The sequence below is a fragment of the Myotis daubentonii genome, chromosome 5 (genome assembly GCF_963259705.1).
Source record: "Myotis daubentonii chromosome 5, mMyoDau2.1, whole genome shotgun sequence".
Lineage (NCBI taxonomy): Eukaryota > Metazoa > Chordata > Mammalia > Chiroptera > Vespertilionidae > Myotis > Myotis daubentonii.
The window spans coordinates 11,423,181-11,705,812 of record NC_081844.1 but is presented as its reverse complement, the minus strand read 5'-3'; the positions used below and the strand labels follow the sequence as shown (position 1 = coordinate 11,705,812).

The 282,632-nt window shown below is 49.2% G+C and overlaps 9 protein-coding genes and 4 pseudogenes across 31 annotated transcripts; 7 read left to right on the top strand and 6 right to left on the bottom strand.

The window, feature by feature from the left end:
* The first annotated feature begins 27,905 nt into the window (after window positions 1-27,905).
* On the top strand, window positions 27,906-28,545 carry LOC132234472 (mitotic spindle assembly checkpoint protein MAD2A-like; annotated as a pseudogene).
* Window positions 28,546-46,724: 18,179 nt separating this feature from the next.
* On the bottom strand, window positions 46,725-48,258 carry LOC132234089 (casein kinase I-like; annotated as a pseudogene).
* Window positions 48,259-90,068: 41,810 nt separating this feature from the next.
* Window positions 90,069-108,825, top strand: ADAMTS10 (ADAM metallopeptidase with thrombospondin type 1 motif 10). Of its 4 annotated transcripts, none has more exons than XM_059695928.1 (26): window positions 90,305-90,407; window positions 92,466-92,542; window positions 93,793-93,979; window positions 94,226-94,572; window positions 94,925-95,081; window positions 95,924-96,141; window positions 97,562-97,645; window positions 97,749-97,894; window positions 98,290-98,333; window positions 98,479-98,584; window positions 98,671-98,817; window positions 99,014-99,155; window positions 101,914-102,021; window positions 102,380-102,525; window positions 102,615-102,678; window positions 103,910-104,012; window positions 104,270-104,403; window positions 104,491-104,614; window positions 105,447-105,527; window positions 105,601-105,764; window positions 105,851-105,977; window positions 106,065-106,194; window positions 106,474-106,678; window positions 106,930-107,106; window positions 107,181-107,340; window positions 108,088-108,825. In XM_059695928.1, the coding sequence occupies exons 3-26, from the start codon at window positions 93,892-93,894 to the stop codon at window positions 108,195-108,197; spliced, it is 3,312 nt and encodes a 1,103-aa protein (XP_059551911.1). In that variant the 5' UTR covers window positions 90,305-90,407; window positions 92,466-92,542; window positions 93,793-93,891; the 3' UTR covers window positions 108,198-108,825. The 4 variants fall into 4 exon arrangements, with proteins under 4 accessions (XP_059551915.1, XP_059551914.1, XP_059551911.1 ...); XM_059695930.1 differs by having other exon boundaries at window positions 90,358-90,377; XM_059695932.1 differs by lacking the exon at window positions 92,466-92,542 and having other exon boundaries at window positions 90,069-90,407.
* Window positions 108,826-110,114: 1,289 nt separating this feature from the next.
* On the top strand, window positions 110,115-144,702 carry MYO1F (myosin IF). Its single transcript, XM_059695927.1, has 28 exons — window positions 110,115-110,268; window positions 118,612-118,749; window positions 119,229-119,318; window positions 119,400-119,494; window positions 119,909-119,996; window positions 120,102-120,191; window positions 122,244-122,375; window positions 122,489-122,623; window positions 122,838-122,970; window positions 123,199-123,395; window positions 124,003-124,083; window positions 124,177-124,263; window positions 125,825-125,911; window positions 126,399-126,566; window positions 127,703-127,788; window positions 130,047-130,128; window positions 133,726-133,832; window positions 134,284-134,382; window positions 134,479-134,623; window positions 140,226-140,340; window positions 140,435-140,604; window positions 141,207-141,352; window positions 141,729-141,875; window positions 142,054-142,202; window positions 142,536-142,619; window positions 143,152-143,347; window positions 143,431-143,600; window positions 144,271-144,702. The coding sequence occupies exons 1-28, from the start codon at window positions 110,266-110,268 to the stop codon at window positions 144,345-144,347; spliced, it is 3,297 nt and encodes a 1,098-aa protein (XP_059551910.1). The 5' UTR covers window positions 110,115-110,265; the 3' UTR covers window positions 144,348-144,702.
* Window positions 144,703-148,507: 3,805 nt separating this feature from the next.
* ZNF414 (zinc finger protein 414) lies at window positions 148,508-153,377 on the top strand. 3 transcript variants are annotated; one of them, XM_059695925.1, is made up of 8 exons: window positions 148,508-148,660; window positions 149,025-149,152; window positions 149,306-149,612; window positions 149,899-150,006; window positions 150,104-150,209; window positions 150,676-151,016; window positions 151,096-151,146; window positions 151,555-153,377. In XM_059695925.1, the coding sequence occupies exons 2-8, from the start codon at window positions 149,150-149,152 to the stop codon at window positions 151,758-151,760; spliced, it is 1,122 nt and encodes a 373-aa protein (XP_059551908.1). In that variant the 5' UTR covers window positions 148,508-148,660; window positions 149,025-149,149; the 3' UTR covers window positions 151,761-153,377. The 3 variants fall into 3 exon arrangements, with proteins under 3 accessions (XP_059551908.1, XP_059551909.1, XP_059551907.1); XM_059695926.1 differs by lacking the exon at window positions 149,025-149,152 and having other exon boundaries at window positions 148,511-148,660; window positions 151,618-153,375; XM_059695924.1 differs by lacking the exon at window positions 149,025-149,152 and having other exon boundaries at window positions 148,511-148,660; window positions 151,555-153,375.
* A 2,931-nt stretch (window positions 153,378-156,308) lies between these two features.
* Window positions 156,309-163,498, top strand: PRAM1 (PML-RARA regulated adaptor molecule 1). Of its 5 annotated transcripts, none has more exons than XM_059695912.1 (10): window positions 156,309-156,588; window positions 158,293-158,637; window positions 158,782-159,559; window positions 159,645-159,711; window positions 159,776-159,861; window positions 162,433-162,490; window positions 162,589-162,697; window positions 162,805-162,967; window positions 163,052-163,085; window positions 163,176-163,498. In XM_059695912.1, exons 1-10 carry the CDS (start codon window positions 156,370-156,372, stop codon window positions 163,207-163,209), a joined length of 1,893 nt encoding a protein of 630 aa, XP_059551895.1. In that variant the 5' UTR covers window positions 156,309-156,369; the 3' UTR covers window positions 163,210-163,498. The 5 variants fall into 5 exon arrangements, 4 of the variants coding, with proteins under 4 accessions (XP_059551895.1, XP_059551894.1, XP_059551897.1 ...); XM_059695911.1 differs by having other exon boundaries at window positions 158,293-159,559; window positions 163,176-163,210; window positions 163,324-163,498; XR_009452914.1 differs by lacking the exons at window positions 163,052-163,085; window positions 163,176-163,498 and having other exon boundaries at window positions 158,293-159,559; window positions 162,581-162,697; window positions 162,805-162,942.
* Window positions 163,499-164,783: 1,285 nt separating this feature from the next.
* Window positions 164,784-211,857, bottom strand: HNRNPM (heterogeneous nuclear ribonucleoprotein M). Of its 8 annotated transcripts, XM_059695923.1 has the most exons (17): window positions 211,699-211,857; window positions 201,856-202,025; window positions 192,678-192,730; window positions 191,767-191,774; window positions 191,588-191,681; window positions 189,574-189,612; window positions 189,421-189,456; window positions 188,566-188,719; window positions 187,398-187,447; window positions 184,742-184,802; window positions 181,741-181,842; window positions 179,241-179,285; window positions 178,459-178,536; window positions 170,601-170,654; window positions 167,818-168,620; window positions 167,078-167,129; window positions 164,784-165,206 (listed from the first exon to the last, which is right to left on the bottom strand). In XM_059695923.1, exons 1-17 carry the CDS (start codon window positions 211,809-211,811, stop codon window positions 165,043-165,045), a joined length of 2,076 nt encoding a protein of 691 aa, XP_059551906.1. In that variant the 5' UTR covers window positions 211,812-211,857; the 3' UTR covers window positions 164,784-165,042. The 8 variants fall into 8 exon arrangements, with proteins under 8 accessions (XP_059551906.1, XP_059551905.1, XP_059551900.1 ...); XM_059695922.1 differs by having other exon boundaries at window positions 189,421-189,612; XM_059695917.1 differs by lacking the exons at window positions 192,678-192,730; window positions 201,856-202,025; window positions 211,699-211,857 and adding an exon at window positions 174,610-174,708 and having other exon boundaries at window positions 191,767-191,773.
* Window positions 211,858-217,251: 5,394 nt separating this feature from the next.
* On the bottom strand, window positions 217,252-239,585 carry MARCHF2 (membrane associated ring-CH-type finger 2). Of its 5 annotated transcripts, none has more exons than XM_059695908.1 (6): window positions 239,405-239,585; window positions 235,181-235,408; window positions 223,069-223,264; window positions 221,222-221,431; window positions 219,202-219,239; window positions 217,252-217,847 (listed from the first exon to the last, which is right to left on the bottom strand). In XM_059695908.1, the coding sequence occupies exons 2-6, from the start codon at window positions 235,354-235,356 to the stop codon at window positions 217,781-217,783; spliced, it is 687 nt and encodes a 228-aa protein (XP_059551891.1). In that variant the 5' UTR covers window positions 235,357-235,408; window positions 239,405-239,585; the 3' UTR covers window positions 217,252-217,780. The 5 variants fall into 5 exon arrangements, with proteins under 5 accessions (XP_059551891.1, XP_059551889.1, XP_059551888.1 ...); XM_059695906.1 differs by lacking the exon at window positions 219,202-219,239 and adding an exon at window positions 238,614-238,717 and having other exon boundaries at window positions 239,405-239,581; XM_059695905.1 differs by lacking the exon at window positions 219,202-219,239 and having other exon boundaries at window positions 239,405-239,579.
* LOC132234680 (calreticulin-like) lies at window positions 229,624-231,082 on the top strand (annotated as a pseudogene).
* Window positions 239,586-242,905: 3,320 nt separating the features above from the next.
* On the bottom strand, window positions 242,906-245,046 carry LOC132234678 (F-actin-capping protein subunit beta-like). Its single transcript, XM_059695902.1, has one exon. It carries the CDS (start codon window positions 244,411-244,413, stop codon window positions 243,598-243,600), a length of 816 nt encoding a protein of 271 aa, XP_059551885.1. The 5' UTR covers window positions 244,414-245,046; the 3' UTR covers window positions 242,906-243,597.
* Window positions 245,047-245,193: 147 nt separating this feature from the next.
* Window positions 245,194-259,686, bottom strand: LOC132234679 (ras-related protein Rab-11B). Of its 2 annotated transcripts, XM_059695903.1 has the most exons (6): window positions 259,442-259,677; window positions 252,855-253,050; window positions 251,649-251,842; window positions 251,246-251,326; window positions 250,495-250,666; window positions 245,194-249,602 (listed from the first exon to the last, which is right to left on the bottom strand). In XM_059695903.1, the coding sequence occupies exons 1-5, from the start codon at window positions 259,479-259,481 to the stop codon at window positions 250,521-250,523; spliced, it is 657 nt and encodes a 218-aa protein (XP_059551886.1). In that variant the 5' UTR covers window positions 259,482-259,677; the 3' UTR covers window positions 245,194-249,602; window positions 250,495-250,520. The 2 variants fall into 2 exon arrangements, with proteins under 2 accessions (XP_059551886.1, XP_059551887.1); XM_059695904.1 differs by lacking the exon at window positions 251,246-251,326 and having other exon boundaries at window positions 245,194-250,666; window positions 259,442-259,686.
* LOC132236271 (U6 spliceosomal RNA) lies at window positions 258,617-258,713 on the top strand (annotated as a pseudogene).
* A 14,874-nt stretch (window positions 259,687-274,560) lies between the features above and the next one.
* On the bottom strand, window positions 274,561-280,990 carry ANGPTL4 (angiopoietin like 4). 2 transcript variants are annotated; one of them, XM_059695900.1, is made up of 7 exons: window positions 280,474-280,989; window positions 280,155-280,265; window positions 279,935-280,052; window positions 277,327-277,440; window positions 276,930-277,025; window positions 276,560-276,841; window positions 274,561-275,197 (listed from the first exon to the last, which is right to left on the bottom strand). In XM_059695900.1, the coding sequence occupies exons 1-7, from the start codon at window positions 280,807-280,809 to the stop codon at window positions 275,016-275,018; spliced, it is 1,239 nt and encodes a 412-aa protein (XP_059551883.1). In that variant the 5' UTR covers window positions 280,810-280,989; the 3' UTR covers window positions 274,561-275,015. The 2 variants fall into 2 exon arrangements, with proteins under 2 accessions (XP_059551883.1, XP_059551884.1); XM_059695901.1 differs by lacking the exon at window positions 276,930-277,025 and having other exon boundaries at window positions 280,474-280,990.
* Between the last annotated feature and the right edge of the window lie 1,642 nt (window positions 280,991-282,632).

Below are 282,632 nucleotides of genomic sequence, written 5' to 3'. Positions count from 1 at the left end.
ATAAAAATATATTAAAAAAAAAAGATTCTCTCTTTGTCTTTTGCCCTTGGCATTTTCATCATGATGTGCCTTGGTGTGGTCCTCTTTGTGTTCCTCTTGTTTGGGGTTCTCTGCGCTTCCTGGACTTGTAAGTCTATTTCTTTCACCAGGTACAGGAAGTTTTCTGTCATTATTTCTTCAAATAGGTTGTTAATATCTTGCTCTCTCTTTTCTTCTGGCACCCCCATTATTCAGATGTTGGTACACTTGAAGTTGTCCCAGAGGCTCCTTACACTATCTTCATATTTTTGGATTGTTTTTTCTTTTTGCTCTTCTGGTGGGGGGCTTTTTGCTTCCTCATATTTCAAATCATTGATTTGATTCTCGGGATCCTCTAGTCTACTGTTGAATCCCTGTATATTGTTCTTTATTTCAGTCAGTGCATGCTTAATTTCTGACTGGTCCTTTTCTTTTTTCTTTTTCTTTTTTTCATTCTCTCTAAGATCCTTGAAAGTCTCACTAAGTCCCTTGGGGGTTGCTAGAAGATTCTTGAGTAATCTTATAACTGTGGTTTTGAACTCTATATCCAGTAATTTGCTTTCTTCCATTTCTTTCGTGACATGTTTCTTTGTCTCCACATTTTGGCTGCTTCCCTGTGTTTGTTTCTATGTATTGGGTAGAGCTGCTAAGTCTCCTTGAATTGATAATGTGGCCTTGTGTAGTAAGTGTCCTATAGGGCCCAGTGGCTTAGCCTCCCCAATCACCTGAGGTGGACACTCTAGGTGCACCCCTTTGTGGGCTGTGTGCACAGTCTTGTTGTTGAGTCTTGATTGCTGTTGGTGTCACTGAGAGGAATTGACCTCCAAGCCAATTGGCTGTGGGGACCAGCTGTGACTACAGTGGAGAACTGCTCTGCAGGAGACATCTTTATGGAGCAGGACTTGCTTCAGTGGGGATTTGGTGCTCACTGAGTCTGCCCCTTGAGTGTCTTGCTTATGGATGTGAAGAGTTGTAATCTGGTATGGTCTGACACTGACCACTGGGTACACTGGCTCTTGGGTTTCCAGAGAAGTGCAAAGTCTGCCACTGCTTGGAGCCATACAGCAGGAGCTACAGAGAGGTATGAAGATTCCTCCTCTTTGTATCGGGTTTGGAAGTGCCCAGGCGAGGCCCAGCTGTGAAGCAAGGCAGGCTGGTGCTAGTGCCGGGTCTTGAGCCTTTTATTGATAGGTTTGGGGCTCCCTGACCCAGCTGCAGCTTGTTTGACATGTTTTAGCCTGAAAAAGAACAGGCCATTCATATGCAAAAGCCACTGCACACAGCTTGGGTGGGGGTTGCAAATTAGGTGGGACAGGGTTTCGGGGAATCACTAGGGTTAAGCAAACAGAAATAGCTGGCAGTCAGCCCTGCAACTGGGCAGGTGCCAGCATGGGAACAATGACCACTGTGAGCACCTTTGTCTGGAAGAAAGCCACCCCGAGTTCCTTCCCCGATGCCAGACAGTCCAGTTTCTCCTAGTATGTGTCTGGGTTACCCAGAGCCTCATCTGGCACTGGAGCTCAGAGGAAATGGGAGCTTGTAAGTTCATGGTGCTGGCCTTTTAAAAGAAGCAGGAGGGTCTCCAGCAGCCTTTGTGTCACTGAACCCCAACCCCCACTGGTTTTTACAGCCCATAGTTCTTATTGCCCGTAGGGACTTCTTTTTCCACTTAGGGGTCTGATGTGGGGCTGGGACCCCTTGCTCCTCTGGGAAGCCTCCGCAGAGGCGATCTCCCTCCCAATTAAAAAGGTGGCACAATGGGTGCCAAACCAGCCCATTCTGCACCTCCACACCTCCCACCAGTCTCAGTTGTAGGGCCTCCACTCAGCCAGCTTTCCAGGGGTTCTGGATGATGGTTGTTCTGTATTTTAGTTGTAATTTTGATGTGGTTGTGGGAAGCAGTTTGCCTACACCACCATCTTTTTTAGCTGTCCTTTTGTGTTTGTTTCTATATATTAGATAGAATTGATATGACTCCCAGTCTTCATGGTGTGGCCTATATACTATGTGTCCTGTGGGACGCAGTGGTGCAGTCTCCTTTATCTCCTGAAATGGATGCTCTAGGAATGTTCCTTGTGTGTGTTATTTGGACTCTCCTGTTAAAATTGGGTCTTTATTGTTTTTGTCTCATATGTAGGTGGGACCTCACCTCTGGCTGGCTGACTGTGAGGATCAACCCCAACCATGTCACAGGAGCTATTATACAGAAGCTGATAGTCTCAAGGTGGTTTCTGCCCTTCCTTGTTTAAAAGTATCCTCTTCTGCCCTTCCTTAAGTCTCCTCTTTTTACTCAAGGTGAATGTTCCCCAATTTAGTTTTATTTCTAGTTTGGTTCTGGGAGGAGGTGCAAGGAAGATCAACCTAACTGCCACCATCTTGAAAATCTAAGAGATTTCATGGTGGACCGAGTCTAATAATCACATGACATTCTCAACTGCAAGTGGTCTGAGAAGTGGTCTCACCCATGTGCACATGTGGACATGAGTAGCTCAGAAGATGGTGGTAAAAATCTCAGACACTTTTTATAGCAATATTATTTCTGATATCTCTTTCCATGCAAGAGAAACAAAAGAAAAGGTAAACAAATGGGACTACATAAAACTAAAAATCTTTTCACAGCAAAGAAAACCATCAACAAAATTAAAAGACATCCCAGAGAATGGGAAAACATATTCGCCAATGATAGATCTGATAAGGGCTTAAAATCCAAACTTTATAAAATATTCAAGGAACTCAACACCAAAAAAAAAAAAAAAAAAAACAATCCGATTAAAAACATGAGCAAAGGACCTGAACAGACACTTCTCCAATGAGGACATACAGATGGCAAATAGACATATGAAAAGATGTTCAACATTACTAATCATCAGAGAAATGCACATTAAAACCATAATAAGATATCACCTCACACCTATCAGAATGGCTATTTTCAATAAATATACAAACACGTATTGGTAAGGACATGGAGAAAAGAGAACCCTCATGCACTGTTGTGTATCTCTCTCACATTGACGTTTCTCTCTCCCTGGCCTCCTCCCCTCTAAAAAAATAAAAGTTCTAGTAAGTCTGGGGATTGTGGCTCAGTGGTTGGACGTGACCCATGAACCAGGAGGTCACCATTGGAATCCCAGTCAGGGCACATGCCCAGGTTGTGGGCTCATCCCCAGTAGGGGGCATGCAGAAGACAGCTGATGGATGATTCTCTCTCATTATTGGTGTTTCTATCTCCCTTTCCCTCTCCTTCCCTCTCTGAAATCCATAAAAACATTTTTTTTAAAGTTCTAGCAATACAATAGGAGCTTTGAAGAAAGCTTGCAAAAGTCTTTACCAATAAAGAGCTAGTCTCCAAGTGATGAAAAAAAATGTTTTAATATTTGCTAGCAACTTTTGTACAGTATTTATCAAGATAAACATTGCAATCAAAATGTCCATTGTTTGTAAGCTGGGAATTTGCCAATATTTTCCAAGGAGAGGCTTCATGCTGAATTTTGATTCTGCAGCTGAAATGTAGGACAGTTATAAAAGTGAAAAGAAGAAAATTATTCAGATTTGGACATTTTAATTATTTAAATTTTATACAAAAGAACAAAACTAGAATAAGTACTGGCAAAACCATGTTTATAGCTGCCTTTAAAGGGACAAAAATTTTAGTTTGTACTAAATTTTTTAACCTTCTGCTAAAAGCAGTAAAAATGGCCATGCAGGTTGACATCATTGATCATTTATAATGGCTTTTGTTTCCCAACCTTCAATTTTGTTCCGATTTTAAAAAACAATATGAAATTACTGTGTTTGAAATATTTTATTATTTGTAATATTTCTGTAAATTTATTGTAATGTTTTAAGGTTCTAAAACCAGACAATGAATGGGTCTGGGCTGCCTGTCACTACTTGAGCCAATTAAGCAAAGACAGAGTTGAATCATATATGAGCATTTATTCCAATAATGCCAGCAGTATGGGAGAGCAGCAGGTCATCCATGAAAATCTGCTCCCTCACACCGCTCCCCCATAAACCAGATGCTGATATAAGGGGAAAGGACAAAGATTATATGAGGAAGTAGGCAGAAGGAATAAGAATAGGTATGCAACAGGAATTACAATGGGTATTACAGGCATGAGAAAGTAGGCAAAAGGAATAAAAACAGGTATAATGGTTACAGATTACAGACAATGAGGGGTGTGGGGCAGGCACCTCTGGGATTCCATTGTTTGGACAGCAAAGTTGTTAATCTATCCATGATAATAGGCATTTCTTAACTCCCGTGTCCCAGCCAGATCTGAATATGCTTTCTTTAATCAGAGCAAAACAATCACGATCAGCAGAGCATGATTAATATTTCTTATAATTATAGCTAGTCCTCAGTATTCTTTTTCTGCCCCTAACATTCCCCACTCTTTTTCTATCCTCTCATATCTAGAGTTCCATCAAATCTGGAGAGCCTGCCTCACTGCTGTGGACTTCAGGTAGAAAGATGATGTAAAATACCCAGATGTCTGGCCTGCAGGCTGAGAAAACAGGGCCAGCATTCATCCTGTTTGCACAAGACAAAGGGAAAGACAGTCTCCCATTGATACCTTCCCTACCTTCCTCTGACTCTGCTAAACCCCAGGGTGAGCAGATCCAGGGAGAAACACCCATCAGCTCTGCCAGGTCACAGTGACACGGGATAACACCTCCCTGAATGGGTCAGCCCACCAGCACCTTCTTCCAGCCCACCACGCAGTGATAACCTGAGTCAAAGGATGGAGGGTCCCGGGGAAGGCATCACATCAGGCATCTCTGGCTTTCCCTTCCCACAGCAGAGTAAACAAAACAGAAGCTGGAGTCAGGTGCCCTCTATCTGAAATTTGCCCCAGAAGAGCATGAGAAAACAATTACAGTTCTAACCACAGGAATGAAGGAGAAAGCATTGGCATGGGCGACTGAAAATGCCAGTAATCCCAGTCCCACTGAGAGTTCCGAGTGAGAAGGATGAGTGAAGGAATCTTTTAAAGTAAAGTTTATTATTCAGGAATGGTGAGGCCAGCAGGTCAGGAGACAATTGCCCTTGAAAAGAAAACTGTTTCTCACAGTTCCTAAGAGAAGATATGCCAGCACCAATGACAGGGGCCATATGGGAAGTCAGGAGACTGGGACTGAGGGGGGAATGTGGGCAAGAGTCTCTTTTGTGGTTTTCACAGGAAAGAATGGGTGAGCCAGGAGCAGGTTTGAGATTGGCTAGTTTGAATAATTTCACCCAGCCCTGGGGTGATCAAAACAGCGGGAGGGAGGCCCTGGGTGTGAGACCTTCATAAAGAAAATGGCTGAGGTGTAGCATGTGGTTGGTCAGTTTGCACAGAAAAGGAGCACTCACAGGCCAGTTTTTGCTTTCTCTAGCAATTACCCAACTTTGGGAGGGGTGGTCTCTCCCCAAGCAAGACCACAAGATCTCAAAACATCAAAAATATAGAATATGGTGTAGGCATGGGGAGGGCGTGGGAGTGGGGTGGCGGGGTCAATGGGAGAAGAAAAGGGGACATCTGTAATACTTTCAACAATAAAAATAGATTTTAAAATATATATATATATATATATATATATATATATATATATATATATATAGCCCTAGTGGATTTGGCTCAGTGGATAGAGCATTGGCCCTCGGACTGAAGGGTCCCAGGTTTGATTCTGGTCAAGGGCACATAATTCAGTTGTAGGCTCAACCCCCTGCCCTGGTGGAGGCACATGCGGGAGCAACCAATTGATGTGTCTCTCTCACATGATGTTTCTCTCTCTGTGTGTCTCTTCCCTCCCTTCCACTCTCTCTAAAATTCAATGGAAAAATATCCAGTGAGGATTAACAAAATTACAGAATAAAAAAACATGATTATTACAGTATTCCTATTTCCCAGCTTTTTTGCATATAGGTGAGATCACACATTATCTGATAGATCCTCCCTTCCCCCAACTGGTGGGCGGAGCATGACCTAACCTGCAGCCCAGAAATACCTGAGTGACTAACCAGGTACCTTATATGGACTATACATTGGACCACCAATCCACACCTGCCAAATACCCTAAGCCCTTGTCCTATATGGACAATGCAGTAAGCCACCAATCAGCGTGCGCCGAGTACACTAAGCCCCCCACCCCTTCCCATTCCGCCCCTCAAAAGGTGTGCCCACCCCTGCACGTGCTGCTGTTCTCCCCTTGCGAGACAGCCCGGCAGGTGCTTCTCCTCTAATAAAGCCTGTAGTCCTGGTTTTAGGCCTCCGTCTGATCTTTCATTATCTATCTTTGTTCAACCTATTTCACTCACCATAATGCCCTCAAGTTCCTCCATGTTCTTGCAAATGGCAAAATATTTTTTATGGCTGAGTAGTGTCGACAAAAAGGAGCCACATGCTAACCTGACAAACTCAGCGAGAGGCCTGCATGTGCTAAGGCAGTATTTTCCCCTAACAAAGGCTAATCTTCACCGTAACTGCGCCCGTCTGTTTGTCTTTTTGCATCTAAGATAATATGCCTGATTAACATGCCTTTGCAAAAACAAAGTAATTTCCCTTTTTTCAGAGCCCTCCAAGCACAAGCACCACTCTGCGCTCTGTGGAGAACCCAAATCCGCTAGTTGTTATTGAGTTGTTGACTGTAAACTATCCTGCACCCACCTAACTAAAAGAAGTGTGTGTCTATCATTTTACTCTTTATCCAATCCCACAGTTCCCCCTCCCCCCAACCTTTGCTTTCTCCCTCCTTCCTAATCTATCATCAATGGATTTCAAGTCACCCACTTACATCTCCTCTTTTGACTGTAATGTATAAAACAAGGTACAAAACTGCCATTCTCTGGGGCATTATCTCAATCCATTGAGGTTCTGCTTCGCAGCGTTTGTTAACAGTTTGACTCACAAAAATTCTTCACAGGTTTTAATGTTTCCTAGCTAACAGTAGTAAATAGTTCATTGCATATATACACACTAGAGGCCCGGTGCATGAAATTCGTTGGGGGGAATGGGGGCGGTCTCAGCCCAGCCTGCACCCTCTCCAATCCAGGACCCCTCGGGGGATGTCCAACTGCCTCTCACAATCCAGGACCACTGGCTCCTAATCACTCGCCTGCCTGCCTGATCTCCCCTAATCCCTCTGCCTGCCTGCCTGATCACCCCTAACCACTTCTGCCTGACTGATCGCCCCAACCACCTCTGCCTGCCTGCCTGATCGCCCTTAACTGCTCTCCTGCTGGCCTGATGACCCCTAACCGCCTCTGCCCTGTCCCGCACCCAGGACCCAGGATTCCCTCCTCCAGCCGGTCGCAGGCACCCAGGACCTGGGCTTCCCTCCCTCTGGCCGGCCGCAGGCACTCAGGACCCAGGCCAGCTTCATCTGGGCCGGCCGCAGCCGCAGGGACCCATGGCGGGTGGCTTCGCCCGGGGCCACAGCTGTAGGCGCTGGCACCTGGGACCATGTGGCGGGCGGCTTGTCTCTCTCCCAGACCGCAGGCACAGCCACTGGCCCCTGGGACCACAGGGCAGGCGGCTTGTCCCTCTCCCAGGCCACAGCCTGGCTGGTCCCCATTCCTCTCTTGCAAGCTCATTTGTGCCTGGCTGGTCCCATTCCTCTCTCCCCAGTGTTGAGTGTCTGAGCCATTGGGGTGTGATGGCATGAGGCCATGACGACCATTTGCATATTAGCTCTTTATTATATAGGATCATCTTTACCCATCCATCTACTGACAGACACTGGAGTTGTTTCCATATCTTGGCTTTGTCGTTTATTCTGTATTTTGGGGCTTTGACTCCTGTGTGTGTGTGTGTGTGTGTGTGTGCGTGTGTGTACTTTTTGTAAGCCTGAAGTATTTTGTAATTTAAATTTTTGAAATCAGAAAAATTAGTTTGGAAATAAAATAATTCAATCCTGTCGTTCCAGCTTTACTGGGTTTCCCTTTGTCTCCCGGATGCTGAGTGTGGGGTCCACTGACCAGCAGCAGCAGCGTCACCTGGCGGATTCTCGGCCGCCTGGACCTGCTGAATCAGAGTCACTGTGCTGGAAGCCCTCCTGCAGGTTCTCATTCATGTTTAAGCATGAGGGCTTGCTGGTCTGAGAGAACTGCTTCACAACCACAGTCTCACTGTGCCGGGAGCCGGTCCATCCTTGCTGTTTCAAGGGACCTGGCATATATGGCATACGGTTCTTAATATGCTTGCTCACCTTCTTGGCGCTGTGTTTTAACCAAGGTCACCTCTCCGAGAAAGGTTGAATCCCCAGGTAGGGATTTTCCCCTGAAGTTAGGGAGGGAATAAAACCCCTCAACTAAGTGCCAGGCGGGTAATTAATCCCTTTAACTACGAACAATCATGCTTAAACTACATAATCTTTTCTCCCTGGAATGGAGATAAGAAACGCCCTAACCTTTGTAATAGAAATTGACAGGATTAGAATCAACTAGTATAAATACAGATGCAACAAGACAACAACAGACAGAATTTAGAACACAGAACTAGAGACAGAAGAACTTCGCTGGAGAGAGCATGCCTGAGGATCCTGGAGAGGGACTGGCCTCAGAGCCTAGAGACAGAGCCTAGCGGGAGAACATGGCAAGGGATCCTGGACTGAACCTGACTACAGAGATTGCCAGGAGAACCTGACTGGAACCTGGACACTGAACCTGACTGGAGAGCCTGGACAGAACCTGGCTGGAGAACCTAGCGAGGGAACATGGCTACAGAACCTCGCTGGAGATCCGAAGCAGAACCTCTCTGGAGATCCGGGCTAGAGATCCTGGCTAGGCTGCTGATCAACTGAACGCTGTCTCCGTGTCATTCCTTCTTCACCGACTCCGTCCACACCTTTGGGGACCCCTGGACCTGCTGGGGTTCTACCCCGGCATCACTGTCCATCCTTTCTGATGTTCTGGGCAAATTAAGAATGTAAGAAGTCTGAAGACCCAGACCGGTAGATCTCCATTTGCGGCACATTGAGATCTCCTGGGAGCTTTTAAAATCACTGAGGCTTGGCCTCCATCTACAGAGGTTCAAACTGAGTGGGTTTTGGGTGCAGCCAGGACATGGAGATCTTTCTTTTTATGAGTTCCCCTGTGATTCTAATTTGCAACTAATGTTGTGAACCCCTTAGCAAGAGCACAAAAGATTTAGCTGAAGGAAAAGAAGTTCCTGGTTTTGGCTGCCACCTGCTGGCAGAGGTTGTACACATCATCTCCCAGCGACCTCAGATGCAGCTGAAAAGATGTCCTGGCCCAGGGGGGCTGCCAAAGTTCCCTGCACACATCTGAAGTCTGTCGATGTCTGCACAGGAGATGCCCTTTCAAGAGAAATGTCTAAGTCCCTAATTCCATTTCAAAGCTATGCTGAGATGTTTCCAGTTATCATTTGCTCACACACACCTACACTGAAAGACCACACTACCTGTAATTTGTGACAGAGGCTCATAGAGCAATTACTATGCACATCCACTGGCCTAAAAACTTCACAAACAACTCATCTATCCTCATAGTTGCCTTTGAAGCCAGCACTATTATTACTTCCAAGGTGCTGTAGGGGAAACCGAGGCATGAAGAGGATTGTGATTTGCTTTGATGTTAAGTGGAGGAGCCCATGTTTAAATCCCAGCAGGTGCCTCTGATGTGGTCTTAACCACATCATTGCCTTGCTACCTCTAATCATGACCCCTCTGCCCTGTTTTCTGTGGTACCCCAGAATATTATGTGCCAGGCACCATATCCACCTTTTTACCCAAGAGAAAACTGAGGCTCAGAGAGTCTCATCCACTGTTCTGGATGGATCTTAGTCACCACTGTCAGTCACTAAAATATCTCAGCTGTCTGGGTTATTATCCTGCTCCTGCCTCCATCCCAGCTGTGTGACTTTGGGCAAGGTACTTCACCTCTCTGAGCCTCCATTTCTATCAGAAAAAAAATTGACCTAGCACCCATTTCTAGGTCATCAAGTTGCAGTGAGAATTTACCCAACCTCCTTTCCAACCTCCTGTCATGTAACATCCCTTTGACTTGCCATGATGATTTTTTAAAGGGAAAAAAATGTTTATTATTGTCTTCAGTAGCTGTAATCTAAATTTGCAAAAATACTCTTTCATAGAGTATTGGAACCTCATCCCTTCCTAGAGTCCTGGACACTGAGAAATGGACTCCCCAGCAAGGGCACCCTCTCCCCTTCTCTCACCTAGCCTAGTCTTGGGAGCTAGGTCAAGGCCAAGCCACTCATTCCCCATTTTTATAAATGTTCTGAATAAGGTGGAGTAATGGGAGACACCTCCCTTTCTCACACAGTTGCATGACTCTCAGTACCCAAAGCTGGGTCCTGAACACAGTCTATTTGCAGGGGTCCAACCCCAGCAGGTCCAGGGGTCCCCAAAGGTGTGGACGGAGTCGGCGAAGAAGGAATGACACGGAGACAGCGTTCAGTTGATCAGCAGCCTAGCCAGGATCTCTAGCCCGGATCTCCAGCCAAGTTCTGGTCTGGATCTCCAGAGAGGTTCTGCTTCGGATCTCCAGCCAGGTTCTGTGGCCATGTTCCCTCGCTAGGTTCTCCAGCCAGGTTCTGTCTGAGATTTCCAGCCAGGTTCGGTCACCAGGTTCTAGTCAGGTTCTCTTGCCATATTTCTGTAGTCAGGTTCAGTCCAGGATCTTTTGCCATGTTCTCTCCAGCGAAGTTCTTCTGTCTGTAGGTTCTGTGTAGGTTCTGTCTTCTTGGCTCTCTTCTAAGTTCTGTCTCTTTCTGTCTTGTTACATCTGTATTTATACCAGTTGATTCAATCCTATCAATCTCTATTACAAAGGTTAAGGGGTTTCTTATCTCCATTCCAGGGAGTAAAGATTATGTAGCTTAAGCATGATTGTTCGTAGTTAAAGTGATTAATTACCCGCCTGGCACTTAGTTGAGGGGTTTTATTCCCTCCCTAACTTCAGGGGGAAATCCCTACCTGGGGAAACAACCTTTCTCAGAGAGGAGACCTTGGTTAAAACACATAGTGCCAAAAAGGTGAGCAAACATTTTAAGAAGAGTATGCTATATATGCCAGGTCCTTTGAAACAGCAAGGATGGACCGGCTCCCGGCATCTATTCAATTCATTATGGAATGGTCCATCCAGACCAAACATGTCCTAATGTTCTGATGCTTAAAGCTTTATTACAACCTCACACTCAGTAGGGTGGCTATCACTTTTTTTAAATACAGAAAAAAGGTGTTGGTAAGGATGTGGAGAAAATGGAACTCTCTACATTGCTAATGGGAATGTAAAATGGTGCAGCGATTATGCAAAACAGTATGACAGTCCCTGGGAAAATTAAGAATAAAATTACCATATGATCCATTAATCCATTTTTGGGTTTTTACCCAAGATAATTGAAATCAGAATCCCAAAGAGATAGTCATACACCCATGTTCACAACAGCATTATTCTTAATAGCCAAGAGGTAGAAGCAACCCAAGATCCATCAATGGATAAATAGATAAACACAATTCCAGACAATGGAATATTATTCAGGCTTTTAAAGTAAGAGATTCTGACCCATGCTACAACATGGATGAACCTTGAGAATGGACCTTGAGGGCATTATGCTAACTTAAAACTAACCAAAAAATAACCCTGACCCATCTACACACACATCTTAATGACTCAACATATTGAAGGACACACCTGGAAAGCTAATGATATTCTATTAGACTTCCCCTGAGAAAAATGCTTATTGGGAAGAAAAAATGGCGGCCAAATAGGCAGATATATTGGCCCCTCGTCCTGGGGCCAGACTGGAAATACATCTAAATCTGAGAACATCCACCCAGAACTAACAAATTAGGCACAGCTGAGGAGACAACTTGCAACAAGGAAGGCAGAAAACACCTGGAGATCGATAGGAACAGGACATGGGCTTGAGATGGGCAGCAGGGCAGCTGGCCAGTGGGCCGGGAGGGAGAAGAGGAAGCTGTGTTGTACCAAAGCCGCATCCCTCGGCCGCAGGTGTAACATCCAACTGTGAAAAGAAAAAGACACGAGGTTGCTGGCAGCCAGGGAGTCTGGACCCAAGACCACAGGAGCAAAGGCAACCTGAGCAGCGTGTGAGGGGGTGCGGAGGGGAGGTGGAAGCTGAGGTTTCCTTGTTTTTGTTTTGTTTTTATTCTCTAAACTCAGAACACAGGACTTTTCCATTGCACTCACTCACTCACCCGAGGCTTTGCAGGGAGAGAGGCACAGACTTGAGGTGCCTGAAGAGAGGCTGAGAGGAAGCAGGGCAGGGAGACGTGGCCAGGAGTCCTGCATTGGGACCTTCTTAAGCTTCCAAACCAAAGGGGCCATTTCTCCCAGAAGAGCTAGCCCCTCCCAGTAGCCTCAGGGCAGGTGACACAGCCGGCCACACCCTGCAGTCTGAGCTTTACCGAGGAAACAAAGGCAGAGACCAAGCTCACAGGTCTGAATAGTTCCAAAGAGCCCTCAATGACTGGATTGGAAGAGAGGCAATCAGCCCTGCTATTCTGGGAACCAGACGGATAAAAATTCCAGGTTGCCAGCCAACCCCCTTGTTCTCCATACAAGGATCTCTGACCAACCAAGGGCAGAATATTTTGGGCCACTGGTGGAGGAGTAGCTCTGGGTCAGGAAAAAAACACCCATCTTATTCCCTGAAAGCAAAACAGGACCAACCCACCTAAAGTCCTGTCAGAAACAGATGCTTGAGTGACTAAGACTGACAGCTGGCAGACAGGCAAAGAGGGCAGATTGGCCCCGCCTGCTTGCTGCGAAGGCGTGCGGAGATCATCATAAGCAGAGGACTGGTGGATCCCTTGGAGTTTCAAGCAGGGTGCATAAGCCAAAGGACAATACCTGACAGGGGTCAGCACCTTAGTACCTAACAGGGAGCCCAGAATTGGCAGACAGCACAGAAGAGTGGGGTCCTAAACCAGCTCCCATGGGGCATTACAACTCAGCTGAAGCAAATGACACTTCACTTTTTTATTTATTTTTTTGCACTTTTTTCTTTCTCTCTTCTTTTTTCCTCCCATTTTTTTTTCCTTTTTGTGGTAGGAAGCGAAATCTTTCCTTTCTTTCCCTTTTTATTTTTTCTTAAATATATATTTTTATTGATTTCAGAGAGGAAGGGAGAGGGAGAGAGAGACAGAAACATCAATGATGAGAGAAAATCATTCATCTGCGGCCTCCTGCATGCCCCCCACTGGGGATCAAGTCCATAACTTGGTCATGTGCCCTGACCGGGAATCAAACAGAGACCTCCTGGTTCATAGGTTGATGCTCAACCACTAAGCCCTGCCTGTCGAGCTTTCTTCCCCTTTAAAAATTTATCTTCTTGCCGAAACCGGTTTGGCTCAGTGGATAGAGCGTCAGCCTGTGGACTGAAGGGTCCCGGGTTCGATTCCAGTCAAGGGCATGTACTTGGGTTGCAGGCACGTCCCCAGTAGGGGATGTGCAGGAGGCAGCTGATCGATGTTTCTCTCTCATCGATGTTTCTAACTCTCTATCTCTCTCCCTTCCTCTCTGTGGAAAATCAATAAAATATATTTTTTAAAAAAATTTATCTTCTTTATCTGTTTTATTGATGTGTTATTATTCTGGTCTCTGTTGGTTTATTCATATACCTAATATTCTTTTCGCTGTTCCTACTTCATTCGCCCTTATCTTTTTCTTCACTACTCAATTTTTTTTTTTCCTCCTCTCTTGCTCTTTACCTCTCCTAATTTTTTAACTTGTTTCACTTCCTAAAATTGGGCCTATCTTCTCTCTCCTCTATTCTCCTTTTAAAAAAAATTTTTTGTTTTTTTTTTCATTTTTTCTTCTTGTCTTCTCATATTTTTTCTCCCTCCTCTATTCTAAATCATGGTCCTTCCTCTATTCATCCAATTCCTTAACCTTATTTTCTCTATTTAAGCTCCTCATCTACAGATTCTGCCCCCTCCCCTTTTCTGGGTGTTTTTTGTTTGCACTTTTTGGTTTATTTATTTGTTTTGTTGTATTTTCTCCCCATATTCTTTCTTTTTATTTCTCACTACTATTGTTGCTCTTTTCTCTTTCCTAATTCTCTCTTCTCTGGTACTCACTTTTATTTGGGGTTATAGGTGTCATTTGTACATTCATGTTCTATTCCTCCTGTGTCATGTCTTGTTGTGTTGTATTTTGTGCTGTTCAGTCAGCATGAAGTGGTAGGGAGCGAACTACATAATCAGACAGGAGAGGAGATCCCATCCACAAATGGGACAATAACATTCAGAACCCACCTACATCAGGAGAACACAAATATCTCAAATAGGGGGCCTCTGTAGAACACCCAAACCAGGAGACCTGAGAGACTGCACCACTTGGTCCCACAAAATAAGACCAATTATCTACTACATAAGACCAATTCAAAAAATCTGGATGCCATAGCAGTTTGACCTAATACTTGGAACAACAAAAATGGTAAGACAAAGAAACAACCCCTAAATGAAAGGAAAGGGGGAATCAGAACAGGAACTAAATGAAATGGAGGCAATCAATTTTCAGGGAAAGAATTCAGAGTAATGGTTATAAGAATGCTCAAACATCTGGATGAGAAATTCACCAACATGGGTAAGAACCAAGAGGAAATGAATGACATAGCTGCAATAAAGAAAACAATGGAAGGTTTCAACAGTAGACTAGAAGAAGCTGAGGACCAAAATAGAAAGTTACAAGACAAGGTAGAAAAATACACCCAAGCAGAGCAGCAACTGGGAAAAAAAAAAAATTAAAAAGCAGGAGAAGAGTCTAAGGGAGCTCTGGGACAACACGAAACAAAACATCTGCATAATAGGGGTGCCAGAAGGAGAGTAAGCTGAGCAAGGAATAGAAAACCTATTTAAAGAAATAATGACAGAAAATTCCCCTGACTTTGGGAAGAAAAACGTCACCCAAGTCCAAGAAGCACACAGAGTCCCAAACAAGATGAACCCCAAAAGACTGACACCAAAGACACATTGTAATTTGTGAGGAAGTATGCAACTTAGCTGGAAAACTTGTAAGGAGGATTTTTTGAAAGGTCAGAGGCCTTTGGGGGACCTTGCCAAAGGCAGCAGACCCTGCCTTTATTTTTCCAAACAAGTCTAAGTTTTGGGGTGTTTTATTAGAATTTTTGTGTTTAGATTTTAAAACGTCCATGTTTGAAAGACATTATAGATGCATGTGTTTTTTCAAGGATGTTTATTTGGGGAAGAAAAATTGTTTCAACAGGAAATTATTAGAAACTGTTCTAACTTTTGCCCAAATACACTAAATTTTATAACACATTTTGTCTCCAACAAATTACAAGCCCTACTTGCACCTAAGGAATACTACCCCTAGGCACCATTGCCACCTCCTTCTGTGCCTAGGCCTCATCGTCCCTCTGACAAAGAGCAAAAATCTCTTGGCTCTGAAAAAAACCTTTGACCCATCTCAACACAAAATAATTACAGAAGAAATCCAGCATCTCCTTTCCCTAAAAAAAATTCAAAGCCAAAATCTTTAAAGGAAATATAATAGACAATTAAACAAACATAAACAAAACAAAAACAATAGACCAACTAAAAAAATATAGACTTTGACATTCTTCTCACCACTCCAACTACTCTAAAACTAAAAATAAAAAAACTATATAAAACTAACCTTTAATCATAACTAATTTTTTTTAAATATATTTTATTGATTTTTTACAGAGAGGAAGGGAGAGAGACAGAGAGCCAGAAACATCGATGAGAGAGAAACATCGATCAGCTGCCTCCTGCACATCCCCCACTGGGGAAGTGCCCGCAACCCAGGTACATGCCCCCGACCGGAATCGAACCTGGGACCCTTCAGTCTGCAGGCCAACGCTCTATCCACTGAGCCAAACCAGTTTCGGTCATAACTAATTTTTTAAAATTTATAATTGTCGTATAATAAAAAATATAAAAATTTAAAAATACAGAAACCAAGATGGCGGCATAGGTTAACGCCGGAGATTCCTGCCTCGAACAACCACTTCAAAAAACAACTAAAAGATGGAACGGACATCATCCAGAACCACAGGAAGGCTGGCTGAGTGGAAATTCTACAACTAGGAGGAAAGAGAATATCATACTCAGACTCAGAGGAGGCGCAGTGCTGAAGTGAAATACTAAGGTGCAGAGTGCACGCGGAGCGGGCTGGCGGCGGAGGGTGTGGTTGTTGTTTTCAATCGGGAGGGAGTTTCAGACTCTGAGCTCCAGATCCAGGCAAGTCTCTAGGGACCCAGACTCAAACAGGAGAAGCGGGACTGTCTGGCTTCGGTCGGAACTCAGGGGCAGCTTTCTCTCCAAGGTTTGCAGCGGTTGCTGAGACTCTGTGAGGCAGAGCCCCTAGGGACGGAACTGAGAGCAGCCATAACTGCTCGCTCCAGCCCGCCCTGTAGATCCCCAGGGACCCGCCCCGCCCAAGCCCTGCGCAGAGCCATATGCCAGATAGCCTCAGGCAAACGCTAGATTAGCACCGCCCTAGAGATCCAGCACAGAAGCTCTCCCACTGCAGACACAGCGGACTCTCATAGCCAGTTAGCCTGGAGGTCAAATCACCCCCGGTATTGCCGACAACAATCAAGGCGTAACTACAACAAGACTGCGCACAAAGACCACTAGGGGGTGCACCAAGAAAGCATAAAAAATGCGGAGACATAGAAACAGGACAAAACTGTCAATGGAGGATATTGAGTTCAGAACCACACTTTTAAGGTCTCTTAAGAACTGTCTAGAAGCCGCCGATAAATGTAGTGAGATCCTCAAGAAATCTAATGAGACCCTCGATGTTATGATAAAGAACCAACTAGAAATTAAGCATACATGGACTGAAATAACGAATACTATACAGACTCCCAACAGCAGACCAGAGGAGCGCAAGAATCAAGGCAAAGATTTGAAATGCGAAGAAGCAAAAAACACCCAACCAGAAAAGCAAAATGAAAAAAGAATCCGAAAATACGAAGATAGTGTAAGGAGCCTCTGGGACATCTTCAAGCGTACCAACATCAGAATTATAGGGGTGCCAGAAGATGAGAGAGAGCAAGATATTGAAAACCTATTTGAAGAAATAATGACAGAAAACTTCCCCCACCTGGTGAAAGAAATAGGCTTACAAGTCCAGGAAGCGCAGAGAACCCCAAACAAAAGGAATCCAAAGAGGACCACACCAAGACACATCATCATTAAAATGCCAAGAGCAAAAGACAAAGAGAGAATCTTAAAAGCAGCAAGAGAAAGAAACTCAGTTACCTACAAGGGAGTACCCATACGACTGTCAGCTGATTTCTCAACAGAAACTTTGCAGGCCAGAAGGGAATGGCAAGAAATATTCAAAGTGATGAATAACAAGAACCTACAACCAAGATTACTTTATCCAGCAAAGCTATCATTCAGAATTGAAGGTCAGATAAAGAGCTTCACAGATAAGGAAAAGCTAAAGGAGTTCATCACCACCAAATCAGGATTATATGAAATGCTGAAAGGTATCCTTTAAGAAGAGGAAAAAGAAGAAAAAGGTAAAGATACAAATTATGAACAACAAATATGCATCTATCAACAAGTGAATCTAAGAATCAAGTGAATAAATAATCTGGTGATCATAATAGAATCAGGGACATAGAAAGGGAATGGACTGACTATTCTTGGGGGGGAAAGGGGTGTGGGTGATGCGGGAAGAGACTGGACAAAAACCGTGCACCTATGGATGAGGACAGTGGGTGGGGAGTGAGAGCGGAGGGTGGGGTGGGAACTGGGAGGAGGGGAGTTATGGGGGGGAAAAAAGAGGAACAAATGTAATAATCTGAACAATAAAGATTTAATTAAAAAAAAAGAAACAAAAAAAATAAAAAATAAAAATAAACAAACTAAAAATATATAAATTACAAAAAATCTATATAAATTATAAATATATATATATTACAAAAATTCTATACAAATAAAAGAAACTAAAATATAAAAAATATTTTTTAAATATTTAAAATATATAACAAAAAGTAAAAATACTTAAAAATAATTATAAAAATTATAAAAATATTTATAAAAACCATAAAAATTTTATTTTAAAAAATCTTTTTAAAAATTATAAATATACTAAATAATAAATCTAATAAATAAAACACCTAAATTAATCAAAAATAATCATATTATTTTAAATCTTCAAACACATATACTTATATATAAATAAAAATTAAAATTTTCTTTTCAAGGCCTATACAAAATAATTTTAAAAATAACTCAAACTATAAATCTAACAAACAAAACCAATAAACCTGGTCAGACCGACCCACCAAGAGTCAACATTATCTCATCAACATCTCATCCCCTGACAATAACTAATGCCTACAAACCCCAGGCCTACACATAACTATATTCCTCACCCTAGGCCCTTCCCCTTTATAATCCTATTCCCTACACCTTACCAAAAAAATAAAATTTAATACTTATAAACACCCTGTCTTCTTAATTAAACTTACCATTGCTGTCATTATAATTCTCTTTATTTTTCTTATAGTCTACAAAATCAAAACTCAAACAATAAACACACTTCACAAACCTTAACATTCCAAAACAAAAAATTCGCCGCCTCCCTCTGTCTTCTACATCCAGCAAAACAAAAAGAGGGGAGATGTGGGGAAGCATGGGACTTGGTTGGAAGGTCTGTAAGGAGGATTCTCTGAAAGGTTACAAGCCTCTGGGGGACCTTGCCAAAGGCGGCAGACCCTGCCTTGACTTTTCCAAACAAGTCTAAGCCCCTGGGTGTTTTACTAGAATCTTTATGTTTAGACTTCAAAACGTCCTTATTTGAAAGACACTGCAGATGCAGGTGTTTTCTCAAGGATGCTTACCCTGCTGATAGTATGTAATAGTTCATTTTAGTTCAAGCTGTTGTTTCAATAAAAGCCTAAGGAGGCAGGCAAACAGGGTATTTGCTACTAAAGCAAAACAGCCACTTAGCCTCTCTTTCACAAAAACATATGTCAAAATAATCTATTCATCCATCACACAGGGCCTGCAAGTCAGCCCCAACAGTAATTAAGTTGGCAAATGTCAATGACAAAGTAAAAATCTTAAAGACTGCCAGAGAGAGACAGAAAGTTACCTACCAGGGATCTCCCATTAGACTATCAACTGATTTCTCAACAGAAACACATCAGGCCAGAATGGAGTGGAACGAAGTATACAAAGTGATGCAAAGCAAGGGACTGAATCCAAGAATACTATACCCAGCAAGGCTAGCATTCAAAATTGAAGGTGAAATCAGGAGCTTCATAGACAATAAAGGCTAAAGGAGTTTATGACCACCAAGCCAGCAATGCAAGAAATGCTAAAGGGACTGCTGTAAAAAGAAGAAACAGAAAGGGAAGAAGGAACACAGGCATAAAGAATAAAAATGGTGACAAACAAATACCTATCGATAATAACCTTAAATGTAAATGGGTTAATTGCTCCAATTAAAAAATATAGGGTAGCTGAATGGATAAGAAAACATGGCCTATATATATGCTGTCTACAAGAGATCCACCTTGGAACAAAGAACTCACACAGACTGAAAGTGAAGGGATGGAAAAAATTTTTTCAGGCAAATGGAAATGAAAAAAAAAAAAGCTGGGGTAGCAATACTTATATCTGACAAAGTAAACCTCAAAGAGAAGACCATAACAAGAGATAAAGAAGGCCACTTTATAATACTAAAAGGATCAATACAAGAGGCTATAATTCTGGTAAACATATATGCACCCAATACAGGAGCATCTAAATATATTTTTAAAACTTCCGGAGGATATCAACAGAGAGATCGACAACAATACAATCCTAGTAGGACACTTTAATACCCCACTGACAAAACTGGATAAATCTTCTAGACAAAAAATCAATAAGGAAACAGCAATCCTAAATGACACTCTGGAACAGATGGAACTAATGGACATCTTCAGAACATTCCACCCCAAAGCTACAGAATATACATTCTTCTCAAGTGCACATGGGACACTTTCAAAGGTAGACCACATGTTAGGACACAAGCTAAGTCTCTACAAATTCAAAAAGATTAAAATCATATCAAACACCTCAGACCACAATGGCATGAAATTAGAAATCAGCTATAATAAAAATGCTCAAAACCAATCAAGTACATGGAAGCTAAATAACATGCTATTAAACAATGAATGGGTTACCAAAGAGATCAAAGAAGAAATAAATAACATCCTAGAAACAAATGAAAATGAACACACAACAATCCAAAAGCTATGAGACACAATGAAAGCAGTCCTAGGAGGGAAGTTCATAGCACTACAGGCCTACCTCAAAAAACAAGAAAAACTGATAATAAGTCATCTAACACTATAATTTAAAGAATTAGTAAGAGAACAACAAGAAAAGCCCAGAACAAGAAGACGGAAGGAAATAATAAAGATCAGAGCATACAGAAGACCAAAAGGCATATAAAAAAATGCTCAAAGTCACTAATCATCCAAGAGATGCAAATCAAAATGAAAATGAGATATCACCTCACACCTATCAGAATAGCTCTATCATCAGCAAATCAACCAACAAGTGTTGGCGAGGTTATGAAGAAAAGGGAGCCCTAGTACACTGCTGGTGGGGATGCAGACTGGTGCAGCCACTGTGAAACACAGTATGGAGTTTCCTCAAAAAATTAAAAATGGAACTGCCATTTGACACAGTAATCCCACTTCTAGGACTATATCCTAAGATATCAGAAACACCAATCAGAAAGGATATATGCACCCCTATGTCCTTAGCAGCGCAATTTACAATAGTCAAGACTTGGAAATAGCCTAAGTGCCCATCAGCCGATGAGTGGATAAAAAAACTATGGTACATTTACACAATGGAATATTACGCATCAATAGAAAGAAACAAACTCTAGCCATTTGCAACAGCATGGATGGACCTATAGAGTATTATGTTAAGCAAAATAAGCCAGTCAGAGAAAGATTAGTATAAGATTATCTAACTCATTTGTGGAATCTAATGAACCAAATAAACTCATCATCAAAAATAGACCCAGAGTCATAGAAGCAGAACTGATTGGGGAAGACAGGGGAGGGTGGGTGGGAAGAGATCAGCCAATGAACTTGTATGCATATATGCATGACCTATGGACAATGGGATGGTAAGGGTCTGGGGAGGGGCAAATGGGAGCAAGCTGGAAGAGGTTAAGGGGGGGAAAGGAGGACCTGTGTAATACTTTCAACAATAACGATTTTTTTAAATAGTCTAACTAGACATAATGAAAATGTTTGCATTTTATACATTGAAGGAGACTATCCAGTAGGACAGTAGAAAGGCAGCTTATGACGGGTAAGAAATTAATACCCAGAATATGTAGAAAATTCCTAAAACTCAACGAAAAAAATACACAACCTGATTCAAAAATGGACATGGGTCTTGAATATATATTTCTCCAAAGAAGATATACAAATGGCCAGTAAGACATGAAAATGCTCAACTCACTAACCATTAGAGAAATGCAATTCAAAACTACAAGGACATAACATCTTACATCTTTCAGGTGGCTACTATTTTAAAAAATGAAAACAATGTGTTGGCCAGACTGCGTAGAAAAAGAACCTTGTGGCCCTGGCCGGTGGCTCCGTTGGTTGGAACGTCATCCGGTACACCAAAAGGTTGCAGGTTGTATTCCCGGTCAGAGCACAGACCTAGGTTGCCGGTTCCATGCCCGGTTGGATCTCGTACAGGAAGCAACCAATTGATATTTATCTCTTTCTCTGTCTCTCTCTCCCTTCCTCTCTCTCTAAAATCAATTTAAGGAAGGAAGGGAGGGAGGCAGTGAGGGAGGGAGAGAGGGAGGGAGGGAGGGTTCAATTCTGATCAAGGGCAAATGCCTGGGGGGGGAGGGGGCGGTGTGTGCAGGAGGCAGCCAATCGATGATTCTTTCTCATCATTGATGTTTCTATCTCTCTCCCTCTCCCTTCTTCTCTGAAATGAATAAAAATAAATTTTTTAAATGATGAAAATAGTAAATGTTATTATGTGTATTTTACCACAATACAATTTTTTTTTCAGAGAGGAAGGGAGAGGGAGATATAGAAACATCAATGATGAGAGATAATTGATTGGCTCCCCTACTGGGGATCGAGCCCACAACCCAGGCATGTGCCTTGACCAGGGATGGAACTGTGACCTCCACTGAGCCACACCAGCCAGGCCATGAATGTTTTAAAAATAAGCCAATGAGTGCGTGAATATATTTTGGAATGAGCCAGTGAATGCATGAGAATTTCAACAAATTAGAGAATTAGTGAAATAGGGAGCATTTCAGATCTTGCTCCCCAGCATATGTTGTCATTTGGCTCAAATAAACTCATAAAATTTTTTAAAAATTAAAAACAAAGATTGAGTGAATGAACAAATGAGCAGGAGCTGTGAGAGTGGTCTACAGTGAGCCGGAATGTGTCCTCTCAGCCCCCTAAAGAGCTGTGCCTGGGTCTTCCAACACTCGGACAGATCACCTGAGCACCAGCCAAAACAAGCCCCCAGACTAGCTCTCACTCAGGGTCCCTGTCCCAGCAGCTACAGCATCCTCCCGCTGCCTTCCTGATCCTGTCCTGGGGGCCCTGGGCAGGGTCCCGACCACCACTCCAACTTCAAGGATGCTGACCAAAGCCCAGGAGACAATGTGCACCAGTGTGGAGGTCAAAGGCACATGCCAGGGCCCGGGGGCCAGTGCCTGGAAGGCACAACTCTGGCGCTAGGAGAGACAATGGGGGTGGCAGGCAAGCCCAAAGATAACTGAACCAGGGGCAGCTGGGCTAGAAAGGGAAGGCACACAGAACCAGGGGTTCTGTAAGTCCAAGTCAAACCAGCAGACGCATGAGGAATAAGACCAAGTGTGGACTGATGGTCAGACAGAAAAGGGACAGGTTCGGTCTCCCTGGAGGGTCCCTCCTCTCTGTAGCTTGGCCTGAGCGCCCCCTAATCGCCACTCCCCACACATCCACAGGAACCCAGAGGGAGATGAGCAGTAGATAGTTCAGGTGCCCAAGTTTATTTGGAGAAGACACAGCGAGGGCTGGGCTGGGCTTTCCGGTGGTCACAGAGGAAGCTCTCTAATGGAGGGCAGAGAGACAGGGGGCACTCCTTGTAAAACAGGCGTTGAGGATGAAAAACAAAAAAAGGGTTTCCCTCAAAGACAGCTGAGGCCGACTCAGCCCCCCAGTCTGTGCAGCCTCCCTGACCAGTGGCAATCAAACTCGGCTTGGTTCCCTTGAGTGACGGGGAAATCCTACACTCGAAAATCAGCCCCTGTGAGGCTGGGGGAGCTGTCAACTGCACGGAGCCTTTACATACTGGAATTAGTTCTCTCTTTGTGTCCATGAAAAACTTCTCCCTCTGGCCCCTAAGACACTCTGGGAATTTGACCCCTAAAACACTTTGGGGATTTGACATTCATCCATCACTACTCTAGTCTGCTTTCTCCATGAACATCAGCAGTGTTTATGAAGCACCTACTATGTGCCAGGCACAGGAAATGTCCCACTTTGCACTCACCGCAAACTGGGGCTCTGAGTGGTCAAGTGATCTGCCTGAGTCAGCACAGCAAGGTTCCAGGTGCAACAGGCTCCAGAGCCCGACACACCAGGTTAAACCTTCCCACTTGTCCCGCTTCTTCCACTGAGGACACAGTTTTGAGTTCATTTCGCACCTCTGATGGGTAGAGGTAGGTGTCTACAGAGGAAAAAAGAATCCAGAAATGGCACAGTTAACAATGGGACAGGGCTGTGAATACCCAAGCCACTGGGATGATGCAATGGAGGGACAGACGAGCTTAACCCTGCTTCCTAGCTGAGTGTTCTTAGGCAAGTCTCTTCACCTCTGTGAGCTTTAAAGGCCTAATCTAAAATAAGGATAATAGTAACACCTACTTCTTGGTTATGTAAAGAATAAATGAGCCCATGCCAAACTGGTTTGGCTCAGTGGATAGAGCGTCGGCCTGCGGACCAAAGGGTCCCGGGTTCAATTCCGGTCAAGGGCACATGCCTGGGTTACGGGATCACTCCCCAGTAGGGGACATGCAGGAGGCAGCCGATCAATGAGTCTCTCTCACCATTGATGTTTCTATCTCTCTCTCCCTCTCCCTTCCTCTCTGAAATCAATAAAAATATGTTTAAAAAAGAATAAATGAGATCCTATGTGCTAAGAGCCAGTACATAATATTAGCAAATGATCCACATTGCTATTTTTTTAAAAAATATATTTTATTGATTTTTTACAGAGAGGAAGGGAGAGAGATAGAGAGTTAGAAACATCGATGGGAGAGAAACATCGATCAGCCGCCTCCTGCACATCTCCCACTGGGGATGTGCCCGCAACCCAGGTACATGCCCTTGACCGGAATCGAACCTGGGACCTTTCAGTCCGCAGGCCGACGCTCTATCCACTGAGCCAAACCGGTTTCGGCCACATTGCTATTTTTATTTGGTGGTGGTGGAGGTGTTAGAACCCTCTCCCACTGGACATCTGTTGTCAGACCCCTATGGTTATCTGTGTTGAGAATATCTGTGAGAACCCTCAGAGACCACTCAACACTCCTGTATCAGTTTACAGATGATGGAATTGGACTTCCTTTCAAGATGGTGAACCAAGTACACACTGAAACCTCCCCATTTCTCCCCCAAACACTTAAAAATGGCAAGAAAATGCTAAGTTGAACCAGAAACCAGAGCAAAAGTGCCCAATGACAAGGGTACTCCACTCGTGGAAGTGCAGTGCCTCCTAACATATGAGGTAAGAGCAATCTCAGAAGACTCTGACCAGGGAGAAATACCCTGAAGAGATAGAAAATTCACAACCACTTTATAAAGCTCCCACAAACTCCTCAACTGGAAGAATTTACATCAGAGGAAATAGAGAATGTCATTCGATTGTAACATCTATTACAGTAAATAGATTAAGTAACTCCAAAAGATAAAAGATGGAATAATTGCCTAAAACAAGAACAGGATATTGGGGGAGGGGAGGAAGACAGGAAGATTAAAAAATGAACTAGTTAGAACTAAGATATGAAAAATATAGTTGCTACAAAACTCAAGAGATAAGTTGACAAATAGAAGAAGAAACCAAGATACAGATTTGGGGAGGGACTTGCTGTAAGGTCTGGGGCTGGGAAAATAGGGTCTTTCCTGATCCCACCAGCTGAGTTGGACAAAACAACCCAGAACTGCCGAGCCACATCCTGCTGGACAATAGCTGCCATCCTGGGACCCACCAGAGCATCCTGTTGTGCTGATGGCCAATAAATAACCACCGGAGACTTCTCAAGATGGCCAGGGTGCAGCTGCACCAACTTCCCGCTCATCAATCACCTGCCACAAGCTACCTCAGACAAACCTGATTGGTCCAACAGCAGCATAAAAAATCTCTGCCAGGCATAGGCAGACCGTGGGACCTCACCTGAGAGCTTCCAATAAACGCGATATTTCGCTCTTACCCTGCTTGTCTTGGTCAATTTATTGGCTTTGGTCAGATTAAATCTCACATCTCAGATTAAACCTTACATTAAACCTAACACTTACCAAGGTCACATGGGATTTAAGTAGCAGAGATGGACCCAGAACCTGGAGCCCAGGTTTTAGAAGCCCGGAAATGAGATATAACTTGGGAGATGAGCCTGGAGGCCATTTGCGGCTCTCCAATGTTTACTCTGGTTTCCCCTTCTCTCTTTCCTGTTTTCCTTTTCCTCCTCTGTGTATAGGTTGCTGCTGAGCTGGACTCCACAGATCCTCCCTAATGAGGAGCAGGGCTTCCATCTCTGACTGGACCGGGTGGGATGGCAGGTATGGAGAAAGGACCAGCCCTCTCTTCCCACACTAGAATTTAATTAAACAAACGCTTAATGTCAGGGGAGGATTTGGCTCTATGAAACTAAGAGAAACAGCCAATAGTGGCCATGGATGCTGAGTTGGTTACTTAAGATCTCTGAGCCTCAGATTCACCGTCTATAAAATGGGTTCAAGTTCGTGTCACAAGCAAATGTTTTGAGAATTAAATAGTAAGTTGTGTGTATAAGACGAGGACATACCTGGGTGGTCTCGCCTGGAACATCTTCCTGAGGCTCAGCAACCCTCTTCTTTGAGCCCAAAGACACCCCGGATGAGGACAGAGCTACAGTCACTTGGAGACTCAGCCACCCACAGAGGAGAGAGAAATTTAAAGCCTTGAAAGAATAGGGGGGAAGGTGAGAAAAATGGTTGCACCCAAGGAGAGAGAGTAGGCTGCTTCACAAATTCCCCACCCACGTGGCCAGAGGGCAGCCCGCAAGCTTTCCCTTTGCTCCGCGCTAAGAGGTGAGCTAGAAATGGCCGCAAACTCTCCAGTGGCAAGAGGTGGCATGTGTGTGGCCAATGCACATATGAAAAGTGTTCAATGCTCAAGAGAAATACTCATTTCTTTTCATTTACATAATGAGATACCAGTTTTTTTTTCCAGTTGAAATTGGCAAAGATTTTTTAAATGATAAAACCCAATGCTAACAAAAATGCGTGTGCCTAGAGAAGGTGGAGGTGTAAATTGCTTCCTGGCAAAGCAATTAGGCAAAACAGAGTTGGACTCCTACCCTATTTGAGGAATGAAGGTGTCAGTCCCCCATCTCAATCACTGCTTCAGGCATCTCTCTACTCGGCCTCAGTAGCCCCAATATCCCTCATCAAGCACACCATTCCAGCCAGTTAGAACCTCTTTTGTTTGTTGGAAAGATGTTTTCTCTCCTCAAATGCTGTTCTTTCTGCCTGAAGCATTCTTCCTCTTTCCTTCACCTCTTCCCTGGCCAAATTTACTCGTCCTTTAGGACTTAGCATAGATGTTACCCCTTACAGGAGGCCTACCACACTGACCCCTCTCAGCTAGGCCAGGAGCCTTTTCTGGGCTCCCAGCACCATGTGGGTTTCCACCATCATCGTAGTGATCGCTCTTTTTTTTTCCCCCCCAAACTATAAGAAAAAGTTTATTTAGAAAGTCACAGATATAGAAGTGAGCTGTAGAAGAAATGGGCTCAGGAAACATGGTACAGAGGCAAAGGACAAGCCCTTGGAGCTTAGGAGAGAGACGGGTAAAGGCGGGCCTGGGGGAAAGGACAGGGGGGGGGGGGGGAAGGTGCAGGTGTGCTTCCAAGAGGAAGAGCCCCTGGGTCCTCCATCCTAAGGGCTTTTAAGGATGAGGATTTCAGGGGAAGTCCCAGGGGAGGATCGATAGAATATTCATCAGCTCTCCAGGTGTGTCCTTTCAGGGCCATGGCCTCCTCTGATTGGTCAACACCAGGGAAGGGGGTGGTCAATGCAGCTAGTCCTGAGGCAGCCCTGGCAGCCCTTGTCTGGTTTTGCTGCTTTTCTGGGCCTGGAGCTACAACACAACTGTTATCCCTAGGGGGTAATGCTTAAGGGAGTGGCTGTGCAATGGCCCACATGGGAGTCAAAGGAGGCCGCTGTTTGTGACCTAGTTCCTCCTCTATTGGGGTCTACCCCATGACTAGCAACATGCCAGGGGAGGAAAGGCCAGCGGGTCCCAGCTTCATGACTAGCCATCTGAAAGGTCAGGGATCTAAACTGCATGGCCATCGATATGCTACAGGAAGAAAGGTCCCCCTGGCGCGAGCGAGGTCCTTGTTTGCCCAGTTTTGCCTGCCGCTGGGCACCCAGGGCTTTCCGCCCTGGTGACCTTCTGTGCCTGGCCCACCGTCCTTGCTCTGCTCGTGTCTGTCTAACTGCCCACCACAATAATACTGCCGGTCTTTTACCCCTTCACACGTGTCCTATATTTTTTCATATTTAAAGTCTTTCCTTTTTTAGAGGAGCCCCAAGAATGCCAGGTGCGGTCTCTGGTGCGGTGGGTGCATGCTGCCTGCGGACTGGGCCATGGCACCTGTCTGGGGAGCAGGGCGTCCCCTGCACGGGAGCGCCAACACCGTGGCCGACTTCTCCTTCGGCATCAACAGCGTTTTGCATCAGCATGGCAATTATCCTGAAACCTTTACTCGAGTGCAGAAATATGGACTCCCCTTGCTTGTAACCACTGACCCTGAGCTTATGAAACAAGGTGGTGGAACAACAGAAAGTTTGGTTGTACAAGTGCTCAGCGCAGAAGCTGGGGGTGGTCATCTCGAATATGGAAAGTGGGGAGGTGCTTGAAAGGTGGCAGTCAGACCTGAGTGTGACAAGGAGGCCAGAGATGACAGTGCACCCAGAGAGGAGTCTCAGAAAGCCATCAAGGTGAGATCCGCTCGGTGATCAGACCGATCACGGCCAGTGACGTTCCTGCCGCTGCTGGGAGTTTCCTGTTCATTTGGTCTGCTGATCTATACAGACAAAGATGTGGTTGTACCTGAAGTGGAAAGAGTCCAGACCACAGTTCCTTGCCAATTCTGAGCAGGTCCGCCCTCACGTGTCCCTCACAACAACACTCCACCAAGTGAGCAGCATGGGGGCCTACAAGTCCCTGCCAATGACTGAAGGAGTGCCGGGAACAATGATGGAATCCCACGTGTGTGTTTTCTGAGACCAAGTCAACTGCAGTTCTTGTTTTGTTTCATTGATTAGTTTTTAGGTGGGGAAAACTTAACATTGTGTTTTACTGAACTATGCATATTGTTCCATTTTTTGGTGCCTGTTTGTTTTCAAAGAGTTGACATAATTTTTTGCATACCGTTCAAAGGGAACCAGCAGATTATATCAGCACTGCAATGTCAATTCCTTTGAAGGTGGTAACTGGAGATGGAAAACTTTTGCTATGCCTAAATGCCTTCCTAAATCAGATCTTTTTGTCAAGTAGCTTGACTCAGAGTATAGGTAAATATGAAACAGCAAAAGGAGTCTGAATATTCAGAATCTTTGCTTAGTCCTAAAGTACCTGATAATCCACAGTGACAATATTCCTAGAAGGTCCTTTTGCCATTTATTTCATTTGTATAGTTTCCATATTGAAAAGACCTCCAGCCCTGACTGGTTTGGCTCAGTGGATAGAGCGTTGGCCTGCGGAGTGAAGGTCCCAGGTCCAATTCCGGTCAAGGGCATGTACTTTGGTTGCGGGCACATCCCCAGTTGGGGGTGTGCAGAATGCAGCTGATCGATGTTTCTCTCTCATCGATGTTTCTAACTCTCTATCCCTCTCCCTTCCTCTCTGTAAAAAAATAAATAAAAATATATTTTTTAAAAAAAGAAAAGACCTCCAATTATTTGACTTTAACGTATATAATTTATACTTACAAAGTTGTCCTTATTTCTCCTGTTTAAATTCTGCTGATACTGAACTCTTAATGTTCTTTTTGTGTTTAATAAATCAAGTTTTAAATGACAATGATAAGTAAAGTGAAATGTGTATGTTTAAAAAAAATTAGATTCACAGCAAATTTAAAAGTAAGGTACAGAGATTTCCCACATAATGCTTGCCCCAGGCCTCCCGCTATCAACATCCCCACCAGAGTGGCACATTTGTTATAATTCATAAGCCTACATTGATGCAACATAATCACTCAGTCCACAGTTTATCTTGGGATTCACCTTAGTGCTGTATATTCTGTGGGTTTAGAAAAATGTGTCATTACATGTATCCATCATCATAGGACCATACAAAGTATCCTCACTGCCTTAACAACCCTCTACTCTACCTGTTCTTCCCTCCACCCGCCCACAGTTCCTGGAAACCACTGATATTTTTACTGTCTTCATACTTTTGCCTTTTCCAGAGCGTCATATAGTTGGAATCCTATGGTGTTAGACTTTTCAGTTGGCCCCTTTCACTTGGCAACATGCATTTAAAGTTCCTCCATGTCTTTTTAAGGCTTGATGGCTCAATGTAGTGCTGAATAATAATAATAACTCATTGTCTGGGTGTGCCAGTTTATTTACCCACTCACCTACTGGAGGGCATCTGGGTTGCTTCCAAGTTTTGGCAGCTATGAATAAAGCAGCTATAAATACCCATACAGAGGTTTCTGTGTGAATATAACTTTTGAACTCCTTTGGGAAAATACCAAGGAGCACGACTGCTGAATCTTATGATAAGAGTGTGTTGACGTTTGTAACCAACGGCCAGCTTATCTTTCAAGGTGGTTTGCTTTCCACCGGCAAGGAATGAGAGCTCTGTTGCTCCACGTCCTCAGCAGTATTTGGTGGTGTTCGTGTTCCACACTTGACCATTCAAATCGGTGCGCGGTGGTGTCTCATGCTGAGTTAGCTTGCATTTCTCTGATAATATTTGATGTGGAGAATCTTTTCATGTACTTATTTGCCGCTTTTTTGTGAGGGCAGTGATCACTCTTTTTGTTGTTAATTGATTTCAGAGAGGACGGGAGAGAGAGAGAGATAGAAACATCAATGATGAAAGAAAATCATTGATTGGCTGCCTCCTGCACTCCCCCTGCTGGGGATCGAGCCCATAACCTGAGCCCTTGACCTGAATTGAACCCAGGACCCTTCTGTCCACTGAGTCAAACCAGCTAGAGCAATGACTCTTTTTTTATTAACCCTCACCCAAGAATATGTTTATTGATTTGATTTGATTTTTTTTATTGATTTGAGAGAGAGAGGAAGAGGGAAAGAGAGAGAAACATCGATGTGAAAGAGCTACATTAATCGGACACTTCCCGACCAGGGACTGAACCCGAAACCTGGGTATGTGCCCTGACCAAGAATCAAAACCGAAACCTTTTTGGTGTAAAGGACGACACTCCAACCATCTGAGCCAACCAGCTGGGGCGAGGCAGTGATCACTCGTGATCTGCATCTCCACATGCACAGGTCTCCAGAGCAGGCACTCAATAGACATAGGAGTGAAATATTTGGAGAAGGGGTGTGTTCTGTGTGGTCCCAGAAGGCTAAGCCAGGACCACAGAGAAGGGGCTGGAGGTTCAATGTGGGGCCAGCATCTGAAAGAATTTTCTTAAGAATTCCAGCTTACTAATCCAGCAGAGGCTGCCTTGAGAGGTAATGAGCTGCCCATCACAGGAGGTGTGCAAGTGAGGGGTAGGAAACACTTCTTTCAATCTGTCTCTCTGTCTTCTCCACACCTCCCTGCCCAGACTCAGGGGGGAGGAGGGCGGAATGAAGAAGGCACCCTCCTTCCCAAGCTGACCCAAGAGGCTCTCCTCTAAGAAGGCTGCCCAGGGGGGACAGGGACTGCAGGGGCTTTCCCACGGCCCTGGAAGCCCAGCCCCTCTTTGGAAGCACTGCTGAGTCCCAAGAGGCTACATCCTCACAAGAGTCAGGGAGCCCACTGGAGCCTGGGGTCCGGCACTCTCACTCCAAGTGAACCTCTGCCTCTTAAAAGCCCCAGTGAAACTGACTTCTAAAACTGAGACCCCTCTGTGAAGCTCAGATTTCAAGGGGAAAATGCAAGGCACTCCGGGACTACAGCAGACCTCACCTTCCCCTCGCCCCTCCTGGAGCCCGTGGAGAGGCTGAAGCCATGGTACCTCTGTGCCCAGCCCACAGGCCCAGCCAGAGTCCCCAGAGCCAGGAGCAGGCTGATGGTGGAGGGGCTTGGGGATAGGAGCCAGCAATCCCATCCCTTCCAATGACATGCTGCTTGACCTTAGACAAGGGCCTGCTGTTCTCTGAGCCTCAGTCTTTTCAACTGTCAAATGGGTACAAGGTTGGTGCCTGGGTTGGTAAACAGCCTGGGTGCATTCTCAGTCCTAGGTGTGCATATTAGGTGTTCCATTCTGGAACTCCATGCGCTTCAGGGAGGCCCACAGGGTTCGTGGGGTCTGATTTGATGGAAGGATCATGTCACAAGGAGGTCAGCTCCATGGAAATCAACTTCTTGGAAATACACATGGAACAAAATTCATCGCAGGGAACTTAAGCCCTTGGCTCCTTCCTGGTCAGACAGATCCTTCTGTCTCTCCCTCCCGCTCTTTCCAACCCAAACAGGGGAAAAGCCCCAAATGAGAGAAGCCTCAAATCTTCTGTGGCCATGCAGCCCCCAATCCAGCCTGAAGGTGGCGTCACCAGGAAGGCGTGAAGGCACCACGCCCCACTGTCCAGACTCAATGGAAGGGAGCTCAGAGGTGTTGTGTGTCCAGCCAAGGCCAGGACCCCCTAGATCAGCGGTTCTCAACATGTGAGTTGCGACCCCTTTGGGGGTCGAACGACCCTTTCACAAGAGCCGCCTAAAACCATCGGAAAACACATATATAATAACATTGTTTTTGTGATTAATCGCTATGCTTTAATTATGTTCAATTTGTAACAATGAAATTGGGGGTCACCACAATATGTGGAACTATATTAAAGGGTCGCGGCATTAGGAAGGTTGAGAACCACTGCCCTAGATCCTTCTCCTGCTCAGGCCCTTGTCAGGAGGGTCTCTCTTCCAGGCATCTGAGTCCCCAAACCCCCTGCAGATGGCTGGACCCCCTCCAGGCCTGCTGGGCCCTACACGCAAATCTCAATCTTACACCCAGCCTCATGGCTATGCCTCCTTTCGTCCTGCTCCAGCCACACAAGCCTCCTTCCCCCCACAGACCAGGCACAGTGCTGCCTCAGGATCTTGGCATGAGCTGTTCCTTCTGCTAGGAATGTTGTCCCACCACATCTTCACATGGCCCCTCCCTCACCTCAGCCAGGTCTCACCTCCTCGCAAGGACTGTCCTGACACTCGCCTGAATCGCCACTCACACCACAACCACATTCATTTTCTCTCCTCTGCCTGCTGTTTTTCCTCAGGGCACTTATCATTCCCTGACTTTCTAATGACTGACTGACGTGCTTAGTGACTATCTGTGCCACTAGGATGCCAGTCCTGGAGGACGGAATAGTACCCTCTGTATCCCCAGTATTTAGAACAGCACCTGGCACACAGTAGGGCTTAATATCCATTTGTTGAGTAAATGAATGAATGCGAACAATGTTAATTTTCACAACTTCCCTGAGGGGGCAGGTTCTTCCCTTTCTGCTACAGAGGCTCAGAGGGGTAGTGTCTGGTCCAGGGTCACCCATCTGGTCACAGGTGGGCTTGGAACCTGGGCAGCTGGACTCTGGAGCACAGCCTCTCAGGCTCTGAGACACAGCCAGAGGTATGGCAGACCCATGGCACCTTGAGGCCAGACCTGGATCAGGACTCAGTGCCCATGGAGCCCAGGGCCTCAGTCTCCCTCCTGTGAAATGGGCCCAGGAGTGCTCTGAAAGAAGCAGCTTCCAGCCCAGGCAGCCCTGCACCCCACCGCAGTGGTGGCTGTCCCTCAACCATCTCTGACACCGCACACAAAGCAGGGACATCTCACTCTCCAGCCCCACACCAAGCCTGGCAGATGCATGGCTCCTGGAGACCTCAGGAGGCAGGGCCTGGACCCTGTGCCTTCTCTGTGTGTCTGAGACACCCATGGGCACCATTCGAGCCCTTTCTGGGTGCCCACCCCAGCCTGAGCGAAGTACTTTACAGACAGTCTCTGCAGAGAGATCTTCACCACCCAAATCACATTGCCCCACTTTCCAACCTAAAGCCTCAGCACGTCAAGACCGCAGTCCTTTGCCCCACCCGCAGGGCCCACAAGGTCCAGATGGAGCTGGTCCCATCCACGCCCCAACCACTCCGGCCTTCCGACCACTCAGACACCAAAGAGCCTTTGCACGTGCAGTCCTGCTGCCTGGACCATTCTTCCTCGCCTCCCTTCGCTCCCTCATTCTTGTCCTCTTATTGCAACCTCTCCGAGAGGCCCTCCCTGACTTCCCAGGAGAGATCAGTGCCCCGGCTCTGCGCTGACTGAACAGCTGGTGTTTCTGCTTCTCAGCATTGACAATGGCAGTGACTTTGCATTCACTGTGTAATTCATTAATGCCTCTCTTTCTCCACCCGAGGGCCTGGAGTGGGGATAAGCACAGGTGCTTGATAAATCCCTGTTGAATGAATGAGTGAGTGCACTGAGTCCTGTCATCACCTCCAGTCCCCCATTCTACAGGTGGGGAGACTGAGGCTTGCTCACCTGAGGTGGCACCCAGGCTCCTGGCTCCTCCTCTGCAGAGCCTATCCCACACACACACCCGGGCGGCCTCCCACCCACCCTCCAGCTTTAGGGCAGTGGTTCCAAATCCTGGGGACATTTGTCAATGTCCAGAGACATATTTGATTGTCACAATAAGGGGAGAGTGCTACTGCCATCTGCTGGGTAGAGGCCAGGGATGCCGCTCACCATCCTACAGAGCAAGCGCACAGGCTTTCCCAGCTCTGAATGGCTACACTGTGTGTGGAGACACCCTGCTACAGAGGCAGTGGCCGCCTCCCAGGATGATTCATAAAGACCTGCCCCCCAGGCCGGCCTGGGCTTGGCAGCCACTTGATTAGAAGCGGTGGTGGCTGCAACACTGGGTCCCAGGATCTCACCTGGAGCCAACTGCCACTGTTTCCGCTGTAGGAACAGGAGAGCCAGGAAAGACACTAGCCACAGTGAAAAGGCAGCCCGCAGGATGGGAGAAAGTATTACTATCCAGAATATACAGAGAATTCCTAAAATTCAACAACAAAATGTGACTTACATGGGCAAAGGGCTCTGGCCAGTAGCTCAGTTGATTGGAGCGTCGTCCCCTGCACCAGAAGGTGGCAGGTTGGATTTCTGACCAGGATACATACCTAGGTTTCGGGTTCTATCCCTGGTCAGGGCATGTGCGAGAGGCAATCAATCACATCAATATTTCTCTCTCTCTCTCTCTCTCTCTCTCTCTCTCTCTCTCTCTCTCTCTCTCTCCCTCTTTCTCTCATCAATAAACATATCCTTGGGTAAGGATAAAAATATTTTTAAAATTTTTTATTTAAAAATAAGCAAAGGAGCCCAGCCAGTGTGGCTCAGTGGTTGAGCATTGACCTAAGAACCAGGAGGTCAAGGTTCAATTCCCAGTCAGGGCACATGCCCAGGTTGCAGGCTCCATCCCCAGGAGGGACATGCAGGAGGCAGCCAATCAATGACTCAATCTCATCGTACTAGTATCTCTCTCTCCCTCTTCCTTCCTCCCTGAAATCAATAAAAATATTTTTAAAATGAGCAAAGGACTTAAATAGACATTTTTCCAAAGAAGATGTATGAATAGCCACTAAGCACATAAAAGGTGCCCAACATTACTAATCATTAGGGAAGTGCACTTTAAAACTATGAAGAAATGCCAGCCTCACACTCATGAAGATGGCTACTGTAAAATTTTAAAAATAAAAACAGAAAATACCAAAGTATTGGGGAGGATATAGAGAAATTAGAATCCTGTTCAATGCTGATGGGAATGTAAAATGGTGCAGCCACTGTGTAAAACAGTTTGGCAATTCCTCAAGTAGTTACATATAGAATAACCATGTGACTCAGCAGTCCCACTTATAGATATAGACCCAAAACAATTGAAAGCAGGATCTTGAAGAGCTATTTTCACATCCATGTCCACAGCAGCATGATTCACGGGAGCCAAAACACAGAAGCAAGTGTTTACCAGTGGATGAATGGATAAACAAACTGGTCCATCCAGACAATGGACTATTACTCGGCCTTTAAAAAGGAAGGAAATTTTGACCCATGCTACAAGGCTGAGCCTTGAGGACATTATGCTCAGTGAAATAAGCCAGTCACAAAAGGACAAATACTATGTGATTCCACTTACATGAGGTTCCTAGAGGAGTCAGATCCATAGATACAGAAGTAGATGGTGGGTGCCAGGGGCTGGGGGAGGGGGAAGAGAAGTAAGTGTTTAAGGGGACAGAGTTTCAGTTTGAGAAGATGAGGAAGTTCTGGAGATGATGGTGGAGGTGGTTTCACAATAATGTGAATGTACTTAATGCCCCTGAACTGTTTAGTTAAAAATAGTTAATATGGCAGATTTTACCACGATAAAAATTTACTTTAAAAGGAGGGATCACAGTGCTGGTGGCCATGTCTGGGGCAAGGGCTGGCATGTCAGCAGAGCCCCACATACAGTCAGCCCGTGTTTCCCACTTCCCGCAAGGTAAAAGCCCAAGTTCTCCGCAGCCCACAAGGCCCTGTGTGACCTGCCCTCACCCCTCCCTTAACTTACCTCTTCCCTCTCGGCCCCTTCCTCACTCTGCTCCAGCCACATGGGCCTCCTCACTGTTCTTCCAACACTCCAGGCACAGTCCTGCCTCAGGACCTTTGCATGGGCCAGTCCCTCTGACTGAAATGCCTTCCCATTTTAATATATGCATGACTGATCCCCTCTTGAGACCCATAATCCTCTCTGCTCCCCCAGAACAGAGTCCCTGCACCCACCCAAACCCCTCAGCCTTCGACTTGGAGTTGGGGAACAAGGCCTGCCTGGGTAGGTGTGGTCTCTGAGACACATACCTCGAGCCCATTTCCTCCAAGTGAACCAATGATTTCCACCTTCTGTCCCACCATGGATGGGTGGGGGTGTCCCACCTCTTCTTCCCAGCTGAGCAGGACCCAGAGCCCCAGGGTACTGATGCAGCCAGATGGTGGCACAAAATAATTGCCCTGTTAATGTTTGAATAAAAGTTCAATATAGGGGCACAGAGATGGAGAGAACAGAGAGAAGAGGAGATGGACAGTAAGAAACAGAGAAAGCAGGAAGGGCAGAGAGGAGAGAGGGAGAGAGAAAAAAAGCAGATGGCCACTATCCCAGGAACTACAGCCCACACACAACAGGCTCCAGCAAACAGTGGAGGGCTGTCACACTAATTGTCTGCAACAACCACTCACTCCTCTCCTCCACAGCCATGGGCACCTCACAACAGTTACGCAGACCCAAACCCCCAACAGTCAAACCCCACAACAGATAGACCCTGAGAGCACCACCCCTAGGTCTGCACAACAGCTGGACACATCTCATCACCAGGTCCTGGAACACAGTTGGGCTCCTCAGTGACGAACCCAACAGCCAGACCATCCCTGATCCCTGAGCACCATCTTCTGAGAACTTGACTACCCCCACCCACCCACCCACACACCCACAAATGTGTATAGTCGCCCACCAGGATGAATGCTATGAGGTCCTTCTCAGAGTCAAATGGAGCCCCTGCCTTCCCCTGCCATTAGTGCTGACAATTTGACATCAGCCATCAGCAGCTGCACCGTGTAGAGAAGGGGGCAGGATGTGGGGACAATATACACTGAAGATGCAAATATATGAGAGGAGGTTGGGAACCTGTTGACAAGAAAGGGCAGGGAGAAAACCGAGAACAAGATGGGCTATAGGAAGGATGTGGGCTGTGGGGAGAAGGTAGGGTGCGGGGAGAAGATGGGCTGTGGGGAGAAGGTAGGGTGCGGGAAGAAGGTGGGCTGTGGGAGAAGGTGGGCTGTGGGGAGAAGGTAGGGTGCGGGGAGAAGGTGGGCTGTGAGAAGGTGGGCTGTGGGAGAAGGTGGGCTGTGGGAGAAGGTGGGCTGTGGGAGAAGGTGGGCTGTGAGAAGGTGGGCTGTGGGAGAAGGTGGGCTGTGGGAGAAGGTGGGCTGTGGGAGAAGGTGGGCTGTGGGAGAAGGTGGGCTGTGGGGAGAAGGTGGGCTGTGGGAGAAGGTGGGCTGTGGGGGAAGGTGGGCTGTGGGGGAAGGTGGACTGTGGGAGAAGGTGGGCTGTGGGAGAAGGTGGGCTGTGGGGGAAGGTGGGCTGTGGGGGAAGGTGGGCTGTGGGAGTAGGTGGGCTGTGGGGGAAGGTGGGCTGTGAGAAGGTGGGCTGTGGGGGAAGGTGGGCTGTGGGAGAAGGTGGGCTGTGGGGAGAAGGTGGGCTGTGAGAAGGTGGGCTGTGGGAGAAGGTGGGCTGTGGGAGAAGGTGGGCTGTGAGAAGGTGGGCTGTGGGAGAAGGTGGGCTGTGGGGGAAGGTGGGCTGTGGGAGAAGGTGGGCTGTGAGAAGGTGGGCTGTGAGAAGGTGGGCTGTGGGGGAAGGTGGGCTGTGGGAGAAGGTGGGCTGTGGGAGAAGGTGGGCTGTGGGAGAAGGTGGGCTGTGGGAGAAGGTGGGCTGTGAGAAGGTGGGCTGTGAGAAGGTGGGCTGTGGGAAGAAGGTGGGCTGTGAGAAGGTGCACTGTGGGGGAAGGTGGGCTGTGGGAGAAGGTGGGCGGTGGGGAGAAGGTGGGCTGTGGGAGAAGGTGGGCTGTGAGAAGGTGGGCTGTGGGGGAAGGTGGGCTGTGGGAGAAGGTGGGCTGTGGGAGAAGGTGGGCTGTGGGAAGAAGGTGGGCTGTGAGAAGGTGCACTGTGGGGAGAAGGTGGGCTGTGGGAGAAGGTGGGCTGTGAGAAGGTGGGCTGTGGGGAGAAGGTGGGCTGTGGGAGAAGGTGGGCTGTGGGAGAAGGTGGGCTGTGGGAGAAGGTGGGCTGTGGGGAGAAGGTGGGCTGTGGGAGAAGGTGGGCTGTGGGAGAAGGTGGGCTGTGGGAGAAGGTGGGCTGTGGGGGAAGGTGGGCTGTGGGAGAAGGTGGGCTGTGGGAGAAGGTGGGCTGTGGGAGAAGGTGGGCTGTGGGAGAAGGTGGGCTGTGAGAAGGTGGGCTGTGGGAGAAGGTGGGCTGTGGGGGAAGGTGGGCTGTGGGAGAAGGTGGGCTGTGAGAAGGTGGGCTGTGAGAAGGTGGGCTGTGGGGGAAGGTGGGCTGTGGGAGAAGGTGGGCTGTGGGAGAAGGTGGGCTGTGGGAGAAGGTGGGCTGTGGGGGGAGGTGGGCTGTGGGGGGAGGTGGGCTGTGGGAGAAGGTGGGCTGTGGGAGAAGGTGGGCTGTGGGAAGAAGGTGGGCTGTGGGAGAAGGTGGGCTGTGGGAGAAGGTGGGCTGTGAGAAGGTGGGCTTTGGGGGAAGGTGGGCTGTGGGAGAAGGTGGGCTGTGGGAGAAGGTGGGCTGTGGGAAGAAGGTGGGCTGTGGGAGAAGGTGGGCTGTGGGAGAAGGTGGGCTGTGGGAGAAGGTAGGGTGTGGGGAGAAGGTGGGCTGTGAGAAGGTGGGCTGTGGGAGAAGGTGGGCTGTGGGAGAAGGTGGGCTGTGAGAAGGTGGGCTGTGGGAGAAGGTGGGCTGTGGGAGAAGGTGGGCTGTGGGAGAAGGTGGGCTGTGGGAGAAGGTGGGCTGTGGGGAGAAGGTGGGCTGTGGGGGAAGGTGGGCTGTGGGGGAAGGTGGACTGTGGGAGAAGGTGGGCTGTGGGAGAAGGTGGGCTGTGGGGGAAGGTGGGCTGTGGGGGAAGGTGGGCTGTGGGGGAAGGTGGGCTGTGGGAGTAGGTGGGCTGTGGGGGAAGGTGGGCTGTGAGAATGTGGGCTGTGGGGGAAGGTGGGCTGTGGGAGAAGGTGGGCTGTGGGGAGAAGGTGGGCTGTGAGAAGGTGGGCTGTGGGAGAAGGTGGGCTATGGGAGAAGGTGGGCTGTGAGAAGGTGGGCTGTGGGAGAAGGTGGGCTGTGGGGGAAGGTGGGCTGTGGGGGAAGGTGGGCTGTGAGAAGGTGAGCTGTGAGAAGGTGGGCTGTGGGGGAAGGTGGGCTGTGGGAGAAGGTGGGCTGTGGGAGAAGGTCGGCTGTGGGAGAAGGTGGGCTGTGAGAAGGTGGGCTGTGGGGGAAGGTGGGCTGTGGGAGAAGGTGGGCAGTGGGGAGAAGGTGGGCTGTGGGAGAAGGTGGGCTGTGAGAAGGTGGGCTGTGGGGGAAGGTGGGCTGTGGGAGAAGGTGGGCTGTGGGAGAAGGTGGGCTGTGGGAAGAAGGTGGGCTGTGAGAAGGTGCGCTGTGGGGAGAAGGTGGGCTGTGGTAGAAGGTGGGCTGTGAGAAGGTGGGCTGTGGGGAGAAGGTGGGCTGTGGGAGAAGGTGGGCTGTGGGAGAAGGTGGGCTGTGAGAAGGTGGGCTGTGGGAGAAGGTGGGCTGTGGGAGAAGGTGGGCTGTGGGAGAAGGTGGGCTGTGGGGGAAGGTGGGCTGTGGGAGAAGGTGGGCTGTGGGAGAAGGTGGGCTGTGGGGGAAGGTGGGCTGTGGGAGAAGGTGGGCTGTGGGAGAAGGTGGGCTGTGGGAGAAGGTGGGCTGTGAGAAGGTGGGCTGTGAGAAGGTGGGCTGTGGGAGAAGGTGGGCTGTGGGAGAAGGTGGGCTGTGAGAAGGTGGGCTGTGGGAGAAGGTGGGCTGTGGGGGAAGGTGGGCTGTGGGAGAAGGTGGGCTGTGAGAAGGTGGGCTGTGAGAAGGTGGGCTGTGGGGGAAGGTGGGCTGTGGGAGAAGGTGGGCTGTGGGAGAAGGTGGGCTGTGGGAGAAGGTGGGCTGTGGGGGAAGGTGGGCTGTGGGGGAAGGTGGGCTGTGGGAGAAGGTGGGCGGTGGGGAGAAGGTGGGCTGTGGGAGAGGGTGGGCTGTGAGAAGGTGGGCTTTGGGGGTAGGTGGGCTGTGGGAGAAGGTGGGCTGTGGGAGAAGGTGGGCTGTGGGAAGAAGGTGGGCTGTGAGAAGGTGGGCTGTGGGGAGAAGGTGGGCTGTGGGAGAAGGTGGGCTGTGAGAAGGTGGGCTGTGGGGAGAAGGTGGGCTTTGGGAGAAGGTGGGCTGTGGGAGAAGGTGGGCTGTGGGAGAAGGTGGGCTGTGAGAAGGTGGGCTGTGGGAGAAGGTGGGCTGTGGGAGAAGGTGGGCTGTGGGAGAAGGTGGGCTGTGGGAGAAGGTGGGCTGTGGGGGAAGGTGGGCTGTGGGAGAAGGTGGGCTGTGGGAGAAGGTGGGCTGTGGGGGAAGGTGGGCTGTGGGAGAAGGTGGGCTGTGGGAGAAGGTGGGCTGTGGGAGAAGGTGGGCTGTGAGAAGGTGGGCTGTGAGAAGGTGGGCTGTGGGAGAAGGTGGGCTGTGGGAGAAGGTGGGCTGGGAGAAGGTGGGCTGTGGGAGAAGGTGGGCTGTGAGGGAAGGTGGGCTGTGGGAGAAGGTGGGCTGTGAGAAGGTGGGCTGTGAGAAGGTGGGCTGTGGGGGAAGGTGGGCTGTGGGAGAAGGTGGGCTGTGGGAGAAGGTGGGCTGTGGGAGAAGGTGGGCTGTGGGGGAAGGTGGGCTGTGAGAAGGTGGGCTGTGGGGGAAGGTGGGCTGTGGGAGAAGGTGGGCGGTGGGGAGAAGGTGGGCTGTGGGAGAAGGTGGGCTGTGAGAAGGTGGGCTTTGGGGGAAGGTGGGCTGTGGGAGAAGGTGAGCTGTGGGAGAAGGTGGGCTGTGGGAAGAAGGTGGGCTGTGAGAAGGTGGGCTGTGGGGAGAAGGTGGGCTGTGGGAGAAGGTGGGCTGTGAGAAGGTGGGCTGTGGGGAGAAGGTGGGCTGTGGGAGAAGGTGGGCTTTTGGAGAAGGTGGGCTGTGAGAAGGTGAGCTGTGGGAGAAGGTGGGCTGTGGGAGAAGGTGGGCTGTGAGAAGGTGAGCTGTGGGAGAAGGTGGGCTGTGGGAGAAGGTGGGCTGTGGGAGAAGGTGGGCTGTGGGAGAAGGTGGGCTGTGGGGGAAGGTGGGCTGTGGGAGAAGGTGGGCTGTGGGAGAAGGTGGGCTGTGGGGTAAGGTGGGCTGTGGGAGAAGGTGGGCTGTGGGAGAATGTGGGCTGTGGGAGAAGGTGGGCTGTGAGAAGGTGGGCTGTGGGGGAAGGTGGGCTGTGGGAGAAGGTGGGCTGTGAGAAGGTGGGCTGTGGGAGAAGGTGGGCTGTGAGAAGGTGGGCTGTGAGAAGGTGGGCTGTGGGGGAAGGTAGGCTGTGGGAGAAGGTGGGCTGTGGGGAGAAGGTGGGCTGTGGGAGAAGGTGGGCTGTGAGAAGGTGGGCTGTGGGGGAAGGTGGGCTGTGGGAGAAGGTGGGCTGTGGGGAGAAGGTGGTCTGTGGGAGAAGGTGGGCTGTGGGGGAAGGTGGGTTGTGGGAGAAGGTGGGCTGTGGGAGAAGGTGGGCTGTGAGAAGGTGGGCTGTGGGAGAAGGTGGGCTGTGAGAAGGTGGGCTGTGGGAGAAGGTGGGCTGTGGGAGAAGGTGGGCTGTGAGAAGGTGGGCTGTGGGAGAAGGTGGGCTGTGGGAGAAGGTGGGCTGTGGGGGAAGGTGGGCTGTGGGAGAAGGTGGGCTGTGGGAGAAGGTGGGCTGTGGGAGAAGGTGGGCTGTGAGAAGGTGGGCTGTGGGGGAAGGTGGGCTGTGGGAGAAGGTGGGCTGTGGGGAGAAGGTGGGCTGTGGGAGAAGGTGGGCTGTGGGAGAAGGTGGGCTCTGGGGGAAGTTGGGCTGTGAGAAGGTGGGCTGTGGGGGAAGGTGGGCTGTGGGAGAAGGTGGGCTGTGGGAGAAGGTGGGCTGTGGGGGAAGGTTGGCTGTGGGAGAAGGTGGGCTGTGAGAAGGTGGGCTGTGGGAGAAGGTGGGCTGTGGGGGACGGTGGGCTGTGGGAGAAGGTGGGCTGTGAGAAGGTGGGCTGTGGGAGAAGGTGGGCTGTGGGAGAAGGTGGGCTGTGGGGGAAGGTGGGCTGTGGGAGAAGGTGGGCTGTGAGGGAAGGTGGGCTGTGGGAGAAGGTGGGCTGTGGGAGAAGGTGGGCTGTGAGAAGGTGGGCCGTGGGAGAAGGTGGGCTGTGGGAGAAGGAGGGCTGTGGGAGAAGGTGGGCTGTGAGAAGGTGGGCTGTGGGGAGAAGGTGGGCTGTGGGAGAAGGTGGGCTGTGAGAAGGTGGGCTGTGAGAAGGTGGGCTGTGGGAGAACGTGGGCTGTGGGGAGAAGGTGGGCTGTGAGAAGGTGGGCTGTGGGAGAACGTGGGCTGTGGGGAGAAGGTGCGCTGTGGGGAGAAGGTAGGGTGCGGGGAGAAGGTGGGCTGTGGGAGAAGGTGGGCTGTGGGAAGGTGGGCTGTGGGAGAAGGTGGGCTGTTGGAGAAGGTGGGCTGTGAGAAGGTGGGCTGTGGGAGAACGTGGGCTGTGGGGAGAAGGTGGGCTGTGGGGAGAAGGTAGGGTGCGGGGAGAAGGTGGGCTGTGGGAGAACGTGGGCTGTGGGGAGAAGGTGGGCTGTGGGGAGAAGGTGGGCTGTGAGAAGGTGGGCTGTGGGAGAAGGTGGGCTGTGAGAAGGTGGGCTGTGGGAGAAGGTGGGCTGTGAGAAGGTGGGCTGTGGGAGAAGGTGGGCTGTGAGAAGGTGGGCTGTGGGGAGAAGGTGGGCTGTGGGAGAAGGTGGGCTGTGAGAAGGTGGGCTGTGGGGAGAAGGTGGGCTGTGGGAGAAGGTGGGCTGTGGGAGAATGTGGGCTGAGAGAAGGTGGGCTGTGGGAGAAGGTGGGCTGTGGGAGAAGGTGGGCTGTGGGAGAAGGTGGGCTGTGAGAAGGTGGGCTGTGGGAGAAGGTGGGCTGTGGGAGAAGGTGGGCTGTGGGGAGAAGGTGGGCTTGAGAAGGTGGGCTGTGGGGGAAGGTGGGCTGTGAGAAGGTGGGCTGTGGGGAGAAGGTAGGGTGCGGGGAGAAGGTGGGCTGTGGGGGAAGGTGGGCTGTGAGAAGGTGGGCTGTGGGGAGAAGGTAGGGTGCGGGGAGAAGGTGGGCTGTGGGGGAAGGTGGGCTGTGGAAGAAGGTGGGCTGGAGGAGGAAGTAGTGATACAGAGGGAAGTTTTGCTTTGGAGAGCATGTGGGTTGTGGGCAAGAATGTGGGGAAAGGAAAGAGGTGGCTGCAGGAGTGCCCCCCAAAATGGAGGTCAGCACTGGGGTCTGAAGCCTGATGTTCCTACACAGCTCCAGGGGCTGGGCCCTGGGCTCCCTTCCCTGTCACCCAGCCCTCCCCGATCCTTCTCCAGGGCAAGCCTCTCACCTTCTTCTACCCCTCAGGGCAATGGTGTCAGAGGAGGCAGAACTTAAACAGAAAGAGGACCTGGGGGGGGGGGGGGGGTGGCGGGGGGCATCCTGTATTCCCCCACCAGCGCCTGGAGGCAACAGAGACAGAAAGACACAGAGGTAGGAAGACAGAGAAAAACTGAAAGAGAGCTAGAGATCCAGAGAGAAAGAAATAAGACAGAGATGCAGAGAGAGAGATAGGGACAAGGTAAGAAAGAGGTGAAAGGATGAAAAGGCTCCAACAGAGAGAGCCTGGGAGAGGGAAGGGACATTGTCCAGACAGAGAGGGACTGAGAGGAGCAGCGGAGGTGGTCTGGGTATGGGGTTCCCAAGGACCCCACAGCCAGCCCAGCAGGCCCCACCTGTACCGGGTGCTCGCCTCCAGGCCACTGTTGCCCCAGCGAATCCTGTGTGGACAACATTAGCTCCTGGGGCCTCCCATTCCTCTGCAGGGTAGGGGACACCAACACTTCTATAAAAGTGACACCCAGTCCCCAGCCTGTGGCTTTCCCTGCAGGGCTGTCTCCCCAGCTGCTATCTGCCCAGCTGCTGTCTGCCCAGGCTCAGAAGAGTCGCTGGCGAGCCAACAGCCCCACCAGGAGGGTACACAGGGCCATCACAGAGGGACCTGCTGGTCTAGACACTGGGGGCCCAAGCAGAGGTTCTAGGTTGGCCAAAGCTTCAGACTCATAGGAATACCCTAAGGCCCTTCTAGAAAGTGGGGGGACAAAAGGAAAAGGACCCTTTGTCTTCTTACATGTGAGGACACCCTACTGCTCAAACACCCTCTGTGGCTCCCCATTGCCTTTCAAGTTTTCTAGTGCAGCGGTTCTCAACCTGTGGGTCTCGACCGCTTTGGGGGTCTAACGACCCTTTCACAGGGGTCGCCCAAGACCATCGGAAAACACATATATAATTACATATTGTTTTTGTGATTAATCGCTGTGCTTTAATTATGTTCAATTTGTAACAATGAAATATGGGGGTCACCACAACATGAGGAACTGTATTAAAGGGTCGCGGCATTAGGAAGGTTGAGAACCACTGTTCTAATGCCTTTCATGTGGAAAGGCACAGAATTAAGAATCAGAGTGGACATGTTGGGGGGCCCTGGGAGGAGGTGAAGGGAAGTGGTTAAACTGCTGGTAGGAAAGATCCCTCACATGGCCCAGGGAGTGAACAGACTGCGGGGACTGAGTGGGAGCCTGGAGGAGGGGAGGAGCCTGAGTCCCCACACACATCCTGTGAGGGGGCTCCCAGCCCCTTGAGATTTGAAGTAGATTTATCTGCTGCCCTCGGCTTGGGAACAGCGGCCTCTGGTGGAAGATGCGTGTAATTGCACCCTCCTTCATTGGTTCATGCAACAGACATTGGGGTCTCAGCCGTATTCCCGGTGCATTAAAGTATTTAAATTTCTCCTTCCTATAAAACAAATTTATCTCCAGCAGTAGTCATGCAATGAAACAAATAATAATAATGGCATTAAAATACAGATGTTAAAAATTTTATTAATGTCTGATATAACATTTTATGTAAATAACTGTCCAGTAACTATATGAATTTTAATGAAACTGAAATACTTGCAAACAGTACAATTTGGGAAGCCACTAAATCGTACCACTGATGTAACATCTTATTTTCTTGACTCACTTTTTAGTGTTAAAATAAGAAACAATTTTAAAAGAATAAATTTCATGCACTTTAAATATCTTACAATTTTATTTGTCAATTATGGTTCTCAATAAAGCTGAAAAACTAAAATAAATAAAAAGATAAGTCTCCACTTTAATGATATTATTCAAATTCAGTACTAGAGTCCATGGAGGAACTTGCCAATGAAAATTATTGAAATTCATGGTTTGCAATGCTTCACTGTTTTAATAAACACATAAAATCTTCCATTGGGATGTGTGTGCACTCTTTCATGTAGAAGTAAAGGTGTCTGCCTGCTGCCTGGCTCCCGAGTATATTTTGTATTCTACCAGAACCCCTGACTTGGGGGGCTCGCCTTATTTCTAACAATTTGCGGGCTTGTCCAGGATACCATCTGTCACCACAGAGAAAATGGACCTCCTCTCCTGAGGAGGTGCACCCTGCTGCCAAGTTGCAGCAGCCTTGGTGAGGAGGGACAGCCATTACCCCTGGGCTGACTATGAGCTCGGGATTGAGAGTCAGCCAGCAATGCAGGAAGGGCCCAAGCAAGACTCTCAGCAGTCAGGTGACCTCATGCATGAACCAAAGCATATTATAGCTTCAGAAAAATCCATGAAAAGGACTCTGACCTACTCTAAACTGCAGCCTCTAAACAGGTCATATCTTTGAACTGAATGAAGATTTATGAAACTTCAAGGAATAACTGAATTCAAAAATACTGGCAAACAATCAGGATAAACAAAAATAGTTATGGGACTAAATGAATTGAGAATAACTATTCTTATGACTCTGTTTAAAATATTGTTGATTTTTTTGGGTTTGTTTCATTTTCCTTTATTTTTTTTAAAAAGCCCCTAAGTTGTATGGCTTCCACAAAGCATCAGAGAAACAGAGGTGCCATTTCTGTACACTTTGTAAAGCAACACCTAGATGCACACACCGCCGCCAACGCCCCAGCGGCTCCGCCCACCTGACTGTGGCTGCCTGGCCTCTGCCACTCCTGCGGGCTGAGACGGGACTTTAAGGCGCTGTTTCCAGTGGCTCAGACCCAAGACGCCCTCACACCCAGGCACAGCCATGGCCTAGTGACCGCACAGGCGGCTGCCCCGGCTCCAGGAGCAGGTGCAGCAGGAACACCTGGGCCATGCCGCCCAAGCTTTGGTGCAGCATTCTGCTTGGGGTGCCACTCCCTCCGCGCCTTCCCCTTAGATTTAGGGAGGCCCGGGGCGGGCTCACCCCTGGCAGCAATGCCCCACAGCGCCCCCTGGGGAAAACGGCCTTTGGATAGGGGGAGACGAGGTAGACTAATGGGGCGGGCAAGCTGGACAGCGCCGGGGCCGCCAGCTCACACTCCTCACTTCAGCAGACTTGGCAGAGCGGGCAGGGCAGGCGGTGTTTTCTTAAACTCGTTTTAAATAGCTAATGCTCTTGGAAGGGAGGACTGGACACAGGAGAAATTTCGGCCACAGTCTTATGTGAAGGAAGTCACCCACGTGGGGTGAGCAGCTCCGGGCCACAGTCTATGTCTTGGCTGTGGGCCACCGGACGAGCTCCTCCAGGAACCGCAGCGGAGGGTGTGGGAGCCACTGCCAGGGTCACTTGTGCCTCTGCGGTGACTTCCTCTTGCTCCTCTTGAAGAAACAGCAGCACTGGTGCCATCCGCCACTCTGCCTCTGCAGGCGCTGTGATGGGGGTCGGAGTGACCGGCAGTGGGGTCGCCCGCACTCAGCTCTGGTTGCTGGAGCCCAGTGCCCTGTTTTGGCTGGGCTTTGCCCCCAGGCTGAGTTTGCCAGGCAGGTGGGTGTGAGCTGTGCCGCTGGGCTGGGCAGGGGCTCCCCGCCCAGGCGTACTCGCGGTGCAACACGAAGCCGCTGCGGGCGACGCGGTCTGTGACGAGCTTGCAGGTCGCCTGGTCAGGCTTCTCCAAGAAGCAGGCGCCGCAGGTACATAGCGCGGGTACGCGGCCATCTCCCCCGGGTGGCTCTCGCAGAGCACCTCAATGGGCACGGCCCGCTTGGTGTCCCCGATCTCGGGTAGTGCCCTTTGAGCACGTCCCTGAGCCCTGCCGGGGCAGGCTGCCACGCAGGCAGCCCATGGACTGTGGCCTAGCGCCTCCAGGTTGTCAGGCGCTCTGCTCCTTGCCCAGGTGCGTACTGATGCTCATGGAGCGCGCTGTGCCCTTCAGGCTTTTGTGCTCGCGGCAGGGATTGCGCTTCTTGGTCCCGGGGTCCATGTACTCCTGGGCCAGGCCAGCGTCGATGATGCGGACGGACGGCGTCCTGCGCTTGCTGCCCCGCCGCCCCACCAGGAAGTCCTCCGGCTGCACGTCGCGGCAGACGAGGCTCTGGGTGTGCACACACTCCATGCCTGTGATCAGCTGGATGGCGATCATGAGCACAGTCTTGAGCGTGATGTGTGGTCACGCAGATCGAATAGGTCCTCCAGGCCGGCCCAGCAGCTCCAGCACCATGGCCCTGTACTTCCCGCGCGGGCCAGAGGGACCGGAGGGACACGCTCCGTGAGCCCAGCTGCGGGCGGAAGCTGTGTTCCAGGCACGGCTGCGGCTCCCACACGGGATGGGCTCCAATCGGAGAGCTAAGTATTCATTTGTATAGAGATTCTTTCTGAGCCGAGCTCCCGGAAGTTGCCACAGCCTATCTTCTTCCCGACCCGGAAGTTGGGGCCCACCATCAGGACCCCCAACTGGTCCCCGTGTGCCGCCGCTGTGGCTGGTCCGGCCACCAGCTTTGCACATTCTCCTGCCCTCCTCTGACGCCCCTTCCCCTCTTGTCTTGTCAAAGTCCATCAGTTTATTGTACCCTGGCCTCTCCATGGTGACTGCTGCTGGACAGACACCATGGCACCTGGCGGACTCCTGGCTGGTGAGATGTGGGTACTTGCAAGGGCCAGGCTATGGGACTCATCTCAGTGGCCTCAAAGTCGCACGCAGGGGAGGACACATTCTGCTGACAGGTCCCACCACCTCAGATCTCATGGCTCCCAGCTCCCGGCCTCTGCCGTGGCCCAGTGGCCGAACGGCCGAGCTGGGTGGCCAGTGCCTCCTCAGCAGCGCGATGCGGGCCGGAGCCACATGTTGGGCACGGATTGCTCTGCTGCACGGCTTGTGGCTCACAGTGCTGCCATGGCCCTCACTTACACACCAGTGTCGCCGGCAGCTGCTGCCACTGCTGGGCGTGCCTGGACCCAAAATATCGTTGATTTTTGAATCTTTTGTTTCCGAAATATAATGAAAACTAAAAGGCAGACATTCTGCATCATAGTAACTAACAAATTAGTAACCTTCATTTCATGGTACTCCCAGGAGACAAAGATTCAAAGACAACAACACCCCAGAGATACTTTTGTCTATTGGGAAAGACATTAATGAAAGACTCTCCAGCAGTGTTAAAGGGACCTCACCTTCTCAGGTACCTAACCATGAATGGACATCTACCCTTGTCTCTGACACTCGCCTTCATCTCAAGGATGAGAGGCTGCCGACTACAGAGGAGGTTGACAGCCATCCCAAGACGTCAACAAGGCCTGTATGCTCACAAATTGATGCTGCTCAAACCTTGTTCTTATATCACCTAATTGTTATTGATCGAATGCATATAAAATGATTTTTATCCTGTTATTATCCTCAAAAAAAATCTCCCAGTGGTCACAGAAAAGTACAGAATAATAACTATAACTATTATTATTATTATTATTATTATTATTACTAGCTGCCCGCATGACTACTAAGTGCCCAGCACTGTTCTAATCACTTTATAAATAATTACCTCCTTTATTTTTCACCCAAACCTGTGAGGCAGGTACTATTATTACCTCATTCTCAGATAAGGAAACTGAGACACAGAGGGATCAAGGTAATGGCCCAAGGTCACACAGCAATGAAGTGATGGAACTGGATTTGAACCCAGGCTGGCCTGGACTCGGGTCAGGAGGAGAGTGGTGAGGGACCACGTCCCTAAAGACATGGCAAAATTAACCAAAAGGCATAGAGGAAAGCACTGTAGGCAGAGGGAACAGTAGGAGCAAAGTTCCTGATACAGGAATAAGTTTGACGAGTTGGAGACATAGAGAGGAGTCCCATGGGGTTGGAGCTGAGGGAGGTGAGAACATCAGTGGGAGATTACAGCAGAGGCTGCAATGTGCAGGGCCTCAGGAAGCCACTAAAGGTTCTAGACTAAGTGTGTCAAACTCGTGGCCCATGGGCTGCATGCGGCCCACAGTGAAAATTTTGCGGCTCAGGCAATACAACAGTATGTAAGAAACGTTTTAATAAAAATTTCGTAACTTAATTTTTACAATATCCTGTTATACACAATAATATGTTTAGCCCATAAGGCAGTGAAAAGTGGGGAGGTAGACAATGGGGAAGGAGTAATGGGAGCAGTGCAGATGGATGAGAAAGAACTCCACAACAAAGAAATGCAAATGTCCCATACAGAGGAAGTCACTTTCTGTAACTAGATTGGTGAGCTAACCTGGAGGTTACAGTCTCTCATTAGAAGTTCTCTTATTTTGAGAACTGAAAGCACCCTTTAGGGTCAAAACCCTTTAAGTTTTAAACTGAAAATACCCAACCACTCATCAGAAAACATGCGTGGAAAATGGAGAGGGGGAAAATACCCACAATATTTGGCAGATATGAATTCTATTCTCTTCCTCCTGGATCTGGATTTGGCCATGTGCCTTGTTTTGGCCAATGAAACACTAACAAAATGACACAAGTGGAAGCTTGAGAAGGGCTTGCACATTGAGCCTTGCCCTCTCTGCTTTTCCTGGCGACTCTGAAACCACCGAAGGAATGAGTTTGAGCTACCCTGCAGGAGAAGCCACATGGAGGAGACCAAGGCACCCCAACCAACAGCCTGCAACTGACAAACGTGGGTGGGTAAAGCTCTCCAAGACCATCCAGCCCAGCCAACCCACCAGCTAACTGCAATCCCATGAGTGACCCCAAACAAGACCAATGGAAGAACCGCCAAGCTGAACTCAGCCCGAATGGCCAACCAACAGAATCAAGTGTTAATAAATGACCATTGTTTTAAGCCACTAAGATTTTAGGGTACTTTGTTACACAGCCAAGGCTAACTGATAGAATTTTCAAATATACTCTCTTTGGAAGAAGAAACCCACGCTCATGAAAGAGCAGCCACTAATTCCCTGACGTTAACACAAAGACATTGGCGTGGACACCATGTTTCAGTGCCATGAATTTGACTTTATTCACCACAGAGCCACTAGGTGGCAGGAATTCTTTGTCTGGTTCAGGCTGCCGCTTAAGAAGTTCAGGCTAAGGAATCAACTATAATTATTGTCTTGCTTTTGTAGATGAGGGAACTGAGGCACAGGGAGATGACATCTATCTGTAAGAATTTGCATCCAGCTCTGACTCTACAGTTCATTGCAGCACTGGGCTGACACCCAGCTCTGTCACTGATGATATGTGTGACCCTAAGCAAGGTGCTCTGATGACTGTTTTCTCTCATATAAAATGAGAGAAATGAACTAAAGTCAGAGGCTTTTAACCGAGGTTGGACCACCACAAAAAAATATTCTGGGTAAGTACATTTGGGATGGAAGGGGAAGGCTGTGGATCAGAGGTGGTCTTTAGATTGAGTTAGAATTCCCAATGAGTTTGTGAGCCAGGAAAGGTTAAGAAATGCCAGACAATGTGCCTTCAAAGGTTCATGCCAAGGGTCAAGTTTCTAGTCAAGTTTACACCAAATGCTACAATTACAATTGTGCGGAAAACCAAGTGCGCCTTACAGAGGACAGTCCTGAGTGCAATTCAGTCTATATGACAGCAGCTCTGACCTGTGGTCAAGGCTAAGCATGACCTTGGTCTTCATTGTAGGCTTGCATAGAATAAATCTTTCTAACACACCCTGCACTCTTGTCTTGGAACTAGACAGTTCTGGACTGTCCCCCGTGTCCTGCTCTGCCCAGGGCACAAGGTTCTTTTGCTACAGCTTCGATCTCTAAGCCCTGACTATCCACACCCTGAGAAAGCAGTTAGTTACTGCCTGAAAACAGGCACTGCCAAGAGAATGGACAACAGATTTCTGTCTGAAGCAGCCCTTGCCTAATTTTCCGGGAGTCTGGCTCTTTGCAGCTGTAACTTGTCTCTTGATGTTTCCCCGGAATGGGTTGCTGATCTGCTCACTGCCAGCCTCGCTCTCAGTTCTGCGCCAGCTCCCATCTCCTCTGGCCTTGACATCCCACAGCCAACTCTGCTCCTCCTACCTGCCTCCACATCAAAAGCATTGACAGCTGTTCATAGCCACTGACCTTGAGCATCCTAAGTGACAGTCCATCCTAAATGACAGCCCAGTTAACTCTAAGCAGGTCATAAACTTTGTCAGGTTGTGCAAGAAGTGTGCAAACTTTGCTTTGGGGCGCTGGAATGTTTGTCAAGCAACATCTTACAGAAGCTCAACCCATGTTAAAACCATCAGAATGGCAGGGTGTTAGGAGAGCGCCCACATCTTGTGGGCGACCTGTGGGCAATCGGGTAGTGTGCCAAGATCGCATGTGGTGGTTGGGGGAAATGAAGGGTTGGCCCAGGAAGGTGGTGAGAGCGAGGGTTCAGTGGGCAGGAACTCAGGCCAAGAAACAACATGGGAACACAGGCCCGGGGAACACAGGCTTCGCAGGAAAGACCCTGGGCTTCCTGCGGTTGTGGGAGAGAGGCAGGCGCCAAAATTCTGAGGCCCAAGTGACCCAGCTGACATCTGGATAACATCTGTTACACAAAAGGGCCTGTCCCAGCAAGAAAGCAGTAACCTCAGCAGAGCTTTCAAACACCCAGCAGGGAGTTTTTTTAGAGAGATTTTTTTCACAACAACAAGCCACCCAGCTCAGCTATGGCTCAGACAAACCCCAAGATACACATGGCCACCACACTTAATCATAACCTAATATTCAATGCCATGTTTAATATGCACCAGTCACTACATTGTGATTTTACACAGTGATTCATCTAATTCTCATAACAACTCCTTAGGGCAAATACCATTATCATCCACACAGCAGCCAGAGGAAGTTGCTCTAATACCCTCCCAGGGTAAACCCTAACCCTCCCCCTCCCAGGCCCACAAGGCCCTGCACACCTGTTCCCCTACCCCCTTCCTGCCCTCGTGTCCTCCCTCTCTCCCCCTTGCTCACTCTGTTGCAGTCACATGGGCCTCTGGCCTCCTCACTGGACCTTTGCATGTGCTCTTCCTCTGCCCCTGAAGCACTGCACAGCTCACTCCACGCCTTCTTCCAGTCTTTATCCAAATGCCAACTTTTGAGGAAGGCTTCTCAATCTAAAATAGCGACCCCCTCCCCACATGCACGCACATTAAACTTACCACTATCTGACATACTGTATACGTTATTTCCTCATCTTTAATGTCAGCCTCGATCACCAGAGCAGGGATTTGTGTCTGGCTGGTTCATTGCTGTGACCCTCAGTGTCTAGAACCGTGCCTAGTACACAGTAGGTGCTCAATAAATATTTGCAGAATGAATGAATCCACAACTAAAGAAGAGGCAGGGGCAAGTTGGGCAAAAGGACAAGGCCCACAGTCCTTAACTGGCAGGAGCCAGATTCTAACCCAGGCAGCCCAACTTCACAGGCTTCCTAAGCGCTGAGCTCCTTTCCCCTAGCACCTCCTTCTGCACACTCACAAAAGCACAAACAGCCCTAACTGGTTTGGCTCAGTGGATAGAGCATCGGCCTTCGGACTGAAGGGTCCCAGGTTTGATCCTGGTCAGGGGCATGTACCTTGGTTGCGGGCACATCCCCAGTAGGGGGTGTGCAGGAGGCAGCTGATCGATGTTTCTCTCTCATCGATGTTTCTAACTCTCTATCTCTCTCCCTTCCTCTCTGTAAAAATCAATGAAATATATATATTTTTTTTAAAGGCACACAATAGCTAACACACAAACATTCTCATAAACACATAGGAGTCTCCATGTGGACTGACACAGGCACACCCCTCACACAGGCCCATCTTTGCACCAAGGCTCCTGGTTCCAAGCCATCACCTCCTCAAGGGCCCAGGCCCAACACCCCAGGCAGGAACCAGCCCTTGGTTTGCATTCTGTGGTAACTTGCATTCTGCTTCCCGGGGCAGTCGGGCTGCTGTGGCACCAGGACATCTGCTAGTAGTCCACACAACTATTGGCCACCCACCTGGGGTCCAGGCTGGTGATGGCCAGGCCCAGTGCTTAGCACTGGGAAGGGAAGGCTCGGGACAGTTGCTGCTGTGACCAAGGGCACAGTCACACAAACCCTCTTGTCCTTCCTGGGCCCTCTCAATGGCCGGCATCTCCATAGCACCCCAAACCTGGCGCACCTGGGGAGCGTGGTGCAGGCTGCTGAGGACAGTCCCCACCATCTCTGTGACCCTTCCCCACACTGCCGGGCCTGCACCCCAGCCTGCCCCGTCCCCCCCCCCCCACCCCTCACCCCGCCCTGCGCTCCTCCAGCTTCCAGATCTGATGCAGGTAGCCGCGCTCCTTGGCACAGCACAGGCTGCAGAAGAACAGATTTCCCTCACCACCTCCCTCCCCCCGTCTTTACTTCACATCCTCTCCTTGGAGCCACCCTGCCCTCAGGCTCTTTCCACAGCCCACCTTCCCTGTCCCTCCTGACCCCCGAGTGCACCAGGGCGGGCGCACAATCAGGGCCAAGACAGGGCTCAGGAAGTGGGACCAGAGCCTCACTTTGGAGACCACGCCCGCTAGGCCTCTTCCCAGGCCCCGCCCTCCTCCAAGAAGGACAGGCCACACCCCCCATGCCCAAGGCCCTCACCACCCCTCCCAGGCCTGGGTGTTCTGGCCCCGCCCCTTCACCTCCAGCTTCCAAGTGTGTGGTGCGGGCAGGCGAAGACCCCCAAGTGCCCCAGCCATCATGGTCCCTCCAGTCCCCCTGAGTCTCTTCTGACCCTCAGCCACTTCCCGATTCTCCGAAGCCTCGCCCCCAGCCGAGCTCCCGCGTTCTCCCCGGCGGCTTCCACCCGTCGAGCACGCCTCGAACCCACCCACCTATCGTTTGCAGGATGTGCAGGCACCCAGCATGCGCGGAAGTAGAAGTCGGCGGGTGCCGCTGTGCTCGATGGGGAAGAGTGGTAGCGCAACTTGTGCCCTCGCGAGAGCACCTCCCGCCCCAGCACAGGGCCTGGCGCAGCGCGAAGGGTGCACAGGTCTTGCCCACCAACTCAGGTGCCCTGGGGCCTTTCGCATGAGATGCTGGCCAAGAAGAAGGGTGCGGGTCCCGCATCCCCGCGACCTTCCTGAACCTCAAAGGAACCTGCAGGGTAAGAGGAATAGGAAAGCCAATAGGATTTGGAGTTGAGCACCAGCCTGCTGGGCCCAGATATGGGACCCCCAAACCCACCTCTGGCCTTGCACGGAAGCACGGACACCTGCTTGGTCACCAGGCCTCAGAGCCTAGGACCATGCGTTCCTTGCACAGACACGTGTTGACTTCTAATTGTGTTTTAGCGCTGGTGTTGGGGATACAGGGTGAGGCCATCATAATCCCTGCCCTCTTGAAGCTAACACTCCAGGAGGAAGAAGGGAGTGTGATGAACAAAGGAGCCAAAATTAATAACAGATTGAGGTAAGTGCTGCACAGGAAACAAGCAGAGAATAGTGAAAGACGGGCATCTTTAGCTGGGACTTTAGCTGGGATGGTCATCTTCTCTGAGGAGGTGGCATCTGAGCTCAGATCTGAAAGACGGTGCAGATTGCCACTCGAAATTCCGGGGAAGCTCACACCAGGCAAGGGCCACGGCAAGTGCACAGGCCCTGAGGCTGGAACAAGCTTGCCCATAAGAGGGACTTACTCCACAGCCTTCCCTCCTTCCTCTCCAATGACTCTTCCCCCTCAGCCTTAGAATTTCTCCTCCATCATCCTGCTTTGCCTGGACCCCACCATGGACAAGTTTCCAGAAAGCATAAGCTAACCTGGAAGTCTATCAACAGGAGGTGAGAATGAGATGCATGATTGAGGATTGGAATGGAAACAAGACCACATCTATTTGTAGAGGAAAAATAGGACATTTGTATGATCCTTTCTGAGGGTGTGTTATTAAAGGAACTTTGATCTCTAAATAGATATGTAGCAAGACAGATAACTTCAAACTATCTACACTTCACTTCCTGGGATAATGGTAATCTATACTAATAAAAGGGTAATATGCTAATTAGACTGGGCATCTTCCGGACATTCTTCCAGACAAAGCTACGGTGGCAGGGGCCAAGGCAGAGGCAGTTAGGGGCAATCAGGCCAGCAGGCAGAGGCAGTTAGGAGCCAGCAGTCCCAGATTACGAGTGGGATGTCCAAGTGCAGTAGTGGGATTGGGCCTTAACCGGCAGTTGGACATCCCCTGAGAGTCCCGGATTGGAGAGGGTGCAGGCTGGGCTGAGGGACCCCCATGCACAAATTTTGTGCACCTCTAGTCCTATCCTATATAATAAAAGGCTAATATGTAAATCAACTGAATGGTGAAACACCAGTCCCTATGACACGCACGGACCACCAGGGGGCAGACGCTCAAGGCAGGAGCTGCCCCCTGGTGGTCAGTGCGCTCCCACAGGGAGAGCGGGCCCTGAGCCAGGCTCATGGCTGGCGAGCACAGCGGTGGTGGCGGGAGCCTCTCCTGCCTCTGTGAGAGTGCTAAGGATGTCCAACTGAGGGGAGCGGGCCTAAGCCGGCAGGTGGACATCCCCCGAGGTGTCCTGGACTGTGAGAGGGCACAGGCAGGGCAGGCTGAGGAAACCCTCCCCCAGTGCACAAATGTCGTGCACCGGGCCTCTAGTATAATAAGTAAAAGGGTAATATGCAAATCTACTGAATTGCAAAACGACCAGTCACTATGATGCGCACTGACCACCAGGGGGCAGATGCTCAATGCAGGAGCTGCCCCCTGGTGGTCAGTGCACTCCCACAGGGGGAGTGCCACTCAGCCAGAAGCCGGGCTCAAGGCTGGCAAGCGCAGGGTGGTGGCTGGAGCCTCTGCTGCCTCCACAGCAGTGCTAAGGATAAAGGGTGTCCGACTGACAGCTTAGGCCCACTCCCTTGCCAGTCGGACATCCCCCAATGGCTCCTGGACTGCGAGCAGACACAGGCCGGGCTAAGGGATCCCCCAAGTGTACGAATATCGTGCACCGGGCCTCTAGTGTCCTATATCTTGATCTAGGTTGTTACACAGGTGTCTGCATTTCTCAAAATCAGGCAATATATACATAAGACATGTCCATTTCTTGCATGTAAATTTTACCCCCTTCCCAATAAGCAAGAAACATAAAATATTGAACTCCAGGTTATAATGTGTATGCTTAAGTGTTTAGGGGGGATGGGTTCTGGTGATGCACCCAAAAAATAACATGGATTGATGGAGAGAGGGGGGGAGAGAGGGAGGGAGGCAGGGAGGGAGGGGCAGGAGGGGTGGAAGGGATGGACAGTTAGGTGATAAAGTGAATATAGTAACATGTTAATTGTAGAATCTAAGTGTGGGCAGGCCAGTGTACAATTCTTTCCATTTTTCTGTATATTTGAAAGGTTTTATAATGGAGAAAATTTGCCTCCCCACAGCAGCTACCAGTTGTTTTTCTATTAAAGTGAAACTAGCAAGACTTGTGTTGGGGAAGTTCGACAAGTATTAGAAGAGTGTGAGTATTTTCAGATTGAGATGGGCTGCTGGTCCCCTGGATGATGGGAAGCATTCAGGGATGGAGCTGGGGCTGAGGATAATTTACAGGAGTGGGAATTAGGTGAGATCGGGGTCAGGGTGACCAAAGGGGAAACCAGAATCTTCATTCTAACCAGATACATAAATTAAAAAATGGGCAAAGGATCTGAATAGACATTTCTCCAAAGGAGATGTACAAACAGCCAATTGAACTGATGTTCAACATAACTAGCCATTAGGGAAATAAAAATTGAAACCACAATGAGACATCATTTCATGCACAGTATGATGGTCAGAATCAAAAAGTCAGATGATAAGTGTTGGAGAGGATGTGGAGAAATTAGAACCCTCCCACCCTGCTGATGGGAATGTAAAATGGTACAGTCACCATTGAAAACAGCTTGGCAATTCTTCAAAATGTTAAACATGGAGTTTCCACATGAATTGGAAATTCCATTAATTGATATATACTAAAAAAATTTAAAATATGTATTAAAACAAACACCTGGAAAAAGACAATAAAGAGGAGGAACCAAGATGGCGGTGTAGGTAAACGTAGGTACTCACCACCTCCCACAACATCAAAATTGAAACTAAAATACAGAACAGCCATCATTCAGAACCACCTGAAATCTGGCTAACTTCTCTACAACTAGAGAAGTAAAGAATAAGGCAGATTGAGACTGGTAGAAGGGGTAGAGGTGTGGAATAGGCTGCGTAGGCCTCCTGTGAAAAGCAAGGGGTCTCAACCCCAACCCAGACTACTCAGCACCGAATTCCAGTGCTGGGAAGAGAAGTCCCCGTAACTTTAGGCTGTAAAAACCAGCGAGGATTGTGGCTGAGTGACACAGAGATCTGCCAGAGTCCCAGCAGTTCCTCTTAAAGGGCCAGCACACAGACTTACTCGGATGTGTTCCCTCTGAGATCCAGCTTGGGAGGAAACAGGAACATACCAGGAGGAACTAGATTGTCTGACATCTGGGCAAGAACTCAGGGTGGCTTTCTCCCAGACAAAAGTGCTGGCAGAGGTCATTGTTCCTGTGCTGAAATCCTCCCCTGTCGCAGAGCTTACTGGCAGGTGCCATATCTGATTCTCTATCAACCTGGTTCACGCTGTTCGCTCCACCCTGGTGATTCGCTCAGACCCCACCCAATTTGCAGCCCCACCCAAGCTGTTTGCAGTGACTTTTCCATATGAATGGCCTGTCCTGGCTCAGGCTTCAGACTTTACTAAAATCTCTCAAATAAGCAGCAGCTGGCATCAGCATGCCCCATTCCTCTCAATAAGAGGCACCAGGCCCGGCACTAGCCGCAGCCTGCCTTTTTTCACAGCTTGGCCTCTCCTGAACACTTCTAAGCCCAAAACAAGTAACAGCCATCTGCAGCTTGCTCTGTAGCTCCTGATGGGTGATCCCAGACAGGGCACAGGCAGTGGCTGACTTTACACCTCCAGGGAGCCCCCAGAGCTAATGTAGCCAGTGGACAGCTTCAGGCCATGCCAGACTACAGCCCTACACATCCAAGAGGAACACACTAAAGAGGCAGCCTCAGTGAGCACCAAAGCCCCACTGAAGCAAGTCCTACTCCACAGGGATGTCTCCTGCACAGCAGCTCTTCCACAGTAGTTGCAGCTGGTCCTTATCACCAATTGGCCTGGGATCAATTCCTCCCCATGATGCCAACAGCAATCAAGGCTCAACTACAACAAGACTGTGCATACAACCACACAGGGGCACACCTAGAGTGCCCAGATCAGGTGACTGGGGAGGCTGAGCCACTGTGCCCTACAGGACACATACTACACAAGGCCACTCTACTAATTCCAGGAGACATAGCAGCTCTACCTAATACATAGAAACAAACACAGGGAAGCAGCCAGAATGTGGCGATAAAGAAACATGTCATAAATGAAATAACAGAAGAAATCTCCAGAAAAAGAACCAAATGAAATGGAAGCAAGCAAACTACTGGATAGAGAGTTGTAAATAATAGTTATAAGGATACACAAGGATTTTAATGAGATCTTCAAGGGACTTAGTGAGAATTTTAAGGATCTTCGTGAGGATTTCAAGGAAATTAACATCAAAGACATGAAAAAAGACCAGTCAGAAATACAGGATACACTAGCTCAAATGAATGATAATTTACAGGGAGTCAACAGTAGAGGAGAGGATGCTGAGAATCAAATCAGCGATTTGGAATATGAGGAAGCAAAAAACACTCAATCAGAACAGCAAAAAGAAAAAAGAATCCAAAAAGTATGAAAATGGTATAAGGAGCCTCTGGGACAACTTCAAGCATACAAGCATTCACATCATGGGGAAGCCAGAAGGAGAAGAGAGAGCGCAAGATATTGAAAACCTATCCTATCTAATAAAAGAGAAACATGGTAATTAGCCGTACATCCACTACCCTTCCCATTGGCTAATCAGGGTGATATGCAAATTAACTGCCAGCCAAGATGGCGGCCGGCAGCCAGGCAGCTTGAAACAAACATGAGGCTTGCTTGCTTCAGTGACGGAGGAAGCCAGGTTCCCCGCCTGCCGCTGCCGGCCTCTGAGCTTACAGTTTGAAACATTGTTACAAGTATAGAATCTAAACAAACTCCAGAAACCTGCTTTCAGCCAGCCGGGATCTCAGAGCTGGAGTTGAAACAGTGTTTCGATTATAGAACCCAAACAAACCAGATACCTGCTTTCAGCAGCTGAGGCCTCAGAGCTGGAGCCAAGCCTCAGAGCTAAAGCTGGCCCAGAATAAAAAAAAGAAAAGAAAAAAAGGAGCAGTTGGGAGCTTCAGTCACCCGCCAGCCTGAAAACAGCCCTCAGCCCCTCACCCAGACTGGCCAGGCACCCCAGTGGGGACCCCCACCCTGAAGGGGGTGTGACCAGCTGCAAACAGCCATCAGCCCCTCACCCAGGCTGGCCAGTCACCCAAGCGGGACCCCCACCCTGATCCAGGACACCCTTCAGGGCAAACCAGCCGGCCCGCACCCATGCACCAGGCCTCTATGCTATATAGTAAAAGGGTAATATGCCTCCCAGCACTGGGATCAGCGGAACCGCAAGGCCTCCCGGCACCGGGATCAGCGTGACAGGGGGCAGCGCTCAAACCCCCTGATCGCCCTGCGGCTCTGTGTGTGACAGGGGGCGGGGCCACAACCTCCCTATCCGCCCCTGCTCTGTTCATGACAGGGGAAGGCGCCCCAACCCCCTGATCAGCCCTGCTCTGTGCCTGATAGGGGGGAGCTCCTCAACCCCCTGATCAGCCCTGCTCTGTGTGTGACAGGGTGTGGTGCCCCAACCCTCCCTCCCACGGGCCCTGCTCTGTGTGTGTCAGGGTAGAGCCATAACCTCCCCATCGGCCTTGCCCTGAGTGTGACAGTGGCGGCACCCCAACCCCTGATTGGCCCTGCTCTGTGGGTGATAGAGGGTGGCGCCCCAACCACCCTCACGGGCCCTGCTCTGTGTGTGACGTGGTAGAGCCATAACCTCCCCCTCGGCCTTGCCCTGAGTGTGACAGGGTGTGGCACCCCAACCCCCTGATCCGCCCTGCTCTGTGTGTGACAGGGGGCGGTGCCCCAACTCCCCTATCGGCCCTACTCTGTGAGTGACAGGGGGGAGCTCCTCAACCCCCTGATCAGCCCTGCTCTGTGCGTGACAGGGGGCGGCGCCCCAACTCCCCAATCGGCCCTGCTCTGAGCCGACCAGGGGCTGCACCTAGGGATTGGGCCTGCCCTCTGCCACCCGGGAGAAGGCCTAAGCTAGCAGGTCGTTATCTCCCAAGGGGTCCAAGACTGCGAGAGGGCACAGGCTGGGCTGAGGGACGCCCCCTCCCCCCCGAGTGAACAAATTTTTGTGCACCAGGCCTCTAGTCCTATATAATAAAAGGCTAATATACAAATAGAACGAATGGCAGGACAACCGAACAACTGGTCGTTATGACATGCGCTGACCACGGGGGGGCGTGTACAGAACATGGCAGTCATTGGCAGCAGTGGGATGGTGGAGCAGGTGAGCAGGGGTGCCAGACCAAGGCAGGGCATCAGTCACTGTCATCGGGGCGAGCCTCTGGTGGTTACTGAAAATTCTTTGCTCCTGCGCACCGTGGTCCTGCCTGGGGCTCACACCTGCTGCCGGCGCCAGCCCCACTCGCACCCGCAGCCAACACCTGGCACCAGTCCCAATCACTCGGCACCATCAGCAGGTGCAAGCAGCTGCTGCCAGCCCGATTGCCCCTGAGGGCTTCTCCACCTCCCCCTGCTCCTGAGGGGCAATCGCTGCTGGCGCCGTCAGCGAGTGCAAGCGGGGTCGGCACCATCAGCACATGGGAGCGGTGGGAGCAGGGCTGCTGACAGACCCAGGGGCCATGGCGGGAGGGGCTGGGCAGGGGCGCAGAGGATGGGCCCAGATCCACCCCTGTGCCCACCACATCCTCACGGCCCACAGTTCCGTTTTAGGTGCACAAATTCATGTACTGGGCCCCTAGTTCGAAGAACTAATGACAGAAAATTTCCCCTACCTGGTGAAATCCTATATAATAAAATCCTAATATGCTAAGTGTCTGGTCATCCGGTGACCAGTTGACTGTTCAACCAATCAAAGTGTATTATGCTAATGATATGATAAGGCCACTCAACTGCTCCCTATAATGTGCACTGACCACCAGGGGGCAGACGCTCTGACCAGTAGATTAGCTTGCTGCTGGGGTCTGGCCAATCAGGACTGGGCAAGACAGGGCCGGACATGCCCTGGAGCCTTGGTTAGGGGTGATCAGGCAGGCAGGCAGGCCAGCAGTTAGGAACCAGCGGTCCCAGATTGCAAAGGGGATGTCCAACTGCCTGTTTAGGCCTGATCCCGCAGGAGGGATTTCGTGCACTGGGCTTCTAGTTCTTTAACAATAATAATAATAAAAAGATCAAAAGTATGAACAATAAAATGGCAATCAATATATAGAAAAGCCTAAGCAAGTGAACAACCAGAATGACCAGAACAACTGGTCGACCAGTCGCTATGACTCACACTGACCACCAGGGGGCAGATGCTCAGTACAGGAACTGCCCCCTGGTGGTCAGTGTGCTCCCACAGCCAACCTCCTGTGGCCAGCCAACTTCCCTTGGTCTCTCCCCGAAGCCGGTCAACCTCCCACGGTCCCTCCCCATGGCCAACCAGCCCCAATGACCCCAATGGGGGTCAGCTGGTCAACCTCCCACAGTCCCTCCCACCCGGCCAGCAACTCCCACGGATCCTTCCCCTGGACAGCCAACCTCCCATGGCCCCACCCCTACCCCTCGTGGGCTAACCTCCCATGGCCTCAGATCGGCTCGATTGCCGGCCAGGCCCAGGGACCTCACCCGTGCATGAATTCATGCACCAAGCCTCTGGTAAATACATATCTATCAACAATTAAATCTAAAAATCAAAATGAATGAACAAGGAATCTAATGCACAAAATAAACTGATGAATACAATAGAACCAGATGCATGGAAACATGGAACAGACTGACCATTTCAGAGGAAGTGGGGGTGGGAAATGAGAAGAGATTAACCAAAGAACATATGCATATATGCATTACCTATGGACACAAACAATAAGGTGGTGACGGCCTGGGGCAGGGTGGGCACATCTGTAATAGCCTCAACAGTAAATATTTTAAAATATATATACCTGTACAGGAATGTTCCTATAGCAACACAATTCACAATGGCCAAAGGTAAACAACCCAGTGCCCATCAATAGATGGACAGGTAAACAAAATGTGGTCCATCCATACAATGGAATATTATTCAACCACAAAAAGAAATAAAATACTGATTTACACTACAACACGTGAATGAATATCGAAAACATGCGGCTAAGTGAAAGATGCCGCTCACAAAAGACCACATATGGTATGACTCCATTTATGTGAAATACCCAGAATAGGCAGAACTACAGAGACAGAAAGCAAAGGTGCAGGGGTCAGGGAATAGGGAGTCATTACTAATGGGCACAGGGTTTCTATTCAGGCAGATGAAAGTGTTCTAAAATTAGATAATGGTGATGCTTGTGAACTGTATACTTAAAATGGATGAATTGCATAGTATGTGAACTATGTCCAAAACTATTTTAAAAAGAGGAAGACAGAGTCAAAACTCCGAATATTCATCAAGAGAAATAAAAATGAACCTTCACACAAAAGCTTGCACATGCTTATAGCAGCTCTAGTCATAATTGCCAAATTTTGGAAAGAACTCCAACATACCTCAATAGATGAAGGGGTAAAAGGCGTCACATTCATACTACAGAATGCTCCTCAACAATAAAAAAGAATGAGGTGTTGATGCACCAACAGCATCATGGTTGAATCTCCAGTGCATTCTGCTGAGTGAAAGAAGCCACACTCAAAAGGCTGCAGAGTGTATACTAGTAATTCCATTTGCACATGTTCTGGAAAAGACAGCGTATAGTAACAGAGCAGATCAGTGGTTGCCAGAGGCTGGGGAAGGGAGACTACTCTGTTATGTTGATTGAGATGGTGGATCTATGGCTATATTTGTCAAATTTTGTGCACTAAAATGGATAAACTTTACTGTATGTAAATTATACCTTAACTTTTTTAATAAAAGGATAAAAGCCAGGAGAAAAAGGCACACTGTGCAGTAAAAATCATAGCTGAACAGGAAAGAAAGGGCTGCCTATCCTCTCCCACCCTCTAGTCCAGTGTTAAGTCTGTTTTTGCTGACCTTATTCCATTGACTGGTTGAGTACCAGGCAGAGGGCTAGGACCCCCTCACCCCATTCATTCCCTTTGCGTCCCTTGTCGCTAAGTCCTATGAGCAGTGGACACTGGTGAGCCCTCTCTCCTCTCTCTCAGGTCCATATGCCACGCCCCCAGCTTGCCTCCTCTGTGTCTGATGACTCCTGCTCTGTCTCCTTCCCCAACTGCTCAACTCTCTATCTGGGCGAGCCTGTCAGTGGCTTCATGGGCTGCCAACATCTCCACCCACCCACTCAGGTCTCTCTGTAGAGGCCAATTTATGCTGATATCACCTCCTTGGATCTCCAAACGCTATTTCTATTAACAAGACCTGGAATCCAGATCTGGCTCCCAATGTCCCTGTGGTTGGCTGAACCCCCATCTGTTTCCCACATGACTTGTGCTCTGGGGTCTCAAGATACTGCTTGGAAAGTCTTCCTTGATCTTTCCCTGCTCAAGAACCTACCATGGTATTAAAGACCTAAACTTAAGAGCTAAAATTATAAAGCTCTTAGAAGAAAGCATGGGGGAAATCTTCATGACATTGAATTTGGCAGTGATTTTATGTATATGTTATCAAAAGCACATGCAATAAAAGACAAAATAGAGAAATTGAACTTCATCCAAATTAAGAACTTTTGTGCATCAAAAGATGTTTATTAAGAAAGCAAAAAGTGGATGTGAGGGTGATCTGGCTGTGACATCTGTCACCCCATTAATCGACAGGGTTGATTCAGCTGATCTGGCTGGCTAGGAGGGTGTCCCACTCCTCCCTCACCAATCCATGTGCGTTTCTCCCAAAGCTGCACGCTCGCTCAGTGGGAGAGGACGACCTCCCCACCCCCCACCCCCACCCCAGGAGAGGACCAGTCTTCGGTCAAGGGTATACAAGTAGCTGCGCTCCCCTGCTAGAACCTCCAAAACAAGCTCTCAAGAAAGCAAAAAGTCCTGGCCATGTGGTTGGAGCTTCATCCAGTACACCAAAGGGCAGCGGGTTCTATTCGTCAGGGCACATACCCAGGTTGCATGTTCGATCCCAGTCAGGGCTCTTGCGGGAAGCAACTGATCTGATCCATGTTTCACTCTCACTCTCCCTTCCTTCCTCTTTCTAAAAATCAATAAATTTTTAAAAAAAAATTTTTTTAAGGCATAGGAGAAGACACTAAAGGAACTGCATTTTCAGAGAGACACATCCCGCAGGCTTGAAAATGGGCACCCCAAGGGGATTCGGGACTGACCTACCAATGTAGCCCTCTGGTGCCCAGATGAACAGAGGAGCCCCCAGCCCTTGTCTTTTGTCCACACAAGTGGTTACAGCATTAATATGCTACAAGACAAAGTTGTACAATGTCAGTACCTCTGATGAACAGAATGGCCCCAGAGAATCCCCAGCCAGACATTTTTAACCACATGGCTGATTCCAGCATGAACTTGATACCACGGAATCCAGCTGGTCCCATAACATGGAAGAAGTACTGAAAACATGCCTCATTCATGTGTCTACAGCATGAACAGTTGGAGATTCAATTTAATGGCAACAAGTTTCCAAAAAAAATATCCAGAAGGAACTTGCCTTGGAACTCTACCCACTGGAGTCAACAATAAAGACTTGAGTCGCCTTAACCGGTTTGGCTCAGCGGATAGAGCATCGGGCTGCGGACTCAAGGGTCCCAGGTTCAATTCCGTTCAAGGGCATGTATCTTGGTTGTGAGCACATCCCCAGTGGGAAGTGTGCAGGGGGCAGCTGACCGATGTTTCTAACTCTCTATTTCTCTCCCTTCCTCTCTGTAAAAAATCAATAAAATACATTTTTTTAAAAAAGACTTGAGTCAAACTAAGGAAGCAGAGGTGGCAGCAGCAGCTATCACCAAAGCGACCAAATCAGATTCTTCCAGCTAAGAATGTGCCCACCCCACCCACCCGCAACATCCACCAGTCCTTATTATTTCCCCTGTAGTTTCAGGTTCCCTTAGCTCCCTCCCACCGCAGCCTGTAGGCCCTTCTAATTTGGCACGGGACTCTGTCATCACCGAAGGTCCCACAGGTGATGTCCAAATGCAAGATCCTCAGCTGGAGAGGCTGGGGCCCGCAGCTCCTGCTTTGTTTCCTGATACCTATACCATAGGACAAATCATGGAACTGCACAGTTTTCCTGATGAGGAGGAAACGTCCGGCTGTTCTTTCCACTCCCTGTACCAGTATCTCACCCACAGGCCCCAGCTAGAAGAAAAGGGTTCTTAGCATCTTTGCTGATGCAGCTTTAGGCCCGTTGTTTGGGCAAACCTCATCCAGAATGACAAGCTAAGGCCATTCAGCCTACAGTCTCAGAAGCAGCCTGGGATTCCAGAATCCCTCCAGGATAGTGAACTTCGGATTTCTCTGATCAGAGTAATAAATACCACATTGTGCAGAAAAACAATCTATTTGTATCTTGTACATGCTTCTTTTCTTTCCTTTGCTTGCTTCTTAACCCAAATATCTGGGTCGGTATCACTGATTTAATGGAAATGTAAAAATGAGGTTTTTCTGATATTTTGCTGCCTATGGATTCTTCTAATATTTTTATGGTTTCCCGTCTTACATTTAAGTCCTTTATCCATTTTGAGTTTATTTTTGTGTATGGTGTAAGTTGGTGGTCTAGTTTCATTTTTTTGCATGTATCTGTTCAGTTTTCCCAAGACCATTTATTGAAGAGACTGTCTTGACTCCATTGTATGCTCTTGCCTCCTTTGTCAAATATTAATTGAGCATAATGGCTTGGGTCAATTTCTGGGTTCTCTGTTCTGTTCCATTGGTCTATATGTCTGTTCTTGAGCCAGTACCAGGCCATTTTGAGAACAGTGGCTTTGTAATGTAGCTAGATATCTGGTATTGTGATCCCTCCAACTTGTTCTTCTTTCTCAGGATTGCTGTGGCTATTCGGAGTCTATTTTTATTCCATATAAATTTTTGGAGTGTTTGTTCTAGGTCTGTGAAATATGTCATTGGTATTTTAATGGGGATTGCATTGAATCTATAGATTGCTTTGGGAAGTATGGACATTTCAATGATGTTGATTCAACCAATCCATGAATTCATAAACACAGTATATTCTTTCACTTATTTATATTTTCCTCCATTTCTTTTTCCAATGTCCTATAGTTTCCTGAGTACAGGTCTTTTACCTCCTTAGTTAAGTTTATTCCTAGATATTTTAATTTTTTTGTTGCAATGGTAAATGGGATTTTTTTTTAGTTTTGCTTTCTGTGAGTTCATTATTGGTGTATAAAAATGCCGTCAATTTCTGGGTGTTAATTTTGTATCCTGCTACGTTGCCAAGTTCATTTATTAAACTAGTAGTTTTATGATGGAGTCTTTAGGGTTTTTTAATGTACAATATCATGTCATCTGTGAATAATGACAGTTTTACTTCTTCTTTTCCAATTTGGATACCTTTTATTTCTTCTTCTTGTCTGATCGCTATGGCAGGCACTTCCAATACTATATATCTCACAGCAATATGTTTACCAACACATCTCCTAGAACAATGGAAGCTAAGGATAAAATAAACAAATGGGGCTACATAAAAATAAAAAGCTTTGCACTGCAAAAGAAACCATCAACAAAATAACAAGAAAGCCCACTGCATGGGAGAACATATTGCCAATGTTATATCTGACAAGGGTTTAATCTCTAAAATTTATAGGGAACATATACAACTTAGCAAAAGAAAGATAAACAATCCAATCAAAAAATGGACAAAGGACCTAAATAGACACTTCTCAAAGTGGACACACAGAAGGCCAAGAGACATATGAAAACATGCTCAAAGTCACTAATCATCCGAGAGATGCAAATCAAAACGACAATGAGGTACCATCTCACACCTGTCAGAATAGCTGTCATTGCCCTAACCAGTTTGGCTCAGTGGATAGAGCGTCAGCCTGCGGACTGAAGGGTCCCGGGTTCGATTCCGGTCAAGGGCATGTACTTTGGTTGCTGGGGATGTGCCCGAGACAGCTGATCGATGTTTCTCTCTCATCAGTGTTTCTGATTCTCTATCCCTCTCCCTTCCTCTCTGTAAAAATCAATAAAATATATTTTTAAAAAAGAATAGCTGTCATCAACAAAGAAACAAATGACAAGTGCTGGTGAGGATGTGGAGAAAAAAAAGAACCCTTGTGCACTGCTGGTGGGAATGCAGACTGATGCAGCCACTGTGGGAAGCAGTATGGAGTTTCCTCAAAAAATTAAAAATGAAACTCCCATTTGACCTAATAATCCCACTTTTAGGAATATATCCCAAGAACTCAGAAACACCAGTCAGAAAGAATATATGCACCCATACATTCATAGCAGCACAATTTACAATAGCTAAGATTTGGAAACAGCCCAAGTGCCCGTCAGCAGGTGAGTGGATTAAAAACCTATGGTACATCTACATAATAGAATACTACACTGCTGTGAAAAAGAAAGAACTCTTACCATTCGCAAAAGCTTGGACGAACCTGGAGAGCATTATGCCAAGGGAAATAAGCCAGACAGAGAAGGATAAGTATCACATGATCTCACTTATTTGTGCAATATAATGAATAATGTAAACTGATGAACAAAAATAGATCCAGAGACAGAGAAACATGGGACAGACCGTCAAACCTCAGAGGGAAGGCAAGGCAGGGTGGAAGGGGGGGGGGGGGGGGATAAGAGATCAACCAAAGGACTTGTATGCATGCACATAAGCATAACTAATGGGCACAGACAGTAAGGGGGGAGGGAGAGGGCATGTGCTGGGAGGTGGGAGCGACTGGGGAGGGGACAATGGAAGACTAAAAGGAGACATATATAATACTTTCAACAGTAAAGAATTCAAAAATTTTTTTAAAAGGCCTGGGGAAAATATTTGCAAATCATATATCTGATAAGGGGTTGATATCCAGTACATTCCATGAACTCCTACAACTCAACAACAACAAAAACAACACAATTCAAAACTGAATAGACATTTCTCCAAAGACAGCATACAAATGGCCAATAAACGTATGAAAAGATGAATAACATCATTAGGGAAATGCAAGTCAAAACCACAATGAGATACTACTTCACAACTACTAGGATGGCTATTTAAGAAAGAAAGAAAGAAAGAAAGAAAGAAAGAAAGAAAGAAAGAAAGAAAGAAAGAAAGAAGGAAGGAAGGAAGGAAGGAAGGAAGGAAGGAAGGAAGGAAGGAAGGAAGGAAGGAAGGAAGGAAGGAAGGAAGGAAGGAAGAAAGAAAGAAAGAAAGAAAGAAAGAAAGAAAGAAAGAAAGAAAGAAAGAAAGAAAGAAAGAAAGAAAGAAAGAAAATAATGAGTGTTGGTGAGAATATGGAGAAATTGGTATCCTTGTGCATGCTGGAGGGAATTGAAAATGGAATAGTCACTGTGGAAAACAGTTTGGTGGTTCTTCAAAAAATTAAGCCAAGAGTGACCATATGACCTAGAAATTCTACTCCTAGGTGTACACTGAAAGGAATTGAAAGTGGGGACTTGAACAGATATTTGAACACTGTTTATAGCAGCGTGATTCACAATAGCTTAAATGTGCAAGCAACCCAGTTTCCATTAACAAATGAATGATTAAACATAATGTGGTCCAAAAAGCTACTAGACTTAACACATGAATTTGGCAATGTAGCAGGATACAAAATTAACCCCAAGAAATCTGAGGCATTTCTATACACCAATAGTGAACTTTCAGAAAGAGAGATTATAAAAACAATCCCGTTTACCATCGCACCAAAAAAATTAAGCTACCTAGGAATAAACTTAACTAAAGAGGTAAAAGACCTCTACTCAGAAAACTACAGGACGTTGAAAAAAGATATAGAGGAAGACATAAACAGATGGAAGAACATACCGTGTTCATGGATTGGTAGAATCAACATCATTAAAATGTCCATACTACCCAAAGCAATCTATAAATTCAACGCACTTCCCATTAAAATACCAACAGCATACTTCAGAGATCTAGAACGAACTCTCCACAAATTCATCTGGAATAAAAAAAGACCCCGAATAGCTGCAGCAATCCTGAAAAAGAACAAAGTAGGTGGGATCTCAATACCAGATATCAAGATGTATTACAAAGCCACTGTTCTCAAAACTGCCTGGTACTGGCACAAGAATAGGCATATAGATCAATGGAATAGAATAGAGAGCCCAGAAATCGGCCCGAACCAATATGCTCAATTAATATTTGACAAAGGAGGCAAGAACATACAATGGAGCCAAGATAGTCTCTTCAATAAATGGTGTTGGGAAAATTGGACAGATATATGCAAGAAAATGAAACTAGACCACCAACTTACACCATACACAAAAATAAACTCAAAATGGATAAAGGACTTAAATGTACGACAGGAAACCATAAAAATTCTAGAAGAATCCAAAGGCAACAAAATCTCAGACATATGCCGAAGCAATTTCTTCACTGATACAACTCCTAGGGTACTTGAAACGAAAGAGAAAATGAACAAATGGGACTACATCAAAATAAAAAGCTTCTGCACAGCAAAAGAAACCATCAACAAAACAACGAGAAAACCCACTGTGTGGGAAAACATATTTGCCAATGACATATCTGATAAGGGCCTAATCTCCAAAATTTATAGGGAACTCATACAACTTAACAAAAGGAAGATAAACAATCCAATCAAAAACTGGGCAAAGGACCTAAATAGACACCTTTCAAAAGAGGACATTCAGAAAGCCAAGAGACATATGAAAACATGCTCAAAGTCACTAATCATCCGAGAGATGCAAATCAAAACAACAATGAGGTACCATCTCACACCTGTCAGACTGGCTATCATCAACAAATCAACAAACGACAAGTGCTGGAGAGGATGTGGAGAAAAAGGAACACTTGTGCACTGCTGGTGGGAATGCAGACTGGTGCAGCCACTATGGAAGACAGTATGGAGTTTCCTCAAAAAACTGAAAATGGAACTCCCATTTGACCCTGTGATCCCACTTCTAGGAATATATCCCAAGAAACCAGAAACACCAATCAGAAAGGATATATGCACCCCTATGTTCATAGCAGCACAATTCACCATAGCTAAGATCTGGAAACAGCCTAAGTGCCCATCAGTAGATGAATGGATTAGAAAACTGTGGTACATGTACACGATGGAATACTATGCTGCTCTAAAAAGGAAGGAACTCTTACCATTTGCAACGGCATGGATGGAACTGGAGAGCATTATGCTAAGTGAAATAAGCCAGTCAATGAAGGAAAAATACCACATGATCTCACTCATTCATGGATAATAGAGACCATTATAAACTTTTGAACAATAATAGATACAGAGGCAGAGCTGCCTCAAACAGATTGTCAAACTGCAGCGGGAAGGCCGGGGAGGGTGGGGGTGCAGGAGGTAGGGGGGTAAGAGATCAACCAAAGGACTTGTATGCATGCATATGAGCATAACCAATGGACATAAGACACCGGGGGATAGGGGAGGCTAGGGGACTGTCTAGGGCGGGGGGAAAAAATGGACACATATGTAATACCCTTTGTAATACTTTAAGCAATAAAAAATAAATTAAAAAAAAATAAGTTCAGAACTGAAAACAAAACAAAACAAAAAAAACATAATGTGGTCCATCCAGACAATGGAATACTATTCAGCCTTTGAAAGAATGAAGTTCTGCCAGCCAGTGTTGCTCAGTGGTTGAGCATCAACCCAGGCACGAAGAGGTCACTGGTTCGATTCCTGATCTGGGCACATGCCTGCATTGCAGGCTCAGTCCCCAGTAGGGCACATGCAAGAGGCAGACTATCAATGTTTCTCTCTCATCAATGTTTCTCTCTCTCCTTCTCTAAAATAAAATAATAATAAAAAATAATGAAGTTCTGATACATGCTACAACATGGATAAACCTTGAAAACATGTAAAGTATAATAAACCAGACACAAAGGGACAATTACTGTGTTATTCCATTCACCAGAGGTCCCTAGAGACAGATGGTGGGTGCCAGGGGCTGGAGGAGGGGAAGGGGGACTTGGTGTTTAATGGGGACAGAGTGTCAGTTTGAGAAGATGAGAAAGTTCTGGAGATGGATGGTGGGGTGGTTGCACAACATTGCAAATGTGCCTAATACCACTGAACTGGACACTTAAAATGGTTTAAAAGGTAAATTTTATGATATGCAATTTACCACAATTAGAAAAAAAAAAAACAAGAACCTGCCATGGCTCCCTCTTGCCTGCCTGACTGAATGTAAACTCCTCAGCTCTCTGCTCCAGCTGGCCTGGGCTCTCGCCTTCCTTCTAATACACCTCCAGACTTGTGTCCACGCTGGGTCCTCCACTGGGTGCACTGTCTCCACTCCTCTCTGTCCGCCCAAATCCACCAGCCCTGCCTTGTGGACTCACAGAGCTGCTCCACACCTCCACACCCCCGACACCCACTCTCTACCCCACCCCTCTACCCCCTACCCCACCCCACTCACCCCACCCCACCTCCAGCAGAGAACCAGCGTCAGGCATTGAGGTGGGGGCTTGTTCCAGGACAAGAGAAGAGGTGGGAATAGCTAAGCTGTTCTTGGATGAGGAAGCTGAGGCAGGAACCCATCCTCAGTGCAGCCAAGCAGCTCCACACTGTGGTGGCGCAGGTGCAGCTCCAGCAGCCAGAGGTGGATGAGGCAGAGAGCAGCAGGGGGCTGACACTTCAAGCCCTGTGAAAGGCTCAAGGTCAGGGTGTCCTAGAGACATGCACTTCCTCTGTGTTCTCAGCTCTGCCCCAGCTTCCCTGTCTCACTGACAGTAACAATGACACCAGTAATCATAACAACCACCAGGCAGGGTGGCTGGCCCACATCTGCCCCACTTCCCTGTTCCTTTCTAGACTGTACCCACCAGGGAACACAAGGACAAGGCCTGGAGTGACCAATCCCCAGGCCCCCACAGTCAGAGATGCTGGGAGAGGTCAGAGGGGTGAACAGAAGGAGACAGAGTATGAAGGGGGTGGAGGCTGACACGCTGGAGCCTCCACGGAAGGGGCTGGGCAAAGCCCTGGCCGCTGGATAGGGGAAGCCAGGCCAGCATTTCTTTCGTGTTTACTTTCCAAAGAGCAGGGCCAATCTGTGGCCTCCCTCTGTGACCCTGGACTGGACCCTGCTGGGGATTAGATGTTTCTCTCCTGAGCTAATCCCTGGGCTTTGTCCCAGGGGACTCCACAGCCTTCCCAGAAGACACACCCCTCCCCACTGGAAAACCCTCAGAGGTCAAGGGATACTATGAATTCAGGACTTGTGCCTCCCATCCCCCCTTATCCCAACAAGCCCTGCCCCAGCTCTGCCTGGGCTGACCCCATCCAGCCTTGTCCTGAGCTCCTAATTTGGCTGCCCAGAGCTTGCAACCCCACTGGGCCACCCCAGAGAGAGCTGTGGGACACCCGCCTTGTTCTCTGTGCCCAGGTTCTGGGAAGAGGAGGCGGGAAGAAAGCTTTGATGCTTAGCCAGAAGTCTGTGCCTGAAATTCCACCACTCAAGTTTCCCCTTTGGGTTAAGGCAGTGTTTCCTTTATCTGTTCCAGAAACCCCTACTGCCCCACAAAGGCTTCAGAGGAAAAACCACCAAGGGGGCAGATAAATTCTGGAAAGCCGCACAAAGCACGTGAGCATGTGAAAGGCTCTGAGAAGCCCTGCACCGAGCACCGCCATTCATCTCTGCTTAACCCCACACTTGGCCGTGGTTCCAGGGAACACACTCTGAGAATCCAAGGCCACAAGTAAATGCCCACTGCCAGAGCCCAGAGACGCAGGGGCAGTCACCTCAATTTGATTGGCCCTGGAGAGAGGGGAGGAGGGGGACACAAAGCCAGGCCTGGAGGCCCTGCGTGCCACCCTGACTCAAAGACCAGAATGTCCCCAAGACACTGGAAAGGGGCCCAGCCCCCATGGCTACCATCTTGGTCTTCAGTCCAGCTCTTGGCTCTTGGACCAAACTCCTTGTCCTCTGCTAAGCCCTCAAATTTCTTGTTCCTCAGCCCTGGCCATCTCAAAGGCCACAAGAGTTAACGTAGATGCATCATGAGCCCACAAAATGCCTTGTGATTACTTTATAAAGACAATACCAGCAGTTAAGCCTTTCATGTATAGTCTCACGCAGGAGGGCAGAAGGGTGTGAATGTGAATCAGGAATCACCCCTTAGCAACGCTGTGATCTGGAAAACAGAGCCAATGAAGGCATCCATCGCTGGGTGACTGTGGATTCTGTAAGATACAGAACTCAGGGCCTGGCTTGCTCTTGTCCCTCCTCTGCTCACAGCCCTCCAGGGCTCCCACCTCCCCTAGGGTAAAATCCCAAGTCCTCCCCCTGCCCACAAGGCTCTGCAAGCCCTGCCCTAGCCCCTCCTGTCCTCACGTCCCTTTCTTTCCCTTGCTCACTCCCTGCCAGCTACTTAGGCCTCTGTATGATGTTAGAACGAATCAGGCACAGAGAACCTCAGGCCCTTAGCACTTGCTGTCCCCTCTGCTTAGAATGCTCTTTGCCCAGATCCCCCTCACCTCAGTCAAGTCTATGCTCAAATGTTACTTCCTCCAAAAGGCTTTTCATAACCTTCCTCTTTGTGTTTTTTTTTAATATGTTTTTATTGATTTGAGAGAGAAGGAGAGAGAGAGAGAGAGAGAGAGAGAGAGAGAGAGATACATCAGTGTGAGAGAGAAACATCAATCAGCTGGTTCCCATATGTACCCCAACTGGGGATTGAACCCGTAACCTGGGCATGTGCCCTGACCGGTAATCGAACCAGTGACCTTTTGGTGCACAGGACGATGGTCAACCAACTGAGCCACACCAGCCAGGGCAATGACCTTCCTCTTTAAAATAACCCCCTGGATGGGGTTCAATAAGGTTTCCCCCAAAATTCATGTCCACCTGGAACTTTATAGGAGACCTTATTTGGAAACTGGGTCTTTGTAAGCATGTCAAGATGAAGTTACACTGGATTAAAGTGGGCCCTAAATCCAGCATGACCAGTGTCCTCATAAGAAGGGGTACAGGGGCACAGACACACGGCAAGAAGGCCAAGTGACAACAGAGGCAGAGAATGGAACGGTGCGTCTATGAACCAAGGAACCAAATTGATTGCTGGCCTCCACCAGAGGCGAGAACGAGGCCAGGAAGGGTTCTTCCCTGGAGCCTGCGGAGGGAGCATGGCCCTGCGCCACCTCGAATTTGGACTTCTGCCTCCGGAACTGAGAGAGAATGCAATTCTGTTGCTTTAAGTCACCCACTTTGTGGTATTCCCTTATGATAGCCTTGGAAACTAACATACCCCATCTTGTCTCTATCCCCAGCCTAGCTTTTCCATTTCATCTCAGCACTCGTTACCACCTGAAATGTATGCAAGTGATCCTCATTATTTGTGGATCCCATAAATGTAAATTTGCTTACTCACTAAAATGTATTTGCAACCCCAAAATCAATACTGTTGGGACTGCCCTAACTGGTTTTGCTCAGTGGATAGAGCATCGGCCTGCAGACTAAAGGATCCCGGGTTCAATTCCAGTCAAAGGCACATGCCTGGGTTGCGGGTTTGATCCCGGGTGAGGGGCATGCAGGAGGCAGCCAATTAATGATTCTCTCTCATCACTGATGTTTCTACCTCTCTCTCTCTCTCTCTCTCTCTCTCTCTCTCTCTCTCTCTCTCTCTCTGAAATCAATAAAAATATATTTTTAAAAAATACTGGTGGGACTTCCATGGTCATTCGCAGACATGCACAGAGCAGAGCGCACTGAGGCAGGTTCCCAGCTGAGGTTAGCACAACGCTCTGCCTTCTTCAGCTCTTTACTGTAAACTGTGTCCCTTTCAGAGTCTACACAGCCATGGTTTTCACAATTTTGTGCTTTTTGTTGGTGATTCCATCGTTGTAAATGGCCCTGAGCACAGTGCTGAAGCTCTGTCTAGCACTCCTGATCACGGGAAGGCTGGGGGCATCTTGCAAAGAAAATTCTTGTGTTAGACAAGCTTTGTTCAGGCCTCAGTTATCCTGCTGCTGGCCATCAGTTCAGTGTTAATGAATCAACAATATATATTAAATGCAGCATCTTACAACCAAAATACATTTTATACAAGGTGCTGTATTGACCAGTTGATAAAAGTGTTGTGACCAGAGACTCACAGGCACTAACCCTGATTCCTCCTAGAAGCAGTGACTCCGTGTTCACTAATTCAGTGTTCACGGTGACTTTATAGAAGGTGAGGACCTCAAATAACAAAAACCAACTGCAGCTCTAGCCAGTTTGGCTCAGTGGATAGAGCGTCAGCCTGCAGACTGAAGAGTCCTGGTTCGATTCCTGTGAAGGGTATGTACTTCATTTGCAGGTTCAATCCCCGGCCCTGGTTGGGGTGCATGTGGGAGGCAACCAATCAATGTGTCTCTCTCGCATCAATGTTTCCCTCTCTGTCTTTACCCCTTCTTTCCACTTTCTAAATATCAGTGGAAAAATATTCTTGGGTGAGGATGAACAACCCAAAAGAATCAACTGCTTTTGCATCAAAAAAATAAGGGGACCCCTGGCCATTGTGGCTTAGCTGGTTGGAGTGTCATCCCATACACTGAAAGGTCGAGGGTTCCATTCCCGGTCAGGGCACATGCCCAGGTGGCAGGTTCAATTCCCAGTCTGGGTGCATATGGGAGCCAACTGATGGATATTTCTCTCTCACATAGATGAGTTCCTCTCTCTCTCTCCCTCTCCCTTCCTTTCTTTCTAAAATCAATAAAAACATGTCCTCCAGCCCTAACTTGTTTGGCTCAGTGGATAGAGCATCGGCCTGCGGACTGAGGGGTCCCGGGTTCGAAGGGTCCCGGGTTCAATTCCGGTCGAGGGCATGTACCTTGGTTGCGGGCACATCCCCAGTAGGGGATGTGCAGGAGGCAGCTGATCGATGTTTCTCGCTCATCGATGTTTCTAACTCTCTGTCTCTCTCCCTTCCTCTCTGTAAAGAATCAATAAAATGTATTTTTTTTTTGTAAAGAATCAATAAAATGTATTTTTTTTTTTAAAAAAATATATATTTTATTGATTTTTTACAGAGAGGAAGGAAGAGGGATAGAGTGTTAGAAACGTCGATGAGAGAGAAACATCGATCAGCTGCCTCCTGCACATCTCCCACTGGGGATGTGCCCGCAACCCAGGTACATGCCCTCGACCGGAATCGAACCCGGGACCCCTCAGTCCGCAGGCTGACACTCTATCCACTGAGCCAAACCGGTCTCGGCGATAAAATATATATTTTTTAAAAAACATGTCCTCCAGTGAGAATCCTATCTAATAAAGATGGAATATGCAAATTGACCATCATTTCATGACAAAGATGGCAGCACCCACAGCCAATAAGGAGGGAATATGCAAATTAACATGACAAAGATGGTGGCTCCCAGCCCTGGAGCAAAGGCGGGAGGCAGCATCCAGAGCGAAGGCCTGGGTCCTGGGTGCCAGAGGGAAACCGGTGCTGGCAGCCAAGGGAAGGAAGGCCTATTCTTGCACGAATCTTCTTGCATCGGACCTCTAGTCTATATATATATATGCCTAATATGCAAATTGTCCCCGTGGGAGTTCAACTGGGAGACCAAGAGTTGGATTGCTCACTATGACATGTGCTGACCACCAGGGGGTGGCGCAGAATGAAGGAAGGCCCCGGCCAGCAGCCAGAAGACCCCGATCGGCCCTGGTCGCTGGCCAGGCCTAGGGACCCTACCCATGCATGAATTTCATGCACCAGGCCTCTAGTTAAAAAACAAAAATTAAGAAGACATATCTAGTCCAGAAGCCAAAGGCACCAGAGAAGCCACCAGACATGAGGAGGCCAGACCACAAGGAGGTGGCAGGGTGGCCAGGCTGACCGGATGGGGAGATACAGGCCAAGGGATGGTCAAGCACATGGTTCTAGGGGGTGTGTCCAGATTGAGGGGAAAGGCCCACACAATGTCACATGCTATTGTGACCTCGGACAGTGCACTTGCCTATCTGAGTTTCTGGGTCCCTGGCTGCTAATGGCTGTCACCAGGAGAGCCAGTGGGATAGAATTTAAAATGTTCATTGATGCTGGTCTCACCCAGAGGTTTTCCAGTCATGGAGCCCCTTCCTTCATTTGAGCAAGAGCTGATGCATCGGCTCCCACTGTCTTAGAGAGGCTATCTCAGGCCCAGCCAATGTAGCTCAGTTGGTTGAGTGTTGACCCATGAACCAAGAGGTCACTGGTTCGATTCCTGGTCATGGCACATCCCCAGGTTGCAGGCTTGGTCCCCAGTAAGGGGTATGCAGGAGGCAGCTGACTAATGAAGTTTCTCTCATCATTGATGTTTCTATCTCTCTCTCTCCCTTCCTCTCGCTCTAAAAAAATCAATTAAAGGATTAACTTTTTTTTAAATATATTTTATTGATTTTTTACAGAGAGGAAGGGAGAGAGATAGAGAGTTAGAAACATCGATGAGAGAGAAACATCAATCAGCTGCCTCCTGCACATCTCCTACTGGGGATGTGCCGGCAACCCAGGTACATGCCCTTGACCGGAATCGAACCTGGGACCTTTCAGTCCGCAGGCCGACGCTCTATCCACTGAGCCAAACCGGTTTCGTCAGGATTAACTTTAAAAAAAAAAAAAGAGGGGCTGTCTCAGAAAAAAAAAAGTTGGGACGCTGAAAGAATTAACACCACAGACTGAAAGGGACACAACTCATTCCAGTAGATGCCAGTGCGGATTGAAGATGACCTGAGAGAGATCAGTGGCTCTCACCCAGCCAGTTCTGCCTCCACCCCACGGGACACTGGGCAGTGTCAGCAGACAACTTTGATTGACAGAATTAGAATTAAGGGGTGCTACTGGCATCTGGTGGGTAGAGGCTAAAGATGCTGCTCATTCTAATGCACAGGACAGCCCCCCACAACTGAGAACTATCCAACCCAAAATGTCAGTGGTGCTAAGGGTGAGAAACCCTCACCAGCCACCCACCACACTGGTTCCGTGTGGTCAAGCACAGGCACCACCACGGCCATCACCATCGTCGCCATCATCAATTACATTTACTGTGCTTACTGGGTACCGGATCCTGTTCGAAGTGCTTGATACACATTGGCCATTTTTCCTCATAGAGATCCCTTTGTAAAGAGGTTACTATTATTCCCCGTTTTCAGGGGTTGAGTCATGTCCCAAAATCACACAGCTGATAAATGGCAAAGCCAGATTCCAACCAGGCTGCCTGGTTACTGATCCTTCTCTCTTCTTTTAACCCACCTCCGGGCAGGGGGCACCTGAATTCATGGGGATTCAGGTTTCCCTCCCACCCCCTGCAGCTGAATGTGGGCTCTGAGTAGAGGTTCAGTTGGATTATAATATATCGAATTCTGTTTCTCGTGTGATCCCCAAGCTCCCTGAGGGAGCGTCCAGCCCCAGCCTAGGTGCTCACAGCAGTCTCAGCCGTGGGTAAGCTGAGCACCGCCAGTTCTGGTGTCAGCAGTGGTCCATGACCCTACTTGGCTCTGGGGCACTGGGGCCTGGGTGGGGGTCAACCTGGGCTGAGTTCTGAAATGAGGGGACAGTTCAGCAGGAGACACATGACACATACTGCCACCACATCCTGGTCACTAATGATAATGACAACAGTCCACACTAACTCGGATCCTGTCCTAAGTCCCTTACATTCTTTTTTTCTTGAAGAACTTCTTTCATTTATTCATCAAATAATTGAGCATTCATTATGTGCCAGACTTTCTTCTTGGTGCTAGGAAGATGCCAGTGAACAAAACAGATTAAAATGATTGCCCTCACGGCTTGGAAGTATTAGTGGGGGACAGTCAGTAGAGAAGATAAAATATATAGCATGTTGGGTCAAAGCTAAGGAGAATATATAAGGCAAAATAGGGAGATATGAAGTGTTGACATGAGTTGAAGTTTTGGAATGGGTAGAAAGGAAGATCTTATTGAGAAGTCGACTTAAGTAAAATGTGAAGGAAGTGAGGGAATGAGCCATGCAGGTATTTAGGAGAGGATCACTCTAGAAAAGGAAAACAGCACGTGCAAAGGTCCTGAGTGGGAGTGTGCCTGATATGCCTGAGAAACGGGCCCCCTTGTCCCTTCTGGTCTTCGTCAGCTCCCACTTAGCACTCTGGCCCCCCCAGTGAGACCAGCACCACCCTGAAGAAGGGAGCACACCTGCATGAGCGCTCCACTGGGCGCAACCTCCCTGGGGGCAGTGAGATGGCTGTCCAGACACACAGGCCACCTGGGGGTCTCTGGTCCCCAGAGCTGATGGACAGCGGTTAAGGACGAAGAATTGGAATCCAACAGGCCAACTCGGTCTCTTGCCTGAGAGTCCCGCTCACTGACCTCTGCCACACAGACATACAGGCAAGATGCAAGGAGGTCACACCACACTAGTGTCCATTCAGGCACAAGGGGGATTACTCACACTCTCCCAAGTGCCAGACACCTCTGGGTGGAACAGGAACAGAAAGCCACCACTCACCTGGGTATGCCAAGTGCAGTACAGAGGGTCAGGGGAGGCAGGACAAGGAAGCAGCCAAGCTTGAAGTTTATATCAAGTCCTTAGCTTGTTGAGCTCCAGAATAATCACTGGCCACACACACCGGGGGTGGCACAGGGAGCCATCTCTGCCCCCAGCAGCAGAGGGGCCAGCCCTCAGACCATCACTCTGAGATTAAGAGCAATGATCCCTCCCTGGCCAGTTTGGCTCAGGGGATAGAGCATCACCCTGAAGACTGAAGGTCCCGGGTTCCATTCTGGCCAAGGGCACGTACCTCAGTTGCAGGCTCCATACCAGGCTCTGGTCAGGGTGTGTGTGGGAGGTAACCTGTTGATGTGTCTCTGTCACATCCATGTTTCTCTCTGTCTCTCCCCCTCCCTTCCACTCTCTCTAAAATTCAATGGAAAAAATATCCTTGGGTGAGGATTAACAAAACAAAAACAAAAACAAAAAAAAGGGTGATGTTCCCAACAGCAGGTCCGAAAGCTGGGGAGGGTGAAAGGGGGGACCTGTGGATGCCAGGATGGGGGGTGAGCGTGGGAAGTAGGAGGGGAAATTCAGGACTCACTGGAAACTGGTGGAAGGTTTGTGGTACATTTGCCAGGCGGAGCTTGTTTTTTTGTTGCTTTCTTTTGCCCCAGCTTTAACTGGGATATGATTGGCCTCTAACATTCTTTAGGTTTAAGGCCTACAGCATAGTGACTTTATATACAGGGTGTCCCAAAACCATGCACACGCACTTTAACAGCTGATAGCTCAATTGGTGCTTCTTTCTTGTCAGCCAGACTAAGCTTTCAACAAAGGAAATTCATCCTAAAATGCTCCTGGGAGTTTGAAAACGCAGTTTAAGTACAAACTGCCTTTATAATTATTCAAAGTATGTGTACATTTTTGGGGACACAGAGTATCCCAAAAAATGTATACATACTTTAACAGCTAATAACTCACTTAATTCTTAAAATGTGCTTTTATTGATTCCAGAGAGACGAAGAGAGAGGGAGAGAGAAAAACATCAACGATGAGAGAGAATCATTGATTGGCTGTCTCCTGCACGCCCCCTACTGGGGATCCAGCCCACAATCCAGGCTTGTGCCCTGACTGGGAATTTAACCATGACCTCCTGAGTCATAGGTCGATGCTCAAACACTGAGCCACACCAGCTGGGCTAACTCACTTAATTTTCACTTCTTTTCAGGTTTAACTGATTTGAAATAATGTGTGAAGCCAGACTAAGCTTTGAATAAAGAAAATGTATCCACTAGACTTTTTATGGAGATACATAAAAGATAAAGCTTATGGTACTAAACTGGCAACAGTTGACAAATTGAGGTGCACAAATAGTGAACAAAATGATTCTTGATGTTTGTGATTCCATTGCTCTGCATTATCAGCAGTGCCTAGACCAGAATGGTCATCAGTTTGAAAACAGGTGTTAGCAAAATAAATTATTCATTTCTGTAGAGTCTTTTAAATTTTGAAATGAACTGTATGTTAATAAACAACTGACTTTATTTCTTTATTTTTTTATTTTTAAAAAATCTTTATTGTTCAGATTATTACAGTTGTTCCTCTTTCCCCCGCCCCCATAGCTCCCCTCCATCCGGTTCCCACCCCACCCTCTGCCCTTACCCCCCCCCCCACTGTCCTCATCCATAGGTGTACGATTTTTGTCCAGTCTCTTCTCACCGCACCCTCCACACCCCTTTCCCCCTGCCCCAAGAATAGTCAGTCCACTCCCTTTCTATGCCCCTTATTCTATTATATTCACCAGTTTATTCTGTTCATCAGATTTTTTATTCACTTGATTTTTAGATTCACTTGTTGATAGATATGTACTTGTTGTTCATAATTTTTATCTTTACCTTTTTCTTCTTCTTCCTCTTCTTAAAGGATACCGTTCAGCATTTCTTTTTTTTTAATAATGTATTTTATTGATTTTTTACAGAGAAGAAGGGAGAGGGATAGAGAGTTAGAAACATCGATGAGAGAGATCGATCAGCTGCCTCCTGCACGCCCCCCACTGGGGATGTGCCCGCAACCAGGGTACATGCCCTTGAGCGGAATCGAACCCGGGACCCTTGAGTCCGCAGGCCGACGCTCTATCCACTGAGCCAAACCGGTTCGGCAGCATTTCATAAATACTGGTTTGGTGGTGATGAGCTCCTTTAGCTTTTTCTTATCTGTGAAGCTCTTTCTCTGACCTTCAATTCTGAATGATAGCTTTGCTGGGTAATCTTGGTTGTAGGTTCTTGGTATTCATCACTTTGAATATTTCTTGCCACTCCCTTCTGGCCTACAAGGTTTCTGTTGAGAAATCAGCTGACAGTCGTATGGGTATTCCCTTGTAGGTAACTGAGTTTCTTTCTCTTGCTGTTTTTAAGATTCTCTCTTTATCTTTTGCTCTTGGCATTTTAATTATGATGTGTCTTGGTGTGGTCCTCTTTGGATTCCTTTTGTTTGGGGTTCTCTGTGCTTCCTGGATTTATAAGTCTATTTCTTTCACCAGGTGGGGGAAGTTTTCTGTCATTATTTCTTCAAATAGGTTTTCAATATCTTGCTCTCTCTCTTCTTCTGGCACCCCCATAATCTGGATGTTGGTATGCTTGAAGTTGTCCCAGAGGCTCCTTACACTATCTTCATATTTTGGGGTTATTTTTTCTTTTTGCTTTTCCATTTGGGTGTTTTTTACTTCTTCATACTTCAAATCTTTGACTTGATTCTTGCGATCCTCTAGTCTGCTGTTGGATCTCTGTATAATATTCTTTATTTCAGTCAGTGTATGCTTAATTTCTAGTTGGTCCTTTTTCATATCCTTGAGGGTCTCACTAGACTTATTGAGGGTCTTACTAAATTTATCAGTGGTCTCACTAGACTTGTTTTAAGGGTCTTACTAAATTTATCAGCGGTTTCTAGAAAATTCTTGAAAAACCTTAAAGCCGTGGTTTTGAACTCTATATCCAGTAGTTTGCTTTCCTCCATTTCTGTCATTTGTGACCTGTTTCTTTGTCTCCACATTTTTATGCTTCCCTGTGTTGGTAGAGTGGTTTTCTGTGCTAGGTGTCCTATAGGGCCCAGTGGCTCAGCCTCCCCAATTACCTGAGGTGGACACTCTTGGTGCATCCCTTTGTGAGCTGTGTGCACAGTCTTGTTGTAGTTAAGCCTTGATTGTAGTTGGTATCACTGGGAGGAATTGACCTCCAGGCCAATTGGCTGTGAGAATCAGCTGTGTCTGCAGTGGGAGCACTTCTGTGCTGGAGACACCCTTCTGGGGCAAGACTTGTTTCGGTGGGGCTTTGGTGCTCACTGAGTCTGCCCCCTGAGTGTGTCCCTTATAGGTCTGAGGAGTTGTAATCTGAATGGTCCCACTCTGACCTCTGGGTATACTGGCACTTGGATCTCTAAGGAGGTGCTAATTTAGCCTCTGCCTGAGGCTACCTAGCAGGAGGTACAGAGAGGTCTGCAGATTCCTCTTCTTTGTTTGGGGTTTGGAGGTGCCCAGATGAGGCCCAGCTGTGAAGCAATGCAATCTGCTGTGGGGCCTTGGGCCTTCTTTTGGATGATCTGGGTCTCTCTGACCCAGCTTCAGTTTGTTAGGTAATTTTAGATTGCCAAGGGCCCGGTCATTCATATGCAAAAGCCCCTGCACACAGCTTGGGTGGGGCGGGGTCTCAGGGAATCAACAGGGTGGAGCAAACAGCTATGGCTGATCCTCAGTCCTGCCCTAAGAGGTCCTGGGTCTCAGTATCCAGTGGTAATCGCTGCAAGCACCTCTGAGAGAAAGCCGCCCTCGAGTTCCTCCCACTGCCAGACAGTCCAGTTTCTCCCCGTATGAGTCTGGGTCCCCAGAGACTCGCCCGGAACTGGAGTCAGGGCCGTCGGGAGCTTGTATCTCCCGCCCGATTGAAAAAGACAGCTATGTCCTCAGTTGCCAGCCCTTTCCACGCGCCTCTGTACCTCTGCACTTTACTTCCGCAGCTCCTCTGAGTCTCAGTGTGCTTTTCTCTTTCCTTCTAGTTGTAGAATTTCCACTCAGCCAGCCTTCCTGTGGTTCTGGATGATGTCCGTTTTGTCTTTTAGTTGTATTTTTGAAGTGGTTGTGTGAGGCAGCAATTTCAGATGTTTACCTATGCCGCCATCTTGGTTTCTCCCCAAACAACTGACTTTATAATCATTCAAAGTGTGTATACATTTTTGGGGACACCCTATATGTATACACTGTATTGTGAAATGATTACCACTGTAGCATCAGCTAAAACCTCCATCATCTCATATAATTACCAGTTCTTTTTTGTGGTGAGAACATTTACGATCTAGTCTCTTAGCAACTTTCAGATACACAATACAGTATTATTATTATTACTAGAGGCCTGAATTATTCATCTCATAACTGGAAGTTTGTACCCTTTGAGCAACGTCTCTCTATTTTGCCCTCCCCCAACCCCTGGTAACCACCAATTTACTTAGATTCCACATGTAAGTGACATCATACAGTATTTGTCTTTCTCTGTCTGACTTGCTGGCGGAGTGGAGTTTGAATAAATATTCGCTCCAGACACAGGAGGAATCCCAAAGGGAACTGACCGCATGCCCTTCACTCTCCCACCTCCCTGCCTATGCTATGCTCTCTGCCTGAGACTCCCTCCCTCACCTCTTCTACTGGTCAACTCTTATTCATCTTTCAGATCCCCTATTAAATGAGACTTCTAGGAGGCATTCCCTGACTCCCAAACTGGGAGAGGTGGGGCTTTATGTCAGTTTCACTTAACCTTAAGTGGGTGTAATTCATCTCAACGTTTAAAGAGGCACCAATTTGCCCAGCTGGTGTGGCTCAGAGGTTGAATATCAACCTGTGAACCAGGAGGTCACAGTTCAATTCCCAGTCAGGGCACATGCCCAGGTTTCAGGCTTGATCCCAGTAGAGGGAATGCAGGAGGCAGCCAATCAATGATTCTTTCTCATCGTTAATGTTTCTTCCTCTCGCCCTCTCTCTTCCTCTCTGAAATCAATAAAAAAATATATTTTTAAAAAATTTAGAGGCACCTCCCTAGCTGATTTTGTTCAGTGGATAGAGCATCGGTCTGTGGACTGAAGGGTCCCGGGTTCGATTCCGGTCAAGGGCACATGCCTGGGTTGCGGACTTAAACTCCAGTAGGGACGTGCAGGAGGCAGCCAATCAATGATTCTCTCATCACTGATGTTTCTATCTCTCTCTCCTTGTCCCTTCCTGTCTGAGTCAATAAAAATATATATTTTTTAAAAAAATAATTAGAATCAAATGACTTTAAAAAAATTTAGAGGCACCAATTCCATGGCTTAGAGATGGGGCTGCAGCTTCTGAGGAAGCCCTACCCTCAGTGCAATGATCCCAGAGCCCCTAGAGCAGGGGTGGGGACCCCAGCCCACAGGCCGTAGAGGGCCCCCCTGAAGCATTGGGTCTGGCCCTGCCAAGGCATTGGGGGTGAGTTAATTAAATGTTTGACCAAATATAAAGGCTAGGTTTTGTTGTAGTTGTTCGTCCTCACCCAAGGATATTTTTCCATTGATTTTCAGAGAGTGGAAGGCAGGGAGAGAAACAGAGAAGAACATGGTGTGAGAGAGACACATGGTTTGGTTGCCTCCCGCAGGTGCCAGACCAGGGCCAGGATCGAGCCTGCCACCAAGGTACATGCCATTGAACAGAATCGAACCTGGGGTCCTTCAGTACACCGGCCGACACTCTACCACTGACCCAACCGGCTAGGGCAGCAGGCTGATTTTTAAGTTGATAATTTTGTATGGCCAGCGAATGATGTTCTAAATATCCAAGTGGCCCTTGGCAGAAAAAAGGTTTCCACCCCTGCTCTGGGGGATCTTCAGCACCCTAGCTCACCTGTTTACCCTAGTAGTCCAATAACCTGTGACTTTAATCTTTTCTGATTCTGCCACTCCTAGCTGAGCAACTTTGAGCAAGTGACTCAGCTTGTGCCTCAGTTTTCTCATTTGAGAAATGGGTAGAGTACCTACTTCATAGGGCTGATGTACATGTAAAACAGGACTCAAGCCCTGGCCAGTGTTTGCAGTGGTTAGAGGGTCAGCCCACGCACTGAAGGGTTGCAGGTTCATTCCCTGGCCCCCGTCCAGGCACGTGCAGGTGGCAACCAATTAATATGTCTCTCTCACATCTCTCTCTCTCTCTCTCTCTCTCTCTCTCTCTCTCTCTCCCACACACACCCCTCCCTCCCTTCTACTCTCTCTTAAAAAAAATCAATGGGAAAATATCCTCGGGTGAGGATTAACAACAACAAAGAAGAATAAAACATGGCTCAAAGCAAGTACTCCATCACTTTCATCATCATGGTTATAGCCTCTCTTATTCTCTTACTAGAGGCCCGGTGCACAAAACTTTGTGCACTCGGGGGGGGGGGGTCTCTCAGGTCGGCCCGTGCCCTCTCGCAGTCTGGGACCCCTCGGGGGATGTCCACCTGCTGGCTTAGGCCCACTCCCTGGGGGGATCGAGCCTAAGCTAGCAATCAGACATCCCTATGGCAGCCCAGGAGCCCTCGGGGGATGTCCACTTGCCAGTGGGGAGCAGACCTAAGCTGCAGTTGGACATCCTTAGCGCTGCTGAGGAGGCAGGAGAGGCTCCCGCCACCACTGCTGTGCTGGCAGCCATCAGCCTGGCTTGTGACTGAGCAGAGCTCCCCCTGTGGGAGCACACTGACCACCAGGGGGCAGCTCCTGCATTGAGCATCTGCCCCCGGGTGGTCAGTGTGTGTCATAGTGACCAGTCATTCCCAGTCGTTCTGCTGTTAGGGTCAATTTGCATATTACCCTTTTATTATATAGGATAGAGGCCTGGTGCACGAGTGGGGGCCGGCTGGTTTGCCCTGAAGGGTGTTCCGGATCAGGGTGGGGGTCGTGCTAGGGTGCCTGGCCAGCCTGGATGAGGGGCTGATGGCTGCTTGCAAGCTAGCCAAGCCCCCCAGCGGGGACCCTCACCCCATGGAGGTGTGGCCAGCCTGGGTGAGGGGCTGAGGGCTGTTTTCAGGCTGCCCACAGCCCCTTCAGGATGGAGGTCCCCGCTGGGGTGCCTAGCCAGCCTCGGTGAGGGGCTGATGGCCATTTTCAGGCTGGCCACGCCCCCCAGCGACCCAAGCTCCCAGCCTCTCCTTTTTTTCTTTTTTTCTGAGATTTATTATCTTCTATAATTGAAACTTTGTAGCCTTGAGAGGAGTGGAGGCCAGGGCAGGCAGAAAGCTTGGCTTCCTCCATTGCCAGGGGCAACCCACGCCTCCTGCTTGCTCCAGCTCCATGGCCCCTGCCATCTTAGTTGGGTTAATTGGCATACTCTCTCCTGATCGGCTAGTGGGCGTGGCTTGTGGGCGTGGCTTGTGGGCATGGCTTGAGTGTAGCAGAGGGATGGTTAATTTGCATGTTTCTCTTTTATTATATAGGAGGATTTTCCCATTTTCTACAGTCCAAGAGCAACAATGGGATTCTATTGCACCCTCCTGTGGCAGGACCCAGTACTGCATCCCTCCAGGCACAACTCATTGCATCACTCCAGGTTGAAAGGTTAAGTTAAAAAAAAAAAAATTAAGTCAGTCCAAACTGATTTAAGTCCAAAGAAAACCTACTGGCCAGTTGCCTTTGATCTTGCTGTGCCCTCACCCTTCCTCCTTTCTCTCTTCCCTCCCCCATCTCCTTCTTGACATTCACACCCCAATGTCAATGCCACACGGGAGCCTTTCCAGGCTCTCTATTCATTCAATACTGAGCACCAACTGTGTGCTAGGCCCTGTCTTAGGCACGAGGGATGCCGCTGTGGACCACACAGGTGAAGACTTCTTCCCTCAAAGCTGCCATTCCAGGGAGGGAGACGAGAATCTACAAACATAGTGTTCCACAGACATGTCAGGTGGTGGTTCATGCTAAGATTAAAGTAAACCAGGGAATGAAAGAGAAGGCTTGTGGGGTGTCATCTTAAAGTGTGGGATGGGTGGGATGTTTGAGTTGAGACTTGAAGAATGAGATCGAGTAGGCCGTGGGGATATCAGAGGGAAGAGCATTCCAAACAGAGGGAACAGCCAGCACAAAGGCCCTGAGGCAGACCCTTGACCTTGGGGGGATGAGGGGTAGGGGATGGAGGGTGTTATTGTTCTTGGCTGTGACCGCAGTACCTAAACCAGAGTGTTCAATAAAGATTGCATGAGTGAAAGCCCAGCTATGGGTGAAATGATGCCCTCGGGACTATTAACCTCCTCCACCTGGTGGCTTCATTCCTTCAAGAGGTTGTCTTAAGAGGAGGACAGCTTCAAATGCTACTCAAGATCTAAAGTCTGTTTCCCCGGATTCCCTGCAAAAGTCCTACCTGCCCATCCCCCAATCAGTAGTGAGCCCAAGACTGGAAGGTATCAGTGGTTTAGTGCTAGTCTCACGCCCCACCCAGACCATATCCAGAGGGGCGAGGGAGAGCCCAAGGGACCTCTGGGACTGTGACATGGGGGGAGGGCCAGTTTAGAAGAGGTTCCCAGTTGTGGCAAAGTGTGGAACTCCCAGCTCAAAGCATCTCTGAAATTCCTAGAGCTGAAGTGGCCACCCCATCACCCGGGCTGAAGGGCAGATCATGCAAAGGCAGCCACCTCTGGATGGAGAAAAAGGTCCGCGGAAGGCAGCTCAGGGCAGGCTCCCAGTGGTCCCTGGGTAATGGAGGGCCCTCTTGGGGGCTCAAGAAGCCCCAGGAGCAGTGGGTAGAGACACCCTGGCCCTCTAGGCTGGCCTGGGATGATGATGGGGTGCAGGAGGAGCTCCAGGAGACTGGTATTTGTGTGGTGCCGGCTGTATGCATGAGCCCTGACCTGTCATTCCAAGTTCAGGACAAACAAAACAGATGTTTACTGATTGAACCCCACCCCAGCGCCCTTTAAAGGCACCACTACCACCATGGACGAGGCAACAGACTCAGAAGGCCAAGGGCAAGGCCAGGCTCTGCCTAGCTCCCTAGGGGCCAGGCCTGGGAAATGCCTGGAACTGTGAACTCTGGGCGTCACCCCCTCCCCCCTCCTGGAGTACCAGCTCCTGGCAAGGCACCTGGAAGCCCGTGGGGCAACTGGCCATGAAGGTTCCTTTCTCACCCCTTCCAACTGCCCAGGTCACCCCCATTCACGCATTAGCTCCACCTCTTTTTAGTACTGACCCTGGGTTTCCCCCCTCTGCCCTCCCCCTCAGCTTTCACCCAACACCCCTCCCCCATCTTTCACTCTCTCCCTCTCTGTCCTCAATGTCTTCTTCCGAAAAATGGGACGAGCCTGGCCCCGAGCAGGTCCCACCCCAGAGGGAACTCAGAGAGGGCAGGGAAAATTGAGGTGGACTCAGCCGCCCTGGGCACAGCGCCTGGCACACGGAGGCGCCCAGTGAGTGCGAGTCTGAAGGACCAGCTCTCAATAAATAACAGCTGTTGTCGATGCTGTGGATGCTGGCCGGGCCGCGGCTCTCCCCTCCCCCACCGGCCACCCCTCCTCCCCTTTCTTTCGCACCCCATTCCTTCCCCTCACCCCGACCCGACCGGCCTCCTCCTCCTCCAAGCCCGCCCCTCCTCCCCCATTTCCATGCACCTCCCCGCCCCCAGCCGTCCGGTTCCCCTTTCCCTCCAGGTGCCCCTGACCCCCACCCGTTATGCCTCCCTCCCACGCCCCCTCTAGTCTTCCGCCCCTCCGCCGCCCTCCTACCTCTCCTCCCTCCCACCCCGCCCGCCCTTTCACCCCTCCCGGCCCATCCTCTCCCTCCCCCACCCCCACCCTCCCAATACTCCCCTCCCCGCTGGGGGGCGCCAGGCCCAGCGGCCCGAGCTCCCGGGTCCCTGGCGCGGGTCCAGCCCGCGGCCCAGGACGGGCGGCGGCGGCGGGCGGGGTCCTGGCGGCGCGGTTTGGGGGTTTTTTATAACCTGGCCGGCGGCTCAGGAAGTGCCGTCCCCGCGCCCCCTCCCCCGGCCACGCCGCCGCGCGCGCTCCCTCCCTCCCTCCCTCTTCCCTTCTCCCGCTTCCCTCCTCCCGCCTCCCTCCTCCCGGCTCCCGGCTCCCTGCTCCCTCCTCCCTGGCCGGGCCGGCGAGACGGCGGCGGAGACGCGACTGAGGCCCGGCGGGCGGGCGGCCGGCCGCGGGTAAAGCGCTGGGGCTCGCGGGCCGGGCGGGTGCGTCACTTGGGGACTCGGTGTGTGTGTGTCGGATGGGCCGGCCGTGGCCGTCGTCCCGCTGCGGGGTAGTGTTGGTGCGCCGTGTCCCTAAGCGTGTGCGACACAGTTCAAGTGAGCGGCTGGGTGTGTGTGGACATCCACGTATGTGTAAATGAATGTGCTCTGCATGTGTGCGTCTGCGTGAAACATGTGCGTGATTATGCGGGGGTGTTGTTTGTCTGCCCAAGTGTGAGTGTAAGCCAGCCTGTGCGCATCAATTGTGCGCTGTGTGTGTCTCCAAACATCTGTCTCCGATGTGTCTGAGTGTAACTGTAAGTGCCTGTATGTAAGTGGGTCTGGGTGTGTGTCAGGTTTGGGGGACTTGGCCCCTGGTCTGGTTGTGTGGATGAGTGTACATGTCTGTGTGTGTGAGCCCGGTGTGTGGGTGTGTGTGTCTGTGTTTGTCTCTAGGTTGTCTGTGTATTTCTGTGTGTGCACATAGGGCCGGGGAGTGTGTAGTTGTGTCTCCGGGGTGTGTGTACTGAGTGTGTGGGGGGGGTCCTCTGTGGGTCTCTGGTGTCCAGTTGTTGGTCTGCAGCTGCGCAGGTGGGGCTGCCCCTGAGTGTGTGTTGCTGCCAGTGTGCATTTGTGTGTCTGGGTGTGAGAGTGGCACCGCCCACTTCCCCCGAGTTGGTCATCGAGGCCACTCTGTCTCAGGGTGTCTCCAGCCCATCCGGCTCCAGGCCTTTAATTAGCGGCTGGTTAGGGGGACCCACTGGTTTGTGGGTAGGGTGGGGTGGGCGGCCAGCCTTTGTCTGCTGGCCTCACGGGGTCTGCCTGGCCAAATGCGCAGCGCCCGGAGGCAGCTGGCAGCCGGGGCTGGCGAGGCCTCTGCCTGGGCAGCTGAGGTCTTGGCCTCCACCGGGAGGCCCGGCAGCCCTGTCCTGCTAGCTGGCCCAGGAGGTCTGGGTGTGGAGCCACGGCCCCTCCAGGATCCCGGGGAGGGGATGGAGCCTCTGTTTCCGGGCCTTTTCCGCGGCATTTCCTCCTCCAGCTGCTGGCAGCCTCCCCCAGACTGCCTGCCTCCCTGCCTTTGGGAGGAGGGGCTGGGGGTTTGGCCTGCCCTGGGTACACACACACACATACAGCCACACACAGCCACCCAGGCACACACAGCCTTATACAGGGTCACATGGGCACACACCGCACACAGTCACAGAACAGTTCCACCCATACACAGTCACGCTCTTGCAGCCGCACACACACCACAGAAATCCCCTGCTGACATCTGTTGTCCCAGCCCGGCTCCAGCCCTGGAATCCCCTATCCCGGTACAGCCTCCTTTCCCATCCAGGCCCACTGACTCTCTAGTGGCCTCACCACTTCCCAACCACCCCACAGACTGGGCCACTGTCCCAGGTGTCCTCCCCTGCCTTGCCCTACAGACACCTGTGTGCCCTCCCCCTCCAGGCCCCTATCTCCCCATCCCCACTCCCACTTCCTCCACCCACTTATGCTGGATCCTTCGGCACTGTCCCCCACATCCCACCTGAACTGGAAGCGCAGAGAGGGTGTGAAGTTGTTGGGAGGAGGGGTTCAGCCTCAGAACAGGGATAAGGATTTGAGGCTGGAGCAGGAAGAGAGGCAAAAAGACAGAGCAGCCAGGATCAGAGCCACAGAGCGACTTAGGGGAGAAGACTCCGCACCACGGGGAAAGGAAGAGGGACAGGAGTGGGGGAGGGTTCCAGCCTCACTTGCAATGAAAATGCTGCCACCTTAGCCTGGGGGAAGGGCCTACGCCAGCCCAGCGGGGACCAGGGGAGTCCACCAGGAAGGGCTTTGATCCCAGAGCTGGTCCTCTCAGGATGGAATAGGGGAGAGGAGGCAATAGGAAGTGAGGGAGGGGCTGGCAAAAGAGGAGAGGAGGGAGATTAAAGGGGTGGTGTGCTTCGGAAAAAGGAAGGATGAAATCCAAGAGGAGGTTCTCCGGGGCCAGAAAAAAGGGCAGAGTTTTCTCAGTGACCCCTGAACCCCACACCCAGCCCAGCTCCTCTTCACTGCCCTCTCCCTGCCCAGACTCTGAAGAAGAAACAGGCCCAGAGAGGCTGGCACACAGGGATCTGGCTCCGTGGCACTAACTGAAGCCCCCCGAGGTAAAAAAAAAAAAAAAAAAAAAAAAAACAGCCACAGCAAACCAAGCAGTAAACCCCAGCCCAGCTGAAGGGAGCAGCTGGGTCACAGCGTGCCAGAGAGTGAGCTCCCCATCACTGGAGGAGTCCAAGCAGAAGCGGGAAGCGTTGGCTTCTAAGTCGGTATCTTAGAGAAAACCTGGCTCTGTCCCTCTGGAGCTGAACTGCCCTGTTTGGGGATCAGCTCCCAGACTTGGCCAGGCTGCAAAGAAAACAAGACAGTGTGTGATTAAGAGGGAGGAGGGTGGAGACAGAAGGGACAGGAGGGTTTGGCACAGAGTGGTGGCCCAAAGTGGTGTCTGTGTAGGCTGGCCTGGGGCAGAGAGCAGCAGAATCCTGGAGCTCCCAGGAAGAATCGGAAGGGAGAGGAAGCAGGACTGGGTCTAGCTGGAAATGCAAGGTTGAAGAGACGTCACAGGGACCCAGACCATGCTGTAAGGGATTCCAGCTCTGCTGGCGCGATAAATAGTGTTACCTATGGCAGAGCATCCAAAGGCATAGCCCGGGAAATGGGATGGGGAGGGAGGAGCCACGCCCTAGCCTCAGGTTTAATCTGGGCGGAAACTTTACATTGACCTGCCTTCGGGAGTATCTGTGCCAGTTTCCCCTGCTGGCCTCCTGCCCCCCCCCCCCCCCCCCCCCGTATTTAAGCCTGTGGTCCAAGATCCACAAGTTCCTCCCTGCCTCCAGGCCTTTGCTCCTGCTATTCTCTGCCTGGTGCACCATCTCCTGTCTCTTCACATGGTTGGTTTCTTCTCATCCTTCGCACCTCTGCTTCTGAGCCCCCTCGTTATTTCTTCCAGATAACGTGTCACATCTGAACTCTTTATTTACTTGTCTGTCATCTGTCACACCCAGGAGACTGAGCCCAAAAAGGGAGAGCAGGCATTGTGTCCCTATCATGCTCAGTCATTACCCAGTGAATGGATCCTCCCAGGGCTATTGCAGAAATGAAGTGAAATGGTGTGAAATTGCTCAGGCCTGTAGCAGACACATGTAGGTGCTCATCGAGCCAAGAGTGCAGGGAGGATTCGGGGTGGGAACAGGGAGCTACTTGGTAAGGAAACGCATTTGGAATCTTCCAACCAGGGAAATGCTTGGGGACCCTCCAGGCTGGGGGTAAGAGCTGCAGGTCCCCCGGCAGCCCTGTGAGGGGCCTTGACAGTGTCTGCTGGGCGGGTCACGCCCCTCCTGACCCAGCTCCTTCCTCCCAGGAGCCCAGTGATGCTGCCCAGGCTGTGAACAGGGAAGGCGGCACTGTGGGGGCTGCCGGCAGCCGAGGCAGGAGAGAGACATGTGGACACGTGGTCTCTATGGCCCCCGCCTGCCAGATCCTCCACTGGGCCCTCGCCCTGGGGCTGGGCCTCACGTTCGAGGTCACACACGCCTTCCGGTCTCAAGGTAGGGCTGGTCCAGGGCCCTGGGTGGGGAGGGAGCGAGGAGCTATGGAGGGATCAGGTGAGACTGGGACTGTGGTTGTCGGGGGAGGAGAGTGGGGAGGCCCTGGGCCAGGAAGTCCCGGGTCTTGCAGCTGGTAACCTAGATTCGGGAGCCAGTGGGGCTAGCATCACCTGCCCTACAGACAAGCAGCCAGGACTCAGGGGTCCTTCCCAGGGCCCACCCCGGGCCTCTGATCCTCACCTACAGATGAGTTCCTGTCCAGCCTGGAGAACTATGAGATCGCCTTCCCCACCCGAGTGGATGACAACGGGGCACTGCTGGCCTTCTCGCCCCCTGCCTCCCGGAGGCAGCGTCGGGGCACAGGGCCTGCAGCAGAGTCCCGTCTCTTCTACAAGGTGGCTGCACCCAGCACCCACTTCCTGCTGAACCTGACCCACAGCTCGCGCCTTCTAGCAGGACATGTCTCTGTGGAGTACTGGACACGGGAGGGCCTGGCTTGGCAGAGGGCAGCCCGGACCCACTGCCTCTATGCCGGCCATCTGCAGGGCCAGGCTGACAGCTCTCATGTGGCCATCAGCACCTGTGGGGGCCTGGTGAGCAGAGGATTCTGGGAAGCAGGGAGGAAATGCCAATGAGTTTGGGAGTTAAGAAAAACACTTCTAAATATAAGTCAGAGAGGAAATCACAGTGGAAATATTTAAAGTATTTTGAGCTAATCAAAAGAATTAGCTCATTTAGGGTGCAGCTAAAGCAGTGCTTAAAGGAAAATGAATAGCATTAGGTCAGGCTGAAATGTAATCAGCTAAATATCATTCTCAAGAGATTATAAAAGGAGTAGCAACCTAAACCCAGGAAGATAAAAGGAACAAAATAAAGAGATGGCCCCAGGGGTCCTGGGGACCAGGAACTGATCCGTGCCCTCTGTCCCACTTCCCCCACCCACAGCATGGCCTGATTGTGGCGGATGAGGAAGAATACTTGATTGAGCCTCTACAAAGTGGAACCAAACGGGGCCAGGGCCCGGAGGAGGGTGGCCCCCATGTGGTGTACAAGCGTTCCTCCCTGCGTCACCCCCACCTGGACACAGCCTGTGGAGTGAGAGGTACATCTGTCTATGGGGACGGGCAAAGGGGTTGCACGACATCTTTACCGTAAGACAGAGGTAGGCAGCAGTGTCTCTTATCCAGAAGGTAGGCAGGCAGCTACGTGAGGGGAGGATTGGCATCAGTCAGACAGTGGAACAGTGGGGAGCAGCCCATCCATCACTGCCATAGACCAGTGGTCCAGCAGGAGACAGGCAGCTGGATAGCCATACAGGTGCTTGGGTATAAAACCATCTCCAGGATTACTGTCTGGCTAGAAAACTGTGGCTGTCTGTTGGCATTGCAGAGCTCTGGGACATTCAATGGTTGTATAACTGGAGAGGCTGGGATTAGGATACTATGGCAGACAGACAACCACAGTCAGTTGTACAAACAGAAAGCTGGATGGTGTCACAGGCTAAGGCACAGTCAGTTGGGCAGCAGGGCCATCAAAAGCAGCTGTTTTGTTCTGTAGCCAGACAGTTGTACAGTGTGTTGATTAGAAAGCTCCATATTTGGAAGGCCAAGAAAACATACAGTCACACAGTTCCAGCAGTGAGTCCAGCCGCTGCACACAGACATGCAGGTGGTGGGTTGTCAGGAAGTTGTGTAGTCATGGTTGTCGTCGTGTGCCCGGCAGCTGTTCCGCCAGCCAGTTGGGCAGTAGGGTAGCCACATCATGTAGAACCAGATGGAGCACTAATCCACTTAATGGAGCATTTCTAGAACCAGACATTGGACAACTGAAATACCCACTAGCAAAAGAACAAGATATTTGACGGCCCATTGGGCAGGTGGATCAGCATACAGGGAATGGGACCACAAGAGCAAGCAGCGTAATGACCAGAAATTATCCATCCAGATGAGAAACCGTGGAAGGGGCGGCCATGGTGGCTGCGCACCCTGAAGCCGCCACCTGCCAGGCCCCTGGGCAATGAGACGGAGCGCAGCCAGCTGGGCCTGAAGCGCTCCGTCAGCCGAGAGCGCTACGTGGAGACCCTGGTCGTGGCCGACAAGATGATGGTGGCCTACCACGGGCGCCGAGATGTGGAACAGTACGTGCTAGCCATTATGAACATTGTAAGTGCCTCCCCCTCCCAGGGAATGAAGCCCCAAGAACCTGGAGCCAGCCTCCAGAGGTCAGGAAAAGGGTGTCACCGTCCCACCCTCAACTGCTACCTGAGGCTAGAGAAACAGAATGGAGGGGGGACAGGGTGAGAAAGGAAGACTGCAGAGCACAGCGCCTCGGAGCATGGACTCTGAAGCCAGCCAGCCTGGGCTGAAATCTCAGCTCTGCCACTTTTTATTTGTATGTCCTTGGACAAATGACTTCACCTCTGCCTTGGTTCACTCATATGTAAAATGAGGATAATAATAGTATTCACTTCATAAGACGAAGGTGGATGCAGTGCCTAGATGAAGCACTTGGAACACAGTAAGAGTTGCATAGTTGTTTGCTATATAAAAATGAGCATGCAGCTTGCAGGTACTTGTTGAGGTTACCAGTACACACATGGGCACACATCTGTATGCAGGTAGAGTTCTCACTCATACACTTACCTATGAATTCATACAGCTGACCTCGCTGACCCGCATTCAGTAGCCATATTAGATCTCAAGACTCTGGTCCCCTCTAAATCTCAGTTTTCCCCTCTGTAAAGTGGGATTGTAATAGTATCTACAACAGAGCATGAGAGTTGGTGGGAGGGAAACCAGATAGAGCAGTTGGCACATAATAAGGGCTTGATGAGTGGTGCTCTTGTTTCACTGAAGCAAAAAGGGAAAGGAAAAGTTCAGCAGACAGATGGCCCAATGTTCACATGACAGCGTACCTGATTCCACTACTTCTTCCTCAGTCCTGCCTCTCTCCCTTATTTCCTAACACCTGCTAGAAACTGCTAGGGTTTCTGTGGGTTTCCACTTTGGGGCATTGATATCCTAGGGCTCCAGGATATCTGGATGGTGTGACCTGCATCTTTTGTGCCCTCTCACCCCTGGGCCACAACCTCCTTCCCTCTAACCACTATCTCTAGAGCTTTCTGCCCCCACACTTCCACCTTTTTGTCATGATGCTCAAATTGGTGTCTTTAGATAGCCTCGGAATGAGGCTCATCCCTCCGGCCATCTCTGGGCAGAGACTCAAGGAAGCCAGGGGGTGGGCAGGGGAGGAATGAAGGGCGAAAAAAAACTGACTAGCTGAGCAAGGGTGAGTCGGAAAGCAATGTACTGGCAAGCAACCAGTACTTTGCAGGCAGGCTTACCAGACTTGAATCCCACTTATGACACCTACCAGCTGTGTTTTCTAATCTCTGTGCATCAGTTTGCTCATCAGCAAAATGGGAATAATAGTATCTACTCATGCAAAGGTGTATGGACAGACTTAGCCTGAGCTGGGCATACAGTAGTAATTTGATAAGGCGAGCTGTTGTCATTGTATTTTCATTGTTTGCTACTCTGGGCCCCTCTTAAGACTCCGTTTCTCTTGTTTCTTGGAGGTCAGGTTGCCAAACTTTTCCAAGACTCGAGTCTGGGAAACATCGTTAATATCCTGGTAACACGGCTCATCCTGCTCACAGAGGACCAGGTGCGGGGGGGGGGGGGGGGGCCACCCCTTTCCCTGCACAGCAGTGCCGCCTGCCCTTCCTGGGGTGGCTGGCGCCCATGCACCTCACTCTGTCCATCCCCAGCCCACTTTGGAGATCTCCCACCATGCCGGGAAGTCACTGGACAGCTTCTGTAAGTGGCAGAAATCCATTGTGAACCATAGCGGCCACGGCAACGCCATTCCGGAGAACGGTGTGGCCAACCACGACACAGCGGTGCTCATTACGCGGTGAGGGTTGGGGAGGCCTCCAAGATGTGGGCCAGGGGAACGGGTAGTTCAGGGGACCATCCAGGTCCAAGCAGGGGACTACCTGCTAGATGGAGAGGCTGGGACTATTCAGCTGCCCCCTTGGGGAGCCAGACATGGGAGGGGCAGCTGGGAGCCTAAGAATCTGGGAAGGCGGATATTGGGCCATTGGAGTGCTAATGCACTCCTTCACTCATTTCTCAGTCAGTCATGTGCCCCATTATCCCCAAGGCAGGCTGCAGCCAGAGCGTGAGCCTTCGGGTGAGAGGCAGGTAGCACTCCCAAGCAGAACTTAACCCCCAGAAACAGGCATGGTGGCATCATCCGGGCTTAGGGAGGCAGCCCAGCTTCCTCATCGCCCCCCTCTCCTTCCACAGCTATGACATCTGCATCTACAAGAACAAACCCTGCGGCACACTAGGTACCCATGCCCCTTGGTGCTGGCACCTATGAAGGCAGTGGGCTGGGTGGCCCTGGCCCTGGTGCGGGTGGGGACTTTGCAGGGTGGATGGGGGCAACCAGCACAGCTCTGAGCCCCAGCCCCACCCCACGTGCCCATTTCCCAGGTCTGGCCCCTGTGGGAGGGATGTGTGAGCGCGAGAGAAGTTGCAGCATCAATGAGGATATTGGCCTGGCCACGGCGTTCACCATTGCCCATGAGATCGGACACACGTGAGGCCCGGGGACACAGGAGGGGGAGGGCAGGAGGGTCCAGCAGGCTCATCGGCACCCAGCAGAGCCAATACTCCCCTCCCCAGGTTTGGCATGAACCACGACGGCGTAGGGAACAGCTGCGGGGCCAGGGGCCAGGACCCGGCGAAGCTCATGGCTGCCCACATTACCATGAAGACCAACCCATTTGTGTGGTCATCCTGCAGCCGCGACTACATCACCAGCTTCCTGGAGTGAGGACAGACCTGCCTTTCCTGCCTATAGGCTCACACTCGTGTTGCGGGGCGGGGGTCCCCTGGATATCAGGGCTGCCTCTGAGAAGGGTTGTGTCGCCTGCAGGGGCTGCTCCCCGGGACCCCACCCAGCCGGACCCCCTGAGCTCTTGGCCTGCAGCCCCCCAGCATGACAGCTGCTTTCCTCTTGCCACAGCTCAGGTCTGGGGCTCTGCCTGAACAACCGGCCCCCCAGACAGGACTTCGTGTACCCAACCGTGGCGCCCGGCCAGGCCTACGATGCGGATGAGCAGTGCCGCTTCCAGCATGGAGTCAAATCGCGTCAGTGTAAATACGGGGTAGAGAGAGCCTTCCTGCTTTCCTTCCTGGGAGGGGAGGGGGTTGCAGGGGTGGGTGACTCTACATGGGCACCCCCACCCCAGGCAGTGGGTTTGGGAGAGCCAGGAAGAGGAGTGAGCCCCACAGGGCCCAGGGGCACAGAGGGGCCTTGGGTTGTACAGATGTCACAACCAGACAAGATTGAGGACAAGAGTGGGATGTCCTGGCTCTCCAGACCCCTGACTGGGCACTGGGCTGGGGAGACTGGGAGGCCACCCTCTGTGCAGCATATCAGGCTGCGGCAGGACTAGAGCCCCAGGAGCACTAACTGGCCATTTTTACCCAAACATTCAGACATGGTGGAAATCGCTTCCCTGGGGAAGAACCGTTTTCCCCACTTGGCAAAGAACTGGACAGAGCCTTCTAGAGACACCCTGTCTGCACTCCCCACATTCCCTACCAACCGGTACACCGATCTGCTGGCCCCAGTCCTTGGCTGGACGAGCTCTGAACCTCATTACTACTCCCCAACTCTTTCCTGAAATTTAGACTCAGCTCCCAAAGCCCCAGCTATACATAAAGAAGCCAGCTAGGGTCCTTCTCCCAGCTTCCCCCGGGGAGCTGGAGCCTGCTGGCCTCCTGCTTCAGCCACCAGGGCCACCAGCTCAGCTGGAGTCTGCCCCTCTACTGCCCACCTCCCCTAATTCCCAAAACACGCTCCCTGCCTCCTCACAGCCTCGGCCCTAGTAGCCTGACCCAGTCCCAATACTTCACACCCTCCAAACTCAGAAGGTCGGAGTTTGCAAGGCCATGTCCAAGCTAAGGCCATGTTAACCCAAAACAGGGAGTAGGCAGCTGTTAAAATGCCCTCACTTCATTTCAGTGCTAGACAAGGAGGTAAACCCTGGATCAATGTATGTGTAATTGACATTCCTCTCTTGCCCCCACACCCTAACTTGTCTGGTGACTATAGCACTCTCTAATGAGTTCCAATAGAATTCTGAAGCTCCCTTGAGCATCTGCTGTGCCCCAGGTACCCTAACAATGATCACGGTTGGCATTTACTGAGCATTCACTATATGCTAAGTATGTGATGTGCATCATCTCATTTAAGCTCCTCATGGTCCTATTATCCCCACATTACAGATGAAGACACTGAGGCATGGGGAGAGTGCCTTTCCCAGAGTTGGTATTTAAATCCAGGTCTCTAGGACCAAATTTTATAGAGGTGGGAGGGGGGAGGAAGTGCCAGACAGCAAACATGGATCAGTGCGAGCTGTAGGTTAAATTGATTCTCCCTTTTATTTTTCCAAAGAATGTGTTCCTTGCCCTCCTGGCGGAGGGGAGCCGTTAACTACATGTAAATTGGTTAATATGTCTAAGGAGCTGGGCTTACCTAGTGTCGGGTCCAGAGTTAGCTGTGGTCATTGTTACTCGGTAGCAGGGCATCTGTGCAAGCCCTTTCATATCTACTCTGGCACATGCCTCTCAACCTGTTATGTAGGCAAGGCCCATCTTGTAGGTGAGGAAACTGTAGCCCAGAGGGGGCAAATGTGTTGCAAGTGGCGGGGTGGAAGCATCAATATATTCCAGTGTGTCCTTGTGAGGAGGAGGGAAGGCCGGGCTGGGATAGGCACTCTCTCCAGGAGGCGTCAGAGCACGTGATATTTTTACAAATGGCCAGGATGCAAGCCCTGTGAAGCCAGAAGACCAGGCTGAGTTTTTAGCTGAGAAGTATCCTCTGAAGGGGCAAAAGGCAGGGACCCTGGAGGGTGTTGGAGGGAGATCTCAGGACAACCCTCCAAATTTTTCATGTATGTACAGGTCTCTCACGGAAGCTGACCCAGAAAAGGTCCCTTCCTGTGGCCACTGAGTGGTCCAGTACCACACCTTTGAAGCTTGGAAGGATCCCTTTCTCAGGAGATTACATGTGATTACGGACAGGAGACTGGAGGGTCTCCACGTCACAGGGGAAAGATCCTGGGGCCTGGGGCAGGATGTGAGCGAGAGAGTCTACCTACCTACGATTTGGCCACACCTGAACCCAATGGGGCTTGTCCAGTGATATTAACCTGGACCTAAAGGATTGGAGTGACTTCCTGGGACTGGTATAGGACTTGCTGCTAGGTCCTGGCCCAGCCCAAGCAGGATTCCGAGGAAAGTCCCACGCAGATCCAGCCTGGCCTTGTCCTCTCCCCACCCTTCGTAGATTAAAATCTTTGAGAACGTCCCCAGTTAACTGAAGGGAACAAGGAGAACCACCCACTGGAGAGAAGCGAGAGACGGGGCCCCTGACCCGAGCCACCTCCAGGCCTGATCTTTCTGAACTACTGCGCCTCCGTGCGCTGCTTTGCCCATCCCAGAAAGGAATCCAGAATCCTTCCTCTACATTCCTCAGCAGCCCCATGTTTCCTTCTAGAAACTCAGGAGATGCCAGGGACTGAACTGATGAGGGGTTACATCATAGACGCTTCAGTCAAAGGTCTGGGTTGATAACCAGGCTGCCCTTCAGTAGCTGTGTAACCTTCAGCAAGCGACCTGACCTGGCCTTGATTTTCTCGCAGTGGAATTGGGAGAATGATGTCTACGGGAATGTGTGCCACACATAGGTGTTCAATAAGTGCAATGCGTCTGTAGGCAGAGAGGAGGGCCCAGGCCATACCCTGCCACAGTATCCAAGAAGATGCCTTGAAACCCAGGGCCCCACTGCCCAACCGGCAGTGAGCCTGGGTCCTCCTGAAGGAGGAGGGCGAGCTTGAGCGGGCATCTCGGCCGCAGGAGGTCTGCAGCGAGCTGTGGTGTCTGAGCAAGAGCAACCGGTGCATCACCAACAGCATCCCGGCCGCAGAGGGCACGCTGTGCCAGACACACACCATCGACAAGGGGGTGAGCGCAGGCCGAGGCCCGCCCCCTGTCCGTGGGCCGCCCCATCCCAAGCCTTGCCTCCAGGGTCACGTGGTCTCTGGCCACGCCTGCTTCCTGCCGGTCCCGCCCCTAACCTGCGTCCACACCCCCACACCGTCTCCAGCCCCGCCCGCACCATTGTCCCGGTGCTGGCTTCACGCCCCTTGAACACTGCGTCTGGCTCCCTGGCCACACCCTATGCCATCTGTTTGCACCCTGGTCCTCGAGCCCCACCTCTGTCCCACTTCAGCCCCATTCCAGGGGAGCGGAGACCTCTGGCTGGGTGGGAGGGAGCACCAACCCCCTGAGGGTTTCTGAGCTGGACTCACCCCTCCCACAGTGGTGCTACAAGCGGGTGTGCGTCCCCTTTGGGTCACGACCTGAGGGCGTGGATGGGGCTTGGGGCCCGTGGACCCCTTGGGGAGACTGCAGCCGGACTTGCGGCGGTGGCGTGTCCTCCTCCAGCCGTCACTGCGACAGCCCCAGGTCAGTCCTCAGGACCCCCTACGAGGAAATGGAGGGGGCCGCCCCTGCTTCCCCTGCCCCATCCTCTCCTGCTCTCCCACCCTCTCCAGGCCAACCATCGGGGGCAAGTACTGCCTGGGCGAGAGACGGCGGCATCGCTCTTGCAACACTGATGTGAGTTCCCCCAGCCCCGTCCCTCAGAGGAAAAAAGTCATAAATCAGCTTCCAAGGAGCCGCTGCAGGCCTTCTGCCTTCCCTGCCCCTCCACACATGCCCCATCCCACCCAGGCCCAGTTTACCCCCTGTCGCCTCCCGGGGGATCTGGCTCCTTCCGATTCTTTATTTTTTTTTTAATATATTTTTATTGATTTCAGAGAGGAAGGGAGAGAGAAATAGAAACATCAATGATGAGAGAATCATTGATTGGCTGCCTCCTGCCCTTGACCGGAATCAAGCTGGGCACCATTCAGTCCGCAGGCTGAAGCGCTATCCACTGCGCCAGGCCAGCTAGGGCTCTTTTATATATAACAGAGAGAGAGAGAAACATCAATGATGAGAGAGAATCATTGATCGGCTGCCTCCTGCACACCCCTACTGGGCATCCAGCCGGCAACCCCGGCCTGTGCCCTGACCAGGAATCCAACCTCGACCACTTAGCCACACCGGCCGAGCTCCTGCCAATTCTTGCATAGATGAGTCTTCCGCACCCACTCCCTGCATGGCCCAGTATCCCCAGAACCCTGCTCCAAAGCTGTCTCTGAGTTCTCTGGCACCAGCCCAGTAGCCCTCTTCTGACCAGGGCTGTGCCTCCTGTCTAAAACTCCGCCTCGCCTGCATCACCCAGCCCTGCGCTCCCAGCCCCTCCTAGGCTGCGCTTCTCTGCTGCCCCTTTTTAATGCTGGGATCCCCCTGGCTCATCCTGGAGTAAACACATCTCGTGTGCACACACCCAATAAACACAAGACAGCGTGGAGTGCTAGGAGGGTGGAGCGCTACTGATGAGGGGTAGGCTTGTGTCTCTGAGGGGTCCACATGCCCCTCACACTCGCAAAGAGTTAGGCACCTTCCCCAATTTGCCTTGCTCCTTTATAGATACCGCTCTCTCAAGAAAGGCTCCAGGTCTGAAACTAGAAACCTAGGCATCATCCCCAGCTTGCATCTAACATCTGATGAGTCACCTAGTCCCTCTCAAATGCACCTGTCCCTCCAGCCCCACTGCCTGGACCTAGCCCTGGCTACCATCCAACCCTTCATGGCCTCCTCCCTGACCTCCCGACCTCCCTGCTTCCAGCCTCGCTCCTCCAACTCATCTCTGCTCTGAGCATTAGTTCTTGGCCCTAGGCCTCTGCCCTAACTCCCTCCCTGGACACCTGGCCCCCCTCCCTCTCCCATCTCGTGCCCCCAGGACTGTCCCCCTGGCTCCCAGGACTTTAGGGAAATGCAGTGCTCTGAATTTGACAGCGTCCCCTTCCGTGGAAAATTCTACACATGGAAAACATACCGAGGAGGTGAGTCGGGGGCTGAGGAAGCCGTGCGAGCATCCAACAGCAGGTGGATACAGCATCTTGGGGTCTGCCCTGAGCCCTCCCCTCACTCAAGGAGCCAGAATACCAGACTGAATGCTGGGAACCCCCATTCCATCTCCCTAGCCTGCCTAGTCTTCACGGATCTGGGGTCTGTCCCTCCTGGCCTCACCTCCCCCAGGGAGCAAGCAGGGAGCCCCAGGGCCTCCTGGCCCTTGGTCTGACGGGACCATGCCCCCCAGGGGGCGTGAAGGCCTGCTCGCTCACCTGCCTAGCAGAAGGTTTCAACTTCTACACGGAGAGGGCAGCAGCCGTGGTGGACGGGACACCTTGCCGCCCAGACACGGTGGACATTTGTGTCAGCGGCGAGTGCAAGGTGGAAGGGACTTCCAGAGAGAGGGAAGGGATGGGGACGGAGGAATGGGCACCTCACTGACACCCTCACCACCGCTGCCCTCCCCAGCATGTGGGCTGCGACCGGGTCCTGGGCTCCGACCTGCGGGAGGACAAGTGCCGAGTGTGTGGGGGTGATGGCAGTGCCTGCGAAACCATTGAGGGGGTCTTCAGCCCAGCCTTGCCTGGGGCTGGTAAGATACCCCTACTTCCTTGTCACACTCCCTCCTGGGCTGGGGGGGTGACTGGCCCCACCACACTAGTCAAGATTAGCAAATTCTCAGACCCAGGGACCCAGTGGAGTGTTGAGACCCCAAGAAGGCTTGAGGGCCCAGCAATGCCCCAGATCAGGGTCAGGGACTGGCTTGGGCTCTGGAGCCAAAATCTTGGCAATTAAAATATCCAAGGGGGTGGGGACCTAAATCCCTCCCCTGCCCCTTCCAGGGGGCCTCCTGCCCAAGTGTGGTTCAGGAGCTAGTACAGAGGTTGGGCAGTTAAACCAGGACTTGGGACACATGTAGGCAGAGACAGGGGTCCTTGGGGCCCATAAGCCTTGCAACCCCTCCTCTGAGTGCTAAGACCCCCATGTCACCTCTGTGGGTTGGGGCCTCCACAGTGGTCTCTTCTCTACCCAGGCCTATACCTGCTGTTTATTGGGGTAGGGGGTGGAGGGCGGCGCAGATTCGACCATGTTGGTGGTTAGAAAGGCATGTTCAAATCCCAGCCCAGCTACCTCCTATCTGTCAAACCTGGGCAAGTAGCTTTGCGTTTTGTTTTGTTTTGTTTGTTTGTTTGTTTGTTTGTTTGTTTGTTTGTTTGTTTTAGCTTTGCTTCTTTGAGCCTCAGTTTTGTTACATGTAAAATGGGCATGATGACACATCTACTGCATAGGGCTGGAGCTGGGCGTGCAGTGTCATGTCCCTGGAAGCACTTAGCACAGTAATGGCTAGCTGCTATCATCCAGTGCTGAAGGCAGGCAGGTGTGGGGGGCGGACCGAGTGGGTGACACCTAGCTTCCCTGTCCAGGGTATGAGGAAGTCGTCTGGATCCCCAAAGGCTCCATCCACATTTTCATCCAGGACCTGAACCTCTCCCTCAGTCACTTGGGTGAGATGGAGGTGAGGGGATGAGGACTGGGGGTAAACCTGGCTGGAATTCTGACTCCTACACTGTCCCCCAGCCCTGAAGGGGGACCAGGAGTCCCTGCTGCTGGAGGGGATGCCCAGGACCCCTCAGCCCCACCGCCTGTCCCTGGCTGGGACCACCTTTCAGCTGCGACCTGGGCCAAATCAGACACAGAGTCTAGAAGCCCTGGGACCCATCAATGCATCTCTCATCATCATGGTAATGGTGGGGCAAGGTGCAGGAGGACATGGCACCCTTGTGGGGACTCCAAGCTTGACTTGCTTCTGATGCACCCTCCACCCCAGGTGCTGGCCAGGACAGAGCTACCTGCCCTTCGCTACCGATTTAACGCGCCCATCATCCGTGATGCACTGCCCCCCTACTCCTGGCACTACTCACCTTGGACCAAGTGCTCTGCCCAATGTGCCGGTGGTGAGGGCAGGGGTGGGGCCCGGGGGGCACTAGTCACCTGACCCTCTGGATGGGGCAGGGCTGAGTGCGCCTCTCACCTGCCCCCAGGCAGCCAGGTGCAGGCCGTGGAATGCCGCAATCAGCTGGACAGCTCGGCCGTGGCCCCCCACCACTGCAGCGCCCAGAGCAAGCTTCCCAAGAGGCAGCGGTCCTGCAACACCGAGCCCTGCCCACCTGAGTGAGTACCTGCGGGTGACAAGTGCTGCTGAGATCAGAGAAGCACGTGGTCCCAGGGTTGGGGTGACGGCTCCCCAAGGTAGAGCCAGGGCTCTCCTGGAATCGGAGTGGGTGCGCCCTAGCCAAGTGCTTTTCTCTCGGGTGCTGTGCCTCCCTGCCCCAGGTCGGGGCTTGGGCTGCTCGTTTCCATAAGGATGCTGGTTGCTGGTTGCTGGGGAGGAGGCTGAGCTGGTGCGGGGCCAGGTGCCCGGCCTGCACTGTCAGCCCCCTGTCCCCACAGCTGGGTTGTGGGGAACTGGTCGCGCTGCAGCCGCAGCTGTGATGCCGGCGTGCGCAGCCGCTCGGTGGTGTGTCTGCGCCGCGTGTCCGCCGCGGAGGAGAAGATACTGGACGACAACTCCTGCCCGCAGCCGCGCCCACCCGTCCTGGAGGCCTGCCATGGCCCCACCTGTCCGCCGGAGTGGGCCGCCCTGGACTGGTCGGAGGTCAGCCGCCCCTTCCCACTTTGCCGACCCACTCCCTGCGCAGCAAGGGGCAGGGCCTGGTGCCGGGTGCCCCCTGAGGTACCCTCTGTAGTCGCAAGTCCCTCCCGCCAGCCCTAGCGGACCCCCCTCGACTGGTCCGAGATGAGCCGGCCTCCTCACCATCCAGGGACCAGCAGCACCTCTCGGCTCCCTGTGCGGCGGGGAAGGGCGGGGTGGCCGCCTACTAAGCATGAAACGCCCCTCCAATGCAGTGCACCCCCAGCTGCGGGCCAGGCCTCCGCCACCGCGTAGTCCTTTGCAAGAGCGCAGACCACCGTGCCACGCTGCCCGCCGCGCACTGCCCGCCCGCAGCCAAGCCGCCAGCCACCATGCGCTGCAACTTGCGCCGCTGTCCCCCTGCCCGCTGGGTGGCAGGGGAGTGGGGCGAGGTAGGTGGCCACCCTGGGGGATGGAGGCCAGGACAGGGGTGGCTGGGCGGCGGCTCATCCGAGGTGCCCCACAGTGCTCTGTGCAGTGCGGCCTCGGACAGCAACAGCGCGCCGTGCGCTGCTCCAGCCACACAGGCCAGCCATCGCGCGAGTGTGCTGAGGCCCTGCGCCCCCCAGCCACGCAGCAGTGCGAGGCCAAGTGCGACAGCGCGCCCCCCGGGGACAGCCCGGAAGGTATGTGGGCAGGAGGCCCAGGGATGCCGGGAGGGCCCTGTCCAGAGGAAGCCACTGGAGAGTGTGGGGTTGACCATTGGCCAGAGACCTTCCCCAACCGCTGAACGCCTTTTCATCTCCCAGGCCAGCCGGCACCATCCCCTCACCACAGACATGTATTAAGTGCCACTGTGTGCCCAGCGTGTTAGGCACCTGATCCTTTTGGAGCCCAGACTGGGGTTACTCCCCCAGCCACCTCCATAACCTTCGACTTATTCATCTCCACTGATAACGCATTATTTGCCTAATATTCTTTCTTTAAATCAGAGTTTCTTAACCTCAGGTACTATTGACGTGTTGGGCCACATGATTCTTTGTCATGGGTCTGCCCTGTGCATTGTGGGATATTTAGCAGCATCCCTGACCTCTACCTGCCTGATGCCAATAGGGCCCCTCCCCCCAGTGGTGGTAACCAAAAATGTCTCCAGACATCGCCAGGAGGGTGAAGTCACATCCCCTTGAGAACCACTTCTTTCAATATACCCTTATTTTTCCCTATCAAAGTAAAAATTTTTGTACTTATTCCTAGTACAGGAACCAAACTGCCTGAGTTCACCTTCCACCTTTTGCCTTCCTTTCTCATCTGTGAGGGAGTGAAAAATATATTCACTTGAGAGGATGCTGCATTTAGAGGGGTGGCCTGAAATAATCCACGTGGAGCCCAGGGGCTCCGAGACCTGATTCCCAACCCTCTCCCGCCCTCTGCAGAGTGCAAGGATGTGAACAAGGTCGCCTACTGCCCCCTAGTGCTCAAATTTCAGTTCTGCAGCCGAGCCTACTTCCGCCAGATGTGCTGCAAAACCTGCCATGGCCGCTAGGGGACAAGCAGCCCCTGAGCCACAGCTGAGCGCCAGCTTGGGGGTGGAGGGGACCGGCTGCAGCTGGCCAGTCTGAAGGAGCCCGCCAGGGCAGGAGCTGGGAGTGAAGGGTGAGATGGAGCGGAAATTATTTATTGGAAACCCATGAAGGGCCCTGGCTGGGAGATGGAGAGGGGCTGGCCATCCCCAGGGCTCCTCCTCAGCTCCTTTCCCAGTTCACAGTGAGACCCCCTCCGGGTGGGTTGAGAAGGGAACGACTGTTTGACTTAGCGCTCTTTACACCCACCTCCAGGGAGCCCCCTAAAATCCCCCACCTTTGGTTGGAATACATACTGTGAAGAGTGGGGGTGGGGAAGGGGGTCAGCCAGTGCCCTGATCCCCAACACTGCCCTTTCCCTCGACTCTGGTCTGGAAGGGGTCTACGTCCACCATGGGAAAAGGGAATTAGCACGCCTTCCTAGCACCCTCCCCTTGACAACACCAGCTACAGGGGTGGGTAAGAGGTGGGAGGATCCACCCAACCTCTGCCCGGTTGCTCACCCCCATCATGGTGCTACCGGCCCTGCCCTGGGGCCCGCACACCCCTTGCCAGGAAGTGCTATATCAATAAAGTTCTGTCTTGTGTAGATTTGTGCACCTGATGTGTGTGTGTCCCTGACCCAGACTGCAAGCAGCCCAGCAGCCTGGAAAGGGGGCTTTTGCCAACACAAACAAGAGCCCAGTGATCTTAGGGCAAATGTATGGCTTCTTGCAGAGTCTCTCACAGTCTCGGGGTCTGACACCTCTCAACCCAGCCACCAACACTCCTGGTCACTCTGAAAGCTCCAGCCACACCTGCCTTTGCTTGAGCTGTTTCCTCGGCCAGGTGTGCCTTCCCCTTCCCTCTTCACCTGGTTAGCTCCAACTTACCTGCCCTCAGCACAAGGTTGCCTTCCCTTATGGCCAACAAAGTGGAGGTCCTCCTGCCTACGTATTCACCCTTAATGCCTGGAGGCATTTGCTGAGGTTTGCAGGTGCCCAACCGATCCTGCGAGCAAAGGTGCACAAGCAACGCAGAGAGAAAAGGGTGCTTCCTCATATGTGGCCACGAGGGGAAGGCACACTTGGCAACCTCTAGGTAGGATGCTGTGCAACCCTGGGCCACAGGCATTTCCCCTCCCCCCTCCCTGCCGGGCTTTCCCAGCAGCGAGGCTGCTGCCTCCACCGCCTCCTTGCTGTGTGGCACGGGGAGGTGATGACCTCTCAGAACCGCCATTTCCCCAGTTGTCAAGAGGAGACCAGTATGCGGCCTGCTGATTTCCCAAAGATCAGGACATGGGCCCACATGTTATGGATCCAGTTTCTGCCAGATGCTGCTGGAGAGGCCTGCATCCCCGTTTTATGATGAGAAAATAGGGGGACCCCAGAAGTAGCAGAGCTAGGGTTTGTTAACTCCAGATCTGACCTCCAAAGTTGGACCTTCCAAGTGCACCTGGCTCCTGGTACCTTCCCCTGGTACCACTCCCGTTGCCCTTCCCCTGGCACATGGGCACGTGCAAAGACTGTCGTAAAGGACCATCTGAGGCCGCTCTGGAAGCAGGTGTTCGTTCAGGATGCCCAGCGAAGACCGGTGTCTGGCGCAGTTTTGTAGAGATCTGGGCAGCCCAAATGCTTCCTGGGGGCCACCGTGAACAGAGCTGTCAGTACTGCAGCCAACTGACCTGTGAGCTCCTTCCTGCAACCCCTGTCCGCAGGGAGTTGGAGAAGGGGCCTTCTGGGGTCTGGCAGCTGCTCCCACCAACCCTGGACCTCTCCCTTCTGGCTCAGAGCCCCAAACAGCCAGCTCTCAGGCCTGCCAGCTGCTGGAGCTCTCTCCCCGCCCCCCGGGCCTAGCTTCCCTCCCCAGTAGCCACGGGCCCCTCCCGCCAAAGGAAGTGAAAGGGGGGGGCTGTTGTAAGAGGAACTAGGGCTGGGAGCCGGGTGAAGGAGATGCAGGGCCATGCCTGAACCACCCCCCGGAACCCCCTGAGCCTGCACCCCTACCACAACCCACTCAAGCACCACCTGGAACCCAGATACCAGCTCCACCATGGTAAGTCCTTCAAGAAGATGGGCCCTGAAGTGCAGGGGTTGGGGGTCCCAGTCAGGTGGAGGTGCCCTGGAAGCCACCATCAGAAAGTACAGCCATGTGAATGGGGCACAGCAGGCCCTTTAGGGGGTCCCTCCATGCAGCTCATGTGCTCCCAGCACCCCTCACCAGGACCAAACTCCCATCTAATGGTGGACAGGATGCCAGAATGATGATGGGGTTGGGGGCAAGAAATGGAGGATTGAAGGTGGCCATGAAGGATCACAGTGTCTGCAAGGACAGGGACATACCCATTTCTTAGGGCTTAGGAAACCTGGTTTCCAACTCAGCTTGGTGCCTTATCTCCCCGTATGGTCCTGGGAAAGTCAATTCCCCTCTCTGGGCCTTAGTTCCCACATAGGCCATATTTGGAAGTCGATTGAGAACCTCTCAGTTGGAACTTCAGAGGGTCTGTGGGCTCAGCCGCTCTGAGTCCACACCAGGGGGAAGCTGTGTTAAATGGGTGGTGGGGTACAGTGATGGTGTAGTGACAGCATGCCTGCGTGGTGACGGGTGGGCTGGCTGAAGCAATCCCAGAAGCAGATGTGAGATGCAGCGTATCTGCATCACCACTGGTACCCTTCCATGTGAGGATGGCAAGGAAGGCACTGCAGGCAAAGGCGTCCTGCCTGTGAGGGTGAGGTCTAATTGTGACTGTGGGGAGTCTGTCACAGTCATGGGTTTAGAGCCAACGGCATCAAGCATACACATTAAGAGAGAGCCTGAACTGGTGGTAAAGTCACCCCCACAGCTCCATGCATCTGCAACCACTTCAACTTTCATTTTTTGTCATCCTGTCAATGAGGGCGTGGGGTTGGAAGAGTCACAGAGCCAGTGGTGACAACTGCAGGACTTCTGGCAGCTGCAGCAAGCAGCTGGACAAGGTGGAGGCAGGGAGGTAGACCAAGAGGCAGCATCTATGTTAGTCTGAGAGGACATCTTACTTCAGAAAGCTGATGAAAAGTTGGGCACCTTTGGCCAAAGATCCACCTGGGTAATTTATAACTAAGCCATCAGCTAGAGCTCTGAGCTTGGGACAGAAACTCTTCCAAGAAGGAGCCAAGCCAGGAAGACTCAGGAGCTTAGATAGGCAGGCTTTGATCAAAAGAACACAGGAAATTGTCTGCTACTTGAGAGAAAAGCAGCCCCTCCCAAGGAAGCTGTGTGGAAAATGCTTAGTCAGTGTTTGCTTGGTAATAGGGTCTGGGAAGGGAGAGACTCACCCCAGAGGAACACAGCAGGAAAAAAGAGTGGAACCCATCCATGAGGCCCATACCTCTGACATCTGCCTGGAGGAGTGTTGAAAGGTTCAGTGAAACAATGTTCATAGCTTATTCATGGCTGGAGTTAGTGGTCACAGTGTGTGGAGGTAACTCTTTCTTAGTGGCTGAAGAGGAGTTTCTGTGGAAAGGTAACTGCTGAGCTGTTGGGTTGTTGGTGCCATTGGTTGTGATGATGTTGCTCTTGGTTGTTGAACATTGGTGGTCACAATGGTTCTCGTGGGTGGGTAGGCAGTGGTGATGGTTGTTTTCAGTGCCAGCTGGTGATGAACATTGATGGATGGTGGTTGGTTGCTTTGATCCTGAGAGTAGATCCATGGAATAATGGCAGTTTGTGGTCACTGCTATTCAGAGTTGGGTGACTGAAGATGATGTTTGTTTGCTGTTGGTAGTTCATTTTTCATTTTTGGTGACAACATCAGCAGTGGTGTTGTTGTACTGCTGGTTTTTTGAAAGGGGTATTGTTGATTGCTGCTTCAGTGGTAGCTGGCTGTGTGGTTGCTGATGGCTCATATTGTGATCTTGATGGTGGTAAGTTATTACGGGTTGCTGGTGCTAGTGAGGACAGGTGGGTGGTGGTGGTGGTGGTGGGTGATGGTAAGGACATTGGTAGCAGAATCCATCGTCATTTCATTTGATGTTGGTTGATGGTACTGCCATTGGGGTTATCAGCAGTTTGTTTGACTTTGGTGGTGGTGGGGTGGGGTAAAAGATGCAATTTGTTGTCTTGGGTAGTGATGGTGGAGACGTGAGGGTAATAATGGTTGTTTTTAAAGTACAGACATGAAATAGAGAGACCAGTGAGGCTGCTTGATCCAGGGGCAGTAGCCATGGAAAGGCTGGGAGCCGAGAGAATTAGAAGGAAGTACTCTGGAAGGACAAGGGTTCCCACATGTTGGAGAATGGCCTCTGGCTAGGATAAAAGGAAACTGAAGTCTCTCCCCAAAAGGAGGGGGAGACACTAGGAACCTTTGGAGGAGAGAGTGTTGTTTGCACAATGTAGGAACACAGGGTGTGACCCCAGAACCCCACTGAGTTGGGGAGGGCAGGACACCAAGGCACCAGGGGGCACAGTAGGGGCCAAGGCAGGGCCAGGGCTGGGGCTGTCTCAGCAGCCACAAGCAGCTTCACACCTCCTCCTGGTTGGCAACCACAGCTTGCAGGACCCCAGCAAGGAAGGAAGTGGCTGTTTTGTTGCTCTCTCCAGTCTGGGGCTCTGCTCATCACCACCCAGGGAAGCAAGAGCAGTTGGGGCGATTGCAAAAGCTCCCTCATCCAGCCCTTCCTTCTGGCCCTGTGCCCTGTGCCTGTGGGACTGGCCGACTTAAGGAGCTGCTGCTGTTGTTGGCAATGGTGAGGAAAGCCACCAGCAACCACACATAGCCAGCTACCACTGAAGCAGCAGTCAACAGTACCCCTTTCAAAAACCATTTCCTCTTCACATACTTTGCCTCATTGAATCTGCACAACTGCCCTGGAAGGTCTATGGCCCTCAAAGGTCCCATTTTCCAAGTGAGGAAACTGAGGCCGGGGGCTTAGGCAAGCTGTCGTATAACCCAAAGTGCAGTGGGTTTCAACTCAGTGACTCCCAAGGTCACATTTTTAACAACCACCTTGACCTACAACCTCCTCCTATAAACCAGGGGCGTCTGCAGGCCCCACATGCCCCAGGCTGCCCATCTCTACCTCATTTGGACCTGGACTCTGTTCCAATGAAACTAGGATCCCGGTGTCCCACACATACCCAAGGCCTTCCTGGCTCCTGTGCCACCACCTATTCTGCCTGGGAAGTTGATGTTGCAAGAACTGCCTCCTATAGGAAGCCCTTACTGATCGCCCCATCTCTCCTTATTACCAACCGATGTGCACCCACAGTCTCCCTTAGGCAACTCACTTCACCCGCTCAGGATACACTGAGTTCCCCGAGGCCTGGTGCCACCTACCTCTCTGCACAGCAGGGGCTCAGGAAGTGTGTTTCCTATAGGACGCCTATGCCATCACCTTGGTCATAAACAGCTACCCTCCTCTGGTCATAAACAGCCCCACCCCATGCCCTCTGCCTTCGGTTGGGGAGACCTCTCTGAAGAGCTGAAGTAAGAAGGAAGCTACCTTCTCCTTCCCACCCCAGCCACCTCGAGCCCCTGACTGTCTTTCACAAGAACCCCAGCAGGTTGAGTCATATTTGGCTTGTGGTCAACTGTGACCACAATCTCTTCATTGCACCCCACATTCCAAGGAAGAGACTCAGGAACAAACAGTTCAACTTGAACCATGGAGACTTGAGGGCCACAGAGAGAGGGATAGCCATGACACAGGGCCAGGGGCAATCTCATTCTTATGGTACTTCATTCATTCAACAAGTATATGTTGACCAGCTCCTATATCTGTTGTCAAAGACTGATCATTTCCACTCAATGCTCTTGAAGCTGCCAGCTGCCTTCCTGAGGCACCCCAACACATCTGTTCTCTGTGTCAGCTCATGTACTCCTCTCACAAACCCCATGCAGGAAGCGTAGCATGGAATTCATTTTACCAATGAGGAAACTGAGGCTTAGAGAAGTAAAGTGGCTTCCTGGGGTCACATAGTCGACGGCCAGGCCAGGCCTCACACCCTACTGGCCCCACGCCAGCAGTCCTGAGTGTCCCCCACACACTGCACCCGCTTGAGCAAAACCCTCTCTTCATCTACTGCTAACAACACATAGGTTTTGAGATTACATGGAGTGAGGAGTGGATCTGGGGGTCCAGGTTCCTGGGGCGGGACATAGGGAGAGACGGCAAGGACTAAAAGAGGCAGAGGGCCACTCAGCCAGGTAGGGAAGTGGGGAGGGACAGGAAGAGGAACCAAGTCGTCAGAGCCAGGAAAGCCAGCCAGACACAACCAGCCTTGTGGACTCTGACCTCAGAGAAAGGAAGTGGCTCTGAGTGTCATCTCTGCCTGAGGGGCCCAGGAGCACGGAGCCTGGGCTGACCCCAAAAGGGAAACCCTGGACAGGACCATTCTTGTCCCTGCCCCATCCTCATCTGACCTAAAGCGCCAACCCTAGCCACCTCTGACCCAGACTAGGCTAAGGGACATACAGCCTTGTGCATCTCATCCAGGTCCTCCCTTCCTGCTATATGACCTTGGGGAGGGCACCTAACCTCTCTCTGCTATAGTTTTCTCCTCTGCAAAGAGGACCTAATCATAGTACTGATCTCAGCATGTGTTGAGAGAATTAAATGAGGGAATTCACGAGAAAAGCTTAGACCAGAGTCTAGCACAGAATAGGTGCTCCATAGGTTGTTAACTATTGTTGCTATTCTTTTTTAAAAATATATTTTTATTAATTTCAGAGAGGATGGGAAGGGGAGAGAGATAGAAACATCAATGATGTGAGAGAATCATTGATCAGCTGCCTCTTGCAGGCCCTACGCTGGGAACTGAGCCCGCAACCTGAGCATGTGCCCTGACTGAGATTCAAACCGTGACCTCCTGGTACATAGGTCAATCTCAACCGCTGAGCCACGCCAGCCGGGCTATTGCTATTCTTGTAGTCAGTTACCACCCAAGATCCCTATGAGAAAGAATCCACTTCCTGTTCCCCCCGTAGTCCCCACCCATCCACACCCCTACCCGCTGCCACTCCTGCCCCACCAGGACCAACACACTCTGGTTTCCCCATCTTGCAAACAGGAAACATGTTCCCCTGACCCCATCTCTCCTCACAACCTCTCTTCATCTTCCCCTTCTCAGCCAGACTGCCCCAAAGCATCCTTGATCCCTTTCTACAGCTCCCAACCTCCCATCTGAGTTCTGACCCTGAGGTCACCAAAGCTCTCCATGGGGTCCCTCTCAGTCTCCAGTGAGCAAGAATGCTGCTCTTCAGTAGCTTGGGGTGCAACCAATGGCTCCGGCTTCTTCCAGCCAGCCCTTGTCACCTGAGTCCTGAAATAAAATTCACAGTGAAACATACCAAGTACCATTGTTTCAAAAATAATTAACCAGTTAACTGCCATGATATTTCGAATTTAATTAAAAAGGTCCACCACTTGCGTCTATAGATGCTTATGGCATACAAATGGAGGAGAAAGTCATTTATAATGAAACGTGTGCATAAATATGAACGTGCTCAGGCCAGGGGACCAACAAAGCTCACTGGGGCCACCAGGTGCTCCACCTGGACACAGGAGGGTCTCAATACGCTGACAGCCCCACCAGGAGCAGCATGAGCTGCCAAATGCTGAACAGTGCTCAGGAAAGTCCGAACAAATTCTGAAAAAAATTCATCTGCACAAAATAAAATCAGGGGGTGGGGATCCTGAAAAATGGGGGGGGGGGGGGCCGGGAATCCTAAAAAATGCAATAGGTATCAAACCATGTAAAAATATATAGACTTTCTGTTTATAGATAAAATCAAATTTGGTCCTAGGTTTCAATGATTGATTATAAACAGGTTTGTCAGTTACATGAACGCCTGCTGCGGGGGGGGGGGGGGGGGGGGTTGTTACCGGGGTGGGGGGAGCTACAGGCAGGATGATTATTTGAATGTAAATCTGGCACTTGTGGCCCCTTAAAATGCCAGACACGTCTCCATCCCTGTGACAACTAAAAATGCTCCCATGGTTCATAAAATGTCTCCAGAGGCAATATGGCCCTGCTGAGAACTCTCCAGCCACAGACATTCAAGCCCAAATTCCTTTGCTTGGCATTAATGCTCTTTGGGATCTTGCTCCCCTCCATTCATTCATGCACACCCTCATTTCTTCACGCATTCATTCAAATAAGCCCTGATGCCTTGTTGAGCCAGGCATGGCATGAGCCCCTCAGCTCAGGAGCTCACACACCAGAAGATCAGGTTCACATGTGGGATGTCCAAACGTGTATGAGGCTACGGTGAGGGAAGCCCAGTGGGCTGTGGGCTCCAGAGGGAGCACCTGACCTGACCTGGGTTCAGAGAGGTCTTCTCGGAGCAGGCATCCCCTGAGCCAGGAAGAGTGTCTGAGCAGAGGACTCAGCATCTGCAAAGGCTTAGAGGCAACTCAGTAAAGAACTGAAAGAGTTCCTCCTGAAGGCCTAAATTACTAGCATATAGTAGGTGCTCAAGAATGCTTTGTAGAATGGATGAATGGGGTGGTGATGGGAAGCCACAGACAGGAGAAAAACCCAAGAGAAGAGATCAGATTTGCCATATGAGAAACCCACTCTGACTACTCAGACTGGAAGCAGGTTGAGGAGTTCGAGCCCTGACCCCCACACTCCCTCCTCTGTGGTCCGTCCCAGCCTCAGTCACACATCTGCACTTTTGCCTGGATGGTTCACTCTGCCTGGTACACCCTCTTCCTGCTCATGATCAAAACCCTTCTCAACTCTCAAGTCCCAGCCCAGACACCCTGTAGGTCCTAGACTGGACCTAGACTCAAACCCCACACCCTTGGAAACAATTTAGCTGTGTCCTGAGTCAAGTGCCAAGCCACTCACTCCCCGCGCCTCCATTCCCTCCCCACCTACACCCCCCTGAGTTGCTATAAAATTGCTGGTAATATTGGTGACAGCCCTGCCCAGAGTCGGGCACACCGCAGGTGCTTAGTGAATGGTAACTCTGTCATGTGCCCTCTGCCCGGCCCATCCTCACAGCCACTCAGGCTGGGCAAGAGCATCAGCCCACGTCACTCTCCAGAGCAGTTCATCCTCACATCGACCCTTGGGAGTGAGCCGCTTCTCCCATGTTATAGGTGAGGCCACAGAGGCTCACGGCGCTGTCAGGCCACCCAGCCAGGATCAGAACCTAGATCTGCCCACACGCAAAGCTGGACATGTTTAATGTCTGTGGGCATCCCCTGACAAACTCCTCTCTGGCTGTTAGTGTGTCCAGATTCTGAACGTGCACCTCCCCCTGCTCAGGAGCTTTCTGTGGCTCCCTAGTGCCTCCAGGAGAGGCTGGCTTCTCATTCTCCTGCCTTATAGTTGTCCACTCTGACCCTCCTGCTTGGCCCCTGCCAGAGTGCCCTGTGCCCACCATGCCTGTTTCCATTCCCTGGAATCTGTCCGGCAAATGCTGGTCATCTTTGAAGACCTGACTTTGCTTCTCAGCATCCTTTGCTCTTGGGGTCCTCCTCTGAAATTGGGTTTCTTCCTTGGTCTCATCCCTTGTATATTCAATAGGGCCTCCTTGCTGGGGCTGAGGAAGGACTCAGTCCCAGTTTCAGCCCTCCAGGAGCCCTGGTCTGGGGGTGGGGCTTCCGGAGGGGGGACACGTTACCGGAGCGTGAGTGTGCCCGACGGGAGCACCGTGCCAGCTTCGCGCCTGTCTCCCAGACGTTTCCACGGCAGGGCGCACTGAGCAGAGGCAGAGTGGCCTCAGAGAGCCCGTGTGTCTAAGTGTCTCAGGCACTGGTGAGCTCGATCGGGCTATAAATAGAAAACATTCCCAGAAGGCTTCCTGGAGGAGGGTTTCTGAGGGAGCCTGTATCTGAGTCTCCTCCTTGGGCCTAAGGACGGTGTCGACTGTTGAAAACCTGAGGGAGGGGATGAGAACGAGTGTGGGGGCCTGGGGAGGTGCGAAGACTGACTGAGGATGGAGAAGCTGGTGGCGGGCGGGCGGCAGGAAGGCTGTGGGAGCTGAGGGGCAGGGTCACAGCTGGAACAGAGGGTAGAGGTCGCAGCTGAGCACATGGCTCTGAGAAAGTCTCAGAGGAACGGGCTGGTAGGCATGACCACGACAGAGGAGGAGTGGGGTGGAGGGAAGGCCAGCCCGAGGGGAAGGGGGGGGGGAGCAGGTCGAGTGCCACGGAGAAAACAGGACTGGGCTTGAGGAAGGAAGGAGAGGGAGGCTGAGAGGGATGCGAGAAGGAGGAGTTGTCTTCTTCCTGCCTCCTCCTGGGGGAGGGAGCCTGGACTGGACCTGGCCCACCTCTCCTGGTGTGAGATGGGGCAGGAGGGGAGGCATGAGGGAGGTGAGCCAGGCGGGGGAGCTGAGCACCAGCCCCACCTTCCCACATGCCCCCTTGCAGAAGCTCACACCCACCCCACTGCTTCCACCCCTAGGGCAGCAAGGAGCGCTTCCACTGGCAGAGCCACAATGTGAAACAGAGCGGCGTGGACGACATGGTGCTGCTGCCTCAGATCACCGAGGACGCTATCGTGGGCAACCTCCGAAAGCGCTTCATGGATGACTACATCTTCGTACCCTGGGCCATGGGCGGGGCAGGCAAATAAGGGACAGAGGAACAGGAGGACGAGGGGCGAGGGAGGTGGGATGGTGGTGGCTGGACGCAGGGAAGGGTGGCAGAGGGAGTTCAGCAGGGAAGGGACATACAGATGCCTGAGCAAATGAATGGAGGGAGGGGTGGGCAGCGAGAGCACTGGGTGATAGGACACGGGACAGATGGAGTGACAGCAGGGCTCTGCTTGGGGGGGCTGTGCACCCCACTTCTCCTCTGTCTTGGGGTAGCTCAGCTACAACATACCCCATTTCTCCCATCCTGGACCCAGCTCTGTTTTTTCCTAAGAGACCAAGGACCCATCTGAGTATCTCCATCTCATCCTCGGAGCAGTGGGGCCCTAGGAGGCCCAGCGGGGGGGGGGGGGGGCAGGTTGAGGGGACAGGGTCCATGAGAGACAAAGCATGCCAGGACACTGCATGGCCCTTAACCACCCCACAGACCTACATTGGCTCCGTGCTCATCTCTGTAAATCCCTTCAAGCAGATGCCCTACTTCACTGACCGTGAGATCGACCTCTACCAGGGCGCGGTGAGACCACGGCAGGGTGGGAGGCACAGTCCCCGGGGCCCTGGCTCCTAGCCCCGGGCTGAGACCTGCCTTCCCCGGCAGGCCCAGTATGAGAATCCCCCGCATATCTATGCCCTCACCGACAACATGTATCGGAACATGCTCATCGACTGTGAAAACCAGTGTGTCATCATCAGGTATGGAAAGGGGTCCCCAGACTCTCCTGCCCAGGCCCCGCCCAAACAGCATCACCACTGGAGGGAGATTTACTTGGAACCCTGATCCAAACAGAAACTTGCTGTCCCTCTCTGTCCCCCGCCTGCTTTCCTTTCCTTGACACCTCTAACCCATGATATATTTTATTTATCCATTCTGTTACTGTCCATCTTTCCTCTCTCTATGTCAGCTCCAGCAGGGCAGGGATTTGGATCTGTCTTGTTCATTATTGTGTCCCTAGTGCCTGGAATAGTCCCTTGAGGACAGTAGGGGATGGATGGATGGATGGATGGATGGATGGATGGATGGATGGATGGACAATCAGGCACTAAAAAGGGCACTTTCCCCACCCCTACCCCTGGCCACTGACCATTCCTTGCCTCACCCGTCCCCAGTGGAGAAAGTGGAGCTGGGAAGACGGTGGCAGCCAAATACATCATGGGCTACATCTCCAAAGTGTCTGGCGGGGGCGAGAAGGTCCAGGTGAGGCAAAGACAGAAAGAAGGGGCAGACTCCCTCCCGCTCATGGCATGTTATCCCTCCACACCTGCCTCGACCTGACCTCGCCCCCCCTGCCTCTGCCCCCAGCACGTGAAGGACATCATCCTGCAGTCCAACCCGCTGCTCGAGGCCTTCGGCAACGCCAAGACCGTGCGCAACAACAATTCCAGTCGTTTTGTGAGTGCACTGCCCTGCTTCTGGAGCAGCCATGCCCTCCACGCTCACACACACACACACACACACACACACACACACACACACACACACACACCTCTACCTGTATTCCCAAGATCACAGGAAATACCTGCTCCTGGATGGGACATGCACCGCCTGCTTATTGTCCATTGGAAAAGAGTCCCCCATGTGCAGAACATGACATGTCTGTGTCGCATTCTAAAATTCTCCCCTGGCTACAACTATGCCACGTCTATCCCTAGTCCCATTTCAGGTCCAATTTATTCCTTCCTTCATCCTTCTTTCAAGAAATGATCCTTAGGCTCCTTCTTTGCATCAGGTGCTATGCTAGGCCTAATGGAAGACAGACTAGGTCAACAGATCTGGGTTATGATCCTGGTTCTGTCACTGTTTAGAGATGTGGCCTGGACAAAAAAAGAACCAATGTGCTCTCCTGAGTCTCCTCTGTTTTCTCATCCATAATGTGGGAATGATATTGAAATCCATCTCATCGACCTCAACAATTTCATTATATGCCTGCTTACACGTGGGAATGACTTAATAAATTCCATACACTAATAAGATTATTATTTCCCAAAATATTATTAGTTGTATTTTTATTTTCTAATATATATAATGTAGTTATATTTTAAGTATTTTCCCAATATTTTATTGTTAAAATTTCAAGTACACAGGAAAGTAGGAAGAACAATAAAGTGAACACCTGTATGCCCATCTCCTATATCATTAACATTTTACTATATTTGCTTTATTGTATCTCCATCCATCTTTTCTTTTTAACGCACTATAAAGCAAGCTGCTGACACCATACCTCCCCCTTCCCCAAACACTTCAGCATGCAGATCATTAAGTATAGTCCATTATAAATGTGCAGCTCTCTATTTCTTTTAAAGTAAACTTTGCAGCAAAACACATAAATCTAAATTTGGAAAAATGCATACACTGTGCAACCCAAACCCCTACCAACATACAGACATCGTGTGGCTCCAGAAGTTCCCTCTTGTCCCTTTCTAGTTGATTTCTACTCCACCCTGCCCAGAAGCAGCCACTGCCTGGATTTTTTTCACCATAGATCAATCTTAGCTGTTCTAGAACTTCATTTAAATGGAATCACACAGTGTTGTTTTCCAGTTACTGATACACCACAAAACATGGACAAATCTCAAAATGTATAAGTACATTTTATTTTATACTAGAGGCCCAGTGCACGGGTGGGGTCTGGCCAGCTGGCCCTGATGGGGGCCCATCAGGACAGGCCGGCGGGAGGGAGGGGCTGTGGGCGGTTGGCGGGGGGGGGGGGGGGGGGGGGGAGCGGGGAGTGGCAACTGGAGCCCTGATCAGGCTGGTTGGCTGCTGCAATGCATGTCATAGCCACCGGTCATCTGGTCGATCTGGTTGTTCTGCCACTGTGCTTTTATATTCATGTAGATACTTTTATTGTGCAATAGAATAAGTACAAGTCATATACTACAGGTGTTTGTGCAGTACGATGCTGTAATTTGTTTTGCCATTAGGTGGAGGTGGCAGAAAGGACAAGTAATGGAGCTTGTCTGTCCTCCAACCTCTGGCCAGAGAAGAGCCCAGATGGTGTCAGAGACCCAAAAAGGGTCGTGTTGGGGTCCTTGCTCTGGGTTCAGGGACAAGATGTGGGAGACATTCGGGATCATTGGGACCAGTAGTATCCCATGGAGACATTGAGGCCTCTGTGTTGTGGAATTGGGACCTGGTCAATAAATGTGATACTTCCGTGTGCCAGGCACAGGGCAGATGCCCTGAGTGGTGGCTTGAATCATCAGAGAGGGAGTGAAGGGCGTTCCTAGCCCAGGAAGGGCTTAAGCAAAGGCTGGAGAGAGGCTGGTAGAAAAGACAAGCAGTGCATCCATGGGAGATAGGGAGAGGAAAGCCAGTTGAAGCCACATGGGGAGGAGGAGGAAAGAGGCCAGGCTCATAAGACCCATGCCCTGTCCTCCCCACACCTGTACCTCCAGGCTGGGGCGGGGGGTCGGGGGGCTGACAGGGTTCTCTCACATTCAGGGCAAGTACTTTGAGATTCAGTTCAGCCGTGGCGGGGAGCCAGATGGGGGCAAGATCTCCAACTTCCTGCTGGAGAAATCCCGCGTGGTCACGCAGAATGAAAACGAGAGAAACTTCCACATCTACTACCAGGTGCAAGAAGGGGGGCCCCACCTGGAGCCTGGGGGTGACAGAGGGCGGGCAGTGAGGCCTGGGGGACCACACGGCCTATGAGGGCCTGTGCGTGAGCATCACTCATCCTCCAGCTGCTGGAAGGAGCCTCGCAGGAACAGCGGCAGAACCTGGGGCTCATGACCCCCGACTACTATTACTACCTCAACCAATCGGACACCTACAAGGTGGACGGCACCGATGACAGGAGCGACTTCAGTGAGACCGTGGTGAGCACCAGCTGCCACTCCAACCCTGTCACCCGCTTATGTTACAAGTCAGGAACTGAGACCCAGAGCGGGTAGGGACTTGCTCAAGGTCACACCGCGAGCAGGTGAAAGAGGTAAAACAGGGATCCAGGTGTCCTGAGTCCGTGCTGTGGCCCAGGGGACAGGGCGGAGGTCGGGATTGGTGGCACAGCCTCTGTGTCCGTGATGCCCGCAGAGCGCCATGCAGGTCATCGGGATCCCACCCAACGTCCAGCAGCTGGTCCTGCAGCTCGTGGCGGGGATCTTGCACTTGGGAAACATCAGCTTCTGTGAAGATGGGAACTACGCCAGGGTAGAGAGTGTGGACCGTGAGTTTGGGTGCAGGGGAGGGTGCGGAGCAGGCGTGTGTGAGAGAGAGAGAGAGAGAGAGAGAGAGAGAGAGAGAGAGAGAGAGAGAGAATACATCCTCCTACTTTGGGCCCCAGGGGGGTGGGAACCCATGAGGACAATTTCAGTGTCACTGGGCAAAAGAGAGAGAGACAGAAGCATTGAAAGAGACAGAGCCTGACCAGCTGCCCCTACCCCCTGCCCGGCAGTCCTGGCCTTCCCTGCCTACCTGCTGGGCATCGACAGTGGGCGGCTACAAGAGAAGCTGACCAGCCGCAAGATGGACAGCCGCTGGGGTGGGCGCAGCGAGTCCATCGATGTGACCCTGAACGTGGAACAGGCAGCTTACACCCGCGATGCTCTAGCCAAGGGGCTGTACTCCCGTCTCTTTGACTTCCTCGTGGAGGCAAGTGTGGCGGGGTCCAGGGGTGGGAGAGGCAGGCTCGACTATCACAACCCCCCCCCATTCCCTCCGTGGGACACAGAAGCAGGGCCAGGTGGTGGCCATCTGGAAGACTGAGGGGCTCCCTCTGGCTGTGGCATGGAGCTCAGGCCTGGGCTGGGAGAGGGGCTGCAGTGACGAGGACAGGTAGGTGCAATTGAGAGCCAAGAGGAGGGCTGTCTGGAGACCAAGTGGGGGGCTGGTGGGGGACAACGGGGATGGATGTGTCAAGGTAACGAACGACGACAGCAGTAGCCAACATTACATAACACCTGGTGTGTGCCCTTTACTTTTGTAACTGTTTTACATGTAGTTTGTCTTCGAAAAAACCATAAAATAGTTGTTATTATTCACCCATTTTAAAGATGAGAAAATAGAGGCAGAGTTTTTAAGGGGCAGAGGCAGCGCCCAAGGCAGGAGCCCGATGCTCTAACACCTGGGTTCCTCATAGGGGTGACTAATGGGGGAGCACAGAGCTGGGGGAGGCAGGAGAAAAATTGGTGACATGACTAAGAGCCTAACAAGAGAGCGGCAGGCTGGCACTCACCTCCTGTCCCTGCCCGCATCACAGGCCATCAACCGCGCTATGCAGAAGCCCCAGGAAGAGTACAGTATCGGCGTGCTTGACATCTACGGCTTCGAGATCTTCCAGGTACGGTCTCTGCTCCCAGTCACACACCCTGTCCCAGTGACCCTGGGTGTCCGGCGCCGGCCCACTGAAGGAAACACCCTTCCTCCCTCACAGAAAAACGGCTTTGAGCAATTTTGCATCAACTTTGTCAACGAGAAGCTACAGCAGATCTTTATCGAACTCACCCTGAAGGCTGAGCAGGTGAGCAGGAGCAGCCAGCGGGCGGGAACAGGGGACACTGCTGGAGGCGGGACCGTGACAGTCACTGAACACCCAGGAGACACCCGGCCCTCTATGTCCATCTCTCTACTGGCCCCTCAGCTCCACCTTGAGATTTTTCTCGGGAGAGGTTTCCCACCTCTAAAGCTTTGAGAAGTGCTGGGGAATAACCTCTTCGTTCATTCCTTCAACAATTAGTTATTGAGCACCTACTGCATGCCAGGCTCTGTCTACAGTACCAGGGAGGCCACCATGAACAGAACAAACAAAAATCCCTGATGTTTTCGTTCTACCCATCCGCAGAAGCAGAGCCTCACACAAGCCTTCAGGGCAAAGACCAGGAAAGGAGTGAGGCAGTGAGAGATTTTTTTTTTTTAATTGATTTCAGAGGGGGAAGAAGGAAAAAAGAGAGAGAAACATAATGTGAGAGAGATGCACTGATTGGTTGCCTCCCACAAGCCCAGACCGGGGATCAAACCCACAACCTAGGTACATGCCCTGACTGGGTATCAAACCTGAAACCTTCCAATGCACAGGATGACGCTCCAACCGAGCCACCCTGGCCGAGGCAAGAGAGGGTTTTTTAAGCCCCGGGAAGGTGTGTGAATGAGCAGGTTCCACTCGGGCAACTGGGCTCACTTCTCCTGGACCCCAGGCAGCTTTACAGAGCAGACCTCAGGCTCGGCACTCTAAGGGGCAAGGAGCTGGGTATTTCTGCACCAGCTCCTTTCTCTGATGGAGGGCTGCCAGGGCTGACACGTGCGGCCTGCTCCACACAAGGGCAATGGGCTTGGTTATGGGAGGCAGTCCTAACTGATGAGAATGTAGGGGAAATTTGGAGGGAGTACCTGCCCCATTTTTTTTCTTTTCTTTTTTTTTCAACAAAAAGGAAACTTTATCGAGGCCCAGTGGCCAGAGTTCAGGCAAGAGGTTGCCCTGTGGGCAAGGAGGTGGTGGAGGGGCCCTATTGAACCTCCTTCTTGGGGCACAGGGTGCTGGTGTGGCCCCACTTCTTGCAGCAGTTGACAATGAGGGGTGCCGGTCGGTGGAACGCTTTTGCAGAACATCTTGCCGCAGGCAGTCGGCCGTAGCTCTGGGCAAGCTGGCGGAGGGAGGGCTTCATGATGCAGCCCGGCGAGGACGCACCAACGGCCTGGTTACTGCAGTCTGAGGGCGCGGCCATCCCCTAGCCCTTTGGCCACAAAAACCCAGCAGTCTGAGGGTGCGGCCATCCTCTAGCCCTTTGGCCACAAAAACCAGACGCTGCTAGTCAGGCAGGATGCCCTTCTTATCTTGGATTTTCGCTTTGAGATTCTAACTGGTGTCACTGGGTGAGAAGTCGAGGGTAATAGTCTTGCTATTCAGGGTCTTCACAAAGATCTGCATTTCTGCATCTGTTGGGGCGGCTGTTCAGCCACCTTGTTGAAGAGACAGAGGGTGGCAGAGCACCCACTTTCTTCACCCATCCTTGAGCATACATTCTAGAAATGCACAGCTTTGTCCAGACACTCAACCCCATCCCTGCCCCCTTTGCCACCACCAGGAGGAGTATGTCCAGGAGGGCATCCGCTGGACCCCCATTCAGTACTTCAACAACAAAATCGTCTGTGACCTCATTGAAAACAAGCTGGTGAGAGCCAGGCCAGCTTTAGGGGGTCTCAATGAGCCCCAGAGCTGAGCTTAGGAGACCTGGGAGAGCAGGGAGGGGGTAATGGTCCCCACAGGCCCCTCTTTACCCTGGAGCACAACTGACACATCCCATCAGCCACCTCACCCATTCATTCTGCCCACCGGCTCCCCTTTGACTTATTCACTCAACAAACTTTCCCCCAGGCAGCCTGCCCAGGGACAGAGGGGTCAGTGTGCTCAGGGACAGGTCTCCCACCAGACACCCCCATTTGGGAAAGGTGACAAGGCATGGATCTCTTAAGGGGCCCCTCACCCCATCCTGCACCCCAGGGAGCTTCCACAGCAGCCCCACACACAGATTTGTGCCCCACCACCACCTTTTGCTCTTATATTTGGAAAGCACCCCCACTCTCATCCCAGGGAAGTCCCTGTAGTGGGATTTGGGCAGAGTAGGGCGAGACTGAGCGACTGCCACTCCATGACCACAGAGCCCCCCAGGCATCATGAGTGTTCTGGACGACGTGTGTGCCACCATGCACGCCACAGGCGGTGGCGCCGACCAGACGCTGCAGCAGAAGCTGCAGGTGGCCGTGGGTACCCACGAGCACTTCAACAGCTGGAGTGCCGGCTTCGTCATCCACCACTACGCTGGCAAGGTGCGACCCGCCTCCCCCTGCCTTCCCCCACCCCACTGCCCCAGTGGCCCCCAGTGGCACCTCCTCAGACCCTGGGTGTCAAGGCTGCAGCCTCTCAACCTCCTAACAGGAGCTCCTGGGTTCCCCCATCCAGGGCTACCCACCCCCTTCTCCAGCCTTACCAAAGGACCAGAAACACAGATGCCCATTCACTGACCCCCAGAAATTGGCCTGAGCCCTCACCATGCCTTCAGTCAGAACTGCAGAAACTCACTGGCCCCTGATCAAGGCCACAGCCCCCCTACTAGCAGGACAGCTCCTCCTTACAAGACAGAGACTCCCTCAAATGACCCTAAATTGGGCAGCAGACCCCCAGGCCCCAATCTAAATGGTAAGACCCACTAATCCCTGATCCAGGACACAGCCTACAATCTTCTCACCCCAACCTGGAGACCCCAGGCCCACAATGCAAGCCACCACCCTCCACAGTGGGCTTGAGCCCCCCGACAGGCCCCTCCCAAGGCCATAGTAATCCACTGGCCTCCCACCCTGGCCACGCTCTCCCTCCCCAATTGACAGGACTGCAGGCTCTCCCACTGACCTTAACATGGGCAGAGGCAGCCTCCATTCTGTGGGCAGCTTGCTACAGCCCACCAGTCCCTAAAATGAGCTGGAGTTCCTGTGTCCCCTGAGCCAGGGAATAGCCACACCCAGCACGAAGAGCCTTCACCTTAGATGGCAGCCCACAAGCCTGGCTGCAATCCACCAGGATCTCCAGCCACGCCTGTAACTTGCCCCTGACACAGCCTCCCATACCCTCAATTGGCCATGACACAGATGCTCTAACCTTTTAACTCTAAATTAAGGAGCAGCACCCCACCCCAGGGACCTTCTGCCCAGGCTGCAGCCTACCCATCCCCAACTCTGGCCTATACCATCTCCTCCCCTCACCTCTAACCCAGACTGCAGCTCCCACCCTCCAATTTCAACTTGACTATCAGATGCCCAGAGACCCCAGGCCCATGCTGCTGCCTCCACACCCCCGCTTTTGAACCATAGCTACTACCCTCATTCCCTCACCCCATGACCACCTGGGCTGTAGCCCCCCTACTACCCTGGCTTCAGCCCCTCACTCCCCCCATGCCACCTCCCTCCAGGTCTCCTATAACGTCAGCGGCTTTTGTGAGAGGAACCGAGATGTTCTCTTCTCCGACCTCATAGAGCTGATGCAGACCAGTGAGCAGTAAGTGGGGACATCTGGGCAGAACCCACCCCTGCCGATGGGGGAGGCCCGGGGACCACCCCATCTTCCCCAGAGCTTCCATCACGCCACAGACTTTGCCGGGGGGGGGGGGGGGGGAGGCGGTGTGCGGCCAGGATAGCATTTCTAGTGGCTGGTTCCGACTCAACAGTAACCCTTCCAGCGCTCCCTCTGCAAACTCAAGCATTGGTGCCGACAGCTTCCCTTTCCATGCAGTGAGAACATACCGCACCCTGCGTTTTTCTGTACTAACGCATATGGACCTATCTCCCTGACCACAGTAGCATACCGGGTACCATCTTTTGGCTTTTTATACCTCAAAATTGTGTTCAGCTCTGCTGTGGACCAGTCACCATTTGAACTTGCAAGGATGGATGACACAGTCAGCTGCTGTCATTGAGCCAACAGATTGAACTAGGAAAAAAGGCAAATAGAATCTAGCACAGACAGTGGTTCTGAAAGGGCTGAAAGTGGTTCCCGCAAGCCACCTGGGCCTCGTCTGAGCTGGCTACAAATGCAGAATCCCAGGCTCGACCCCAGGCAGATGGAACCAAAATCTGGATTTTATTACTAAGACTCTTACCCTCACCCGCCACCTCGGACCCATATACAAGTCAGAGTTTGAGATTCATTGGTCTACAGCAGCTACTTTTCAACCTTTTCATCTCATGGCACACATAAACTGATTACTAAAATTCTGTGCCACACCAAAAAAAAAAAAAAAAAAAGGTATTTTTTGCCAATCTGACAAAAATAAGGTATAATTTTGATTCATTAACACTGGACAGCTATTGCTGTGTTGGTAGTTGTCATTTTTTTAAAATATATTTTTATTGATTTCAGAGAGGAAGAGAGAGGGAGAGAGAGTTAGAAACATCAATGAATGAGAGAGAATCATTGATCCGCTGCCTCCTGCATGGCCCCCACTGGGGATCGAGCCTGCAATCCGGGCATGTGCCCTTGACCGGAATTGAACCCGGGACCTTTCAGTCTGCAGGCCGACGCTTTATCCACTGAGCCAAACCGGCCAGGGCAAGTGGCTGTCATTTTTTAATTTGACAATCTAAGGCAGTGGTGCTCAACCTTCTGGCCCTTTAAATACAGTTCCTCATGTTGTGACCCAACCATAAAATTATTTTCATTGCTACTTCATAACTGTAATGTTGCTACTGTTATGAATCGTAATGTAAATACCTGATATGTAATGTAAATATCTGAACGACCCTGTGAAAAGGTCATTCGACTGCCAAAGGGGTCGCGACCCACAGGTTGAGAACTACTGATCTAAGGGAAAAGAGATCAGTGCTCCTGACTAGTTAGGTATTGCATGTTTTAACATTTCTTGCAGCACACCAGCTGAAAATCGCTGCTCCAGCCTTGGCCGATTTTGCTCAGTGGAGAGCGTTGGCCTGCGGACTGAAGGGTCCTGGGTTCGATTCCGGTCAAGGGCACATGCCCGGGTTGTGGGTTTGATCCCCAGTCGGGGGCGTGCAGGAGGCAGTCGATCAATGATTTTCTCTCATTCATTAATGTTTCTAATTCTCTCTCTCCCTCTCCCTTCCTCTCTGAAATCAATAAAAATATATAAAAAATAAACTAAAAAAGAAAATTGCTGCTCTAGAGCAGTGCTGTCCAATACATTCCACATCTAATAGAATTCAAGCTACAAATACAATTTTTAAATATATATATTTTTAATTGATTTCAGAGAGGAAGGGAGAGGGAGATATACTCGGTATTTATTAAGCAGTCCACTCATTCTGTGGTCAGAGAAGGTCTCGCTGAGAAGATGAGAGAGGGACCCTGATGTACCAGAGTGTATTTAACTGATCCCCTGCTGATGGACACTTAGGTTGTGTCCATCGCTGACAATCACAAACATGGCTACATCCTACATGCAATCCTGTGTGTGTGACATGGTTCCTATGAGGGGTCCTGCTCCTGCTGCCCACGATGCTGCATCACTGGGTGTGTTTTCCTACTTCATTTAACTTTTTTCTGCTTTACTTGCTACACCAAGTCCTGTGTGGTCGTGGAAGAAATAACAGAGCAAATAAATAATCAAGGAACCAAAAAAACAAAACCAACCCTCTGATTCTCAACATCTCACCCTCCACATTCAGAAAGAACTATACCTTTCAGAATGTCCTCTGGGTCTCAGGCCCCTACACAGCCCCACTTCTGGGAAGTGCAAACCAAGGTCCAGCTGTACCTCCACCCCCTTCTCTCTCCTTGCCCAGCGCTTTCCTCCGGATGCTCTTCCCCGAGAAGCTGGACGTAGACAAGAAGGGCCGGCCCAGCACTGCTGGCTCCAAGATCAAGGTGAGCCTTAGGGCAGGCCAGGAGGAGCTGGGCATGCGGACATCTGTGTCTCTCTCTCCTGCATCCAGACCCTCCCCCCGCCTCTGGCACTCTCTGACCAGCAGAGTCTTCTTCCAGCTCTGGGGCTAGGGGCTTGGGCCAGCTTCCTCAATGGCCCCTCCTTAACACCCTAAATCCAGAAGTGAGCCATCACTTAAATTTTTTTTTTTATCTTTTGGTCATTTGCCACTTTTAAAAAATTGTGATAAAACATACATAAATATACCATCTTAACCATTAAGTGTACATACAGTTCAGTGGCATCAAGTACATTTACATTGTTGTGCAACCACTCCCACCATCATCTCCAAAACTTCCTCGTCTTCTCAAACTGAAACTCTGTCCCCATTAAACACTTACTCCTCTTCCCCTCCCCCAGCCCCTGGCACCCACCATCTACTTCTGTCTCTATGGATCTCACTCCTCTAAGGATTTCCTGTGAGTGGAATCACACAGTAGTCATCCTTTTGTGACTGGCTTATTTCACTGAGCTTAATGTCCTTAAGGTACATCCATGTTGTAGGTCAGAATTTCCTACCTTTTTAAAGCAGAATAATATCCCATTGTGTGGATATACTGCTTTTTCTTATCCATTCCTCTGTGGATGGACACTTGGATTGTTTCTACCTTTCAGCTATGGTGAACAGTGCTGCTATGAACATGGGTGTGTCCGCCTAGTAATATTTTTTTAAATATGTTTTTATCGATTTCAGAGAGGAAGGGGGAGTACAGAGAAACAGAAACATCAATGATGACAGAGAATCATTGATTGGCTGTCTCTTGCACACCCACTACTGGGGATCAAGCCTGCAACCCAGGCATGTGCCCTTGACTGGAATCAAACCCGGGACCCTTCCGTCCACAGGCTGACGCTCTATCCACTGAGCCAAACCAGCTAGAGAAGCATAATAATATTTTTTTTTGTAATTTTTTTAATTAAATCTTTATTGTTCAGATTATTACATTTGTTCCTCTTTTTTCCCCCCCATAACTCCCCTCCTCCCAGTTCCCGCCCCACCCTCCGCCCTCACTCCCCACCCACTGTCCTCATCCATAGGTGCACGATTTTTGTCCAGTCTCTTCCCCATCTCCCACACCCCTTTCCCCCCCAAGAATAGTCAGTCCATTCCCTTTTTGTGTCCCTGATTCTATTATAATCACCAGTTCATTCTGTTCATCAAATTATTTATTCACTTGATTCTTAGATTCACTTGTTGATAGATGCATATTTGTTGTTCATAATTTGTATCTTTACCTTTTTCTTCCTCTTCCTCTTCTTAAAGGATACCTTTCAGCATTTCATATAATCCTGGTTTGGTGGTGATGAACTCCTTTAGCTTTTCCTTATCTGTGAAGCTCTTTTTTTTTTTTTTAAATATATTTTATTGATTTTTTACAGAGAGGAAGGGAGAGAGATAGAGAGTTAGAAACATCGATGAGAGAGAAACACCGATCAGCTGCCTCCTGCACACCTCCCACTGGGGATGTGCCCGCAACCCAGGTACATGCCCTTGACCGGAACCGAACCTGGGACCTTTCAGTCCGCAAGCCGACGCTCTATCCACTGAGCCAAACCGGTTTCGGCATCTGTGAAGCTCTTTATCTGACCTTCAATTCTGAATGATAGCTTTGCTGGATAAAGTAATCTTGGTTGTAGGTTCTTGGTATTCATCACTTTGAATATTCCTTGCCACTCCCTTCTGGCCTGCAAAGTTTCTGTTGAGAAATCAGCTGACAGTCGTATGGGTATTCCCTTATAGGTAACTGAGTTTCTTTCTCTTGCTGTTTTTAAGATTCTCTCTTTATTTTTTGCTCTTGGCATTTTAATTATGATGTGTCTTGGTGTGGTCCTCTTTGGATTCCTTTTGTTTGGAGTTCTCCGTGCTTCTTGGGCCTGTAAGTCCATTTCTTTCACCAGGTGGGGGAAGTTTTCTGTCATTATTTCTTCAAATAGGTTTTCAATATCTTGCTCTCTCTCATCTTCTGGCACCCCTATAATTCTGATGTTGGTACGCTTGAAGCTGTCCCAGAGGCTCCTTACACTATCCTCGCATTTTTGGATTCTTTTTTCATTTTGCTTTTCCGGTTGGGTGTTTTTTTGCTTCCTCGCATTTCAAATCATTGACTTGATTCTTGCGCTCCTCTGGTCTGCTGTTGGGAGTCTGTATAATATTCGTTATTTCAGTCCGTGTATGCTTAATTTCTAGTTGGTTCCCCAATATAACATCGAGGGTCTCATTAGTTTTCTTGTAGATCTCATTAAGTTTATCGGCGGCTTCTAAACAGTTCTTGAGAGACCTTAAAAGTGTGGTTCTGAACTCTATATCTTCCATTGACAATTTTGTCCTGTTTCTTTGTCTCCGCATTTTGTTATGCTTCCTTGGTGCACCTCCTAGTGGTCTTTGTTCACAGTCTTATAGTTAAACCTTGATTGTAGCTAATACCAGGGAGGGTTTGACCTCCAGGCCAAGTGGCTATGAGAATCAGCTGTGTCAGCAGTGAGAGAACTTCTGTCCTCTAGGGAGGTGCTAATCTAGCCTTTGCCTGAGGCTATCCAGCAAATGCCTCTGTGCAGGGCTTGGGCAGGGCGGGTCGCACAGGATCAACAGGGTGGGCCGGAGAGAGCAGTTATGGCGGCTCTCAGTCCTGTCCCCAGGGGCTCTGCCTCTCTGAGTCCCAGCACCCGCTGCAAAGCTCGGAGAGAAAGCTGCACTCGCTCTGACCGAAGCCAGACAGTCCCGCTTCTCCCGTTTGAGTCTGGGTCCCTAAAGACTCGCCCAGAACTGGAGCTCAGAGTCTGAGACTCCCTCCCGATTGAAAACGCCAACGCGCCCTCCGCCGCCAGCCCGCTCCGCGCACTCCGCACCTCAGAATTTGACTTCAGCACTGCGCCTCCTCTGAGTGTCCGTATGCGTTTCTCTTTCCTCCTAGTTGTAGGACTTCCACTCAGCCAGCGTTCCTGTGGTTCTGGGTGATGTCCGTTCCGTTTTTTAGTTTCACTTTTGAAGTAGTTGTTCAAGGCAGCAAACTCCGGCGTTAACCTATGCCGCCATCTTGGTTCTCTTAGCATAGTAATATTTAATAACCATGTATTGAGCACTTGTCAGTGCTCGTAGCAAATATAGGATACTTTACACATGTGGGACTAGTCCCATCTGGCAGATGGGGAGACCAAGGCTCGGAGAGGTGCAGTCACTGGCCCAGATCACACAGCAGAGCCATGATCAACACCAGGGTCTCCTGCTGCCCCCGCCAGTCCCCACACCTGGAACAATTTCCTTTCTAGTCTCCACGGAGGGACTAAAAGGCACAACCAAGGCCGATGTCTCGGGCACATACACAGGATTCCCTACCTCCAAAGTACTGGTCTCCGGAGGATAGGCAGGGATGTTCTGAGGGACATGTTTTCCCCAGGACTTAGTGCTCCATCAACAAACACTGGCCAGTCCCTGTCCACACACAGTGTGTCTGTCTCCTGGGTCTATTTCCAGGGTGGGAGGAGAAAGGGGCCAGAGGGGCCTATCTGTGCACCACTCCCTGCCTTCTCCTCTGCCTCAGAAACAAGCCAATGACCTGGTGGCCACATTGAAGAAGTGCACGCCCCACTATATCCGCTGCATCAAACCCAACGAGACCAAGAGGCCCCATGACTGGGAGGAGAGCAGGTGACCCCCAACCTGGTCTGGCTACCGTCTTGACCAATCCACACTGCCTATCCCCAAAAATGACCCTTCCTCCGGAACCCTTCTGGGGTTTCATGACATCGCAGGATTAACCCAGGCTGACCTCTAGGACCACTGCAAAATCCCTCAGCGCCTCAGGGCTACACCTAGAAAAGACCAAGACCCCCACTGACCCCAGGGACAGCCCCAGACTGACTGGAGGATGACCCAGAGACTAGCACAGTCCCTAGACCCCACTCTAGAAGTGACTGGCCACAGAGACAAACAGACCCCTCATCCCAGAACCCAGGCCCCCCCTCCACAGAACTGATTCGCTGGGACCAGCGGTGAACTTCCCTCCCCATACCTCAGCCCCCATACTGCCTCCAGCAGATACCCCCCCCCCAGGACTGGGGAGGCCCCCACCAGGGGACTCAGGCTGCCTTCCCTCCAGGGTCAAGCACCAAGTTGAGTACCTGGGCCTGAAGGAGAACATCAGGGTACGCAGGGCAGGCTTTGCCTATCGTCGCCAGTTCGCCAAGTTCCTGCAGAGGTGAGGTGCCCTGCCATTCCCAGCCCTAACCACCACCTGCAGAATAACCACCAGCTGAGCCACCTGCTTAAACCCTCCCAAACCTTCTGCCACCAGGTACGCCATTCTGACCCCCCAGACATGGCCACGGTGGCGTGGGGATGAGCGTCAGGGCGTCCAGCACCTGCTGCGTGCAGTCAACATGGAACAGGACCAGTACCAGATGGGGAGCACCAAGGTCTTCGTCAAGAACCCTGAGTCAGTAAGTGTGTGTGAGAGAGAGACAGACAGACAGACAAGACACCTGGATCACTTGCATAGGCTCAGGTCCTGCTCTTCAGGCCACTGTGTGATCTTGAACATGTTTCCTCGCCCTTCCAAGCCTCAGTTTCTCCATTTGGAAAGTGGGGAGAGTAAAAGCTGCCGTGCAGGACTGGGCTGAGGATTAGACAGAACAGAAAATCCAATGCACAGTGCCTGGCATGTAGTAGGTGATCAGAAAAACCTAAATTAGCTGGATAGTCCTTGGTGGCCAGGAAGCAGGTAGAGAAACACATGGGTGCCTGTAAAGAATAAGGATGCATGGCTTATCCAGAATGTCCTTTGTCTCGTTTCCTTTCTTTCTTTTTTTTCCTTCCTCCATCTTCTTTTCTTCCTTCACTCCTTCATTCATGAACACATCAGGTCCCTGAGCCTGAGATTCATGTCAAAGTGGCATTTTTCTTATCCAAAACTAGCCTCGGGTCCTGATACATCAAAGACAAACCTCATTGCACATTCTCCAACATAGGAACAATCCCTCCAGTGAGCTACATCAGCTCTGAGCCTTTTATCAAAAGGCTGGAAGCACCACCCACTTTATGCTGCCTCTGAGTGCAGGGAAAGCAAACACAGCAATGATGAGGAATGTGTCCTGGGGAGTCATGTACAGCACAGTGACAAGAGTGAACAATGCTGTATTATACAGCTGACAGTTGCTAAGAGAGATCTTCAATGTTCTCACCACACAAAAGAAATGGTAACTATGGGAGGTGATGGATGTGTTAGCTGACCTATATGGTCATCGTTTGCAATATAGAAGTGTATCAAATCAAGTCATGTACACTTTTAAACTTTCAGAATGTTATATGACAATTATATCTCAATAAAGCTGGAGTACGTTTTTTAATCCTCATCTGAGGATAGTTTTTCCATTGATTTCTGGAGAGAATGAGAGGGAGGGAGGAGCGGGGAGAGAAACATCGATGAGATGTGAGAGACAAGTTACCTCTGGCATGAACTCCTACTGGGGCGGGGAGCCTGTAACTGAGATACATGGCCTTGACTAGAAATCGAACCCGTGACCCTTCAATCCATGGGCTGGTGCTCTACCCATTGAGCAAGCCAGTCAGGGCAAGAGGGAAGTTTTTGTTTTTTTTAATCCTCACCCGAGGATATTTTACCGTTGGTTTTTAGGGAGAGTAAAAGAGAGAGGGAAAGACAGAGAAACATCAATGTGTTTTGCTTGCCTCCTGCACACAACCCAACTATGGCCCAGGCTGGGAAGGAGCCTGCAACCAAAGGTACATGCCCTTGACCAGAATCAAACCTGGGACCCTTTGGTCCACAGGCCGACACTCTATCCACTGAGCCAAACCAGTTAGGGCAGGGGGCAGTTTTAAAAAAAAAATCAACAGAAAACAGGGCAAGGAATACCCGAAGGGCTTGCCTGGGCCCTGTTTCTATGTGAGGTTGGAAAGCAAACAGGGAGATGACCATCTCAATGAGCTTAACTAGTTCACCAGATTCTCAGGCGAATCCTTGGTTCCCAGCCTGGGATAAGCTGGAACAGCAAGGAAAGGTTTGCTGGGTATTTAGGGCCAGGGCAGGGCCAGCCAGGTGCCCCCTGGCACCTGCTCTGCTGGCACCTGGAGACAACCAGGAGACTGTTGAAATGATTCCCTTGAAGTTACAGTACTTAAAGGTAACTGTTCTCTCACCAATCCAAACAACACAGAGGGGTGGGCACTCTGAGATTTCACAGATACGAAAACAGTCTGTCTTGGGAGTTGGGAAATTTTGTCGCCGAATTTGTCCACACCTACCTCCTAGAGCTTTTCCCTATGGATGCACTTTGCTCCAAAAAAATAAAAAGTCTGGAATCTCATTCAAAGTCAATATTGTTACTAACAAAAACTTATCACAAACCAAAATTGTCTATGGCTAAAACTATACCTGAAACACTTCAATTTGTAACCGATAAGAAAAAAATGGAGAGAGGGAGGGGCAGAAAAATAGGAGGATGGGTGGGAAGGAAAGAGAATCTATCTTGCCTGTTACTGGCAGATTGTAAAATCTGACTCTGAAAGAAACATAATATAGATACTGCAAAAGATAGACAAAATAAAGCTAGCACTAAGACTATAGAAGGTAAAATCAAATTTTGACGAAAACTGCGGCCTGCACATTTTGAGACTGCAATTTGAATGATAAAATTTACAAAGGTAAAAGCTTAGTTTTTATAATGGAAAAAAAGACTGGTAATTTGCACAGGAGATAAAAATTATCCTAATGAGAATAATTTTAGTGAAATGAAAATGGGGGAGGAGGGGAGCATTAAAACAGTTTGACTACGCTATATCAAAAACTGATCAAGCCCTGACTAGTTTGGCTCAGTAGATAGAGCGTCGGCCTGCGGACTAAAGAGTCCCAGGTTCGATTCCGGTCAAGGGCATGTACCTTGGTTGCAGGCACATCCCCAGTAGGGGGTGTGCAGGAGGCAGCTGATTGATGTTTCTCTCTCATTGATGTTTTTAACTCTCTCTCCCTTCCTCTCTGTAAAAAATCAATAAAATATATATTTTTAAAAATGATCAAGGGCCCAGCCGGCATGGCTCAGTGGTTGAGCGTGAACCTATGAACCAGGTCAGTTTGACTCCGGGTCAGGGCACCTACCTGGGTTGCAGACTCAATCCCCAGTGTGTGGCCCTAGCTGGTATGGTTCAGTGGAGAGAACATTGGCCTGCAGACTAAAGGGTTCCAGGTTCGATTCAGGTCTAGGGCACATGCCCTGGCTGCGGGCTTGATTCCCTCCAGTAGGGGGCCTGCAGGAGGCTGCCAATCAATGATTCTCTCTCATCATTGATGTTTCTATCTCTCTCCTTCTCCCTTCCTCTCTGAAATCAATACCAGTAAAAATATATACTTTTTTTTAAAAAGCTGATCAAGAAATTAAGTGAACCAAATGGAGTTGGAGCTTCTTTCAACCACAAATGCATTCAAGTGAGATAATTCTGGATTGGATTGTTTCTTGTAAACATGGACACAAATTATCCTTGGACATGTTATACACCTGTTGGCCTTCACTCTCCATCATCCCAGGTATATTAGTTTCCCGTGGCTGCTGTAACCAAGCACCACAAACTTGATGGTTTAACCCAAAATAAACTTATTTTCTCACATTTCTGGAGGCTAGAAATCCAAAATCAAGGTGCCACAGGGCCACGCTTCCTCTCAAGATTCCAGGGAAGAATCCTTGCTTGCCTCCCCCTAACTTGGTGGCTGACAGAGATCCCTGGCCTTCCTAGGTTTATAGATGCATCTGCCATCTCTGCCTGTCATCACATGGCCTTCCCTCTCCGTATAAGGACACCAGTCACATTGGATTGGGGGCCCACCCTGCTCCAGTGTGACCTCATTTTAACATGATTACATCTGCAAAGACCCTCTTTCCAGATGAGATCACATTCTCAGGTTCTGGGTGGACATGAATTTTGGGGAAGACCCTATTCAACCCAGCCCACCAGGAGAAGCTTCGACTTGAATCCTGTCCCAGCCCCTTCGCACACCTGTACTTGCCCTCCGCAGCACAGAAGAGATACATTTTGAACTCTGTAGACAGGAAGGCTCATTTCCCAAACTGAAAACAAATTCTCTTTACTGGGCAGAAATCACTTGTCCCATCTTCCTAAACAGCTAAAGGGAAGGGGGTTCCTGTTTGACTGGCTCACTCACAGTTCTACAGGCTGGTCTCCCATTATTCATTCCTGCCCCCTCAGCAAACCAGAGAATTAATGCACCTTCCTGCCCTCCAGACAACCTACACGAGGCATTACTCAGACACACTTTGTACACAGACCCACCAACCACAGAATATTAGAGGAACAAAAGAATACACACACAAAACTGCAATGTTGGTTTTTCTTCCTTGTGAGAAGATTCCAAACCTTATATAAACACCCACGGCTACACACATCCTGCAAGGTATATTTTTAAAGTGCATTTGGACCAGGTATCTGTAGAATCATCCTTTTAGTCCTTGCAGGAAAGCCTGGAGTTTCTGGGAGACATCAACCACCTTGGCCAGCAAAGTGGGTGCCAGGCTTTGAGCAGTGATGGGTATTTGTGTATTTGAGAAATCGTCCTGAGTGAAGGGTTAATTATTTTTTTTAAATATATTTTATTGATTTCTTACAGAGAGGAAGGGAGAGGGATAGAGAGTTAGAAACATCGATGAGAGAGAAACATCGATCAGCTGCCTCCTGCACATCTCCTACTGGGGATGTGCCCGCAACCCAGGTACATGCCCTTGACCGGAATCGAACCTGGGACCTTTCAGTCCGCAAGCCAACGCTCTATCCACTGAGCCAAACCGGTTTCAGCAGGTTATTTTTATAAAGCCCAATTTCATCTTCAGTATTTCCCATCTTCACTGATGTCAATGCTATCTCTTTTATCACTAAATGTATGTTTGAATTAGGATGTTTCCCAACCACCTGTCCTATTCCAATTGATAGTTCTAGTCCTTGACCAGCACCCCGCTGTTCTTATTACTATAGATCTATAACTCTTCATATCCAGTGGGTTCCTCTCCTTGATATGCTCACCCGTTATTTTTTTTAAGATATCTTTCATGACATTTCCACTATGCTTTGGTCAAATATAGTTTGTTTTCTAAGCACTCTCAGGACCAAGACCCTTAAAACTCAAAAGTCTGGCCCTGACGAGGTGGCTCAGTTGGTTGGAGGCCGGGTTGCATGAAGCAACCGATCGATGTTTCTCTCTCACATCAACGTTTCTCTCTTTCTCTGACCCTTCTTCTCTCTCTAAAAATCAATAAACAGCCCTAACCGGTTTGGCTCAGTGGATAGAGCGTCGGCCTGCAGACTGAAAGGTCCCAGGTTCGATTCCAGTCAAGGGCATGTACCTTGGTTGCGGGCACATCCCCAGTGGGGGTGTGTAGGAGGCAGCTGATCGATGTTTCTCTCTCATCGATGTTTCTAACTCTCTATCCCTCTTCCTTCCTCTCTGTAAAATTTCAATAAAATATATTTTTAAAAAATAAATAAAAATCAATAAACATATCATCAGATGAGGACTAAAAAAAACACCCGAAAGTCTGCTTTCTGCACAAGATTTCTATCCTGGACTACCATGCATGGCTGTGCAGGTCATACACTGCATAACCACAGTCGCCTGCCATTAGATGTCCATGTTTACAGTACTGTTCTTCTAAAATGCACATTGATTCACATTCCTAACATCTCTGAAGTTGAGGTGCACCTCACATGAAAGGCATAACAGCGTAATTAGTAGTGTGGGATAGCATGATGTTATACCATTCCTGGCAAAACCACACAGCTATAACAGGCAGAGCTGGGATTTGACCCCAACCAGGCAAGCCAGTTATAATTTAATGCAGAGGCTTGTACCACATATTGGGAGGGAATCCTGGGTCACATCATGTGGAGGAAGAAAATTTTGACCATAGTGTGATATAGCAGGGGCCCCTGAGCAAGAGCAGGTGGGTGGGGTGGGCTCAAGAGAAACTGGAGGCTGTGGCCCTGGGGAGACACTAGGACCCACCACCCCTCCATCCCGCCCAGCTCTTTCTTCTAGAAGAGATGCGAGAGCGCAAGTTTGATGGCTTTGCCCGCACTATCCAGAAGGCCTGGCGGAGCCATGTGGCAATCCGGAAGTATGAGGAGATGCGAGAGGAAGGTAAGAGGCTGCAGGTGGGAGGCGGAGGGTGCAAACAGATGTACCTGGAAGAGCCAAGCCACAACCTCTGCCCCCACACCCTGTGTTCCCACAGCTTCCAACATCCTGCTGAACAAGAAGGAGCGGAGACGAAATAGCATCAATCGGAACTTTGTTGGAGACTACCTGGGGCTGGAGGAGCGGCCAGAGCTGCGTCAGTTCCTGGGCAAGAGGGAGCGTGTGGACTTCGCTGACTCGGTCACTAAGTACGACCGCCGCTTCAAGGTGAGGCACTAGCAAGTGGGTATGTCCAGAACCCTGGTTCCAGCCTGGCACCCCCATCAGAGGTACACCCTCACCCGGCTGGGGCACACCTGCCCACAGGTATATGCTCAACTAACATTGATACATCTATCCATCAAATATGCCCTTATGTAGCCCAAACACACCTACCCATCAGATGTGTCTTCACCTGGCCAGATACATCTGTCCACAATTACACACTTACCTTACCCAGAAGCCCTGACCACAGGACCATTCTCACTTATCCTGGAAACATCTATCCATTAGGTACACACACTCACTCAGTCTAAATAGACCTGTCAATTAGACACACCTTCACCTAGCCTAGACACCTGTGCACAGCTGCTCTCACCTGACCTGGGTACACGTGTCCAGCAAGTATACCTTTACCTATCCTGTACCTGTTCAGACACCCCCTTCTAGCCAATATAGCCTTCCTTAACCTCTTATTTATTATATAACCACTCATATACCTTCACATGAAGGGACACCTTCACCCGACCTACCAGAACCACCCTCTGCCTGGAATTGATCCCATGCCCCAGGCCCCTGCCATCAGCCTCTATGGTACTGCACCCTCACAGCCCATCAAGAGGGACTTGATCCTGACGCCCAGATGTGTGTACATGATTGGGCGGGAGAAGGTGAAGAAGGGACCCGAAAAGGGCCAGGTGCGTGAGGTCCTGAAGAAGAAGCTGGAGATCCAGGCCCTGCGGGGAGTTTCCCTCAGGTGAGGCCAGGAGTCCGCCTGCCCCACAGTCACTCTCTTGTCGCCCTCAGCTGTCCTCAAACTTGCTGCCCCATCTGTAACCCTGACCGTTTTACCTGCTGCTATACATATAACCCTCTCTTGGCCCCACATGTCACCTTCACCAGCCCCCACATTCATGATCCTTATTTGCCCCTTGCACCTGCCCCCTCCCCTGACTCCTTACCTGGCCCTTCTCTATTACCACCTTCTCCTGCTCCCTCCCTTCTCCCGTTTCCCCCACCTGTTAACTCCTCACTTGCCTCTTACCTGACCCCTCCCCGGCTGCATCTCACAGTCACTCCCTCTACCACCCTCACCCATCACTACCACCGGCCTTTCCTCCTGCCCTCCCCAGCACGCGGCAAGACGACTTCTTCATCCTCCAAGAAGAAGCGGCCGACAGCTTCCTGGAAAGCATCTTCAAGACGGAGTTCGTCAGCCTCCTGTGCAAGCGCTTCGAGGAGGCAGCACGGAGACCCCTGCCCCTCACCTTCAGCGACACGTATGGCCCTCCCCACCACCACCGCATCCTGGCGCTAGTCTGGGCCCAGCACCCCCTCCCAGCCCGCGGACCAGCTCAACTGCTCCGCCACCCACGGGTGCCCGCCGGACAAGGATGGGATGGGGAGGTCCTCCTACTCGGGAGGCGGCGCCCATACAGCTTCCTCCTCTCCCCACAGACTACAGTTCCGGGTGAAGAAGGAGGGCTGGGGCGGAGGTGGCACGCGCAGCGTCACTTTCTCGCGTGGCTCCGGCGACGTGGCGGCGCTCAAAGCTAGCGGCCGGGCCCTCGCCATCAGCGTGGGTGATGGGCTACCCAAAAGCTCCAGTGAGTCTGCGCAGAAGCGGGGGGCGTAGCCAAAATGGCGAGGCCAGCAAGGGACCAATCAAGGCTGGGAGGGCGGAGCCAGTGAGGCTGCCCAGGGTGAGGGCGGGCCATGGAGGAGAGGGAAAGACTTAGAGGAGACCAATGATTGGGCGAGAGATAAGAGGGGGCGTGGCCAAAGAGGCAGCCTGTGAGTCCTGGAATGGGTGGGTCCTGGAGAAGAGAGGCCAATCACAGTGCGGAGCTCTGGAGCGGGCTCGGGGCGGAGCCAGAAGAGACCGGGCTTGTGGGCGGGGCCGCCGCGCAAACGCCCACGTCCGTCCCCTTCCCTTCCAGAGCCCACACGGAAAGGAGTGGCCCAGGGGAGACCCCGAAGATCGGCCCCGGGCCCTTCTCGGGCGGCGCCCGGGCGCCCCAGGGGTGAGGAGGTGCCCCCCACTAAGGGTCTTCCCCTGCAGCTTGTGGGCTCCATAACCTGAGCCAGACTGCCTGTCCGCGCTATCTAACAAGCAGAATAAAAGCTAAGCTTAGTTTGGTACTCAAAGCCCTCCGGAATCTGACACCTGCTATAACCACTGACCTCTCCTCTCCTCTTACACTCCTGTCATACAAGCTACATCTTATTTTTACCAACTTACCGAATTTGCTCTTACCTCCAGGCCTTTGCTGGAGCTGTTTGCTCTGCCTGTCTCCCAAATTCCCACTACACTTGAGTTCCTATTCATCTTCCAAGACCCACCCCCAAAAGCCCTCCTGCAAGGGGGGGGGGCAGTCTTACCCCTGCAGAACCTCTCTCGTCCCACCTGGCCCCTGGGTCCCTCCCTCTGGCCCAGTCACCATACCGGATTGAGTGTGGCTGCCTCCTCCCTCAGACTGGGAACTTGGAGACAGATCCTCCCCACATCCTCCCAGAGCATCCAAATAAATGCCTCCATCCTTGTTCCCACCACAGGTCTGGACCGAAACGGGGTACCCCCCTCCGCCAGAGGAGGCCCTCTGCCCCTGGAGATCACATCTGGAGGGGCCTCTCAGCGGCCTCCCCGGGGCCCTCCACCCTCAGGCCAGCGGGCCAGCAGGCGCCCCCAGGCACGGCCCCCCTCCGAGCACAACACAGAATTCCTCAATGTGCCTGACGAGGGTGTGGCCGGGTAGGTGCGGTGGAGGGGCAGCCCCGAGAGGTAGGTAGGCAGGGGAGTATCTAGGGCTGTGATGGACACCCCTGTGCCCACAGCATGCAGAGGAAGCGCAGCGTGGGGCAGCGACCGGTGCCTGGTGTGGGCCGACCCAAGCCCCAGCCACGGACACATGGCCCGCGGTGCCGGGCACTGTATCAGTATGTGGGCCAAGACGTGGATGAGCTGAGCTTCAACGTGAATGAGGTTATCGAGATCCTCATGGAAGGTATGTGTGCTGGGACAGAGGTGGGAGGGGTCGGAACCCTGACACAGCCAGGCAACCCCCATTACTACATATCATCCAATGGGAGAACAGAGGGGCCAGCTAGCTTCCAGGCCCGGCTAGAGTTACCCTCTTCTGAGCCAGTGGCTGCATAAGCTAGAGGCGTTGGGTGGAGATCACCTCCTAAGCCAACTGGGAGCCTGGTCTCACTACATCACATGTAGCACCCCAGCCTCATTTTTGTTACTGATCAAACATAGGGCTAGCAGAACCTCAGAGACCCCTTGTGAGTAGGAAATGGGCCATCCAGACAGGCCACCTCGTTACTTACTAGTAAGCCCCTGGGCTGCCCCCCCAGAGGAGCCTGGGACTCAACAGCACCCTCTGTAAGTGGGTGGGGAAGCCCCGTTGAGGTCATTCTTGGGTCCAGCATAGAGACTATGGGGAGGGGCCTGTGGGAAGAGTACAAGTGAATGTTCTAGAAAATGATGAAATGTGAGCCAGTGACAAGGAAAAATCATGTATGTGTCCCTCCCTCCCTTCCTTCCATCACTCTCTTTTCAGCCTCTGCCTTATGCCAGGCCAGTGGAAATGAGTAAGACAGACTGAGCCAACATGAAGGCTTCCTCTGGGGTGGGGTGGGTGGTGCCTCATACTTTCTTCTATCCCACAGACTCCTCAGGCTGGTGGAAAGGCCGGCTGCATGGCCAGGAGGGCCTCTTCCCTGGAAACTACGTGGAGAAGATCTGAGAGGGGGGCCCAGGATTCTGTCCTCCCCGTGCCAGGGAGCCAGGCCCTGCTGGCAGGAGGTCTCCTTTCTCTTAGCCGCATTAGCCAGAAGTCCAGTCCTGTGGCCTCCAGCCCAGCCCAAGCTCTGGGTGGGTCTGAGGATCATCACTGCAGCCACCTCTGGGCCCTGGCCTCCCATGTCACACCCGTTTCCTAGTGTGTCACATAGGGCTAACAGCAGAGCCTACCTCCTAGCTGCCTTGTGAGTATGAAATGAGTCGTATCCTAGCAGCAAAGCATGGGGAAAAGTGGAGAGGCCTTCACAAGTGTGACCTCCCTCCTTCTCCACCGAGGCAATAAACGTTTGCCGGATAGACGTCTGAACAGACTGAGCGCCAAACTTCTTAGAAACCTGTGACATATGCCCTAACGGGTTTAGGTCAGTGGATAGGGTCCCAGGTTCGATTCCAATCAAGGGCATGTACCTTGGCTGCGGGCACATACCCAGTAGGGTGTGCAGGAGGCAGCTGATCTATGTTTCTCTCTCATCGATGTTTCTAACTCTCTATCCCTCTCCCTTCCTCTCTGTAAAAAAAATCAATAAAATATATTAAAAAAAGAAAAGAAAAGAAACCTGTGACATAGGAGCAGCAAATCACCATTTTACAGGTGGAAACATGAAGGCTCAGAGGTTGAGTCACTTGCCCAAGATTCCACAGAGCCAAGCCTTAAAAAGTTTGAGCTTGTCTACTTGCCAGCTGCCAGAAATTGTATCCCAGATTTCCTTCAAAAAATGGTCTGGTTGGTCCTGTCAGATCTGAATCTGCAGTCCCCAAACCCATGTAGGACTTGACTGGACCCTGAGGAAGGAAAGAGGCTCCACAGTCCACCCTGGGCCACCCCTGGTCCCTACCCCCCACCCCGTGTTTGTGCCTTCTTAGCCCTCATTTACCCGTGGTCTGGAAGGTTCTGACATTCCAGGGCCCTGACTTTCTGCACTTATGGTCACAGGTGAAGGGGTTATCTGGCAACTGGTCTCCCCAGCTGTCTGCAAACCCATGCTGAAATCTGAGCCGTTGAGACCTTACAGGCACAGCTGGAACCAGCTGGGAGTTCTGCCATGCTCTCAGCCTAAGGAGCCTGGCTTTCTAGATGGACACCTTTTCTGTGCTCAGCCCCTCAAAGAGCAGCCAGCCTGGGAGACTGGTGGGGTCAGGACTGAGCCAGAGAAGGGACAGGGGATGACTGGCCAGTTGAGCCTTTTGCAGGATCTGCACCCTCTCTCTTCTGCACCTACCTGGGGAAGCTGAGTGCAGCTGGGGAGGGGGGGATCCCAAGGTTGCAACTGAATTCAAAAGCCCTTTTTTCTTTTTAAAACATATTTTACTGATTTTTTTATAGAGAGGAAGGGAAGGGGATAGAGAGTTAGAAACATCGATCAGCTGCCTCCTGCACACCCCCTCCTGGGGATGTACCCCATGCCCTTGACCGGAATCGAACCTGGGACCTTCCAGTCCACAGGCCAACACTCTATCCACTGAGCCAAACTGGTTAGGGCTCAAAAGCCCTTTTATTAGTCCATTGTTATACAAAAGCTTCCAGCCAGTCCCTTGAATGTCCCTGGTTCCTTCCATCTCTGATTTTCTCACTCTGCCCAACCACTATGTGTGCGTCTCTTGCTGCAAGACTTACATGTGAGGACAGACAGAGGGGAGGACAACCCACATGAGCCACCAACTTGATCAGCTGGGCATTTTCTGGTGGAAGAAATCAGGGCTTCCTTTCCCTTCTCTGCCCTCACACTCACCCTGTGACCCCACTACCATCATGGCAGGCACCACATATGTAGGAAGTAGGGTCTTCTGGATAGGATGAGTGAATGAGGTTTGGGTGTGGAGCTGAGTATGGAAAAGGGAGTGAATTTAACGTATTGTAATAGACAGCTTCTCACATCTAGGTTACAGTATCTGCAAACCTGTCAGTTTGACCTCACCCACACAGCCCACATCCTATTGACTCTTTTTTTATACATAAAACTTGTTAAATTTAGGCCCTCCTTTCCCTTCCTTAGATCCCTGTCCTTTCTGAGGCCTCACCCCACCCTTCCCCATATGCACCAATCTTCCCTGCTCACACACACCTCTCCACCATGCATCAAAATGACCTGTTTTTTTAAGTTTTTAACTGTATTAAAGATAATCAAAAGATAAGTTTTTAAATTCAAACTGCACAAAGGTGTGAAAAATCTGTCTCTCCCTCAGAAATCCCTGTTCCCCTACCCAATTTTTAATGTCTCCTTCTAAAGGTATTCTCTGTATATAAGAGCACACAGGTGCCGGCATGGGTCAGTTGATTGGAGAGTCGTCCACTACACTGAAAAGTCTTGGGTTCAATTCCCAGTCCAGGCACATACAGTGGGGTCTTGACTTACGAGTTTAATTCATTCCTAGGCTGATCTTATTAAGGAGCTCGTTAACTCAAATTACTCTATCAACTCAATGCAAAAAATCAGCCGAGAGACAGCTGGTATCTCAAAAAACTCGTTAGTTGGGACACTCGTAAGTCAAGGCCCCACTGTACTTAGGTTTTGGGTTCAATCCTCGGCCCCATCATTGGGGTAGGTGTGGGAGGCAACCAATCGATGTTTCTCTCTCTCTCCCTTCCCCTCTCTCTAAAAAAATCAGTGAACATGGCCTCGTGTGAGGATGGGAAAAAAAAGCATACAGGTACATCTTACGTACACAGATGGGATTACATTGCACACAGTCTTGAACTCAGACACCTCACTTGCCTTGAACTCAGACACCTCACGAATGGTTAAATAATGTATTAAAGAGCTCTGATATCAAAAACACTTCACTGTCCCCCAATAGCTCAACTTCCAAAGGACAGGCAGGGACTAGATGGTGTACCTCTCCCTGCTGAAAATTCATCAGTGTCTAGAATAGAAACCAGTTCACAGAGCCCTGCATGACCCTCTCTGCACACAGTTCACTTTCTGTCTTTCACATCCCGCCTCCACTCTGCTGGAGCGCACTGATGTCGCTGTTCCCTGAAAAAGACAAGTCTGTCCCTCCCCATCTCAGGACATTTGTACCTACCCACTTTTTCCAGAGTGCTCTGGCCTCATGACCTTCCACTGGCTCACTCCTTCCTATCAGGCACCAGCTCAGAAGTCCCCTCACGGAAAGGCTTCCCTGACCCATCACTGCCACATCCTACTGTTTGTTTTTAGTAGCACTTAATATAACCTAAGATCATTTTCTGCATTTGTTGTTGTCTGTTTTCCCATTTAAAAATGTGAGTGGCTTCTGAGGTCAGGGATGTTTGCCGGCACTGTTCCTTTCTGAGTCCCCAGAACCTAGCACACAGTAGGTTGGACAGGTGACTCATTCTATGCTGGTGCACTCAGTGCCATCCTCCTGGAAACACACCCTTCCTGACAGTTAGCTTGCTTCCCACAACGGACCCACTCCAACTTCAGAACTAAATGCATTGAAAATTTTTACTGCTGCCCTGGCCAGGTGCTCAGTTGGTTGGAGTATGGAGCCTATACTTCCAGGTTGAGGGTTCCATCCTAGGGGCACATTCAAGGGTCAACCAATGAATCGTGGATTGGTGGAACAACGGGTGGATGTCTCTCTCTCCCTTCCTCTAAAATCAATCAATAAAATTTAAAAAAATGTTTTTATTGATTTGATAGAGAGGAAAGGAGAGGGGGAGAGAGAAATATTGATGTGAGAGAAACATTGTTTGGCTCCTGTACGTACTGCCGCGGGGGATCAAACCTACAACCTGGGCTTGTGCCCTGACCCGGAATCAAACCAGTGACCTTTCTGTGCATGGGACGACGCTCAACCAACTGAGCAACACCGGCCAGGGCAATAAATAAAGTTTTTTTAAAATGTTGACGACCATTGCCAACTTCCTTCAATGAGGGTGCCAGTCAACACAATCTCTTCAAAAAGGAGAGCGTTGTTTATCGCCTTTCCAGGCTGGGAATGATACGGAATGGGCTTAAGATACCCATTTTACAGACGAGTACACAGGCCAGGGAAGACTTTAATCCTGGATCTCAGCGCACTGGCTGTTCACATTGCCCTCAGTTTGCAAACCCGCTGCGGGGGTTGTTCTGTGGTTCAGTAGTCCCCGATCGCAGGCCCCGCCCCCTCACGGAGAGCCCTGCGCAGGTCCCGCCCGTGCTCTCGCGAGAGCTGGGAGGCGGATAATGGCGTCGAAGTGAGCGCGAGCTCGCGGCCGCCCAAGAAGTCGCCGCAGCCTCAGCCGGAGCCGCAGGAGCTGCGGGGACAAAAGGCCTAGCCGGGCCAAGGATGGTGAGCGCGGCGCCGGGGACACGGGTGCGGCGAGCCAGCGGGGACTGGAGGGGAGCGGTCCTGTCACGCACACACCCTCCGGCCAACCCCGCCCCCACATCCGGGCACTCGCCCCGTCACTAGTCATTTGGCTACCACCCCACCCCCTACTTCCGGGCCTGGTTTCGACTGGGCCACCCCCACTGAGCTCGGGCTCCGCCCCCGGTCTTCATGCCACCGGCCCCCAACACTTCCAAGTTCACCTGCACAGCTCCGGTCCGTCCTCAAACAACCCACGTGGCCACTTCCGGCCTCACCAGCATCGTCCTAACCACTCTGTTCAGAGCCTCGCCTTCATAGCCTTTGTCCCGCCTACTCCCTCTAGGCCACGTGGGGGGCCTCCCATCTCCCTAAGCGGGGGAAGAGGGGATGCTGCTTTCGATGAGCACTTCCTGACAGCGGTCCACTTCTGCTTTAGGAACACTCCCGCCTAGCAGCCTGCCTCCCTGGATGGTAACTCCTTAGGATGGGGCTGACTGGCTCTTGTTTCGGGAGCACTCGCTGCTTCAGGAATGCACCACGGTCTTTGAGGGGAGGGAGGGTCCCCCTGGCTGGCCCCAGCAGACCCAGGCCCAGAGGGGTTCTCCCCGCCTCTGTTTCCACCAGGAGGAAGAACCCTCCGTGCCCAGCCCGGACATGCTGATCAGTGCAGAGCCCAGCTCCAGTGAGACCCAGAAGGAAGTGTCCCCAGGCGTGGCTGCTGCAGCCTCCTTCTCCATGGGGGAGGCGGCAGGGCCTGACCAGACAGCCACCCCCGCATTGTGGGACCGCGGAGGGTCTGGCGCGGGCCAGCAGGGCGCCTCCTCAGCCCCAGGCGCGGGCCAGCCTGGCCCGGGATCTAGCCTTGGCCCAACCAGCGCAGTTTCTGGGACCAGTGAGGACCTGCGGCCTCCCAGGCGACGCCCACCACCAGGTGACCTGTGATAGGGCCTTCTGTGGGGGCACAGGCCTGGAACGACGGAAAACAGAGCCTTTCCATACTCGGTGATATCACTGAGTGTGTGCCAGGCGTGGCTGCTGTGATGCGCCAGGTCCACTCAGCCCCTGCCCTCTGGCAGCTCAGTCCAATGGAAGCGGTCGATGGTAGGACCCAGTAGGAAACCATAGGGTAACTCCCCCTGGTCTATGCTCCCTGGGCAGAGCCCTGGACAGCACCGGGGAGGGGAGGGATGGGTGACCCTGCTGTGTACATCCTACAGGAAAGCAGATACCCTGCTCCAGCCTTGGCTGCTGCCTCAGTTTCCCCAGCGTTCGTGACTTGGCACAGCATCTGCGTACCCACTGCCCACCCACACAGTCCCTGGAAGGTAGGGTCAGAGTAGGTGGTGGGAGGCAGGCAGAGTTCCCAGGCTGACCCGTGGCCACCCCACTCCACTCCTCTGTCCTCCGCCCCTGCCCTGCCAGGCAAGCTCTTCCGCTGCTCCGCCCTGAACTGCACCGAGACCTTCCCCAGCATGCAGGAGCTGGTGGCACACGGCAAGCTGCACTACAAACCCAATCGCTACTTCAAGTGAGACCCTGACCACCCAGCCTCCTCTGGTCCTTGGTGACTAGGCCCTAGGCAGCTCCTGCTCCTGGTGTGACAGCCAATACCTGGGGTTCAAGCCCACTTCCCAGTCAGGGGGCTGATGGGGGAGGGGCTTGGGTCTGAAAATGGGTGTGGCCTCGGGCAAGACCTGTCCCAGAGAGACGGACCTGGAGAAGGTCCCAGGACCCGGGAGGGGGGGGGGCTCATGTGGGTGTGGTTCCTCCCAGTCTCTCCTGAAGCTTCTAAGAGGAAAGCTGACCACCTAAGTCGAGGCTGAGACCTCTTCCTTTTCCCAGGGCTCTGACCTGGAGGGGTCCGGAAGGGTCGCGGTCAGCGTAGGGGGCACTGAGGACCAGTTCCTACCCCGCAGTTGGGTCATCTGTGACTTGGGTCTGGGCCCCCTTCTTGGTGCCCAGGAGACCCAGCCCAGGCCTGTGTTCGTCCCCAGGTGTGAGAACTGCCTCTTGCGCTTCCGCACGCACCGCTCGCTCTTCAAACACCTGCATGTTTGCGCTGAGCATGCGCAGAGCCCAGCCCCACCGCCAGCCCCTGCCCTCGACAAGGAGCCCTCCGCGCTCGAGCGCCCCACGGAATCTGACTCTGCGGCGGCGACGGGCTGGCAGCACCCGCTCGAGCCCTACGCGACGCCCGCCCCTGCCCCCAGCGGGCCCTTTCGTCCCTACCTGAACCCCGCGTCCTTTGGCCTAAACCCCACGCGCCTGCGCCCCTTCCTGGCTGCCGCTCCTGGGCTGCCGGCCTCCAGCGCCGCTGTCTGGAAAAAGAGCCAAGGTGAGTGCCGTGGCAGGGCCGCCAGAGGGTGGGCTGAGTTTGCTCCGATATCTGACCTTGACTAGCCTATTTACCGCAGGTGCCGGTGGCAGTCCTCGAAGACCCCAGGGCGGCTCCGACGCGCCCTCAGGTGCGTGCAGGTGACCACCAGGGCGGGATGGAGGGGGTTTCTGGCTTGCGTCCTGCCAGGCCCAGGAGGTGCTAGGAGGCAGCAGTGCCAGCCCTGAAATACAGGATTTTGCCTTAAAAATTACTGGCCCACGCGCCTTCATCTGCACCGGCGTTACCATGTAAAGCTCGCGCTCTGCGGGGATTCCGGGGATGGGAATGGGGGACACAGAGAAGTCAAGTTCAATGCCCCCAGTTTCAGGGGGGCACACACCCGGGGAAGATGGATCAGGCAGGACAGCCCCTCGGTACTCGCGAGCTGATGGGAATGGATAAATGCCCGAAGCGCCCTCGCCCGTGACCACCTCCTCGGTGATGGACCAGACCTCTGGGCGGGGGCCGGGACTGACAGGGTCCCGCCTGCCCGCAGGGCACATTTTGTGGGAGCACACGCGTGGTCGCTACTCGTGCATGCAGTGCACCTTCTCCACAGCCTCGCGGCCCGCCATGACCCTTCACCTGGAGGACCACCGCTCCATTGCCCCCGGGCAGCCACGCCCCGAGTGCCCGGTGGGTAAGGCCCTGGAGTACCAGGGTGGGGAGGATGGAGGCCCCAGAGGCGAGGGGCGGGGCTGAGGCTCAGACACCGCCTCCTCTGCCCCACCCAGACCTGGCCCTGCTTGCACCCAAGGTGTCGCTCGCTGCTGCTATCAAAGGGAAAGTGTAGTGTTATTGCTGCTCTGAATGCCGTGTAGAGTGGGTCATGAGATGGGGCTAGTTTTGTAATTTTACTGGGGCCTGAAATGGATTGGGAGAGGAAATAATAAAAGAGGCGGATGAACTGGCCTGTGCTGTCTGGGTCCCTCAGCAGCCTGTCTAGCAGTCTTGGGCACCCCTGCCCCCATCTTGAGAAGGGCAGGCCTCCTCTTACCCACAACCCACTTATATCCCACCTTCCCTGTTACCTCAACTCGGACCAGCCTCCTGCTCAGTACTGCCACTGATGCTGTCCAGTCACTTCCAGAAACCAGATGGGATGGAAATTTACAGTTTAATTGATTGATTGATTGATTGATTGATTGATTGTCTTGGGAGTCAGTGGGGAGGACAGGGAGGGAGGCTGGTCCTGAGAAAGTGCTGAGTTGGCCCAGCTAGAACCCTCTAGGTCCTTAGGCCAATGATAACTCACAGGGAGGTGACAGGATAGAGCCCCAGAGCTGGGCATTCTGTTGCAGGCTAGGACTCAGGCCTCTTCTTTGTCCTGGATTTTTCCCCTGCCCCAGCCCTAAAGAAAACAGTGGGTCAAGGTCAGCCCCGGAGAGCCTGGGTTCCCTTCCCTCCTTATCCCTCCCCATCCTGGTCCTGTCTTCCCTTCCTTCATGGGAAGTCAGGCCTGGGCCAGGGTTGGAATTTTGGTGCCACACTGCTGTCTCAGCCCTGCTGTCACTGAGATCTGTGGGCCAAGCTTCCTGGTATGGAAGTCCCAGGTGTTATTGGCAGCCACCACTCAGGTGGGTTCTACTACCTTCCAGCCCCATGGTACCCCTAGCCCAGGCCTCTGCCCTCTACCCTTCCTGGGCACCAGAAGCAATTCCTCCTGCCCTTCCCCCCCAGTCTGAACACCCCTGAAAACGGGTCTCTTCTGATTGTGTCCCTCCCCTTCCTATTCCCTTCAGTGTCTCCCTATAGTTCTCTAGATGAAGATCCTGTTCTCCTAGTAGCTCACAAGGCCCCCATCTTGAACCTTCCCATTCCCTCCCCGGGCCACACAAATCATCTCCCTTCTCCTCCTTGAATACAGACTTCCTGTGAGCAAGCACACGAGTGAACCCCTGCAGACCCTGCTGAGATGGTTGTTACTCAGCACCAGCTGTGGAGTTAGATGGGCCATCAGGGAAGTGGCTCCAGGGCCCTCTGAGCTCCCCCTTCTCAGCTAGAAGCCTTATAGCCATGACTGTGTGGCCATCAGCTTTCCTGCATCTCACTTTTTAAATGAGTGCCTTGATGCTCTTCCCTGGATCCTTTGTGAGGATTCATAGAGGGACTGAGGAGAGAAGGTGGGGACTTGGGAAATGTTTGCAAGTGATTCACATCCCTCCAGCCACCAAGCCCATGGCTACCTCAACCTTTGCAAGAGCCTGGGGAGGAGGTGGGGCAAGGTCAAGGGGCCCATTTTACAGAGAGAGAAGGTGAAGGTAGGTGGGTAAGCTCACTGACTCTCTAGCCAGGCCCAGTTTTAAGTCACTCGCTGATTCTGCACCACCCTTGGAGCTGGGCACAGTTACTACCAGCCAGCAGGGTCCACATTCCCAAAGCCCTAGTCCCAGGCTTTCCTGTATCTCCAGGGGTAGGAATTAGTGATTCTGGTTCCCCAGGACCCCAGGGTACCAACCCCCCTAGCTTTCCTTCCCTATCAAGTCCCTCATCCAGCCATCCCCAAATCCAGGCTGTCAGGACTTTTCCAGAGAGACCAAGAGCCAATATCTTGGTCCAGTTCTCCCAACACCCACCATACCCACTCCATCACCCATATAGATGCAGCCACCACTCCCGTGAGAACTAAGGGCCCATAGCTCCCTCTGCCCCTTTGGAGGCAGTGGGAACTCTGCCCTGAGGCTTAAGGAGCTGGTTCAGCAGTTGGCCTGGGTACCCTGACCACTCCAAAACATACCTCCTCCCTCATCCCCTTCCAACTCATATACAGCCTTTTGTCTGCTCACTTGAAATTCATCACTGCTCCCACTGTCCCTTCTAGGCTCCTGCAGCCCCTGTCCTCCTGGCTAACCTATGACCCCACAGAAGGTCCCCCTACCCCACCTCAACTCCAGGATGCCTGAAAGCTGTCCTCTTAGGCCCAAGCATGTCCAGCAGACGGTACCCAAGAGTATCAGTCTGAGGGAGAATGAGAGGAGGCCAGCACTCGCCTTGTACAGCTGCCCCCACGTAGGCAGGTGGGCCAGAGACTGCAGGTTCATGTTCAACAGGCTGAGCCACTCCAAGTGTCCATCCACCGCCTGGCAGTTATCCAGCACCAGTTCCGTTGCTGGTGTCGCTGGTGGGTGCCCCCTCAGCTGGGAAAGGGGAGGTAAAGTTCCTGACCTAAGCTGAGCACCCCCCGTCCGGGGCTCCTGACTTCTTGTGGCCTCAGGACCCACCACCCACGTGCTCAGTCCTCTTAAGTGGCTGCACCAGCTGCCAACCCCCAACCCCCACCACCCACCCACCCACATTAGGGAAGGCAGGTGCACTGCTCCTGGCTCTTGCACAGGGCCTGGGTGCACCAGCTTCAATTCCCCACACACGCTCAGAACCCCAGCTCACCTCCCTGGCCCTCAGAGTTCCACACACTTGCCTGACGAACCCCCACCAACACCCATTTCCCAAGGCAAATGCTGGATCAGGCTCACTTCTGGCTTTTGGTTCCCCAGCTCCAACTGTAGCTGCAGGTCCACGTTTAAGGCTTTGTGCCTCCAGAAAGGTGCCAAACATACAAAGAGGACTGGGGGTCATGTGCCTTCTGGGGATGGTGCCAGGAGCCTGTGGGCTCTCCACAGAGGCTCAGCCAGGGAGGGACCCTCTAGAATTCTGTGCTGAAGCTGTCCACACACCCAGGAGTCTCCCCAGAGCCTGGGGAATCACTGGCTGTCATTCATTAAATCCTTCAGCTTACCTTATATGCTCTCAGCCAGTCATCCCTGTTCTCTCATCCTCTCCCTCTCACCAAACCTGTGAGGTGGTGGCTGGTCCTGGAGACCCAGAGAGGACCTAAATCTCATCATCCCTGGCCTCCTGGGACCCCTGTTCAGAGGGGGACCGACATCTGGAAATGTGACTGAGAATGCATGTCCCTGTGCAGGGACACGGATTCACAGGCCAAGTTCCAGAATCCTCAGGCCGTACCCTAAAGCAGACATACAAACAGGCAGTCATTTCCAGATGTGCTGCCTGTGGCCTTCATGGCAGGGCAGGCAAAAGAAGGTCTCCTGCTGGGAATACAAGTCCTCAAGACAGAAAGAGCCTCCTTCCCTGTCTCAACTAAATCTTTCTGGATCCTTTTGGAAACTTATAGGATCACCTGCCAGGTGTGATCTGTAAACTAGCAGCATGGGCATTACCTGGGATGTTGCGGTTACTGAGGCCTCACCACTGACTGGAAGCAGACCCTGCATTTTAATAATGGGGACAGATGGCAGGTGACCGATGGGCACCGGTGTTTCTCAATTAGCTGCACATTAGAATCCCTCAGCAAGTGTCTAGGTGTGGCCACACCCAAACCAATTAAGTCAGAATTTCTGGGTGCTTCTATGTCTTTCTTTGTAAATTCCTCAAACAACCCCAATGCATGGCCAAACAGAACCAGGGCTCTGCACTCTCCCAATGAACTGACCTCCAGGGAACCTTATCTGGCTGGGCCCCACATCCTAACTGCACTGGTCTTGCCCACTACCTTTACTCCATCTTCCTTGGCCTCCAAGCTGTCTTGTCTTGATTTTCTTCACATCCTTAGTCCACTGGGAACCTGGGGTGTCCTTGGACCCCCTCCCCAGGGCCAAAACCTTTGATACTGCCCACCTATTCATCTTCAAATCTGCCATCTCAGTGGGCCATCCATGGTCCATGTAACATTTGCCCCTGCAACAGGGAAGTCTTGCTCAAAACTGGGAATTGGACCACAGAGAAGTGTTAACATGAGGAAGGCAGGTGAGGTAATGAGCAAAAAGGCTTCACCTGCCCTAGCCGGTTTGGCTCAGTGGATAGAGTGTCGGCCTGTGGAGTGAAGGGTTCTGGGTTTGATTCCTGTTAAGGGCACATGCCTGGGTTGTGGGCTCAATCCCCAGTAGGGGGCATGCAGGAGGCAACCGATCAATGATTCTCTCTGATCATTGATGTTTCTCTCTCTCTCTCTCTCTCTCTCTCTCTCTCTCTCTCTCTCTCTCTCTCCCCCCCTTCCTCTCTGAAATCAATAAAAATATTTTTTTAAAAAAGGCCTCACCCATCACACTCACTGGACTCCTTGGTCTCCGGCCCAGAACAGACTGTGCCCCCCTCTCCATTGAGAACTCCCCCTCCCACGGAGGCTCTGTCTGAAATTGGCCTTCGCCTGTCTCTGCTGGCAGGAGGTCTAGCTCCAAGTCCTCCCTGGAGCCCAGAGGTTAGCAGGGCATGTGGTGGGACTGAGGGGGAGAGGCACAGCAGAGAGCCAAGAAACCAGTGACTGTGTTGTGAATGTGCTGACCCCCAATGCATGCAATGCAGTGACAGTAGCAGGCAGGTCAGGAACTCAAGACGTGCCGGACAGGAAGGATCTGGAGACAAGCCCGGGCCGTCCCCGCCTCCTTTCCTTCCTCCCCTGCCCTCTCCACCCATGGGGCCTGTGGAGCAGAAGCCGCAGTCACTTCCTGAAAGCCACAGGCCCAGTTCAGTTCCCACTCTCACCGTAACCCGTCACCTGCCTGCCGCCATGGTAAGTGAGTCCCCAAGCCCTGGGAGAGCCCCACACACACACTGGTTGGAGGCAAGGGGTGCCACGGGTGAGAATTGGGGGGCATATTCCAAGAATAAAGTAGCAGAGAAAAGCCACTTGGAAAACAGGAATGACCAACACAGAGGCCCAGAGATGTGAAGCAGCCAGGACACACAGTCCAAGCTCCAAGGGGCCCAGGCTGTGACTACAATTATAGGGGGACTAGTGGGACTGCTCAGACAACTCCCCTCCCCTTGGGTCAGCAGGAACAGCAACCTGGTAATGGAGAGGTAGGGTGAGCACACCCAGGGTAAGCACAGGCGTTTCCAGTGGGTGACAAAGTGGATCAGGCACCCGCTGCTTGCCCCCACCCAGTCAGTCACCCAAGGCATGACCTGGCCCTGTGGGTCACCTGGGAGCCCTTGCTCCAACTCACCAGGTAGGGGTCTTTCGCAGAGGCCTTTCAAGCCAGAGTAGTGGCCTTTTCTCACATTCTCTGAATAGGAAAGTGAAGCATAACCAGGTGGAGAGGCAATGCTTTTCTGACCTTCCCTTCCTTTCCCCAATCTTCTTGACCCCAGGTGATTCCAGGTTTCGGGGAGCCTGTGGCAGGGGTGTCTTTGTGGGACTTGTCATTAGAGCAGGCCTGGTCTAGTTTGTGCATCTGTCTGTGTATAACCAATGGTATGGATGATCAGCACTATACCTAGGACAGACTGTGTGTGCCATAGATGACACACTGCCTGACCGTGCTTGGGGCGGGGGGGGGGTGGGGTGGGGGGGGGGGTGGTGCGCGTTCTGCCTACCATTTCTCATGGCATTATTGACTGAGTGTCCCCGACCATCACTATGGGATCTGGGACTGTGAGAAACCCTGCACCACATTTGCCTCCAGGTTCCCAAGTATCTCTGCATCCATCTCTGTGAGTCATGACTATCGGACTGAATGTGACTGAGTCTATGCCAGACTTTGTGGCCTCTATGTTCTTTATTTCAACAAATATTTACTGAGCACCTACTGTGTACCAGGCACTGGGAAGACAGCAATGAAATTAGCCAAGTCACTGCATTTAAAAAACAATATAAGTACAAAGAACGAAAGAAAAAGGAAAAAATAAACCTAAGTGACATAAATTTGATACATGGTGTCAGGTACTAAAAGAAAAACCATGCAGGTTGGAGACTCAGGGTTAACAGGCTCCCTCTGGCTGCTGTGGGGATACTAATCAGAGATGGAGGGTGGGCAGGAGTCCAGGGAGGAGGCAATGGGAAGGTGCATCTAATGCAGTGGTTCTCAACCCTCTGGCCCTTTAAACACAGTTCCTCATGTTGTGACCCAACCATAAAATTATTTTCGTTGCTACTTCATATCTGTAATGTTGCTACTGTTACGAATCGTCATGTAAATATCTGATATGCAGGATGGTCTTAGGTGACCCCTGTGAAAGGGTTGTTCAACCGCCAAAGGGGTCGCGACCCACAGGTTGAGAACCACTGATCTAATGGGTGACAGTGCTGCAGACAGTGAGAAGTGGTTGGATTCCGGATGTAATTTGCAATTAAAACAGAAGGAACTGGAGACATGGGGGTAAAAGAACAAGGAAGGGGTGGTGTGGGTCTGTGACCATGTCCACGTTTCTCCATGTTGGTCTTTACACAACTCCTGTGTGTACCAGTCCCTGACTGACTGACTGTGTCCCCAAGGGGAGCCATCAGGACTTCCGGAGCCTTCAAGCAAAATTCCAGGCCTCTCAGCCTGAGACCAGTGAACTCCCCCCCAAATCTCCAAAGCCTGAGTTCAAGAAACTCCCCAAGAAGTTTCCACAGCCTGAGCCCAGTGAGCACTCTAAGAAGCCCTCACCGCCCGAGTTCACTGATCTGCCTAGGAAGCCCCCACCGCCCGAGTTCATTGCAGTGCCCAGGAAGCCCCCACAGCCTGAGTTCACTCATCTGCCCAAGAAGCCCTCCAAATCTGAGTTCAGTGAACTCCACAAGAAGTTCCCAGGGCTCGAGGCCACCGTGCTCCCCAGGAAGCCCCTGCAGCCCGAGGTCAGTGAGGACCCTCAGAAGGCCTTACAGCTGGAGCCCAGTGCACTTGCCCAGAAGCCCCAGCAGCCTGACCTCAGCAACCCCATCAGGCCTCCCACCGAACCCAAATTCAGTACATTCCCCAGAAAGTTCTGGCAGCCTGAGTCCAATGAGGCTATCCTGAAGGCCTCACAGCCTGAGTTCAGTAACTTGCCAAAGAAGCCCCCACCCCTTGAGTTCAGAAAGCCCCAGCAGCCTCAGATGCCCCCCTGGAAGCCTGAGCCCAGTGAGCCCCACCCCAACTTTTCACAGCCTGACTTCAGCGCCTTCCCAAAAAAGACCCCACCACCTCAGCTGAGTAACCACCCCAGGAAGGCCCTGCAGCTTGAGCCTGGTGACCTCACCAGGACGTCCTCAGAGCCCGAGGTCTGTGTGTTTCCCAAGAGGCCACAGCAGTCTGAATTCAAAGCACTTTCTAAGCCCCCAAAGCCCAAGCTGAGCAGCCTCCCCAGGACGTCCTCAGAGCCTGAGGTCAGCTTCTACCACAGGAAGTTTCCACAATCGGAGGGCCAGGGGACCCCCCGCAAGTTTTCACAGCCTGAAAACAATGCTCTGCCCAAGAAGCCCCGGCAGGCAGAGTTCTTTGGGGATCCCTCTAGAAAGCCCCCACTGCCTGGCTCTGTTTCGGAGAGCTCCCTGCCCATGGCTGTTGTGGGCTCCAGCACCAGATTCCCACTCAGCCCAGGGTTTGGAGCGAGGCAAAAGAAGTCAGGAGTTCTCATTCATGGTGGAGGGTCAAGGCTGGGCCTCAAACCCGGCCACGCACCACGGCAGAGGCCTCTGCCTCCAGTCAGCAGCCTGGGACCGCCACCTGCCAAACCCCCGCTTCCCCCGGGCCTCAAGGATGTCCAGAGCTTTCAGAGACCCTCGGCAGCAATCACAAGTGAGTCGGGCACCCCAGGCTGAAAGGAAGGGGGCAGAGGCTCCCTGGCCATGCCTGCCTCCTTCCTGCTCTCCTCTTTCCACAGCTCTACAGAAGACCTGCTCTTCTGCTGGAATCCACTTCCAGGCCAGACAGCCTAAGGCCATCCTAAAGTGAGTGTGGAGAATAAGGGGGCACAGGTGCCAGTCATGGGCCTGAAAGAGGCCCTTATCTCAGGTACCCCTGCAGGGACCAAGAGGAGATCTATGAGCTGTACGATGATGTGGACCTGACAGACTCCAGCCCCAGCACCAAGGGCAAAGGTTTGTTGGCAGCGGGGCTGGACACAGCCAGCCTGGGTACCTGGGACCTATCTGCTGCAAGGGCATTTTCTGCCATTCTGTTTCCTGACAATGCAGGGGAGAAAGCAGGGTGGAGTAGGGGCCTTTCAGGAAGGTCACACCAGTTCCTGATGGGCAGCACAGCATAGTGAAGGGCAGCACAGAGGCCAAGAGCCAGTGAACATGATGTAGCCAGGGCAGAGGGGTGGCCCAGGTCAAAGTGGAAGAGTCGGGTAAAAAGCGGCAAGAGGACTTGGCGGTGTATTACACAGGAGCGAGAGGGAGCGAGGGAGCGAGGGAGCTGGCCTTGGGCCTGGTTGTATGTAGAGTGAAGCCTTCCCTGAATCGGGTAAAAGAAAGGCGTCAAGGTCCCTCATAGATCGATTGTGTTGGAGGTGCCTGAGGACTTGGGCCTGGACACAGGGTATATCCCTGACACCTCTCTCTGAGTGCTCTGAGTTCCAAAGGCCCCTTCTCTCCCCCTTCTTCCAAGTCTGCTCCTGGAGAGGATGCTAGCCTAGCAGGCCCACACCTCCGGCCCAGCACCAGGTTTAATGCCTTCACCAACGCTGAGTGCAAACAAAAAGTGCTTCCACACAAGCACTTTACATGTGTGTCACTGAATCTGCACAGACCCCTACCCAAGGCAATGTCATGCCCACTTATACATGTGGAAGCTTGAGGATGTGAGAAGTATCTTGTTGCGCTTACACAGCCAGTACACACAAGTTCAGGTCCCCGGCTTCCAGACAGCTTCCCTGCCCTGGCTTTGGAAGGCCTTGCCTCCGGTGGGGGAACCTTCCATCAGGGGTGTCTTTAGGATGCTACCTCTCCCTCCCCATTAGTACCTCCCACCCAGATCTGCTGCTTCTGTGACTACTTCTCCTGAGCTTTCTCCAGGGGCTGCTTACCAAAGCCCTCTGTTAGCAGTTCGTAGAGCTTTCTGACAGGGCCCCTCCTGCTTCTGCTCTAAATGTGGCTCTGAGGGGTCACTGTTGGGGACATGGACATGGAAAGGGAATGCCTGTGGCCACTCCACTTCCAGCAGCCTTGCAGGCATGGCCCACACCTTCCCCTTCCCCAACTCCAACCACTCAGAGCAATAGCTGCTCCACATCTTCACACAGCTGAAGGTCAGGCCCACCTTTTCCCCAGGATCTAAACAGGAGCCTGCCTTTCCCCATAGGGCCTGCTTGGGGTCACATTGCCAAGCTTGGGTCACAGGTACACCAGGTCCATCCCACACCCGTGTTCAGTGGTGTACTCTACTGCAACAATGGGTTTGTAGACTGCACCCATTGGGTGACCATTCCTGGTCTGGGCAGCCTCTGGAAGAAATAGGAGCAGCTGGAGTGGGTATTTTGGGTGGGATGGCACCATCAACTGAGCATCAGGCAGAGGCTGGAGGCAAGCTCAATGCCTGAAGGGGCAAGACCACCAAGCAAATACTCTCTCAGTGGGCTGCTTGAGCCTTCATTCTCCTGTTCGTGAGGCTCTCACTGTAAGCCAATTCCATGACCAACAGCCTCCTACTAGGAAGGCTGGTCACTTGCCAGGAAGTCTGCCCCACCCTGGGAGACCCTTCATAGTCTAGTCCAGTGGTCGGCAAACCGCGGCTCATGAGCCACATGCGGCTCTTTGGCCCCTTGAGTGTGGCTCTTCCACAAAAAACCACGTGTGGGTGCGCACATACAGTGTGACTGTAACTTCGTGGCCCATGCACAGCAGCCGGTTTTCGGCCTGGGCGAGTCTATTTTGAAGAAGTGGCGTTAGAAGTGGGGTGGGGGAGAGGTCGGGCGACGGGAGACGCAGCGCGGGGGGTGGGGTGGGGGGGGTGGGGGTGGGGGGTGGGTACATTGTTTTGAGGTGCGTTCGCTGAGGTCGACCCCTTCCAACTCTCCCATCCACACTCGTCTATCTGAAACAAGTATACAAGACGAGTGTGGATGGGAGAGTTGGGAGGGGTCGACCTCAGCGAACGTACCTCAATCAGATTGAGGACGTTTTTAGCAAAGGCCAGTTTAGGAGTACCCTAATTAAGTTAATAACAATGTACCTATCTACATAGTTTAAGTTTAAAAAATTTGGCTCTCAAAAGAAATTTCAATTGTTGTACTGTTGATATCTGGCTCTGTTGACTAGAGAGTTTGCCGACCACTGGTCTAGTCTCATCATTAGCCAGGCCAATCCAAGAACCGCACTCCTTTGGCCCCTTCTTAGAGGCTTAATTTGCCTCCAGGAAATGCTTTTGCCTCATTTTTAACCTAAATTTCATAATTCCTACAACCCAATCTGCTCTAGGCACCAGACATGAAATGGCCTCAAAAGCGTATAAATCCTCTCTCTCTACCACTTATCATCTGGGTGAACTTAGGCAGGTTATTTTACCTCCCAGAGCCTTTGTTTCCTTATCAATAAGTTGGAAATGACATGAATAAGGGGCAATGTCTTAAAAGCTGACAGAGGGAAGGCTCACTCAAGATCAAGCAACCAGGGTCAAGAGAGGCCAGGCTGATGGTCCCTGTCCTAATATGGTGTTCTGACTGCCCCCAGATGAAGTGCCATCTATCCAGCAACCCCCCAGGAAGCCACCAGAAGACCCTGAGCTCAGGTACCACCGGGCAAAGCAGGGAGGGGCCGAGCTCTGGGATAGCTGTGGAAGGGAACCCCTGAGGTGCTCATAAGCACCTAATTCCTTGAGTGACCCAGGAAAGAAAAGGCACCTCAGCCACAGCAGTTGTTGCCTGTGGACCCTAAGGCCCTGAAGAAAATCCGGAAGGCGGAGAAAGCTGAGAGGGAGTTCCGGAAGAAGTTCAAGGTTGGCAAGAGCCCTGGGAGGGCTGGGGTCAGTCCAGTTGCCCAAGGCCCCTGGGGTTGGGGGAGGGAGGGTCAGCACAGCCAAAGCTCTAACATGCCCCTCCCCAGTTTGAGGGGGAGATCGTGATTCAGACAAAGATGATGATTGACCCCAATGCCAAGACACGGCGTGGGGGTGGGAAGCACCTGGGGATCCGACGTGGGGAGATCCTGGAGGTGATTGAGTTCACCAACAAGGAGGAGATGCTGTGCCGGGACACCAAGGGCAAGTGTGAGTAAGCTGGGCTGGCAGACTGGGGAGACGGGCCCTACAACCGCCAGACCAAGAATTCACTCATCCCTGCTCTTTCTGCAGATGGCTATGTGCCCAGAGTTGCACTGCTGCCCTTGTGAGTGCTGCTGTGATTGGGGGTGGGGTGGGTGTTGATGGGCCCAGGGGTAACTTCTGTCTCTGCTAACCCAACTGTACTCTCCACCAGGGAAACGGAGGTGTACGATGACGTTGGCTTCTAGGGTATGTAGATGTGCTGGTTGGGTTGGCGGGGACCACAGCATTTGAGGAAGGGGTAAGCCCCCACCCTATTTCCCCTGGAGTCGTCACTGGAAATCACCCTTCCTCCTCTGTAGACCCTCTAGAAAGCCAACCATTTCCCCGAGAACAATAAAGCCTGCAGGACTTTAAAGGGGCCCAGGACAACCACCCACTAACCTAGGAATCCTGGATCCCAGCTTCAAGGCCACAGAACTGCCAAGGCTCACACCTGACTGTACATGGACCACATAAAGCCTTTCTTTAAAGTGATCACGGCTTCTTGTTTTTTCTTTCCCACCTGACAGGCACACAGTGTAGAGACATGATCAAACACTCATGGGTCTGTGGGGCCGACCCCCTCCTTCATGTTCTCACCTCTCAGGGATAAAGGCGAGGAGAAAAGTGTGGTGGGGAGGTGGCGGCAAGGAAACTCGTAACCTGATAGACTTCAAGGTTTGAATTCCTGTGACAGAGCCCTGTCAGCTGCCAATCATGATTGAGAGGGAGTCAGGCAGGACACATCCAACACTGCCCCGCCACATGCAGACAGGACAAGTGGCAACTGCTGCTCCTTACAGGCTGCAAGCAGCTGTCTAGCCCAAGTGGACCCATGTATGAGGTCACGTTTTGGTGGTGGTAGCCCAGTTTTGTTTTTGTTTTAATATATTTTTATTGAATTCAGAGAGGAAAGGAGAGGGGGAGAGAGATGGAAACATCAATGAGAATCATGGATCGGCTGCCTCCTGCAGGTCCCACACTAGAGATTGAGCCCGCAACCCAGGCATGTGCCCTTGGCTGGAATCAAACCTGAGACCCTTCAGTCTGCAGGCTGATACCCTATCTACTGAGCCAAACCAGCTAGGGCAGGGGGACCCAGTTCTGACACAGCCCAGGTATTAAGTTCAGCCTGAACCTCTATGGGACTAAACATGCTCAGAAACTCACACCCTGCTTAGTCTGTTTTTAGTAAAGAAAGCTATTATGAACTGAATATTTGGTCCCCACCCCCCTCTCCAAATCCTAATGCCTAATTTGAGAGGCAATTAGCTCTATTATCCCCAAGAAAGCTCTTTTGTCCTTTCTACCATGTGAGGTAACAGAAGGCACTATGAACCAGGATCTGGCTCTCTCACCAGACACTGAGACTGCTGGCATTTTAATCTTGGACTTCTGAGCCTCCAGATTGTGAGAAATCAATTTGTTGTTTATAAACCACCCAGCTTATGGTATTTTTGTTATAGCAGCCAGAGCAGACTAAGACAAAAGCTGAACTAGAAATGAACCCAATGTAGTGCCTGTACCCCTTCAAGAAACTGCACAGAAGGGAGACAGGACAGCTAACAGCCAAGTCTCCATTACCAACACAAGGGATTTAAAGTCCACTCAGGATAAAGTTTCCATAGTTAGTTCCTAAAGGAGCAGGGTCCACAGACAAGCAAGAATGGGGATGAGACTCCTGGTGTTCACAGCTCCAAAGGTAGAAAGGAGACTGAGTGGTTCCTGCTCCCCAAATATTGGGTGGTGGCCCCACAACACACACACAAAAGCAAGCAACTTTCAGGAACTGGTATTTATTATCAAAGTCATATTTGATGTCAACAAGATGCCACAACTACAAAAAAAATTGCGCACATTGCAATCTCAATGCAAACAGTCAAATGGAACCCCAGTCATTAAAAAAGTAATTCAAATTACCCCAAAAAGCAACTGAATTTTTTAAACATCTTTATACATCCAGCCAACAAATTAAAATGGTTAACAAGAAAAAATACAAATTCAGAGGTCTGGTATCGATGTTTAAAAAAGGCAACTGCTTAAGCATTTCTATCGATTCGAACATCAATCTCTCGGCCACTCAGCTTCATCCCATTCATCATCCGGCAGGCTCTCTCAGCCACCTCTGGAGACTCAAACTTAACCACACCGCACCCCTTGGACTTCCCATTCTCCATCTTGATGTCCGCATACAGCACGTGGCCTAGGCACAGGGAGGGAAAAAAAACACCACAACTCATCAGGCAAACCAGATCTTAGCCTCAGTGTGGGCTCCACTCAGTCCAAATCACCTGTGAATTTCGGTGGTCTGAGTCAAAAGGGAGAGTAGAGTACTCCCCACCCCTGGTGCATGAATGCCCAGAACACAGTGGCTGGGACCCAACTCTATAGCTCTCAGGCCAATTCCCATTCTTCTGCCAACAGGAAAAAATCTGACCAGACCCATGACAGCTTCAAATGCAGGTCTTTACACTCTGAAGAGTTAGCCAAAAAAGGGGAGGCCGTGAAGCCAAATTTATAAGCAAATTTTACAAAGTCTTCGTTTTTCACTACACCAAATCACCACATTTACAAAGCCATCACCAATATGATGTATACTTTTGCACTATCCAAATATAAGCTGTGTAATAATTAGCAGTTTTCACATATTCATTCATTCAAGCACTGATTAAGCATCCAGGTATGTGTCAAGCACTGTGAAAACAAGTGCACAGGAGAAAAGCCATAGAAACACAGGGCTCTCCTTCAGAGACTGCCAAGGACATGACAGGGTAGCCAGTGCTAGGAGACCACAACTCCAGAGCCATTAACTGAGAAAGGGTCAACATCCTGGAGGGCTTCTCCTGGGAAAGTTCTGAAACAGAGTTTAAGTTCACCAGAGGACTTGCTGATAACAGCTCTCAACAGAGCACTTCTGGAGAACAGCACTTGTAACTCAGGATTCAGAGACAGGAGGGAGAGGAGATGAAAGAGGAAGGAATCAAGCTGTACAGGGGCTTGTGAGAGTGAACTTTTCTCTTGTCAGCCCAGGGTCACTTCCAGATATGAGGCTAGGGAGACTTGCATGATCCAATCGGACTTTTCAGAATATCTACTACAATGTGGAAGCTGAAGAGTAGAGACAGAGGGCAAGAAGGAAGGCTATGGCTCAATAGCTAACCCCAGAGAAGAACCAGGAGAGCAGCATCATGGTGAAATATGAGCCACTACTGAAACAGGAAATGAGAACACGGAGGAAGCTTTGATCTAGCAAGCCACCTAGACTCTGGCTTAGGGCTAGGCCTCCATTTTACATGGTTAAAAGAACAGAAGTTGCCCCAACCAAATGGCTCATTTGTTGAAGCATCATCCCATACACCAAAAAGGTGGTGGGTTTAATTCTTGGTCAGGGCACATATATGGGAGGCAACCGATAGATGTTTCTCTCTCAACATAACCTCAGGTGAGGATTAAAAAATAAAACACACACACACAAACAGAAGTAGTGGGGGTGAGGGACAGGTAGGGTGGGAGGTGGGGGTCACCCAGAGACAACTTACTTTCAGCCAAAAAGTGAGCCTACCAGAATGGTTGCCTGGTGTGCCAGAAAACCACAATCACAGACCTTCAGCTTCACTCACATATAAGCTACTGCATACCCAGAGCCTGGCAATACCACACTCACAGGACCTGGTGGGCAAGTGCTGTCTGAAGCACAACTCAAGTAGGTTCTATGGTAGAAAGAGACCTTGTCTCAAATGTATTCATTTTATTTAGGTCTGTTACTTAGAAGCCATATGAGCTTGAGAATGTGACTTTGCCTGATCAAAAACCGTAAAATGGAAAAAAAAAGATTAAGGGTAATATGAAAACACAGGGGAAAAGTGTCTGACACATACAAGGAGACTCAACCTGCTTGAATATTTGCATAGGCAGAAAAATGGCCAAGTCCCATCAGCCCTCTAGAGTAAATAAAGTGGCTTTTAAAACTAGGATGGAAGGTTCATTGCATAACTTAAATGCATCATCAACAAGCTACGATTTCTGAAGCCACAACATATGGAAGCATCTAGAAAGCATTTCTCAAACACTTACCACATTCGTTGAATTTGTCCTTTAGCATTTTCCATGTAAAATCAAATGGGAGCTGGGGGGGAGAAGTAGGGGGGGGGAAAGAACAGACTGATGAGTGATTCAACCAAATCCTAATGTATAAACATTCCCATTATCTCTGAGGGTGACTTAAAGGATTTCCTATTACACAGAGAAATTGGCTGACCTCCCAACTGAGACTATCAACAGAAAACAAATTGGTCTGGAATGAGGTTTTAAACTAGCACACCAAGTTTACTCCATTGTAGCTTTTTCTGTCCATGGGGACATCATTCAGAGAGCAGAATGCACAGCTGCCTGTGGTTCAGGCCACAGAACCACTGAATAGTAGCTAAAGGCAGTCAATTTGGTACAGATAATTCACAACCAACCAACCATTTTTTCCTCTGTACTGTCAGGCCAAGGTTTAGTGGCTCTTCAAGCCAAGAGATCAGAAAACTAGAGTTCTTCATCTCACTGTTCCATCTAGTACTCAGGGAAGCTCAGTGTGTTCACAGAACCCACTATTCTTGCTGGAAAGTATTGTAAGCTGTCATATTCCCTCCTCATCCTACCAGCATCAAACTTGGGGACAGTGACAAGGTAGCCTCGATGCTACTCAGCTCCCTTTCTGAAGAGAACATAACCTCTGACTTTACTGGCCACCATTTGGTCTTGCTGACTTCCTGTCTCCCCCTTTCCTTTGCGCCTACAAATTGAGAGTTTCCAGGTGATCCACTTACATTTCTCACAAATATCTGGCAGGCCTTTCTGGCCACCCCAGGAGCATGGCCTCCAGCTCCACCAAAGGAACCTGCGAAGCTTCCTCCAAAGTTGCCACGCTCCATCTCGATGGCACGGTCAAAGCTGGCACTGCCACCGCCACCCATGGCCAGGCCCATGCGCTCAATGCCAGCGCCCAGGGCCGGGCCCATGGCAGGACCCATGCGCTCCAGGCTGTTGGCACCCATGCGCTCCAGGCCCATGCGCTCCAGACTGTTGGCGCCCATTCGCTCCAGGCCCATGCGCTCCAGGTTGTTGGCGCCCATGCGCTCCAGGCCGGTGGCCATGCGATCCATCACAGGGCCCATACGCTCCAGGCCAGCCCCCATGCCTGCGGGCACCATGCGATCCATGCTCAGGCCCATGCGCTCAATGGCAGGGCCCATACGCTCCACACCAGAGCCCATGCGCTCAATGGTCTGGCCCACACGATCAATGGGTGCGGCCATGCGCTCCAGGCCAAAGCCCATGCCGGCACCCATGCGCTCCACGCCAGATCCAATTCGCTCCATGGTCTGGCCCATGCGCTCGATGCTGGAGGCCATGTGGTCGAGGCCCAGTGGGCCCATGCGCTCGATGCCAGAGCCCATGCGCTCGACGGAGCCCATGCGGTCCATGACCAGGCCCATACGCTCAATTTCAGAGCCCACACGATCCATGCCATGGCCCAGGCCTGCGCCCATGCGCTCCATGCCAGCACCCCCAATGCGGTCAATGCCGGGGCCCATCCTCTCGATCCCAGGGACACTGCCTCCACCTCCACCTGAAAGAGGGACACAAAACACAGGCAGATATCAAGGACTTGTGCCAGCAGGGTGACCTGGGTGCAGAGGGCTGGGTACTTCACAAGCTCACCCACAATTCAAAAACTAAGCCCCGCAATAATTTATCATTTAGATATCCCTCAAATGTTGACAACTATTAAAGCTGGGTGGTGAATAAGTACTTCATTCTTCCTACTTCTGTGCCATGGTTGAAATTTACATTAAAAAAATTTTTTAAAAGGAAAAAACCCACCCCGGAAGATTTGTATTGACAATGTTGTCCATGTTACCTTGGAAGTGCTAGTAGTTGTGACAATCTTTTTGAGACACGGCTGTTGATTCCTGAGAGCTCCAGTTTTCCCACCACCAGAGACTGAGAAATGCTCAAGGAGAGGCTCAGAAATCCCACCCTCAGATGGTCACCCAGTGTAATGGATTACATGGTGACAATTCAAAATCACTCACCACCTTTAACCTCTCCCAACTTATCTCTTTAAGATGCCCTGCTGGTGGCCAATCTGGCTGCATTTCCTTAGCATCTCCAGAGCATAGAAAAGCTATAATATAGCCATACAAGCAAGAAGAGGCAAAGAAAACAAATACCAACACCATCACAGGTCCTTCTGTGTACAAATGAACACAGACAGCCACTTCCAGGGAACCTTATTCTGTCAGAGAAATCGCCAACCAACTTGTGTGTAACCTTGCTGGCTTTGGAGGAAAAGAATCCGATAGCACCACAGAGTGGATTCTGAAAGAGGCTTAGGATCCATACCTCACAGTCCAGCTGGACACATGTTAGCAGTTAGCAGTGCACAGTGACCCTGTGACCCTTGCAACTCTGGACAAGGAGGATCTGACTCCCACCACCAAGGCCTCTGCCCTCTACTTTACCACAAGCAGAGCTCGTGGGGCCCTCTCACTCAAGCTTTACCACCACCACTATCACCACCTGCCTCTGAAAATGGGCAATTGAGCCTGCAGCCCAGTACAAGATGTAAGTTAAGAACAAAGTTAACAGTTTCTATAACTGATTCCCTAATTGAACAACATCGTGATCTGGCATGAGTCATGCTCCTTCTCCATACCTGTTTCCTTGGGTGAATAACAAAACACCAAGTGGCAAAATATATGCACAATTTTAAGAATATTAGACTTTCAGAGTAGAAATTTCTCAGAAACTATAAAAAAAGGCAAGAGACTTCAAGAGGGGAGGTTGCGTGCCTACGAGCATCAGAAATGAGGCCAATCTCCCCCGCTCCACCACCATCACCACCAACAGCGGCAGAGAACTGGGAAGAAATGAGTTCTAGAATCAACCCACCACAGAAAGTGCTAGCAAGTGGAGTCACCAAGGAAATGCCAAAACACTCAGAGCAATGAGGACAAATCAGGTTGAAAATAGTACATTTAGTTTTAAGTACGCATTTTAAAAAGTGTATTACTGGGAGGATATATTTCAAAATGTTTACAGCATTCATCACTGGGCAATGAAATTTCAGATATTTACTTTATCCATAATTTTCAGAGTTGTTATGAGTACATGCATATATTTTACTAAGCAATTTTATGTATTAGGTGGCATATTTTTACAATCAGATAAAATACTTTCAGGAATTTATAATTTCATAGTATTAAAAACAAAAAAGCCCCCAAAGCATGTAAGCACATTATAATAACAATGGCAAACACAGCTCACATAGCCCTTAAATACTCTTTTACATGTATTAACTCATTTATTCTTCAAAACAATCCTATGAGGTAGTAGGTATTATTGTATCCACATTTAATAGTACAAAAATTAGAGAGGTTCAGTAACTTGCCAAATGTCACACAGGTAAGCAGAAGCTGACCCCCCCCCACCCCACCCCCGCAGGCAGTCTATTTTAGAGCCCATGTTTTACACCAACACACTTTACTATCCCTGGTAATAACAGCCTATTCTAAAAATCAAAACAGCAAAACTAAGCGTTTCCTACCTCCTCCCTGCTTTGCAATGATCTCTCCTCTCTTCAGTGCATTACTTAGGATTTCTAAGGAAATCAGGAAGAAAAAAAAATTAGCCAAACTTCTCTATGGTTAATAAGATTTTATTTATTACAGATTTCAGAGAAATACTACGAATTACGAAATTTAAAAAGGAAAGTGGGGGCAGGGGGTTGAGAAATACACATAGACAAGATCATTTTACTGGAAAATTGCAAAATCCTTGATAACGGGTCATGATGGGAGGAGCCCACATAGCTCCAAAGTGAGGCCCAGTTGGTAGAGCCATCTGGGAATGTGCCCAGGAAAGCCCATGTATACTCATGAAATGAATTTGGAAAGTCAGAAGAACAAAAACGGAGCCAGTGGTCCACACCCTCAGTACTCATAGACCAAAGTCTGCACTCATCCACACAGATCCAATCAGCATGTTAATATTATTCCGTAGCAAAACTAAAGCTACATTTACATCCCCAAACCCTGCAAACCAGCAGCAAGTGCATGCAGTGCTAGAAATGTGACCTAGTTAACAAGCCGTGAACGGAAGGATTTCAGCAAGCTAAGCCCACCAGCCCCACCTGGAAGGAGCTGGGTGTGAGGGTGACTAAGTGACAGACAAATCCTCAAAAAAATTAAAAACCCCAACACATTCAGCCGTCTAAGACAGAAAACACTGCTGCTTGCTTGCCAACAGTTCAAAGTTTGTGGAGTGCTATTATTAGTGATCACTTTTAGAAGTTTATTCTCAGTCTTTCATTATGTAGAGGAAACTTGGACTGTGCCATCCCCAACCTGGTCTTGAAGTAAGCTCAGTAACATGGACAATAGCCACTGGTCACATCAAGTTTTATGGCCATGACCACAAAGAGATTAAACCCTATCCCACAACTGTTTCTAGTACTGTCACTACCTGCTAGAGGAAGGAAGTGCACCAAAAATAATAGACCTCCATCCTGCCTGCAAACCCAGTACAGGACTTATTCTTCCATAAAGTCTATGATCCTGCTCAGCAGGCCTAAGCCTACTCTCACTTTCCTAAAACAGTACTTAGATCAAACCGTTTCTGGAAAAAGCCTTCACAATGGCTCCACCACTGATTTAAAGGACAAATTCTTTTCATGGGCACTCATTCACAGGTCTCCCTGCTCACTCCCAACTTGAATCTGTTCTTCCCGCCTCAGATAGACCATCACCTCCAAGCCTCTACACCTGACACTGTCTAGCCTCCTATCTTCCAACACACCTTCTACCTATGCTGAACCCCCTTGGACACCAGCCCCTCCAGTTCAAGATCCAGGGCTCTTTCAGCAGCATGCCATCTAGGGCAGTGCTTTTTAAAATCCGAACACTGAGAAAATCATCATCTTTGTGTGGTGCTTACATGGCTGTCTAAGGGATCAGGAATCAACAACTCTACCAGCTCCCTTGCTAAGCCACTTTGATATATTGACCTCCAGTGCTAACTAGAGCCACTCTTAGCATTGTCTCCTCAGCTGCACTATCTCCTCTCCTTCAAGGTCAAGAACCACATATTTATCTATAGCCCTGAAGCATCAAGTACAGTTGTTTGCACTAAGAACTGCCTTGACAGGAGAAAAGGGACACTGAGTAGCGAGGCACTATAGAAAGTAGCACCAAAATAATTGAACTGTCAAATAAACAACACAGAAAATTAAAATCAAGAACGGAATCTGGAAAACCAATCCAGGTAACTACTCTAAAAACCTGACAAATATTTTATTTGGTACAAAGACCTTTTATCTTAGTCTGATGATAAGTAGCAGTAAGGAAATCCAGACAAAGCCTTGTTCTTGTCACTTTGGGAGCTTCAGTACAGATGACAAACTCAATCAGAGAGAAGGTGCCAAAGCAGCAAAAGGAACAAGGCCCACAGATGTATTTTTATCCAGGTCAGGACAGGAAGAGTTTCCTGTTGCCACATGAAGTAACCTCACCAGATCCCCTGTGTCATCACAGAAGCACCACAGAGCAGCAAAGGATTAAGGGTTCAGAGCAGAAAAAAGTGCTCTTAAGAACAGTTACATACCACATGTTCTTCTCACCACAGGTAGACACAAATTAGTATTTGCAGCCAAATGACAATAAATTTTTAAAAATATATTTTGATTTATTGATTTCAAAGAGGAAGGGAGAGGGAGAGAGATGAGAGAATCATTGATTGGCTGCCTCCTGCACACCCCCTACCAAGGATCCAGCCCACAATCCAGGCATGTGCCTTTGACCAGAATCAAACCCAGGACCCTTCGGTCCGTAGGCCAACGCTCTATCCACTGAGCCAAACCGGGTAGGGCCAAACGACAATAAACTTTAAAACAATTTAAAAACACTATCATTTCAAACACAAAACCAAAGCCAGTCATGGAAATAAAAAACTTTTAACTGACCTAGTCATATACAAATTATAAACTCACTCCCAAATTCTAAAAGCTCTGGAATAATCTAGAATCATATCAAGTACGGGGGGAGGTGGAGGGGGGGAATGTCTTTACTACCAGCCTAGTAAAATATGAGGAAGTCATTTAAGTTACCTAACCATAGACAGGAAAAAAGTGAAACAAGTCTCCATCAACAACAGTATCTACTCCGAATGAGTTTCTACTAGTTCCTGATCTTCATGAAGAACACAAAGACGAGGTCCTAAAAATAAGGTACAGAATTAAGAATTATGTCTTGCCTGGCCAGTGTGGCTTGGTGGTTGAGCGTCAACCTATGAACCAGGAGGTCACAGTTCGATTCCCAGACAGGGCACATGCCTATGTTAGAAGCTCGGTGCCTAGTGGGGGGTCATGCAGGAGGCAGCTAATCGATGTTTCTCTCTCATCAATGTTTCTATCTTTCTATCCCTCCCCTCTCTCTAAAGATTAACATATTTAAAAAAAGGGTGGGGGAGGGGTTGGGGAGGAGGAGGAAGTGGCAGCGGCTGCAGGTGTCGCTGCGACCAACCTGCGACCAACCGAGCTGCTTCTGAACACCCAGGCCTGCGCCGGAGCCCACGCCCAGCTCTGCTGCCCCCCCCCAAAAAAATTAAAAAAGAAAAGAAAAAAGAACCCTGTTCACTAATGTGCTGAATGATGACTCTTTCTAGGGCCTCCATAAAGTCTAATATAGTTCATCTCATACAAACCAGACCCCAAAAAACTTAAAGTCCTCACACTCAGCCCATAGTGTCCCATAAAGACAAAGGCTGAGCGCTTTGAGGTTGTAACCTAGCAGTCTCTTATCTGCACTGGTGAGAAGCAGGTGAAGATGAGTTAGAGCAGGGGCAAATCCATGCTCTAAAATACCTTTGAGAGAAACAAACTTCTGAGTGCAGGAACAAATAATCTCCTTGCAACACACTAAAAAGGAGAATTAAGCTGACAGTAACAGAAAAACCTAAACTCAAAACAGGGGGAGATGTCCATGTAAAAGTAAAGAAGAAATTGCTTTGTAATTTAACTAAAACTAAAATGAGTTTCTCTGTAAAAAAAAAAAAAATAAAATAAATAAATAAATAAAATGAGTTTCTCTGCATTTAGGCAGGCCCAATACTTAAGGTCTTCCAACATTAGAAAACTTCTCTAGTTCACCGAGCTCTATCGAAAGGCATCAGAAAGCACACCATAACATTCTTGCTAAGTGGAATAGCATCCTGGACTAAGCAGACCTACACTCCACTTAGCAGGGCCTTGACAATCTCTACCAGAATAGAGCACCAGTTATGTAAGTATAGCAGTTTCAACTCCCACAGACAGCAAATATCTCATACCAATGTTGACAAAGAAGCCACCAGAAAAGACTAAAGTGGTACTGTACATAGCAATAAAAATTCAAAGACCAAAAGTTCTTTTATCTAGGTCTAGAAAACATACAATTTTTTTGAAGACTAAGGAAGGAAACCAGCAGACTTTGCCTAAGAAAGAACCTCCAAAACCAGAGTGCTCCTGCACCTCCAGGGGGCTGACCCCCGCCACCACGGGGGCCCCACAGGGCCTTTCTTACCCATTCCTCTGCCAAGGGGCTCTCCAAAGCTTCGAGACATTCCCATCTCGTTTCTGGCAAAGTCTCTTTCAAATCCTCCACCCATGCCACGCTCCATCTCTGTGGAAAAAAATATTACCCTAGGCCTTTCCAGGAATATCATTATATTTTAGACATTAACAAAACAAAAAACTCTTATAGACACTACAGCAGCCACCACCAAGTCAGTATATTTAGTTTTTCTATACAAAACCAACATTCATCCTTTATTCCTAAAAAAAAAAGTCACCTCAAGTGAATCCCTGAAAGCAACCTACCTTACTCCATGAAGGACTAATTTACAACATCCATTACAGCCACACATGGGCACACCAAGCACCTGCTACTCGTAACTGACCTGGGGGACTGCAGAGCACGTTGAGTCAAAGATAGGCTGCAAGAGAGCCTGTTTATGTACCAGCAGCAGCAGGTACCATTTCTGGCGCACTTGCCACATGCCCTGCCCTGCCCTGCACTTTATGTGTGCTACTATTTCATGGAATCCTCACAACCAGCCCCCCCCCCACCCCAATATTACCTTACACCACCTCTGCCCCTTTACAAAGAAACTGAGGCTCAAATGACTTCGTAACTTGACCAGGGTCACATTCCTGGTAAGGGGTGAGGCGAAGGTTGAAACCTAAACTTAAAGTAAAAGCCCCTGCTGTAATACACAAGCACAGCCATTTATAAAATAAATAAATAAATAAATAGACTAGAGGCCCCATGCACAAATTCATGCACCAGTGGGGCCCCTCGCCTGGCCTGCGGGATCGGGGTGAAACCAGCTCTCTGACATCTCCCGGGATCCCGGATTGCAAGAGGGCACAGGCCAAGGGCATAGGCCAGGCCGAGGGACCCCACTGGAGCACGAATGGGGCCGGGGAAGGATGCGAGAGGTTGGCCAGACAGGGAGGGCTCCAGGGTGTGTTGGCCTGTTTTGCTCAGTCCCGATGGGCCGGACCCCAGCAGCAAGCTAACCTACCAGTCCGAGTGTCTGCCCCCTGGTGGTCAAAGCACGTCATAGCGAGCAGTTGAATGGCCTTAGCATATCATTAGCATATTACACTTTGATTGGTTGAACAGAGGACCAGACACTTAGCATATTAGGAGTGGTTCCATCTACATAATGGAATTTGGGTAACTTCATTTTTTTCTATGCTGACAGCAGGAGTATTTATTTTTTACAATGTCTTTTAAAAACAAAGGCCTTACTGCCCCAAACTCCACCCTCTGGGAATGGAAACTAATGTCCCTGGTGTAACTGCTGTCAGTGTGGACACTGAGCTACTTGTATATTCTAAAGCAGCAGCTGTCAATCTTTTGGACATCACAGGACCACTGGTTGGTGACAGCTGTTCTAGACGGTCTTTACATTGTATGCTTTAAAACAATAGAAAACCCTTTTGACTTGAAACTTGCAAAATAATAATAAATAAAAAATGCAAATTACTTTTTCTCCTTCCCATATTGAGAGGTCCTTGAAAAATCTAGTTTATTATCTTGCTCCCTAGAAATATAAGGTAGACAGGTGCTATTTGAAGGACATCTCTTACTGCACAACTACAAAATAATGGCTATATCCTTATGATTTCCATTGGAAGGAGGCTAGAATTAGTATGGAAATCCAACAGTTTTGGCAATGGTGGGCTTTATATTCATAGTTTGAATCAACCCAAATGAATCCCATAGATTGGTGGCATGCTATCTGCTGGAAATGTAGGTAACTTGTCCAAGCCTGTGTCTGGTGGGCAGAAAAGAAATCCCAGAGTGGCCTATAACAGATGGAGTTCTCCAACACTATTTTAATCCCTATCATAAGCCTATGAAGAAGGCAGCACCCATCCCCTTTCAGATAAGAAAGTCATATGCAGGCATTAATGCATTGTTAAAGGCCTCAGAACTAATCTTCCCAACTGTCAACAGGCCGCAGAATTCAGGAAACCCTGTGTGAAGTCCAATGTACTCGGGGCGGGGGGGTATTTTTCACTGCCAAATACTGCATCAAATCAGTCATTATTTGATATGTGATTACCTTTCAATTTAAAATTTTTACATCCATTCTACCAAGATTTAACAATCTACTGGATGGCCCCAAAAAGCTGATTAATTTCTAATCTGTTATCAGCACCTGTGACCATAATACTAGTATATGCATTACAGTCATCAACTAAACATTAAATTAAATCTGAAACATCTTCAATTTTTTTCTAGTGATTAAAACTTCCCTTGGATCCAGCACCCAAGGGATCTAGAGTCGATCCCACCAAATTAGAACACAGTTCAAATATAAGAAGAAAGGCTCTGTTCTCTACTGTAGAGAATGGAGGTAGACTCAAGTATCTATACCTCAGAACATCCAAGAACACAACCTAAGAACACATCCTCCACTGTTTGACTCTCCACAAGAATCAGCACTTTAAAGCTTTAATCACCAGACTCAAAATTAACTGCAGCATTCCAGCTGCCAAGTCATCAAGGACTTTATCCATCTGGCTCAGCACAGCCCCCACTCTGTTCCCAACTACTTCTAAATCATTTCAGTCCACTCAGAGTAACAACCCAAATCCCCTTTCTAATGACTCATCTACTCTGAATAAACACTTGATCAAGCCAAATTTCTCCAACTTTTATTTTTATTAAACATCCCAGGCACACATAAGCCACAGGCAAGCCTGAGAACACACTGGCAACACAGACCTTTGTCCTTCCATTCCTAACTCATGGTGAGGGCCTTCCTACATCTTTTTTTCCCACCATGAAGAACACTTTACTCATCAGGACATCGTTTTCCAGTTGACATCTGATGTCTATCCTAGTAATGTATGATTGCGCTATATATCTCCCCAATATCCATTACTACAGACCAGCAAAGAAAGGTTTAACCCCAGATCCTTAATGGCTTCCAAGGAATTTTATGTGTATAAAGGAAGCAGTGTTCCCACAGGCAAGGTCAGAGTCTACCAAAACCCAGAGGATTTTAAAAAGACAGATTGCAGGTTTCTCACAGCACACTCAACAGCCCTGCTAGTGAGGGAGGCTGCTTAAAGCCAGTGCTAGGGGCAATTCTAAAAGGCAGGATTGCAGCATATTAAAGAGTCAGACTCTGGAGTCAGAAAGCCTGGGTCCACCATTGCTAGCCATGTAACCCAAGGGCAAGTCACTCTCTGGGCCTCAGTTTCTGCTTAAATGGGGATAACAGTACCTACACATCATGTGGTTCTTGCAAAAACTAATTGACACAACACACTGTCATTATAATTAATATTATCATTATAGTTCTATTAAGAGGTCGGAAGGGCTGTAAGATTTGAATGATAGTGCACAAAAATTTGTGTTATGTAAAACTAAATTAATGCTTCTGCTTACAACTCAAGAATCATCAGGGCAAATGATAAAGAACTCATCAGTCCAGCACTCTAGGGGAAACACGAACTTCATAAAAAATGCTAAAGAAACTAATCCCTTACACTTGGAGACCATTTTAAAGGGTGCAAAACATAAGCACAGGTATCTACATGATGCTTGCTAGTGTTGCAGGCAATAAGATAGCTTTAAATTTTTACTGAACTATTACTGGAGAAGATTCAGAATACAGGATGTCTCAAGAATTTAGTGACCAAGAGAATAAAAACCTACCATTATGTCTAGCTTCTAAAACTACAAACTTACAGTTTTACTGATATTTAAGGCAATTCAAAGACATTGATTTGGTAGAAAAGTGGAAGGGGAGAATAATGTATTAAAAATGGGTCTACTGCCTAAAGGTCACACAAGACCCAACAGCCAGCAAAGAGTAAGAGGCAAGCAGGAAGGCAACACTTGTCTTACCGTTTATCCTGCCCATGTTCATCCCAGATCCAAATCGACCCATGTTTTCCATACCACCACCAAAGGGACCCTCCATGCCTGAAAGAGAATACACATTTCAGCACCATCCCTATGAGACCTGCTTAGACTGCTTAGGAAAAGAAAACGGTTTTCACAAGTTTCATTTGGGCATATTTTATTTTCTGCAAGGAACTTGCTTACCAAGTTTATGGACTTTTAGAAAAAAACAAATGTTAGTGCTCCTTGCTTAAAATCAGCACCCTCTGCCGAAACCGGTATGGCTCAGTGGATAGAGCGTCGGCCTGCGGACTGAAAGGTCCCAGGTTCAATTCTGGTCAAGGGCATGTACCTGGGTTGCGGGCACATCCCCAGTAGATGTGCAGGAGGCGGCTGATCGATGTTTCTCTCCCATTGATGTTTCTAACTCTCTATCTCTCTCCCTTCCTCTCTGTAAAAAAATCAATAAAATATATTTAAAAAAAAAAATCAGCACCCTCAAAAAAGCTGATCTGATCCACCCCTTCCATGAATCACAAACAAACAGTGGTCCAGAGAGATGAAGTGATTTGCCCAAAGACACAGAGCCAGTAAGTAAGAAACCCAGAACCAAAAGCCAAGGCACCCATGGGAAGAAAGGACAGGTTAATTTCAAGACTTAAACTTTTTTGAAGTCAAAGTAAAAGTAAAAATTTCATGCAGGGCTTAAGAGAAACAAATAGGAAAAAAGAGAGAAAACCATAACTAAAAAGGATTACATTTGTACTTTATTTTAAATTTCTTACCTCCCATTTTATTTATTCCAAATCCTATGCCTTCCATTCCCATTCCTTAAAAAGAAAAAGTCAATGCAAATTAAAATTATGTCGAAGCAGTAACATTTGAACTTAAAAAAACCACAACACACACACACAAGAAATTCTAAACCAGCAAATGTATAAATACCACTGATTATGAATATATTTTAATTGTCAAGAAAAGGGGAGGTGGTGGGGGTGCCATTTCAACTGTCAAACAATCACATTCCCCAAAAAGTATTTAAGCCTTTAACAAAATAATCACCACATGACTCAAAATTATGTAGGATTCATATAGTTTAACTAAATGCTCAAGACAGACAGTTTTAAACATGAAATCTAATTATAAGATACAGACTAGGTAACATTCATTAGAAACTTATTTTAGGGGAAGTATATTTAAAAATCTCTTTGAAAGGTAAAATTCTGTAAGTCAGGGGTGGGGAACTTTTTTCTGCCAAGGGCCATTTGGATATTATAACATCATTCACAGGCCATACAAAAGTATCAACTTAAAAATTAGCTTGCTATATTTGGTCAAACATTTAATTAATTCACCCCGAACGCCTTGGCGGGGCCAGACCAAATGATTTAGAGGGCCTTATATGGTCCTGGACAGACATTCCCCACTCCTGCTCTAAGTAAAAAGCAGTTCCTAGTAACACTGAGGCTTCCCTCCCCCAACCCAAGCCGCCTTTCCTCTTAGGTATCAGGTAGGACGGTGTGGTGGTCAGATTAGTAGAGCCTCTTTGAGGGGCTGACCCAGGCCTTAGGTAGGCCCCAGAGTTTAAGCTGAAAGATAAGGAATATAAAGAACTGATAATAGCAAGGTAGAGGTGCACCCATCTTGAAATTCAAAGGATTTCAAGAAACATTTAAGTCGGAAGTCATAAAAATATTTAATAGTATATAAATGCCTCACTGCACAGAAATGAAAATGCTGTTTAAAGTTTGTTCTACACACCAAAGCCTTTATTCATTAGCTATTTCTTATCTTCTTTGAACAAAAACAAAACTGTGCATCACATGTCCTGTGGCCTACAATAACTATGCTGTCATGTAATGAGGCCCCCCCAGGCCTTTTAGCATCCATCAATGCCCCTACCTCTAGAAAACGTATCAACACCAAGGCCTTAGCCCAAGGGCGTCTGAGTAATAGACTGTGGCAGTGCTGTGGTCCCATGATCAGGAGACTTACAGTCTCTGTCACTAACTGATAGTGTGACCTTGAGCAAGACCAACTCTCTGGCTTGCCTCCTTTTATTGAATAGCTTAACTATGTCAGCTCAGAAGGTTATGCAAGGATAAAATGCTAAGGTATGATGGCTTTAGGGGGAAAAAGGATTCAATTCAGGAAAAATAAAAAAAAGCAGGGGCCCTGGCTGGTTTGCTCAATGGTTAGAGAGCCAGTCTATGGGCCAAACGGTTGCAGGCTTGATTCCTGGCCCTAATTGGGGCATGTGCAGGAGGCACCAGTCAATGTGTCTCTCTCACATCAATATTCCTCTCTCCCCGTTCCTCCCTCCCTCCCACTCTCTCTCTAAATATCAGAAAAAATATCATAGGGCAGTGATGGCGAACCTTGTGAGCTCGGCATGTCAGCATTTTGAGAAACCCTAACTTAACTCTGGTGCCATGTCACATATAGAAATTTTTTGATATCTGCAACCATAGTAAAACAAAGATTTATATTTTTGATATTTATTTTACATATTTAAATGCCATTTAACAAAGAAAAATCAACCAAAAAAATGAGTTCGCGTGTCACCTCTGACAGCGTGTCATAGGTTCGCCATCACTGTCCTAGGGTGAGGCTTAAAAAAAAAAAAAGAGGGAACTCTGCCCCAATTAAATCCTTATTCTTTTTAAACTACTCAATGTCAAATTATCTCAATAACTAGAGGCCCAGTGCACGAAATTCATGCAGTGTGTGTGTGTGTGTGTGTGTGTGTGTGTGTGTGTGTCCCTCAGCCCAGCCTGTACCCTCTTCAATCTGGAACCCCTCGGGGTATGTCCGACTGCCGGTTTAGGCCATAGGGATGGGGCCTAAACCGGCAGTCGGACATCCCTCTCACAATCCAGGACTGCTGGCTCCCAACCACCCGCCTGCCTGATTGCCCCTAACTGCTTCTGCCTGCTAGTTTGATGACCCCCTAACCACTCCGCTGCCATCATGATCGATGCCTAACTGCTCCCCTGCTGGCCCAGTTGCTCCCAAATGCCCTCCCCTGCAGGCCTGGGTCCCCCCCAACTACCCTCCCCTGCCAGCCCGGTCACCCCTAACTGCCCTCTCTTGCTGGCCTGATCGCCCACAACAGCCCTCCCCTGCCGGCCATCTTGTGACCATATGGCGGGTGGCCATTTGTGCAAGTGCATGACAGTGAATTTGCATATTACCTCTTTATTATATAGGATTATTTTAATTATATATTGTTAATAACTTTACACTCCCCATAAGTCTCTAATCAAGGTACACTGTAATTCTCACCTGCAGGTCCTATGTTTCCCATGCCAATGCCTTTATTTAGGTGATTGGCATCGATAGGCTGCCCTCCTGGTCCTAACCCCATGCCAATACCACCAAGTCCATCTGAAAGGAAAAGAGAAAATCAGAAGTGTAAATTCCACTAACTTAGAATAAACCATGACTCTCAACAGCAAAAGAATCATAACTGTCAAGCTCCATTTCCACCCACCTCTACAACAAACACAGGTTCTAATTCGTAACTCAACAGTTGTACACGTGAGAGCTCTCCTTTTTAAGGCTAACCTTTTACAGATCAGTTTGTGATATGTAGAAAGGCACAACTAAAAATCAGTTCACTTCAAAGTTACAGAGAACTGTGAACAGCTCACACAGTAAAAATTGTGAGCACCTATTTGTTTCCCTAAATAAAAAGGCAACTCAAGCCCTGGCCATTGTGGCTCAATGGTTAAAGTGTCACCCCGAGCACCTAAGGATTGCAGGTTCGACCCCAGCCCTAATCAGGGCACATGTGGGAGGCAACCAATCAGTTTCTCTCTCCCCGCCCCTTCCACTTTCTCTTAAAAAAAAAAAAAAATCAACAGAAAAGGGTGAGGATTAAAAAAAAAAGGAGGGCAACTCAAGACATTAGGTGGCAAGTGTGACAAATATGCCCACTTCCACCTGCCAATCTCTACCCCAAAGCTTCCTAACCCATGGATTAATACCCAGCCCACCCTCAAGTCCACAAACAGGGACCCAAGAATACAGATTGGTCTCAAAAGAGCAAACAAGGTTTGCCCTGACTGGGTGGCTTGGCTGGTTGGAGTGTCATTCTGTACACCAAGAGATTGCAAGTTTGATTCCAGATCAGGAAACATACCTAGGTTACAGGCTCAATCCCCAATCGGGGCACATATAGGAAGGAAGCAATTGATGTTTCTCTCTTTAAAATCAATAAAAATAGCCTGGCTGGTGTGACTCAAATTGGTTCAGCATCATCCCAGACCCCAAGAAGGCCACTGGTTTGATTTCTGGTCAGTAGCGGACGTGTAGGAGGCAGCTGATAGATGTTTCTCTCTATCAATGTTTCTATCTCTCTCCCTTCCTCTCTTAAAAAAAAAAAAATACCTTAGCTGGTTTGGCTTAGTGGATAGAGCACCAGCCTCAAGACTGAAGGGTCCTGGGTTCAATTCTGACCAAGCGCACATGCCCAGGTTGCGGGCTCAATCCCCAGTAGGGGGGTTCAGGAGGCAGCCAATCAATGATTCCCTCTTATCATTGATGTTTATATCTCTCCTCTCCCTCTCTGAAATCAATAAAAGTATTTTAAATAATAAAAATATTTAATTAATAAAATCAATAAAAATTTAAAATTTAAGAATAGTCAATAAGACCTGAGATAGTGTAAGACACTTGCAGTGCTCTAGTTGACCATGGTCTGAGGCTTAAACCAAGAACAAGAAACTGTTTTTTAAATGGAAAAAGGTTCATTAGAAAGGGGGATGGAGGAGATAAAAGGGCATGGGGGTATAAATGGCAATAAAGAGAGACTTGACGAGGGTGTTGAACACATAATAAAATGTACAGATGATGATTATAGAACTGTACACCTGAAACCTATATAATTTTATTAACCAATGTCACCCTCACAAAAAAAACCTGACAGAGTTCCCAAGTGTTTAATCTGATTAACATCCCTCTGTTAAAAAAAAAACAAAACAAAAAAACAAAAACAAAAACATCCCTCTGTTTTTAAATTGCGGAGAAACAGCAGCAGGAAATTACCAAGGTTACTTACTCCCCAATTACTGATGACTTCCAAGTCAACCCTCTGAAATGTGCTCAGAGACCAAAAAGCCTTGGATAATGGGCTCCCTGGGGCCCAGTACCTGCCTGCCAAAGTTGCCAATCAGCACCACCCCCGTCACCCTGCAGAAAGTCAACAAGAGCCACCCCCCTTGACCCTGGATGACCACTGCAAATGATCACATTGGTTATGACAAAAGAAATGTGGTCCTTCAATAAATATTAACTTTCAATAGATAAGCCAAGTCCTATTTTTGAAGTCACTGACTTCCCCTCAATATCTGCCTCTATTATGCTTCTGTAACCATGAACTGCAAAAGCACACAAAAGTTAGCATTCTAGTCTCTGATGGCTGGGCATCAAACTTAAGTCACTGCCCCAGACTGTAGGCATTGGCTGGCACTCCAACAGCCCCACCCCAATTGCCTTATCTGGTAAGAAGTCCTCCCTAGCAAAGCATAAGCAGTTCCCACCCTCACCCACCTCATCCTTCCCAGTCTTCCATCAACACACTAGCCTGGGTCTGCACTGCTGATTTCCCAACCCCCATGCTACAACAGGCCCTCACTCCCACTGCTGTCTGTGCCAAGGCTCAGCTTTCCCCTGTGGGCTTGCCAGATGAAGTGCTGGACTTCATTAATGTATGCCATTTCCATCTATGCAGTGACCTATCAACTAGCCTTCCCCGTTGTAACACAGATTTTTACCTGGATATTGCAAATTACCCTCTATAAAAACTTTGATTGACGCACTTCACATACAATAACATTCATCAATTTAGAGAGTAAAGCTCAGGTATTTTTAGTATATACAGAGTTATGCAATTACCACTATCTAAATCAGTACATTCTCATCACCCCAAAAAGACATCCTATCCCCATTAGCAGTCACTCTCCCAGCCCCTGGCAACCACTAATGTACTTCCTGCCTATAGACTCACCTGTTCTGGATGTTTCCTATAGATGGGAATCAAGTCTCATCCATACTGTAACATGTATTGGTACTTTGTTCCTTTTTATGGCTGAGTAATGAATGTTCCATTGTATGGATTTACCATTGTATTTACCCACTGATCAGCTAAAATTATGCTGCTATGTATGAACATCCATGTATGAATTTTGCAAGATAACATGGCACAAATTCAAAGAGTCATTGTAGTTTTCTGGTTAATATAAATCAAATTCAAAATCTCAACCATAATAAATGAGACACTTACGGGGAAGTTGTTGTGGACGCTCAGGAGGGAAAAAATCTCCCTTTGGTAAGGCCCTCTCATCCTGAAAGAAAAAGTAAATATATCTCAGTATTCCTAGAAGACTGTTGGCAACAGCAAAAGACAGGAACAACACCCATCAACAGACGACTAGTTTAATAAATGATGAGACGCCCTCACCATAGAATACCATGCACGTATCAAAAAAAGCCTGGAGCTGAACCGGTTTGGTTCAGTGGATAGAGCGTCGGCCTGCGGACTCAAGGGTCCCAGGTTTGATTCCGGTCAAGGGCATGTACCTTGGTTGCGGGCACATCCCCACTGGGGGGGCGTGCAGGAGGCAGCTGATCGATCTCTCTCATCGATGTTTCTAACTCTCTATCCCTCTCCCTTCTTCTCTGTAAAAAAATCAATAAAATATATTAAAAAAAAAAAAAAAAAAGCCTGGAGCCCTGGCCGGGTTGCTCAGTCGATTAGAGCATCATCCCAATACACCAAGGCTAGGGGTTCGATCCCCAATCAGGCACATACAAGAATCCACCAACTGCCCGGATGGTGTTGCTCAGTGGTTAAGCGTCAACCTGTGAACCAGGGTCATGGTTCAATTCCCAGTCAAGGCACATGCCTGTGTTGCTGACTCAATCCCCTGTGCAGGAGACAGCCAATCAATGATTCTCTCTCATCATTGATGTTTCTATCTCTCTCCCTCTCATTTCCTTTCTGAAATCAATAAAATATATATATTTTTTAAAAATCAACCAATAAATGTATAAAAAGTGAAATAACTCTTTCTCCCACTCTCTCTCCCTCTAAAAAAATCAATGAAAATTTTAAATTCCAAAACAATCTTTTTTTAAAAAAGGAGTATTTCTTGCTAAGAGGAAAGGATTAAAATATACACTCAGATGTATACTGTGGGGATGGATAGGACCTGGATATGAAGCAAAAGCAAGACTCACATTACCGTTTTCATGCTTTTGAAACACATGAACCAATTTTTTGGGGGCTTGTATAGAAATTTTAAAAATCTTTATTGTTGAGTCTTACAGATGTTCCCCCCCGCTTAGCAATTATCTATTTTTTTTAAACAATTAAAAAAACAAACTCCTTTACAATTCCTTTTATTTTCTTCCTGAATGTGAGTGCTAACTACCTTGCCCTCACCATGTTCTAATCATGCTTGTATTAACCATTGTCTTTGGCACAGCCATAGCAAGGCTAATTGAAGCACTTCAACAAAACTTTAAAGGCTGTCTGACCGAAGACTTAATTAGGTTCACAACAAATATAATACTAACAAAACATACTGAGAACTGAAAACCCAGGGTACATAATTATTCCTTAAAATTGATCACTTGCTCAAGCAGGATACTCAACTGACCTCCTGACCCTGTCAATTAGCCAACTATGCAAATAATAATATATCTGAAACTAGAGGCCCCATGCACGGCATGTGTGCACTGGTGCGGGGAGTGGCCTGCGAGGAGTGCTGCTCATCCAGGTCAGCAGAGCGATGCTCCCACTGTGGGAGCGCACTGACCACCAGGGGGCAGCTCCTGCGCTGAGCATCTGCCCCCTGGTGGTCAGTTCACATCATAACACCTGGTTGACCTGTCATTCAGTCGCTGGGCTTTTTTACTGTCCTATATAATAAAAGGCTAATTGCAAATTGACCAAATGGCAGAATGACCGGTCGCTATGATGCACACTGACCACCAGGGGGCAGAGGCTCAGCCAGAAGCCCGGCTTGTGACTGGCAGCTAAGGACCCCTTGGGGGATATCTGTGGGGAGTGGGTCTAAGCCGGCAGGCAGACATCCCCCGAGAGGTCCCGGGCTACGAGAGGCACAGGCCGGACTGAGGGACCCCTTCCCCCAGTGCATGAATGTTGTGTACCAGGCCTCTAGTATAGATTAGGACAGGATGAGCTGCATGAGCAAAGGTTATTTCTGTCATAAATGTGTTCACTATTTTAACTTAAACCAGCGATTTTCAACATTTTTCATTTCATGGCACATAAAATAATTACTGAAATTCTGCGGCATGCCAAAAAATTTATTTTTCACCCATCCGACAAAAAGAAGGGTACACTTTTGATTCATTCACATCGAACAGATACTGTTGTGTTGGCTGTCATTTTTTTTATTTGACAATCTAAAGGAAGAGGTTTGTTGAAAGGGGGTGGGGGAGGACAGGAAGAAATTAACCAAAGAACTTATATGCATATATGCATAACCCATGGACACAGAAAAAATAGTGTGGTAGGCTTTGGTGGGGTGGGGGTGGGAATATGGGAGGGGGGACTGACGGACTGGTGCAGAATAGACGGGGTCAACGGGGGAACAAAATCTGTAATACTTTCAACAATAAAGATAAATTTAAAAATAAATAAGGGAAGAGGTCAGTGCCCCTGACTATATAGTCAGGTTTTAGATATACTCTATTATTATACACCTGAAATTTATATAATTTTATTAACAAATATCACCCCAATAAATTCAATAAAAATAAATAGGTACTGCATGTTTTAAAAATTATTGTGGCACACCAGTTGAAAATCACTGACTTAGACTGATCATAAATAATGGCTGTGCGTGCACTATTAGTAATCCTATGTTTTTGCTACACTTGAGTGTATTTTGGAGAACCTATTAACTTACCATTTTAACGTGCATTGGTCTATCAAATAGCAGTTGTCCATTGAACATAGCTGTTATTAAAATTAAGGCAATTTCTTACAATTCTAAAAACATGCACGGCAGGAAAGAAACAGATAAGAGAAAAATAATCCAAATGCTACCAGTCCCTCTAGTAATGAAGAGCAATTTTGATTCCTCATTACACTTTCAAGTAACTGTATCTGGTTCTCAAGTCAGCATAAAAGGAACAATAAATAAAGCTCATTCAAGGGGGAAATAAATAAATCTCAGCTTGCAACGTAAGAGTTATGCACTTATGAGATAGTGTAGAAGCTCTAAGTGCAGAGCTTCATTCATGCAACTTTACACTTCTCACCAAACCATCCTCTTAAGCACTGGCATCAGTTTTCCATATGTGTCCAATGAGCCAAGTATCCTAACATTTTAGAAGTACCATGTTTTCTGGGCAAAATACTCAGTGACAGTCTTGCCTGCATTTAGTGACTGTGTTCCTGTGTAGTAGTCTCCATCGTGGCTACAAAAATGTAACTCTAGGATAAGAGCCTATGGTGAGAGAGAGAAATGCTTCTTACAGAATGATGTCAATCCACTGGAAATCGGGCCCTGCAAAGGCTTATATAAGAAATAACCGGCCCTGACCGGTTTGGCTCAGTGGATAGAGGATCGGCCTGCAGACTGAAGGGTCCCAGGTTTGATTCCAGTCAAGGGCATGTATCTTGGTTGCGGGCACATCCCCAGTGGGGAGTGTGCAGGAGGCAGCTGGTCGATGTTTCTCTCTCATCGATGTTTCTAACTCTCTATCCCTCCCCCCTCCTCTCTGTAAAAAATCAATAAAATATATTTTTTTAAAAAGAAAAAAAAAGAAATAACCGAATTTTTCTCCAGTGGCACTTTCATTGGGCTTCCCATTTCAAACCAGACTCCTCTAAAAAGAAATCATTGGAAAAGACCACTTACGAGAATGTGCCTACTTTCTAACCAGCCTTTTATCTACACAGGATTAAATCAATTCCATTACAGAGAACTTTTCCAATTCCACAGAAATACATTCCCTCTAGTCACTCAGGAAACAGAAATATGCAAAGTTAACCATTGCCCCACACAAGCCTCTATAACATAACATTTAGACAAACTGTTCTCCAAGAGCTGAATTCCAATAAAAGGATACATATAGCTTGCACAGCTTCAATGGACTGTTCAAAAGTAACAGTGCCTATTCCACGACTTTTTCCATCTTTATCCTCAAGAATGTCTGCCCGGACCACCACACCAGCCATACTAAAAACTTCCTTCAGTTTCTTCCAGCCAACTTTATAATCCAGCTAATCAAGGAAGGGGGAAGAAAATCTCAATGTAGACATCTTAAGAAAAACATCATTTGTATTACATGCATTCAACATGCTTTGGTTGGAGACAAGCATTAGAAAAACATATCACAAAAACTTATGAACTGCAGTAAAATTTCCCAAATAGGATTATAAAGTCTGGCCTTAACTGCCATTTACTGTCTCTTCTCTGAAGAACAGCTTAAAATCACCTCAGACATTTCAAAGTAATGCTTTTTTTAAACTTAAAAAAAAAAGGCTCCCCAGAATGTATCATTACCCTCCCCTCCCCACTTTCTTTTGTAAAAAATATTTCCCTTTGCAAATGACAAAGGCATTAGCATTTATCCCAGACACAAGAGGGAGTGTCAGTACATAATCTCTGCTCAGAAAGTTTTTCACCCTGCACCTAACTAAACCCACCAAGAATGCAGACTCAGCCACCACTTTTGTAATAAACAACAGTAACTACCACCCCCATGGGACCTCAGTCAAACCTGTAACTTATGACTGCGGTGGTCATTAGGGAACAAAGCCTAACCCCAAGGCTGATTTCTTTAACATAAATCAAGAATATAACGTAACCCTCTCATAAGTTTTTCTTCTCAAACATCAAACCTACTTTCATAACACATTGATAAGACTGTTTCATAAAATTCTGATTTTTTTTTCTACTTCAAACAGTTTCATTTACTTACATTTGCTACAAATACTGTGCTTCCAAGTCTTCCAGCCTGTAATGCATGGATAATCTCATTTGGGATGTTAGGATTATTTAGGATACTGGGTGGGATATTAATCATTCCTGGGCCACCTGGTCCCATACCCATCCCACCAGTCGTAGCCATCACCTTTTGCATTGCTCTCCTGGCATGTTCACCATCAGGATCCTAAAACGAGCACAGAAGTGTTACATTTAACTGACCCAGTGGCAACTAAACGCATGCTCGCACTGTAAGTGATATCCCCAAAATTTCAGAAATTGAGAGGTAATTTGGAAAGCATTTCTCAAAATTTTTAACAAGAAATTCAAATGAACTAAATCACCAGGCCAGGAAGAATCCCAGCCAAAGGAACAAGGAAGAAAGAAAGGATGTAAAATTTAGCTCTCAACTAAACTAAGTAAATAATAAAATAAAATAAAGGGGGAGGGAGGTGACCCAATTAGCTGACATAATCTAGAACTCCCAGATCTTCACAATGCTTGGTCTAGCTGACACTGATTCAATGGGATTTTATAATTCCTGCTAACCCCATCAGTGAATTTTCCAAAAGTTTGAAAACACCCCTCTAGATCACCATCTTTCACATTATTCAAGCATCTGACTCCTGTGTAAAGTCTGGACAGGTCTTTAAAGCTCTGGTATTGACACTATTCTTGAACTCTGCCTTTTTCTGTATCACCTCCAACACACAAGAGAACTTAAACCCTACCACAATTTCCTCCCTGAGCTCTGAATATACTGATCTTCCTCCAAGAACAACAGATAAAAAAAAAAGTCAAGGAGGGCCCTGGCCAGTGTGGTTGGAGCATCATCCTGTACACCAAAAGGTGGAGAGTCATTCTCCAGTTGGAGAGCTTGTGAGGCAACCAATCAATGTTTCTCTCTCACATCAATGTTTCTCATCTCTCTCCCTCTTACTCTCTCCCTATCTAAGTAAAAATCAATAAAACATATCCTCAAGTAAGGATTGAAAAAGAAAGCCGAGGGACTGAATTAATAAAAATAAAATCTAAAAAACCCTATTCCTCAAGGGAGAGAAGGTATTTGATTTGGATTAGATATGAAAGAGGATTTGAGTCATGACAAACTCAATTTAAAAAAGAAAAAAAGCTGAAACCGGTTTGGCTCAGTGGATAGAGCATGATCGGCCTGCGGACTGAAAGGTCCCAGGTTTGATTCCGGTCAAGGGCATGTACCTTGGTTGCGGGCACATCCCCAGTAGGAGATGTGCAGGAGGCAGCTGACCGATGTTTCTCTCTCATCGATATTTCTGACTATCTCTCTCCCTTCCTCTCTGTAAAAAATCAATATATATATATATATATATATATATATATATATATAAAAAGAAAAAAGGAGGCCAAGAATAGGGATCAAACTGGGTAAAACTATAGGTATAGAATCCTTTAAAAACAATAGAAAACCACAGGCTCAGTTTGAATGCCTCTGAGAACACATGGCAGACTGGTCTAAGATCACAGATGTTAGAAGACAGGCAGCAGTCACTCAGGATGTACTCAGCCACTAATTCAAAGTTCTTACAGAAGTGACTACTGAAGCCTGTGACTGACCCTTTTCATTAAAAACACAGGTTGGCCCTAGCTGGTTTGGCTCAGTGGATAGAGCATTGGCCTGTGGACTGAAGGGTCCTAGTTTCGATTCCCGTCAGGGGCACATGCCCAGGTTGCGGGCTCGATCCCCAGTAGGGGGCGTGCAGGAGGCAACCAATCAATGATTCTCTCCCACCATTGATGTTTCTCTCTCTCCCCCTTCCTCTCTGAAATAAAACAAAAACAAAACAGGTTGGCCCTAGCTGGTTTGGTTCAGTGGATAGAGCTTCGGCCTGCGGACTAAAGGGTTTCAGGTTCCATTCCAGTCAAGGGCACATGCCCAGGTTGCCTGCTCGATCCCCAGGGGGGGCTTGCAGGAGGCAGTTGATGAAGGATTCTCATCACTGATGTTTTTATCTCTCTCTCCCTTTCCCTTCCTCTCTGAAATCAACAAAAATATATTAAAGAAAAACAACAAAGGTTAGCCTGTTCCATAAAACATAGCCCAGGACTATTTTTGTCTTTTCCTAACTCCTAATAGTGTGACAACTTGACAATTACAAACGATATCCAGTGTTTTAAGCGCTTACTTCTTTGACTTTCAGTGGTCTTCCACTCAGACTATGCTTGTTTAGAACTTCAGCAGCTTTTTTCATGCTCTCTTCCATCTTGAATTCAACAACGCTAAGAAGAGTCAAAAGGAAATGAGTGAAACCAGTCCTGCAACTTAGAAGGCTCAATTGCCAATAAGTAACTAGACAATACTTACGCACATCCCTTTGGAAGAAGCCACAGACCAATCAGAAGAGCAAGGATAGGGGAAAAGAAAAGAAAAAAATATTAAATATCAATGACAGTTATAAAAATGATTTATGTAACAAAGTTAGGTTGTTGTTTTTAATTAACCCTTCTAAGAGGAAGCTGACAGAAGTGTCTTGCTTAGCATTCCTTATTAAAAGCTGGGATCCTTATTATCTCCTTTTCCTGCACGTTACCAGCACTGCACTAGAGTTGCTGAAGTTATAATAAGCAGACCTAAATTCAGGTTCTCCAAGAAATCACACAAACTTTAGATCTGCTTCCCTCAATCAACTCCTTACCATACTCCTCTTAAATCCATCCCTTTCATTAACTGAGCTCATCCTTTTGATTATTCTAAGCCATTCTATTGCACAACAGAAAATAGTTTATTTTCTCTTTAAACGAGGCCAATTTTAAACGTTCAGATTTTAAATATTTGTTTTACAATTTACTGGCAAAAAGGCAATCTTTTCGGAATCTTTGGTTCACACAACTTTCAAATTCAGCAAACAACCAAGAGTAACATTTTCTAGACAAGAACGCACGTTTTACATTAATATACCACCACTAAAATTCCATGCATAATTCACACACAGCCAATTCCTCTGTTAACAAAGAGACAATGCTACAATTGGTCCCCAGTTATCAAAATTGGGCATCCAAACAGAATACCAAAAAGCTCTTTGGCCAGCCATTTGGAAAAGCAGGACTCCCGTTTGCAAAATCCCTTCCCACCCCACTCAAATGTTTGGCAAAATCAAACATGGCTACTATAACATGAGCACTCACTGCCTTCCTGATTTCATTCGATTCCACGCCACCATACAGTTACATTTTTCATGTAGTAAATCCACAGAAGAAATTCTCTCAGACACTTACCCTTGACTTTCCTTCAGCGTCCATTAAGAGCTCCACGTATGTTACCTCACCAACTACAAATCAGTTTCCAGACGACACATAAACCAAGGGAGAAAAGCCAAGAAAACAATGGGAATTTAGAACAATCATCAGCAACCTTGTATGGAGCCTCTGCCTTATAAGAAAGCCCAGAAACACTCCATATTCTCTAAACCACAGAACTAGGCATTACAGGTGTGCAGTAAAGGTAGGTGAAACTCATTAACAATGTCCTTGATGTTCCTCCCACCACAAACAGATTTCCATATCAATTTCTCTGGCTGGACCTCTCATTCATGACTAGAGGCAATCCAAATCTATAGGAAAGAAGCCCACGTGATTCACTTTCTGGGTAAGGGAGAAGTTTTACACATACACTCTTACTGGTGAAAGCAAGTAAACAGCACACAAAGTGCAATGCCACTACTAGACTGAGCTCAAATGCTATATCAAGAATGTGTATATGCTCAAAGGGTTACACACGGTGTCGCGTGCTACATGGGTAAGCAACCTGCATAATCCAGGGGGCCCTGCGCTCAGGAGAGTCACGTGCTTGGTTTAATATTGTTGTTGTGGTCTTGAAATTCCTAATTTTTAAACAAGGGGGGACCTGCATTTTCATTTTGCTCTACATCCCACCAATTCTACAGCTGGTCCTGCACAAAGCAGTGGGCCCAACAACTGTCAGAAGTAGGATGTTTGAATATTCAATCACAAAACCAGAGCAGCACCTGGGTTCTCCTCAGTGAATTAAGCCAGGCTTTATTATTGCTGCCTTCTCATCTCAACTTCCTCAATAAAGAATACAGATTAAATACAAATTTAGATCTCAGTTTGGCCTGGCCGGCATGGCTCAGTGGTTGAGCATGCCCTATGGAACCAGGAGGTCACAGTTCAATTCCTAGTCAGGGCATATTCCCTGGTTGCAGGCTCAATCCCCAGTGTGGGGTATGCAGGAGGCAGCTGATCAATGATTCTCTCTCATCATTGATGTTTCTCTCTCTCTTTCTCCCTCTTCCTCTTTGAAATTAAAACAAAAACAAAACCCCCCCACAAACTTAGTTTGTAACTAAACAATTAAACAGACTCACAGGCTTCTAATCTACACAAAGGGGGAAAAACAAAGCATTTCAAAAGATTCTGCAGATTTTCCTAAAGGTTTGGATTGCCAATTCATGACCACCATGCCCAGATGTTAAAACCCATCAAGTCAACCATTGAACTGCTGAACTTGAAGATGGCAAACAGAAATTTAAAGCGTTAATTTGGAGAAAATCTCTAAACAGGCTATTTTTTAAAGTATTATTTTTATAATGGTAAAGCCTTCTCCAACTCAGTGTCCAAGTTTGGTTTAGCACTACAAGAGTAAAAATAACCCTCTTAATGGCCTCAACAAGTCCTGCCTATTCTACCTCCTTTGCTCAAAAAATATTAAAATTATTATTGGATTTTAAAATATTGCTAGGAGATATTTAAATGTAAAATAAAATTATTTTTTTAATTAACAATTTGAAAGGCATATTTATTAGTAATATATTTGCATGGCATTGAAAGCAGGAAAGCCAAGTGTTCAAAGGTTAAGTCTACAGCCTTGTCTTCCTTGTCCTTTCCTGAAATGTTTACCAAACCAGGACTTTACACAAAACAGAAAGGAGAATGAGTGCAGAGATGAAGGAAATAGGAGCGACTAGTAAATTTAACATGTGGAGTATGTACTCCTGAGGGGCAAACTGAAAAATGACCATAGACAAGGGACAGTAATACAAACTGTCTTTATTTCACCCATACAAAAGTAAAGCAATTCCAAAAAAGTTGTGGCCATTCCTGAAGCCATGTTAAGAGCCATTTATTTCAATAGCAGCAGCCATTTGAGCACCAACAGCCTTTGTCTCCACTTAAATCAGCGGTTCTCAACCTGTGGGTCGCGACCCCTTTGGGGGTCAAACGACCCTTTCACAGGGGTCTCCTAAGACCATCAGAAAACACATATATAATTAGATAATGTTTTTGTGATTAATCACTATGCTTTAATTATGTTCAATTTGTAACAATGAAATTGGGGGTCACCACATGAAACTGTATTAAAAGGTCGTGGCATTAGGAAGGTTGAGAACCACTGACTGAAATGGTTGTAGTTGCCCTAAGTGGTTTGGCTCAGTGGATAGAGGGTCGGCCTGCGGACTGAAGGGTCCCAGGTTAGATTCTGATCAAGGGCATGTACCTTGGTTGCAGGCACATCCCCAGTAGGGCCTGTGCAGGAGGCAGCTGATCGATGTTTCCTTCTCATTGATGTTTCTAACTCTCTAACACGCTCCCTTCCTCTTTGTAAAAAATCAATAAAATATATATATTTTTTAAAAAGCCTAGTAGTGTCAAGCCAATGAATAGAGAATCCAAGTTTATTTGCTAAGAGCTATGACTGTGACTACTGCCTAATAACCTTAAAAATAAATAAAAGAATCACAATATCTAACTCAAGGATAACTGTAACTATGTTGTCAAAAGTCAAATACTGTTGCATTTGGACGGTTTTTAGTCTGTGCCCATAAAGACACTTTCTCAAAAAGATGTCATTGCAACCTAGAAACCAAGCAAGTCCCAAAAACCAAACTTTTCTCCATGGTCATAACCATTTTAACAAAAGCCAAGTTTAGAAATTAGGACTTTTCACCCTTAACATTCTAGTGATGAAACACGCAACCTTCAAACCTTTGCTTAAAAAAATTTGCTTAAAATGCTGCCCCGCACTCACTTACATTATACTAACCCTCACTCCTCTCAGTTTAGTCATAAGTGAGGCAGTCACTGTGGTTCTAGCATGAGCAGTGCTGTTCCCAAGGAGCATCAATTAGCAACTGCTACAGAGCTTCTCACGGGCTCTGCAACAGTTGCTAATTTATACTTCCCTATAGGAAGATAATAATAAAGCAAGACCTGTTTAGTAGTCAGTACTACTATCAACAAAACTTTGAAGCAATCTGGCCATATTCAACGAAATAAATAAAAGAACCAATCAACCAGGAGTGAAGGCAGAGTTCACAAATTGGCCTTGGCAACAGTGCCACAAAAATGGAATTCACAGGTATTAATGAAAATTACTGTTGCTCCCTGTTCCCCGCGTTGAACATGGATGAAATGCCAAGAGGAGACTGCTAACACAAGTTCTATTGCAGCTTAAATATAAAAATATCTGCAGGAAAAAACTATGACTCTGAAAAGCCTAATAATGCCAAATGTTATCACCTACCTTTACTTTAAAATGCATCTCAAAAAGAGAAAAATAAAAAGTGACTCTCTCTCTCTCTCTCTCTCTCTCTCTCTCTCTCTCTCTCTCTCTCTCTATATATATATATATATATATATATATATATATATATATATATATCCTCAAGAATAAAAGGCACCAGGAGGTTAAAGAGATGAACAAACCAAAACTCAGGCAGTCCTTGGAGCTACTCTGACTTAACACTTCTGAATGCATTTTTACCATAAAGAGTATTTGTTTCTGTGTTTTCATTTACTGCTCAAGTCTGAAATGGACAAAAATTAAAAAATAGAGTAGTACAGAGGTCCAAGTCACTAAAGAGAATTCATATGTGAAAAGGCCTCTAATTTAAAAGGGGGAAGGGGACCAGGGCATGTTATCAAACATTTTCACCTCATAATAAGGTAAACACTCTAATGGAAGGGTGCATTGATTACATATTTTGAATTTGAAAAGCTTGTTTAATATATATAGGCATATATATAGGTTGTTTATATATATAGCTTGTTTCTCTTATAAATGGCAAAATAAGTATTCTACACAGTGATTACTTAATTTATAGACAAGTTAGAAACTGATTGAGCCCATTCTTTGTAAGTTGTCCAAGAGCCTCCATGGAGATTATCTCCAAGAGCCACTGGAGATCTTCTACTGGACTACACATGCCCTCTGGGCCTTTGTTTTGTGTTAGCTGGAATTTGAAATTTACTTGAGGTGATGCATTAAATAAAAATAGACGGATTAAGTGCTTAACGAAATCTTCGCTTACACAAGTTAGACTGGCTGGTGCTAACTTTGGGACTGATGCAGAGTAAACGACATCACTGACCGTCCTTTTCTCCCTCACACTGCTCTGTGCTTAACTGCTGTTGCAGCTCAGTCCTGCTGGCTCCCAGGTTAGGCCAGGAGAACAAGCAGCCCCACGCCAAGCTTTCTTCATCTACACAGGACTTCCCAGTAATGCAGCACAACACTGCTTAAGTTTAAAATACCCAAGATCATCTTTTGCTCACAGAAATCGTACTTCTTTGCCCAATCCTTATGGACACTTTAAAATGTGTATCCTAATTAGACAGCTGTTGAGACCGTACGTCACTCTCAAACTTGGTTTGGTAATCTCCAAATTTCATATTACACTGGCTCTCAAAAAAATATTTTTTAATCCAGTAACTATTTGGTCTTCAGAGCTGCCATTTTTCCCCCCATGCAATATCTCCATAAAAAAAATAAGCACAGTCAAAAGGAAGGACAATAGAAACCTTTCCTGTGTCCCATAGATAGGGAGGGGAAAGCTCAGGGAAAGAGGGCATTCAATTCTAAGGACTGTGAAACGCTTTAATTCATGTCTTTAACTGATATTGTGGGAGTGAGCAAAAAATCAGCAATGTTGATTTCATGATAGTGCCACCAAAAAAAGCTGGGCACCAAACAAGCTTTGTGATCCCACAAAGGGTTTGAAAAGCCTGGGGGAAAGTGGCCAGTTCACATAATACATGAATTATTAGTAGGATCTTCCAGAATGCTGATCAATGCTAAAATTCAAGACGAGTACTTTAAATACCCTGATGTCGAAGGGGAAAGACAGGGAATTAGGGAGCAGTGCGTGAGGCAGTCTCAGGCATGATTAATGATTAGGCTTAGAAAGTTTCTGTCCTGCCATCTCAGAGCTGCTACCTTAATTCTGAGAGGTGGCAATTAGACGGTGCTGCAATGATATAACATTATTCAGATCTTGAGGACAAATTATTCCATTAGTTTTCTGAAACAGGACAATTTCATCAGGGACAGAATCTTAAAATGCAGACTGATAGAGTGATTGGGTTATGACAGCCCAAATCTCTGTTTTGCCCATACTAGAGATTATTTTGAGACTAATGCTTTTAGCATGTGTCTCTATCTGCATATTTTCCCCCCTGTGCAATAAGTCTTCAAAAACCTTAAAACATATTCGCAACAGATTTCACATAAATATTTCAGATTTCAAATAACTATTTACTAGGTGTACCAGTTAATAATGCGGATTTTTTTCAATAGATGGAGTTACACATTTGTTGATATATATGCGATTTGATATGTATGCTATTTTGTTGTAGTGATCAAGCTTCAAAACTTTGTTATGTCAAATTTGCTGAAGGTGTTAACATCAGAGTTATTTTTATGCTTAAAAATGTTGAATTTCATGCCAAAAAAGGAGCATTTTAATTAATGAAGTTTTAATTCATTATTTTATTTTGAAGAAAAAGTTATCATATACTTCCGGAAGCTTATGGTGAACATGCTGCATCTCAAGATACTTGTGAACACTGGTTTAAACGCTTTAAAAGTGATGGTTTCGATGTGAAAGACAATGTCCAGGTTAACCGAAAAAGTTTGAAGACCAACAATTACAAGCATTATTGGATGAAGATGCATGTCAAACTCAAAAACAACTTGCAGAAAGATTAAACGTTGCTCAGCAAACAATTTCCGATCATTACAAGCAATGGGAAAGATTTTCAAGGAAGGAAAATGGGTGCCACATCAACTGAATGGAAGACAAATGGGAAACCAAAAAGTCATCAGTAAAATGTTGCTTCAACGGCACGAAAGAAAGTCTTTTTTGCATCAAATTGTGACTGATGATGAAAAGCGGATTTATTGCCCTAACCGGTTTGGCTCAGTGGATGGAGCGTCAGCCTGCGGACTCAAGGGTCCCAGGTTCGATTCCAGTCAAGGGCATGTACCTTGGTTGCGGACATATCCCCAGTAGGGCGTGTGCAGGAGGCAGCTGATTGATGTTTCTCTCTCATTGATGTTTCTAACTCTCTATCCCTTTCCCTTCCTCTCTGTAAAAAATCAATAAAATATATTTGAAAAAAATAAATAAAAGAAAAGTGGATTTATTTTGAGACTCCCAAACGCACAAAATCATGGGTTGATCCAGGTCAACTATTAACATTGACTGCAAGGCCAAATTCAGTAAGAAGACAATGCTCTGCGTATGGTGGGATCAGGAAGGTGTGGTGTATTATGAGCTTCTAAAACCAGGTGAATACTGATCGCTACCGACAACAAATAATCAATTTGAACCATGCTTTGATTGTGAAACGACCAAAATGTGCCAGAAGACACGGCAAAGTAATTTTGCTTCATGATAACGCACCATCACACACTTCAAAACCAGTTAAAGACACATTAAAAGATCTTGCCTGGGAAGTATTAACCCACCCGCCGTATTCAGCAGACCTTTCTCCTTGAGATTACCATTTGTTCCGATCAATGGCACTCGCACGTTCTGAGCAGCACTTCAAAACATACGAAAAAGTGGAAAATTTGGTCTCTGAATGGTTTGCCTCAAAACAAGAAAAGTTCTATTGGGACAGTATCCACAAATTACCTGAAAGATGGGGTAAATGTGTAGCTAGCGATGGACATTACGTTAAATAAAGCACTTTTGATGTTTCTCTTGAAATTATCCTGTTTTCTTTGATTACAAAATCCGCCATTATTAACTGGTACACCTAGTAAACTTATTTTTGGTATATCAAGACATAAATAAAAATATATTTTGAGCCCAGATGGTGTGGTTCAGTGGTTGAGCGTCAACCTATGAACCAGAAGATCATAGTCAGGGCACATGCCCAAGTTGTAGGCTTGACCCCTAGTGGGTAGACTGTTGATTCTCTCTCATCACTGATATTTCTGTCTCTCCCTCTCCCTTCCTCTCTGAATCAATAAAAATTTATTTTTAAAAAATATAGATTTTTTTTAAAACCTCATAATAAAAAGAATAAGAACATTTCTTAAGGAGTCATATGTATGCAAACAGTAAATTTTTTTTAGAGTTCACATACTGAATATAAGCATCACCATAAAAAATATTACCTTTCTCTTATGAATCCTTTATGTACAATCTAACATGGCTAATAATTTAACTAAACAGAAAAGTAATTTAACCTATACAGGGGAGTTCTAAGCAAGAACATTTAAAGTTTGTTAAAAATAACTAATTTACTGCACACCTGTAATTCTAAATTACACCACCAAAAATACACTGAAAGGGCTGAGCCAGGGCATTCATAGCAGTATGCCAGAGGAATATGAGAACCAGTTTGGAAGTATCCAAATAAACCACCAGGCTGGCTCCACACTTAATACAGTTCAATAGGAAATTGAGGTGAACTGCTTCTACATCCAGAAACGTCATGGCTGCTGCTGCTGCTACCAGCTTTAAGGCTTCCAAAACTGAATTACTGAATGGTAAAGCAGTAAAAATGTCACCTACTTTATCCATCATGTCCCAAAACTGGTTCACACACTCCTTAAAATGAAAAAATAATTTGGCCTGCAATCTCTTACAAAATTCTGCATTTTCAAAGCCACATTCCTGGTTCTTGGAACTACTATACCTTATTATCAATGGAAGTATCCATTCAGTGGTTCAACCAAATCACAAGAACACAAATTTGGGGATATTCCAAAAACTAATTCGAATGAGACCCAACTTTACCGTACAGAAATTCTAAACTTGTATTGAAGCAGCAGTCCCAAAAACCAAGAACACTGCATCTGGGATGCCACATGACACGCCCTTCAGACAAAAAGAAGAAACTTCACTCTTGCCCTAGGAGCATTGGCAGGAATGATTTGGCTGATCAAGGCAGGAAAACAAATCTCACACCAAAACATTTTCCATCTATATTATCTGGAGTAATACTACATGGGAACAGCATACATGACTGTACAGAGAAGTTCCAATGCCTAGTGCTTCGGCATGTCATGGTTGAATTGAGAGATGGGACAATGATGGCAGTGGGCCATTTATATTTTCAAAACCCAATGCTGGGAGCACCATACACATACCAAAATAGCCTATCCAAGTGGCATCTCTGTCACTGAAATGTTAATCATATGACAAATCAAGCTCAAATCTCTTTTCATTATGAATACTCAAAAAAAAAAAAACACCCCAATACCTTTCAGTCCTTCAAAAAAACTGCATTTAAGAGTAATTTGAGTCTCAGTTTCCCTTGGGGCTATGGGGTGAGGGGAGACTTCAAGGCATTAGACAAATAGTTCTCTATCAACAGTTTTGTCTAAACCAGGGCTGAGCAATCTCTTCAGCCCTGAGTGCCACCAGCAGGGTCAGGAATCAGGAAAGAAAGGAAGACAGAAGAAACAGAGTAAGAGTGTGGGAAAGAGAGGACACCCTGGTGTGCGCAGGGGATAAGGCAGAGGACCATGGAGGCAATCGACCTCCTCGGATCTCCTGGTGGCAGCAGAGCTTCTGTTGTTTTCCCTGCCCTAAGCCCAAATTTGGACACCTGGGCTGTGACTGATGTGACCTGAACGCTCTGCATTACACAGGACAGGCCTTATTTTGAGCTCTCCAATTGACAATCTAAGAATTTTCCCCTGGGGGGGAAAGCCTAACAATTTTAGCGCAAGCTAATGTTTTTATAATTTAGAATCTGAACAGCACAAGTTCCAGCTTCCAAATTTTGATCTCAGAAAAACATCCACAAAATTTAAACAAACTACCTTCCCACAAGAATTTAAAAGCTTAAAAAGAGAGACAGAGATCAAGAAAAGGTAACACCTCTCCCACCTATTATGAAAAATTCAAAAAATGTCCTTATCACAAAGAGGCTCCCCTCAAGCTTAAATGAAGCCCTATTATCATATTAAGCCAATAAAATCATTTATAGGCCAAGGGACCATCAAACCACCCTATTTGACACACAGGTGCACGACCACAAATAAAAGTAGGGTGGATAGGAGGGCTTAACTCTCAAGCCTGGACAGAACACATGCTCTACCCAGACAGCTTCCACTGACAAAAAGTAACCAAGGAATTAGCCACAGAAAAGATGACACACCAACCTTCTTACCCTACTCAACCACCAGTACCATTACCTTTTTCTTTAACCAGGTCTTTAAGTGACTGCCATTTCACGTCAAAAGGTATGTTTGTAATGAAGGCTCTGTATCTTTTGGTTGGATTGGCATATGGCTCAAAGCGATTGCCCCCTCTTTTTATGTTTTTCTCTTTTCTCTTCTCATTCTGAGTAGGTCGTTCTCCTTCACTGAATTGAAAAGAAAAAAGAAAAGAGGGTCCATATGTTAGCACAATATAAAAGATAGTATTTTATTTGTCAGGCTTATAATTCACACAAAGTTACATACAACACAAGACTAATATTAATTTTGATGAGACATTTAAACAAAAGTGTCCCATAGAGCAGAAAGCTGCAGTAGTGCACCCCTTAAACCCACCTATCAAGAAACTGGTCCCAGCTCAGCCAGCGTGGCTCAGTGGTTTGAGTGCTGACCTATGAACCAGGAGGTAACAGTTCAATTCCCGGTTGTGGGCTCAATCTCCAGTGTGGGGCATGCAGGAGGCAGCTCATCAGTGGTTCTCTCTCATCATTGATGTTTCTGTCTCTCTCTCCCTCTCCCTTCCTCTCTGAAATCAATAAAACATGTATTTAAAAGGAAAAAAAAAGAAACTGGTCCCAAGAAAAGTGTGTTCTCCTAGTCATTCACACACTCCTATGGGGCATAACAGAAATGGGAGTAAGAGGCCAACTCCCTGCCTGAGGTGCTTTAGTTCCAAGACAGAAATATGAAAAGAGAAGGAAAGATTTACAAGGCCCTGGCCAGTGTGGCACGGTTGGGCACTGTCCCATGCACCAAAAGGTTGCTGGTTAGATCCCAGGTCAGGTACATGTCTAGGTTGTGGGTTCAATCCTCTTTAGGAGATAGCCAATCAATGTTCTGCTCTCACACTGTTTCTTTCCCTTCTCCCTTCCTCTACCTCTAAACACCCCCCCCTAAAAAAAAAAAAACTTAAAAAAAAAAAAAAAGATTAAGATCTCATGGAATGAGATTAAGAAATCAATTTTAGCTTCACAAATAAAAGTGCCTTTGGTTGTGTGTGTATGTTTTTAATTGTTTAAGTGGGAATGTAAGCACTAGTCCAGTGATGGCGAACCTTTTGAGCTCGGCGTGTCAGCATTTTGAAAAACCCTAACTTAACTCTGGTGCTGTGTCACATATAGAAATTTTTTGATATTTGTAACCATAGTAAAACAAAGACTTATATTTTTGATATTGATTTTATATATTTAAATGCCATTTAACAAAGAAAAATCAGCCAAAAACGTGTCATAGGTTCACCATCACTGCACTAGTCGGTTTGGCTCAGTGGATAGAGTGTCAGCCCGCAGACTACAGAGTCCTGGGTTTGATTCCAGTCAAGAGCATGTGCCTTGGCTGCAGGCTTGATCCTGGGCCCTGGTTGGGACATGTGTAGGAGGCAACCAATCGATGTGTCTCTCTCACATAGATGTTTCTCTGTGTCTCTCCCCACCCTTTCCACTCTCTAAACAAAAACAAACAAACAAAATCAATGGAAAAATATCCTCAGGTGAGGATTAGCAACAACAAAAAAGGTGCAGCTGCTATATAAAAGTGTGGCAGTTACTCAAAAAGTTAAAAAACATATAATCACACCCTGGCCAGTGTGGTTCAGTGGATAGAGCATCAACACTTGCACAGAAGGGTCTCGAGTTCCATTCCTGGTCAAGGGCACCTCCCTGGATTTCCATTCCGGTTCACTCCCCGCCACCACTCCAAGTGTGTGTGGGAGGCAACCAGTCCATGTGTCTCTCTCACATGGATCTTCGTCCCCACCCCCACCCCACACCCACCCCACCCCCACCCCGGCCTTCCCTCCCTCCCTCCCTTCCATTCTCTCTGAAAAGCAATGGAAAAAATATCCCCAGGTGATGGTTAACAAAGCAAAAATCTCTTTTAAATATATATAATCACTACATGCCCCAACAATTCCACTCCTAGGTATATACCCTAAAGAACTGAAAGCAAAGACTCAAATACTTATACGCCACTAGCAGTATTATCCATAATAGCTTAAAGGTGGAAACAACCTAAGTGTCCACCAACAGATGAACAGAATGAACAAAATGTAGTATATAAATCCAATAGAATATTATTCAACCACAAAAGGGAATGAAGTGCTGGGACATGTTGGAACAGATGAACTTTGAAAACATGCTAAGTTAAACAAGCCAGAGTTTCTGTTTGGGATGATAAAAGCTGTACAACCGTGTACTTGATGCCACTAAATTGTACACTTAAAATGGTTAAAATGGCAACTCTTACATATATTGTTACCACAAAAAAAATCTTAAGGGAAAGAAACCATTCTCTACACAACCCTACTTTGACGCTAGGAAAACCAAAGTCTGGGCAACCCTGGTACATTTAAAGACACAAATAATCCCAACTTTTGCAAAGAAGGATGGATGCTTTTTTTGGCATGGCCTTTCCTGTAATACGTTTCACCTTGGTGTGTTAGGTGCCTCCATGTTGTAACATTTCATTTCTAAGCTCCATACATACAAATTCAGTTTAGATTAGGAAATAAAAAAAAGCTTCATAAGAAATGCAAATTTAACAAAGCACAGAACCAGACATCAGGCTGGACAGGCCATAGCCTAGGGACAACAGGCCGGTGTGTGCGCAGCCAGGGCAGCACCCATGCACTCGCCAAGGGAGGCTGTTCCCTCAACTTCCTGTTCAGTTCAATCCCCTTTGGCCACAGGCAGACACCTGTAAGCACTGGCCAGGAACAACTGGGAAGCTGGCTGGCAGCCATAGAAGTTCTTCTCAAGGCACTGAGTCCTACACTTTCTACTTCACTAACCCTGATCTTTCCACTCGTGAGAATCCTGAGACTCCCAAACCACAAATTCAGCAGAGGCTTTGTGATCCATGGCACAAATGGAAAAAAAAACCAACCCAAAAAGCCAAAAACTATGGTACAGATGATTTACAAAATTACCTTCACTGAATAAAAGGGCTGATCTTTATTCCAGGATTCTTACTTGTGTGGGGTAGGAATAGTGTTCAAACACTGGATGGTAGATGGAGGACTTTCTTTTACCATACTTATCTAGAAAAATTAGAAAGTTGCCGAAACCGGTTTGGCTCAGTGGATAGAGCGTCGGCCTGCGGACTGAAAGGTCCCGGGTTCGATTCCGGTCAGGGGCATGTACCTGGGTTGCGGGCACATCCCCAGGAGATGTGCAGGAGGCAGCTGATCGATGTTTCTCTCTCATCGATGTTTCTAACTATCTCTCTCCCTTCCTCTCTGTAAAAAAATCAATAAAATATATTTAAAAAAATTAGAAAGTTTTTTTTTTAAAACTATATCCCTCATATCCAAACACAAGGGTGCCAAGTGGGAACCCAATGAAGATATCATCCTAAGCAAAACTAAGGAAAGCAGCTTCCTAAAAGATCTGAACTATACCAACATAAAATAGACTTCCAGCTGGTAGATGTGAGAGGTAGGGCCACTCGAGCTCTTGGGATTCCTAGAACTCTTAACTCTGTCCACCCAGGCTCACAACAGACCTTTCTCGGACTGGCTGCACATCACAAACTGATCTTAGAAGGAACCTGTCTACTTCACGTGAAAGTCATGCACCAAAATCTGCCAAACAGCATTATCTGCAATTGCTTACTTTTTATATCCTATATAATAAAAGGCTAATATGCAAATCAGCCAAACAGTGTAACGACTGGTCACTATGATGTGCACTGACCACCAGGGGGGGAGACACTCAACGCAGGATCTTCCCCCTGGTGGTCAGTGCCCTCCCACGGGGAAGCACCACTCAGCAGAAGCCATGGTGAGTGCAGTGGCAGTGGCGGGAGCCACTCCCACCTCCCCTAAGCCATCAGTTGGACATCCCCCTAGGGCTCCTGGACTGCAAGAGGGCGCAGGCTGGGCTGAGGGACCCCCGCCTCCAGTACATGAATCTCGTGCACCGGACCTCTAGTATGTATATGTATATGTATGTGTATGTGTGTGTGTGTGTGTGTGTGTGTGTGTGTATTGATTTCAGAGAGGAAGGGAAAGGGAGAGAAAGAAACATAAAAAAAAAGAAAGAAAGAAAGAAACATCAATGATGAGAATCATTGATCGGTTGCCTCCTGCATGTACCCCCAATGGGGAATGAGCCCGAAGCCCAGACATGTGCTCCCGACCGGAATCGAACCCAGGACCTTTCAGTCCACAGGACAACGCTCTATCTATCCCTGAGCCAAACCAGCCAGGGCCAATTGCTTACTCTTGGCAGATGAGGAGGAAAATGTTAGTATAAATTCAAAAAAATGTACATCCAATCTATGGTTCACGGTCCTACAAAAGGTCTGTGGATAGAAATATATTTAATATAACTTGTTTCTTTTGAAACCCAAATATTCTATAATTTGCATTTCAAAAAAATGCTGACATACAGTAGTAGTGCCAGTCCATGTTTTCAGACTGCTCAGCTCACCTATTAATTACAAAATGTATAAATAACTAATTACAGCCAAAGCAGTAAAGTATCTAGGTTACATTCGCCCATGCATTATTAGGGCTAAGAATAACTACTAGCCTTGGCCAGTGTGGTTCAGTTGGTTGGATGTTGTTCCACGCACTGAAAGGGTTGCTGGCTTGATTTCCAATCAGGGCACACACCTGGATTGCGGGCTCAATCCCCAGTAGGGGTTGTGCAGGAGGCAGCCAATGGATGGTTCTCCCTCTCTGACCCATGAACCAGGAGGTCAAGCAGGGTTCGATTCCTGGCCAAGGGATATGCCCAGCTTGGGCCTTAATCCCCAGCAGGGGGCATGCAGGAGGCAGCTGGCCAATCAATGATTCTCTCTCATCATTGATATTTCGGGTAGTTATTGATATATTATCTTGATTCAGTGAGGGTTTATATACTGACACCAAACTGTACATCTATCTTCCATATATATAAAAGGCTAATATGCAAAGTGTCCCCTGGGGAGTTCAACTGGGAGTTCGATTGCTCACTATGACGTGCGCTGACCACTAGGGGGTGGTGAGGAATGAAGAAGGCCCAGGCTGCCTTCCAGAAGGAAGGCCCTGATTGCAGGCCAGCCCTAGGGACCCTACCCCTGCATGAATTTTGTGCACTGGGCCTCTAGTTTCCAATATGTGTTTATTGGGCCTATTATACAACACTATTTTTTAAAGTTTCTTCTCATAGTTATTAAATTTCAAACTTAAACCCCCAATAACTTGAATTGTAACTCCTACATAAAGTAACAAATTTGTAATCTTTCAAAGAAACTTACTATGAAGCCTTAGTAAGTGGTCTACCTTGGCCAGCTAAAATGTCTTACCAGTCAATATTCTCCTTGCTATCTGGCTCTCAATTCCCAATTATCAATGATTTTGATTCCATCTGATTCTGGCACCCACTCACCCACCTAAGTTTTAAATAGAACCAATATAACCAAAACTTTCTGAAATTCTATAAACCTATTTCATAATACATCGATAAAGACAAGCCTAAAATATCTGAAAGTACCTTCCATATTAGACATAATTAATCTTAATTGAAATAAGATTGTCTAATATGCTTTGGAATTGTTTCACTGACTGCATTCTTTGAAAATTTATCATGTCACTGCTCCACAACACTAGGATTATACTATACATTAAGATCACAACCGAACCTAGCAGTGTGGCTCAGTGATTGAGCATCAACCTATGAACCAGGAAGTCTTGGGTTTGATTCTGGTCAGGGCACATGCACGGGTTGCAGGCTCAATCCCCAGTGGGGGGCTTGCAGGAGGCAGTCAATCAATGATTCTCTAATCATTGATGTTTCTAGCTCCCTCTCCCTTCCTCTTTGAAATCAATAAAAATATGCATATTTTTAAAAATCACAACTAAAACAATTTAAAAAGTTCCTACTCCACAAAGGACTGCTACATTCTGTTTATTTTTTGTTTTAATCCTCATCTGAGGATATTTTTTAATTGATTTTTAGGGAGAGTGGAAGAGAGAGGGAAAGACAGAGAGAAACATCAATGTGAGAGAAAACACATCGACTGGTTGCCTTCCTGCACGAGCCCTAACCCGTGCTGGGGAGGAGCTTGCAACCAAGATACGTGCCCTTGACAGGAATCGAACCCGGGACCCTTTGGTACACAGGCCAGTGTTCCATCCACTGAGCCAAACCGGCTAGGGCTCTGTTTGAAACAGTGAATCCCTAACCTCTCATGCCTCCATGGCATTCTCATGAATAATACTATTACTTGTAGAGTTCTTCAATCAAGAGTGTAGTCTGCAATGGCAACCCTAATACCCTAAACACATCTCCTGAGAGAGAAAAAAATCCCCATCCCCCATCCCCCATCCCCTTTAAAACTATTCCTTATATGAAATGATTCCTCACAGAAACCCTTTCAAGCCTGAGCTCCTCTAATGCATTTAACCAGTTAACTGCCATGATTCTAATTTAAAAAGGTCCGCTGCTTGCATCTATAGACACTTACAGCGTACAAATGGTTAAGATGTGGAGAGCACAGTTCATAACACTATTCTAGCTAGATCCAGGTCCACTAAACCACTCACATTACCTCGAGCTCTTTTCCTCTCTAGTTGTTTACCAGCATAACCTGTATCCACCTAGCTCACAGGGATGCTGTGAGAATCAACAAACAGCCTAACAAAAAATAACAACTTGGTAAACATTAAGCGCAACATTTAAGGGAGCAGCAACAGGTGACTTAAAAGGTAGGGTCCTACTATTGAGGCCTAAACCCCAATGACACCTTTGCTAAGCCTCAATTCATCTGTAAAAGGTTTAAAAAGTGAGACTTGACACACAGTGACTTTGGCAGTGATACATTTTCCTACCAATAATATTCTTGAGAGCAAGGAAGGGGACTAATTCACTCCTAGCCTTCTACTGTTGCATATACCTACTAGACTTTCAAACAAGCTCACCAAGGCAATGGCTGAAGAAACACGGGCATTGTACTTACAGACTACTGAAGGAATAATTCAGCATTCAACACTGTAATAAGAGAACCCACCTGAGAACCCAAAAAGAAACAAGCAACCTAATGTTTGCAGACTGTTATCACTTGCATAACCATGAATAAAATCACAGACCAAAGTGAAAGCAAAAAACTGGCTGCAGGCATTCAAACAGCCCAGAGCCCCTACTCTAATCCAGAACTCAGAATATAATATACCTCAAAATTCTTTTTATCAAGTATAGAAACACTTTTAAAGTACAGTGCAAAAAATAAAGTACAGTGCAGAAAACAACAACAAAACCCCACTCAAATCATTATTATTTTGCCTGGCCAGCGTGGCTCAGTGGGTGAGCATCAACCTATGAACCAGATCATGGTTCGATACCTGGTCAGTGCATATGCCCGGGGTTGCGGGCTCGATCCCCATGTGGGGCATGCAGGAGGCACCTGATCAATGATTCTATCTCATCATTGATGTTTCTATCTCTCTCCCCCTCTTCCTTCCTCTCTGAAATCAACAAAAATATATATTTTCTAAAATCATTATTATTTAAATAATAAACTTCAGCCCTACCCAGTTTTTCTCAGTGGTTAGAGCGTAGGCCCCCATACCAAAGGGTCTCAGGTTCAATTCCCAGTCAAGAACATGTACTGTACCTAGGTTGCTGGGGTGCATGAGGGAAGCAACCAGGAGTGTGTGAGTGAGTGAGTGAGTGAGTGAGTGAGTGAGTGTGTGTGTGTGTGTGTGTGTGTGTGTGGTGGAGGCAACCAATCCATGTCTCTTACCACGTTGATATTTGTTTCTCTCTCTCTCTCCCCACCTCCCTCCCCTCCACTCTCCCTAAAAATCAGTGGAAAAAATATCCTCCTGTGAGGATTGAAAATAAATAAATAATAATCTTAGAATGGCTGCATTTAGTGAGCGGTTACCAGGGTAGTGTCATGTAAGTGGGAAGCGTGTTTAAGTCAAGATGGCCTCCCCTAGACTCTTTAGGTCAATTACCTTAAACATGAGTTTTCTAAATGGTTAAAAAAAATTTTTTTTTCTTGCTTGCAAAACAGTTAACACAAACATTACTTTTCCAATAATCTAAACTAAATATACATTTATTTATTTATTTTTTAACAGGGAGAAGCTTTGTTTTTGTCCACTTCTGTTCCGAAATGGTACATGGGTCAGAGCCCAGCTGCAGAGGATTCAATGCAGAGCAAATTTTTATTTTAAATAGTCCACGTTATGTTTATCAAATGAATCAGCCACAAACGACTATTTGAAAATGAACAGTGAAAAATAGGAAATTTAATAAAGTACCCCGAACGCTACATAATCTGTTAACTAATTCAACTTCTCACCTAATTCAACTTTTCATCTGGCCTGATTCTAGCAGCACTCCACCCTGTGATTAAGTGCTTTGGAAGAAAATATTCAGGATATAATGTACCTTAAAGGCCTCCAAATATGGCCCTCAGAAATCCAACTAGGATACCCTACAGATGTTGAAAAAAGTCTAAAATGAACAAATCCTTTTCCAGAGTTTTCAATAATTAAGTGTTGAGAATATTTCCAAAATGCCTTTCTCTTGATTTCTGAGGACCAGTAACCATCGTATTTTTTTCCTCACCTAAGTTAACCATATCTAGTATTTAGTAAATGCTCATTAACATAAAACGCTTGTAACTACATTCATTTTAACCCCCACAAATTGTAGTTATGCACACTGAAAATTTGGGGGAAGGAAAATTCATTAGCACAATTTAACTGAGGTAACAAGGAGCTGGGGAGAATGGGAAGTTACAGGTTAGTGGCTCCAGTTTGGGATGTTGAAAAAGTTCTGGACATGGATGGTAGTAATGGTTGCATAACACTGAATGCACCTAATGACAAGGAATCTCATACTTCAAATAGTGAAAGTTGTAAATTCTACACTATGTATATGTTACAATTTATAAAAACGCGTGGCAAGTCAAATGTGCGCCCAGCTTTTCCCTCTCCTCCCCCAAGTGCTCTTCTTTCAGGTGACTGTCATCAGAATGAGTGGGTTTCACCGGGGAAGATCATGCTTCAAGGAAATTTAAAAAACCAAGGACCCGAGACAGAGCCCCAAGCAGGACTCAAAAAAATGACGGAGTTTGGAAGAGGGTAGCCAGCCAAATGATGGAAAATCTCCGCCTAGAACACGGAAAAGGATGTTTTCTCTTTTTCCTGTTTGTTTCTAAGGGTGAACACGAAGCAGCAGGCCCGACTGCTCTATGAATACCTCCTGCACACCTGGGGAGGAAGTGCGGGGCGCGGCGAGGAACTGGGGCCGGAGCGCGGGGCGCGGGGCGGCTGGGGCGCCGGGGGGCGGCGCTCGCGGAGCGAGGCGGCGGCCGGAACCGTCCGCGCGGTCCCTGCCTATACCTGCCCGCCTCCGCTACCGTTTACCGGGGCCGTCCGCGTGCCAGGTCCTGCACGCTACTTCCCCTCCCCCCCGCTTGACCGATCGGGAAACTGAGACCCCTGGTAAGGGGTGGGGTTTTGGAGGGAAATAAGAAACCCAAGGTCACCCGGCAGCTGAGCCGGCCGCGGCCTTGGGGACTCGCCGGCTCTGGGGACCGCGCCATCATCCCCGCGCCCAGAGGCCTGACTTGCGGCCTCGGGGACGGACCGGCCTGGAGGAACCGGAAGAGCGGAGCCCCGAGGCCATGGACGACAGAGTAATCTTTGAGGCACTCCCGGGGCCGCCCGGCTGCACTCCTAACGGCCTTGGCCGCCCCCACCCTCGGCAGACCCGCGGGAAGGCCTAGAACGAGGCCGCGCCGGAGGGAGGCAGCCAACAGACTTAACGGAGCCGGCGCGCGAAATGCCTGACCCGGGACAAGAAACCGTGCAATACTCACCCTTTCGGACCGGGAACTCCGTTGCCGCTTGGCGCGCCGGGCGCGCCGCTCTCCCCCTCCATTTTGGGCTCCGTCGCCGCCACCTCGGCCGCCGCCTCGACCCCTGCCGCCATTTTCTCCGCGTCTGGGCTTTGTGTGAGGGAACAGGCTGTACAACGCTGCGCCTGCGCGCTCACGTGACCCGGCGCGACCGGTAACGCCTGCGCGAGTCGCTGCTGGCGGCCACGCCCCTGCTCTGGGCCACGCCCCGGAAGCCCAGTGGCGGACCAGCAGCTGCTATTTATTTATTCTTTTACTAGAGGCCCGATGCACGAAATTCGTGCAAGAGTAGGCCTTCCTTACCCCCGCTGCTGGCACCAGCTTCCCTCTGGCACCCGGGACCTGGGCTTCCTTCGCAGCCCTGGTGTCGTCTGGAAGGATGTCTAGTCTAATTAGCATATTATGCTTTTATTATTGTATATTCCCACAACAAACTGGAGTTAGACACATCTACTGGGTCATCCACCCGCCCTTGGGGTCTATTAGGAAGAGGCATCTCCCCACCCTAACCTGCTCACTTCCAGCTTTCTGTAATTAGCTGGAGCAGAATGGCAGCAGTTTTGTTTTCCAGAATATAAAGGAGTTAGCCAAGGGCAGAACATGGAGGGCCAGGCTGTAGGCCTGGTGAGCAAAATGCCATGTCTCTAAGCAAGTATCATCCTGCACCAAGAACATCCCGGCACTGCCGGTCGTCTCCCCACCATGCTGGGAGCTCCTGGGTGCAGAGCTCATAGCCCGTGTTTTTCAATGAACCCATCAACCCATCAACCAAACGCATAGCTGAGGACTTAGTACATGCTCATAGATGTTTGTTGAGTGAATGAACAAGCAAGAAGCCAAACACGATGGAAGAAATGAGCTGCAAGCCATTTCTGGGGCTCTTCTGCCTGACCCTGGGTCCCTCTGCCCTGAGGGCTTTGTCCCTACTCCCATCTGGGTTATCAAGGCTGTTACAGACTGTCGGGGAGAGAACAGGGAAGAGGCCAGAGTCTAGGGGAGTGTTCAGAGGTTCAGGCCTCTTTCCTCAGCAGCTCCCCATCTCTGGAACTTTGAAATGCTTTGCTGAATCTTGGAGTTCTTACCTAACCACCAAACTATCTCTAGGCTCACAAAGGGAAGGTGGTTGGGGGATGGTTTTTTTCCACCTCTCACAGAATGATTGCATTCTATTAGGCTCTGGGAGAATATATCACTTGCCACACCCTCCCAGCTGCTTAATTCTGCCTGGTGATTCTGACCCAGGTTAAGAACCCTGGGCCCAGAGAATAAATGCATCTGGTAGCCTAGCCTGACAGGAGGCTATGCCTCATCCTCCCTTTCCAGTTCCATTCCTACATCCCAAACTCACCTGTCTCACAGAATTCCCCTCTCCCATCCATCAAGTCCCTCTCCCACACCCCTTCCTGAAATCTCTACCAAAATCCACTGTGCACACCAACCTTTCTCCCATGACCCTACTGGAATCTATCTCAGTTTACCTTCCTCTCCCTTATACTTCTCCTACACTAGAGGGAAGCCTGGAACAGAAGAAGGCTCACAAACCTCTGAATTTCCTTGCCCAGCAGGGCTCAGAGGGAAGAGACCACAGCAGTCTGTCAGAATCGGAGAAAAATCCAACTGCAAAGCATCAGGGACAAGAAGCCCACTTCCCCTATCTTTCTCCTGCAGTGGGTGTGATGAGAGTAGGGAGAAGCCAGGCCCAGGCTGAGACGACAAACTCTCTTCCAGCTATGGGCTCCTACAGACTGGTGACTTGACCCAACGCTGCCCAAATTCCTGGGTTTTGCCATCTTCTGAACTAGTATTTCCTTCACACTTTCCTTTAATTAATACACTTTATTTTCCTTTAAAAAAATTATGTTTTAAATTGTGCTTTATGGGGTTTGGGGATCTGGGTAAAAAGTAAAAAGATTGCCCTGACCCGTTTGGCTCAGTGGATAGAGCATTGGCCTGCGGACTGAAGGGTCCCAGGTTCAATTCCAGTCAAGGGCATGTGCCTGGGTTGCGGGCACATCCCCAGTGGGGGGTGTGCAGGAGGCAGCTGATCGATGTTTCTCTCTCATCGATATTTCTAACTCTCCCTCTCCCTTCCTCTCTGTAAAATATCAATAAAATACATTCTTTTAAAAAATAAAATAAAAAATAATAAAAAGATTAAGCAAACACAAACAAAAAAACTCAGACACACTCTCCATCTGGAAAACTCACCTGTGCCTGCGCCCCCCACCCACCTCCTTACCTTTGCCTTTTCTCTCCTAAGCGTCAAAGGCCCTTCTGCCTCTGTAACTTGTTTACTGAGCCATAAGCCCAGCTGGCTCCCTTCTACTACCTCTGTAACTTTCTAAATAAACTTTCTCTTATAATTTGAATTTAAAAAGCAAAACATAGACACAGACAACACTATGGTGATTACTGGAGGATAAGGGAGATGAGGGGAGGTAGAAGAGGGTATAGAGGAAATAAATGGTGATTGAAGGAGACTTGACTGGGTAGTGAACACACAATACAATATATTAGATGATGTATTATAGAATTGTGCACTTGAAAAATATAATTTTATAAACTAATGTCACCCCAATAAATTCAATTAAAAAAAATTGCCCTGCCAGGTAGCTTAGTTGGTTATAGCATCATCCTGATTGTTTCCATCCCAGTCAGGGCACATGTAAGATCCAACCAATGGCCATAGCCGGTTTGGCTCAGTGGATAGAGCATCGGCCTGCGGACTCAAGGGTCCCAGGTTCAATTCCGGTCAAGGGCATGTACCTTGTTTGCGGGCAAATCCCCAGTAGGGAGTGTGCAAGAGGCAGCTGATTGATGTTTCTCTCTCATCGATGTTTCTAACTCTCTGTCCCTCTCCTTCCTCTCTGTGAAAAATCAATAAAAAAATAAAGATTCGGCCGAAACCGGTTTGGCTCAGTGGATAGAGCGTCGGCCTGCGGACTGAAAGGTCCCAGGTTCGATTCCGGTCAAGGGCATGTACCTGGGTTGCGGGCACATCCCCAGTGGGAGGTGTGCAGGAGGCAGCTGATCGATGTTCCTCTCTCATCGATGTTTCTAACTCTCTATCTCTCTCCCTTCCTCTCTGTAAAAAATCAATAAAAAATATATTTAAAAAAAAATAAAATAAAATAAAGATTCGCCCTGACCAGTTTGGCTCAGTGGATGGAGCGTCAGCCTGCGGACTGAAAGGTGCCAGGTTTGATTCCAGTCAAGGACATGTACCTTGGTTGTGGGCACATCCCCAGTAGGAGGTGTGCAGGAGGCAGCTGATCGATGTTTCTCTCTCATCGATGTTTCTAACTCTCTATTCTCCCTTCCTCTATGTAAAAAAAAATAAAAATAAAAAAATAAAGATCCAACCAATGAGTGCACAAGTGGAACAACAAATCTCTCTCATAAATAATTTTAATTCAATTTTTAAAATTGTGCTTTCACACCATAGCCCATATTGTAAACTTGCTATAAAGAGCTTCTGTAAAAAATAAAGGGCTTATTCCTCCCCATTTCTTTCTCAGGCATGTTTTTTTTTCCTCCCTAAGTTTTAAGGGTCCCAACCAAGGGAGCAATGGCAGCGGCAGCTCCTCCTGGACTTACCACCTGAACCTGTTTCCAAGACCCCCTTTTCTCTGACTTTTCAGTGAGCCAACAACAGCCCTGCCTTGGTTTACTCCTGTCACTGTGACTTTACTTCCCAGTGAGCCAAAGCAGCCTCACTTAAGCCCTTCATTGTTTCACTGTCCCCAGCTTTAATAAATGTACTCTCAAAATGCATATATATGAGGGTATATAAATAAGAGGATGACACTATTAAAGTATAAATTCAGTATGCATGCTGCCAAAGGCTCTAAGCCTACGACTTGCTCTCTTTGCTAATGTTAGGGGTCATTAAAGACAGCCTAGCACCAAGCTACAGCTTTCTCCTATACCTAATTGAAAGTATTAGAAGAGATTTGCAAAGGAAACAGCTTTCTCATTTCATGATGATATATCCTGGGGCTCCTTTGCATTATCTCCAGTGGTACCACACTCGAAGTGCTAGGCCTAGGCATAGAGTGAGCTGCTGCAGAGGCAAGAAAGGTATAGCTCACTGGCATGGCTCAGTGATGGGCGTCGACCTATGATCCAGGAGGTCATGGTTCGATTCCAGGGCAGGCACATGCCTGGGTTTCAGGCTCGATCCCCAATGTGGGGTGTGCAGGAGGCAGCCGATCCATGATTCTCTCTCATCATTGATGTTTCTATCTCTCCTCCTTCCCTTTCTGAAATCAATAAAAAAAAATCTTTTTAAAGGTATAATCCTGTGTTTCTGCATACTACCAAATGCCTACAAAGCCCTACTTGTCTTTCTAACTACCACTCTCCTACCCCTCTGCCCCTCAATCACATTGCTCCAGCACCATCGTCTACCATGCTGCTTCTTCCACAGGCCACGCAGGCTCCGGTCCCCAGGCCTTTGCTCTTCGGTGTTCCTTCCACTCCATAGCCAGTCTGGTCTCAAGGAGCCACAGACCAAACAGAGATCAATGCAGAAAACAATAGAACTGTGCTAGGATCATCATGAATGAACGACGCTGGGCGAGTGTCCCATTGCTCTGAGCCCCTTTGCTCACCTGTCAATGAGATTAATAAGAGAATACAGAACCTACCTTTCAGGGCTGGCCTGAGTATTAAATGTGACCTGATGCAGAAAGCCCTCAAACATAAAAGGCTCAGAAAGTGCTCATGAAGTTAAGTGGGTGCTATTGCCCAGTCAGAGTGGCTTAGTTACTTGAGCAGCAACCTGTACACTGAAAGCTTGCCAGTTTGATTTCTGGTCAGTGCACATGCCTGGGTTGTGGGTTTGATCCCCGGTCGGGACACATTACAATGTTCCTTTCTTTCTCTCTCCTCTCTCCTCTTTCTCTCTCCCCCCTTCCTCTCTCTAAAGCATGTCCTCAGGTGAGGATAAAAAAAAAAAAAAGTGGGTTCTATTATTAGTATGTCACCTTCTGCGTCTTTCCTGAGTCCTCCTGGAAGGGAAAGCACGAAGCTCAGCACTGGGGCCATGCAGACCCATGGGCAATCCCAACTCTGCATCCTAGAACTGTGGGATCTTAGACAGAAGTTTCCTTGCTCTGGGCCTTAGTCTTCTCATCTGTAAAGTGGAGGTAACAGTCATTCTTCCTGCTGAGAATGCTAGTGAAAATTGGAGGAAGCCTGTGAAGGTTCTGAACTGAGCCTCATCCTGGGTAACCCTTAATAAGTGTGTCCATTATATCTGGCCCACAAATAAGTGAATGCAAAATAAGTGGAAACTGTTCTTATGTATGTTTATTTTAAATCATTTACTATATAACCATACTACCTGCTTTTCGTTTAAAAACTCAGATTTAGCTGCTTCTGCTGTGTTTCACAACAGATCCTTCAAACCAGACTAGCGCATTTTTTTAAACCTCTGTGTGGTCCCTGACTCCCCTTGGTCCCACGTCCCTCACTTTGAGGCCTTAGTTGTAAATATAATTGACAAGTCCATTTTATCCAGCAAGGGCTCCTTTTATTCATTCAGGGTGGGTTTTTGAAACTCAGTGCAACTTTATAAAGTCAAGGTGCCAGGAGAGTGAGCCTGCCACATGCAGGGAAGCATAAGAAGCTTGCGGAACCTCCAGCCCCATGGACACCCTCGACGAGCCTATGGCCATGGCTGCTGGCCCACAAGGAGCTGAGTGGACCTCAGAATGAGATCAGGGTGCCTGCTCCGTGTGAAGCTCAGGACCACTTCCATCTGTCCTCCACATATACAACAGTGTGCAAAACAATCTGAAAATAGCCTCACACAGGATCACAGAATCAGCTCCACTTGGCATCTCTTGGCCTAAGAAGCATTCTGGCCGTGCAGGAAGGGTCAGGCAGTTTCCCTTCTTCCAAAAGCCAGGGCATCGTCAGCTGCCTCTGGCCTGCCAGCTCAACCTTCACACAGGTGTCTCCTCTGCCACCTTCTTCAGGAATCCTGCTGCCAGCAGGGAGTGCTGGGCGGCCTCGGGGCCCTCCGCGTCCCGGATCTTCAGGTGTACTTTCTGGTTGGTCCTTCTCCATTCAGTGTATAGCTGGTAATGATAGCGGAAGGAGACCTACGGGGCAGTGCAGAGATGGGTGAGAAGGCCAGCCAGCCGGCCTCCACCCCCAAGGGAAGAAAACTGGACTCCTGAGACACTGGCCTTGGCCTGCATCAGGGTCGGACTCAAACTTCCAGAAGAGACAGCTGCAAGGTATTTTTCATACAGACTGTGCACACAAACCCATTCACTATTGTGGAGAAAGTCTCCACCAGTGTTCAAGACCCTGCAAATGAGAGGGGTCTCTCAGAGGGTGGAAGAGAAGTGGTATAGCCTCTTGGAAGGGATTAAATGCCACTGGGTCATATAATTGCCAAAACTTGGAAACCATCAAGATGTCCTTCAGTAAGCGAATAGATAAATAAACTGTGGGACATCAGATGATGAAATATAAAGCACTAAAAAGAAGTGAGCTATGCCATGAAAGGACATGGAGGAACCTTAAATGTATGTTACTAAGTGAAAGAAGCCAGTATAAAAAGGTTATAAACTGCATAATTTCAACTCTCTGACGTTCCGGAAAAGGAAAAACTATGGAATTGTCAGGAGTTGAGGATAGGAGAGGAGGGATGAATAGCTGGGGCACAGAGGATTTTTAGGGCAGTAAAACTGCTCTGTATGATACTGTCATGGTGGATACATGTCATGATATATTTATCCAAACCTATAGAACAGTGGTTCTCAAACTTCTGGCCCTTTAAATACAGTTCCTCATGTTGTGAGCCAACCATAAAATTATTTTCATTGCTACTTCATAACTGTAATGTTGCTACTGTTATGAATTTTAATGTAAATATCTGATATACAGGATGGTCTTAGGCGACCCCTGTGAAAGGGTCGTTCAACCGCCAAAGGGGTCACGACCCACAGGTTGAGAACCGCTGCTATAGAATGTACAACCCAAGAAGAACCCTAATGTAATCTATGGACTTGGGGTGATAATGATGTATCAATGGAGATTCATTAATTGTAAGAAATGTACCCTCTGGTGCCATGTGGATAGTGGGGGGAAGCTGTGTGTATGGAGGAGAATATATGAGAACTCTCTATACTTTCTGATCAATTTTGCTTTATTTATTAGAATCTTAAAATGTTCTAATAAATAAAGTCTATAAAAATTATCTACACTAATAAAAGAGAAACATGCAAATTAACCATCACTCTGCCACTCCGCTACAGCCACAAGTCACACCCACCAGCCAATCAGGAGTGAGTATGCAAATTAACCCAACTAAGGTGGCGGTGGCCATGGAGCTGGAGTGAGTAGGAGGCTTGGGTTGCCCCCGGCGATGGAGGAAGCCAAGCTTGCCCTGGGCTCCGTTCAAGGCTACAAAGTTTCAATTATAGAAGATAAATAAATCCCCGATACCTGCTTCCAGCCTGCCCTGGCCTCCGCTCAAGGAGGCGCTGAAAAAAAGAAAGAAAAAAAAAGGAGAGGCTGGGAGCTTGGGTCACCAGGGGGCGTGGCCAGCCTGAAAACAGCCCTCAGCCCCTCACCCAGGCTGGCCACACTCCATGGGGTGAGGGTGCCCGCTGGGGGGCTTGGACAGCCTGCAAACAGCCATCAGCCCCTCACCCAGGCTGACCAGGCACCCCAGGGGGGACCCCCACCCTGAAGGGGTGTGGCCCTAATCCGGGACACCCTTCAGGGCAAACCAGCCGGCCCCCACCTGTGCACTAGGCCTCTATCCTATATAATAAAAGGGTAATATGCAGATTGACCCTAACAGCAGAATGACTGGTCACTGTGACACACACTGACCATCAGGGGGCAGACGCTCAATGCAGGAGCTGCCCCCTCATGGTCAGTGCGCTCCCACAGGGGGAGCTCTGCTCAGCCACAAGCCAGGCTGATGGCTGCCAGCACAGCAGTGGTAGCAGGAGCCTCTCCTGCCTCCTCAGCAGCACTAAGGATGTCCGACTGCAGCTTCGGCCTGCTCCCCGCTGGCAAGTGGACATCCCCCGAGGGGTCCCAGGCTGCCAGAGGGATGTCTGACTACCAGCTTAGGCCCATCTCCTGGGGAGCGGGCCTAAGCCAGCAGGTGGACATCCCCCGAGGGGTCCCAGACTGCGAGAGGGCACAGGCTGGGCTGAGGGACACCCCCCCCCCCCAGTACACAAATTTTTGTGCACTGGGCCTCTAGTTTTTAAATAAATGTCAATGGTTCATACTCTTTGACCAAGCAAGTTCCATGAAACATTTACATGGATTGTACCCAAAGCACTGCTCATAACAGCAGGAAAAAAAAGGAAGAAAAATCAACATCAGAATTCATCCCAGACCCTATCAAAGGGGATTAGTTAAGTCAATATTATACACCCATACAATGAATGACTGCTGGATGGCTTCCCTTTTTTTTTAAAGGACATTAGCAAAGTTAAAACAAGCAGACTGCAAATCAGTACCTGTGTCATCCTATTTATATTTTTTAAAAATATAATGGTGAATGCAATGAAAAATAATTTTTAAGGAGGGAATACCCCACAGGCAGACAACAGTGGTTATACCTGAGGGGTAAGACCAGCCGTGGGCAAACTACGGCCCACGGGCCGGATCCGGCCCGTTCGGCCGTTCTATCCGGCCCGCGGAGCCGAAAGAGCGGAGGGTTCTCTTGCTCTCCCCTCCGCTCCTTCACCAGCAGCAGTGTTAACATGGCAACGTCGGGAAACACGGCCGCAGCTCCTTCTTCTGAGTCCAGTTTAAGAACCCATTGTGGCCCTTGAGTCAAAAAGTTTGCCCACCCCTGGGTAAGACTTTGGAGGCCCTTTTCTCTCTGAGCAAGGGTTCTAATGCCTGCCAGAGGCCTGAACAACTCCTCCACCCCAGTCCCCATCTCTCTCTTTCAGTAGTTTTTTTTCCTCAGTCTCTTGATTTACCCCTCTCTGGGTCTCTCATTCTCCTGCTCTTTCTTTCTTTCTTTCTTTCTTTCTTTCTTTCTTTCTTTCTTTCTTTCTGTCTGTCTGTCTTTCTTTCTTTCTTTCTTTCTTTCTTTCTTTCTTTCTTTCTCTCTCTCTCTCTCTCTCTCTCTCTCTCTCTCTCTCTCTCTCTCCCCCTCCCTCCCTCCCCCTCCCATTTTCCCTCTCCCCTCTCTCCTTCCCTCCCTCTCTCTCCCCCTTTCCTGCCAGCCCAGTCCAGTCTTGGTGGGCTCGTGGATGGCAGGGCCTACACTCAGCAATGGTGATCAGATGCCCTGGTCTCCTTGGAACAGAAGGCTCACACACAGCTCAGGGAACTAAACCTTGGTTGGGTTTGGAATCTGAAGTTTCACCCAGGGCTATATGGAGAGACAGGCAGGATCCCCCTACCCCAAGCCACTGACCAAACCCTGGTCTGGCTGCTCTAAGCCAGAGACCCTTAGACAACTGCGCTCTGGCTGATAGCCACTCACCAGCGTCCAAAGGACGTAGATGGTGAAGAGGGCAATGGTGAGGGCAATGAGCCCCACAGCCTCGAGCCGGCTGTGGAGCCGGAGGTGATCCTGGGCCCCGCGCAGGCACAGCCAGCCCGAGACAGCGGCTAGAGGAGTGATGAATAGGAAACACACCATGTCACAGCACAGCGTCCGCTTCTCTGTCCGAGGCCCCGGGTCCTTCAGCCACTGCCAGGGGTAAGGAAAGGAGGGAGCTGCTGAGAGAAGCTACACACCACCCTTCAGCTATTCCAACCTAGGGATGGGGTGCAAGACCTCCAGACCCTGTGCCTCCCTCTGCCAACACCGCTTGTGACCACTGGGCCCTGCAGGACCAGCCTCCTGCCTGGCACCTCCCTCCCTCCTTTCCTTCTTACAAATACTTAATGAGCCTAAAATAACCCAGGCACTGCTGGGCATCTTTGCCCCATTTGACAGATGGGGAAACTAAGAGGCACAGAGGGACTGACTCATTTGTGCAAACTTGCACAGCTAATTGCTCACAAAGCCAGGACTGAAAGCCAGGAAGTCTTGCTCAAGGGCCTGTGTGCCCTTGAACGCTGTGCTACACTGCCTGTCACAGATGAGTGGGCAAGAAAAATGGGCTTCACTCATGAAATTCTGATGAACAGGACAGAAAGGGTCCCTGCCCTCCAATGCTAATGGGGTGAGGTACAAAACAGAGTGTGTGCTCAAAGAGGGGACGGCCTTGCTGAGGAGGTGACATTGAGGACCAGATGAGCAGAAGGAGCCATGTGAAGAATGGGGAGACAAGCACTCCAGGCGGCAGGAACAGCAAATGCAAAGGCCCTGAGTTGGGAGTGTGTGACCTGGACAAAGTACGGTGGGAAGGAGGCCCATGTGGCTGGAGCATGAGGGGGAAGGGGGCTACAGGCAGGGCAAGCTCTCCTCCCACTGTTCTCCTAAGAGCCCAGTTCCCACCTGCCAGAAACCTTTCCAGAGCCCATACCTCAGCCCACTGTCATCACCCTGTAGCTCTCAGCAGCCCTCTGCCAAGCTAGGCAGGGAGGAGCACAAAGAGCATCCCAGTGGTCCGCAGAGCTTTAGGGAGCAGGGAGACAGCCATGCCTGGGAATGCCCTATCTCAGCCCAGACACATCCCACCCAGGCTCAATTTTAACCTCCCAGCAAGGACCACAAAACCCAGTGTGGCTGCTACCACCTCCTTCTGGGTTACTCTCCTCCTGCTTTATTTTATTTTTATTTGTATTGATTTCAGAGAGGAAGAGAGAGAGGGAGAGAAACACCAATGATGAGAGAGAATCACTGATTGGCTGCCTCCTGCATGCCCCTCACTGGGGATCGAGCCCGCAACCTGGGCATGTTCCTTGACCAATTATCGAACAGTGACCTCTTGGTTCATAGGTCAATGCTCAACCACTGAGCCATTCTGGCTGGGCTCCCCTCCTGCTTTAACTTGTTCCACTCTAGCCACTTGGGCTTTGTCAAACATACTTCGCTCTTCCTGTTTGGGGGGCCTTTGCACTTGCTGTGCCCTCTGCCAGGACTGCCCTCCCTGGGTTCTTGGCATTGCTGGCTCCTTTTCATTCCCCAAATCTCAGGTTCAGCGGTCACTTAAAGTGACCAATTTGGGGAGGGGGCACAGGGTTTGTCAGATCTAGAACCTTAGGCCTAGTTCCCTCCCCCCATCAGTGGACTCTACCCTAGAGTGGAGGAAGGAAGGACGTTCATCCTATAAAGAAGCTGCTTCCTCAGCCCACCAGGATCCCCCAGGCAGTTCCCTCTTCTGGACCCATGCCTGCCTTCCTCCCTTGCCCACTCCGACTTCATGCTCCTAAGCATACCTCTGTGAGGGGCCGAGGCCGCTTCTCCACTGCAAACTCTGTGTGGCACAGCTCACAGTAGCTGGTGTTGGATGAGGAAAGCCACCTCTCCAGACAGCTCTTGTGCACAGCGCCCAGTGTGCCAGTGCAGCCACATGGAGACAGCAAGCTCTCCCCATTCGCTCCCTCATGGCAGATCCGGCAGAAGGGACCATCGCTGGACACAGAGATGGGACATGTGAGCAATGATCAGGCTTTCTGCCTATATGCCTGCTTCACTACCCATTGGATTGCAAGCTACTTGGCAAACTCCTATTTATCCTTCAACACCCAGCTCCAAATGTCCTTTCCTTTGGGGAGCCTTCCCAAATCCCTTAGGTGGAGTGATGTGCTCTCTCCCCAGGGTTTCTGCAGCACTATTTTAGGCTCAGGGTGAGCATCTCTCTTTTTAAAAATGTATCTTTATTTTTGAAAATATTACAGATATCCCCCTTTTTTCCCCATTGACCCCGTCCACCCTGCACTCGCCACCCCTCCCAGGCCTTCACCACACTGGGTGAGTATCTCTTACACCTGTCTACCCAGAGTCCACTCCTTTTCCTGCAATAACATTCTCATTGTGCAATACCACCCTGATTGTCCTGGGCAACTCCCCCACCCCGCTCTTTTTTTGTTGTTGTTAATCTTCATCTGAACATATTTTTCTATTGATTTTTAGAGAGAATGGAAGGGAGAGAGAGAGAGAGAGAAAGACAGAAACATCGATGTGAGAGAGACACATTGATTGATTGCCTCCTGCATGCGACCTGACCTGGATCGGGGAGCAAACCCACAACCCAGTTACGTGCCCTGACTGGGAATCAAACTGTGACCTCCTGATTCATAGGTTGATGCTCAATCATTGAGTCACACCAGCCAGGCTTCATTCAATTCTTGGTCTTTAAGGACTAGGACAGAGCTGATGATACCTCTGATGACCTCAGTCCTGACCAATCAAAACACCACACGTCACCGGGCACAGGAACAATTTAGACCATATGTGATACAATCAAAGCCACAGGGAATTAACTTTTGAAATTCTGTCGTCGTCGTCCCCCCAACCCAAACTCCAGAACTACAGGCAGCATGACTGATGTAAGTCTAGAACTTCTGGTGGCAGCCTGGTCTCCACCTGGCATCTTTGAATGATGCCAAACAGAAAAACGGAAGAAAGCAGAGCCAAAAGACAGGGAAGGACAGACTTTTTAGGAAATCAATCAGAGGCACTGGATCTAGGCATACCTGAAGACCATGCTACCTGAAAACCCTGTGTGTCCAGGGAGAAGAGCTCCTTTGCCCCTCGACCCTGTGAGGCTCCGAAAACAGACACAGAAAGCATCATAGGGGAAGTCTCAGTCGTAGCCTGGCCTCTGGGGATGCTGGTGCTTCCTGGGCAGCTTAGGAGACTGGGGGCGTGGCTTTGGTGGGCCCCGAGGCTGTCTAGCACATGAGTATTGTTTTCCAGACATTTCTGCCCAGAAAGGACTGTGGAACATACAAAGGAGGCGGAACAAGAGAGCAGTTGTATTTTTGTGTGTTTTTTAAATTTTTATTTATTGATTAAAAACATTTTTTTTAGTTAATTCTCATCGGAAGATATTTTTCCCATTGATTTTCGGAGAAAGCAGAAGGGAAAGAGAAAGAGAGAGAGAGAGGGAGGGAGAGAGACAGAGAGAGAGAGACATTGATTGGTTGCCTCCCACATGTGCACACCCAGGCCAGGGATCAAACCTGCAATCCAGGTATGGACCCTTAACTAGGAATCAAACCCACAACTCTTCAGTTCTCAGGTCAATGCTCTAACAACTGAGACACACTGGCCAGGGTTTATTTATTGATTTTTAGAGAGAAGAAGGAAGGGGAGAGAGGAACACTGACCTGCTGTTCCACTCATTTACACATTCAATGGTTGAATCTTTTTTTTTTTTTAAGTAGAGCTTTTTTAACATATATTTTTAGTGATTTCAGAAAGGAAGGGAGAGGGAGAGATACAAACATCAATGACGAGAATCATTGATCCGTTACTCCTGCACGCTCCCTACTGGGGGTCGAGCCCACAACCCAGGCATGTGCCCTTGACCAGAATTGAACCCAAGACCCCTTCAGTCCACAGGCCGATGCTCTATCCACTGAGTCAAACCAGCGAGGGCCACTGGTTGATTCTTGTATGTGCCCTGACTGAGGATTGAACCTACAAACCTTGGCATACTGGAACAACGCACTAACCAACTGAGCTACCCAGCCAGGGCAAGAGAGCAGTTTTCCAGAAAACAACAGTTTTCCCTTGGAAACTGTTTTCCATTCTTTACTCAGCAGCTCCTGCTGGGGGGCAGGGCCTGACTGCTCTGAACCCAAAGAGCTGTGCTGACCCCTCATGTCTGCTTTCTGTCAAGGTGTTGCACATAATACAATGCAAGGTGTTGCTTCCTCACACAGGTCAAAAGGGTACTCCTGTCTACACTCTCACTCCACACCCTGATTCTCACACACACACACACACACACACACACACACACACACACACACACACACAGTTCACAGGAAAGGAACCCCAGTTCTGGAACCCAGCCTGGGATGAGAACCTTGAGGAAGGGCCCCATCAGTTTAGGGGTGTCCTGGGAAACCCTACTTTGGAGGAGCAAGTTCAGAGAGAAAAACAAAACAAAAACAGATTCATGACTGCGTACTTATGTACTGAGCACTGTTGAAGTTCAACATCTTGGATTAACTTGTCTGTCCACAGGAAGCCTCGGAGGAAGGTGCCCCATTTTAGAGATGGGGAACTGGAACTCCACGGGATAAACTCAATTATGCAAACTCTCACAGCTAGTTATCTGCAAAGCTGGGTTTGAATCCAGGAAATCTTGCTCCAGGGCCTGTGTACCCTTGGCCACTATGCTACACATATTGCCTGCCACAGATGGTGGGGCAAGAGAAATAGACTTCACTCAGGAAAATAATGCACATAATACAAATGGAAAGGAAATGGAGTGGGGAAGTCGGTAATATATGCACAGATGCCCAGTGGGCTGCCCAGAGAATGTCCCAAGAGCAAGAGGAGGAAGAAAACGAAGAGGCAGTAGTAGAAAGCCAGGGGAAGCATAAATGCTCTGGGAAGTTTCTAGAAGGGCCCGGGCCCACTTACAGCCTGGTGGGCAGAGCACTGAAGGCTCAGGGGCTAGAGGGGCCCCAAATGCTTGCCCTAAGCCTGAGCCTTTGTGGATTGTGCTGGGCCCTGGAGACACCACCTGGGCCTTCAACTTTTTTTTTTTTTTTAAATATATTTTATTGATTTTTTACAGAGAGGAAGGGAGAGAGATAGAGAGTTAGAAACATCGATGAGCAAGAAACATCGATCAGCTGCCTCCTGCACATCTCCCACAGGGAGATGTGCCCGCAACCCAGGTACATGCCCTTGACCAGAATCGAACCCGGGACCCTTCAGTCCGCAGGCCGACGCTCTATCCACTGAGCCAAACCGGTTTCGGCTGGGCCTTCAACTTTGTCCTCTGCAGGTTTAAGGGTCCAGAACTTTCCGCCTCACCTAGTTTCTGCCATGGGCCCCCAGGAATCAGGGTCTCCCTTGAAGCAAAATGAAAGGCTTGATTATTATGAAGGCATTGGATATTATATCTTTGAGCCCCACCCCACTGCTCGCAGATGACAGAGAGTGGATAGGAGAGGAATTACAGGGGAAAGGAGAGGGCGGGCGAATGGTGACCTGGTTGCATGGCCTATTCCAATCCCCAGAACCTGCTGGCAGTGGTGGAAGGATCCTCATTTATTCCTGGGAGACTGGCCAGGAGGCTGGAGGGAAAGTCACATCTCAGGATGATAACAGCTCTTTGGAAAAACAGCAGCCTTCCCTCTAGGAAGGGCCAATTTGCCCTCGCCTTCAGCCTGGACAGGATTGAGTTGCATCAAGAAACAGCGGGGAGAGGAGAAACCAAGATGGCGGCATAGGTAAACACCAGAAATTGCTGCCTTGCACAACCACTTCAAAAATACAACGAAAAGACAAAACGGACATCATCCAGAACCACGGAAGGCTGGCTGAGTGGAAATTCTATAACTACAAGGAAAGAGAAAAGCATACTGAGACTCAGAGGAGGTGCGGAAGTAAAGTGCAGAGGTACGGAGGGGCACGTGAAAAGGGCTGGCAGCTGAGGACACGGTTGTCTTTTTCAATCGGGAGGGAGTCTCAAGCTCCCGACTGCTCTGAACTCCAGTCCCGGGCGAGTCTCTGGGGACCCAGACTCATACAGGGAGAAACTGGACTGTCTGGCATCAGTCAGAACTCGAGGGTGACTTTCTCTCAGAGGTGCTTGCAGCGATTACCACCGAGGGACACTGAGAAGCGGGGCCTCTTAGGGCAGGACTGAGGAGCAGCCATAGCTGTTTGCTCTGCCCTGTTGATCCCCTGAAACTCCGCCCCACCCAAGCTATGCGCAGAGGCTTTTGCATATGAATGACCTGGCCCTTTGCAATCTGAAAATTACCTGACAAACTGCAGCTGGATCAGAGAAACCCAGAACATCCAAAAGAAAGCCCAAGGCCCCAGAGCAGCTTGCATTGCTTTACAGCTGGGCTCCTGCTGGGTAGCCTCAGGCAGAGGCTAAATTAGCACCTCCTTAGAGATCCAAGAGCCAGTGTACCCAGTGGTTAGAGTGGGACCATCCAGATTACAACTCCTCAGATCCATAAGGGACATACTCAGGGGGCAGACTCAGTGAGCACCAAAGTCCCACTGAAGCAAGTCTTTCCCCATAAGGATGGCTCCAGCACAGAAGTTCTCCCACTGCAGACACAGCTGATTCTCACAGCCAATTGGCCTGGAGGTCAACCCTCCCAGTGATACCTACAACAACAATCAAGGCTTAACTACAACAAGACTGTGCACAAAGCCCACAAAGGGGTGCACCAAGAGTGTCCACCTCTGGTAATTGGGGAGGCTGACCCACTGGGCCCTATAGGACACCTAGCACACAAAGCCACTCCATCAACACAGGGAAGCAGCCAAAATGCGGAGACAAAGAAACAGGTCACAAATGACAGAAATGGAGGAAAGCAAACTACTGGATATAGAGTTCAAAACCACGGCTTTAAGGTTTTTCAAGAATTTTCTAGAAACCGCTGATAAATTTAGTAAAACCCTCAACAAGTCTAGTGAAATCACTGATAAATTTAGTAAGACCCTCAATAAGTCTAGTGAGACCCTCGAGGATATGAACAAGGACCAACTAGAAATTAAGCATACACTGACTGAAATAAAGAATATTATACAGAGATCCAACAGCAGACTAGAGGATCGCAAGAATCAAGTCAAAGATTTGAAGTATGAAGAAGCAAAAAACACCCAACCGGAAAAGCAAAAAGAAAAAATAATCCAAAAATATGAAGATAGTGTAAGGAGCCTCTGGGACAACTTCAAGCATACCAACATCCGGATTATGGGGGTGCCAGAAGAAGAGAGAGAGCAAGATATTGAAAACCTATTTGAAGAAATAATGACAGAAAACTTCCCCTACCTGGTGAAAGAAATAGACTTACAAGTCCAGGAAGCAGAGAACCCCAAAGAAAAGGAATCCAAAGAGGACCACACCAAGACACATCATAATTAAAATGCCAAGAGCAAAAGACAAAGAGAGAATCTTAAAAGTAGCAAGAAAAAAATAGTCAGTTACCTACAAGGGAGTACCCATACGACTGTCAGCTGATTTCTCAACAGAAACTTTACAGGCCAGAAGGGAGTGGCAAGAAATATTCAAAGTGATGAATAGCAAGAACCTACAACCAAGATTACTTTACCCAGCAAAGCTATCATTCAGAATCGAAGGTCAGAGAAAGAGCTTCACTGATAAGAAAAAGCTAAAGGAGTTCATCACCACCAAACCAGTATTACATGAAATGCTGAAAGGTATCCTTTAAGAAGAGGAAGAAGAAGAAAAAGGTAAAGATACAAATTATGAACAACAAATACACATCGATCAACAAGTGAATCTAAAAATCAAGTGAATAAATAATCTGATGAACAGAATAAACTGGTGAATATAATAGAATCAGAGGCATAGAAAGGGAGTGGATTGACTATTCTTGGGGGGAAAAGGGGTGTGGGGGATGCGGGAAGAGACTGGACAAAAATCGTACACCTATGGATGAGGATAGTGAGGGGGGGTAAGGGCAGAGGGTGGGGTGGGAACTGGGTTGGAGGGGAGCTATGGGGGGGAAAAAGAAGAAAAACTGTAATAATCTGAACAATAAAGATTTAATTAAAAAAAAAAGAAAAGAAACAGAGGGGAGCCCTAACCGGTTTGACTCAGTGGATAGAGCGTCGGCCTGCGGACTGAAAGGTCCCAGGTTCAATTCCGGTCAGGGGCATGTACCTGGGTTGTGGGCACATCCCCAGTAGGACGTGTGCAGGAGGCAGCTGATCGATGTTTCTCTCTCATTGATGTTTCTGACTCTCTATCCTTCTCCCTTCCTCTCTGTAAAATATATTTAAAAAAAGAAAAAGAAACAGAGGGGAGGTTGCTGCTGCAGAGCTGCTTTTGGAGAGGTGACTTAAAGGGCCCGCTGCACGTTGCCGCCCCTCGGCCCGCCATGCTGCTACCCAAGCCACTGCTGCTCAGCCTTCTCGACCTGGTTGCTGCTGAACCTGTCGTCTACTTCAAGGAGCAGTTTTTGGACAGAAACAGGTGGACCAACCACTGGATCGAATCCAAACACAAGTCCCATTTTGGCAAATTCTTCTTCAGTGCCATCAAGTTCTACGGTGACCTGGACAAAGATAAAGGGCTGCAGATGAGCCAGGATGCCCAATTTAAGTCTTGTCTGCCAGAGTTGAGCCTTTCAGCAACAAGGACCAGTTGGTGGTGCAGTTACCTGCGAAACATGAGAACATCGACTGCGGGGCGGCTATGTGAAGCTATTTCCAGATAGTTTGGACCAGACTGACATGCACGGAGACTCTGAATACAAAATCATGTTTGGCCCTGACATCTGTGGCCCTGGGACCAAGAAGGTTTGTGTTATCTTCAACTACAAGGGCAAGAACGTGCTCATCAACAAGGATATCCGTTGCAAGGATGATGAACTCACACACCTGTATACACTGATTGTAGGGCCCGATAACACCTACCAGTAAAAATTCACAACAGCCAGGTGGGGTCTGGCTCTCTGGAGGATGACTGGGACTTCATGCCACCCAAGAAGATAAAGGATCCTAATGCTTCAAAGCCTGAAGACGGGGATGAGCGGGCGATGACTGATGACCCCACTGACTCAAAACGTGAGGACTGGGACGAGCCCGAGCACATCCCTAACCCTGATGCTAAGAAGCCTAAGGACTGGGATGAAGAGATGGATGGGGAGTGGGAACCACCAGTGATTCAGAACCCAGAATACAAGGGCAAGTGGAAGCCCAGAAGATTGACAACCTGGATTACAAGGGCACTTGGATTCATCCAGAGATCGACAACCCCGAGTATTCATTTCCTGATAGCAGTATTTATGCTTATGAAAACTTTGCCATTCTGGGCCTAGACCTCTGGCAGGTCAAGTCTGGTACCATCTTTGACAACTTCCTCATCACCAATGATGAAGCGTATGCCGAAGAGTTTGGCAACGAGACGTGGGGAGTCACAAAGGCAGCAGAAAAGCAAATGAAGGACAAGCAGGATGAGGAGCAGAGACTGAAGGAGGAGGAGGAGGCAGACAAAGATGAAGATGAGAAGGAGAAGGAGGAGGAAGATGCTGCTGGCCAGACCAAGGATGAGCTGTAGGGGCCACAACATCGCTTCCAGGGCTGGACTGAGGCCTGAGCGCTCCCATCACAGAGCTGGCCGCAGCAAATAATGTCTCTATGAGACTGGAGAACTTTCCTTTTTTCCAGGCGGGTTCCAATTTGGGGTAGATTTTGGTATTGTTCCCGCCCCCCCCTCTTTTTTTTATTGGTGTTTTGTCTCTGATTCTTCTTTGCCCCCCATCTTTTTTGACATCTTTGCCTTCTTCTGTCCCCTTCTCCCCCTTAGATCCCCTTCCAACCTTGGGGCATGTGGGGTGTGGAGTAGCCCCAGGATCAAGATTTCATCTGTTCTCCTTCATGGAGCCAGAGGGGGGCAGGAGAAGAGGAAGGATCCCTCAGCCCCCCAGCACTGACAAGATTGGGGCTCCTAGGGCCTGAGCTCTGATACCCCCACCAGCTCCCTTTCTTCCCTGCCTCCATTACTGGGCCACTTGGTGGGGCAGTGGTTCCAGCTCAGCTCACACTGAGAATGTAAGAACTACAAACAAAATTTCTATTAAATTAAGTTTTGTGTCTTAAAAAAAGAAAAAAGAAACAGAGGGAGGCCCTATCCGGTTTGGCTCAGTGGACAGAGCGTCAGCCTGCGGACTGACAGGTCCCAGGTTTGGTGCTGGCCAAGGGCACATGCCTGGGTTATGGGCTCGATCCCCAGTGTGGGGCGTGCAGGAGGCAGCTGATCAATGATTCTCTCTCATCATTGATGTTTCTAGCTCTCTCTCCCTCTCCCTTCCTCTCTGAGATCAATAAAAATATATTTTAAAAAAAGAAACAGAGGGGAGCCTTAGCTGTTTTGGCTCAGTGGATAGAGTGTCAGCCTGCGGACTGAAGGGTCCAAGGTTCAATTTCAGCCGAGGGCACATGTCTAGGTTGTGGGTTTGATCCCCAGTAGGAGGCATGCAGGAGGCAGCTGATCAATGATTCTCTCTTATCATTAAGAGGCCCGGTGCACAACATTCGTGCACTGGGAAGGAGGTCCCTCAGCCTGGCTTGCGCCCTCTTGCAGTCCAGGACCCCTCGGGGGATGTCCGCCTGCTGTGGAGGTGGGAAAGGCTGCTGCCACCACCGCTGCGCTCGCCAGCTGTGAGCCTGGCTTCTGAAGCTGGGCTCGCTGCTCCTTAGCACTGCCTTGGAGGCAGGCGGGAGAGGCTCCCGCCACCTCTGCTGTGCTCACCAGCCATGAGCCCACTGGCAAGCCCTGCTGAGTGCACTGACCACCAGGGGCAGCTCTTGCGTTGAGAATCTGCCCCCCGGTGGTCAGTGCATGTCATAGCAACCAGTCATTCTGCAGTTCGGTTGATTTGCATATTAGCCTTTTATTATATAGGCTGTTTCTATCTCTCTCTCCCTCTCCCTTACTCTCTGAAATCAATAAAAATATATGTAAATTTTTAAAAAGAAGCAGAGGGGAGCCCTAGCTAGTTTGACTCTGGATAGAGCACCAGCCTGCAGACTAAAGGGTCCCAGGTGATTCCAGCCCAGTGGTGGGCTGAGGCAGAGGAGGTTAGGGGCTATCAGGCAGGCAGTGGAGCAGTTAGGGGCCATCAGGCCAGTGGGGGAGCAGTGAGGGGCAATCAGGCCAGCGGGGGTGCAAGCTTTGTCTCGGATGTCCACCCTAATTAGCATATTACCCTTTTATTAGTATATATAGCCAAGACATGGAAGCAGTCCATTAACAGACAGATGGATAAAGAAGATGTGCTGTATATATATAATGGAATATTACTCAACCATAAAAAAATGAAATCTTACCATTTGCAACAATGTAGAGGGTATTATGCTAAGTGAAGTAAGTCAGACAGACAAAGACAGATACCATATGATTTTACTTATACATGTATGTGGAGTCTAAAGAACAAAATAAATGAACAAATAAAACAACACAAAAATACTCTCATAAATACAGAGAACAAACTAATGCAGTGGTTCTCAACCTTCCTAATGCAGTTCCTCATGTTGTGGTGACCCCCAACCATAAAATTATTTTCGTTGCTACTTCATAACTGTAATTTTGCTACTGTTATGAATCGTAATGTTAATATCTGATATGCAGGATGTATTTTCATTGTTACAAATTGAACATAATTAAAGCATAGTGATTAATCACAAAAACAATATGTAATTATATATGTGTTTTCCGATGGTCTTAGGCGACCCCTGTGAAAGGGTCATTCGACCCCAAAGGGGTTGCAACCCACAGGTTGAGAACCGCTGAACTAATGGTTGCCAGAGGGGACTGGAGTGAGGGAATGGGTAGAAAAGGGTAAGGGGATTATGAAGTACAAACTCCCAGTTATAAAATAAGTCACGGGGATGTAGTGTACAGCACAGGGAATACAGTCGATAATATTGTAATAACTATGCTACTAGACTTGTTGTGATGATCACTTTGTGTAAAGCACGTAAATATTGAATCACGATGTTATACACCTAAAACTAATATAATACTCTATGTCAACTATAATTAAAAATAAAATGTTAAAAACACAATAGCTTGCTCTCCCTCCAGGGAGCACACCTATGCCTTTCTTCTCTCTCAGGTGCACATCTCCTAAAGGGTCCCCATGAGACTTGCAACCAGGGGAGCAATGGATAGTGGCATCTCGTCCCAGGCTAACCCCCTGAACCTGTCCCCAAGGCCCCCTTTGACTTTCCAGTGAGCCAAAGAGGTCCTCCTAAGCTAATCTCTTTTCTATAACATTTCCAGTGAGCCAAAGCAGCCCCAGCCAGGCCCCCTCCTGTTGCTTCTTTTATCCTAAGCCCTTCCTTGTTTCTCTGTCCTCAGCTTTAATAAATGTACTCTCAAAATAAATGAATAAATATATAAATAAATTTTCAATTTAAAAAGACAACACAAAAAAGTAAAATAAATAAATAAAATCATGGGAACAAAAACTGCCTTGGAGAAGGTCAGAAGGAAAAGTGCTAATCTCATCTGGGCTCAGGCAAGGCTTCCTGGAGGAAGTGACACCAGGCAAACTTAGTGAGTGACAGGGAGCTCCCTCCAAAGCCCAGCAAAGCTTCCATCTGCTTCTTTTTATGTTTGAATGAAAAACTTATCATTAGTTCTGATACCTACTACAACATGGATGAACCTTGGGGACATTAAGCCAGTCAGAAAGGACAAATACTGTGAGACTCCACTTATATGAGGTGGGAGAGGAGTCAGATCCATAGAGACAGAAAGTAGATGGTGGATGCCAGGGACTGAGGGAGGGAAAGGGAGAACTGTTGTTTAATGGGGATAGAGACTCAGATTTACATGATGAAAAGAGTAAATAGATGATGGCAATTGCACAACAAAGAGTAGGAATGGATGACAGCGATTGCACAACAATGTGAATGTACTTAGTACTACTGAACTATGCACTTAAAATGGTTATGATGGTAAATGTTATGAGATATATATAATGATTTCAGAGAAGAAGGGAGAGGGAGAAAGAGGTAGAAACACCAATGATGAGAGAGAATCACTGATCAGCTGCCTCCTGCACACACACCCCTGGGAATTGAGCCTGAAACCAGGACATGTGCCTGACTGGGAATCAAACTGTGACCTCCTGGTTCATAGGTTGACACTCAACTCCTGAGCTACATGGGCTAGGCTATGTTATGTATATTTTAACACAATAAAGGAATTGGGGGGGGGGGGAACTTACGCGTTAAATCATATCAAATAAACAATATATTAAACTTGAAAAACTGGTGGCTATTTTAAATTTGAATAAATTCAGGTAGATTTAAATTTGTATGGGTTGTTTTTTTTTTTTAATTCTTTCCTTGGAACTGATGACAAATTGGTGAACGAGGCAGATTTAGCTCACAGATGGGTCTGGAAGGCCAGCACCAAGATTTAAACACATTTATCAAATGTGGGCGAGGTGGTAAACCTACCTGTGTGCACTCTGTGTGGATCACAGCAACGTACTCTCAGCACAACCCAATTGTGTCTCCAATTTAGAGATATGGGGGTAAAGCAACTTGCCCCAGGTCTCGCCGGGAGGGAAGGCTCCCCTCAGCATTTCAGCCCAGGTGCTGGGAGTGACCCTCTGCACTGCTAACCTTTTCTTCACACCGCCTCTCCAAAGTATGAGCTACTTGCCACATTTCATCTCCCGATTTCCCGTAATAAACTGGACTTCTGGCCTTTCCTGAAGAATCAGACCTTCCCAGCCTGGGATCCTTTCTCTGACCCATCCAGATGGTCCACTTCTGACCACAGTCTGGGAGGAAATCACTGGGCCCCGGAGTGAAGTGAGTGGCGATAAATACACCTGCTCGGTCACCACTCACCTCGGAGTGTCCAAGACCCGGATGACAGTGGAGATGAGGCAGCCATCCCTTGAAGTCACCTGTGCCACATACTGGGGTGGCCCGAGGCCTGCGGCCTCCACGACTTTGGAGAAGGCAGGGCTGCCAGAGCAGTCACATAGGGAGCCAGGGAGGTGGCAGCAATCACCCGTCGTCATGGCCACAAGAAGCACCACGTCCTCAGGGCCTGAGGCCCATTGTCCCAGGAGCCTGGGGAAAAGCCAGCAGGGAGGTGAAGGGAAGATGTAAGTTTTTTATTGTGTAAGTTAGTGAGTAGGACACAGATCAGGGTTTGAATCCAGCTCTCTCAGCCTCAGTTGCCCAATCTGTAAGATAGAGCTTTGTAGGGGTTGTGAAGATTCAAAAAGATCACACATGCAACTCAGCCCAGGCCTAGCACATACCAAGGACTTGGTTATATGACCTCTAACTCTCCTAAAAAAGCCAGCCTGGTTCAGCCTTCAGAGCTTCCAGGCTACCCAAAAATTCACCTTAACAGCATCTAACAATTACTGAGCACCTACTGTGTGGCATGCCCTATACTTGGGGCTTTCCAATGCCAGAACCACGCCCACCAATCATGTGGAGAATGGTTCTCTGTGGACTGAATTCCTAGGACTGGGTTCAGAACAGATAAACCTACCTGAGTGGGGCAGAACAGCGCTAGTAATTTGGCCCCACAGACAAGGATGGTAAATCACCTTGACCCATCTGGTTCATGGTCTCTTGTACAGCTCAGAACTCCTTGGCACTTCAGGCCAACAAGGAAGTGGTGCACACTGGGGAGGACTTTGGCAGCCTCTGTCCCCACCAGAGCAGCTGCTCTAAGCCATGCCTCTGTTCTGGAGGTGACGCCATGGGAGATAGCTGGAACTTCAGACAGCAATCTGAACTCAGGTCTGGGTAGGTGACTTTAGCAGGATTTGGCCCCCCAGTCCAGGGTCTAACCTGCCAGAAGGAACCCTTGGCAACCCCCTTGTCCCTTCCAGACCAGCCAGAAGATGTATGTGTTTCCCTCTGAGAATTTCGTGAAAGTACTAGACGCCCCTCTTGATGCCTGTGGAGGTCAGTACAGGCGCCCTGAAGCTAAGGATCTGTCCCCCAGTTGTCTCACCCTTTATCTCAGGGGCTTTGAGCCAGAGACCTCAGAAATACTCACTGATGTACCCCACAGTCAGCTTTAACCAATCCCTGCCATTAAAATCTGAAACCCAAAGAGACAGAGTCAGAGGAAAGCAGCATAAGTTATTGACTAACTTTTTGCACCAGAATAGTCTGCCAGTGGATCACTGCCCTCTGAACAGCTTGACCAGCATTATCTTAGCCAACATGCCCTTCTGAGCCTCCACAGCAAGGCCAACCAGTATGAGCCAGAGGCAGAAGGAGCCAAGAGGAAGGGTGCCTGACTGAGATAATACCTGAAGGGCAGCGAGCGGCCTGCCATGTTGTGTGTACTGCTGTCCCTTCCATGTGCCTACAATCAGAACTTCTGGCCCAGAGGTCAGCAAGAAAGTCAATGGCCTATCCAAGAGAATGTTCCTGCCCCTCCAAGGATCAACCTTAACATTCCTGCAAGGAATTGGGTATTACAAGAATAATCACAGCTCCAATATATTAGTTCTACTATTGCTTTTACTATCAGGGGGGAAAACTCACTGGTATATCTGTTAATGTAAAGCCTGCAAATAACAGTAGTTACTCTTTATTAAGGACTTAATACATACTAGTACTGTGCTAAGCTCACTGTACTCTAAAAAGTTAAGTGTCCCCTTCAAAGGTCACCTCCCCAGAAAGGCCTTCCCTGACCATCCTGGCTAAAGTGCCACTGATGTCCACATTATTGCCCTCACAGAATGTGCCCCACTCTGAGATGCTCTTATTTCTTCATCTACTTGTGTAACCACTTCTGTCTCCCACGCTTTAGGGAGCTCCATAAAGGAAGGACTGAACTGGACTTGCTCTCTGCTGTCCCCAGCACCTGACCCTGTGTCTGGCATCGAGTGGCTACATTAATTTCTCTGTCCCTACTCTGTGTAAGAGCAGACCTGTGTTATTAAGAACAAGGTCTCGCCCTGCCACCATGGCTCAGTTGGTTGAGTGTCATCCTGTGCACCGAAAGGTTGCTGGTTCCATTCCCGGTCAAGGCATATACTTGGGATGCGGGTTCAGTCCCGGGTCAGGGCACATAAAGAGGGAAAGTTTCTCCCTCTCTCTAAAATCAATAAAAACATTTCAGAAAAAGAAAGGAAAAAAGAACAAGGTCTCTTGATTTGCCAGTGCCCATGGAGGGAATCAGATGTTTAGAGGCTAGAGGTCTTTGCAAACCACAGAGGTCTGGGCTCAGAAGAAACCAAACTCAAGGCTGGACACAAGGATAGAATGGCTGCAGGCTAGACTCAGCTGTGGGGCTGCTGGGATGGGAAAGGAAGCCAGTGTCTATGGCAAACCTGGTTCAGTGCTCTAGAGATAGATTTCACCGAATCTTCACAATAGACCCACAAAGTAAGTCCAATAATTACCCCCATTTGTGACTAAGGCTCAGAGAGAGGCAGATACTTGCTCAAGGTCACAAAGCTAAGAAGGCACAGTGCCAGAATTAAGTTAGTCCAGCCCTAGCTGGTGCTCAATGGTTAGAGCATCAGCCCATGGACTGACGGGTCACAGGTTCTATTCTGGTCAAGGGCACGCTGTTGCAGGCTTGACCACCTGCCTCTGTTGGGGCACGTGTGGGAGGCAGCCAATCAATGGATATTTCTCTCTCTCTGTCTCTCCCCTTCTCTTCCACTCTCTCTAAAAATCAATGGGAAAAATATCCTCGGGTGAGGATTAATTTAAAAAAAAAAGTTAGTATAGTGAGTGGGTCTGGGACTCAAAAAGACCTGGGTTTTTTCAAGTCCTGACTCTGTCATTGATGATGTGTGTCCTGGGACAAGTCACTTTGCTTTTCTGGGCCTCATCCTTCTCTGTCAAATAAGTTGGAGTTGGTGGACTATGTCTGCCGAGGCTCAGTTCCTCCAGTGAAGCTTGCCCTTGGCTAGGCCTGTCTCGGTGGCACTATGGCACCACAACCTTTCCACATCTGCTCCAGTCTCCTTTACTGAAAGAAGGAAACCAAAGGAAAAGAAGTCAGGGGCCCTAACTCCCCGCAGTGTGAGCTCAGGCCAGCTGCTTTGGTCTCTGGCCTTGCTTTACTCATCTGAAAAACAGTAGTCAAAATGATACCCAGCTCAAAATTCCACAAATATTAAGAAGTCAATAAATAGACCCTGGGCTGGACAGCCCAGTTAGTTAGAGTGTCATACCATTACGCAAAGATTGCGGGTTGGACGCCTGAATGCATAAATAAGTGGAAGAAATCAATGTCTCTCTCAAATCAATACATGTTTTAAAGTTAAAAAGAGTCAATAAATATTACCTCTTATTATAATTGCCATCATCAGTTTACATACAGGGTTGTTGAGAGGGTTTGATGAGACAAGGCACAGGGTGGCACACAGTAAGTGCTCGATAAATGCTCACCTTTAAAAAAAAATAAATGCCTGTGAAATGCATTCATTCCTCTTCATTCACCATAGAGAGGCTCCTGCTCCTATGTGCCCTTCAGTAATTCCCAGGCCCTGCCCTGGAGGTCAGGTTCAAAGCCCAGTCCTGGTCTTATTTGCTGTGTAGCACTGGGCAAACCTTGACCGCTCTGAGCCTCGATTTCCTCTTCTGAATAACAGGGAACATTTCTAATACTTGCATCTATTATGGTCCCTAGAAGAGTAAATGAGCCAATCATATAAATTCTGTTTCGAGCGCCCACTAACTACCAGGCACTCTGCTAGCATGTCCTTTCTACAGGGTGCCTGGTTCACCGTTATTTACTATTTTTCAGGCAGAACCCCTTTGAGAAGAAGGTTGAAGAAGGACACTGGTCACTTACTGACCGCCTACTGTGTGCCTGAAACTCTCAGAGGCCACCGCCAGAATCAGCCCTATTGGATTGACGCTGGGATGATCAGTTTCACAGATGGGGAAACCGAGGCTCAGAACCTCCCGCTGCCCTCGAGACGGGAACTGCAATCCCCTCGTCCTGGGAAAGGTTGAGACCGCGGGTCGGAACCCGGCCGCTTCGCCAGGGGCCAGGCTCCAGGATCCGGCCTCGAACCCGGGGCCGGCCCGCGGACCGGCGTCCTCTGGCCCCACCCGGCCACCCGTGCGCACCTGATCCGCGGCCGGGCCGGGAGGCCGCGCAGACCCCTCCTCTCGCCCCGGCCCGGGTCCCGGCCCGGCCAGTCCCGACAGCACCTCTAGCTCCGCTCCTCCGGCCGGCACCTGCGTCCCGACACCGCCCGCCAAGCAGACGGAGCCGGGGGCCAATGGTGACCGCCTCTCGACCGCGCCGGCCAATATCTGTGCACGTCCAACCCAGGGAGGCGGGGCCGAAGGCGACAGGGCGTCCGGGCCGCACAGGGCGCCCCGCTGCGCTGCAGCGGCTGGCTCCGCCCCCGCCACGGCCTAGCTCCGCCCCCTGTCCCAGCCCCACCACCAGTCTTGGCCCCTCCCTAATCCGGCAAGGAGCACGAGAGGGGCTGCTAGCGCCACCTGCGGGCGACCAGTGCTTGTTAATAAAACCGTTACAGAATTTGAGTGTTTGCCACCTGCCTTAAGCTTCCCATCAATCCTAGGGGAGGGAGACACCATGTGGTCACATTTTACAGAGGGAAAACAGAAGCCTAGAGAGGTTAGGAGACCGTGGAAGAGCCAAAGCCAACATCATTCATGCAATAGGTTCATTCACTAGATGTAATATAAACAACAATTAGAGAGCCTATTAGGCCCTGGTCAGTGTGACTCGGTTGAGCGTTGTACTCTGTACCAAGGGGTCATGGTTGGATCCTGATGTTTCTCTCTCTCTCTAAAATCAATTAAAAATATATTTTTAAAAAAGAGAGCCTATTATGAGCAGGCACTGTGCTAGGCGCCGGGGACACAATGTTGAGTAAGAGAAATATTGCTCTTATGGACCTCAATCTAGAGTGAGAAAGACATAAAACAACCAATTATGTTATTATTAATTTACAGGGTGATAAATTTTAGCAAGTGAGGGGCGGCATATCATGGAATAATTTGGACAATCCAAACTTATGTCCCTGAAGAAGCAGCAATTGAACTGACAAGGTGTGAGTGAAAGTTAACTAGAAGAAAAGGGGGGGGGGGCGGGGGGATCCTAGGCACATGCAAAAAGCCTCAATACTCTTTTGCTCCTCCCACTCCTCCTTTATTTAATGTATAGATCGCTCAATTGTCTCCGTTAAATTCTATTGTTATACTAGCATACATATATTTTAATGAAAAAAGAAATAACATGTACTTATTTTTATTTTTTAAAATATATTTTTATTGATTTCAGAGAGGAAGAAGGAGAGACAGAAACATCGATGAGAGAGAATCATTGATTGGCTGCCTCCTAAATGCTCCCTACTGGGGATTGAGCCCGAAACCCGGGCACGTGCCCTTGACGGGAACTGAACCTGTGACCCTTCTGTCCACAGGCCAACGCTCTATCCAATGAGCGAAACCAGCTAGGGCCGTGCAAATATTTTATATAATTATAAAACAAAATTTGGAGATACCCCTAAACACAAAAATAAAACTAATGAACCAGCGTATCCAGTTGGTGACAAAATAACACAAAGATGAACTCCTAGTGACTTTTAAAACACAGCAATTTGTACATGCCACTACTATATTGGTGGTGGTGGTGTTAAAATTGTTCTAAGCATGTTATATGTGTAATATGAGATAATACAAAGGAGTAATTATGTTGGTGTCAAAAACTGGGATTTTCAGAGGGGTACAGATATAAGATTGATCTCAATAAGTAAAACCCTTGTAGTCTTGAATTTGAATTGGGAATATCATGATTATATATATATATATATATATATATATATATATATATATATATATATATATATATATATATATATATATTGTTCTTTAGAGAGAGAGGAAGGGAGAGGGAGAGAGAAAAATTGATGTGATAGTGAAATAATGGATTGGCTGCTTCCTGCATACTGCCTATCGGTGATTGAGCCCATAACTCAGGCATATGCCCTGACTAGAAATCAAATCAGCAACCTTTCAGTTCACAGAAAGACACCCAACCAACTAAGCCACAGTGGCCAGGGAATCATGATATATTTTATCTTTATAAAAAGCAAACACTGGCCAGCTGGCATGGCTCAGTGGTTGAGCACTGACCTATGAACCAGGAGGTCGGGTTGCGGGTTCAAACCCCAGAAGGGGCTACAGGAGGCAGCTCATCAATGATTTTCATCATTGATGTTTCTCTCTCTCCCTCTCCCTTCCTTTCTGAAATCAACGCAAATATATTAAAAAATAAATAAAAAGCAAACATTCTTTAGTTTTGTCCACTAAAAAGGTCAGAAACAAAGACCAACCTCATTGCAATGAGTGCTCCTTAAGCTTGCGGACTTTAAGTTTCATTTCCAATGGACAGAACCAGGGAACCTTGGGGAAATGACTGATTCTCGGTCTGGTACAGAAAATGTACAAAATAAACTTGGCAGATCATGACATACCAGAAAGCACAATAGTTGTCAAAGCATTACCTACTAATGTAGTGCCAGTGTGGGCCAACTAAAAGAAGATCCCACTGGCAGCAAAGTGGACAATTTGGCCTCCTTTAAGGATAATGATTGCAAATCAAAACACATCTGTAGGGAGCCGATATAGGGTTAAGCCTCAGACTGACCTGTTGGTAAAGTCACAAACAATTCCCAGCTTAGAGGGCACAGTCCTCTTAGCATAATTAGGCTTGACCTTTTAACACTCCCTAGATCTTATCTGGGAAGCTAATGGGCTGAGGAAGTGCAGGAAGTATAACCATGGTGTAAACAAGTGAAACTCACAAGAACAAAAACAAGTGAAACAAGAACAGTGTAACTTTGGAAACCACTACCTTGTTTACCTCTCACTATAAAATAAAGGCTCAGCTTGCCTTGCGATCTTTCTCTCCGTGGCCTCAGCCAGGCACAGGGAAGATCCACGGAGACTAAGGAAAGCTAGAGAGTTCTGAACGCTGTCTCTGTGTAAAACATTCTTCGCCGACTCTGTCCACACCTTTGGGAACCCCTGGACCGCTGGGGCTGGACCCCAGCACACATCAAATGTTTAAATCTATGCACTTGGGTTAAAATTTTTTAAACTTTCTATTTATTAATTGGAGAGAAGGGGCACAGAGAAAGAGAAACATCAATTTTGGCCCAGCCCGTGTTGCTCAGTGGTCGAGCATTGACCTACGAGCCAGGAGCTCATGGTTCAGTTCCTGGTCAGGGCACATGGCCCGGGTTGTGGGATCGATCTCAGTGTGGAATGTGCAGGAGGCAGCCGATCAATGATTCTCATTATTGATGTTTCTCTCCCCCTTCCTCTCTGTAATCAATAAAGGTTGCTTCTTGTATGTGCCCTGACCAGGCATCGTACCTGCAACCTTGGTGTATCAGGACAACTGCCAGGGCTCATGTTAAATTATTTTTTATGTTAAAATAATGTCAAACATAAAAGTTGCAGAAATAATGCACAGAGCCCCCATAAACCTTTTGCCCAATTGTTAACGTTTCAGAGTTGAGAGTATCAGGTACATACATGGTATCTCATTAATCCTTAATACTTCACTGTATTTTTTTTGCATCCCAGTTTCTTTTTTGTTCTTTTTAAGTATGGAAGCTCAAGTATAAAATGTAGGTGTTTTTTTTTAAAGCTTTACAAAAAAACAAAATAAAACAAAAACTCTTTTTGCATTCCATAAAAATGGACAGAAAAGCACCTGGCCAGAAGAGCAGACGGTCGAGGCCCCCCACCCCCACAACGTGGTCTCCGCGGCCAGGGGCCAGCGTGCAGGACAGTGCTGAGGGCCACCTCTCCTTCCTCCCAGAGCTGTCCCCTGCTCCCCACCCCAACCCCAAGCAACTCCCAAACACACGTGGAGTCAGATTTCCAGTTTTTCTTCTTTCACATACCAGTTATTTCATAAAATTTTGTTTTACATTTTTTACACTAATGTAACAAAAAGGTGGAAGAGGAGGCAGACAGTGTATTTTATGCCTATAAATGGGGGGAGGGGGAGTGGAGCCTGGGCAAACAAAACACACATGCTCTCTATGGAAACATCAAGTTCTGATAGCAAAATGTGGTGGGAAGCAGGCTTGAGAGACGGAGAGGGTATTTGCGGCTTTATTCTCAGGGTGTGATAGCGCTGTACAGGTCAGTGACACAGGTGTTGTGTGACCTGTCGGGGAGGAAAGGGACAGGAAGGGAGCAGAAAACGAGTTTTCTAAGAAAGGAATCTAATGAGTACATGGCATGTCCAATTAGCGTGAAGCAGAGGTTTAACATTGCTGCTTTCTCTTCAAAGCCTCCACCAGGTCATTCTTAAGAGCTTCTTGTTTTGAGTTGTCTGCAAAAGTCTGCACAGACCTCAGCCCATTGACAATGTCCTTTGTTTTTCCAAAGTAGATCTCATTCAGCATACTTCTGATGTTATTTTCCATGTCCTCTACCAGGCGCCCAGTATTGGCTATGTGTGGCGAGGAGTCGCTCACAGTTTCATCTTTCTCCACCTGCCTGGTAAGGCTGCCTCCACGTTTCATGGTGCCAGAACCGGATTTGTTGGTTTGCAGCCACAGCATCACCGTAGAGGTCAGCTTGTAATGAGCGGTGCGGCCACTGGACTTCTGCACTTCCACCACGTGGATGGAATCCCAGCAGCCTCTGATCTTCTTTGATCCATCTCCAGCCTTCTTTATGAGGATCACTCCAGCAAAGCCATGATCCAGATCCCAGAGGTAGACAGATGAGACGCTGCCTTCAAAATACAGGTCTCGATACTGGTCAAAGGCATGGTTGGCTTCCACCTCCAGCTTCCTCAGCCGAGCAGAAGGCATGGCCCCATCTTCCAAGGGAGGGTCACACTTGTTACTCCATGGTGACCTACACGAGTCCCTGTCTCTGTTGTAGTCACACAAAAGGTAATCCTTTCCCATCACTTTGTCTCTGGCGATTTTCAGTGGCTGGTCAACAGAAGACAGGAGATCTTCACATAGACTGGGAACCAGGTCAATCAGGTCACTGAGGTTTTTCTCAATTTGCTGTGGAGGCAGGCACCTCATTAAGTCCAAGACACAGTCCTGCTGTTGATCACTCATGGTGGCAGCGGCGATGGCTCTCCCTGCCTCAGTGTATTTTTCTTAAATACACTCTTCCACATAATCTCAGTACAACCTCAAAAACCAGGAAATTAATATTCATCTGATATTACCATGTAATTCCTAAATATTATTTATAGTTTCAATAAAGTCCTTTAAAGTTCCAGAATCCATCCCAGGATTACTTATTTTGTAATCTAATTCAATCTCCTTCAGTCTAGAACAATTCCTCAATCTTTCCTTGTCTTTCATGACCTTGGTACTTTGGAAGATTATAGGCTAGTTATTTTTAGAAAGCCTCTCAACTGATGTTTGTGTAATATTTTATTTGGGACAGGAACCATAGAGTGATGGTGTTCTCAGTTCATACAACTATCAGGAGGCATAAAATGTTGATTTCTTCCATCACTGATTATGCTAACCTGATCAAAACTGTCTGCTAGCATGATTTCTCCAGCATGATTTATTATGCTGTACTTGTTAATAAGTGAGTTATGGGAAAATACTTTGAAACTAATTATCCTGTTACTCAATAAACCTTCACCCACTAGATTTAATGTTCATTGATGAGCCAATTTTTGTTAGCTTCAACGAGAATTCTAGAGGATGGCTGCTGGCATTGGTTTGGTCAAATGACGATAGGGTCAATGACTCTGAGATCCTCTTGGCCTTTTTCTCATGGTAGCAAGATAGCTGCTATAGGGTGTAATTATACTGACTGAAGTTGGGTGGTGGCAATATAGGGGTTCTTTTGACATAAGAAAAGCTCAAACTTGCAGATAATTTTTATGAGTTTATTTAAGCCAAAACTGATGCCAGGGATTAAGATCTAAAATGCTCTGCAAAAATAAAATAATACTAATAAATAAAAACAAATAAAATGCTCTGCAAAATAACAATTGGCAGTTTTCTTTATGCATTCAAAATTAAAGAAGGAACACAAGGAAGATCACATGAAAGTGTGAGAAAGCAAGGTAGAGACTGGATTACAGAATAGTGAAGATTGTGCTCCCTTGAGGATGGTTATACTTTAGAGGAGGGGTCTGAAAGGGTGGTTCACATTTAAAAGGTTTTAAAATGAGGCATTTCAAAGGTTAATCTAGATGCACAGAAATAAACCCTTTACTAAAAAGTTATATGCCTAGGATGTGACTACCCACCATGACCTGCCCTGTTAGGAATTATGATCACACCACCCTGTAAGGTTACTTTTCATAGAATTCCTTTTTCTTAATTTATTTTTTAAATGTTTTTATTGATTTCAGAGAGAGGAAGAAAGAGGGATAGAGAGATAGAAACATTGATGAGAAACATCAATCAGCTGCCTCCTGCATGCTCCCACTGGGGATTCAAGACCAAAATTGGGACATGTGCCCTGATCAGGAATCGAACCATGATCTCCTGGGCGACACTGGCTGGGACATAATAAAATTTTGTTGTTAATCATCTCTGAGGATATTTTTCCTTTTTTTTTTTTAGAAAGCGGGAGGGGGAGATACAGAGAGAAACCTCAATGTGAGACACATCAATTGGTTGCCTCCTGCACATGCCCCAACTAGAGCCAGGAATCAAGCCTGCAACTGAAGTGCCTGCCCTTGACTGGAATCAATCCCTGGACCCTTCAGTCCACAGACCAATGTTTTATCCACTGAGCCAAACCAGCTAGAGCCATAATAAAATAAAATAAAATAATATTTTTAATTTTGGTATACTTCTTCCCAGTCTTTTATCTGGGCGTTTTCTTCAATTGTTAGGGCTTCCTGGCACATAGTAAGCACTCAGTGAACATTTGGAGAAGTCTTCTAGCTAAGTGGTTACTATATAGCTCTGGTGTGGAAACCTGCTTACTTATTAACTATAGGACCCTGGGAGAGTCACTTTTTTAAAAATACCCATTTATTTATTTTTCCCATCAATGACTTCTGTGCCCTGTCTATAAATTGAGGCTGGTAAATTATGCTCACCTCCTGAATCACATGGTAATTGTTTAATTTTTTGAGGAACTGTTATAACATAAAAGATTTATTTTTTCTGTGGGACTATATTCTTTTATTGCATAATTTATTTAGATTAACAGTTCCTCAAAAATATTAAACACAGAATTACCATATGATCCAGCAATTCCACCCAAAAGAATTGAAAGCAGGGATTCACACAGGTATTTGCATGCCATTCATCGCAGCGTGATTCACAGTAGCAAAAGGTGGAAGCAACCAAGTGCCCATGGACAGATGAAGGAAAAACACAATGTGCCCTATCCATACGATGGAATACTATTCAGCCTAAAAAGAAAGGCCATCCTGATACCTGCCACAACATGGATAAACCCTGAGGACATTAGCTCGGTGAAATAAGCCAACACAAAAGGACAAATACTGCAGGATTCCACTTTTATGAGGTCCCTAGAGGAGTGAAATTTGTGGGCAAAAAAAAAAGGGTGGGGGGATTCTATCCAAAGTGACCTCACTGGGTGGTCTGATCATAAGTTGCTAACTGGGTCTTGGCTGGTGTTTCTCAGTGGTTAGAGTGTTGGCCCGCTAACCAAAGGGTCCAGAGTTTGATTCTGTCAAGGGCACTTACCTGGGTTGCAGGTTCAATCCCAACCCAGGTCAGGGCACTTGCTGTGGGAGGCAAGCAATCAATGTGTCTTTCTCACATCAATGTTTTGTTTTTTCTCTCTCTCCCTCCCCCTCTCCCTCCTTCCTTCCCACTTAAAAAAAAAAAATTAATGGAGCCCTGGCTGGTTTGGCTCAGTGGATAGAGCACTGGCCTGTGGACTGGAGGGTCCTGGGTTCGATTCCAGTCAAGGGCACATGCTCGGATTCAACCGCCAGTAAGGGGCATGCAGGAGGCAGCCGATCAATGATTCTCTCTCATCATTGATGTTTCTATTTCTATCTCCCTCTACCTTCCTCTCTGAAATCAATAAAAATATATTTTAAAAAATCAATTGAGCCCAACTGGGTGTGGCTCAGCAGTTAAGCGTTGACCCAGGAATCAAGAGGTTGCTAGCTCGATCTCCAGTAGGGGGTGTGCAGGAGGCTGCTGACCAATAATTCTCTCTCATCATTGATGTTTCTCTCTCTCTCTCTCCCTTCCTTTCTGAAATCAATAAAAATACGTATTTTTAAAAAATCAATGGAAAAATATTCTTGGTATTAACAAAAAACTAAATTGCTAACTGGGCAGTTCATAGTGGGTAGTTACACCTGACAAATAACTTCTTTACTAAATAGCTTATCTTTGCCTTCAGCAAGCCCTGTTCATTGATCCCCTTAAAGCATAGGAAAGCACATGATCTTAACTATCCTGTAATTTGATCACCATCTTGCCTTCTCACACTTTGATATAATCTTCCTCCTTAATCTAAAATGCATAAAAGACATTGCAAATTGTTATTCTCCAAAGCATTTTTCTCAGTCTGTTGAGATTTTGCTTTCAGGTGTATCCTCTAATAATTTATCCTCAAATAAATGTTTAAAAATTGATTTTAGAGATAGGAAGGTAGAGAGGAAGAGGGAGAGAGAGACATCAATGTGAGACAAACATAGACCAGCTGCCTCCCCAAAGCATCCTGACCAGGATAGAACCTGGGTATGTAACCTTGACTGAGAATCGAACCCACCACCTTTTGGTGTACAGAACGATGCTCCAATGAACTGAGCCACACCCATCAGGGTTATCCCCAAATACATTCTAATAAAAATTCTCTCTATGTTTGGACATTCTTAGGTTAACAAATTCAGAGACAGAAAATAGAATGGTGGGTGCCAGGGGATGGGGGATTGATGTTTAATGGGGGCAGTTTCATTTTGGGAAGATGAGAAAGATCTGGAGATTGATGGTGGTACAACAAATGTGAGTGTACCACATTAATATCACTAAACTGTACTGTTAGAAATGGTTGAGATGGCCTTGGCCAGGTAGCTCAGTTGGTTAGAGCATTGTCCCAATAAGCCAAGGTTATGGGTTTGATCCCGTCAGGGCACATACAAAAATCAACCAATAAATGCATAAATAAGTGGAAAACAAATCGCTCTCTCTCCCTTCTTCTCTCTAAAAATCAATTAAAAATTTTTTTTGTAATGTTTATTTTACCATAAAAACAAAACAAAAAAACTCTGCAGAACAGTGCCTAGTACAAAGCCAGCATGCTGCGCTTATTAAATTACTGAAATCAGAGGAACTGAAATAGTGTCACTGGACCATCACCCTCAGTCTAAATACTGGCATGTGCCCAGGGCCTGGTCAACCTGAGGCTCCACAAAGATTTGATCTTTGACTCCTGAAACCTTTCGGGTGTTTGAGTGCTTCACTGGCCCTCCTGAAGTTCCCATTCACCCTCTGCCTCTCCGTAGCACACCCTACCTAAACCCAGGGGACCTGAGATCCATGTAAATGGGCCCTGGATTGTGCACCCCACAAGATCCCCAGCCCAGGGTGCTCCTCAGCCTGGAGCATGGGCTCCGGCTCACCCAGCTCCTGTGAGAACAGCCCCTATGACTCAAGAGCTCTTTTGGAGGGATGTCTGGGCAGGGCAGCCAGAGCCTGGAATCCCCCTCTGGTGGCTCTCCTAGGGGTCAAAAGCACAAGAGGTTCAGCCAGAGTCTGGAGCTTCTAGAACAGCTACCAGCACTCAGGTGAGAGAGAACACCCATTGGGTCATGTGATCAGTGCAGGGACAGGGCTGGGCACTCCCCCCGCTCCCTCCACTTTGGGAACCTGCCCTCAGGCCAGTCCTGCCCGTGTGGACAAGCATCCCATTCAGCCTTCCTCAGAGATCAGTCTGGGATGGGACTGGTACTGCCAACATGTGGGCCAGCCCTCTTACTAGTCCTTGCTGGGACCCCAAGTGGTGGCCAGGTGGGGAACAGATGGAAGCAATGAGCAGTCCAACTCCCAGAGCTGGGAGGTGAAAGCAGTGGACACAGCCCACCTCCTCCTGGAGGACCACCCTCAAGTCCTAAAGCTGGTGGTCCTTGCAGCAAGGAGTTTAAAGTCAACCCCCACCTCCCAGCCTTCCCTCCCACCCTTACCCCCCCAGGGCCTCCGTAGCCAGCTCAGGAGGCCTCTGCATGGTCCTGAGCAGGGGTTCAGGCCTGGTGTTCTAGCTCCCTGTGAGGCTGAGCCTGGTGGTGCAGCCCCGTAGAGGGTGTGTGCAGCAAGGGGCCTGGCTCAGGGGTGGCCACCTGGAGCAGAGAAAGAAGACAAAAGGGCGGCGGCAGGTTTCTGTCCAGGAAGTCAGGTTACACATTTTAGTAACGGGACAGAGAAATGAGGCATTGGGGCAACAGGGGCCACAGGGAGAATAAGAGATCTGAGAGCTGGGGTTTGGCGTCAATCTTACAAAGTGTATAAAGAATCTGTTTCTCTACAATAACAAAAAAACAAAGGCTACAAGAGCGGTTGTATATACAAAACACTGAGATATTGCTTCACTTGCAAACAGTTCCTGACCAGACAGGGAGACAAGACAGAGAGAAGGGCACAGGGAGGGGTGAGGAGTGCGCTGCGTGCAGAAAGGGGGGGAGGTCTTCTCCCAGCATAAATCTACAGGCAGGAGCTGGATTCACGCACGCACAGGAGAGGCTGAGGTCAAAGGCGGTGCTGACTGTATGTGGGTGGTAGGATGCTGGAGCCTGTCTGCCTGACCCAGTCCCCTGGTCACTGGTTCTTCAGGCTTCAGCCCAGAGGGGGGTTCTGGGTAGGGACCAGCGCCAGCTGGGACAACTAGCCAGAGAGGAAGGGAGGTAATTGCTCCCCGGAGTCTGCTGTGGAAAATTGAAGCCTGTTTGGTGTGCCCATCCTCTTGCCTCTGGCTGGCCTGGTCCATCCTGCCACCCTCCCCACACCACCCAGAGGCCCACTGGGACCCAAGAAGAATAGGTGCAGCAGCCAGGTTTCAAGCTTCCCTGGGGTGGAGGAGGACAGATGGTGCAGCTGGACTCCTGTTCTTCCTAAGCCCCAGTTGTCTGCAGAGCTCAGTGGAGGGGTAGGAGCCAGTCACAGAGGGACAGAGAGGGTCAGGTCAGAGAAGACATCATGATGAGGGGCAGGCGAAGGATGAGGATGTGCACGCACGCATATTTGGACGAGGCAAGGGGCAGTCACAGGTTCTGGCAGCATTGCAGCTTGTTCGGTTTCTGTCCATCAGTAGTGGGTGGCACGCTGATGTCCACCACGTTGTTACCAGGGGACTCATCATGGGCTGCGCGGTCTGCAATTTGCTTCTGTGACACAATGCGGTAGATCTCTGCAATGGGGGGAATGTGAGGTGAGTGCCCTGCATACTCTTGCCTGTGGTGATTGGCCCCCTGCAGGGCTCATCTGGATGTCACCTCTTCCAGGGAGTACCCCCAAGGTTGTGCCCCTCCCAAAGGCCCCCACTGTGGCCTACCTGTACCTCTGACATAAGGGTTCTCCCCTGTGCACTCAGCAAGGGTAGAACCTACATCTGGTCACAGAGGTACCCTCCCCAACCCAGGACTCTTCTTCGTAAAGATCAGAGACCCCCTTCTCCTCAGAATAAACTTCCAGAAAACCAGGAGCTCTGGGCCTGAGGCCATCTGCAGTCCCCTCTGGCTGTTCCCTGATGGAGCCATGGGTTCACCCATGGAGCTGGGTGCCAAGTGCCAGTAGAGGTGGGATCTAGCCTGACTTTACAGAGCTTGCCATGTCTGTCCTCCTATCCAGACTAACCAGCAGGTTTAAGGAATGAAGGGTCAGGGGCTGCATTCTGAAGCTTGCAACCAGTGTGGCTGGTGTCCTTCCCACACCACCTCTGGTGGGCCTGCTAGGGGTTCCTGTGGCCCCCACCAGACCCTGGGATAACCTGTGAGAATGTTCTTGAAAGCTTCCTCTACGTTGGTGGAGTCCAAGGCTGAGGTCTCAATGAAGGACAAGTTGTTCTTCTCTGGAACAGAGAGAAGATTGCCCAGGTGAGCAGGGGGCTCTCCTGTATCCCCTAGGGGCCCCTGTGTGCCTACCCACTCACCTGGCCCAGGAAATGAAGGGCTGGGGCCAGGAGGGTAGGACTTAGATGCCCACTCCTTGAAGAAGGGAGGATGGCACTGTGGCCTTGCTCACAGCCAGGGAAAATGGGAAGGACCTGGAGGGGGCTGTGGCTTTCCAGAAACTTCACGGATGCCTTAATCAAAGTCCCGCTCTCAGGGGCTGGCCCCTGCAGGAGGGCCCTGCCCCTAAGTGAAACCCTTCACCAACTGGTAGGTGCTCACCTGCGAAGGCTCGGGCCTCATCAGTGGGCACAGCCCGTAGGTGGCGCAGGTCACTCTTGTTGCCCACCAGCATGATAACGATGTTACTGTCAGCATGGTCCCTCAGCTCCTTCAGCCAGCGTTCCACATTCTCGTATGTCAGGTGCTTGGCGATGTCATACACCAGCAGTGCACCCACTGCACCTCGGTAGTACCTGTGGGGACAGGGGGCAGGGCCCAGGAATGAGCTGCCTGTCAGCGCCCCATGGGGGCCCCCAAGACTCTGAGGGCAGCAGTTCCTGGACCCACGCAGAGCCCAGCCGAGCGGCGACCGAGCGGCGACCTTCATGGTCTTGCAAGAGGACTCTGTGCCCAGATTCAGCTCAAGACTGTGGGGGCCTATCTTAGCCGGTTTGACTCAGTGGATAGAGTGTTGGTCTGTGGACTGAAGGATCCCAGATTCTATTCCGGTCAAGGACACATGCCCAGGTTGTGGGCTTGGTCCCCAGTAGGGGGCGTGCAGGAGGCAGCGATCAATGATTTTCGCTCACCATTCATATTTCAATTTCTCTCTCCCTTTCTCTCTGAAATCAATAAAAAATATACATTAAGAAAATAAATGAATAAAAAGGCTGTGGAGGCCTGAGGAGGGAGTTAAGGGCCTGAGGTCAGAAGACACCCACAAAAAGGGAGAAGGAAACCTTGCCTGTGCAGGAAAAGGGCTGCTGCTAGGCAAAAGCTCCAATGAAGAAGACTAATTGACACATATGCACCCTGAGGGATTAAAGAGATGAAGAGGTAACCAGGTTTTAGTGGAAGGCATTGAGAGGAAAGCGTGTGACTAATGGGGAAATGGCCAAGGGGTCTGGAAGGAGGCAGTTCCAGTAGGTCCTGATGGCTGGGTGGCCATAGGGAGCCAAGGAAAGAGGAAGACTTGGAACATAGCCAGGCAGGGCAGGCCAAGCAGGCAGGACTGAGAGGTGGGCAGAGTGGAATGGCCCACTCCAGGGGTCAGAGGAGCCATTGGACGTGCCCACATGAGGTCACAGAGCGGTCAAGAGTGGGCAATGGTCTTCCGAGGGTCCCACCACTCCTGGGGCGGGGGGTCTCATCCCTCCACCCTGGGCCAAATGCTCTCCCCTTCTCCTCCTGCCCAACTCCTACCCCTCCTTCAGAGCCCACTAGCCCTATGTCCAAGACCTACATTTCCTCATCCCTGCCACTCACGCGGAGGTGATGGCGCGGTAGCGTTCCTGGCCAGCGGTGTCCCAGATCTGCGCCTTGATGGTCTTGCCGTCCACCTGGATGCTGCGGGTGGCAAACTCCACACCAATGGTGCTCTTGCTCTCCAGGTTGAATTCGTTGCGGGTAAAGCGGGACAGCAGGTTGCTCTTCCCCACACCCGAGTCCCCGATGAGCACCACTGTAAGGGTGGGGAGGGATATAGGTACGGCTCCATGGGGCAAAGCAGGGCAGCCCACCAAGCAAAGACTCACATGCCACTCACGTCCACCTGCAGAGCCTTCACAGCAGTGCCCCAGGTTCTTCAGAAATGTGACAGCTAATAACAGGGTGGAGCCAGAGCTGTCTAGAGCCCCTTGCCCAAGGTACCGCATTTCTTGGTGCAGAAGCAAACAGTGGCTCCAGGTTTCCAGAAACACAGCCACTGCAGACAGCACAATACCCTTGCCTATGTCTGATCCTTCAGAGCAGGGCTGTTGAGCTAAGGCATAGGGACCCATGCATCCTGGCAGGCAGGTGGCTTGGGGATCCATCAAACCCCCAAATTTTCACTGCAGCCTGGAGGCCCAAGTAAGCTGTGGGGTGGGTGACCTTGGGCTAGTCCAGGGGTGGGCAAACTTTTTGACTCGAGGGCCACAATGGATTCTTAAACTGGACCGGAGGGCCGGAACAAAAGCATGGATGGAGTGTTTGTGTGAACTAATATAAATTCAAAGTAAACATCATTACATAAAAGGGTACGGTCTTTTTTTTTTTTTTTTTTTTTTTTAGTTTTATTCATTTCAAACGGGCCGGATCTGGCCCACGGGCCGTAGTTTGCCCACGGCTGGACTAGTCACTTAATCTCTCTGGACTGCCTTTTCCACAGGTGTGAAAAGAAAGACAGGAGCCAGTTTAGGGAAGGGGACACAAGAACTTGCAGGATCAGAACTCAGCCAGCATCCAGCCAGCTAGACAGGTGGAAAAGCAATTATTATTGTACCACCACGTTCCTACCGACAAGAATTTGGCTCCAGAGTTTTAAGTAACAGGAAATGAGAAGCCTCACGTCCCATGCCCACCCTGTTGCTTCTTCATGGAAAGTGGCTGCAAGCAAACCAACATTCAGCCCAGCACAGCCAACTTGCCCATTCAAAAGAGAAATGTGCCCTCTGCAAGGAATTAAGAGGGAATAGAGCCTGCTAACCCTCCCTTCAGCTAATCCCCAGGGTTGGCCATTCTGCAGGGACATCCAGGACAAGAGCCCTCCAGAGCAGGACAAAGCAGTCCTGGTGGGTCTTTCCCAATAGGAGTGGGGCCACTCGAGATGATCCAGGAAGGTCCTAGGCCTGGGAAGGCTGGCCTTGGCCCCAGGGCATATTGGAGAATTGTGTTTGTGTGTGTGTACACATGCATGGGTGTATATGCAGCACAGAAGGAACAACACACAGCAGAGATCAGATGCCCCGGCTGGAAACCACATGGATTCCCAAGTATGGGCCTTGGGCTCTGGCATCTGAGCGTGGATCTGTCCAGTGGAGAGCTGTCAGCACTGCAGGCTTGGTCACCCTCGGGCCGATGAAAAATGTTATGTGTGCATGTCCAGATTCCCCCAACTTCTTACCACTGTCTCTGCCCCAACCCTAGGTAATCCAGGCAGCCTCCTTTCCCTGAGTTGCTGTGCCAGCCTCCCCTCTAGTGCCCCTGAGTTCACTCTCATCTCCAACCAACAGGCTGTTCTCCCGAGGCAGCCACCAGGGGGTACTTGTGAGCACCTGAGTCAGGTCCTGCTCCTCTTCTGCCCACAGACCTCCAGGGCTCCCACCTCCCTTGGGGTAAAAGCCTAAGTCCTCCCTAGGACTCACAAGGCCCTGCATGACCTGCCCCTGTCCCCTCCCTGCCCTCACCTCCTTTCTCCCCCTGCGTGCTGACTCTGCCCCTGCCACACAGGCCTCCTCACTAGGACTCAGAGATGTGCAAGTGCACACTGCCTTTTGCCTGGAATGTTCTTCCCCAGGTACCCGCCTGGTTAGATGGCACTCAATCAAGGAGGCCTTCCCTGCAGTCCTCTTAATACCCCTCTCCTCCAAAACTCGCCACTTGCACCCCCTGCCTTTCCTCCATAGCTCTTGCCACCCTCCCACACTTGCCAGGTTTCACTTATTTGTTTTTCGTCCGTCTTCTTCAAGGGTATGAGATCAGATGGTCTCATTCCCTGCTGTATCCCCAGGCCCTGGCACAGAACCCCACACATAGGACAGAGTGAACAAATTATAAAGTGGCTGCAAGAATAGGATGAGGGCCACCAGTCATTGCCCATATAAATGTTGGAAAGGCCAGGATGCCCAGGCACTCCCTGACATAGGTGCCTGCTGCAGAGAGGTGGCCAGCAGGGCAGTGGCTGGGTTGGCTCTATCAAAGGCACAAGCGATCTATTGTCTTGGGGAAATAAAGGGCCCTTGAGGACACGACCCCTAGCATTTCCAAAGAAGTTGGTGGCAATGCTGGCCAGGAAATGGCCTCCCTAGACACACCACTTGGCTGGCAGGGCAGGCAAGCCTAGTTGGCAAAAACAAAGAACTGGCACCTCTTGAAGGCCTGTGTCCTCTGGCCTGCCCCATAACAGTGTAGCACCACCAGGGCCCACACTCAGATGCTCAGGCAAACTGAGTGGTCATTTGGGTGGGGAGCACACTCCCCTACTTCAGGCAGAGCAGAGTCCCATCTCTCCTCCAGGAAGCAGACCCTGATTATCCCAGGCTCCAGGGGCCAGCACTTGGGAGCAATCTTACCAGAGCTAGTCCCCTGGAAATTAGAGAACAAAGAAGAGGTGTTTAAGCTGGGGCACAGGCACGGCCACCATCTGCAATGGGAGAAGACGGTGTGCTTGGTTCTGGGACCAGTGGGCCTGGTGGAGTCCTGTACAGGTGGCAGAGCCAGGAGGCTGCCTTGGGAGCACTTGGCAGAGAGAGGTGAGCATTGGGCCTGGCAGTCACTCTCTCCTTGCCCCCTTCCCCAAAAGTACTCATAGATGGGGCAGGGGTGTAAACAACCCAGAGAACAGGGCTCTGGGCCACCGTGGAAGCTTCCCACATCAACCACGTCCTTATGGGCCAGGTGAGTGGCTCTAGAAAGGCCTCGGTGGCCCTTGGGGACACCACTGCTCCCACTATAGACACCATAGCCTGGTCAATCAGAGGAGAAATCAGGGAGCCTTAAGGGATTGATGGGGCTGGGAAAATGACCCACAGTTGACAAGATAAATGTGAGAATCTATAATTAGGTACAAACAAACAACCTCACTCCTGGGGAAAGGGGAGTGTGCAGCAAATACCCAGGAGGATCTGCTGGCCTTGGCGGTGGAGGTCAGGAAAGCCAACATGTGATATGGCTGCCAAAGCAAACAAGACTGGTGGGAGGGCTGGACAGGCCGCAAAGTGAGAGGTTGGCCCCTTTGTGCCCAAGACAGGGCCAGGGGAAGGTGACAGAAGCCTGAGGAAGGTTGGGCACAGGGTGGGGGTGGGGTGGGAGGATGACTGTCCCCTTTTCTGCTAATGGGTGGCCTTTACCAGGTGGCAGGGTCAGGGAGAAAGCTGGCCCTGGTCAACTCTTCTGATGCAGTCATGTCTTGGGTGCCTCTCTAATGCCCAGGCCTGACTCTTTGCAGGCCATGGGGTCTCAGGAGGGGCTGGGACGGGAGGGTGTACAGAATATTTACGTATCTGTCTACTCGCCATATTTATGTGGGGGTTGTAGTATGCCTAACGGCTTCCCTCCTCCCTTCTTTATTTGCCAGAGCCAAATAGACTTTCCGTTTCCCATTTAAAAGAATGAAAACCTGGGTAAATTTAAAGACAAACGTTAACCCTTTTCGGTCCAACCTCGAGGCTGACTCAACAGATCAGGTGCTAGGAGCAGATCCAACGTCGAGCAATAAGAACATTAAAAAGTTCAACATTCAATCCCATCAATTAATTTGGACCAGACTATTTGAATTCCAAAAATAACATTGGAACGCAAAGGGTTAAAGGATAAAGGTGGGGGGGGGGCGGGTCTTCCAACAAGGAGGCCTCAGATGACCACAGTTTGGAGAGCCCTGACCTTATGGACTCAGAAAAGGAGGTCAGTGGGGGAAGGAAGCAGGGCAGGCGGGCACCATCCCCCCATGCCAGGTGCTACAGAAGTGGAATTAGTGTTTCCAGGAAGTGGACTAGAGACCAATCCTGGGAAGTACACAGCTGCTCTATTGCCCCTGACCCAGTAACTGAACTTCTGAGAACATACTTCAAGGAAATAACCCAAAGGGCAAAAGATGATTTGTGCAAACACTTGGAATTACTTACTTATATCAGCAAGCAATTGAAAATAACAAGCAAATGACCACAGAAACATGGAAGGGGTGACAGGGGGAATGCTCCCTGCCCTGGCAATGCCAGGGCCAGGTGTATGCCCCACCTTGATCCAGGAGCAGCCACCTAAGGGCAGACTGGGTAGCAAGATTGGAGTCCAGACCACCTGTCATCAGTCCCCAAAACCCTAACAGAACTTCCCCTGCCTCTAAGGTGAGACCAACCACAAGGCTTAGTCTGCACCAGGGCCTTGACCACATGCCTGCTGACCAAACGGCCTCAACTGCCAGTGACATATTAGCCTGCAGGCACCTCCCAGAGCCCATGGTGCTGGGTGAAGACTCTGGGCTCTGCAATGGGCACTCCCCCACGCAGGTAAGGAGTGCTCCGTCCACTCTCCACACCTCTAAAGTTCGCTGGTCGCGTGCCCCAAGATGCTGGATGGTCACCCAATAAGAAAAGATTCCAACAGCTAGTGTGGCAGGCAGACCCTCACACAGCAGGCAGCAGAGCAAATGTACCCCATGTGGACCTGGCCAATTTGACTCAGTGGTTATATCATTTGTATCAGCCTGTGGACCGAAGGGCTGTGGGTTCAATTCCCGTCAAGGGCACATACCTCAGTTGCAGGTTTTATCCCTGGCCCTGGCAACCAATCAATGTGTCTCTCTCACTTCAATGTTTCTCTCTCTGTCTCTATCTTTCTTTTCTCTCCCCACCCTTCCTCCCTACCCTCCTCTCTCTCTAAAAAAAAAAAAAAAAAAGGCAATGTGAAAAATATCCTCAGGTGAGGATTTTTTAAAAAAGTACCCTGTGTGGGCCCAGGAGTTAGCTCTCAAGGGCAGCCACTAACAGCCAGCAGGGACAGCAGAAGGCCTGGCCAAAGTCCAGCTTGGCACAGAAGGCACTATAAAGCCAGTGACCCCTAAACCAGCTGAGCTGAGAAATGAAGGACTCTAGCAACATGTAGCAAGTCTCTTCGGCTTGGGGCGGGGTGAAGGAGTTCCCCAACTGGCTGCAGGCCAGCTATGGCTGCCTGACCTACATAGGCCATACCTGAGGCTCACAAAGCCCTGTCCCTCCGGCTGGGAAAATCCTCCAGAAGGTTGGCCCAGACCCAAGCCATCATCGTGCTGTGTTGAAGGAGGCTGTCTGGTACCTTAGTCCCAGATCCTGGCCATAAGCTCCCCCAAATACACTCCCCAAGTGGCAAAGCCAACAAATGGTCTGGTTTCAAATTCTGCTCTAACACTTATTCACTATGTCCTTATCTCCCTGGGCCTGTTTCCAAGTCCATAAAAGAAGACACTGGATAATACTGACCTCACAGGGTTGTGGTGAGGATTTCAATGAATTTTTGTGTGTAAAGAGCTTAGAAAAGTGCAGGTACTGGGTGGTGCTATTAAGAGTTCTAAGGGTGTGCTTGCTCCCGCAGCACATATACTAAAATTGGAATGATAGAGATTAGCAAGGCCCCATGCGAAAGGATGATACGCAAATTCATGAAGACTTATGTGCCAGATAGAATTATAGATGGGAATTTTTTGTGTATCATCCACTATTATGAGTAATCATTAAGCGATTTATATACCTCTTGAAAAAAAAGAGTTCTAAGAGGTAAGAGAGATAACTTGCTGTTAACCACCAGGCCTGGGCCCAACACACAGTCCCCCACTCCCACACCAGGCACCCCTCCACGCAATCTGGTGTCCCCCAACACACAACTCAACCCGCAGAGTCCACGCCTCCCTTCTCGGCCACGCCTCTAAAGGTGCGCCTACCAAGTCTAACCACGCCCACCCTGTGAAAAGTACCGCCCCATCCGTCCGCCCTCTTCTTGGACACGCCCACAACATCCTAGCCCCGCCCCCAATGGTTCCACCCCCACCCCCACCCCCAATGGAGCTTTCCACCCAGACCGGCCCTCAAACGCTGGGGCGGTCCCGTCCCCTCCCGAGGCCTCGCCCCCAACGGCCTCTCCCACCGCTGGGGGCCCCACCTCCTCTGGGCTCCAGCCCTGCCTGGGCGCATCCAGGGAATCTCAGGCCCTTCAGGTCAGCCGAGTCTGCAGGGTCGTATACGCCGGCCCAAAGCTGTCGAGACCAGCCTGCCCCGGCCTTCTCAACTGCCTGTCCCGCCGGACCCCAAGTCCTGGGCTCCGACCTGGGCCCAGCGGCCTAGACGGAACTTCGGCCCGCCTGTTGGCCGCCGGCACCTCGTCCATTTGTGCCCCACCGGCCGTACCTTTGAATAGGTAGTCGTACTCGTCGTCCCGGGTCCCCATTGTCCTGGCGCTTCCGGCGGGATCCACGACGCCGCAGCCCCACCACAAACACCCGACGGGGGCGGGGCCGGCGCCGCGCAGAGCGGCGGCAGGATAGTCAATCAGCACCGGGTGGCGTAGCGACGGGCACCCAGAGCAGCCAATCAGAGGCGGAAGCAGAGCCTCGGGGGTGGGCGCCGCCTGGGATCCACCTTCCTCGCCTCCGGTCGGCTGTAGAAAGGCGGAAGGAATGCGGACCTTTCTGAAGTGACAGCCGCGTCAACCTCTCAGAGACTGGAACGGGAAGGCGGGGCGGAAAGCTGGAATAATTAAACGGATTGACGGAGCGAATAGCCAATGAGAGACTTGATACAGACCGTGCCTGACCAACAGCGGAACTCTCCGGGAAGGAAAATGGGACTACGCCCAGGTAATGTTACGCTATCTAACGTCCGGATGACATCATAGGTCAATGTATGGGCCCACCGGCTCCGCCCCCCTTAATGACCGTTTCCCCGAGGCCTCTGCGCGAGGTCTTTTCCACCTTGAGGTCCTTTCTCTCTCGGTTGCAGTTTTCATCCTTACATTGGCGACTCATCACGTTAACCCTCTGCCTCAGTTTCCCTTTCTGTATAACAGGAAAGAAACCCACCTCATGGAAACTTTTGAAGATAATCTAGATCTTTTCCCTAAACATGTACTAAATCAACCACCCACTTTCTGTCATTAAGGTTTTTTTTAATTGTTGACATTATGGTTGTCCCCCATTCTCTCCCTTTGAACCCCTCCACCCAGACCCCAACCTCCTCTCCCTCTGGCTGTAACCACATTGTTGTCTGTGTCCATGGGGTATGCATATATGTTCTTTGTCTATTCTCTTCTTTCCCCCAGCACCCCCTCACCACTCCCCTCTGATATCTGTTAGGTTAGTCTGTACCATCCTATATAATAATATTATCATCATCCTATCTAATAAAAGAGAAACATGGTAATTAGCGTACGACCACTACCCTTGCCATTGGCTAATCAGGGTGATATGCAAATTAACTGCCAGCCAAGATGGCGGCTGGCAACCAGGCAGCTGATGCGAACAGGGAGGCTTGCTTGCTTCAGTGATGGAGGAAGCCAAGCTTCCCCGCCTGCCTTGCCGGCCTCTCAGCTGCACTCTAAGCAACATTGTAACAAATATAGAAGCTAAACAAAACCCCAGGCTTCAGCCAGCAGGACCGCAACATTGTTTCAAATACAGAAGGTAAACAAAGGCCAGAAACCTGCTTTCAGCAGCAGAGGTCTCATAGCTGGAGCCGAGCCTCAGAGCTAAAGCTGGCCCAGAATTTTTAAAAAAAGGAAAAAAGGACAGGTTGGGAGCTTCAGTCTCCCGCCAGCTTGAAAATGGCCCTCAGCCCCTCACCCAGGCTGGCCAGGCACCCCAGTGGGGACCCCCACCCTGAAGGGGGTGTGACCAGATGCAAACAGCCATCATCCCCTCACCCAGGCTGGCCAGGCACCCAAGCGGGACCCCCACCCTGATCCAGGACACCCTTCAGGGCAAACCAGCCGGCCCCCACCTGTGCACCAGGCTTCTATCCTATATAGTAAAAGGGTAATATGCCTCCCAGCACCGGGATCAGCAGAGCAGGGGGCAGCGCCCAAACTCCCTGATTGCCCTGCGGCTCTGTGTGTGACAGGGGGCGGGGCCACAACCTCCTATCCGCCCTGCTCTGTTCGTGACAGGGGGTAGCTCCTCAACCCCCTGATCAGCCCTGCTCTGTGGGTGACAGGGGGGAGCTCCTCAACCCCCTGATGGGCCCTGCTCTGTGCGTGATAGGGGGCAGCGCCCCAACCCCCTGATCGGCCCTGCTCTGTGCGTGACAGGGGGTGGCGCCGCAACCTCCCTATCGACCCTGCCTTGAGTGTGACAGGGGGTGGCGCCACAACCTCCCGATCCGCCCTGCTCTGTGCATAACAGGGGGTGGCGCCCCAACTCCCCAATCGGCCCTGCCTTGAGCCCAACCAGGGGCTGCACCTAGGGATTGGGCCTGCCCTCTGCCACCCAGGAGCAGGCCTAAGCCAACAGGTTGTTATCTCCCGAGGGGTCCCAGACTGCGAGAGGGCACAGGCCGGGCTGAGGGACCCCCCTCCCCCCCGAGCGCACAAATTTTTGTGCACTGGGCCTCTAGTCCTATATAATAAAAGGCTAATATGCAAATAGACCAAACGCTGGAACGACCAAACAACTGGTCACTATGACGTGTGCTGACCACCAGGGGGCGTGTGCAGAACATGGCGGGCGTTGTCTGCAGTGAGATAATGGAGCAGGTGAGTGGGGGCACCAGACCAAGGCGAGGCACCGGTTGTTGTCATCGGGGCAAGCCTCTGGTGGTTACCGAAAATTCTTTGCTCCCGTGTGCCACAGTCCCAATCACTCGGCTGCGGCTGCTGGCCCTGATGGCCCCTGAGGGCTTCTCCACTTCCCCCTGCTCCTGAGGGGTGAGCTGGGCTGGTGCCATCAGCACGTGGGAGTGGCGGTAGCAGGAGCAAGGCTGCAGGCAAACAGGGGACTAGGAGCACAGTGGGAGGGGCTGGGCAGGGGCACAGAGGATGAGCTGAAACTCACTCCTGTGCCTACCACAGCCTCGCAGCCCACAGTTCCTTTCAAGGTGCATGAATTCGTGCACTGGGCCCTAGTATATAATAAAAGCATAATATGCAATTCATCAGATGGGGAAACGACTATGATGTGCACTGACCACCAGGGGGCAGACACTCAATGCAGGAGCTGCCCCCTGGTGGTCAGTGTGCTCCCACAGGGGGAGTGCCACTCAGCCAGATGCCAAGCTGAGGGCTGGATAGCACAGCCGTGGTGGCAGAAACCTCTCCCACCTACACTGCAGGTGGGCAGTAAGGAGCCAGGAGTCCCAGACTGTGAGAGGGTGCAGGCTGGGCTGAGGTTCCCCGTCACCCACCCCCCCATGCATGAATCTCGTGCACCAGGCCTCTAGTGTATCCATAACTTTGGTTCTATTTTGTTCATCAGTTTATTTTGTTCATTGGATTCCACGTATAAGTGAGATCATACCATATTTGTCTTTCTATGACTGGCTTATTTTGCTTAGCATTATAATCTCCAGGTCCATCCATGCTGTCAAATGGTGAGAGTTCTTATTTACAACTGCATAGTATTCCATTGTGTAAATGTACCACAGCATTTTTATCCACTCATCTACTGATGGGCACTTGGGCTGTTTCCAGATCTTAGCTATTGTAAATAACACTGCTATGAACATAGGGGTATGTGTATTCTTTCTGATTGGTGTTTTGGGATTCTTTTCTTTTTAAAAAATATTTTTTTTTATTGATTTCAAAGAGGGAGAGAAATAGAAACATCAATAACGAGAGAGAAAGAATCATTGCTCGGCTGCCTCCTGCACGCCCCTACTGGGGATCAAGTTTGCAACCAGGGAATGTGCCCTTTAGTGGAATCTAACCCTTCAGCCTGCAGGCCCACGCTCTATCCACTGAGTCAAACCGGCTAGGGCCAAATATAATCTTTACTGGACATGAGACTCTGTCCAACATAATCTCTCCTCTCTGTCCCCTACCCTATTTCATTACACACACACACACACACACACACACACACTCCCCACCCCAGGATTTCTAACTACCTAACCTTAAAGTATATACAGTCCTCGGGTTACATCGGACTCGACGTATGTCATTTTGTGGTTACATCACCATTTCCCATTTATTTATATATAAAAAAAAAGTTCCGTAATTTCGACGTATGTACATATGTGCTTTATGTTTTTTTTTGTGTTTTTTTTTTTTTTTACCACAAGTAAAGGTCAGGAATTGTTATCTTTCTTTTAATTTTTTTTTACTGTTTCACTTCATTACTGCTGTGTATGTGCTCCATCTGAGTGACGTAGGGGCTTATGTAGGTGGGTTCCGACTTACAGTGAAAATCGCGTTATGTCACACTGTAGGAACGGATCTCCGACATAACCCGAGGACCCACTGTATTTCTTTCTTGGTCCATTAATCTGTTTAGTTTCTGTCTCGAGTCAATAATATTATCAGCCTCATGATGGCATAGATGTGTCTGTCGTAATTACTGTTGTTCTCAATAAATATTTGGAATATGTGATGGATAATGTAAGCATAGATCTCATGTACTAGTTATAACTATAACTATAATTACTTTTTATATAACTATAATTATTATTGCCTCCTGGACATCATCCCTGCTATGACCATCAGGCAACCTAGATATTAATTTGGCCTTTTTCCTCCTCCTCCTGTGTCTTCGTTCTTCCCACCCCCACTCCATGATCAAAACCAGAGGTCATGTACTTTTCTCTCCTTCTCATCCTTACTCCCCTGGCCCTGCCTCCTTACCCCTCTCTTAATTGCCTTTTCATGTCCCTCCTTCCTCATATACTCTGACTACTTCTCCACTGCCCCTCCACTGCCACCACCCTGATTCTTGCCCCATCATCACTCCCTGGACCTTCCAGATCTCCCTGCTTTGCCCACACATGCACATGCTGTTCTTGCCACAGCAGTCAGAGGGAGTCTTAAAACATGAGTCAGATTTTCTCGCTCCGCTGTTTAAAAATCATTTTGGTCCTTTCCTTAATAAGTATTTACCCAGCACCTACTAAGTGCCAGGCAGTGCTCTAGTGCCGGGGACACATCATTGAATAAGATAGTCCCAATCCTCGTGGAGCTGACAGTTCAGTGGGGACAGAGAGACAAGAAGCAAGGAAACAACACAGGCCGCATTTGTCTTTCTCTGACTGGCTTATTTTGCTCAGTACTATAATCCCCAGGTCCCTCCATGGGAGGCATGCAATGAGGAAAATAACCTGGGTTATTTTCAGGAGCAGCAAGAGCTCTGCACAGCACTGCTGCTCTGAGTCCGTATTTTCTTCTGAATTCTCCTCAGCTAGGCCAAGTACCAGGCCAGCTTCCTTCTCAAATCCTGCCCATTGTACTAACTGTTGGGGCAGAGCCCCTTTGCCAGGGTCTGGACCTTGTTGGCTGCCGGTTGGTAGACAGAGAAGCCATGAGAAGTTGTGGGTATGTAAGAATGAGTCTTTATTGCGGAAGCTGTGGCCATATAAGCCATCAGACAAAACAGTCCTTCACAGCAACCCCATATAGGCAGCCACACACTGGCTGGTAAACACATATTTTTCCCACACAGTATAGCAGTCTCTGTATCCACAGTTATTATCTGAGCAGCTGCATGCTGCCCCCTAGACTCACCACGTCACATAGTAAAGGCACCTGTGCTCTCTGCCTCAGCCGCTTCTCCAGCCTCTTCAGTCTTGCTATAATCCTCTGTGCCCACCTCAGCTTCTCCAGCCCACTCCTCTGTCCATTACGCTGGCTGGCCTCTGTAGCCTCACACAGTAACGACCTCTGAGCTTCTCTCCCAGCACACTGGCTGGTTAATTACATGTATTATACTCCTTAGACAAGGCCAGTTGCCAACAATGACATCGATCAATTTGGCTACAGAAGGGCACAGTGACCGTGAGATTGCTGTACGTGCTGTGCACCTGCACATAGTCCGTGGACCTGTGTTTGGTATCTTAGCCTTGAACATTCTGATTTTGAGTCCCAGGCTCAGCATGGCCTTGACCATCCGATGCACTCTAAACAGGGTCCCCACAGTTATGTGATAGTGGAGCTCCTTCGTTGGGGAGTCAGGGAAGGTATCTTGAGGCAGGTGGCATTTGCACTGAGTCCTCAGGTGAGGGAGGAGATGGTGGGTGCAACAGCAAGTGAAAGAGAGAACATGATGAGTCTGAAAGCCAGGAGGACATGGTGGCTGGAGAGTGAGTTCCAGGGGCCAGAGGTGAGATTAGGTAAAAGGCGAGGCTGGAAGAAAGCCTTTGTCAGCAAGCTCCTGGGCAGCTGGCTTGAAACCCTCACATTCAGACCAAATCCCCTGCCTACCTTACCCAGTTCACCATCCAGCTTCCTGCTCCATGCTGTAGCCAGATGGGGCTGTGCACTTCCCCCCAGACCACTAGGCTTTTGCTCTCACAGTGACCTCTTTCTAGAATGACATCCCACCCCCACCCCCCACCATCTTTCAAATTATCCTAATTTGAAAACTGACTCAAAGGCCTTGTTCACCAAATGAAGCCTTTTCTCCTGTTTTGATCATGCCCCTTCTCTGCCCTACACCCAGCATGACTGAATGTGGTAGGCAGTTAGACCTGAGGAGGGCAAGGGTGATGGGCCAAGTACAGAAGGTCACCTGATGGAAAGCCCCAAGTTCCCAGCAATGGACAACCAATTGCAGGGTGGGACCTCACCCAGGGTGACTTTTGGATGTGGTTTGGACCCCCTGACCTTTCCTCCCTAGAGATAACATCTAGGCCTCAGTGGATTTCTGCTCCAGGTTCAGATAAGCAACAAAATCAGCCTCATTGACCAGCTGCATTGAATAATGACCCCCTGCCCTGGTGCTGGCCAATTAATCAGTGGAGACCACAACCCTGAAAGGACACACCTGGAAAACTGCTAAAATCTATTGAGATCTTCCCCTGGGACCACCCCTAAAATCTCCACCCTTAAAACCCTTAGGTCAGTGGTTCTCAACCTTGGCTGCACATTAGAATCACCTGGGAATCGTTTTAAAATCCTGATTTCTGGGCCTCATCCTTGGAAATTCTGTTGCTTTGTTACTAATGTGGCCCCACCCCATAACAAAGAAACAGAGTTGGGGACACCAGTTGATGTCTTTGGGGCAAGCCTCTGGTGGTTATGGGGTGAGGCCACAATATTAGTAACAAAGAAACAGAATTTCCCGAGGATGAGGCCCAGAAAGGTTGAGAAACACTGCCTTAGACAAAGGGGCTTAGTTGGTTACCCCCTTGGGAGCCCTTTCCTACGTGGGAGTTTGTATTTGCTTCCAATAAATTTCCACACTTCTACTAACAAGTCCTTTTAATCCACAAATTTTATTCTTCAAACTTCATAAGACAAGAACCCACAAGGAGAGTCTGCTTGCCAAACTCCACGATACAATATGATCTGGGTGATAATTTTAGGTGGTGCATTAAATAACATTGAACCACATTCTTTCTTCCTTTTTTCAATCCTTAAAATCCTTTATTACCTAACAAGGAGAGAGGCTTGCTCTCTGTGGCTAATATCTCTTGAACAATTTTCTAACCCTCATCTTTCTCATTTAAGAGCTGGGGGGACCACCCTCCACCAACACAGTTGGGACATAGACTGAGAGTCTGCAGAAAGCAACAGGATCTGGCTAGGATTTTCTTCCTTACATTTTATTGTGAAATTTTTAAACATTTAGAAAAATGGAAAGAATTGTACAGAGGATATCTCTGTACTCATATCCCTACCTCCTGGATCCCACTGTTCGTGAGCTTTATCACAGATCTATCTTTCTATCCATCTGTCCATCATCTTACCTTTTAAAAAAATATATTTTCTATTTATTTTAGAGAGGAAGGGAGAGGGAGATAGAAACATCAATGATGAGAGAGAATCATTGATTGGCTGCCTCCTGCACCGCCCCCCACTGGGGATTGAGCCTGCAACCTTGGCATGTGCCCTTGACTGGAATCGAACCCGGGACCCTTCAGTCTGCAGGCTGACGCTCTCTCCACTGAGCCAAACCGGCTAGGGCTCTAGCTGGAATTTTAAAGCGTTGGCATTGTTTTATTTTCATTCACTTTAGTTTTACTAATCTATTTATAGCAGGTGATATTGGCTTTCCATATGTAGTAGAGATATGTGTTTACATTTTTTTCTTATCTTTTTTATTTATTTGTTTTGTGTTTACATTTTTAAAAACAGAGTCAAGGCCCTAGCCAGTTAGTTCAGTTGGTTAGAGCCGTGGTCGGCAAACTGCGGCTTGCGAGCCACATGCGGCTCTTTGGCCCCTTGAGTGTGGCTCTTCCTAAGCCTTAGGAGTACCCTAATTAAGTTAATAACAATGTACCTACCTATATAGTTTAAGTTTAAAAAATTTGGCTCTTGAAAGAAATTTCAATCGTTGTACTGTTGATATTTGGCTCTGTTGACTAATGAGTTTGCCGACCACTGGTAGAGCATCATCCTGATACACCAAGGTTGTGGGTTTTCTGGTCAGGACACATACAAGAATCACTCAAGCCCTAACTGGTTTGGCTCAGTGGATAGTCTGCGGACTGAAGGGTCCCAGGTTCGATTCCGGTCAGGGGCATGTACCTTGGTTGCGGGCACATAACCAGTAGGGAGTGTGTAGGAGGCAACTGATTGATGATTCTCTCTCATCGATGTTTCTAACTATCTATCCCCCTCCCTTCCTCTCTGTAAAAAATCAATAAAAATATATTTTAAAAAAAGAAAAGAATCACTCAATAGCCCTAGCCACTGTGGCTCAGTTGGTTGGGCATTGTCCAGTGCACTGAAAGGTGGCTGGTTGAGTCCCAGTCAGAGCACATGCCTAGGCTGCAGGCTCAATCTCCAGTAGGGGGCATGCAGGAGGCAGCCGATCAATGTTGCATTCTCATATTGATGTTTCTTTCTCTCTCTCCCTTACTCTCTAAAAATCAAATTAAAAAATCTTTTTTAAAAAAATATATTTTATTGATTTTTTACAGAGAGGAAGGGTGAGGGATAGAGAGTTAGAAACTTCAATGAGAGAGAAACATTGATCAGCTGCCTCCGGCACGCCCCTCACTAGGGATGTGCCCACAACCCAGGTACATGCCCTTGACTGGAATCGAACCCGGGACCCTTCAGTTCTCAGGCCGACGCTCTATCCACTGAGCCACACCAGTCAGGGCTAAAAAATCTTTTAAAAATTTGTTTAAAAAAATCAACCAATCTATACTAATGAAAGGGTAATATGCTAATTAGACCGGGTCTGGTCCTCCTTCTGGACAAAGCCACAGTGATGGGAGGCCTAGGCAGAGGCGGTTAGTAGTGATCAGGCCATCAGGGGAGAGTGGTTAGGGGCGATCAGGCAGGCAGGGCAGGACAGTTAGGGGTGATCAGGCCGGCAGGCAGAGGCAATTAGGGGTGATCAGGCAGGCAGAGGCAGTTAGGGGCGATCAGGCAGGCAGGCAGAGTGGTTAGGGGTGATCAGGCAGGCAGGCAGGTGAGCGGTTAGGAGCCAGCGGTTCCGGATTGCGAGAGGTATGTCCGACTGCCAGTTAGATCGGGCCTAAACTGGCAGTTGGACATCCTCCAAGGTGTCTGGATTAGAGAGGGTGCAGGCTGGGCTGAGGGAACCCCCCCCCCCCACGCTTGTGCACGAATTTCGTGCGCTGGGCCTCTAGTAAGTACATAAATAAGTGAAATAACAAATCAATGTTCCTCTCTTTCTAAAAATGAATCAATCAATAATTTTAAAAAATAAATATTTATTTTAAAAATGTATTTTATTGATTTCAGAGAGGAAGGTAAAGGGAGAGAGAGATAGAAACATCCATGACAAGAGAGAATCATTGATCAGCTGCCTCCTGCATGCCCTCCCTTGGGGATCCAGCCCACAACCCAGGCATATGCCCTTGACTGGAATCAAACTGTGACCTCCTGGTCCATAGGTTGATGCTCAACTACTGAGCCACACCAGCCAGGCTAAATCATTGTTTAAAAATAAATAAAAATGGAGTCAATAAATCCTGATATGCCTGGGAGTGAGCTGCTTTGTTTGTCATTTAGCTTAATTATTAACAGCATACCCCCTTTCACTTTCAAAAAGCGTCTCAGTTTGGACCATCAGTTATAGGTCTGTAATGGGAGGGGCTTGGTACTAGCAGGGACTCCCCTTTCACTACAGTATCCCAAGCACTTAATACAGGGTTTTAGCATGTAGCAGGTGTTTGGTCAATACTAGTTGAATTTATATATGCATTTTTTATTTTTTTTATTATTTTTATTTTATTTTATTTTATTTTTTTATATATGCATTTTTTAAAGCCAATTTAAAGGAAAACATACAGACGTGACCAAAAAAATGTGAATTTACCCCAAACACTGCATTAATGTACACATTAGAGCTGTGCTGTCCAAATATGGTGGCCATTGGCCTCTGTGACTGTTAAGTACTTAAAATATGGTTGGTCCAAATTCAGATGTGCCATAAATGTAAAATACATGCCAGATTCCAAATACCTATAATAATAATATGCAAGTTAGACCAAACAGCTGAACAACCTTCCAGACATCCTTCCAGATGACCTTCCAGATGAAGCCGGGGTTGTGAGGGCTGAGGCAAGCCACCACGGCTGCAAGGGCCAAGCCCCTTGCATGAATTTCATGCATCGAGCCTCTAGTCTTACTAATAAAAGCCTAGGTGGTCCTCATGCCATCACACCATGATGCTCTCGTGCCATCACAAGATGGCTGCATGCACAGCAGGCGTGCGCAGGTGGGTGGGGCGGGGCTTGACGCTGCATGCACAAGGGTACTGGAGGGAAGTTGACCAGGAGGTGCATGGGTGGGGGGCGGAATCCCGTGGGGCCCAGCCATGGGGCGGGACTCTGGGACTCGGGGGAATGGCCCACGGGGCTGTGGGACTCCAGGACTGTGAGGGCCAAGGCAAGCTGCCGCGGCTGTAAGGGCCAAGCCCCTTGCACAAATTTCGTGCATTGGGCCTCTAGTTTAGTACATAAAAGCAATGTCAAGTATTTCATTAATAACTTCTATGAAGAGACAAGATAGCAGCATAGGTAAACACCTGAACTAGCTGCCACGTACAACCACATTAAAACACTACGACTAAAAGACAAAACGAATACCATCCAGAACCACAGGAAGGCTGACTGAGTGGAAACTCTACAACCAGAAGGAAAGAGAAAAGCACATTGAGTCCGGTAGGAGGTGCAGAGCTGTGGAAGTGTGGAGGTACAGAGGCGCATGCAAAAGGGGCTGGCAGCAATTATGTTGTTGTCTTTTTCAACCGGGAGGGAGATACAAGCTCCCAACTGCTCTGAAATCCAGTTCTGGGCGAGAATATGGATTTATACGGAGAGAAACTGTACTGTCTGGCATCAGGCCGGAGTGTGAGGGCGGCTTTCTCGCAGAGGTGCTTGCAGCGTCCATTGTTCCTGCACGGGGCAAGGGACATAGAGACCCAGGGACCTATGGGGGAGGGTCGAAGGCAACCATTGCTGTTTGCCCTGTGACTCCCTGAGACCACACCCCGCCCAATTTACAACCCCATCCAAGCTGTGCACAGAGGCTTTTGCATACTAAAGGCCTGGCCTTTCCCTGCCTAAAAACCTGTCAAACTGCAGCCTGGTGTGAGAAACCCAGAGGTTCCAAAAGAAGGCCTAAGGCTCATCAGCAGCCTGCATTACTTCACAGCTGCGCCTCATCTGGGCACCTCCAAACACCAAACAAAGAGAATGAATCTGCAGATCTCTCTGTAGCTTCTGCTGGGTGGCCTCAGGCAGTAGGTGACTTTGCAACTCCTTAGAGATCCAAGAGCCAGTCTACCCAGTGGTCAGAGCGAGACCATCCAGATTACAACTCTTCACATCCATAAGAGACACACTCAGGGGGCAGACTCAGTGAGCACCAAAGCCCCACTGAAGCAAGTCCTGCCCCATAAGGGTGTTTCCAGCACAGAAGTTCTCCCATTGTAGACACATTGACCTGGAGGTCAATTCCTATCAGTGATACCAACAGCAATCAAGGCTTAACTACAACAAGACTGTGCACACAGCCCACAAAGGGGTGCACCAAGAGTGTCCACCTCAGGTAATTGGGAAGGCTGAGCCACTGGGCCCTATACGACACCTAGCACACAAAGCCACTCTATCAACACAGGGAAGCAGCCAAAATGCAGAGAGAAAGAAACAGGTCACAAATGAAAGAAATGGAGAAAAGCAAACTACTGGATATAGAGTTCAAAATCATGGTTATAAGGCTACTCAATCTTCTAGAAACCTCTGACAAATATAGTGAGACCCTCAAGTATATGAAAAAGGACCAATTAGAAATTAAGCATACACTGAAATAAAGAAAAATATACAGAGGGAACCAAGATGGTGGCATAAGGTATAGACCTGTGCGTGCTGCCTCCCACAATAACAGTGAAACTACCAACTATAAGACAAAGCAGCTGTCATCCAGAACCACAGGAAAGATGGCCCAGTGGAAGTTCTACAACTGGAAGGAAAGAAAGAAGCACATTGAGACTGAGCAGGAGGTGCAGAGGTGCCAAGGACAGAGGTACGGAGGCGTGCGCCAGGTGGGCTGCAACTGGATGCGTGGTTTTTTTCAATCGGAAGGGGATACAAGCTCTCGAATCCACTGAGCCTGTTTGGGGTGGGATTCTGAGGTTCCAGACTCCTACAGGGAGAGGCTGGACTGTCTTACAGCAGGTTGGAGAGCGAGGGTGGCTTTTTTTTTTTTTATTAAAAGAGGGTGGCTTTCTCATGGAGCTGCTCGCAGGGATCATTGTTGCTGCGGGGGCACGGCACTCGGGAACGCGGGGATGCGGAATTGTGGAGAGGCGAGGAGTCACGGAGACGCTGACAACAACCATTGCTGTTTGCTCTGCCCTGGTGATTCTCTGAGACCCCGCCCTACTCAATTTACATCCCCACCTAACCTGTGCCATTGGCACAAAAGGAACCACCTGTGCTTTTGCAGCCTAACCCAACAAACTGCTGATTTCAACTCCTCACATCCATAAGGGACACACTCAAGAAGCAGACTCAGGTTTGGAGGAAGCCAGAGCTGGACCTGCTGGGCCGGCGACATGGAACCGCTGTACCAGCAAACGCACAAGCAGGTCCACCAGACCCAGTCTCACATGGGACGCCGGGAGAAGGCAGACAAGCAGTCTGTGCACTTAGTAGAAAACGAAATCCAAGCAAGCATACCAGATATTCAGCCAGCTAGAACACCTGGGGATTTTGTCCAGCAAGGAACCTCCCAACAAAAGACAGAATGCCAAACTTTGTGTTGACCAGTTAAAGTATGATGTCCAGCACGTGCAGACTGCTCTCAGAAACTTCCAGCATTGGCGATATGCAAGGGAGCAGCAGGAGAGACAGCATGGGATCCGGTGCCCCCTGTGAGGCTGTGACGCCCCCTGCGAGGCTGCATGAGGCTGCGACGGCCCCTGTGAGGCTGCGAAGGCCCCTGTGAGCCTGCGACGGCACCTGTGAGGCTGTGACGGCCCCTGTGAGGCTGCGTGAGGCTGCGATGGCCCCTGTGAGGCTGCAACGGCCCCTGCGAGGCTGCAATGGCCCCTGGGAAGCCGGTGGAACCACGCGAGCCGCCCAGACGGCTTTGTTGATGGCCTGCGAACCAGCTCGCAGCCCCACGCACAACTATCACCTGAAAGGTCACTTTTGGTAGCAAAATCCTCATTTTAAACATAAGAGGACACATTATTTTAAAAAGCCATAATGTGGCTCTGCACCCTTTCTGAGTAGAGCGTGAACAAGTCGTGAGAGACCTTTCCGAGCACAGGGACACATTGCGGATGGAAATAGCTACAGTTTCCATGTGTATGACCTTTGACCCGGCGACAAAAATCGTACACCTATGGATTAGGACAGTGGGGGTTAAGGGCAGAGGGTGGGGTGGGAACTGGGTGGACGGGAGCTATGGGAGGAAAAAAGGGAACAACTGTAATAATCTGAACAATAAAGATTTTTTTTTTTAAAAAAAGAATGATATACAGAGATCCAACAGCAGACTAGAGGATCCCAAGAACCAAGGCAAAGATTTGAAATACAAAGAAGCAAAAAAACACCCAACCGGAAAAACAAAAGGAAAAAAAAAATCCAAAAATACGAAGATAGTGTAAGAAGCCTCTGGGACAACTTCAAGCATACCAACATCCAAAGTATAGGGGTGCCAGAAGAAGAGAGCAAGATATTGAAAACCTATTTGAATAATGACAGAAAACTTCCCCTACCTGGTGAAATAAATAGACTTACAAGTCCAGGACGTGCAGAGAACCCCAAACAAAGGAATACAAAGAGGACCACACCAAGACACATCATAATTAAAATGCCAAGGGCAAAAGACAAAGAGAGAATATTAAAAGCAGCAAGAGAAAAACAGTTACCTACAAGGGTACTGTCAGCTGATTTCTCAACAGAAACTATGCAGGCCAGAAGGGAGCGGCAAGAAATATTCAAAGTGATGAATAGCAAGAACCTACAACCAAGATTACTCTATCCAACAAAGCTATCATTTAGAATTGAAGGTCAGATAAAGAGCTTCACAGATAAGAAAAAGCTAAAGGAGCTCATCTCCGCCAAACCAGTATTAGATGAAATGCTGAAGGATATTCTTTAAGAAGAGGAAGAAGAAGAAAAAGGTAAAGATAAAAGTTATGAACAACAAAGTGACAACAAATACATATCTATCAACAAGTGAATCTAAAAATCAAGTGAATAAAAAATTTGATGAACAGAATAAACTGGTGAATAGAATAGAATCAAGGGCATAGAAAAGGAATGGACTGACAATTTTCGGTGGGAAGGGAGTGTGGGGAGTGCAGGAAGAGTCTGGCCAAAAATCATACACCTATGGACGAGGACAGTGGGGTGGGGTGTAAGGGCGGGGGGGGGGGGGCGGGGGTGGGAACCGGGTGGAGGGGAGCTATGGGGGTAAAAAGAGGAACAACTGTAATAATATGAACAATAAAGATTTATTTAAAAAAATATGTTGATCACATATTGAAATAGTAATATTTTTGATATATTGGATTCAATAAAATATATTTGTAAAATTCATTTCACCTGTTTCTTTTTATTTTTTTTTAAAAAATTTTTTATCAGTTGGTGGGACACTGAGAGGTTAATGGTGATTCACATGCATAAATATGATCAGGAAGGTGTTCTAATTTTCTCTTTACCTGCTTCTAGAAGGAATGAATGGGGGCTTTTGTTTTCTAATTTTGAAAATAAAAGTAACATACACATCATAAAACAATAAATGAAGGAAATTAAAATCAGTTGTCAGAGGTTGTAGGAATAACCAGTTTTGTCCTTAACAGACCAGGGAGTGTTCACCTCCACCTTGAGAACATGTTTACCTGGATTTTGAAACTGTCCACTTTTAACAAACTTAAGGACAAAGAAGAATAAAATAATCTGAAGCTGCTTTTATTTCAAGAATTCTGTGAGCTCCACCCAGACACCAGTGGCATGGGCTTGTCCCACAGCACCCACATACAACAGCACCGTGAGGGTGCCCTCATCCCCTGGCCAGTCAACATGACTGAATCTACCATTGAGGGCTGCCTGGTTGCCCCCGAGTGGTCCCTTTGCATCTCCCACTCCTTGGGTAGGCAAAGAGCAGGCCTCAATGCCCGTTGGTCCCACACTTCTGTGGTCTGTGCCCTGTACTGTCCTCAGAGGGTATGTCACCTATAGCCACCCTACTAAGAAAGGGGGCCTCTTCAGTCACAGGCTGCTGCTCTGTCCACATTGCTCCAAATGGCCCCTGCCCAGAGCCCCTGCCCAGGCAGAGTGTGGCCACATGCTGGGCCAGAATCACAATCACTGTCCTCTAGGAGCCTGGGACCAGGCCCCAGCAAGGAGGCTAAGAGGCTGCCTCAGCCATTCTGGGCTGAATCAGCATGGTGGTGGCCTGCAATGGGTAGTAGCGGCCCCGCCAGGTCTTCCAGAAGATGCCCTTCTTACGCTGCTGCCGATGCCGAGGAATGGAGTGGAAGTACTGGCCATTAAGGTTCGAGTGGCTGCAAGTACCAAACCACCAGCCTCCTGTCAGGAAAAAAGGGGACATGGTTAGGCGGGACCTAACCACTGGGGCTGGGATAGCGATGCGGCTAGGCATTGGACTTATACACTTTATTTTTTTATTTTTTTTTTTTTGGTAATTTAAAACTTTGTTTTTTTTTTTTTTATTGCTTAAAGTATTACAAAGGGTATTACATATGTATCCATTTTATCCCCCTGCCCTAGACAGTCCCCTAGCCTCCCCTATCACCCAGTGTCTTATGTCCATTGGTTATGCTTATATGCATGCATACAAGTCCTTTAGTTGATCTGGACTTATACACTTTAGATGGGAGGGCTTTGGCAGTGGTTGTCAAATTGTATCCTGAAGAACCACAGGTTGTAACAGAGGAGCCTCAGGGACTCTGGGATCCCCAACCCAATAACCACAGCTCTCACATCTGTGACCATGGCAAGTTACTTCCCTGCCCCTGACATTCATTAAAGACTTTCTATGATTGTCGTCTGTCTCATCAATTTATATTAGATTGAACCATAAAAAAATTACCAGTATTCCATCACTTTTTGATGTATTTTTTATTTATAAAGTCACCCTTTTAAATGTTTTTTAATTGATTTTTTTAGAGAGAGAGGAAAGAAGAGGGAGAGAGAGATAGAAACATCAATGAAAGAGACATTGATTGACTGACTCTTGCACCCCGCCCTCCCCCCCCCCCTCCCCAGACCGAGCCCACAAGTTGGGCGTGTGCCTGACTGGGAATTGAACTGGCGACATCTTGGTCCATGGGTCAATGCTCAACCACTGAGCAACACTTGCCAGGCTTTTATTATTTTTTAATCTTTACCTCAGGATGTTTTTATCGATTTGAGAGAGAGAGAGAGAGAGAGAGAAAGAGAAACATGGATGGGTTGCCTCCCTTATGCAACCCAACCAGGGGATTGAACCCACAACCTGGGTATGTGCCCTGACCAGGGATCAAACCCACAGCCTTTCAGTGCATGGGATGACACTCCAACCAACTGAGCCACACCCAGCTGCTCCATCATTTTTTGACCCACCAAAAGGGAGTTTGATGTTTCACTTCACAAGGCCTAGACTCTGCCTTAGATTTCATTAGAACAAGACAGAGTTTGTCTTGGTGGCTCTGTTACAATGTCATCTCATTGAATATTCATAATAATCCTATGGAGTAGGCACTGGGATTATACCCATTTTAAAGATGGGGCAACTGAAGATGGGAGAGGTTAAGTCAGTTGCCCAACAGTACACAGCCAGAAAGGAAAAGAGGGTAATGGATGGACTTGTGTTGAAGGCAGGGCAGGGAAGCAGAAAGGCAGGGAGGGGAGGCCCCGCAGGCAAGACCAGGAGGGACAGAGCTTACTCACCAGAGAGGCTCTTTGCACAGTTCTTGTCCCCACGGAGGTCGTGGTCCTGGTCCCAAGTGGAGAAGGGAAGGGAGAGGCTACTGGGTGACACAGTGGTGGCACCCAGCTCGCTGGCCATGGGTGCTGTTAGCTGCAGGCTGTAGGCTGTGTCCTCACCACCCAGGTGGATGGGGAACTGAAATGACTTGGCATTGCCTTCCCAGTCCTGCAGCTGCACAGCCAGGTGGCTGCCATGGTCGCCCAAGATCAGGTGCATCTTCTCTAGGCCCAGCCAGAACTCTCCTACAGTGGGAAAGGTCATCAGTGAGACAGGGACCCACCACCACAGCCCCCTCCTCTCCCTGTACCTCTGGCTTTTGGAAACACCCACCTTGGGGATCTCCAAAGCCAGTCTTATAGGCTTCCCAGGGCTGATTGAAATCCACGGAGCCATCCTGGCGCCTCTGAATTATGGTCCAGCCTCCATCTGCAGACAGGTACAAGGTCACTAGGAGCACCCTTGTCACAGGAGAATCCAATTCCTGCATTTGGCTCCAAAACCCCAAGCCACCTCCAAACCCAGGGACAGCAATACTCCCCTCATTCATCCCAGCAGGACTGGAGGAAGATGGTAAAAGGAAGGAATACTGTGGACTGGCCAGCAGGTGGGAGGCTTAGCCTAGGTCTTTGTCCCCAGGACTCAGCAGGGAAAGAGGGAGTGGGTGTGAGGGAGGTGGGCTGCATTTGACAGAATGACAACAGTTCCCTGGTGGACTACCGCATCCTACCTGAGGTCATCTTGCAGTTCACCAGGAAAGGCAGGGACCCCTGAGGCTGGATCTGGAATAGTCCACTTTGTCGTTCTCCCTCTTCAAACAGCTCTTGGCAGTCCCTGGGCAGCCCTATAGGGCAAAGAGAGACAGGGAGATTGAGTCAGAGACCAGTCCTGGGGGTCTCAGGAAACAGGTGTATGTAGAATCTGGGCCGTGGGCAACAGGGATATTAGAGGGCAATCCTGAGTTCAGGACACCCTCCCCTTCACTTGCATAAAGTCTTCCATGGTTCCCTCTGACCTTCCTTAACACTGACCACAAGATGCTCCAGGATTGGCCTCTGCCCCCATCCTCTCTCTTCCCACACTGCATGCCCACCTTCTGGCCACATAGCCTTCCTTGTCCCACACATCTTCCTGCCACAGGTCCTTTGTACATGCTGGTCCCTCTGCCTAGAATGCTCTTCTCTCATGCCTTTTTATGCTTCCATGGAAGGGTCCCAGGTTCTGGAAGAAATTCCTGACCCTCAGACCAGACCAGACTCCCAGAAAGGAGCACCAAGGCCTTCCCACTCGCAACACCAGGGTCATCTGGTGTCCTCTCCCCAACTCCCGCCCCTGAATGAGGCCTCTATGAGGCCAGGGATAGGGAATGTTCTTGGGCTGATCCTAGTCCACAGCAGGTGTTTAATAAAGACACAATGACTGAATGATTGATAAATGAATATTTGCAGGAGCTGAATGGGGGGTTGGGCAGGGGAGGCAAGAGCTGAGCTGAACTGGACAGGCTTTGCTTTGTCTAGTGGGGGATTCGGATCAGGTCTGGATGGGACTTGCCTGGACAGAGACTCTGCCCAGGGTCCCAGGGTGGGGGGTTGAATGATTGAGGAGGAAGAGGGAGGGAGGGAGGCAGGGAGGCAGGGAGGCAGGGAGAGAGGAGGAGGGAGGGAGGAAGTAGAAAGGAGGGATGTCTACTGCTGGTGGGAAGCCCCGCCCCCAGCCCAGCAAAGAAAGTAGGGGAAAGGTCGCTGGAGGGAAAGGGGGAGTGAGGGCCCAGGACAAGGGGTGAGTGTGTCCTAACGTTGCCAGGGTGGGGGCCAGCCCAGAGAGACTGCAGACACTTTCCGGCCCCTGGGGCAGCTCCCCTTTCCCCTACTTTCCTTTCTTCCAATCAGGACAGGCACCTGGCCAAACCACCAATGTGGCTTCCATTAGCACCAGCTGTTTCTCTCTCCAGCTCTGAACTTTCCCCTACTTGGCAGGACTGAGCTGGAGTCTGGGAGTTCCCAAATTCATGAGTTCCCCCCTCCAATCCCCTCCACATCCCTCAGCCTGGACTTATACCTCCTAGTCCATCCCAGAAGCCCCTCATCCCAGGACAGAAATTTGGGAGGGTGTACTGGACCCTTTCTGATAGGAGTGGGGGCTGGGGGGAGCCGTGTGGGGGTGGGGGTGGGGGAGGGGGAAGCCCTCAAAAGAGAGGGCTGGAAGCCAGCAATCAGTCTGAGGGTGTGAAGGGGAGAATCTGAACTTTTACCCAGTTGGCTACAGACAGACACAGATGCCAGGCCAGGTGATGGGGTAGGAGGACCAGAGGGAAGTCGGCTGGCTCTGGGGCCATGAACTTAAGGTGGGGCAGAGACAGGAAGCTGGGAGCCTGTGTTGACATACACAGACATGTGGTTGGAAAATTGGGGCAATTTCAGGCATACATTCAAACAGGACCCAGAACTGCAGAGGTGGCAATGGCTAGCTCTCTGTGGAAGTAGGGGAATGGGAAATGGGAGTAATCAGGTACTTTGGGGCCAAGAATGGGGTGAGGGACCAGGTGCTCAGATCAGCAGCCCTGGATTTGTCAGAGATGCAAGAGTGAATGCGTCTGGCTAGGGAGCTAGGGTCCCTGCCCTTGGTCTACCTCCTAGATCAGTGATGGCGAACCTATGACACGCGTGTCAGAGGTGACACGTGAACTCATTTTTTTGGTTGATTTTTCTTTGTTAAATGGCATTTAAATATACAAAATAAATATCAAAAATATAAGTCTTTGTTTTACTATGGTTGCAAATATAAAAAAATTTCTATACGTGACACGGCACCAGAGTTAAGTTAGGGTTTTTCAAAATGCTGACACGCTGAGCTCAAAAGGTTCGCCATCACTGTCCTAGATCCACATTCCAAGTCTTAGAACCCTTCTCACAGACAGGCATTTGCTGTTCACCCAATAGGACTCCAGACTCCCCAGCTGGCACCCTCTTGTCCACCATGTGCCCTCCTAGAAAGTTCCAACCTCCATGGAAGTGTCCCTGCACCCCCCCCCCCTTCCCCACACTCCTGCAGCCCAAATCCCTTTTAGACTTGGACCCTCTTTCCCAACCCTTGCTCTATTAGTGGCCAGCAAGTCTTTGGGGAAAACCCACTGGCCCACTGGGAAGAAGGGTGGGGCAGTCAGGGACAGAGCTGAAGAAGGTGCCCCATTAGCCCTTCACCAGAGCCCAGAGGGACCCAGGGCCAAGACTCTCTCCTCAAGTAAGATGGACATGACAAGGTGGGGTACAGGAATGACACAGTGTATGCTGCGTGTGGAGGTGGAGCTGCCAGAGGACAGCAAAGGGCTGGACACTCACTGTGTAGGTGGGTTATATTGTGAGTGGAGCCAACAAGCTGGGACATCTTGGGTAGCCTCTTCCTCCTGGCAGGCGTGGCCACCCCACGGCCCAGGTGCGTGGGGGCCAGGAGGCCCACCTGGGGAAGGACGGGAAGGGAATGTCAGATATGACTGGCTCACATCCAGACTCACAGGTTCAGCTTGGACCTCCCTGCCCTCCTGGTGCAAGCATCTGGTACCTGGCTCTGCAGGTTCTGGATTCTCAGGTGCTGCTTCTCCAGGTGGCGCTGCTGTTGGGCCACCTTTTGGAAGAGGAGCTCGATCCTGCTGTTCTGAGCCTTGAGTTGAGTCTGGAGAGAGTGTGAAAACCTGGTGAGGACCTGGCCTTCTGCCGCCAACCTCTCCATTCACCCGCTCCTCTGTCCTTCCAACTCTCCATCATTTGACTCCTGGGCAGGAGAGCTCAGGGAGCCCTGGAAGCGCACCACTTCCGTCCACGCCTTTCCAGGCTCGCAAGAGAGTAGTATGAGCGCGGACAGTCACCTGGGTAGCACGTACCTGCAGACTGCGGAGGGTCTCAGGGACGGCCTCGCCCGGGGAGACCGGACTTGCGGGGACGTGCGGGGGCGCGTCGGCTGTTCCCGGCTCCTTGCAGGCGGCTCCGCACGCGCTCAGACGCCGCTCCAGCGCGCCCAACTGCCCCCGGGTGCGCTCCGCGTGTTCGCGCAGCCCGTGCCCGAGCTGTAGGAGCCCGTGAGCCAGGACGTTCACCTCGTCCCAGGACGCGAAGCGCGGCGGCGGCTCCGCCGGCGCGGGGCGGCCCTGCGCGCTCAGCAGCCCGGCGGTAGCTGCGCACAGCACCAGGGCTGCTCCGGCCGTCGGCGCACAGCGCATCCTTCCCTGTGGCCTGGGCGCGGGGACGTAGGGACTCAGACAGAGGGGCGCGCGGGCTCTAGGTGGACGCGGGTTCTAAATACGCGCCGACCCTGGCGGAGCCTCGGACGGGTGCAGAAGCCCCAAAGAACAAGAATCAGGTCCAAGCCTCCAGCCCTTCGTTTGGCGTGTTCCTGCGACAGCCTTTTTATAAGGCGGGTGCGAGATGGGGCGGAGCAGCTTCGAAGGCGGAGCGCACGTGCCGGGGGCGGGGTGTACAATCCGGGGTGGGGTTCTGTGCATTCGCAGCGGGGTGCAGGGCGCCCTAAGATTGCAAAACTCAGATTCCTCCCCACCTGGCTCTGACGCGGCTTCTCTGCAGACCGTGGGAGACGTGACTGTCCCCCTTCCCGTGATCCTCTTTCCTGCGCCGAAATTCCGAGTCCTTCCCCCCCTCCCAGCCCTCCCCCCCACGCCCCGTTGCACTCAAAAAGGGCGCTGGCATACCGGAAGGCTGGGCGACTGGCATTCCTCGTGCCCTCCTCAAGTCAAAAGCTGGGGAGAGGGCGGGAAAGTGACATATGAGGAAAAGCCCTGGTGCGCTGAGTCCCGCAGGACCGGGAGGGGAGCCCAGGATGTTTGTGGGAGAGCTTCCCAAGACCAGGCCGGCCGCCCCCTCTCCCCCCGCCCCGCCAACACTACCACCCAGACATCTCCAAGCTCCATGCTCCTTCCCGCTCAAGGATTCATCATAGCAGAGGCGTCTGTGTATTCTTTAACGTCCCTCATCATCACCCTTCCCCACAACCTAGCAGCCGTGGGCAAACTACGGCCCGCGGGCCGGAACAGAAATGAATAAAACTAAAAAAAAAAAAGACCGTACCCTTTTATGTAATGATGTTTACTTTGAATTTATATTAGTTCACACAAACACTCCATCCATGCTTTCGTTCCGGCCCTCCGGTCCAGTTTAAGAACCCATTGTGGCCCTCGAGTCAAAAAGTTTGCCCACCCCTGAGTCCTAGTGCCCTGTTGGCAGGGCCCGTGTCTGTCCTGTTAAGTCTCCAGCTCAGGGTCTCACTTCCCACACTCTCTACCACCAGGGTCTGCAGTGTCTGAGTCTTGCCTGCATCAAAGCAGAAACCTCAGAACAGAAAGAGGGGATACTTGGAAGGAAGGCCAACCCATTCATTCATTCATTCATTCATTCATTCATTGGGCAGTCAGCTACTCTCCTATATGGAGTTCCCAAGTTGGTGGCAGAGAGACCCCAATACTCTGAGACTGGGGAGTGAGCAAGGCTGGGACAGAGGAAGAGCTGAATGCAGCTGTGAGGCTGCACCATGTCCATTCCACAAGGGTAAACATTTATCCAACACACTTTCACTAAAGTCTCCCCCTGCCATCCCCTACCAACCCCCCTACACCCTGTCAGGAAAGAGGCTGGCACAGAAACATCCATCTGCCAGGAAAAACCCGGGGGCAGGTTAGTTCCAAGTTCTGGCAAGAACAGAGTTGACTCAGCAGGGCTTGGAGCCAGTTCAGCCTCTGTAATCTGAAACTGCATGCCTTGGGCCTGATGTGCAGCTCACCACTCACATTTGGCCGCCCCAGATCCCAGGATCACAGATCTTGGCAGCCGTGCCAGGCAGATGGGAAGGGCAGGGCGGAAAATCTCCACAAGGAGCAGACCTGGACAGTCATCATCTGCCCTGGCAGCCAGCCTGTCCACGCCCGAAGCCCATGGCCTCCGCCTGACTGGGTGGCGTTGCTGTCCCAGAGGTGTTCTTTCATCCCTGGCTCCTGCGCTGAGATAAACGATCAGTTACTTTCCCAACCTGATG

Bases quoted from the DNA above. Each gene is read 5' to 3' on its own strand.
- HNRNPM (XM_059695922.1), bottom strand. From the start codon at position 211,811: ATGGCGGCAGGGGTCGAGGCGGCGGCCGAGGTGGCGGCGACGGAGCCC. The intron at 202,026-211,698 runs GTGAGTATTGCA...TTTTCAATTCAG, and splicing joins GGAGTTCCCGGTCCGAAAGG to TGAAGGAGAACGACCTACTC. The intron at 187,448-188,565 runs GTATCCTTTTAT...TTTTAATAACAG, and splicing joins TGAAGCTGTGCAAGCTATAT to CTATGTTCAATGGACAACTG.
- LOC132234679 (XM_059695903.1), bottom strand. From the start codon at position 259,481: ATGGGGACCCGGGACGACGAGTACGACTACCTATTCAAAG. The intron at 253,051-259,441 runs GTACGGCCGGTG...CCACCCTTACAG, and splicing joins GTACGACTACCTATTCAAAG to TGGTGCTCATCGGGGACTCG. The intron at 251,327-251,648 runs GTGAGCACCTAC...TCTCTGTTCCAG, and splicing joins TGAGGCCCGAGCCTTCGCAG to AGAAGAACAACTTGTCCTTC.
- ADAMTS10 (XM_059695932.1), top strand. From the start codon at position 93,892: ATGGCCCCCGCCTGCCAGATCCTCCACTGGGCCCTCGCCCTGGGGCTG. The intron at 95,082-95,923 runs GTACATCTGTCT...TTATCCATCCAG, and splicing joins CACAGCCTGTGGAGTGAGAG to ATGAGAAACCGTGGAAGGGG. The intron at 107,341-108,087 runs GTATGTGGGCAG...CGCCCTCTGCAG, and splicing joins CCCCGGGGACAGCCCGGAAG to AGTGCAAGGATGTGAACAAG.
- LOC132234678 (XM_059695902.1), bottom strand. From the start codon at position 244,413: ATGAGTGATCAACAGCAGGACTGTGTCTTGGACTTAATGAGGTGCCTG.
- ANGPTL4 (XM_059695900.1), bottom strand. From the start codon at position 280,809: ATGCGCTGTGCGCCGACGGCCGGAGCAGCCCTGGTGCTGTGCGCAGCT. The intron at 280,053-280,154 runs GTACCAGATGCT...GTCCTTCCCCAG, and splicing joins TCCAGAACCTGCAGAGCCAG to GTGGGCCTCCTGGCCCCCAC. The intron at 277,026-277,326 runs GTAGGATGCGGT...ACCTGTCTGCAG, and splicing joins GAACTGCAAGATGACCTCAG to ATGGAGGCTGGACCATAATT.
- ZNF414 (XM_059695925.1), top strand. The intron at 150,007-150,103 runs GTAGGGTCAGAG...CTGCCCTGCCAG, and splicing joins ACCCACACAGTCCCTGGAAG to GCAAGCTCTTCCGCTGCTCC. The intron at 151,017-151,095 runs GTGAGTGCCGTG...TATTTACCGCAG, and splicing joins TGTCTGGAAAAAGAGCCAAG to GTGCCGGTGGCAGTCCTCGA.
- PRAM1 (XM_059695911.1), top strand. From the start codon at position 156,370: ATGCAATGCAGTGACAGTAGCAGGCAGGTCAGGAACTCAAGACGTGCC. The intron at 159,560-159,644 runs GTGAGTCGGGCA...CTCTTTCCACAG, and splicing joins ACCCTCGGCAGCAATCACAA to CTCTACAGAAGACCTGCTCT. The intron at 159,862-162,432 runs GTTTGTTGGCAG...GACTGCCCCCAG, and splicing joins CCCCAGCACCAAGGGCAAAG to ATGAAGTGCCATCTATCCAG.
- MYO1F (XM_059695927.1), top strand. The intron at 134,383-134,478 runs GTGAGGTGCCCT...TTCTGCCACCAG, and splicing joins TTCGCCAAGTTCCTGCAGAG to GTACGCCATTCTGACCCCCC. The intron at 141,876-142,053 runs GTATGGCCCTCC...CTCTCCCCACAG, and splicing joins CCCCTCACCTTCAGCGACAC to ACTACAGTTCCGGGTGAAGA.
- MARCHF2 (XM_059695906.1), bottom strand. From the start codon at position 235,356: ATGACGACGGGTGATTGCTGCCACCTCCCTGGCTCCCTATGTGACTGC. The intron at 221,432-223,068 runs GTATGCTTAGGA...TACCCCTGGCAG, and splicing joins GGCCTCGGCCCCTCACAGAG to TGGCTGAAGGACCCGGGGCC. The intron at 217,848-221,221 runs GTGAGTGGCTAT...ACTGCCCCGTAG, and splicing joins TCTACGTCCTTTGGACGCTG to GTCTCCTTCCGCTATCATTA.